This window comes from Dermacentor silvarum, unplaced genomic scaffold (genome assembly GCF_013339745.2).
Source record: "Dermacentor silvarum isolate Dsil-2018 unplaced genomic scaffold, BIME_Dsil_1.4 Seq905, whole genome shotgun sequence".
Classification (NCBI taxonomy): Eukaryota; Metazoa; Arthropoda; class Arachnida; order Ixodida; family Ixodidae; genus Dermacentor; species Dermacentor silvarum.
This window is the reverse complement of record NW_023606951.1, coordinates 1-260,001: the sequence shown is the minus strand read 5'-3', so window position 1 is coordinate 260,001 and position 260,001 is coordinate 1. Positions and strand designations below refer to the sequence as shown.

The following is a 260,001-nucleotide window of genomic DNA, read 5'->3' as shown; positions in this document are numbered from 1 at the left end:
ATGCAAAGGTTGCTTTTATTTGCTGGAGCATGCTGGTTCTGTATGTTTTGGTTGCAACCACCGACCTTCATTGGCAGCCACATCACATTAAAGTATTACTGTGGATGAATGCTGGTGGGTGAAATACTGAATCACAGGAGCTCTTATGCTGCTTAGAAACAAGCTGAGCATAACATTGTACTGCCTACCATTGAGCTTTCATGGGATTTTAGAAATGGAGGCTTGTGAACTTGAAAAAAATTATTTCACTACCTGCTTGTGCACTGCTGCTGCCCTGCGATGCAAATTACCATCAACTCCAGTCCACATTTGGCCTGATGGCCAAATGCATGAGTTATCTTGGATTCTAATGGACAGTAATATTCTCAAGTACATAGGACGAAGGCATTCAGCGTTTAGTGCTGAATCATACTGTACTGATCTTGCAACAGTTTGTGTGCGACAAATTGTATGGAGAGAATAGCATTAGTCAATCTCTTCTGAGCAGAATATTTTTGCCTGCAAAAAATAAAAAAATAAAAAAGTGAATTGCACTCAGGTGTTTCTGTTTGCAGTGAGAACATACAAAAATGTTTTAACACCACCTGCTGCCTCGGGATGAAGTTTGTCAGCTGTTATGAAAATTCAGTATGGGCATCCAGCACAAAAGCTTTATATCCTCACTTCTACAAGTTTTTTGAGTTGGAAAGCAAACTCTCACTCATCTAGTGGCACCTAGTAAGACGGTTGATATTGCTTACAATAACAGGTAATGCTTACAATTCTTGTGCCTGAATGAATACAGCCACATGGCTTTCGTGGAGTGTTCAGCTTCATCGCAGTAGTTTGTACACCAGTGCTTTGCTTGTAGTGCCTCACCGTCCAAACAAGTGATAGTATTGCACTGGTGTGAGAATCCAGCTTTCTCTCGCTTATGCATCCCCTCCTCACAGGAGCTCTGAACGCATTGCTTAATCGCACCAGTTATTTTGAAAAGGTTACTCTTTCAGGTGACTGCCCTTTGTGAACGTGTGTGATAACAAACTCACAGGTGCGGAAGGGTCCACTGGGAGCCGCCCTAGCACACCTTCCACGCAGCCTGCTTGCCCCACTGAGCCTCGTGTGGACTTTGTGCTGGGGGCTGATGACTGCTGGGAAATGGTGGACAAAGGTTGCCAGACAGAGGAGAACCCTGAGCAGGAGCCTGATCCTGAACCCCGCAGCCTAGAGGAATGTATTGCTGTACTGCAGGGACAGGTATGTACTTAGTCGTAACCAGCATACTGCAGAATGCCGAGCCTGATTGTTTTTAAGCAGCAGTGGCAAAGGTTTTTTGAGTTGCCTGTCATGCATGCAATGCATATGTAGCAGTTCATTATTTTTTATGATGCCACTGATTTCTTTAAAACTAATGTTTATGAACTGTCTTATAAATTTGAGAACAGGGTGTGCCAGCAGTTTTCTGTTGAATGAGCAGAGCATGATTCTTATTTTTGTTGGGAACGCGGAAGGCATTTCATTACTGGGCACTCCATGGCAGTATAGGAGGGGGCAACGGATGTGGGGACAGGAAAAAAAATTTGGGGATTGGCCACCCCTCTCTCTACCCCCTTTGGAGCCATCTATTTTCATAAAACTGTTTCTATGAATGCAAACACTGCTTTGAACTCCCTGTTTCATTGATTAGCTATGAAGACATGCTGTGAAGGTTGCCAGATTAATTCTTGACACATCGGCATTTTCTTGTACTGCACTGTTGCATGTAATTAATTATCCTCATGTGCAAGAAAACCGGTATAAATGGTGACATAAAACTGTTTTCAAGAGCCATGAAATATACATGTGTACTCCACGTGATGCACAATTCTGGCATATCCTTCTGATCATGTGGACATTGTGATGAACCTAGCACTTGTACATGATTACTACAGTACAATGGTGTGGTGTTCAGCATTGGTAGCATAAGAATGAAATCTGATCTGCATAGCCAGAACTCTGAGCTGCACTTGCCCTGGCCTGTTTTTTTGGCTGGCATATTTAGACTAGCTCTTGCATGGTGCTCATCTTGCTTTTTGTGTTTTAATGTGTAAAATGGCATACAGGATGTTCTAGAACCAGTGCTTGCTTGAAGGTTTTGTTGGGACATAGTATATTGTTGCTAAGTGCATTGCTGAGAACCTACAAATTCAAGGAAAAGCCCACACTATCTATTTTATTTATTTAGGAGATACTGTCCGTGATAATGGTGCTAAAAATGCTAGGACATCAACCCAGCAACGACTGCACTGTTGGTCACAAGAAACTACAGGGGCTGCTGATACCAGTAAATAAAACAGTACACATCAGCACATAAAGCTTGCTGTCATCTATGTAGTCTCCACATAGCAAATGAGGAAAATGCCATTGCCATGACATCACTCACACTTATGATTGCTTTTATTTGAAGTCTCTGTGAAGTAGGCAAGGGCGAGAAGGAGCAATGATGAGCAAGAACTGTTTTGTTGTTCCAAACACCTCTAGCTGAGCAATTACTGTACCTTTATGGAAAAACGTAATTATATCGCTTCCCACAGACAGTGCCTTAGTGATCTGCACATTAAGGACACAATTCCTTAACATGAAAGTGTTTTATGCTGGGGTCCACCATCAACTTCCTGTAACGGATGTGACATCGGTGCGAACGCTTAAAATATGCCCTCTTGACAGGGATCGCACCGCCATCTAGGAGCGGTGAAGCAAAGTACTGCATCATGACACTAATGAGCACCGACAGTGAGCGCTTCGGTAGTGTCAGTGTAGTGGAGGCCTGCTGAGGTGACGACGCAGTTTCTAAACATAGTTTGTCTTTTGCGTCCGGTTAGCCTGTGACGCATCATCGCCTACAGAGTGGAGCTTCAACGTGCATCAGCAGTGTTTACACGCCGCCTATTGCTTCGCTTGTGGTGGCACCAGCTACGAAAATTGCTGCGCTAGGCAGTGCAGAAAGGCAACGACGTCGACGGACGAATCTTGCTTTGGTTCGGCAAGAGATACGCCAGCGTGAATCAGAACGCTTTAGCGCGTTCACGGCGCACTCTGCAAACTCTGTCACTCGCATTCCTGAAGCTGAGCGCATCGCAACTCAACTGGCTGCCCGAGACACTGCGGAACCGGACCAAAATGCTCGTACCTTCGCCGAAGCGACTCTGCAGCAGGACGCCACGCGCCAAGCACACCTGCAACACGGTCGCCGACCCGCAAATCATGCGCCTTTCGCTGCAACGGACTGCGAGTTCATGAAGCAAGTATGCAACAGCTTCTGTGAAGACACGTTTCACTTTCGTGTTCTACCGATTCCTATGAAAGAGGGATCAACCATAACTTTTTAATTTATTCAGGTGTATTGGTTCACATAACATAATTAGGAGAACATATTGTCACAGGCATGACAGAAAATTGCTCTCCTGGTTTTCTGGTCTTCATTTGGAGTGTTTTTCATCCAGCAAAGCTCCTGCCACACTATAACGGTTCCTAAACATGACCTATGAGATTGCTCCGTTCAATTATACAGTGCTCTCTGTTCGCCCACAAACTCGTATTGTTCATATTGTTTGGCTAAAGTAATGTATATCTGAGACTGCTGCTCCAGTTTGCCCAGACCCGTGGCCGTGCTCTTGCCTGGAGGTAGGGTGCTTTTATGCAATGGGCTTGTTGCACAGTCAAACCTTGTTTTGACTAAGTTGCATGCGACACAAAAATACCTTAGTTATACTATGTATATCCAGTATTCCTTATAAGCATATTCTTTCCATGCTGATAGGCAGGAGGCATTTTAGATTTACCTTAATATACCTCAGAATTATTTACATTTTTGTTCCTTATATTGAGGCTCGACCATGTACCATTATTCTGTCGCTGCTTTAACAGGACGGTGCTCGGAGCCTGACAGATGAGGAAGTGCTCCGGCTGTGCGAGGCCCACAAGCTGGCGGCCTACCGTCTCGAGCAAGCAGTGGGCAGCGCGATGCGGGGCGTGTCCCTTCGGCGGCGGCTGCTGGAGCGGCAGGGGGCATGTCCCCTGGAGGGCCTGCCTTTCCATGGCTACGACTACACAGCTGTGCAGGGAGCCTGCTGCGAGAACGTGGTTGGCTTCATGCCCGTGCCAGTGGGCATAGCCGGCCCACTGCTGCTCGATGGCCGGCAGTTTCACGTGCCCATGGCCACCACCGAGGGTTGCCTGGTGGCCAGTACCAACCGGGGTTGCCGAGCCCTGTCGGTAAGCCAGTTGCCACTGCTCTTGGTGGTCTTTCCCCCACCATGCCCCTGGTATTTTTTTGTCGTTGCTTACTTTAGGCCCTTGTCTTGTGCATTGGCATGAAAGTTTCTTTTGTGAGGCGGTTTCCGGAAGAGTAGGCAGGCGTTGTTTCCCTTCCAGTGGGAGTTGCCAGCCTGCTTAACAATAATAACTGTTTGTTCAGCACTTTTTTTTTTACATGGTTCATGCCTGGTGAAGCTTCATGGGGCTTGTATGACAGTGCCTTGTATGACAGCCGAAGTTCCTTTTTTTTTTTTCTCTGTCAGTTGTATATATGTATGCTATCAAGCCAAATAATAATAAATAAATTTTTGTAATTGTGAACCTAAAAGCTGGCAGCAAGCTATATTTATAACTTTACTATGAATACATGCCAATTTCATTTTTTTTTCATTGGGCTTCACCACTACACGTCTGCGTCGTGTAAGAAAGACAACTTTTGCCCTCTCATGGACAGTTCATAACAGAATAGCGCAACACACATAGAGGACATAGCGGTGCAAATAATAATCATAGTAACTCTCCCAAGCTAATAACGTGTGCAGATGACAATATTTTTTCAGCGGTACATCCATTCAAGAACTTGAGCACCGGTGGATTACCTAAATAAGCTTGTGGGTTGGCTTAGTTCAAATAAATTACAACTAAATGTTAGTAAAACGAAGTACATAATATTCACTCCAATCAATAAGCCACGTAAATACAATACAACTATTTCGTTTGAGGGCAGACAGTTAGAGCAGGTAAAAAGCCAGAAGTTCTTAGGAGTTTGGTTTACTGAAGGCTTGACGTGGTATACACATGTAGAAAAACTAACCATAGAATTTAGTCAAATTGTTGGATGCTTATACAAACTCAGCCCAGTCCTTTCAAAATGATTACAATATGCATTATATTATGCTCTGTTCTATTCTAGAATAACATACTGAATTTTGGTAAGGAGTACTACCACACAAACTAATTATCAAGAACTACAATACCCGCAGAAAAGAGTTCTACGAGCATACAAACAATATCATGGCCTTATCGGGGCTTTGAAAACTAAACCACTTTTGAAAATATTCAATGCTAAAAGTAACACAACTATACTATTTTAAGCTTTTACGATGGATTATGCAAAACAAGCCTGGATGTTTTCAGACTACATCAGCGGGTACAAAGTACAACATGCATCAGCAATGCAAAAAAACACCAATGCCGAGGACAAATTATGGTAAACAGCACATAGAAAACCAAGTACCTGCATTGCTAAATAGCTTACATAGTCTCATAGATTCTGATCATATTCTACTACCATGGTCAAGTCCATCCTGACACGTCATGATATTGAGTTTGTCTAAATAATGAAGTGTTTCGTGTTTGTATCGTCTAACTTTGTCATTTTGCATTTTGTTTCACTTTATTTCAACTTATGTACAAGTTATGTTGACAACGTACTATGGCTTATGCCACAGTTGTTTTTTCTTTTTTCTTCTGCTGTGAGATAATTTTTTCTCGAAATGATTAGAGGTGCAATATTGTGTAATGTTCATTGGCTGTGTGCTGAACTGTTGCAGAGAGATAACCGAAATACTTTATGGACGTAAAGTTGCAGCCTCATGTGCAGCCCACTTACAACAGAAAAGTTGTCAAACCACTTCGTTGTCTTGGTGATAATTTTATTGCTTCCACAAATGTTTTTTAGAGCTAGCAAACGCCCAATTTGTTTTATGTTAACTTGTGTTGCAGCCATACTTTCAAATGGCCTCGTCGCAGATGTCGCCACCATCCCATCGCCATACTCGCTTCGCGTAGTGTTTACTAGGACGACGCATTTAGTGTCGCCAGTAGCGGCGCTTTGCAGTCGCCAACTATTGATGATGATCATATAAACGTTTATTACAATAGGGGGAGAAGATATGCGAAGGTGGGTGGCACCCTTAGTCCAGGACTCTAGTGCTGGCCACTGCTGCCTTGGCCCGCTCAAGCAGGCGACTTTGGTCGTCTCGGTGCGTGCTATTGAAGGTTCATTGCAGGGAAGCACATTGCGCACTGAAGTACGGTTGATCTGATCACGCATCTGGCGTTCCAGACCGGCCATGGGTAGAGCTACAGTTTGCTAAGAACACCACATTGCACGACGTGCTAGATAAGGCGTGGCACGCATTGGTTGGTGCAACGCCCATATATTCTAGTTCACTGCTCGGACAGCTTCGTCCGCAAGCAACGCCTTTTGTTTTGCTGCAGTGCTTACAGAAAACTTATAAAGAAAACCACGTCATACCGCACATCACCGGCAAAACTCCTATTCGTAAGGGGTCTTTTAGTGCAAAGTAAAGGGGTTTACTTCAACGGACTTCAATTTGCCCTCATGTAAAGGGTATTAGACAGCCTGCTGTGGTGAAGAGATGCACTGCAGCCTTGTCGCACAATGAGTTACTGCAAATGAATTGGATCAAGAAGCACTTTCACTATCGACAGATGCATGACGCCACAGTGTGTTGTAAACTTGACACAGCAATTTATACCAGCTTAAGCCTTATTCAACCCTAGCAGGAATCGTGTACATGCAACAAAGCCACCATCTCAAACTATACTTTGCTTTTCCTTAGAAGCACTGCTGTTACTGCAGCAAGTTGCAACAAGTCTGCTGTGGCAGTAAGTGTCACTGAAACTCTTTGTATGACTGTTAAAAAGTCACAACATTAAGTGGCCCCTCATTGAAGTCGGATGAAATGTGCCTGTCTGATAGGCATTTAACAAACTAGCTCTAACAAAGACACGTTTCTTTGAAAGCTTTATTGCGCTGGCAAATTCTGGATGATACAGCTGCTATGTGTGCTTGCTGTATTTCTTATATAACCCTTGTTTGTCTTGCACTGTTAAATTTTGCCATAGCGCCATGTTCAAAAGAAAATATGCTTTTAGAAGAATGGGTTACTTTAGTGCTTTGGAGTATATAGGCTTGGATGTTTGCTTGAACCAAGTGTATTAGCAAATAGCGTATGTTAGCAAGTGTTATTCTGAAATCCTGTGTCAGCGAATGGGTGATGTTCAGATGCATGGCAAATGCTCTGCTTGCAGATGTCGGGTGGTGCCTTCAGCAGTGTTGTCCAGGATGGCATGACCCGGGGACCTGTCGTCAAATTGCCTACCGCACAACAGGCAGCGTTAGTGCTCTTCTCAATGCATATGCTTTGCATGGCGGCTTGCATGAATGTCTTTCTAGAACAATTTCACTGTCTGTCTGAGAACTGCAGTCCACACAAACATTTTTAGCAGAAAGACTCACGTGCATGCCCATGCTCCTCTCATGCTAAGCATCATGTTCGGTTTTGAGCTTTTAGCCTGGGTATTGTGGAGTAGCTAGTACAGCACAAATTGTTTTGACACTAGCTGACATGCAGTGCTTTGCGCAATGTGAAAGAAGAATCGGGAAAACCGTGAGGCTCATTACCTTTCAAATATGTAACAATTATGTAAGACCGACAGGCACTGAAGCTATGGAATGCTCAACAAAATGCATCAGTGCAATCAGCTTTACATAACTGCAGAGAAGCTGTTTTGGAAGGATTAAAGATCTGCTAAGCCATAGAACTGGTTGTAAAGCATGCTTGCATCCCTTTTGCATGACCACTGGTTGAATTAAATATTAGCATGCTGAGCAATCACACCAGCATGTAGGTGCTCTTTTGAGCAAGTGTCTGCTTTAGTGAAGCTTGAAAGAAAGGTGTTCACTTAAACTTTCACTAGGTGAAAATATCCGGCAAAGGAGAGCAGGCTGCTTAAAGCGCAAGCTCATGCATTTCTATACAAATATGTTAGGTAATGCAACAGTAGTGGTGGGATGGTATAAAATGTTCGTTGAAGCTATTATGTGATCCAAGAACATAAGCTAATTTTAAAGGAACAAAGAACACATGGAAATAGTGCAGGTATATATTAACCATTGTTCATTAAACACAAGTTTTTGAAAATTGTGTAAATGAGTTTAAAAGGTAGGCCTTAGTGTTTCTATAAATTTGTAAATTGTTAATAATTTTTCAGTCAGGAGAGTGTCTCCATTTCTACATGACCTAGCTGCAAAGGCAGAATTTTACTGTCTGTGCCACAGTTGAGTCTTCGAAAGTATACCCGTATTTACTCACATAATGAATGCACACGTGTAATGAACACACCCCCCACTTTTCCGATCAAGAAGTGTGTTTTTTCTTTTCCTCGCATAACGAACGCACCCTGAACTTGCTGCCGTGAATTAGGAGAGACATGGTATGCTTCGGCGTCTGATATGGCATCTGGGGGTACGATTGTATCAGATGCCGTATCAGACGCCGAATCGTACCGTGTCTCCTACTTTTATTGCGATAGCAATTATATGGACACTCCAGGCACATTTTTGCTGTCGGCACCCGACGATCACGCCTCAAGCTCTCGTGTTCGAGGGAGGAAAGCGGGGAGGAAACGCGCCGTATTCTATCGCGCACATGGTGCCAGGGGAGGGGAGGGAGAGGGGGGCAGCAAAGCAACTGCGCATTGCACGGCTGCAAGCGCCCTATCTTGAAAGCGATCTGCGTTGGGGGCTGAGTCTAGGTGCGACAGTGGCTTATACCTTTTTTGCGTGCTCCGTTCTCGCCGCTCAGTTTGCGTTGAAGCGATACACGGCACAAAGGTGACTTCGCTCGCTGTTGCTGCCACGCTTCCTCACGCCAACATTTTGACTGTGAGTGTCCGCAGTCATCGAGCATCACGTGTTCATGTTTGCCTGTGCACGTTGACACCATGCTTGTTAATTTACATAGTTAGCGAATGTTTGCAAGTTTATACTTCGTGTAGCTGTCTACACATTTGCTATCGCAACCGATGGTTCACCTTTCGGGTGAAACTGCGACTTCTTTAGAGGTGGCCGCGGAAAAAAAATTCACTCAAAATTTTACCCTGCATAAAGAATCCCCCCCCCCCCCACCTTTGCGCATATTTTTCGAAAAAAAAAAAAGTGTGTGCATTATGCGAGTAAATACAGTATATGAAATTTTAAATATATAATCGGGGAATACCACTGGTGTCATGTTACAACTGCTTTCGCACTCGTCACAGTGTATTTCTTGCTCCCCACCTCGCCAGGCTTTTTATTCATTGCAGCAGTGGCAGAGCTGCTAGTAAACAGTCTCATTGTCAGGGGTCCCTCTACAAACTCTGTGGTGTTTGTTCCACAGGGAGGTGATGAGATGGTTGCAGCGTCCAGAGCACTTTGCACAGCTCAAGGTGGCTTTTGATGGGACCAGTCGATTTGCCAGACTCCAGAAGCTGCACACGAGCATAGCAGCACGATACCTCTTCATTCGTTTTGTCTCGATTACTGGAGACGCCATGGGCATGAACATGCTTTCTAAGGCAAGTCCAGTTGCTGTTTGCTTGTTTATTTTGCAAATAAATACATTGTGCCCTATTGCTATATATTATTTCAACAGAAAAAAATAATTATTTCACAGTGTGCTAATTGCACGCCCCATGACAACATACCGATGCTTTCTTTAAATACAAAAGAAAGGCTTGAGAAATGTGTACCGCACTTTGGCTTAGTTAACATGACATTTTCAAAATTTGAGCAAGTGTGAAGTTCTGAAACACTAAAACAAGAATCCAAAGAACAGAAATGAACAAAATAAAAGCAGAAACTTTAGAAAAAAAAAAGCTGATGTTTGTTACTGTGCTATCGTAGCTGCATATCAGTGGCAGTGAAATGCGAAAATGCTTGTGTGACATTTCGGTGCACATCAAGAACCTCTTGTAGTATAAATTACCTCCCTCCCCCCCCCCCCCCTCCTTCCTGAATGACGGTATCCTCCACAGCAAAACTGCAACTTTTAGGATGTTAAATCTTGTCAGTTATTATTAAGATCTTGTATGTATTTCTGAGTGCTACATTGGCATAGTGCTTTTATATTAACTTGAAATATGTCTGCCTGACATTGTCAGCTAATCGCATCAAAATACCGTTTTAGCCATGAACATCACTGTTACAATGCTTTTCTGGTGTTGCAGGGTGCAGAGATGGCCCTTCTCAAACTACAGGAAGTGTTTCCGGCCCTGCAGGTGATCAGTGTCAGTGGAAACTACTGCACTGACAAGAAGCCAACTGCCCTTAACTGGTGAGCTGGGTTCAGATGTTGCTACTAATTTCAAAAGAGAGGGGTGCCGACATTTATGAAAACTAGAGATGTTAGCCTGGCCGCAGGCCCGACATATTGCTTCATTGACATTACAGTCAAATTAAGGTCTCAGTGCATCTAAGCGGGATGTTTTATAAGCTGCTAATCTTCTGTGTGCCACTGCACATAATGAATGAGCCTATTAATTCCAAGACAACAAGCATATGGACAGTCTGGCTGCAGCCTTCATGCATGTGGTGGAGTTTAGTAATGGACAACTCATTAGACAAATTGGGTGGCTCTGGCATGATAGCATTACACATCTGCCATTATCACTCATTGCTTCACCCTCAAAATGTGATATGATGGACATTACAGGTGAAGACTGAGCTTTTTATGTGCTCTTATCACATCCACTAGTTATTTTAAACTAGCCCATAAAGATCCTGTGGCAATGATTATTCAGCAAAAATACTGTGTTGCAAGAAATGCAGTTCGTCCCAATACTGTCAGGAGCAGCTTTTTTTTTATCACTTTTCCGATGCTTGGTTATGAACACGTAAGTAGTAATAAAGCAGAGGGAAAGACATCATCTGTGCTAGTTGAAGCATGATGAGCTGCAGATGATATGCTATAAGTTAAAGGCATGATGTTTCAACTATGCCAGTTTTCATCTGGCTTTACCATGAATTTATCTATGCACACACGTGCACCTAGCTTTCTTTCACCCACATACATTATACCACTTGCGCTTCCCTGAAAGTGCTGAGCACCTGTGCTAAACTCTGTCCTTTGCCACACACTGTATCTCGCAGGATTGAAGGCCGAGGCAAGTCTGTAGTCTGCGAGGCCACTGTGCCAGCCCGGGTGGTGAGAGAGGTGAGCAGCAGTGTCCACATGTGCAGTTACTAGGCATGATGAGCATTGAAGGGATACGATAAACACCGAATCAGTTTAGACTGGTAGAGTACTCTTTCATGATTCTATTTGCGTTTCTTTGGTGAGAAAACGTTGATAATCAGAAGGATAAAATGAACTGCCCTTGTTGTATTTCATGCCGAAATTGCTATGCCAATTACATCAGAATAACATTGGGGATCTCATAGTATTTTTGTGCGTTTCGGTCACTTTTGCGCAGAAATTTCAAGGAGTTTCTTGGAGAAGTTCTTGCTTACATTCGAATGTAAACATTCCTTTAGGTCAATTTGATTGCTATTAAAAAGCAGCAACTGCTTTTGTGTAGGGCTTTGTGTCCTACAACACATAAGATAATATAGATGCTGTGCATAGAAGTTTCTAAGAGTGTAAAAACTGTGAAGTTAGAATATCTTGTAGTTGAAGTACATAGTCTGGTGTTCAGAGGTGCTCTAAAGCACTGAATTTGCTGCTGAAATGTCAGCTTCATGATCAGGGCAGTGAAGTCTTTGGGCTTTTTTGGAGCCACTGCATTCCAAAAACTGTTGTAGGAAGGTGTACAAGGTTGCATAATTGTTTCTGCTGATAGTGGGCAAGCCTGTGCACTTGCATAATAAGAATGAATTTCAAAGCAGGGTGTCATTGAAAACATACTAGAGTCCTTGAATGCTCCCAGTCTTCAAAGACGATGTGAAACATTCAAAAGAGCTTATCACATAGACCTACTGAAAAGAGGTAAGGTATTTGAGAGGGGTGTGCTACGCAGGTCCTCAAGACAGATGTGCTGTCCTTGATCGAGGTCAACATCAGCAAGAATCTAGTGGGATCAGCCATGGCAGGCAGTGTGGGAGGTTTCAATGCCCAGGCAGCCAACATCGTCACAGCCATATTCATTGCTACGGGACAGGTAAGAGGCAGCTACATTTTGTCCCATGCATGATTGCCACATACTGTGTGAAGTACTTTTCACCAGCAAATGCTTCATCCAAGATTTTGGGAGTATAGTTGGTTAATTGATACCACTCTTTCATATTGGTATAGTAGTTTCTGTTTCTTCTTAACCAGTGTAGCACTATTGTCAAGCAAACACTTTGCTTGATATAAATTGCTGAAGCTTGTCATGCATCAAAATATGGTGGCAGTCAACGACCGATTTTTCAGACATGCCTGATAATTCGGACGCCTTTGCGGCACCACCACGTACCCCATAGAGTCAATGTATAAGAACGTCTGGAATTTCGGACGCAAAAAGCTTTCGCTGTCCGATTTTCCGGACATGTTGCCAAGACCGCAGGTCCAAAACGGCATTCATCGAATTTTGATCATTTTGCCGCCTTGAACCGGCGGTCTAGCATGTAGATCCGCTGGTAGCCGTAGCCACCACCGCGGCAACACTAGGCTTAGCTGCTTCGACGTTCGCTACCAAGCTGTTCGGTGCAGTGTTTTTCATTGAAACAATTTGCCGCTGTTAGCAATGGCGCCGACTTCGCCTTTGTAATCCTCGCCAATGGCTTCGAAGCTCATAAATCAATGTCGGCTTCGCCTCAATACAGCAATGTTACGCGGTGAAGCATATGTCAAGTATTGGAGTGAAGCATACCAAGAGTGGGAAGGGGCAATTGTCACGGGACGCAGTATGTATTCCTTAATTATACATGCTTGCACCTGCCGTCTCCTAGCATAGTACGAACACCGATATGCCAAATAAGCGTGCTGGCAGGCCTTTAGAGCTATTTCGGACGTGCCTGTGGCAATTTGAGCCCTAGGGGGCAGCAAAAGGCATGCATTCATTATTTCAGACTGCCCAATTTTTCGTACGTTGACTGTATTTGGAATCTGTAACAGTCAGTTGTTGATGTGTACCTCACCAATGCATTCCAGGACCCAGCACAAAATGTGACAAGTTCGAATTGCCTAACATTGGTCGAAGCCTGTGGTGCAGCAGGCCAAGACCTGTACATCAGCTGCACCATGCCTTCCATCGAGATTGGAACTGTGGGTGGAGGAACTGTGCTGGAGCCACAGGGCACCATGCTTGAGGTATACACATAACCTGGCAAGAAGTTATTATGTTGTAAGGTGAAGCTTTTGTTTGCCTCCCCCTCCCTGGTTTCTTTTCTCTCCGTCAGTTTCTTGCCGAGTAAAGTTGGCCATTCCCGAAGATGGTGTAATCAAAACTGCCGATCGCTAAGATGGCCTAATCAGAACTATGCTGATAAATGAAAAATGACATCTCACCATATATACCATATTTACTCACGTAATGGATGCACCCCCCATTTTTCCAATGAAAAAGTCTGTTCTTTCTTTTCCTCGCATAATGATGGCACCCTAAACGTGCTGCCATGAAGTAGGAGACACACGGTACGGTTTGGCATCCGGCGCACCAGAACGGCAAACGAATCCAAGGCGTTCTGCCGTGCTGTAGTGCCAGATCGGACAGCTACGCACCGGCGCACGCTTTGGCACAGCCAAATGCCTCGAATCTGTCTGCTATTCCGGCGTGTTGCAGAATTGGTCGCAGAATCGTACAGTGTCTCCTACTTTTTTCAAGCTGGTCACAGAAAAGAAATTGCTCAAAATCTTATCTTGTATAATGAACGCAAACTTAGCGCATATTTTCCTGAAAAATATAGCGCATTCATTACGCGAGTAAATACATTACTCAGTGGCAGATAGGTCTCTACGGTCACATGGTTGGGGTGATCATGTGTTTGTCAGAGATCGTGAACGTTTAAACATGCATCGCTATGCTTCATACTTCTCTGTACATGCATCTCTGCTCACAATGCTCTCTTCAACACTCAAAAAATGTGGCATTAGCCTGCAAATAATTGCTACATCTACATTGCATACGAGGAGGCTATGTGAACTTGTGTTTGGTGGATGTGAGCAAGCTGTCCTATCATGGGGAATGGATAATGGCTATATAGTTAGGCAGTTCTCTATAGTTGTGGCTTTTGAAGCTTGAGCGCTTACCCTCCATATTAAATTACACATGAAATGAGGGCAACCTTGGAGTCAATTATGGAGCCAGATTGAATCAAAGTTCAATTTAAAATAAATTATGAAATTGTATTGACTGTTGGGAGCAGTCTACTACTTAGTCCCTGTTTTCTTGCTTTTTTGCAGTAGTTAAGGAAATTTGAAAACAAAGAAAATTTAAGCATCACATTTGCAAAACAAACATCATTGCTTGTGTGTAGGAGGTGGACTTGATATATTAATTTGCAGTCTCGTCGAGTACACAGTTAATTTAAGGTAATTTTGCAAATGTACTGATAAAAAATAGTGGTATATTATCTGAAAGCACATGCAATATGTTGACTTTGTATGCATTAGGCCTTATAAGAGTTGCAGTTGATGAAACTGCAATACATGACTTTTGTTGTGCACTTAGAATTGATAGCCCGGTGCTTCGAATTTCCTAAAGATTTTTGTCAATTTTCATAAAGACTGTTTCCAGCATTAACTACAATATTGACTTTCTCTTGAATGCAACTAATTTCATTCAAATTTATCCATTAATTGCCTAAGGAGAGCAGTTCTGCATTTATAATACATATTTGAATAAGATAGAAAGAGCTAAAACTTGCTTTCAAGGCACAAATTTTCGCAGTTCTCTTCATAACAGGCACCAGTCTTTCTGTGCAGAACTTGCAGTAGGTATCAGTGTAGACGACAGCTTTGCGTAGTGAGCCAAATGGTGTATATCTCAATTGTAATTGATATAAAGTGTGGTAATTCAACACCGTTTTCCCTCTAATTTGTTATCTTCTGCTCTAGACACTGTAGTAGGTACAGTTTACAGAACTTGGATATAAATGCGAGCATTTCTGTATTTCGCATGCGTTTGAATAGAGCAATTGGAATTGGCCTCAAGCGGGACGTCATTTTTAAGTGCTAGAAATTTGTTAGGCCTTAGGATAAGTATAGACTGTCCAAGTTCTATTCCAGCTAGCTATTCGTGTTATTGACAGCAGTGGTGGTCTCTTTTTTTGCTGTTGGATCGTCCTAGCTCCTGAGAAATGCACTGGGTCCTAACTGTAATACAACTGTTGCAGCTCCTGGGCGTGCGGGGTTCATCACTTGAAGAACCCGGTGCGCATGCCTGCACACTGGCACGAGTGGTGTGTGCCACTGTGCTGGCCGGAGAACTCTCCCTGCTGTCAGCCTTGGCAGCAGGACATCTAGTCAAGTCTCACATGAGGCACAACAGGTGTGTACATTGTTTGGTCGTCGTCCAAAATGTTTCAGCTCTTCAGCAAAGTGCACATGTTAAATGCAAGCACACAGATCATTGTTGAAGCACTTTGTGCAGAGTGCCCAAGAAAAATGCCCAGTAACATCTCTTGGACCATGGGAGAAGGCACATTTAGCTGTTCTAGTGTCTAACTGTGGAACTACTGGCCATAAGTAATAATGTGACATTAAGTAGCTTCTTTAGCCTACTGAATCAAAACAAATGCTCAGTAACTGCTAAAGAAGTGTTTAAAATCTTTTCCATGGCTAGTGTAAACCTTGAAAAATGGCATACCGTGGTTAATAAAAATCTTAAAACATACAAAGCATGGTTCGTGGCCATTTCTCCTACTTCTCCAAGTGCCCAAGACAAAACTGATTAGCATACAACTGATAGTCATGTTTAGAGTGCTATTAATTGAGGGAATGCATACTTTTTTTCCTGAACTGTGTATACCTGTTAGAGGCTCTCTCCTTATATGGTTGTTTTCATTTTCCCAGGTCGAGTGTTAATGTGGCTCAGTCGACAGCAACGGAAGATGAATCTCCAAGACCCAAGACCATTGGAGGACTACTTGCCCCACATTAGGAGCTGTTGCATCAATGACAACAATGAGTGTTGAGTGTGTTGAATAAAGTGGGAGCAAAGATCACGTCTGCTTTTCATAGGTCTAGTGCAAAAACGTATGCAGAGCTCACAGAACAACGCTGCAGCTGTTGGCATGAAAATGCAACTGATTTGCTGGCTTCTAGTCAGAATTGTTTTCATTCAAGTCCTTATCACTTTAACACCACTGGATGTGGTAAACGGCAACTAGGTGCCTGGAGGCCAACTAACACTGGACGCACTAGTCTACGTAGTACTAGGAAATCGGGTAAGCACAACTGTAAGTACAAATAAAACTCATGCAATATTTGCAATGTGGACGCAAGACAAGCTGGAGTTCAATGCTCACTTTAGTTACTTTCAATGTACTACATAGACCCATTTTCTCACAAATCGGTTTTCTCTCAATGTACTGTACACATGTACACCTATTTTCTGGCAAATGAGTTTGCAGAAGTCCGCAAGTTGGCGGAAAGATCATGAAAGGGAAAATTGTCGTCCACCCAATTGTAGCACGAAGCTACCAAGGTAATCCAAGCCTTTCCTTTGCAACTTCATCTTATAGTCCGGTGGATGACATTAAGGCCCATTTCGTCTATCAATTTATGTGACTGGCCAGGAGTGATCAACACAACTGCTATCGCTGTTAAAACACAGTATGCCATTCCTCTATAGCAATTGCGTAGAAACATGGAGAATCCTTGGGAACAGGATGAGGCACTACCTTATCTGGAATTTACAAAACCTTGAAATGTGCCTTCCAGCCCACTCGCTTTCAAATAGCGTGGCTGACAAGTGGCATGGTTAAACATGCTTATAAAACAAAGTAGCAGAGTCATTACCTTTCAGGTCTCTTGTGTAAAGTATATTTTCACATATATAACCCACACTATAATTTTGCAAAAATGCCAATTCAAACTGAAGCTGCCAATTGGTAAGCCAATTTCTGCCTTTGGGTGTGGCTTCATGGCAGTGCACTCCACATTGCCATGAGGCTATGTTTCAAAATAAAATTTATGCATAAATGTGCACCGCACTGTCGTGAAGCTAATTCAACAGGTAGCAGTAGTGAAGGCAGCTATGATTGTTTTTGGAGTATTGTATTGCGCCACATTGCTTTTTGAACTTTGTATGCAATTATTTGACTAGTTTATTTTCAGAGCTGTAGTTAGGGCCAAAGGTTACAATGCAGCAGTGTGACATGCACGAAATTATGGTGTCTCAATTCAAGCCGGTACCTGTTTCAACATTAGCACTAAATGCTAAAGGCCACCCATCTTCATTTCTCGCAACACTAGGATAGTGCAGGTGCCCGAACTGAATAACAAAACTATAAGAAAATAAATTTGAAGTGATGAACAGGAAAGTCGGGCAACACTTCGAGCTGGGCTTCACTGATTTGCTCACCCTGTTGCTAGCAGAAAACAATCTGCTCTGCTGTAATTACTCACGAATGCTATGAAAATTGGTAGAGTTTCCTACAACTACTAGAGGGAACTCTGGCGCTGCAATCGTTCAGCCACGATGGGAATGATGGGTAGTACATAGATTTGTCTGATCTTCGTACTTGGGGCTTCAGATGTTCTTGTGACTTTATTACGTATTATCTGGGCCTAAATTGACCTAAATTTTAAAGCAATTTTTTTTTAATGCAGAAGGTACTAAGACTCAGCAGGCACGTTTAATTGCTGCTAATTTCAGTGGTTACGCTTGCCCATGTGTCCGTGGCGTAATGGTTTCAATATAGAGCTTCTTTGCTAGAAGTCCTGTGTTCAAATCCTGCCATCGGATAATATTTGTTTATAACGCAGCACTTTATATCCACGTACTACCCATCATTCCCACGCTTGTTGAACTACACTGTTTAAAGCTGCCGTAGACACTAGCGCCACAGTTCTCTAGTAATTGTAAGAAACTCCATGATGAAAATCCCCGAAAAAGTAAGGCCATGTCTTGCAGTTGCGGCTGGTAATATTACTTTAAACTAGCCCAAGCCTCTACGGTCTTACTTTAAGGAAGTGACGTTCACGGTCCTGTATGTGTTGCCTTCTCTTCTAACTTATCCTTTATCTTCTTCATACTGTAAGACATTCACCATGATTCAAAATCAACTAGCCCATCTACAAACAACGTTTCAGAAAGCTTTGCATGATGATGGTGGGCAAGGAAAAGGGAACAGTGAATGTGAAGCACTAGAGCTGAACATGGAAACATGCTGGCTTGTCACATCGATTGCAAATCATTAGTGTCAAAAATTTTTAAATGATGCACAATACCAGTTTTAATGCTCGATAGTCAAGCCTTGATGTAACGAACATGAATATTACAAATTATAGAATCTAACTCTGAAACGTTTCTCGCCAATATCAGCATGTAACAAATACATACTTGGATATAACAAAGTCATTTTCGTGCTGGCTGCAGCTTTATTGTGACAAGGAACGACTGTACCAGGCTGAAGCTGCACGTGTTGCTTAGAGCAGTCGAGAAATAAAAAAAAGCTAAATGAACAGGACAAATGAGAGGAAACAACAGCATTGTCACTGTTTATTACTATAAGATCCACACTATCTTGCTCCCCCATTTGTCTAGCACCTCAATGCACAATGAAGACTGCATTAGATATGGCCTTTACGTTGACAAATATGGTTGATTCATTGGACTTAATGTTCCCAAACAATGCAGGGACTCATTAATGTGCACCGAAATCCAAGTACACAAGCATTTTCTTTTTTTCATTCCAACTTCATTGAAACATGGCTGTAGCAGCCAAAATGAAGCTCACAATCTTGTGCTTGCCTGCAGTAGTCGGAAAACGAAACCCAAAATTTCACATTCTGATTCAGGAGCAGAATACCACATAAAATGAGTCAGTGTGGTGGGTGCTATGGGTCCCAGCAGGTATTTTATCATCATTATTTCCAAATGTAAACAAAAAATTTGAAGGTGGCCAATAACAAACACAGATTTGCCGAAAACTAGCTGAATGCCATCACAAAAATAACTGAAAATGCCAAATATGAAGCAGTAAAATGGTGTTTGACTGGTGAACCAAGAATGATATGCACATTGTTTCAAAAGCATCTTAGTTTGCCATTTGTAGCAAATAACACACGGTGCTGCAAGGAGACAACTGGTGCATTTTACAAGCACAATATGAAATTGTGCAAGTTCTTTCTCCAAGTGCAACACAGATTAACAGCCACAGTGAGAGAGTGGCCATACACTGGAACAGCTGCATTTTTTCTCACTGATCTATGTACAGTGTGTCCGTAAAGTCATGGTGCACTTTTGACCGGTCACAGGAGAGCAACAAAACAAGATATAAATGTGAAATCTTCACCAAATAAAAGGAACACTCTCCACGTTTCCGTAGTATGATGTTCCAGGGTGTGCACACACGGGTGATGACGCACCACGAACTGCGCAGCAGCAGATCAGCTCACGCCAGTCGAAATGTGACGGTACAGAGGAAAGTTCAGTGTGTTCTGTGGCTTGCTAAATTTGAATCCGTGACTAAAGTGCAACGTGAATATTGTCGCGTGTACAACGAAGCGCCGCCACACATTGTTTAGATGTGTGTAGGGCAACAAATGGAGGCCACATCGAACTGCACTGAACAGGTATGAAACTTGGAGAGTTTTCCTTTTAGTTAGTGAAGATTTCACATTTCTATCTTCTTTTGTTAATTTCCTGTGACCGGTCAAAAGTGCACCATGACTTTACAGACACATTGTATTTTACAACATTGTATCTTTACAACACATTGTACCTTTACAGACACATTGTACGCGTGTAGACGCATGTGTCACTGTGTTCCAGTGCTGGGTCCTCCTTTTCAGAAAAGCCTTTGAACGACACACTTTTGCGAGCTTTGTGTGCCACAGGGCTTGAAGATGTATTTACATGTCCTAACTGGCACAAGTTTACATTTCACCACACTGTGAGATGATAACGGGAATTTTTGGCTTGTTGTTGGGTCCGATGGGAACATTTTCAATCTTCCGCATGACCAGTAAACCATCAAGGATACGACCTGCACAAACAATACAAAAGTCAGTTTCATACTGTAAAGAAGGCCACATTTTCGTGCTTACCAAACACAACATGTTTCCCATCAAGAAAGTCGCATCGTGCACACGTAATAAAAAACTGGCAACCATTGGTATCTTTGCCACTGTTGGCCTGCATGAAGAAGCAAACATAACAAGCATGAAACTCTGGCAGTGCTGTTTGGCTGGCAATGAGCCTCGGTGTTTAGCAATAGTACAATGCCGTACGAAAGATGTGCATTCAAACAGGGAACTTCTGTCTGCACGAGGCTTAGCAGTGTAAGCAATATACCATGGACAGCAAGCCAGCGGCATCATGCTTCATCTGGAAGTTCTCGTCGGGGAAGGCGCCACCATATATACTTGTCAATCCCATACCGTCACCCTGGGACAAAACAGCTGAAGGTTAGCACTCTACAAAACAGGAAGTAGGCAGGTCTTACATGGTGTGGAAAGGCAGGCGTAAAAACATGGGCACAACTAGAACAAGTACAATGCAAATGCCGTTCTCTTCTTTTCATTCTACTTGTGACCCTGTTTGCAAGCCTGCCTTTCTGTACAACGAATCCCTACTAACTTGCTCAACTTTCAGTTGTTCTGAGCAGGACTTACGTTAACAAAATCGCCTCCCTGGATCATGAAGTCCTTGATGACACTACGTATACACATATACAAGGCGTCAGTATAGTGATGCATTTGCATCTTTCGTGGGAGCTCACCGATGAAACGTGGAGCCTTTGTAGCCAATCGGCACACTGTCCTTCTTGTACTCTCCAGTGCAAAATTGCCTGCAAATTGCATGCAGCTGTAAGTGTCTGTCGCAAGCTGATCTTCATATACTAATTACCTGAAGTTTTCCGTGGTCCTGGGAACTACGTCGGCAAAAAGCTCCATTTTCATTCGTCCAACCTCCTTAATAATGTTAGAGAGAGAGAGAGAGAGAGAGAGAGCAGAAAACGGGAGTTAGGTGTCGCCGAGCCAGGCAGGTGAAGAAATGCTCGCATGTGGAGTCAAGCGCGAAGCTGCAAGCACGGCACCGTAATGCTAGCTGTTTATGCTCGTACGGTTGTTTTTCATTCATTGAAATGTATTTTAATGTTCCGAAGCGCGTCAACGAAGCAGACTACCACTTCAGTCAGCAGATTATGTAACGTGCAAATATACGCACCGTAGAGCCGATGGTTATATCAAAGAACACCACAGGATTGTTCGGATGTCTGAGTTGTTGTTGAAGTTGATTCCAATTTGCCATTGTTAACTAATGCAACCAAGAAATAAGCGCACCGCAATGCAATCCAACCACAGATCCAACGTGCCCGCTGCGACAAGCGACGCTGCTGACGTCATGAACGTGGAACATGGTTGCCCACCCCTGCAAGGAAACGTGCGGACTTTGACGATGTAACACTGCTGCGGGTGCTACAACCACGACCTACTGAACCAGTAGGTCGTGCTATCAACCAGGGCACGAAGATCCGGACACAAGTACGGTACACAAGTTCCAGATTTGCTTTAGACGAAGCTGTGCTTACACAAGCAGTGTCCTAAGAATAACCGCATGAACAGAATGTCAGGGATATGCTTTCAGCACGATTGAGAGCGCGTACAGAAGTTTCATTCGTTCCTCTACGCTGGCACAGTGTAACCAAGAAAGCACCCCGATATCCCACATCATATCCCAACTTCCTTGACTGTATGCCTTTTACTTTACATTGGACTCCTTAATTCTTGAAGACTCTTTCACACCATACGAAACACTAAGGAAGAAAATTGGTTCCAAGGGAATTCCACCTCACGATTAGTCACGCTCTTATCATTTCAATGAACCATGACTAGCTTTGCGACGATAACAGCAAACTGCGCACCAATGGACGAGGTGCGTCAAGAGAGATAGAAAAAAAGCTCGTGAGCAAAAGGTGAAGCGTTCAAGAAATGCAAGCGCAGCTACATATGAAACGCAAAAAAAAAAAAGAAAGAAAAAAAAAAAGTCTGCAGAGAGTGAAGCCAAGTCCACGGTTAGCCCCCCTACCACGGTGGCCAAGACCTTGGTGAAGCGTTGGATAGTTACCCACTCCACCAACTCCAATGCTTAGACACATGGAGGAAGGAAAATGCTTAGACAGGCGTCCCATTTGCAGTCTAATATCGACCGCTATTTAAAAAAAAAAAAAAAAGCGAAGCACGGCTGATTTATAATGACGTCACTGCCTCAAAAATTAAAACTGACGTCCTCCGTGGAAATAGTCGCGCGCCGGGAAGCCGCGGAGGGTTCGCCGCGTTTGCAGGCCGACTCGAACTCCTCCTTGCAGGGTGCGTTTTATCCGGCGCTGTCCGGGTTAAGCGGACAAACGGCGCGTAGTAGCGCGGACAGCAGTGTGCCCACTCATGTGCCGCGGTCTGTTACATTTTCGGGTCGTCCAATGGTGGACCTCCCGAGCGCGACAGGGGTCCTGCCGACACAAGCACTACTGACTACCGGTAGCGGCTATGCGCTGCAAGGTAAGCCTTTCAGATGGGCCCACCGGGCTGGCACCTTTGCCGTCTGTGAATGGCTTCGCGTCGGTGACCCCTCACCCGCAACAGCGACGTATCAAAAAGTGCTACTCTTGTATCTGCATAATCGATCACTTGGACAACGTGCACGGCACCGGCGCTTGCCGCCTGCGAGCCGCTGGTCACGTCACGAATACGAGAGCGCGCGCGCACCTGAGTAGACGCGTCGCCCGCAAAGGTCGCTTCGCGTGAAGTTGAGTCGGGCGCGGACGAGCGACTGCAGGCGCCTCTTTGGACAGGGCGTGCGCTTCGCAAGAGGCAAGCTATTAGTGCATGGAGGTGGCTCCAAACGCTCTTGAATGTGCAATGCGAGGAAATGACAAGGCTTTTTTTTTTTTTTTTTCGCTATTTCCGTGCATGGTCTTGGGTGCGAAAATGCCCCCCACCGCTTGTGCGAAGGTTTAGGGCGGTGCGCTTATTAAGCGGTCACAGTGGGTACGCACTGCAGTGCTGCCGTATCGAACACAAACCGGAGAAGCCAGCAATCGGTGACAGCAGATTGCTGCAAGTCCGCGGTTTTTGCTCTGTATTGCGGCAGTATCAAGCGCACGAACTACGAGTAGAGTAGAAACCAGTGAAACGGCTACACATATTTAGTACATGCATACCTCATTTAACTGGCCCGACATCATGCGGGAAAGTAGCGACCCAGTTTGTGGGCGGACATGTGTGTTGCACGGCCGTACCAATTCAAATAATCTCGAATACAGGCTACGTATTTGTGAAAAAAAGAAAACATTTTGAAAGACCAACTAAGTGGGCCACCTTTGTACGCAACACGAACTTATCCTGCTAAATGATGTTTGAACCCAGCTTGTGTCAGTTACGGCAACTTTATTCGAGATGTACTTTTTTTATTATCTCCTGAGCAGAAGCGAAAATATGCTATTCCTTTTGTTTGACGGCGCAGTCGGGCAGCAAAACAAGAGCATAAATATACTTTCTTTTTCTTGCTTCTCTGGCAGTCGACTGACAAATGTGGGAGGTAAGGCATTGACACGGGCATTTAATCCCCCCCTTTGTTTGTGTGGTGTTTAGGCAAGTTTTATATTTAATCAATTACAGTCCGGTGCATTAAATTCTAATTACCAGCAAACAGTGCAGGTCATTCAGCAGTAAAACTATAGAAACACATGCCTGCTTAAGCATAGACATGGTGCAGTTGTATTTCTTTGATATAACAAAGAATGGACTGTGAGATTTGCAGCCTTGCAACATGCTTGCTGACGTGCAAGCAGGAATGTAACTCTTGTGCACTTATTCTAGTTCCATGTCGTTCTTCACAAGCTGCACACTGGAAAGAAGTATGCAACCATAGCCATCAAGCTCAAATGAGTGATACCAGCAAAGAATCTACAGGTAAGCAAATTTTACTCAACAGGGAGGGGAATTCTTTAATAGGCTCTGGAGGACAGTCCATCCAAGTCTCCATGTTTGGTGCTGTTGTGAGCTACGTAGAACTAAATCTTATTTTTATGTACTCTGGCACACTGTGTGCAAATAATCGAAACTTTCGAATAATGAATTGAATAGTGCCTTATTCTATTCAGTCTTCAAATCAAATAGTCACTAGTCATTAAATGCAAATATTTATCAAATACTATTTGAATACTTGAAACATCAACTGCACACAAATAAACATAAAACTAGAGCAAAAGTACTAGAGCAATTTTCACCACCGCAGGCATAGTATAGACATAAAACATAACTTGTGCAGTGGAGCAGGCTACGTCACTTGGGTAGCCATACTGTACAGTGATCATTCACACTCTTTCAAGAGCCCTGTGCATGCGAAAAACTAGTTGTTTGCTCCTAATGCTTCGTTTATACTTTAAATAAGCAACGCTTCATTACATATTATGTAATAACAGAAACTGACTAACTTTAACAATGCCGGGATGTGAACATCATTTGATATTGTTTTTGATACCAGCCGTAGTGGCGTAGTGGCTAATGTGTTGTGCTTCCGAGCCCGACGGCGCGGGATCGAATCCTGGCTGCGGCGGCATTTTGATGGGGGTGAAAATCAAAAATGCCCGTGTACCGTGCATTGGGTGCATCTTGAAGAACCCCAGGTGGTCACAAATAAGTACGGATTCACTCACTATGCCATGCCTTGTAATGAAATCGTTGGCTCATAAAACCCCAGAATTGAATTGAATTTATTTAATTGTGGTAATGGCTATTAATTATTCTATACCTATTCGAAAAGTATTCAATATTTGATTCATATTCGATTTGGCCTCAAACATCACTATTTGCGCACCCCTACATAACACACAGCAGCCACATCCATGCATTGTCACAAACATTAATATTCTACAGTTGCTGAATGGTTTTATGCTCCTCTGTATTTCCTGGACTCAATTTCTGAAAAATCAGCATTTATTAAAAACCCTGCCACTTCTGAGTGTAAGTTTAGTGGGACATTAAGCCACACCACTTTTTGGCATGGTATAAAATTATATTTTTTTGTCTTGGACTTTTCGTTTATGCTGTAGAAAAGGCTGCTTACGTTGATTCTCTCTGCAGCAAAACAGCTCCTTGGCTCTTTTGCAACACCACTGAAGACAAGCTACCGGACATATTCACAGAACACTGGCTAATGTAACCAGCCTGTACCAGCAATTTTAATGTTGCACGTTAAAATTGCAGGAATATAATTTGTTAAGGCCTTTAAAGAGACAAGCAGTGTATGATTTTATAAAGCCGTTTGCAGCTGTAGGACCCTTTTAGGCGATTGTGTGCAGTCTTGTGCTTCTCAGTTGGTACTTTTCCATGCAAAAGTTTGTTATACGAAAATATCTTGCACAACTTTTGCTGCATTGGTGCGGGGCACTTTGTTCTCATTTCTCACCCTTATTTGCAATTAGAGGTGTTCTTGTGCATCTGTCATATGTGCTAGTTGGCAGTGCAAAACTGTCATTTCAAGTAAAACTGGGATTATGATTTTTGAGACCTTCGTTCCCTATTAAAATTAGCACAGGTGTGGCATGCATGTGAAGTTGCAGTGTGCACAACTGAAACCGCAAGGTGCTGGTCTGCATCTTTATATACATGCGAGTTTGTATGTCAGCTAGCTCAGTTGAGCACAGATGTTTTAGTGTAGTAGGTTGGCTTTGCCTTTTAAACTTCATGGACTGAGCTTTGCATGGAGCCACCGCCTAGGGTCACACACATCAAAAGCACAGTGTTTTCTTCTCGTTATTTAGTTTATCCACAGATTTGGAAACCTGGAATCCTGATCTTCAGATATTTGCATGTAACTTTAATCTAATATGATGGCATTTACATTCCTGTAGGTTGTCACTGGAGTTTTGCATGTGTGAAGTTAAAATTTTCCACAAAAATTGGAAGTTTATTGAAGCATTTTATTTTTAAGGTGCAGTAAAATTTGGAGTTCTTTTACCTTTTTAGCATTATTCACCTTTTAGTTTAGGATTGATTAAATAATTAAAGATAAATAAAAGCAGTTTAACTGCATAAATCTGTTTTATTTATAGTCGACATTTACAATAGCAGAAACTTATTGCCATTACAAGTTCTTGTAATTTATGCATGCACAATTTACCAATGTTAGAATTGGCCATTACAGTGCACTGTTTTGGATTTACGTAATGAAACATAAAAAAAAAAACCTTTCAACTTTCGCATTTGATACAGGAAAATCCAGTAGACTCAGTGCATAATGTAAAAGAACGAGCTAGTCATGGGCATGCATCCTCCAGAAAACTAGAATCCCAATGATTTCTTCAACAGCCAACACTTGGTAGTCTGATACCTCTCTTGCCAGCCAGGTAGTGTACTGCCCCAGTGGTAAAGCAACTGCTAATATGTGTCAAAATGCTGCTGGCAGTTCTATGTCCATGTTTTGGTGCACGATCCGAGGGCAGTACCAGAATGAATTGCTGGTGTAGTGAAAATTGTGAGGAATGTCTCGCTGCACGGCGTGGCTCTACCTTTTTGAAACAATGGTGCAGTAATCTTGGCTGTCAATAACTTTCCATCATTTCTCCTTGTCTACAATGTCAAGCACGCAGTCGATCACGTTAGCACAAAGGTCGTTGAAGATGCATCATTCCATCAACTTAGCGGCACCTGCAGGAGCACAGCAAGGAGATGGTACACATTATGCAAAAAAAGTAGATTAGTTTCCATTTTCTTAATTAATGAGAGCTTTTCTTTAGGAACCCCAGCTTGATGAGCAGGTTGTGCAAGGAGTGTGTTGTCATGACGGACACCTTCAGCTTCTCTAACTTTCTTTTTTTTTCCACAAATGTAGACATGGCACACTAATGTGATCACAACTGTGAGCCTTGAAATTTTGAACTGTTCATATGAATCCGAATCCATTTGCTTTTACCAGCAAATTTTTTTAAATCAGATTAATCAGAAAACGTATAACTCCAGTCATTAGAGAATGCGTACGCAGCTCTCATTAATCACTGGTTATAATACCACTGCTGAAGCTTGTTTTTTTTTATCTCCCTGATGTTTTCCCATCTCCTACCTTACTCTGTAAAAAAAAATTGGGTTACTATAGTTTTTTTACTGTCACAAGCCTTTTAACGCATACTTCTCTTTGCCTAGGATTGTTTACACGTATATCATTTCGTGCTTTCTTCCTCTCTCTGCAGGTGCGCCAAGCAGGGCCATGGCAGGGCAGTCTCGGCTCTCTGCCTACCTGCTGGCCCTGCGGCCATGGTCCTTCAGTGCCTCTCTCGCCCCTGTTGCGCTGGGAGCTGCCCTCGCCTACCGTGTGGTGCACCACTTCAGCCCGCTTGTGTTTGTGGCCAGCTGTGTGACAGCCTTGTCGGTGCATGCGGCTGGTAATGTTGTCAACACCTACTTTGACTACATGCGAGGTGTTGACAGCCGCACAAGCAGTGACGACCGCACTCTCGTCGACCGCCGTCTCACCCCGGGGGAAGTTGTCCACCTGGGAGCTCTGCTGTACACCATTGGCTGTGTGGGCTTCATCCTGCTCGCCGGCTGCTCTGAAGCACGTATGGAGCACTTGGCGCTCGTCTACTTTGGTGGCCTCTCCAGCTCCTTTTTATACACCGGTGGCCTGGGCCTCAAGTACATTGCGCTGGGGGACCTTTTGGTGCTTGTGACCTTTGGGCCCGTTTGTGTGCTATACTCGTTTGTAGCGCAAGCAGGTCAGATGGATCCTGCGCCGCTCTGGTATGCCATGCCGCTTGCCATGAACACGGAAGCAATCCTGCACGCCAACAACGCCCGTGACAGGCAGCAAGACGCTCGTGCCGGCGCCGTCACTTTGGCTCTCCTGTTGGGACCCACTGGATCTCACGTGTTCTATGCGCTGTTGCTTTTCGTGCCCTACTTGTTGTTTGCGCTTCTCGCGGCTCGCTCGCGTTGGCTTCTCTTGCCGCTCATCACGCTGCCCAGTGCGTTCAACCTGGAACGACAGTTTCGCGATGGACGCCTAGCTCGTCTGCCTCAGCACACGGCGCGTCTCAACATCTACTTTGGCCTCTTCTACATCTTGGCTGTTGTACTGGCAGACTATCTGCCAGGCCTGCACTAAATGGTGCACGAGGCATGAATACTCGTAAGTGGGTGCAAGTCTCTCTTCAGCCCATAATGTGGCCTCCTCTGGACAACTGCAGGCCACAAAAATCGCGTGTGCACGCAACATATCAAAGTGTACTGTTGCCCTCCCTCTCCACCACCACAAGTCTATGGTGCAGTTGATTTTTTTGCCTTTGAATGGACTAGGCCTTAGGACTTTTCAAGTGACTTTTATAGGCATTGCTGCCACCTTGTTTGGCAGCTTCCTTTTTTTTTTTCTACAGCGGACAATAAAAAAAGACATGATTTATAGGATTGCCATGATCCAATCTTAAGCTTCCTTTACAAAGAAACGGTGATAAAACGCGATAGATACAATGCAGCTGAGAACTAATATGATATTTACAGATTGTTAAAATTGTAGACTTTAAAGGGATGGCTTAAAATTGATAAAATATCCCTGAGGTGGATTTTTGCGCAAGAGATGTTCACTCCTCGGATGTTGCTTGGAAGATCACTGTGTGGAAACCTGAAAAGATGCAACAAAGCAGCTCTACTGAACTGCAACACTTGAGCATATATAGTACAATGTTACAAGCATTTCTCTATTCTTATAATTATGCTTAGAAAAAAAAATGCACACTGGTGCTGCCATTTGTATCTTCAACTTTAGCTACTGCCCAGCTTACTCATCACTAATGCTCATCAATTCTCACTTTCATATCATATGAAAACAGCTTCTTGAATTGCCCAGAGCAACAATATCTCAACCATATTTCTTTAAAGCATATGCGATGGGCGTAAATCTGTTTTAAAGAGTTGGCAAATGCCTTCAGGCAAAATGACAATTGCACTAAGTTTATTTTTAATATATTATCCATCGTGGTTTATCATTGTGCCAGGTGCAAAGTGCTGGAAACGGTGCTATCTTGCAAAGCAAGATTGCAATGAGTTGAAATTCTGGCCTCTCAACTGTACGCCCACAACCATGCCGGTTTATAAAGCTTGCAATATGGTGCAAGCAAAGGGCAGATATACAACCAACCCAGAGGGAATGCAAAATTTAAATTTTGTGTTTCATTTGTTTTTTAGTCGGCTAAAACAAAACCTTCTGACACGAATGACAAAGGGCCTTTGTCCAAGTCAAGGCAAGGCAAGCTCTAAACACCGCGTTGATTATTCTATGGAAGGAGGCCGCAATGTACATTTCAGAGCAGCTGCCAAGGCTTCTCTTATGAACAACCCTTGTTCCCTGGCAAACCGCAGCAATACTTCGAAAAAGCAGTGCAAGGGATGTGATATCAGGAGAGAAAAACTTGTCAACCTAAGCATTTTGCGTTGCCCTTTAAAGCACATTTCCTCAGTAATTAGCCTAGCTTTAACCAACTGCAATGAACTTTTTGACTGCGTAGAAAGCCCAAGTTTTAGATAGTGTAGATATAAAGCAGTCATCATGCAAAATTTTGTTTGAAATATTAGTGGATGTGTCACAAGTATGCAAAAATGCGCTTGGAGTGTCCATATAATTGCTATCGCAATAAAATAGGTTTTGTTTACACCAAAACGGGAGATACCGCCAAAAATGATGCACAACCCAGAACATTGAGAACTAGTGCAGCTCTTTTGTTAGACCTCCGAGGTTAGGTGGAGTCAGCGGCAATGTGCTGGCATTTGCGTTATATCTGCTCAACACCAGGTGCATGCATTGTCTGCTTAAGTGCTAGTTAAAGGCTGTTAGTAGGGTAAGTAGGGAAACCAGACAATTACCAGCCCTGCAGCTTTGCCAAGAATGCTGCAGTAGTATATACTACTGATTTATAATAACCAATTTAGCCAAGGTGTAATTTCCTTTCAGAGTTGGTCTTTAATACTGCAAACAATATGACAGAGCTGATGAAATAATGACTAGGAAAAGGCATGCACAAGTGGGCTTTCACCAATTGGAAACATACTGGAAACAATGGCACAGTAGGACAATAAACCAATGATATCAAACTAAATGTTTACTATATCAAAAGCTTTACTATAGTTGAAAACATTTCAAAACCTCACTTTAATACTAAATAAGAACTTAGCCTGTCACCAAGAAGCACACAGAAAAATAGCAAAAGAAGCCTAGTTACAAATGCCAACACATACATGTAATGTACCCAATTACTAAATGTTAGAGTGCTTTCTAATTACTAAACAGTCTGAATTTGCACACAGTCATCACCTGTGGTAATTTCCCCCATTTGTGGTGCTTTCTATAGCATTGGGCTGAATGTCGGTGCACACTGGTTGGTTAAAAAACAAGGAAGACTTAAAGTTACTATTATGTTTGTAAATTAGCTAGTAGCACCATACTTGAACAACGAGTACAATTCAAGGATGGGCCTGACAATACTTCACCGTGGAAGCAATGCAAGGACAAAGGGAGGGTAACGAAACTGCACGTCTTGTGTTTTGCCTGCATCCCATTGCCCTCAGTGGACACCCCAAGTGTCCAGGTCTCCAAACAAGCACTTTAATGCCATTGTGTGGATGCTTGGGTTACAATGAATACACTTTTACATGCTGTGGTAGTAATGTACAGCCCGCAAATGCCACCAATTCACTCACCTGTACCAGCGGCCAAAACTTCCCCCGAGCAACTGAAAGCAGTAAGCTGTAAGGAGGGAAAAAAAAGTACAGGTTATTTTCACTGACTGCTTAGTGATACTGTCAATCGCCTAGATGCACAGCTGCCAGCAAAATGCGAGGAGAAGGGGCGTATTTACTATTTTAATAATGGAAACATGGCAATACATGGCTTCCAATTTGCACTTAAATCCAATTTTGAAAACAATTCGCAGACACAATTTCTTTTTGCAGTACCATCCCTGTTCGGCAGCATGGCCATATTGTGAAATCTAATGTTCCCATGTCACCCTGAAACTTCATCGTGGGATAAAATCGCAAAAGAGTAACAATAATAAAAGAAATTTTTCATTTTTTCAATGGCTATGTACAAGAAATATAAATCTAGAAGGCTGTTTTCACTGCATGCACCGAGTGTGCTTTTCAATCCAAGCTTTTCACTGTGTGACTATGCATGCACCCAATCCTTGCAGAAAACTTGCAAAACATTTTGAAAGGATCGTGGCCTCGACCATAGCATGCTGCTTGATGTTAGAGTTAATGGAAGGGTATTCAATTCGGGATGTGCGCAAACGTGCCACCGCTGCAAACAACCGTTATAGATATTGCTGTGCAGCTCAACTTGTAGCTCGACGTCCATGCAGTGCCAACAAAGTGCTTAGTGCACGGCTGCAACTTTATGTTAAAACAAGAGTCAGTGCAGGATTACAGGTTGAGACAACTAGTAGCTTTTCTCCACTGATGGCAACCAAACAGAAAAACCTCTACATCACTTTCTGGCAACACTTTATTATTATATATTGACCCTTTTCGCGGCGCTCCCGTGAGCGCTGCCATGTTTGCTCACGTGGTGACGCGTCCATTGCTTGCCTCAGCCGCCTCCGTTGCCTCCGCGTTTAACAATGCAAGCGCGTGACGCCGGCGCGGCGCAGCAAACCACTATTTCGACGCGTATCGTAGACGGTGACTGCATGCACGACACGAAGCTTTGACCACAGCTTTAGAGGACATGTAAGTGCTTTCAGAGCTCATTACGCCTTGTCCAAACGGCGTGAGCAGCGTATACGGTGCTTGTACTAAAAGCGGGGCTAGAAATGTATTCCAAGCCGTCCAAACTTTCCGCTTATGAATTAAATCGGGATCAGTGTGCTCTGCGTTCTTTATTTGGTAAACATTTTGAACCAGCGGCTTGTCATATTTCGGACTTAGTAAAGTTCCTCGGTGCGGCCACTATCTAATTGTTTATTTTCAGCGTAATCACTCGCGGTGTGCTCTGCTGCGATAAATTTGTTCTTGCCGGGCACAAAGCTTGGAATTTAAATGTTCTGTACTTTGCAGTAGCTCGTAGCAAAGACATATTATCGCCAGTCCCTCGCTTACTCTGTGGACCGTCACGAAACATTCAGCTTCTAGCATTCGTGTCTTGTCGGTGTGTAGTCGCCGTCACTCATGCTTCGGCACATTGATTCAAGTGTGCGCCTATTCACTCACACGTTGGCAATAGGGGCGTAAGTTTTCGTGCGAGTAAGGGTGGATGTGTGTAGATAGCGTGCGGGAAACTTACTATGCCAGTAAGTGGCACTACTACATTTTGTAACGAGCGGTACTCACTCCCAAGTGCCTACGTTCCGGAGTTGAAGTCCTTTCTTTGGAAGTTAGCTATAGAGCGCAGGCGGATGAATTACATTTTTTTGTCCTTGAGGAAAGCCGTGCATCGCGAAGGGCGGCAACACAGGCAGTCCTTATGTAGCAGCGGCGACACAGGTTCATTCCATTCATTAATATGTGAATCACTATTTTTGCAGCGAACTACCGCAAACGTCTTCCCTTTATCGTTACACATTTTGCAGTATGTTTGGGAACAGTGCATTAGCGCACACCCAGTTGCATTTTCGCCAGCTGATCGCACAGTAGCAGGGTAGAGGCAGTAATGGTTTCGTATTCGTGCGCATTCGCTGAGGCAACGTATGGCGCGCGGCCGAAAGCGCCATCTCGTTCCTGTAGAGCAAACTGCTCCGCGAAAAGGGTCAATATTGACGCGAAATAAGTTGGCACGTGATGAAACTGGCCCCTTGAGGCGAGAACGACGAAGTTCGTGGTTGCGCACGCGCTCTCCGAGGACCAGCCATTGCTAAAGGCAGACGTTTTTTTGCCAATCTGTTGCTGGTCAACTATTTTAGCTGTACTAGCTGGGTGACAATATTAAAAATCATATCATGGACCTTGAAGCATCGGCCATTCGTTAGATGGTAGTTGCAATTCATGCCTGATGACTGCAGGGACTCGTTTATCAGTCACTCTGTTAGCACAGGAGTGCATCCAGGGTTTCTCACCCAGCTGTCAGTGTGATGTAGATAGCGTCCAGCAACTAACATATATGCTGCTTGTGAAGATGCGGTCCTCAAACAGAGGTGGGCTATTTCAGTCCATGTCTTATGGCCATGCGTGATCCCCGTGATTTCTCTCTGCCAAAAGGATGAATGCTATTGTTTGCTTAATGAATTTATTTGTTCCTACGAGCTCCACTTTCTGTGTGGATCACCGAAGTACATAGTTTTCGTCAATGCTGAAGTTGTGGCTGGATGCACGCTTGCTGTGCTGCTCGATGTACGCTGCGACTTTTAGCTTGAGTGCAGCACCGTACGCTGTCAGATGCTTTCTTCTAGCAGTGTTGTGCGGAAATATGGCTGGCCAGATTAGCTCTAATTGGGACGTTTTCAATTTTTATTCAACCTTTGTTTTTTTCCAAATTTTAAGCTGAAAAGTTGGGGAGCGGCTCTAACATGAATGCTGCCCTGTAAAGAGATTAATAATTAAACTCAATCAAGCAAATGCACAACTAATGGACACTCAACCACTGAACATCAGAGCAGGCACACGAATCACCTGGCAAAAGCCCAAGCACACTTCCAAAATGTTCCAGCGGTGTGTGGCAGGGGGCAGCACACAGAAAATGAAAAATGTGGATTTTGGTGAAGGAACAAGCTGCAGATGAGTAAAATGCGAACCACCAGACTGACCGAACAAATGCCTGACACATCCAGGGACCCTTGCACTTTCCCTAGGGATTCTCCTGTGCTGCCATCAAAGACATCGATGCCGCGCACAGTGTCATTGGCGTTGAAGTTTTTGTCTGGATAACGTCCCACCACAATGAGATTCTCCAAGGGATGCCAACTGGCCTGTAAGGGATAATGAAAATCAAGCTTTAAGATGCACTGAGATAGAACTCCCGATTTTTCACTATCATAGAGGTTTTACATCATAATGCATTAAGGAAGGTTTTCTTTAACAAAATGATAAATAGAATGGGTAAGTATTTCAGCGCAAGCTTGCAGATGTGTTGAAACTGGTGCTAATCTCAGGATACCAATGTATGTCCTCAAGTGAACAATTAGTTAAACCTTGATATAATGGAGTATTTAACTTTTTATACCCTCTTGTCCATAGAACACCGTGCATTTAGAACCTCAATATAACGAAGTGTGTTTATACGCGATTTCAATATAAAGAAATTTTGCTGCCGCCTCAAACGAATACTGAGACAATAAATGGAAAATTCCGCGGACGCAGATGGTCAAATAATTGAATTATAAGCAGCTGCTTGCGAACGCACCCCTCACAAAATCGCGAGCCACGCAACAAGAGCAACTGCCGAAGTGGTGCAGCGTCATGTTCCGTGTAAAGTTAAACTGCGATAAGGTCCTATCACGCCCCGTGCACTGTGTGCTTTAGGTGCGAGTGAAAGCGTGCAATGGTGAGACAAGATGGTGGCTTCACGAGTGCCACTTTCCCGTGCGAGCAAAGGGAAAGAGGGGGAGGGGAGCTCGCTCGCGGTAACACGATCAAGGGGGGAGAGGGTAAGTTGGCACACGCCTCGATTACTTGCACGCGTGCACATGGCTGTAAGCGCGGCTGAGCGCGTATGCAGCGCAGCCCGCGCGCACTGTTTTGAGGTAATCTGCCGCGTGTGCAAAGAGTGGGCGCGCAGAGACAGCGTGGCATCATGTAATTGTAAGCTGTCTTCCCACGCATTTAGTATTGGAGGTTGCGTAATCTCGAGTTTCGTAGACCCGTTGAAGCGAGAACCAGACGAAGCATTTGCTCCCCACTGCCAGCGCTTTTCATGATAGTGTCATCGCAATGCGCGCGACGCTATCAGCTGTGGGGGCGGAGTGGACGCGGAAGTGTGGCTGGCTTCGCTTAATTCGTACCGCCAATGTGAAGATATCGTCGACGTGGCATGAAACCGAATCATGCGTCACTGACTCCCAAATTCAACAAAGTGAATTTTTTCTCATTCGAATTTGTTTTTTTCGACTGCCCGACAATTTGTAAAATTTTAAGACTCCTTTCCGTGTAAGAAAAATTGATCGGCAACTTCACTTATTTGCATAAAAGGTCGAATTTCAATACAACGATATTTTGATATAACAAAGCAAATTGCTGATTTTACCGGCTTCGTTATATTGAGGTTTACCTGTAGTATGTTTTTTTTTTTTTTTTTTTGTAAGTTACAGTTTATAAAGAGCTATGCAGTGATGATCACACAATTACTGTTACCTGCCAATAGTAATACTGCGTCATTGAAAAAAAATATCCACCTTATATCTACTGAACTGGCTTTACAGAGGTCTTGCCAGAGCAACTGGTAGGCATGATAATTTTGCTACAGAAGGGAAAAAAATATAACAGGAATGTGCCACTACTGAACTTACAGCAGTTATATAACAGTTTTATCAGGAGAATATATCGCAGCTGTCACGTTGAACTGTTAACACAGAAGCCGTATCATTATGGTAGCAGCAATAAAGGATTTACAGGCAATACACAATCTCTAACCTCCGTTTGCAACAGTATCAGAAAGCTGTAGACTAGAACACTGCACAAGCTTTTTTTTCAGGCCCAGCACGAGCCTGAAAGTGCCACGTGCTGCCTGCCCAATCCCGTCCCCGGCTTGGTTCAGCCTGTTTGCCCTTGACCATATTAACACCATTTAGAATGGCTGTGCCCACTAACAAAACTAATTGAATAAGGATAAAGGCTAGCATGCGCAAGAAACTGGCAACATGTGTTTTGTTTTCTTGAATGGGAGTTCAAACAGAGAAGAGGACAGAAACTTACCTGGATTGGTGTAAGGTGTTGGAACTGTCGATGTGGATGTGGTATTACCAGTGGCTCTTGCCAAGCAGGGCCTCGATATACACGCAGCTCATTTTTTTGGTCTGTGGTAAGCAGCGAGCTCCGGTCCGATGGGCTCACATACGCTGCATGAGCATAACATATGCAATCAGCAATCATGCAGGGCTGCAGACTGGAGCTGTATAGCCCTCTGAAGATCATTTGCCCAATGTACCCATAGACAAGTGCATGTTGCGTTTTGCCATTTTGTCAATAATTCAAAGAAACAAAGTACAGTGGAATCTCGTTGATACGGTCTTCATGGGAACCGGAAAATAAAACGTATTATCCAGAACAAGCTGGTCGGGAAACGTTGGCCGGGGGCGAAAAAAAAGGAAAAAGAAATACCGAAAAACGTATTGTGTCGAATCGTATCAATGAGATTCCACTGTAAAAATAAATAAATAAAGGAATTATGCCTGTTTACACTCGATACACATAATCGAAGAACATTCACTGCTCCTCTATGCACACAACCAATAAAAGTTCTCATTCTCTTTTCAAAAACCCAAAGTGAAGGCACAAGAACTGCAGCACATCCCTTCTTCACACTGTTCCAGAAATGAAACAACACCAACTCAACCAACTTTCAATACTACTGCAGCACATGACTGTTCTCTCCTCCCTCAATCAGGCTTAGTCCCTCAATCAAGCAATTAAAGGCTTAGAAGATGGGATCAGGGCCTACAATAAACATACTTTAGAACAGCTCACAAACCAACCTGTTAGTACAAGGCACATTGTGTGAAAATTTATTTCTATTTAGAACTGGAGATGTCCAGTAATGGTAAGTGACATCTTCTGTTAGTTTAACCTACCGTAAAATTCCGAGCAAGAGCCCCCCCTCAAGCAATTCGAAATTACAGGCAAAGTTAGGGGGGGCGCTATCCCGGAACGGCACCAAAATTCAAGCTGGCAACGACAATATTTTCCCGCCAAAAAAAAAAAGATGCGCAGTATGAATGGCATTAAAATTTTATTGAACATGAACTTTATTAAGCCATAGATTTGTTAGTGGTGTTTATCACTCTCAAAACCACCGAAAGAACTACAGAAAGAGCGCATTGACGCTACACCGACGCGTCGTCACGACCGGCAACACGAACATTGGGTATGCAGCTTCTATTCCAGGCAAAATTATGTCCGCTAGTGTAAAGTGACGCGTAATGTTCACTTTATTAAAAACCATGTCCACAGTGAAACGTTTAGCACTAATGAGAGTTCCAATACAAGTCAAGCTCAGCTGCAGTGCATGGCTACCGACGGGGGACAGCGAACCGCGGCTCGGCCATGTTCGCATCGCAGTTGGTGGCGCCGCAAATATCAGCATGTTTTCTTCATCATGTGAAATTATTGCGAGGAGAGGGAAAAGCGGCAACCATGGTAACAAAACATTGCTGCTTGGGAGCATCGGCAGGTTCTTTCTGAAGCGCCGTCTGCTACAGATTCGAAATGCACTGGAAAAGGCCTAGCGATGATGAATCTGCCGGCGACGCCAGAGTGTAGCCGCGACCACTCCTCTGTCGCCGAGTAGTCACGTCGTTGTGCCGCAGGGAACTCCTCTGTGCCGTGTGAGAGGCAGATCTCACTGTCGGCCAGCGGTCCGTGAACTACAGACCGCCAGCCGCAGTTCGCCCCGATACGCACGTGTGCCCACTGGGGCGCCCAGGTGCGACCATGATTCGATGAAATGGTGCACCGGTGCGATTTGCCAAATTTGCCATTATTTTCGTGAACTGGATGTGGCAGGCCAGTGTTGGTGCGGAGCGGGAGGGGGGGTTTCCCGGAACGGCGCGGAAATTTGAAATTTGCAGTGAAGTTAGGGGGGGGGGGGGGGCTCTTGCATGGGTGGGGGCGCTTGCTTGGAATTTTATGGTAGTGTTAAACAGTCAATGAATCTCTAAAACTGTCCAAGCAGCTCAGTGTCCAGTAGAACTTGCAGCCATCCATTCGAAAGGCTCTGTGCATTGGTAATCACCCCCATAGCCTCATATCTTTTTTTCAATGCCTACCTAGTGATGCCAAAAATCAGGGTCACTTAGAGGGCACCACTTTCCCAGTAAATGCCCCCCCCCCCCCCCCCCCCGTTCAGTTATGATCATGTCAGCTTTCTCCGTCCCACGCCATGTGGAAGCAAAGGAGCGGGCATGGAGCGACAGCAGCACCCGGCGAAAGTTGCTCATGCTCTAGTGAAAGCAGTGATAAAATTACTGGGAACGTGGTGCCACCGCAATAAACCACTGGCTCCCATGCGTTGTGAAGTGACTAGGAAGGCATTGTAAAAATACATGAGGCTATGTAAACACTGGGCTAAGTACAGTTACACACACCAGAGTTCACTCCCTGCGTGTGGGGCAGTGCTATGAGAAAGTCATCGGGGCCTCCCAGCTTGCGCACATCCCAGATGCGAACAGTATGGTCCACAGATGCAGATATCAGCAGATCCGAGCCTTGGCCGACAAACTCCAGGTACTTCACCTTGCCCTTATGGAGACGGCGAGGCTGAGGCCACATCTGCAAGACACAAGTAACGTGCCCAATTTCATACAGAAACACATACAATAGGAACCCAGAGTACAAAAGAGTTCGCTGCCTGAGAAGCCGATAGGTCCAAAGCTCAAACCGCAATGTGGGGAGAAATTACTGTCTATCAGATTACAATCGACAAGTATGCGAAGCCATGCAAGGCCAACGGTACTGCATTATAAAAATAATGCTTGTATTGTAAAATCGTACAAAATATAGTTAGTGCATCAATAATGTTCCCACCAAAATGTAAAAACACTGTTACTAGTGTGTCTAATGGTGACCAAACATAATTTAACTGACACTTAAATATGCTCAAATCTCAAGCATGCAATCAAAGTGGGTCCTCTAAAACAATGGTAAAAAAATGTTGGCCCACTATGTCCAGATGCTGTCAGCAACTTCTGGCATAAATATATTGTTATGATGAGGCGTGTTTATTTACAGATGATGGATGAGTCTAGGAAAACAGTCCAGCACCAGTTTCGTTCTGCGCTCCGCACCAAAAGATCCGCCGTCCTCCTCTTCTTCCTTTAGCCTCAGCCAAGGCGTTACAATATATTTTTTCCTTCAGTGTTGTGACGACCATTAGCAATTAACAGGTTGGTTCCCACTATCATAAACCGTTTTAGTGACATTGACATACCCTTACGTTCTCCTTTCTAGTGAGGATCATACGAGGAGCGAATTTGCCATTATCTATGTCATTTTTTCCCCTCTGAATAACGAAAATAAACCATTGTGTTCATTTTATAATATATGAAAAAAAAAAGAAACAGCACTGGTGGAGCGTCCACTTCGAAAAAAAACCGACACTGAAAGGGTTCAACATGATAAACATCACTAGACAGGGAGGTGCCACTGAATAAGTTAAATATGGTAAGCTTGAGGAACAAAACAGGAAAATAACTTCACGTTTAGTGTCACTGTTAGCAATCAGACATGGCCCACCTGCTTATATGTATCACCCATGTCATCTCAGAAGAGCATTTGCATACATAATTTCAAATGTGACTAACAGAGCCTAAGGAATGTTAGTAGAAATGGATGTTTGTGCTGTCCAATATTTACGTAAATGAGCACTACATCATTGAGATTATAAGAGCTTGAGCAGCGTGCATGACTTTAGTATTTTTCCTCAGTACATACCAACTCGCCGGTAGTGCTGAATGCATACACGCTGCCCATGTTGTCTCCAGCTAATACCATCTTTCTCTCATGCAAAACATCTAAGGCAGTAAACCACACCCTGCAAAGAAACGAAAACAGGCATGAATGAGACAGTGGGAAATCTGGCAGTATTTTTTGTGCAAATTTGGCAGAACTGTCAAATGCAGAATGTGTAGCTACCACTGTCAATGACTGTCAACAGACACAATGCGACAATCCCTTAATTTGAAAGAACAATTTTCAGAGTGCTTTGTTGCGTAATCACAGTATAGATGCATTTCAACAGTAGTCTCGTAATCCTAAAAATCGTTTGATTTTCTTCCAACCTACCACTATTTTTGCCAGGCACATTGGCATCGTGTTGGTGCACATTCCAATAACGCCAGCAAGGATACGCTTTGCATGGCAATTGCAGCATTGGCTATCTTCCTTTTTGTGCAAGTAGCACACTCACTTGTGCTGTCATAAAGCAGCAACACAGCAGTTGATATTAATTGTTTTATTACGCGAGCAGTGCAGGACAGAAAAGTCTAGCACAAGGGTGATGCAACTGCACACCAAGCCAGAATACAATATTTATCCGAACCTGAGTGCTCCTCTACTCCTTTTCATGCCATTGAGGAACCAAGTGAAAGAGGGTGGGTGCCAAGAGGGAAACAAAACTTCCCTACACATACATTTGGGGAATATGAATATAGTATACCTCCTTCATGGGAATAGTGCTATGTTTAGATTTAGGGGATGCTTAAATTTGAGGATACGGTACTACATGACAGGTATAATACCCTAGTCAGATGGGCAAACTTAGTGTCACTTTGAGTGAGTGCACTTGACCATTAGTGTCATTAGCAGGCTATCATATGGAAAGGTTTAGCGACACATGCTGTGCAGCGTACTTGCCAGCGAGTGTGTTCGGTGAACTCCCGTTGCGGCGCCCAAGCGTGTAGCCTCAATAGCAGTGCATCAAGAATAAATTTTAGAAATACTCAATGAAGAGTTGGCAGTAATTCTAAGATCACGTTTTTTCTGATTTAAGATATTATGAGCGTTCCCTTGACACCAGTGTTGCCCGAAACAAATTTGAAACGTTCATTCTCGGTGCCCGTCAAATCGTCCATGGAGTTTGCCATCACGACTGTCTGGATTTTGGATATGTTCCTTGCTTGTATTGGCTCCAAATGAAACACAGTTGAAAGAAATTATAGTATTTTTTTTTAATTGCAACGGTTTTTGTAAATAAGCTTTTTTTTGTTTTCGTAATAAAGCAGTAACTGTTTCTGTAACTCAAAACGCTGAGAATCATAACAAGCACCCTATGGCTTCATAATCATCATTGTCATCAATCCTGAATGACACATCGTTTTGCAAGTTCTGCTGCCAAAGTGACACTCAGTGAAGCAAAGTGCACTCGTTCGAAGTGTCACTAAATTTGCCCGTCTGACTGGGGTATAAGACTAGCGCTGAAGAAACCATTCCCAGTTGAAGTCTGCTGATTGCGGTGTAGTACAAGGATAAGGATAAGTAAATATGGGAGCTTTCTGATACCAGACTGATAAACGCAAGAACTGGAAATGGACAAATGAACAAAGAAGTAAATAAAAAAAAAAATTCTGGGGTTTTAGGTTTTAGAATCCCGAGCTGATTAAGGCACACCGCAGTGGAGGCCTCCAAATTAATTTTGACCACTTAGGGTACTTTAATGTGTACTTAAATCTAAGTACACAAGCATTTTTGCATTTCGCCCCCACCGAAATGTAGTCACTATGGCCAGGATTGAGCTGACAACCTCGAGCCCAGCAGCGCAATGTAATAGGCACTGAGCTAACGCAGTGGGTACAAGAAAATTTTGCTGGAAGAAGCACCAAATAAAGGAATATTTCTGAATTTGTAAAAACAACAATCAGTGATTGTTCAAGATACCTTATTTACTCGCGTAATGAACACACCCTCAAATTGGTTGCAAAAAATCTGAAAAAAATTTTTTTTCCTCGCATAAAGTACGCACACTCAACGTTTGGTCCCACGATCGAACGGCCGTACTATAGTTTTTGGAGAAACTAGGATATTACATTATGGGGTTTTACATGCCAAAACCACGATCTGATTATGAGGCATGCCGTAGTGGGGGACTCCGGAAATTTGGACCACCTGGGGTTCTTTAAGGTGCACTAGGATATTTTACTCTAGCACACGTGTTTAAAGCAAGCGCACTTAATCTCGATGCCCGTCCATGGCAAAGCCACGATAACAGAACACTGGCGAGAAGCATACGCTAAGAACAGGCTGCGCATTATCACAGTCGCTTGGGACCTGACGAAAGCAGCGACCGCGATAATGCTCAGCCTGCTCCTTATCGCATGCTTGCCGCCAGTGCCGGCGCAAAGGCACCGCGCAGGCTTGTGAAAAAAAGAAAAACGGCAACTGGCTCTCTGCAACAGTACTTAATGCAGTTTACGGACTCTACTCCAACTTAAAGGAGAAAGCGCGTGCGCGATTCACGGCAAGTCGCGGTGCTTGGGAGAGGAGGGGCAGCCAGCACACAGTCGGTGTAGTCTTTTGCTTGCTTTTCTGCCTGTCTTTGGTTTCGCTGTGTGCGATGGGCCCAAAGTTGAGTTATATGCCTGCTGTATGACAGAGAGTTTATCTGCTCACAAAATGGAAACGCTGACCAGGTACCAATAAACTTTGACATGCCGATGAGCAGGAAGGTCGAGCAAAGAGATGCACACAGCGTGCTCGTCTTATCAAAACAGTTGCCGAAAAGTAGCGCTTTAACGTGATGCTTGCGATAACGGCTGATTGTCTGAAGCGGCTGCGAGGACGGACTGTTGAGGAACCATGATGATGTGTGGTGTTTTATGGCGCAAGGGCCAGGTATGGCCAAAGAGCGCCATGACGACTGTTGAGGAACCACAATGTGGATGAAGTAGCCAGCGACCTGGGCGACAGGTCTGGTTGTTTCGATGCGTGGTTAAGTGCAATAAAAATGCTGTTACGGTTTGCAAATAGCTTACGTCTATTTTTACAGCAAAGATAAGTTACCTAATGTATTTTTCATATAATTACCGTCTTAGTTCTTAATTTGAGCTGTTTCAAAAAAGTTCCCATAAAATTTACCCCGCATAATAAACGCACCCCAGACATTGCTTCAATATTTTAAGGAAAAAAGTGCGTTCATTACGCAAGTATATACGGTATACGCTAACTGAAGAAGACATGAAGTACGTCTAACCCAACAAACTTCATAACGTGCAAACTCCTTGTGACAACAGCGGCTATTTTGGTAAATAAAGTGTAAAGCAAGTCTAGCCATGAGTGTAGCAGGGCAATCCTCTCACCTCTCGGACTCGGTGTCCCAAAACACCTGTGGCTCCGCTCCTCCAAAGTCCTGCAGCATTACTCGACTGAGCAGTGTGGCAGTGTATACCTGTGTAGCATTCTCAGGATGGAACTTGATGGCTGCCACAGCCGAGCCGCTGCCCGTCTGCATTAAAATAACATCAAGTAAAGCACTCACTCTCAAAATTTTCAGAACCACATCAGGCCGTCAATATCCAGTAAGTTCTTTTCGGCACCAATTTCGAACTTAGGAAAAATGTGCACATGTCAGAGCACAACACCTCAGAGAAGCAACATAGACTTTCAATATGATATTGTAGCAACATGTGGTGTCCAAAATACCATATAGGTTCGTGTAAGGGCCGCATTTTTTTTTCACAATCTTGACGAGATGCGGCCCTTACACGGGACCGAACGTTTTGGTCAAAATGGTGCCGGCTGCGCTAGCGAATACTGCACACCCCGGTTCCCCGGATGTACCATTACATCAGAGGTCAACGCGCAGCTCTCGCCATCTAGTAGCAGCACACAAAAGTACCCAGCTCGTGAAAATTCGGCACCCAACAAAACTGCTTCTCCGATGTAATTTTTTTCTCGAAACTTTGGGCTGCCAAGTTGGTGGTGCGGCCTTACACGAGTGCGGCCCTCACACGAATCTATTGGTACACTGGTTATTTCATCAACCACTGTTTCTGGATCCTGCTGTGCCTTAGCATTGTCTAGGTTACCAGTGATTGTTATGAGATGGCTCTCGACTATACATGCCTTTGACGGTATAAATTTATTTAGTAGAGTGAACTCGGCTTTTTCCATGTAGTTCAGCTCACGAGCAGCACATTCCACTTGTCTTGCAGTATGCCAAAAGGATGACCTCGTAAATTAGGCCCCACCTCACTGTTGTAACAGTGGAATGGCACAATCTCGGAAGCAATGCGAGACCTTTGCACATGGTAAAGCTTTGTTGCAATGTTATGAAGTTGGACTGTGCTAAGCAAAAACAGAATGCTTGCAAATCACCTTTTCACTTGCTTTACTACCATGAGAAAGTCATAGTGCAATTCAAAGCCATAGCAACCCTTCGTTCTTTTGGAGATACAGCTCAATGACTTCCACTACTCCCGAGGGTCCAATTTGACACTACCAATAAGCTGTGATATGACACTCCTTCTGTAACCATCCAAATAGGAAAGCTCAGACTGCAGTCTTAAAGCTACACTGCAGGCTATAAGGAACACTGCAACAGAAGCATTCGGATCAATTTCAATCACCTAGGTTTCTTTCATGTGTGCAAGTGAGGACTCCAAGTGTGCTTCACTGTATGTGACAATGTGAAGGACTTAAGACAATTCAGGACAAGTACTGGCCTAAGGCGGCGACGTTTAATGAGTGGGTTTGGCCATGGGCTGTTGAAGAGATGCCTAACACACCATGAAGCTTCATCAGTGAAACTTCCATAATGAGTCACAATTTCCCTGATATCCCTTTCCCTTACCCACTTCCCCATATAGACCTTCCACCATAATTTAAATATATCATTTTTCTCTCTCTCTGTCTTTGCATGGAGACACACTGGCACTTTCTTCATTCTGCTTTACTGGAAATTGTAATCGATAACCCACTTGGAGCATCATGCTTGTCAACCTTGCATTGCCAAATACCACATCTTGTAAAAACCAAGATATTTTAAAAACTGTATAACTGAATTCTGTATTCAATTTTCTTTATTGTGCATAACACTGAAGGCAGAATGGCTGCATGGCACCTTACCCTAGGAGAAATTGGCGTTACATCCTGCAACAAAGCTTGCCCCCAATGAGTATTTATACAAATTTTTTCACTGCTACAAAAACAGGAAACTGAATGGGTATACACAAAATATCATTTTTACCAAGCCTTCCAGTCACCAAATACACAAAAATAACCTAAGACAGCAATCGGCAAACTTTCTGGCGTAAGGGAACTCCACCTGCCCTCCCAGAGTGGCATTGTTTTTCACCAGTGGCGGACATGTGGAGAATCATTTGTTAGAATCATGATTACTTGAAAATAAAGTTCAGCAATATAAACGTGATCTCCTTGGCTATTTATTTTATGCTCACCCACTGTTGCACAGGTCAGAAGATTGTGCTGGGCTATATGAAAGTGTCATCTCATTGGAAAACATTAGCAATGCCATACATGCCAGGTTCGGAGAAACCCAATCCGGGAGATCTTCCGACAGGGGGGGTGGGGGGAGGGCGAGTCAATTACACAACCCCTCCCCCAACGTCGATATTTTCAAGTATTGCCAGGAGAACATCATTACAATTTTATTTACAGACATACAAATGACAACATGAACATCAAGGTCTCACTTTTGCAAGCATTTCGTTGTTGCTAATTTTGCCTTCAAAATTCTTTAAAATTTAATTAAATTCTCGGAGCTTACGTCCCACAATCACGATCTGATTATGAGACACGCCGTAGTGGGGAACTCCAGAATAATTTTGACCACCTGTGGTTCTTTAACGTGTACCCAATGGACGGCACACGGCCGTTTTTGCATTTCGCCGCCAACGAAATGCGGCCGCGGCGGCCTAGCTTTGATCCTGCGAACTCGTGCTTAGCAGCGCAATGCCATAGCCACTAAGCAACCACGGTGGTTGGCCAAATATTCTTAAGATTACGTTTAATTGTAAGAAATTCCATGACTTTCACATTTTGCGAGGTTGACGTTTCCCAGCGTCTTGAACAAGCGACACATCGACGAGTGGCACTGCGTCCTTGTATTTTTCATGATGTTAAATTGCCGCTCGCGCACTGCACTGCATTGTTTCTTGTGTTTGCTGGCTCGTTTGCACATACAGTGCTTGCTTGTCCTTGATTCATAAGAATTCCTCAGTTGGAAGTCGAGTGCTCTACTTTTTTTTTTTGCACTAGGAACTATGTTGCAGCAATAGCTACAGCACCAATTAGCCCAACTCTCTTCTTGAGTTAGCAAAGGCAATCAAAGAACTGGTGCCATGCATCTTACTTGATGAATGTTTTTAGTGAACAGACAGCAATGCCACAAAAGAGAAAAATAAATATGAAATTGGAAGTTGTCTACCGGTGGTGTGGAAGCATTCTTTTTGGTGTCCCAGGCATTCCACAGAACAATCTCGCCATTCTTGGATCCTACTGCGAGGAGGTTTGGACGGGTTGGGTGCCACTGGAGGCATGTCACTCGAGCTGACTCCCCGAACACTGGCACGGGTAAACTGGCAAGTGAGAAGCCCAGCACTTCCCGAGCCAGCAGATGCCTCTTCATCTGAACATGTGCAGTCAAACCAATCAAATTGATTAGTACCAATGTGGTGGAAAGTTGAATTCATTTCACAAAATTGTTAGCTCTAAGTCCAACTCTTTTTTGTCTGAACATAAAGATTCTACATAAATAGTGCGGTATGTGCAAGTGTAATAAACTTACAAAAAATTTTGAATTCCAATGCTGTAAAACAAGACAAGAAGGTATTGTTTTGTTCACAACGAATATGTTTCAAAAATACAGTTTGGTGTAGCTGTGAGGTCGAAACATAAGCATTATTACTTACAGTGCAAACAAATCAACAGGGGCGAGGAAGAAAGACAAAACACGAGCTTGTATTTCGTATTTCTTCCTTGTCCCCTGTTGATTTGTTCGTGCGGTAAGCAATAATGCTGATGTACGACTCGCCCAGCTAGCTACCGTACTAAACATAGGCACTGCTTAAGTATATGCATGAGTAAGACTCAATTAGTTTTCATAAGAACTTGTGAGCTGGCTAACTGACATAAACCTTCAAATAAAATTTTAAAATAAATAATTAAAAAAAAGAAAAACGGTGCGACAGTCAACAGTATTCAGTGGTGTGCACCAAACATGTTGTTACACCATGTCAGGAGCCCTGAAATGTTTTGGAAACTACACCCACGGCGCAAATCTAATGTTAGTGATTATCGTCCGATATCTTTAACCAGTGTCACATGCAAATTACTTGAGCATGTCATTGCTTTCAAGATCGCTCAGCACCTAGAAGCTTATAACTTTTTTTTATCGGAACCAATACGGTTTTAGAAAAGGTTTTTCATGTGAGAGTCAACTCGTAGAATTTGCCAATCATTTACTCATGCACATGGATAATAACTTAGTCATCGATTGCATATTAGTTGACTTTTCTAAAGCTTTCAATTGCGTACCGCATTGTTGTCTAATATCTAAACTTTCATCCCTTAATTTAGATTCCTTGACTTTATCCTAGGCGCGAAATTTTCTTTTCTTCCTTAAACAATACACCATCACTAATTCCTTCTCATCTCTGAGTGATGTCACCTCTGGCATCCCCTAGGGTAGTGTTTTTGGTCCCTTGTTATTTTTAATTTTAATGATCTACCAGCAGGTCCCTCTGCTAACATGCGACTTTTCGCAGACAATTGGATAACTACAGTAAAATCTCTTTTTCAGCTGATCATCTTGCTCTCCAACAGGACCTGGATCTAGTATCTAATTGGTGCTCACGCTGGCAAATGTCTCCTAATACCGATAATTGTAAACTAATGACCTCCACCCATAAGAAATCAGCTTCAGCCTATAACACCTCTTAATAACTGCCACATAGCACACACATCTTACAAATACCTTGGCGTGCATCTTTCACCCAAACTTTCTTGGACAGCTCACAGATAAAATCACAGCAAAGGCATCGCGCACCCTCGGCTACCTGAAACGAAACCTACACGACGCTCCTACTTCGACTAAATCACTAGCATATCTAACATTTGTCTCTTCTCAACTTGAATATGCATCATCAATTTGGCCACCTCACCCAGCCTATCTAATCAATGCTCTAGAACGTGTTCAAAATCGTGCCGCATGCTTCATCGCCAAAGTCTACAGCCATCATTCCAGAGTTACTAATATTAAATCTTCACTGTCCTTACCCTCCTTGTAATCACACAGAAAGATTGCTGTAATCTGCTGATTTCATAAAATAACAAAACAGTCAGCACCAAACCAACCTCCCTCTCTCCCAACTGCTACAAACGTCTCGCCATTTACGCAACCGCTCCTTCAAACACACCTTTGGGTGCACTAATGCTTTCAACTCATCAATGTTACCATTAGCAATTGAACTATGAAATGGTCTCCCTGATAATGTTGTCGACATTCATGACCCTGTTAAGTTTCGTCATGAAGTAACTGCCATTCTTTCATGCCCAGTTGCTTTCATTGTTAATCTTCTCTCAATTATGTGCACGCTTCTCGCATTTGGCAGTGTCAAGAGATATACCCTTACATAACTTTTGTATAATTTGGCAGTGTTAAATGATGTACCCTTACATTGTGTATGTCGCCATCTATTCCAATAGTGTATATCGCTTTCCGCTAACTATTATGTAACATCACTTTGTTTTATGTATCTTAGCATACAAGTTATATACTCGTCTCTTTCAATTCCTTGTAATGCTTCCACTTATGAAGATATATATTGTAGAATCCTCCCTCACAAAATACTCCTGCTGGAGCCTGTGAGGCATTTTGAATAAAAAATAAATAAATAAATAAATAAATAAATAAATAAATAAATAAATAAATAAAATCTACTGTCGTCATTATTCAGTGATTTAAATTATGGGGTTTTACGTGCCAAAACCACGATCTGATTATGAAGTACGCCATATAGGCGGGGACTACCTGGGGTTCTTTACCGTGCACGTAAATCTAAAGTACACGGGTGTTTTCGCATTTCGCCCCCATCGAAATGCGGCCGTCGTGGCTGCGATTTGATCCCGCGACCTCGTGCTTAGCAGCCCAACACGTTAGCAACTAAGCTTATGCAGTGATGTATACGTGTGCCAGCTAGATTACTATAAACGACATGTCAACGGGTCGGAAATGTAGGGGAAATGAGCCCGGTATGACAAGTATTTCACAGTGCAAATCAACGCACAAATCACAAGGGCCCCAACACCACAGGTTTCCACAAGTTTTAACCACGTTCAGGCACAACACGTAAAATTCAACAAGGGGTATGGTCGATGCAAGACGATGCGCGCGTTAGCGATCGGAGAGAAATCCGTTCACCTTGCCAAGTTGTTGGTGGCTGGATCTGTCCCTCAGAAAACTGTTGTTTAGGCACTGCACGAGATTGTCTTTCCTTTTTGGCGGTGCATTAACCAAACCGACGGTCGACTTTTTCACGTTGGCCGATTTCTTTGAGCTTTTCCTTGCGCTGTTCTTGTCAGCATCGCTCTTTTTCTTCGTGCTCGCAGAGTTTCGCGGCCGACGATGTCCTGTCGCTGCTTCGCCTCGCCTCGCACGACGACCGCGACGACTAGGCCCTGCCTCGTCGTCCGTGGAGCCAGTCATGTTACTGGGATGCTAGACTATCAGTTCACTTCCTCGTACATGAACACAAAAACACGAAACTAAGCAGCATCCCCACTGGCCACCGGCTTCGCGCACTCCACGTGTTTTCGCGTTTCGCAGGCAAGTTTGGGCACGTTACGAGAATGGCGCGAACTGTCCGACTATTTTGCGCGTCCTACGCACGCGCGAGCCTTGCTTGCGCAACTACACACATATATATATAGATATATATAAAAGCGCGTTTCTCGGTTGCTAGGCGCCCGCAACCTCAAGGCCGGCCACGCCGGCTGCTTTGAAATCAGTTTGAAGTAGAGTGAAGTGAACCTGTTTGAGGAGCCGTTTCAGAGAAACAACTTGCACCTGCTCTGTGAGTCGACTTTCATCCAACCTTATCTTGTCATTAACCGCGAACGGCAAGAATAATATATATATATATATATATATATATATATATATATATATATATATATATAGGTTATTCAATGTTTTTCACGTCTTATTTTTTTTAACTTGTGCAAAAATTGCGACGCACCACTTTGACGAGATCCAGCTAGGACATTTTTTACACTGTTGCATAGCTTCATCGAGCAACAGAAGCATTTATTTAGACACAACTATGAACAGCACGAGCACATCATAATGAATAGCCAGATGCATCAAGTTGGTCTTTATTCTTTGGTGCATCCATGATGCCATCTTTGCAATATGTAGCCCAATTGGTTCAAGCAGTTGGTCCCTGCGTTAATGAACTGTTTTCTAGCATCAGATTCAACAGCAACTGATTTCATTTGAAGCTTGCAATCTGAGAAAGTTGCATGCATTCATTGCTGGAGCAGTTGAGGCATCTTTTATTGCGATAGCAATTATATGGACACTCAAAAGCAGATTTCTGCCGTCGCCGTCGCCGTGAGGTTCCGTATGACGTCAATGGAGATGAAATCGTCGCCGCGTTGCCGAACGCTGTATGTCCGAGTGAAAGGGCGCGAGGGACGTGCGCTTTCACGGGGAGTGAACGCACGGCGGAGAACAAACGCGCGTTCTGCGCCGTGCTCCCTTAAGGGCTGCACAAGTAGGCGTCTCTTTCCTCCTTACAATCACCATATATGTAGAGCAAACGCGCCTTCTTCCGACGTGCGAGAGGCCGTGGGGGAGGGGGGAAGGGAGGCGACGTTTAGCTGTGGCATCAAGTGCCTATTTATATCAGAGGCTCCGGCAACAGTCACCAACGCCGCACGCATTTTGACCGAACGCGGGCAAAACGCCGACGGCGTCGACAACAGTTCTGCGTGTTGCCGGTGCTGCTGCATGTCCAAGTTTATACAGCTGATAAAGCTAATATCATTACTCCGTATAGCTCTCTACAAATTTGCTATCGCAATTGATGCTTCGCCTTTCAGGTGAAACTGCGACAACTTTTTTTACACCGTACCAATCAGTGCACAAGACTTTTCCTAAATGAGTGCACACAGCATACACTGTGCCCAATTCCTCCAGTGAAAATGACCTCCCAGGTGAAAATTTCCAACTGGGATCCAACTGGGATCAGCTGGGATGAACTGGTTCCAGCTGGAAACCAACTGGTCCCAGTTACACACCAACTGGTCCCAGTTGGAAAGCAACTGGGTAGCAACTGGTTCCAGTTGGGATCCAACTGGAACAATTTCCAGTTACTGGGAGTGACTGGACCCAGTTGGGATCCAACTGGAACTTTGACCAGTGTACTGGAATCAACTGGTTCCAGTAGAGAGGCAACTGGAACTTTCACCATTTGTACTGGAATCAACTGGTTCCAGTGGATTCCAACTGGAACTTTGACCAGTTGTATCAGTAGCAACTGGAACCAACTTAAACATTGGCCAGTTGTTCTGGTAGCAACTGTTTCCAGTTTGAATCCAAATGAAACGGTGACCAGAAGTTTAAATGAAAGCAAGTAACATCCAGTAACATGCAGCAGCTAGTCCTACTTATACTGAGCAATTAAGTTTGGCAGTTTTAGCAATCCTAGCCAACATTCTAATAGAAGTCTGTAATAATTAGTCTAATACGTCAGTTTTGTATTAGTTGTATAAGTTTGTATTAGACCAATAGAAATTTTATTAGTCGTACTGATTTACCTATAAGACCAAGAGGCCGTGTGTATTAGACTTATTAGTCTTTTACAAGCAGTGTAGTGACACGCGCGTGTCTACTAGTTTCTTATTAGACTAACAGGTCCTATTGGCCTTATGCAGATTGTTACTGGTCTGATACAACATGTACTGCTAGATTCCACAGCTCTTGTTTGCTGGTGAAAGTTAATTGAAAAAATTAGAATAGCGGACCGCTTGCTTGCATGGAGGGGTGTTTCTAATTAATCACTGAATAATTAAAAATTCTGCTGTACAATTGTGCAGCAGATGCGTTCGCACGTTTGCATTAGTTTCAGCACACCACCTCTCAGCGACGTACGCCTACATGGTCTTGCCAATTTTGCTTCATGAGCCTCGTCGCGATGAGTCGAGGTAACAGCTAGTTTACAGCACAGCGAATACTCCCCCGCGAAAAAAAAGAAAAACGCGAACAACCAGCCGTCAGATCGCGGTGCCCGGTCAGCTTACGAACCATATTTGTTTGGCACTGAAGTTTCGTCAGTGTCGTATTTTCGTTGAAGTGCGCATAAAGTAAATGTTAAACTTTTAATCTAAATTGCTAACTTGATATCGCATATAAAAGGCCGTAATATTTATTGACATCAAAGAGCAGTATCGCAGAGAAGGGAACGCGGGGTGGGAAGGATATAAAACTGCGACCATAGTCAGCGGTAGTTGCGCACAGCACGGTGCAATGGCGGCCGCCATGTCAAGACGAGGCGTCACGCGAGGCGTGCGTGCGTGTTAGTGAATTAACGATGTGTTTTTAAGGAACCCGTGGTGTTAGCGCCTGCGCAGTCTCATTCGTGGAGTAGTATTTGGATAGTTTTATCTATGGCTGCTGTTGTGACTTCCAAACAACCCAAGGCAACTGTTTTACCCCTGTCCTTCGCGGCTTTGTGGATCTATCAGCGTGCATCGATGTGCAGTGTTCTCCCCGGCGCCGATTTACCATTTCGAGGTAATTATACTTCTTGTTTATGCTTCTATAGTACAGTATGAGGTGTTTTCTTCTGTTTTTTTTTTTTATCCTGACGGTGGACGTAAGTACTTCTGTACAGTGTCGTCGGGCCGATTGCTGTGTGCGTTGCAGCAATGATCGACATGCCTGTTTCCGACAACGCTGTGCAAGATTTGTGTCTTGAGTTCTTTATATCTGCCTACTGTTTCGATGGAACACACATCTTATGTTGATTTTGTGTTCTTTATAGTGGTCCTATCGTGTCACGTGGCGTCATTTTTATTATGATAAACATTTTGAGCTAGCATATATCACACTGTCCTAAAATTAGTTTGGTAATTGCGGAGCCACATTACTCTAATGTGGAAGCAAATATTGCCAGCTTAAACGTTTAGTGGTAGAACTAGCACCCCTGTTTCTAATGCTTCTATATGTGTGTATTTTGTGCCAGGTTTTTTTAACCACTTCCTCAAAAGGACGCCCTTTGGTCGAAGTCAACGAAAAGCTCTCAATCAAGATTGCTGACCTGACGAAGATCTCGAAGGAGGAATCTGTAAAAATACATGCTGTGCTAATAAATGCTTTTAGCAATTTTACCTGTTTTCGTTATGTATCTGGAACATTACAACATTTTCTTTCACTCCAATAGACCTATTACACTAATACACTAAGAGACCTACTAGACTGTATTAGTGTCGATAACCGAATAGGCTATTAGGGTTTGTATTAGAAATTTTGCTAGGGACTTAAGCAATAATAGCTGAACTGCCTTAGTTGTATGAAATCCATCAGCAGAATACACTTTTGATAGGCTTCTGCACGGGCCAGTTGCAATTGGGACCAACTGGGATCAGTTGTAATGGGCTCCAACTGGGACCAATTACAATGGGGACCAACTGGGACCAATTGCAATGGGGACCAACTGGGACCAGTTGCAATGGGGACCAGTTGCAACGGGGACCAACTGGGAATTGTTCCATAAACCAGTTTAACTGGAACCAGTTGCATTCCCAGTTGGAAATTTTCACCTGGGCTTGCCTCAGCTCTGAGATAAGACCCTATGATATTCTTACAATTAAGTCACAAACCTGCTTACCATGTTGATGACAGCTGTATCCAACAAGACTGGAAGATTTACTAATACTGAAAACTGAGGGAGTTAGTATGAAGGAAAAACAGCGCAAAAATTAAGACACGGACACAAGAGGAGACTGAATGACACAAGCACCAACTATCGCCTCATTTACTGAAGAAACGTAAGGGCGTAGAAACATGCAAGGAACAATTGCTTGTGTATCAGTGAAAAAAAAAAAAAACTAATCACAAAATATACCACATGTCGTCCCCCGAACAAAACATTATCACTATTACAATGCTATTGCAAAACACTGTCAAAGAAGGACAATTCATCATCATGTAGGGGCGACAGACGCTTGGCTGATACATGCATTGCCTAAATGCAGGATACGCCTTGCTTTCATCAACAATCTTAGCTCCTCATTCTAACCAATCAAAAGCACTTTTGTTTTGCGACAGCATTGCAAAAATAATGTTTTGGCCGGGGGATGACACGGGGGATATTTTCCGATGATTAGCTTTAGCTGGCACATGAGCAATTGTCCCTTGCATGTTTTCTATGCATCTATGTTTCTTCAATAAATCAGTTGATAATCAACGCTTGTGTTGATCATTATCTTGTTGTGTCTGCCTTTTTGTTCTGTTTTTCCAATATGAAGACTGGGAGAGACCGTGAAAGACGGAAAGGCAGGGAGGTTAATCAGACAGACATCCAGTTGGCTACCCTGCACCGGCGGAAGGGGATTAAAAAAAGGAAAAGGCTAAAGGAGAAAGAGTTCATGCACATAATATCACACAAAGGGTGTCGATAAGCGTCTTCTCGGGTCCGTTGATTTTAACCCTTCATTTATCGCAGAAAGTTTTTTTTTTTTTTGAGTTTTGGTATTTAGCACAAAGTTTCTGGCTAAATGTCTTCAGCCAACCCTGAATGACAGGCAGCAAGCATCATTTGTTGGTTTAGAGCAGGAACACAGAACAAGGTAAAAGTAGTTCGGCACACCGACTAGCTTTCTTGCACAGTCATAGCACACAGACTGATGCAAGATCTCTGGTTGCAGTGGCGTCACACACGATGTAAAGCAAACTAAATCTGCACCCATGGTTCACGTATGACGAGAGCTGTCTGTACAAATTTCAAATGAAGCCATAGGTGGCTTGAGGTGAATCCCACTTCCAGCTTTCTGCCTCGGGTTTTCCCCCCTATTGCTGAAAAAGTTTCTGCAAAATATATTTTCTTTTCATTGATTATGGCTATTCTTGATGTGTTTTTGCATATTTAGATAGAAAGTGAAATTTTTTTTCCAGTATCTATAAGTGCCGTCATTAAAGGGTTAAGAAAGCGATAAAGGCATGCATAACTTTCTGGGGTAATGAGCCCATGTTCTGTGCATCTCTGTCCTTGTAAAGGGTCAACCATCCAGTTGGCTGAGGGTGCCCCAAAGAAACTTGCATTGGATGTTGAAGCAGGTGCCGTGGCAAAGGAGGTGCTCGGTGGTCATTTCACAGTTGCAGTGGTCGCATAGCCAGCCATTCCAATGAGGAAAGAGTACGAATTTATGAAAGCTACGCCCAGTCAATAGTGCCGCAGCAGCGCAGTGTCGCACCGGGAGAGGGCCGATGAACAAGACTGGACTGTGCAGTGGACTTGGCACCAAATTTCCATTTAAAGTGACCTTCAGACAAATAATACCAGTCTCTTGATGTGTATGCAGGCAACAAGGGAAGCAATAAAGGTATAATGTGGGACTTATCATTGCAGCCTTTAATTAAATAGTGGGCTTCAGAGAGTTCCTTACAAGACATCCATTGTGTTGCCAGCATCCCCCAGGGGTCCGCCCTCAGGCACATGCTTTCTCTTAGCTGAGACTAGATTTCATTCTCCTGCTTGTGGCCACCTTTTTTGTAGGCTATGCACTCCTATCAAATACCTGGCATTCCATTTTAAATGGTGCTGCTCTTTCAGCATTAATTAAGTTAATGAAAGTGCACCAAAATGACAACACCCTCTGCAATCATTCAACTTCATTCCTACCTAAAAATGTCACTTCTGTATTTCATAGGTATGTGAATAAAAAGAATAAAAACTCGACACTTCTTTCGGAGCATGAGGATTGCCTGCAATTTCTTAAAGCTAGCTTTCTGCAGACACTGTTCAGCCTTAGGCATATGCCAGAAATACAACTAACCCCTTCAATTCTCGCCAATAAACATTCATCCCTGCTCTCTTTCTGTGAGCAGTTGTAATTTGGTCTTCATTTGTTGCACAACTTCACTGTCATCAGATGCAGTATATACCAGACCAAGCATGGCTGATGCTATGTTATGCACAAGTGACGAGGAGTATCAGTACAGCCAGCAGCAATCACAAGCCTCCCTTTGCAAACACCAGGTCAACGCTGCCATCCAAAGCTATCGTATCTAGTGTGTAACATGATTATCAAGGTAATGAAAAATGAAAGAATGGCCTAGCATAGTTGCGTTTTGCCATCACTGGTCGTACACTACCACCCGAGGCTGGTGCATAATATCCGACATATAAGTGAATGGTAAACTATGCGGAGATAGGAGAGAATGTAGCTGTTGAGTAGGAGGACCACAAGTGGTGCCGAGTTTCACAGTGAACTAGTGTAGTACACACAGTTTCACAGTGTAGAAGTTCCAACTGCAACACAAAATCAACTTGTCACATGCAGTTTTAGGTGTTTCATTACGGCCAATTTCAGGCGCACAATGAAACGTCTGTGAAAACCAAACTGCAGTCGCAAAACATGCTATATAGTAACCTTTTATTCATGGTTTGTGACAAGCACAATGTAGAGGTCACTCAATAAAAAACAAGCATGCTAAAAATTGTTGGCCTGCAGTCATCCAAATGAACACACATCAGACATTGGTCAACAAACACATTACGATGGGATAGTAGTGTGCCAGTTGGAATGTCCTCGCATAGCTACCACACACGTCATGCACACTTAGTTGACCTCGGTATAGCACACTGAAAAGAGCACACTGCTGCAGCATTGCCCACAGTGTGTGGCAGGCGTACATACAATCTGCTGCAGCGTCACACCATTGTCCAGTGATGATTTGCCACAACCACTTGCAAGTCTGCAGGGCTCCATAAAAAAAATTGCTTGGGTTTTACTGCCAAGTGTGAAAAGCACACCGCGGCACATGATGTTCATTGGGCTCAAAACGTGAGTTGGCCGGAAGCAGTGTCAAGTTTATGAAGTCCTGTGATGATCTAGTGCTGCCTCTGGCTCCATCATGAAGGCTAAGGCGTTAGACCAAGCCTTTGTCTGAGTACTGATACTCCAAACCATCCTCTTCCACTGCAAAGCAGGCAAGGAACTTGGGTTAGGGAGGACCGAAAGAGCATGCATTGTCCCAGCAGACAGGCAGGCAGTCATGCAGGAATAGACTCCTTCCTAAACGCCACACTTAGTGCACATGCGCTGCTTGTGCTTGACACAGACGAGCAAATTGTGTTCAGTGAAGGGCAGGGCTCCAAAGTGATGCGGCAATATATATATATATACAAGGTGCTGAGGGACCTGCTTGAGAATAGCAGCTACAGTTAGTAATAAATGTGATATGCCAAAGAAGAGAAAAAGAATTGCATGAGGATAACAAAATTTACTCTATTTCTCCTAGTATAAGCTATCCTCCCACATAAAACCCCTTTTCTTAGTCAGATCAATCCAGAGAAAGAAGAAAAATATCTGCATATATATTGGACAAATGAAGTATAACAATGCTCAAATCATTACATAAACACCCTGCATAATTGGCACAAATCAGAGTTCCAGAAGCAATATGCTTTGTAATTTAGTGGCATTAGTAGTACACATTACCACTCTCACTGCCTCTCTCTGTTGAAGTGCAGTGTGGCTTCACTGCAATGCACTCCACCCTGCTGTGAAATCCCGCTGCAAGGTAAAATTTGCACATAACCTGCACTCCAACTTGGTATTTTAAAATGTCTTGGAACTTCTGCTAGGGATGTAACATAGCTTTTACTCTACAAGACAATGTAACATAGTTCTACATCCAGCCACTGCTAGGTGAGACAATAGGGACATCTAGGCAAAGTGGCACTAAGTGCCACTAACAACAGCCACTATGTGCTTGTCAAATAGAAATGGACAAGTCGTCAGCTCTGAATTACTACTCGGGAAACCAACAGGCATGCATGGCTGCAGAAGCCAGCTCTTACAGCACAGAAGAAGAGGCACAATGTCACCTATCCCAAGGTCTGTTCGATTTGCCTGCATCTCTGTGAACTAGTTCATGGCAGGGCACAGGAAGTTTAGAAACTGTGCAGTTGGACTTCAGCGGTGCAGGCACAACGCAACACTCGAAAGAAATACCAAGGTGCAGACATGGCGCAAGCCTTGTGCTTGCCAGCTTAATGTGTATCATCTGCGTAAGTTAGAGGCTGAAAACCGCAGGTATATGGTGGCTTTTGAGGTGCCTGGTCTTAAGGAGAGCAAGAAGTAGTGCGGATAACTTTTATTATGCTACAGACGATACGAAAGTGTCAACGCGTGCGCCGCAGAACATCTAGTACATATTAGCCTGAATTTGTGTCTTAGCTGGCAAACACGCCGATTTCTCACTCTCTTTCTTTTTCTTCTGGATTTCACAGGACAATAAAATCACACGAAATTGCACTGACCAGTGCTAACAAATTGACAGACATCCTGTTTAAATCGAAATAATTGGTTTGATCAGCGCGAACAGCTAAAGTGTGTGGCAGACAGCTGAATTGGTGGCTATGGCAAATACACAACATGCTATATAGTGTACACGTGGGCGAAAAACGAATGCGAATCACTCCGCCACACTGCGTAGATGCAGCAGATAGATGCAGCAGACAGGTTTGAGCGGGATTTCAACGACGGTTATGCTAGTGTACTGCATGTCTGCTGCGCTGTTGCATTGCACCTGCACGTCTGCACCAAGTCAGCGCTGTCAATTAGGAGAGTGCAGCAGCAAAATCGTGAACCAGCCCTGCACCTTTCTTGCACCTTTTGAAATGAATGGCATGGCTCAGAGGGCGCCATTGCTGCACCACTGAAATGAATAGCAGGGTGCAGCAGCTTGCGAAGTTGCCCAGTCAGTACAGGTGGAACGAATGGACCTTGAGTGTTAACAGCAACTTGTCCCTTTTCCATTAAAGAAAACAATAGGCTGAGACAAGCACACATGATACACTGACCATGCAACACCCTTCACACATATGAAAGCAGGCTGGAATGCCTAGAAACAAATATGGGTGCTTCTAGCATCTGCATTTACAGTGACATTGCAGTGATGGCTTCTACTTCAAACAGGTGATTTCAAAGGTGGTTCTCTGCCCTAGTGCTAGTAAGGCACACTTAGAAGGAAAGAAAGAAGGAAAATAAGTTGCTTGAAGGCTCTCGAGGGTCAGTAACCTTGCTTTATGTGTTGTGTGAAAAATCTGCTGTGAGCCAACAGACAAATACCGTAGAATGACCAGGCAGTTGCTGTTATCCTTGGCTAACCCAGCAACCTTCTAGATATATTCCTAGCAACTTTTTAGCTACGTTAAGAGCATCTGTAGCTCTGTGGTTGGATGAAACATGTTGGTGTACATTCAGTGAAAAGCTCTGGTCCACACCGGTTTCGGAACAAAGCTAGATGGAAATTACATGCTATCTAAGCACACGTGTGAGCATAGACACAAGAAAAATAAGTTCAGGGAACAGGTGGCACAAGGCTGGATGAGTTCCGCAATGGTTCACAAATATATTGTAGTTGGATTGCATAGACTCCTCACACAAAGCAAGTTCTTGGACGACATGACATGCTCATTTTGCAGAATGAGGTGTGAGTGTTTCAAGGCATTTCAAATGCGATGGCACTGGTTGCCAGCACGCCCAAAAGATAGCAAATGGATGAACTTCGAAGGCTGTGCCAACTGCACTCGTTTATATGTAACTGAGCTCTGACAGATGTGAATGTTCTCCGGCCTACCGGCCACTCTTATAACTGTTCCTAAAGGGGCCCTTGGCCGCCAGCTTTCGTAATTATAACAGAAAATACAAAATAGTATTCAAGTGTTGAGCATTACAGTGTGGCAAGTACTACAGCGCAAAGTGTTTCACTGGTGTAGAAGAACAAGGCATCAAGGTGTTTAGTGAAACCTTGAAGAGACAATAGCGCATTGTTGCAAAGTGTTGTAGCGACGCAACTGTAGTGTTGTACCCTCATAGAGCTTGTCCACTCTGCTTCAATGGTGTAGGGCCCCTGCATAGTGGCATGCTCATGCATGTATCACATGACGTCCACAAAGAGCTCGCAGGGGTTGTTGCCCATGGCCATGCGGAAGGACTGCCTACTACCGGTCAGTTCTTGAGAGCCCTCGGCACCGTCCACGCTGCGGCTAGACTCTGCGGGTGGTCCGCCACTGCCCTCTGCATTGCCACACCGGGCATCACACCAGCTCTAAAGAACGCCACCTGACAGGGACACTGTGTGTAGTTTTGTGCAACTTGTCAAAAGAATCTTTCCCAGAGCAAAAAACAGCACCATTGCATGGCACTGAATATAACACGAAATGCCTTCTTGTGATTATAATTTTAAAGAAAAAAGAAAAGCAGAGAACTCGCCTTATAGTTAGCACAAATACTGATTATTATGTGAAGCTTGCTTGAGTTCTGATATAATGAAGTACTTGGTTGAATCAAGCAATAACTTGTGTTGTTTCAGAAAATTTCCTGCTTGTATGGGACGCCACAAGGTGAGGACTGTAAATACACAACAATACGCCATTACTTGTGGCAAAAGGTACAGCACTACAGTTTGTGTGGCTGTCTGTCAGGAAGTGGCATTCGCTGCTATAACTTAGGATATGTAGCAAGTAAGATTGTACAGTCTAGTGTTTTGGTCGCTAGTTCTGAGGAAATTGCACATTAATAATTTCATTGTACAACAGGCAAAAGGATTTGAATGAAAGATGAATTAACAAGCTGGCCATGTGATAAGAGCATACAGGGAGCAAGTAAAGAAGCCTTCAACAGCAACTTAAGAGAAACAGAAGCGAAGTTCATGCTGCAAAATTAACTCAGGTGTACTTGTACCCACGCCACATGGGCACAGAAAATGACATCAACTTGCAAATGCCATAAAATTTATTGTCATTTGCGTAATGCCATATGGACGAACATCATGTAATTTGCCTTAATGTCATTTCTTACCTAATGCATTGGCCAGAACTCATTTGAATGAGAAATGCACACTCTCATTTCCATAACTTGCACATTGCAGTACAATTGAAATATTCAAAACAGCGTCTATCATTAAAAAAATAACTTATACATAACTTTAACCACATTGCTTTTGTCAGTAGTTGTACTCGGCAGACTTCCTCAGGTTGGCGTTGCAACAGCTTCGACGTGGCCATGTTTAATTTCAGGCTTTGGATTTGATATGCAACGGACAAAGCTACTATGGTTGGTTGCAACATTATAAAAGACAGCAACAAACTCAAGCTACTGGCACCATCATGTGCCTGTTTTTTACATATCACTATTTCTAAAGAAGGGCTAAGCTTCTAGGCAAAGTAAAAGTAGCTTGTAAAACAAATTTATCCTTTAATTAGAACTCAAAACAGCCCACTTTAAAAGGTGCTATGTCTTTTCTAGTATAGTAACAGTTCGTCATTATTTTGGATTTCACAGGACCGGAAATAAATGTCCGAATTAGCCGAATGTCAACTTATCGAAGGTATCAAGAAAACAATAAACAAATGCTTAGTACATCACCGTGCTTTTATTTACTGAATGAAACAAATTCTGTTTCTATTTTGTGCAAAAGCAGTGCGGAAGCTGCCATTATCGTCATCTTGCAACTGATTAGCGCTCACAGCAGGCGAAGGCCTTGCGACTTTCTTGGCAGTGCAGCCGTGGCGTGTCTTCATCTGAGAGACGCATTCCACTTTCGCGCAGACAACCCCGACTATTTTTTCACCATTGAGCTGGTCGTCAACAGGTCGTCAGCCTATCACGATGTAGCTGGCGCTCTTCATCCTCGACAGCTTCCACGCTGTTTGCAACATTGCGCGGACAGCCATTGCACCAAGTCCAAATGAACTGCTCGCTGTAACCGGTGCGGACGAAACAGCAGTAGCTACCAATGCTTTCATGAAGTACTATTGCGGTGTACATTTCGCGCATCTGCGCATTTTCCTCTCGTGTCACTCTTTCTTTCTGCACCTTGCAGTGTACATTTCAAGCAGTACACTATAGAATTCAGACAAAATCATGGACGGCGACCGCGCAGTTCTAAAGGCATGCAGCCGACGCGCTCACCAGGTCAGAACGAAACTGCCGTGTGCCGCAACCGCAGTGGACGTAACTCCGGTCGATATCGATGCAATCATGTGTGGTGTTACCTGCAGTTCTGAAGGCATGCAGCCAACGCGCGCACCAAGTCACAACAAAACACTGTTTGCCGCAACCGCTATGGACAAAACCGTGGTCACTATCGACGTGATCATGGACGGCGACTACACAGTCATGAAGGCGTGTGGCTAACACGGTGTTATGCCCAGCGGTAAATGCAAGAATAAAGGCTATAAAGGCACAAATAGGAATGAAGCCCTCCTCGTACGATTTTCGTTGATGACTACGGTGTTGAGGACTATGCTGCTTCGAACCAGGTTGTATGCAAGCATATGTGCGTGCAGCAAAGCATTGACAAGGTTTTCTGGCAACCTGTGGAATAAAATGACTTTTTTTCTGGTGAATTCATTATTTCTGACACCTGACTATTTGTACTTTCAGGTAGTCCTTGCTAGTCAGCGACCGTATTCATACTTCCTATTGTGCCACCAATTTGTGTAGATAAATGTTTCAAGGAGTATGCGCCGACAAAAATAAGATTCTGCAAATTTAAAGCAGGTGCAGCTTGCCTATAATGTATCCAGTTGAACCTTCATACACTGAATGTACAGCTCAGACCATTTATAACATGACCACTTATAGTGCAGAACCAGCTAAACGCAGTCTTTTCTTGACTCCCTTTATCTTCCCATAGAAATCCGTAACGCATATCGCTTATAGCATAGCTGCGTGAGACGAAATACCGGTTATAATGCGGCTGATGGAACATGCCACAGGCCCGAGAGAGTGAGTGCGCTTCCCAAAGGTGCGTTGGTCGTGGGGATAGCGACCCAAGGGGAATGCGGAGGGGGACGAGACACAGAGCAAACGAAAAAGGAAAGGAAAAAAAAAAGGAAAATAAATAAAATTGTGGCCTCAGAGGCAGCAGTGCGTTGTATGTAAGCGATCTGCGGGCTGGTGTATGTCTGCCCTGCTCAGGCAACGAAGAAGCCTTTGCTCCGGCTGCTTGTTAGCACTCCGCATTGAATGCATTGTCGCTTTTTGGCTCTTAAATTTGTGTGTGGAAAGTAAACAGTTTTTTTTATGACTCCAGGATCATGTAAAAATTGTTTCCAAACTTAGCTGCGTTCTGTGCCTATTCAATACCTATTCAAAATTTCGTGAAGGTGGTTTCACGTTCACCAGTAGTGAAGTGCTGAGAGTGTGTGCGACCTTGACTCAGTGAAATTGTCACTTTAAGCTGTGTTCCGCAAATTCAGTTAAGAGCCTTTAGGCTTTATGTCTACATGCATGCCTTCGCCGTTCCTACCAGTACACGCACATATAAATGTGGTAGACGTTTGCAGTACTTGCCGCTGATCGACTGCAATCACAAATTCCTCTTCAAGTGCGCTGCCCTCAGTTCAAGTGAACATGATCTCCATTTAATTGTCTATGGGTACGAACATGACAAGGGCGAGCTTCCAGCGACGACATGCTACTTGACACCCCTACCGGCTATGCCTAAGAGTGCCGCCTCGTCGGTAGCCAGCGACTAAAGTTACGGTTTGGTGCCAAGTCAGAGAAATGCTTCGCAGTAGCTGTACGGCTCTTGGAAAGCGGAGGAACCACCTCGACACCAAAATGAAGGCACGGGTGGCAGGTGCAACATTAGAATGGAGACAACTTGGATTGCAATCGCCATGTTTTCGACATCGTGCACACGGGTGAAATCCAACGAGGCACTGTACAGTGTGTGAAATTTCAGTCGCCATTCTACACTGGTTCTGTGGAGTTGGCGGCAGTGCCATTGGCAATTAGGAATAATTGAGAAGGTCTGCAAAATTAGTCAGCGACCGACTTACTTTCCTTTATATAGTTTGTTTGTGTGTGTGTGTTATTTTGTCTGCTTCATGCGAACACCGCGGGTCCTCGGATGTTAACCTTTCAATGTTTGTAAATTTAAACGGATGCAAGCATACGGTCGCAAGCTTCGATTCTTGGATATGTGCGGCTGCATGGTCGACATGTTTCGCATGCAAACAGCCTTTGAAAACTGTTTTGGTTATACAGTTAAACCTGCTTATAACGAACCTCCATAAACGAATTCCTAAGGAAGTTTTTCTATTCCCCGCCGTTACTCCATAGAAGCACATGTATTTCAGACCTCTACGTAACGAAGTGGCAGCGGGAGACCCCCTCCAATTAACGAATTTTCCCCGCCGACAACCTAGAGATTTCGTCCCAAATTTTGTGATTTTTGCGTGAGCAACAACCGGAAACCTTCTCCGCCGCGACGGAATGCGAAGCCGCGGCGTCGTGCTTGGCACGCTCGAATTCACGGCGACTGCGAGGCGAGAGCGTGCGTGCGCGAGGTGGACCTGCATCCCTCGACCCAGCGATATTGCCGCCGCGGGCGTGACCTTTCCCCCTCCCTTCATTCAAACCTGATCCCGCTGCTTGCTGCAGCTGGCCTAGCCCGCCAAGCCGGCACTCTCCTTTTCCTGTTGATGTTGCCGAAGAAAAAAAAAAGGTTTTTTCTTCAACGCGCTGGTAGCGCCACTGTTTGGTTACTGCGCAAGTCTCTGCGCTTCACTTCACTAACCTGACACTAGGTGACACTATACGACGCTACGACGCCATCGTGTCGCTCGCTGTTCGTTTCCGACGCCTCGAGCTATAGAGGAGGCTATGCTCGAGCTTGTGCGAAACGACACGCGTCCACGCATTCAGTACCTGGTGCGACATTCCAAGGACGAGTGCTTCGACGATGAAACGCAAGATAGTGCCTTGTCTACAGTTCGCTTTGAAGATAACCCGCGCGGGCGCCCACTTTTCCACATCGCAGAATCGCTTCAAGATACGCGGCCGCCGCCGAACTAAACGCCTCCCTTTCTCGCCTCCTGCGCGCGAGAGATTTTGTTTGAGTCGGCTGACCCTTGCAAGCTTTCACTCGCACACAGCGTACAGCGCGCGGCGACGATGTTGCCGTGTTTGAACTTTACACGGAACCTCAAGGCGACGTCCACGGGGACGGCACAAATGCGCTTCGCAATAAAGTGTGCTTCTGCGCGGTTACTGCTCTGATGGCGACAGCGAATTTGCACCCCCTATCGGCAGCCTATCTCGAAGGCCATGCTTTTGTGCGCGCCAATCGGCAGGAAATACGCAAGTTCACTATCGCTGGCGACTGTCGTCCGGGCGTCGCAACTCGAGAATCGAACGTCTGCGCACATGAGATTTTGCCAATTTTGGGCCTGTAGAACAAGAAAAATAGTATGCACTAACCGTATGGTGGCAATGAACGACTACGCTTAAGTGGTCAGCCATACATGGGTTTTCATGGGGGCTGGGTGGGGGAATCTTCGCGACTACGTTTAACCGCAATTACGCACTTAAAAAAATTTAATTATCGGTTTTTGCATTCCAAAATATGATCTGATTAGGAGGCACGCCGTAGTGGGGAACTCCGGAAATTTGGACCACCTGGGGTTCTTTAACCTGCACCTAAAGCACTACGCATAAGTGGTACATATTAACGAGGTTTTATGTACTATCCTACTTCGTATAGCTGTCCTGCTATTTTGCTGTCGCAATCGCAAAGACCTTCGCCTTTCAGTCGAACTGGGACTTTCTTGTTCATCTCAACTTTAGTGTACTGGGAGTAAATCTTGAGCGATAGTACATACGTAAGCGTTTCTTTTTCGAATTTTCGTGCCAAACCTGCATATTCGAAATCGTTTTTATAACGATTTTTTTCGGGAATTTGTCATTTCGTTATTCCAGGTTTAACTGTAGTGCATATCACTTATAGTACGGGTATTCGTGACTCCGGTGACTTACATTCAGGCGATCTATCTGTAGATATAACCAAGTAATCTAATATTTCTGACTGTGCGCAATGGACGTATGCTTGTCATAATAGGGCATAGTGAAAGTATATTGTGTCTGCAGTGACTTTGTTATTACAAGATCTGAACTCCTTCCACTTGCATAGGGTAGCAATCCGCACATGCGTCTGTTGACCTCCCTGCTTTCCCTTCCCTTTCTCTCTCTCTCTCAAGAACAAGGATGTGCAGACCTGTGAGCCAATAAGGAAAAACTTGAATGAAGCTGTAAGTTTTGTTTATTAAAACAACTCGTCACATTTGTATAACTACGCTGGGCTTGTGAGTAAACTTCAGGGAAACACTGGCTGAAATGGCCTCAGTTACAGGCAGAGTTCAGGCAAGCGCTCACTGGATCCTGAATGGGTTCTCCGTTCACGGGCATAGTTGACGTAGGAGGCCACTGTTTCTTCTTCCGCAGCCGTGCTGACCGCACACGTACCCTGCTGCAAGCAGGGGACCAAGGCAACCCCAGGTGGCAACCATTGCCCCTGCTCCACCTTCCTCATCTTCTTGCAGCAGCAGGAGCACATGTCTGCACAGGCAAGGCAATTTACGCGGTGCGATCATGTGGCCCACAATGAGAATAAAGAAGACAGGCTATGTCAAGAGTAAAAAAGCGCAAGGACTTGTACAGAGAATATAAGGCTAAAGACTAAAATAAACTAACAATGATGTGGAGTAAGCTGCCAACTACAGCTGCTGGCAGCCTGAGTGAGAACGACAAGTGTGCATTAGTGCACACTGCTCTCCGTTGTCTTGGCCTTTTAAAAGGATCGTCCTTTGGTGAGCTCTCAATATCAGCCGCATAACAATATGATCTGACTATTATGGGGTGCCTCATCATTAGCCAAGTGCGAAAAACTGCACATGAAAAGCATCTTTCATCAGCTGGTTTAATTCATAATGACTGTGGCATAGAATTGCAGACTGTCAGCTAGAGTCTCATTCGTTGCATATACATGTCATTACTGCTTAGTAATGACATGTAATATGCAACGAAATGAGACTCTGATGACCAGATGTGCCTGCCCCACCACTCGTCAGGACTCCACAACATGAACTCACCGAGGGAGAGTTCGCTGAACACATAGTAGCACTTGCTCGGAGAAGGAAAGTTTGTTGACGGTGCCGATTGAGGCCTGCCTGAGTAGCTGTTGGCATACTTCTTGGATTCCTTGCGGTCTTGGAAGCCTTGCACAAGCCTTGCACAGTCTCACCACATCCACGCCTACAGTCAAGAAAATACAGGGCAAGCAACTCAGCACTATGACACTAAGAAAACAAGAAATATATTCTCAGCTGATCCGAGACATGTTGCTTGTGCTCTGAGCAAGGGTGCTTGTCTTCATAACATGATAGACATGCGGCAATGCCACTTCAAATTTCGGACAGAATTGCTCCTAAAGATATCACACACTTTGGCAATACTACCTCGCCATGCTAGACACTAGATAAAAAACAAATACTCAATAAGAAATGACTGAAAGCTTCACCTGACAACTTTTGAAATGGCAATTTTAATGGCACAGTTTGGGAGGGGGGTTAACTATTTTTTATGCTAATAACTTAGTGCCTAGACGCAGTAGCACTATACTACAGTAGAAACTCGTTCATACGTTGCTGTAAAATAAATAGAGAAAAACGGATGTACTACTAACCGAAATTTACTATCCGAATTGCTAAAAATTACCATACTCAACTGTAGTTGACATCTACATGATACAAGTGTTTGCGGTAATCATTGCAGCAAAAGACGCCCATGCGTGCGACCAGTGGGGCCCGAGTGGCCCGAGACGCAGGTTTCATTTTTGAGGCTTCAGGAGCTTACGTTTGCACTCCTCGAATTCAGCCTGGGTCGGCAGCTTTTTCGGGTGAGGTTTGTTTTCGGCGAGTTTTCCTTGTCCACTGGACGAGAATCAGTGCGGCACGAGATGCTGAACTGTGGAGCTTGTTGGGCCTTAGCCACGGTGTAAGAATAGTTGCCTTAGCGGTAGGTTGCCAGATGGTCACAACAAAAAATAGCCAAATGATCTCAAAATGTAGCCCAAAGATAGCCAGACTCAAATTTTTTGTTTACCCAAAAGTAGCCAAAACATAGCCAAAATTTGATGATGTTCTCCAGGTGTCTTATAGATGGTGCGGATGGTTTACCGCGTATTTCCGGCTCTAAAATTACTATCCGCCACATGCAACCAGCACACAGTGGCCTCAAATCTGCGAAAAGAATTCTAGTAAGAGCTGCCACCGACGTGATTAGAACACTTATTGTTTACAACGAGCCGAAGGATTTCGTTTCCGATTGAATGATGACGCTATCAGTATTTATTGAGTCGTACGTTGTGATCTAACTTTAGTTCACGCCTCGCTTTACTCGAGGCATTTTTTCTATAAGTGTCGGGCAAAATACTGCCAGCTCCAGCCTCTAGGATCAGCGTCGACTGGTCACGATCGAGTGCCCAGAGACGGCCCGAGCTCAATGCATTTTAGAATAGTGATGCCTTTCCTAAGCTTGATTCATAAAATAATAAGCGTGTTATTTCTGAAAGGGGAGCCCAAATCAAAGGGGAGCCCATCACTGTGCATGTAAGGGTCAACCATCCAGTTGGCTGAGGTGCCCCAAGAAACTTGCATTGGATGTTGAAGCAAGGTGCCGTGGCAAAGGAGGTGCTCGTGGTCATTTCACAGTTGCAGTGGTCCATATGGCAGCCAGCCATTCCAATGAGGAAAGAGTACGAATTTATAAAGCTACGCCCAGTCATAGTGTCGCACCGGGAGAGGCCGATGAACAAGACTGGACTGTGTAGTGTACTTGGCACCAAATTTCATTTAAAGTGACCTTACCTTCAGACAAATATACCATCTCTTGATGTGTATGCAGGCAACAAGGGTAAGCAATAAAGTATAATGTGGGACTTATCATTGCAGCCTTTAATGAAATAGTGGGCTTCACAGAGTTCCTTAAAGACATCATTGTGTTGCCAGCTCCCCCAGGTTCCGCCCTCAGGCACATGCTTTCTCTTAGCTGAGACTAGATTTCATTCTCCTGCTGTAGCCACCTTTTTTTGTAGGCTATGCACTCCTATCAAATACCTTGCATTCCATTTTAAATGTGCTGCTCTTTCAGCATTAATTAAGTTAATGAAAGTGCACCAAATGACAACACCCTCTGCAATCATTCAACTCATTCCTACGTAAAAATGTCACTTCGTATTCATAGGTATGTGAAAAAAGAATAAAACTCGACCTTTTTTCGGAGCATGAGGATTGCCTGCAATTTCTTAAAGCTAGCTTTCTGCAGACACTGTTCAGCCTTAGGCATATGCCAGTTCGAAATACAACCCCCTTCAATTCTCGCCAATAACATTCATCCCCTCTCTCTTTCTGTGAGCAGTTGTAATTTGGTCTTCATTTGTTGCACAACTTCACTGTCATCAGATGCAGTATATACCAACCAACATGGCTGATGCATTTCATAGGTATGCGAATAAAAGAATAAAAACTCGACACTTCTTTCGGAGCATGAGGATTGCCTGCAATTTCTTAAAGCTAGCTTTCTGCAGACACTGTTCAGCCTTAGGCATATGCCAGAAATACAACTAACCCCTTCAATTCTCGCCAATAAACATTCATCCCCGCTCTCTTTCTGTGAGCAGTTGTATTTGGTCTTCATTTGTTGCACAACTTCACTGTCATCATGCAGTATATACCAGACCAAGCATGGCTGATGCTATGTTATGCACAATTGACGAGGAGTATCAGTACAGCCAGCAGCAATCACAAGCCTCCCTTTGCAAACACCAGTCAACGCTGCCATCCAAAGCTATCGTATGTAGTGTGTAACATGATTATCAAGGTAATGAAAATGAAAGAATGGCCTAGCATAGTGCATTTTGCCATCGCTGGTCGTACACTACCACCCGAGCCGGTGCATAATATCTGTCATATAAGTGAATGTAAACTATGGGGAGATAGAAGAGAACTACCCAATGTAGCTGTTGAGTAGGGACCACAAGTGGTGCCGAGTTTCACAGTGAACTAGTGTAGTACACACAGTTTCACAGTGTAGAAGTTCCAACTGCAACACAAAATCAACTTGTCACATGCAGTTTTAGGGTTTCATTGCGGCCAATTTCAGGCGCACAATGAAACGTCTGTGAAAACCAAACTGCAGTCGCAAAACATGCTATATAGTAACCTTTTATTCATGGTTTTGACAAGCACAGTGTAGAGGTCACTCAATAAAAACAAGCACGCTAAAAATTGTTGGCCTGCAGTCATCCAAGAACACACATAAGACATTGGTCAACAACACATTACGATGGGATAGTAGTGCCAGTTGGAATGTCCTCGCATAGCTACCACACACGTCATGCACACTTAGTTGACCTCGGTATAGCACACTGAAAAGAGCACACTGCTGCAGCATTGCCCACAGTGCAACTGTGGCAGGCGTACATACAATCTGCAGCGTCACACACATTGTCCAGTGATGATTTGCCACAACCACTTGCAAGTCTGCAGGGCTCCATAAAAAAATTGCTTGGGTTTTACTGCCAAGTGTGAAAGCACACCGCGGCACATGATGTTCATTGGGCTCAAAACGTGAGTTGCCGGAAGCAGTGTCAAGTTTATGAAGTCCTGTGATGATCTAGTGCTGCCTCTGGCTCCATCATGAAGGCTAAGGCGTTAGACCAAGCCTTTGTCTGAGTACTGATACTCCAAGCCATCCTCTTCCACTGCAAAGCAGGCAAGGAACTTGGGTTAGGGAGGACCGAAAGCATGCATTGTCCCAGCAGACAGGCAGGCAGTCATGCAGGAATAGACTCCTTCCTAAACGCCACACTTAGTGCACATGCGCTGCTTGTGCTTGACACAGACGAGCAAATTGTGTTCAGTGAAGGGCAGGGCTCCAAAGTGATGCGGCAATATATATATATATATACAAGGTGCTGAGGGACCTGCTTGAGAATAGCAGCCACAGTTAGTAATAAATGTGATATGCCGAAGAAGAGAAAAGAATTGCATGATAACAAAATTTACTCTATTTCTCCTAGTATAAGCTATCCCCCCACATAAAACCCCTTTTCTTAGTCAGATCAATCCAGAGAAAGAAGAAAAATATCTGCATAGATATTGGACAAATGAAGTATAAGAATGCTCAAATCATTACATAAACACCCTGCATAATAATTGGCACAAATCAGAGTTCCAGAAGCAATATTGCTTTGTAATTTCAGTGGCATTAGTAGTACACATTACCACTCTCACTGCCTCTCTCTGTTGAAGTGCAGTGTGGCTTCACTGCAATGCACTCCACCCTGCTGTGAAATCCCGCTGCAAGGTAAAATTTGCACATAACCTGCACTCCAACTTGGTATTTTAAAATGTCTTGGAACTTCTGCTAGGGATGTAACATAGCTTTTACTCTACAAGACAATGTAACATAGTTCTACATCCAGCCACTGCTAGGTGAGACAATAGGGACATCTAGGCAAAGTGGCACTAAGTGCCACTGACAACAGCCACTATGTGCTTGTCAAATAGAAATGGACAAGTCGTCAGCTCTGAATTACTACTCGGGAAACCAACAGGCATGCATGGCTGCAGAAGCCAGCTCTTACAGCACAGAAGAAGAGGCACAACGTCACCTATCCCAAGGTCTGTTCGATTTGCCTGCATCTCTGTGAACTAGTTCATGGCAGGGCACAGGAAGTTTAGAAACTGTGCAGTTGGACTTCAGCGGTGCAGGCACAACGCAACACTCGAAAGAAATACCAAGGTGCAGACATGGCACAAGCCTTGTGCTTGCCAGCTTGACGTGTATCATCTGCGTAAGTTAGAGGCAGAAAACCACAGGTATATGGTGGCTTTCGAGGTGCCTGGTCTTAAAGAGAACAAGTAGTAGTGCAGATAACTTTTATTATGCTACAGATGATACGAAAGTGTCAACGCGTGCACCGCAGAACATCTAGTACATATTAGCCTGAATTTGTGTCTTAGCTGGCAAACATGCCGATTTCTCACTCTCTTTCTTTTTCTTCTGGATTTCACAGGACAATAAAATCACACGAAATTGCACTGACCAGTGCTAACAAATTGACAGACATCTTGTTTAAATCGAAATAATTGGTTTGATCAGCGCGAACAGCTAAAGTGTGTGGCAGACAGCTGAATTGGTGGCTATGGCAAATACACAACATGCTATAGTGTACACGTGGGCGAAAAACGAATGCGAATCACTCTGCCACACTGCGTAGATGCAGCAGATAGATGCAGCAGACAGGTTTGAGCGGGATTTCAACGACGGTTATGCTAGTGTACTGCATTGTCTGCTGCGCTGTTGCATTGCACCTGCACGTCTGCACCAAGTCAGCGCTGTCAATTAGGAGGGTGCAGCAGCAAAATCGTGAACCAGCCCTGCACCTTTCTTGCACCTTTTGAAATGAATGGCATGGCTCAGAGGGCGCCATTGCTGCACCACTGAAATGAATAGCAGGGTGCAGCAGCTTGCGAAGTTGCCCAGTCAGTACAGGTGGATCGAATGGACCTTGAGTGTTAACAACAGCTTGTCCCTTTTCCATTAAAGAAAACAATAGGCTGAGACAAGCATACATGATACACTGACCATGCAACACCCTTCACACATATGAAAGCAGGCTGGAAGGCCTAGAAACAAATATGGGTGCTTTTAGCATCTGCATTTACAGTGACATTGCAGTGATGGCTTCTACTTCAAACAGGTGATTTCAAAGGTGGTTCTCTGCCCTAGTGCTAGTAAGGCACACTTAGAAGGAAAGAAAGAAGGAAAATAAGTTGCTTGAAGGCTCTCGAGGATCAGTAACCTTGCTTTATGTGTTGTGTGAAAAAGCTGCTGTGAGCCAACAGACAAATACCGTAGAATGACCAGTCAGTTGCTGTTATCCTTGGCTAACCCAGCAACCTTCTAGATATATTCCTAGCAACTTTTTAGCTACGTTAAGAGCATCTGTAGCTCTGTGGTTGGATCAAACATGTTGGTGTACATTCAGTGAAAAGCTCTGGTCCCACACCGGTTTCGGAACAAAGCTAGATGGAAATTACATTCTATCTAAGCACACGTGTGGGTGTAGACACAAGAAAAATAAGTTCAGGGAACAGGTGGCACAAGGCTGGATGAGTTCCGCAATGGTTCACAAATATATTGTAGTTGGATTGCATAGACTCCTCACACAAAGCAAGTTCTTGGACGACATGACATGCTCATTTTGCAGAATGAGGTGCGAGTGTTTCAAGGCATTTCAAATGCGATGGCACTGGTTGCCAGCACCCCCAAAAGATAGCAAATGGCTGAACTTTAAAGGCTGTGCCGACTGCACTCATTTATATGTAACTGAGCTCTGACAGATGTGAATGTTCTCCGGCCTACCGGTCACTCTTATAACTGTTCCTAAAGGGGCCCTTGGCCGCCAGCTTTCGTAATTATAACAGAAAATACAAAATAGTATTCAAGTGTTGTGCATTACAGTGTGGCAAGTACTACAGCGTAAAGTGTTTCACTGGGTGTAGAATACAGGGCATCAAGGTGTTTAGTGAAGAACTTGAAGAGACAATGCGCATTGTGTGCAAAGTGTTGTAGCTGACGCAAGTGTAGTGTTGTACCCTCATGGAGCTTGTCCACTCTGCTTCAATGGTGTAGGGCCCCTGCATAGTGGCATGCTCATGCATGTATCACATGACGTCCACAAAGAGCTCGCAGGGGTTGCCCATGGCCATGCGGAAGGACTGCCTACTACCGGTCAGTTCTTGAGAGCCCTCGGCACCGTCCACGCTGCGGCTAGACTCTGCGGGTGGTCCGCCACTGCCCCCTGCATTGCCACACCGGGCATCACACCAGCTCTAAAGAACGCCACCTGACAGGGACACTGTGTGTAGTTTTGTGCAACTTGTCAAAAGAGTCTTTCCCAGAGCAAAAAACAGCACCATTGCATGGCACTGAATATAACACAAAATGCCTTCTTGTGATTATAATTTTAAAGAAAAAAGAAAAGCAGAGAGTATTTGTGCCTTATAGTTAGCACAAATACTGATTATTATGTGAAGCTTGCTTGAGTTCTGATATAATGAAGTACTTGGTTGAATCAAGCAATAACTTGTGTTGTTTCAGAAAATTTCCTGCTTGTATGGGACGGCACAAGGTGAGGACTGTAAATACACAACAATACGCCATTACTTGTGGCAAAAGGTACAGTCCTACAGTTTGTGTGGCTGTCTGTCAGGAAGTGGCATTCGCTGCTATAACTTAGGATATGTAGCAAGTAAGATTGTTCAGTCTAGTGTTTTGGTCGCTAGTTCTGAGGAAATTGCACATTAATAATTTCATTGTACAACAGGCAAAAGGATTTGAATGAAAGAGGAATTAACAAGCTGGCCATGTGATAAGAGCATACAGGGAGCAAGTAAAGAAGCCTTCAACAGCAACTTAAGAGAAACAGAAGCGAAGTTCATGCTGCAAAATTAACTCAGGTGTACTTGTACCCACGCCACATGGGCACAGAAAATGACATCAACTTGCAAATGCCATAAAATTTATTGTCATTTGCGTAATGCCATATGGACGAACATCATGTTTTTGCCTTAATGTCATTTCTTACCTAATGCATTGGCCAGAACTCATTTGAATGAGAAATGCACACTCTCATTTCCATAACTTGCACATTGCAGTACAATTGAAATATTCAAAACAGCGTCTATCATTAAAAAAATAACTTATACATAACTTTAACCACATTGCTTTTGTCAGTAGTTGTACTCGGCAGACTTCCTCAGGTTGGCGTTGTAACATTATAAAAGACAGCAACAAACTCAAGCTAATGGCACCATCATGTGCCTGTTTCTTACATATCACTATTTCTAAAGAAGGGCTAAGCTTCTAGGCAAAGTAAAAGTAGCTTGTAAAACAAATTTATCCTTTATTTAGAACTCAAAACAGCCCACTTTAAAAGATGCTATGTCTTTTCTAGTATAGTAACAGTTCGTCATTATTTTGGATTTCACAGGACCGGAAATAAATGACCGAATTAGCCGAATGTCAACTTATCGAAGGTATCAAGAAAACAATAAAGAAATGCTTAGTACATCACCGTGCTTTTATTTACTGAATGAAACAAATCCTGTTTCTATTTTGCGCAAAAGCAGTGCGGAAGCTGCCATTATCGTCATCTTGCAACTGATTAGCGCTCACAGCAGGCGAAGGCCTTGCGACTTTTTGGCAGTGCAGCCGTGGCGTGTCTTCATCTGAGAGACGCATTCCACTTTCGCGCAGACAACCCATATTATTTTTTCACCATTGGGCTGGTCGTCAACAGGTCGTCAGCCTATCAGGATGTAGCTGGCACTCTTCATTCTCGACAGCTTCCACACTGTTTGCGACATTGCGCGGACAGCCATTGCACCAAGTTGAAATGAACTGCTTGCTGTAACCGGTGCGGACGAAACAGCAGTAGCTACCAATGCTTTCATGAAGTACTATTACGGTGTACATTTCGCACATCTGCGCATTTTCCTCTCGTGTCACTCTTTCTTTCTGCACCTTGCAGTGTACATTTCAAGCAGTACACTATAGAATTCAGACAAAATCATGGACAGCGACCGCGCAGTTCTAAAGGCATGTAGCCGACGCGCTCACCAGGTCAGAACGAAACTGCTGTGTGCCGCAACTGCAGTGGATGTAACTCCGGTCGATATCGATGCAATCATGTGTGGTGTGACCTGCAGTTCTGAAGGCATGCAGCCAACGCGCGCACCAAGTCACAACAAAACTACTGTTTGCCGCAACCGCTATGGACAAAACCGTGGTCACCACTATCGACGTGATCATGGATGGCGACTACATAGTCATGAAGCGTGTGGCTAACACGGTGTTATGCCCAGCGGTAAATGCAAGAATAAAGGCTATAAAGGCACAAATAGGAATGAAGCGCTCCTCGTACGATTTTAGTTGATGACTACGGTGTTGAGGACTATGCTGCTTCGAACCAGGTTGTATGCAAGCATATGTGCGTGCAGCAAAGCATTGACAAGGTTTTCTGGCAACCTGTGGAATAAAATGACTTTTTTTCTGGTGAATTCATTATTTCTGACACCTGACTATTTGTACTTTCAGGTAGTCCTTGCTAGTCAGCGACCGTATTGATACTTCCTATTGTGCCACCAATTTGTGTAGATAAATGTTTCAAGGAGTATGCGCCAACAAAAATAAGATCCTGCAAATTTAAAGCAGGTGCAGCTTGCCTATAATGTATCCAGTTGAACCTTCATACACTGAATGTACAGCTCAGACCATTTATAACATGACCACTTATAGTGCAGAACCAGCTAAAACGCAGTCTTTTCTTGACTCCCGTTTATCTTCCCATAGAAATCCGTATACGCATATCGCTTATAGCATAGCTGCGTGAGACGAAATACCGGTTATAATGCGGCTGATGGAACATGCCACAGGCCAGGGAGACAGTGAGTGCGCTTCCCAAATAGGTGCGTTGGTCGTTTGGATAGCGACCCAAGGGGAATGCGGAGGGGGACGAGACACAGAGCAAACGAAAAGGAAAGGAAAAAAAAAAAAGGAAAATAAATAAAGCGTGGCCTCAGAGGCGGCAGTGCGTTGTATGTAAGCGATCTGCGGGCTGGTGTATGTCTGCCCTGCTCAGGCAACGAAGAAGCCTTTGCTCTTGCTGCTTGTTAGCACTCCGCATTGAATGCATTGTCGCTTTTTGGCTCTTAAATTTGTGTGTGGAAAGTAAACAGTTTTTTTTATGACTCCAGGATCATGTAAAAATTGTTTCCAAACTTAGCTGCGTTCTGTGCCTATTCAATACCTATTCAAAATTTCGTGAAGGTGGTTTCACGTTCACCAGTAGTGAAGTGCTGAGAGTGTGTGCGACCTTGACTCAGTGAAATTGTCACTTTAAGCTGTGTTCCGCAAATTCAGTTAAGAGCCTTTAGGCTTTATGTCTACATGCATGCCTTCGCCGTTCCTACCAGTACACGCACATATAAATGTGGTAGACGTTTGCAGTACTTGCCGTGACTGATCGACTGCAATCACAAATTCCTCTTCAAGTGCGCTGCCCTCAGTTCAGCAAGTGAACATGATCTCCATTTAATTGTCTACGGGTACGAACATGACAAGGGCGAGCTTCCAGTGACGAAATGCTACTTGACACCACTACCAGCTATGCCTAAGAGTGCCGCCTCGTCGGTAGCCAGCGACTAAAGTTGCGGTTTGGTGCCAAGTCAGAGAAATGCTTCGCAGTAGCTGTACGGCTCTTGGAAAGCGGAGGAACCACCTCGACACCAAAAATGAAGGCACGGGTGGCAGGTGCAACATTAGAATGGAGACAACTTGGATTGCAATCGCCATGTTTTCGACATCGTGCACACGGGTGAAATCCAACGAGGCACTGTACAGTGTGTGAAATTTCAGTCGCCATTCTACACTGGTTCTGTGGAGTTGGCGGCAGTGCCATTGGCAATTAGGAATAATTGAGAAGGTCTGCAAAATTAGTCAGCGACCGACTTACTTTCCTTTATATAGTTTGTTGTGTGTGTGTGTTATTTTGTCTGCTTCATGCGAACACCGCGGGTCCTCGGATGTTAACCTTTCAATGTTTGTAAATTTAAACGGATGCAAGCATACGGGTCGCAAGCTTCGATTCTTGGATATGTGCGGCTGCATGGTCGACATGTTTCGCATGCAAACAGCCTTTGAAAACTGTTTTGGTTATACAGTTAAACCTGCTTATAACGAACCTCCATATATATAACGAATTCCTGGATTTAAGGAAGTTTTTCTATTCCCCTCCTTTACTCCATAGAAGCACATGTATTTCAGAAATCTACGTAACGAAGTGGCAGCGGGAGACCCCCTCCAAATAACGAATTTTCCCCGCCGACAACCTAGAGATTTCGTCCCAAATTTTGTGATTTTTGCGTGAGCAACAACCGGAAACCTTCTCCGCCCCGACGGAATGCGAAGCGGCGTCGCCGCGCTTGCACGCTCGAATTCACGGCGACTGCGAGGCGAGAGCGTGCGTGCGCGAGGTGGACCTGCATCCCTCGACCCAGCGATCTTGCCGCCGCGGGCGTGACCTTTCCCCCTCCCTTCATTCAAACCTGATGCCGCTGCTTGCTGCAGCTGGCCTAGCCCGCCAAGCCGGCACTCTCCTTTTCCTGTTGATGTTGCCGAAGGAAAAAAAAAAAATGTTTTTTCTTCAACGCGCTGGCAGCGCCACTGTTTGGTTACTGCGCAAGTCTCTGCGCTTCACTTCACTAACCTGACACTAGGTGACACTATAGGACGCTATGACGCCATCGTGTCGCTCGCTGTTCGTTTCCGACGCCTCGAGCTATAGAGGAGGCTATGCTCGAGCTTGTGCGAAACAACACGCGTCCACGCATTCAGTACCTGGTGTGACATTCCAAGGATGAGTGCTTCCACGATGAAACGCAAGATAGTGACCTTGTCTGCAGTTCGCTTTGAAGATAAGCCCGCGCGGGCGCACACTTTTTCCACATCGCAGATCGCTTTCAAGATATGGCGGCGGCCGCCGAAATAAACGTCTCCCTTTCTCGCCTCCCACGCCTTGACCCCCTAGCGCGCGCGAGATTTTGTTTGAGTCGGCTGACCTTCGCAAGCTTTCACTCGCACACAGCGTACAGCGCGCGGCGACGATGTTGCCATATTTGAACTTCACACGGAACCTCAAGGCGACGTCCACGGGAACGGCACAAATGCGCTTCGCTATAAAGTGTGCTTCTGCGCGGTTACTGCTCTGACGGCGACAGCGAATTCGCACCCCCTACCGGCAGCATCTCCCCGTTACTGTGAACTTATCTCGAAGGCCCTGCTTTTGTGCGCGGCAATTGGCAGGAAATACGTAAGTTCACTATCGCTGGCGACTGTCGTCCGGGCGTCGCAACTCGAGAATCGAACGTCTGCGCACATGAGATTTTGCCGATTTTGTGCCTGTAGAACAAGAAAAATAGTATGCACTAACCATATGGTGGGCAATGAGCGACTACGGCTTGAGCGGTCAGCCAATACATGGGTTTCAATGGGGAATCTTTGCGACTACGTTTAAACCGCAATTACGCAATTAAAAAATTTAATTATGGGGTTTTACGTGCCAAAACCATGATCTGATTAGGAGGCACGCCGTAGTGGGGGACTCCGGAAATTTGGACCACCTGAGGTTCTTTAACATGCACCTAAAGCAATTACGCATTAAGTGGGTACATATTATGAGGTTTGACTGTACTATCCTTACTTCGTATAGCTGTCTGCTAATTTGCTGTCGCAATCGCAAAGACCTTAGCCTTTCCGAAACTGGAACTTTCTTGTTCATCTCAACTTTAGTATACTGGGAGTAAATCTTGAGCGATAGTACATACGGTACGCGTTTCTTTTTCGAACTTTCGTGCCAAACCTGCATATTACGAAAACCTCTTTATAACGAAGTTTTTCGGGAATTTGTCAATTTCGTTATATCCAGGTTTAACTGTAGTGCAGTATAACTTATAATACGGGTATTCGTGACTCCGGTGACTTACGTTACAGGCGATCTATGCTGTAGATATAACCAAGTAAATCTAAGATATTTCTGACTGTGCGCAATGAACGTATGCTTGTAATAAATATAGGGCATAGTGAAAGTATTTTGTGTCTGCAGTGACTTTGTTATTACAAGATCTTGAACTCCTTCCACTTGCACAGGGTAGCAATCCGGACATGCGCCTGGTTGACCTCCCTGCTTTCCCTTCCCTTTTCTCTCTCTCTCAAGAACAAGAATAAGAGTGCAGACACTGTGAGCCAAAATAAAGAAAAACTTGAATGAAGCTGTAAGTTTTGTTTATTAAAAACAACTCGTCAACATTTGTATAACTACGCTGGGCTTGTGAGTAAACTTCAGGGAAACACTGGCTGAAAATGGCCTCGGTTACAGGCAGAGTTCAGAGGCAAAGCGCTCACCGGATCCCGAATGGGTGCTCCCTTCACGGGCATAGTTGACATAGGAGGCCAGCTGTGTCTCCGCAGCACTTGGTGCAGCCGTGCTACCGCACACGTACCCTGCTGGAAGCAGGGGACCCAGGCAACCCCAGGGGGAACCATGCCCCCTGCTCCACCTTCCTCATCTTCTTCTTGCAGCCGCAGTGAGCACATGTCTGCACAGGACAAGGCAATTTACGCGGTGCGATCATGTGGCCCACAATGAGAATAAAGAAGACAGGCTATGTCACGAGTAAAAAAGCGCAAGGACATTGATCACAGAGAAAATATAAGGCTAAAAGACTAAAATAAACTAAACAATGATGTGGAGTAAGCTGCAAACTACAGCTGCTGGCAGCCTGAGTGAGAACGACAAAGTGCGCATTAGTGCACATGCTCTCCGTGTCTTGGCCATTATTAAAAAGGATCGTCCTTTGGTGAGCTCTCAAATATCAGCCGCATAACAATATGATCTGACTATTATGGGGGTGCCTCATCATTAGCCAAGTGCGAAAAACTGCACATGAAAAAAGCATCTTTCATCAGCTGGTTTAATTTCATAATGACTGTGGCATAGAATTGCAGACTGTCAGCTAGTAAAGCAGTAATGACATGTAATATGCAACGAAATGAGACTCTGATGACCAGATGTGCCTGCCCCACCACATTGTCAGGACTCCACAACATGAACTCACCAAGGGAGAGGTCGCTGAACACGTAGTAGCACTGCTCGGAGAAGGAAAGTTTGTTGACGGTGTGCCGGATGAGGCCTGCCTTGAGTAGCTGGTTGGCATACTTTTTGGCTTCCTTGCGGTCTTGGAAGCCTTGCACATGTGTTGTAAGCCAGTCTACCACATCCACGCCTGCAGTCAAGAAAATAACAGGGCAAGCAACTCAGCTACTATGAACACTAGGAAAACAAGAAATAAAATTCTCAGCTGATCCGAGACCTGTTGCTCTGTGCTCTGAGCAAAGGGTGCTTGTCTTCATAACAGTGACAGACATGCGGCAATTCCACTTCAAAATTTCTGACAGAATTGCTCCTAAAGATGTCAAACACTTTGGCAATACTACAGTCGAACCTCGATATATCGAACACGGATATATCGAATTATTGCCTATATCGAACGGTTCCTATATCACGCGGGAAATCGTATGCATTTTTAATTTTTTATTTCGAACGATGTTTGACGCATAATGGATATATCGAACTCGGCCACCCCAGACCACCGCGCTCCGTTGACAGGCGGCGAGCTTTCCCGCAACACTCTCGAAACTAGCGGCAGCGCGGTGGGCGTTTACGACCACTGCACACATCGATGGCGCCGAGAGCGCCACTTGAACGTAGCGGCTTGCGCACGCCGCATCCTTGCAGCGTCGACGGGTCGACGCACTGCACGTGTTGGACTAGCTCCTCCGCGTCGTCGCATCCCTGGTCGCATCGATCGTTGCGGTCGTAGCCCCGTTGTGTTCGTGTGTGTAACGATGGCTGCAAACGCTAAGAAACGGACGACTCTGACTTTTGCTGCTAAACTAGAAGCAATCCAACGCATCGAGAATGACGAGAAGAAGTCGAGCGTCGCAGAAGCGTTTGGCATACCAAGGAGCACATTGAGTACGACAGCACTGGTACAACAGCGGAGCTGACGGATGTGGAGATCGTCGCCAAAGTTACTGCTGAGCAGCCAAACGAAAACGCTGCCGAGATGGATCCCGCAAGCGCTGATGATGCCCCGCTCCCTACATCAGCTGAGGTCATAGCTGCTCTGGCCCTTGTGCGCCGCCACTGCGGCGCGATTGAAGGCACCGTCCTATCACTTGTGGATCGCCTGGATTACATTGAGGACGCAGTCGTCAAACACGCCATTGCCAACAAAAAGCAGGCTACCCTTTTTCAGTATTTTAAGCCGACGCAATAAATGCTTTGTTTGAATCCTCAAGTGAGTACTTACTGCACCATGATTGGTTCATTGGTTGTTTTCCACAAGTTTTTGACGCATATTTTACTTGATTTTTTATATCGAAATCTGGATATATCGAACTATTTCGCGATCGCCGCGCTGTTCGATATATCGAGGTTCGACTGTACTTCGCCATGACTAGACATCTATAAAAAAAAAAAAAAAAAAAAAATGCTCAATAAGAAAATGACTGAAAGCATCACCTGACAACTTTTGAAATGGCAATTTCAATGGCACAATTTGGGAGGGGGGTTAGACTATTTTTTATGCTAATAACTTAGTGCCTTAGACGCAGTAGAACTATACGTACAGTAGAAACTCGTTCATACGTTGCTGGAAAAATAAAGAGAAAAAACGTATGTACTACTAACCGGGAAAATTTACTATCCGAAGTTGCTAAAAAATTACCAGACTCATCTGTAGTTACATCTACATGATGCAAAGTGTTGCGGTAATCATTGCAGCACAAGACGCCCATGCGTGCTGAGCCAGTGGGGCCCGAGTGGCCCGAGACGCAGGTTGTCATTTTTGAGGCTTCAGGAAGCTTACGTTTGCACTCCTCGAATTGAGCCTGGGTCGGCAGCTTTTTCGGGTGAGGTGTGTCGGCGAGTTTTCCTAGTCCACTTGACGAGAATCAGTGCGGCACAAGATGCTGACGCGTGCGGAGCTTGTTGGGCCTTAGCGGCCCGAGATGAGCTTGGTTGTTTTTGTATTGCGTAGTGTTTTAAGACAGCAATGGGAAACCGAAATGAAATCAAGCTGGTAGGCAACGAATGTCGGTGCTGAAAGATAGTGTTTTCTAGGAATGTATTAACCAATAAAAAAAGTGTAACTATGTTGGGTAATTTTTTGGGTTCTCGATCGAAAAATTCGGCGCCGGGAAATCATACGAAATGGGATCATATAAACGACGTTTTACTCTATATGATGCACTGTATTCTAGAATGAAACAAAAAATAAAGTAGGAGAAGGTATTTTAAGGAACAGCTGCAAAATTTTTGAATGTGTAAATGTTAAATTATTAAACATCATTTGGTCAAAACATGCCCTTTGGACTATGAAATACATAACAGGCAAGAATTTAGGCTGACTGAATGTTTTCCTAATAAAACCATGAGGTTGTAGCAGACACCGTATTTGTAAAAGGCATCTGTAATAGGCCTGTTTGTAACACCAATTTTAGTTTTCTTTGTGCGGCTAGTGCTTTTCATTGCTCACCTATAAAGGCCTTCGGTATAGTGATCTTGAGCCACATGCGGTCTCTGACGTCCAGTCCTGAATCGGGAGCTGCCATAGCCTTTACAATAGTCTCCATGTCAGTCTCCACAGTCAGTAGTGGCTCCTGTAGCTGCCCTGCAAAACATTGACACTTGGTCACACTGGAGTCAGCTAAAGTCCGAACAGGATTGCTTGCCTAGACTCTGAGGCTGTAAGGAAACAGCTAGGCAGGCTTGTTCTGAGGTACAGTAAACCTCGTTAACACATAGTTGGCAGAGAATGTGGATCAGGTACGCACTAAGCGATGTACTAATTAACCCATCAGGTACGCACTAAGATATGGACTCATTAAAACCGACAATGGCAGATGAGCGGCTATGGACTTACTGGTAAAAAAAAAAAAAATGTGTTACTTCTCACTCAAACACAAACACAGACAAGCTTTATTGCGAGCAGGCAGCAAAAAATATGTGATTTTCACTTGCCGCCGTGAGGGCCATGCAACGACAACAGCATCCTCAAACTCGGCGAGGCAGCAAGCCAGTTTCTCCACCAGACCACACTTGTCTGTAAATGCCCTCATGACGGTCAACGCAATATCCGCATCGGATACGGAAGGGCCATCATTCACGTTGTCATCCATGACAACAATGTGGAAGTGCTAGAAGCTATGGGAGCAGGGAACTCGTCATGGCTACCATGTTTTGATGTCCCTACTGGTGACAATTGCAGTCTGGGAAAGGTTCGTGCGTATGACATTTCGCTGATTCCACGCTTGTACACGCCAAAAAACTAAGTACTACGCACTAACCGTTTGCCATGCATGCCTAAAGTGACTACAGCGCAAGCGGTCAGCCACTACATTAGGTGCAATGGCGACAGGGCGGGGAATCCATCACAACTACATTTAAACCGGATTTATTTATTAAGCGGGTAGGTATTAATGAGGTTTACTGGAGTTGCTCTTTTCTGTTTTCTCCTTGTTTTTTCGTTGTGCACCATCAGGATGAACGCATATACCAACTGCTCAACTTCTTAATGTTGGCTCTGCTTGAGGTCAAGAAGTGAAAACCTACACAGCACTAGCACAATACAGTGTGTATTCCTCTACATCCTTGTACTGGTCGCACTACGCAGAAAAACTCAAAATAATGTACAAACAAACCCACATTTCAACGTTAACACAACAGGAGGCCTTACCAACAGCCTTGTATCTCTATGAAAATGCTTAATGAATCACTGGAACAGTGTCTACATATGAGGATGCTTGACTATAACGCATTACCCGATGTTCACGTTCCCTACATTACAATCATGCAACGGCAGGAACTGGCTCATCATAGTTACAGCAGTTGTAATGAGAAATGGAGCTATTGCTCTGCTACCAGCAAACTTGAACGCACAGGCACCTCAGGAACTTTCTCTTTGGCTTGGGGGCATAGAGGAAGTGACAAGGCTCACTGGCGATGCAAAGTAATAAGCAGCAAGAAACACTCCAGTAAAGGAAAACACGAAACTTCAAGAAGCATCGTTCAAGAAGTATTCAGAAAGAATAAGTACTCTGGCCACAATAACAGAGAACAGCTGCTGTGCTTTTAGCCATCTAACACAGTTTGGTGGTGGCAACAATGAACACTGCGCACTTACTCTCTGACTCAGGCACGGATGAAGTGACTGATGAGGAAGGGAGGTGAGGTGGAGACAGACGGAGGCCTCAAGGGTCCATCATAGAGCAGCGGTTGGCGGAGTGAAGGTCCAGGGGCCAGCGGAGCCGTGAGTGGCCCACGGCAGAGGAAGAGCCGCGTGCTGCCTCCGTGTGTGCCACCCAAGCTCCTGGGTCGATGGGGCGTACAGGCTCGGTGCGTGGGATGGTGAAGTAGCCCTTGGGGTTGGGGTCCCAGCACTTGGCTACCACCAACTTGATGGGACTGCAAAGTCATTCAACTTATGTATCCATCATGCATGCCTCCTTCTCACTGTACTCTGCCATGAACTACATATGTTTTTACTGAATGCTAGAACGCTTATGCGGTGTCTTGGCTTAGATGAAAGTCAAATGAAGTGTGCTGTGTAGTACCCTAGTTCTGTTGTGTCTCCTTCCCTCAAAAGAGTTCCTTCAGCATATTGAAACTTCAATTTTCGCTCCTTACAGAGTATTTTAGCATATGATAGGGAAGGTAGCAATTGGAAGCTTAGCAGAAGCAGCCATGCACTACAGAAAGGTGCCAAGCAGGAATATGCAAGGAAGATTCATCAAATACTTGTGCTGAGCAACCTGAACTTGCATAAAAAAGAATGCAGCGTGGATGACTATGTGCTGTAACTTTGGAGCATCAGCATTACGGTCATACAGCAACAGGAACACTTGAAAAAAGTGTTCTCTTTCGTTCCACCTTCCTATTGTTTTTAGATAAATGACTCACCCAGGCTTTGTACAGTCTCCGGAGCACTCGCACAGCGTCATCGTTGCTCATGTTCTCGAAGTTGATATCATTCACTTGAAGGATCATGTCACTGGCTCAATGCGACCATCCAAAGCAACAGCACCCCTGCAACAAGTAACACCTGCTCACTGAGGCCTTACTTATAGGCAGAACAGAACTGCAATGAGCTGCCCTGAAAAGTGTACTGTCATGTACTGTATACACATATTCACTATAAGCATAGACGCTTATATAACGCAAGTTGCCAGAGTCGCGAATATCCGCACTATAATCAAAACAGCATCTTTCAATGGCTGCACACGGGCAAAACATGTAGACCAAGCAGCTGCGCATATCCAAAAATCGAAGCATGCGACCGGAATGTTTGCATCTGTTTATATTTACGAACGCTGAAAGGTTAATGTCCGAGAACCCGCGGTCTTCGCATGAAGCCGACGAAGTAACAAAAATTGAAAAAGAAAGAAAAAGAAGTAGTAGAAGAAGAAGAAGAAACCTATATAGAGGAAGGTAAATCGCTAACTAAGTTTTCAGACCCGCCCTTCATTATAATTTTCACGTGGCACTGCCACCAACTCCACAGAACTAGTGTAGAATGAATGCAGACTGAAATTGTGGATGCCCATACAGTGTGTTGTTCTATTTCCGAGACTGGAACTGGAAACATGGCGACCGTGAACCAAGCTGCCGCCACTCGAGTGTTGCCTGTGCCATCTGTGCCTCCGCTTTCTAAATGTCGTATAGCCCCTGCAATGTGTTTTGTAGACTCAGCCCCAAACCGCAACTTTGTCAACTACTTCTGACGAGGTGTGTTGTAGCTGGCAGCATTCCCAGGTGGCATGCCGTCGCAGGAAGGTCGCTCTTGATACGTTCGTAACTGTAGAACAGTGGGCATGCAATCCCGTTCCAGGGCTGAACTGACAGCAGTGCGTGTGCAGCGGAGTTTGGTTTCACAGGCGATCAGCCACAGCAACTACTGCAAATGCCTACCAAGTTTGTATGGACATGCTGGTAGGAATGGTGGAAGCTCGCATGGGGCATAAAGCCTAAAAGCTCCGAACTAGATTGTGGAACACTGCTTAAACTAACAGCAGTTAAGGTTGCATGCGCAATATCTGCACTTCATGACGATGCGCATCGCAACGGGTGGACACAAACTGAAGAGCCAAAGCCGCTAAATAGTGACAATGCGCATGTGTTTAGTGCGGAGTGGGCCAAGCAAATGCTTTTTCATCACCTAGGCAACCCTGCGCCTGCATCACACTACTGCCCTTTTTTTTTTCATCCCTTGTTCGTTCGCTCCATGTCTCCTCTGCATTGCTCTCGTCGCTCTCCCCTCCCATCAGCCGGGGCACCTCATTGATAAGCGCACTCGCTACTGCGCTTGAGTGCAGGATTTCCCCATGGAAGCCACATTATAACTGGTATTTTGTATCGTGCGACTGCACTATAAGCAGTATGCGTATACAGTAAAACGTTAATTCGACACTCATTAATTCGGAAAATCATATAATTGGACTCGTCCTCTTGCTCTAGCAGGCATATGCATTACTTAATGGAATCAAACTCTCGTTAATTCGGACATATTTGGCCACACACAAGTTAATTTGGGCAACCCTTGGAGCTCAACAAGCACTGCAAATGTGTGATACAAATGAGCAAGAGCGGCCACTAGCATCCAACCGAAATGAAGAGGTGGAGTTTGCATCGCCATAGTTATCAGCGGAAATCATACTTGGGCAATGAAAATGCCGGAACACTTTGTGCTGTTACAGCCTTTATTCTGGCATTTGCTGCTATGCATAACACCGCATTGGTCGCATACTTTCACAACTGCGTAGCCGCCATCCATGATTGTGTTGATAGGGAGCATGGTTTCGTCTACAGCGGTTGTAACAAATGGTAGTTTGTATCAAGTTGGTGCGGCGTCGACTGCGTCCCTTCAGAACTCCGTGGTTGCCAACCATGATCATGTCGATAACGACTGCGGTCTTACGTGCAGCTGTTGCGGCAAATGGTAGTTTTGTTTCGAGTCATTGAAACGGCAAGTGGTCGAGGATGAAGAGCACTGGCTACATTGCGATGGACGATCTGTGGTGACCAGTACATTGTCAAAAAAATAATCAGGGTGTGCACACAAGTGAAAAGAGTGTCTCGGGTGAAAACACACGCTGCGGCCGTGCTGCTTATGCAGTCGCGAGGGCTTTGCTGCTGAGAGCCCCAGTCACGTGCCTACGAGAATTACAGCTTCCGCAGTGCTTTTGGGCAAAATAGAAACAGGATTTGGTGATTAAATCGGTAAATAAAAAGTGTTCACGTAGCAAGCATTCGTTGTTTTCTTGATACCCTCAAAATTCAACATTTGGTTAATTCGGACGTTTCTTTTGTTCCTGTGAAAGCCAAATTAACGAGGTTTACTGCGTAGAGTTCTATGGAAGGGTAAACGAGAGTCAGAGAAAGCCGCGTCATAGATGGTTCTGCACTATAAGCGGTTATGTTATAAGTGGTCTAAGCAGTATATGAAATGACTTTAGCGAGGTTCTATTCTACTGTAGTGCAAATGAATGGGGCAGGGAAGGAAAAAAGTGAAAGATTTGTGCAGCTTGCCTTTAGTAACTAAAAATAGGCTTTGTGATGGAAATTACGTTCTACTGTACTCACCCTTTCATGATGGAGCCCACGTAGATGCCGCCATCTCCACCTTTGTTCGACTGGCCAACTATGCTAATGCCAAGGAAGTTGACTGTATCTGCAAGCCACAGCAGAGAAACTTCATATACTTCTACACAAGGTACGACACACAGCTGATAGTGACTGGAAACTTGCCCGCACCATCCTAGAACATCAGAGGCACAGCAAGGCCTTGTTGCTACCACTTAACCAAGTAGTTACATCACAAGTAGTTACTTGGTATATTAAATTACAATGCAACTTGTTTTCTGGTTATATGCATTGGTCCTTCGAAACTATATCTGATACAGAAGTACAGTATACATCAGATGTACAACGACCGATTTCTTCGCGGCACCGCAACATGACCCATAGAGTCAAGGTGTAAGAACTTTTGAAATTTCGGACAAAAACCCTTCGCCATCTGATTTCCTAGACTTTTTGCCATGACCGCAGGTTCGAAACGGCATTAATTGAAGCCACCACCACCGCTGTTTTGATTATTTCGCCGCCTTGAACAGGTGCTCTCGCATGCAGGTCAGCTGGCAGCCGTAGGCACCACTGCGACAATGCTAGGCATACCTGCTTCGACGTTTGTTACCAAGCTTCCTGCGGTTCAGTGCCATTTTTCATTGAAAGAATTCACTGCTGTCAGCAATGGTGCCGACTCTGCCTTTGTAATCCTTGCCAATGGCTTCGAAGCTCGGAAAGCACGGCGCGTTGCATAATGCCGGTTCCCGAAAGTTAGCTTCTCCTCAATGCGGTGAAGCATACACAAAGTATGCAGTGAAGCTACCAAGAGTGGGAAGGGGCAATTGTAACGGGACACAGTATGGGTTCCTTAACTATACAGTATACATGCATGCACCTGCCGTCTCCTGTCAAAGTACGAGCCCCGATACGCCTAATAAGTGTACTGGCAGACCTTCAGAGCTATTTCAGACATGCCTGTGGCGATTTGAGCCATTGGGGCAGTAAAAAGCATGTATTTATATTTTCGGACTGTCCAATTTTTCAGACGTTTTCGCGGCCCCTAAGGAGTGCGCAAAATTGGATGCAGACTGTATTAGTTTTGCCGTAATATGTCCAAAGTAATAAGAAAATCGCCCCTTATAAATCTGATCCATGCGTGACTGTGGCTTTCCATAATAAGACAACGAAAATGTCAACATTTATGCTGTCACAGCAAATTTTCTACAGCTGCAAATTAAACAATGTCTAGAAGCTTGTACTTACCTAAGTTTAATGTGACGGTGATGATGTTTAGTGACAGAGTGCTATCTGTGATGCTGCTGATCGAAGATGCTGAAAGCACAGAAGAAAAAATTCCAAGATATTTGTGCTGTTTTTGAAAGCAAAGTTGACAGCTTAAAATGCAATTTGCATGAAGTCCTGCTTAGTCAAGACACTGCTGGAGGGTTCAACTGCACTGAATAAGAGCAGCGCAAGCAGACAGCGTGCACAGAAATGCCAAACAGGACTACTGCTGCTACTTGCTCAACACTGCAGTGTTGTTGGGCTGGGGTGAAGCTTCTCTAGAATTTAAATTCATGCAGTAATACATTCCTTCTCGTATGAAGCACTTAATGTCTAAAATCCCCAGCCACATACACACATGCATGCACACACAATACTTATATTCTTGTAATGGATTCAGTAAAAAGCAACCTCCCTCTGCAAGTGCGCAACACTTGCAATGGTACAACAGTAGGACATCTTACAATAGATTTAGCACAAAACAGATAGCACACAGGATGAGCGCCATCAGATTTGCACTCGTCTTATGGGCCTTTGTATGTGTGGTTGCTTGCTTCATGCTAAACCTACAGTAATTTGTAAGCGATCATGCACCAACTAGCCCAACTACAATTTCTACTCAGTTGGAGATCCTATTTAATCTTATGATTCAGAAATATAGATCTATGTATAAAAGAATAATTTTTAAATTACATTCATTTGTGCAAAAATTATGCATGTGAATATTTACCCAGCTTGTAAGTGCCCCCCATAGAATATTTTAAACGAATTCTTTCTGGCCCAAGGATAAGTGATTCAAATCTAGCTACATTCCCATTACAGTTCGTAGTTCCAGAATACCAAACAACAGTGGAGCCATACAGAACCTCACGAAGCAATGCATTGGAAATATTAGCAGGCAATAAGCCATGGCTTTCTGAGACAGAGTATCAAACAGACTTCTCACCCGACTCATGGGAGGCATCTTCTTCCGCCGCCTACGCCGATGCCTCGCATAAATGCGCGACACGCTGCTCTCCTCAGTGGTGGTCGAAATCCTGACAAAGCAGCAGACAAAAGCAAACATGACACTCATCAGTCAGGCTGTCATACTCCGATTAAACAGTGTTGACAATGTCTTCATAACCAGACATACGCATGCTATGTCCCCTTTCTTTAAAGTGCTGCTTATAACTAAATCTTTTGTTATCCACTGGCATCCCTCACAGCCAGGTTTTAGTTTATGAATGGCCAAAACTTCACACTTGTCCTTTTTCACAGTAAACTGGTACTAACACGGAGAAATATACATCACTTCGCATGAAGTTAATGAATGTCGGCTCAATCCACAAATTTGTGAAAGAAGCGCCTAATAGTTTCACCTGATGCTGCCGTGGCACACCTGTGCTTAAAGGGGCCCTGAAATGCTTTTTATTGAAGTCGAGAACTGCATTTGAAGTTAAATTAGACTATGTATTTCAGAAATACACTGCCGCAACAAGTTCTTTAATGCATTCAGCAGAAGCGGAGTTATTGGCAATCAAACATACCGCTCACAGTCTTTCCGCTCCTTCAATGATTTGCGGAGCGGGGTGTGCCCACAAATATACCCCTACTGAACGTCACCGTGACCAGTTCAAATTTGATTTTGGATGTTCACGTAGACACACTAGTATTTCCGATTTTGGTGTCTACAATGCGCGAATGCAGTTGTCCTCAGCAAGCAACAGTGTGTTCAGCCAGTGGACTCGTCGCGGCGGCCGCGGTATCTACGCTATGTAGCAGACAGCAGCTACATGCAACTGCAGCATTTGCTTTGTGCACGACAGGGCTTGAGTGCACGCTTGCACTCATTTTCTCCTTCCTGTCTGGCTGTGCTACATGGTGCGGACCGGCTTTGTCTTGCACCAGCTTGACCAATGGATAGTAGCCACATCCAACTTGCGCATTTTGAAGCGCTATCAATAGATCATAGCCAGGAGCAAGCATGTGCTGGCAAGCGTTCATGTGGTCCCACCTGAAGTTTCGCGTGGTTCACGGCTAGTTAAGTTTTCAAATCTAGTCGAAAATAGCGAGACCCCATGGCTACAACGCCTATAAGCAGTGGCCAAAGTTTAATTCCGACGTGGCAGCCGTGGCCAAGCGGGAGCAGACAATAGTCAGCTTCTTCCGAAGTACGTAATATTATCAAAATTTTAAGCAGATTTTTGCTTACTTTCGTGTGTTATTAAACTTGGTCAATAAGTATACACAACCACAGCAGGAAGAAGCGCACTGATCTAAACACCCTTCTGATTGACGTCACTATTAGCCAATAGCCACGTTTCGGGATGCTTTATTACGAAATAAAGTGCCCAGAAAAGATTGAGGAGCAGGCTTCTGTTGAAAAGAGAGCGTTTGAGAGAAGGCGACTTGCGCTATGCTTGCAAGCACCACACACGTGCATGACTGCAAAATTTGGCTGAGATGTTACAGCGGCGTTTGCTATCCGTGGACTGCGTTTTTTTCCCCAAGCCCAAAGGGTGGTTGATGGCCCCCCTTTAAAAAATTATATTCCCAGATTTTACGGGAAAAAGCCCTAATATTACTATGAGGCATGACCTAGTGGAGGACTACGGATCAATTTACCACCTGGGGTTCTTTAACGGGCCCATAAAACTAAGGACATCATCATTTTTGCATTTCGCCCCCACTGAAATGTGGCCAGGCAGCCAGGATGAACTCACGATCCCAAGCTTAGCAGTGCAGTGCCATAGCACTACGCTGCCGCTGTGAGTGTACATGTGCTTGATACCGGACTTACGGCTGGTAGTCTCATCCTCGGAGTCTAGGAAGCTTGTGGTCTCTATGTCACCTGGTAGTTAGCACCGAGGCGCCCCTGGGGCTTAGCTACTGCATGTCCATTGGAACGACCGGCTGCAAAGAACACACCCGGTGTTTTTGCTTATCTACTTATTTCATGGTACAGTGGGTCTAATTGGCCAATCAAAAGAGGCGAAGTACAGACTGTGATGTTATATTTTTCACAGTGTAGAACAGGCGAAGCGACCCTCACAACATAACAATAAGCAGTACATAACTGACAGATCTGGGACAAGAGCAGGCAAACAGGTACAGACTCCTACTACATGGACACTAAAGAAAAATGTAGCGTCAAGCTAAATGGCAGGCCCCACTTCTGTAATAGCTTGAAATGTAAATTTAGTGACAGCAAAGTATTTTTTCGCAATGGAAAAGTGAAAAGCAAGTGGTGATGATGCGTAATCATCCCCAGATCCGTTCCTGCAACGAGTGGTAACAGATTTTAATTAAGTGTTAGTTGAACAAAAAATAATGAAGTGCATAGAAACCAGCATTTAACCTAGCAATATCTATAGCTTTTCCTAAAAAATAAGGGCTGCAATCGATAAAAAATTTGCGAGGCCTGTGACATTATACAACAACATCAAAGTGTTAAGTTTGGGGAAAAAACAAAAAAATTGAGAAGGTGAAGCTTGGCCTTAAATTGCAATTTTAAATTACTATTGGTTTATCTTTAGGTCCACACAGATGTTCAGAAAGCTCCAAAAGAGTGTGACGATTTAGAATTGCTTGTAGCACCTCCTCATCGTCTCCAAATGAGACACTAGAACACGGTGGGAGGAATTAATGGTTGAAACCCATTGCTGGCAAAGGATTGATTCTACATTGTTCCATAAACCTGGCACATTTCTGAGCAGCTAGTGCTGTCATGTAACTGGTTCAATCTAGACCATCAATAAATTTAAAGAAATGTGCGGCTCCAGGATGCAACAGTAATTTAAAGGAGGTCTACAAAAGAAGCCAAGTGAAAGAGGTACCACATCTCGTTACAGTGAGTTTATGAATTTCCTTCTTCTGCCTACCCACCTTTATCTCGATGACGGCCAGGTCCCCGTTGATGGTGGTGGTGGTGCTCTATAGGAGTAGTAGAAAAACACATTAAAATTAAATTATGGAGTTTTATGTACTAAAACCACGATCGGGTTATGAGGTAGGGTTAATTTTGACCACCTGGGATTCTGTAAAGCGCACTTAGACCTAAGTACACCGAGTGTTTTTGCATTGACGTCAAGCTTAGCAGCACGACGCCAGAACCACTCGGCTACCGCTGGCTGGTTTACATTACATTTTGCGCTAAATATGTAGAATTATCTAGCAAAAAAAAAAAAAAAAAGTGCACTTCTATTAAACCCAAGCTTAAAGCTGAATTCAGAAATGCAACGTTTTTCTCCCACCAAGCAGTTGAAAGAAGGGGGGGGGGGGGGGTAAGATTTGTTATGAGTAAATAGAAAGTCCATTAAAAAACACAACCAAACTTATGATGATTGCAAGTGTCCTGCAGTACCATACAGATTTTGTGAAAATATTAACTTGGAAATCAATGAAGCTGCAAAATAATAAAGACCCCAAGAAGCAGGAATGCTTCCACATTTTGAAACATTGGAACAATTTTTAATGAGCTCATTAATGAACAATGCTACACCATGGCCTGCCTGGATGTAACTGAACATCTAACTTAACAGCAATGTATGCAGAAACAGAAATGCTTTACTTCAATATACTACGCGTGTTTCTCCAAGCACAATACACTAAACAGGAATTGCACAAAAACAGTGAGCAAGACTGCAGAAGGGAAAGGTAAGTAAACAAGCAATACTTACAGCGGCCAAACTAGATAGAAACAGAGGTAGATTAGTTTCTAGAGTGACACAAAGGTAACAAGAACAGTCATAGCAAAACAGACAGAAAGAGTAAACAGGAGTTCTCATTTCTGCACAATCCAACATTACTGACAGGTAAATTTAACAACATTAACAATCTCATCCAGTTTGGCAAGTATCCTACCTTTGTGGGAGCTAATGGCAGACTCAGACTCAGTAAAGCTGGTCTCCGCTGTTTCACTGCATAGAACAAGATAAGAAATGTAGCAAATTGGACACCACTTGAAAAATAAACGTTAAGGAACACTCACACGGAAAGAAAAAGAAAAAAATTACTGTTCTTACCACACTCATTCTCAATGACTGTTCTCGCATGCATTGAGTAAGAACTGTTTTTCATTCAATGCTGCCTCCTGATGTTTCAATTTACACTGACAGAACACAAGAAATGTAAATAAAGGCTAATGTGCAGCTTACAATGATCCCCTTAATGGCTTGCGATGAGCTCAACCTGTCATTAGCCATGGCCCTCAAGCAATTATTGCCAGTTTAGATAGACATACACATTTTGGTGCTATTTTGCCCAGTTGATGTCGATGGTTTTCTTTTTTTTTTGTTTTCTTTGATGGGCACAAGCTGCAATAAACATTTCACTGCTTCTATTTCACTTTGCTAGGAGAAAGACATTAACCTACAGATCCATTCTGGGAATTAAATCTCATATTTAAAATGCAGTACGAATTTAATATGCTTAGAAGTAAAGGCCCAACCACATGGAGCGATTTTCCGAAAAAGTGGTGGCCGGCCGCCAGCAGCCATAATGTAGCTGTTCGCCACTGATGAAAGGCGGGCGGCTGGCTGACAATATCAAGCCCAGCCTCATCGGTGGTGAACAGCTACGTTTTGGCCATGGGCGGCCGCAGCTTTTTCGCTGGAAAGTCGCTCTATGTGGCTGGGCCTTAATGCATCACAAAGCTTTTGAGGTTGACCTAGCTGTTCTAAACATTTCATGGCATACATAGAAATTGTACAGCCGTAGTGACCATGCATTCTGTAATGAATATAAAAGTAATTGATAACAGCTGTACCAATGCATGTGCTTATCTGGAAATACACATACCCTGCAACAATACACAGACATGCAAATACTCAAGAATACCTGTACAGCAGCACTGCCATGATAACAAACAACAATACTACTACTACTACTACTACTACTAATAATATAATAATACGGGCAAGATCAGTGTTAATTAAATGCAGCAGTGAAGCTACATTCAAGCTTACTTGCAATAAAGTATGTGTTCTGCGCTATCCAGTGTTCCTGTGACTGCATTCATTCATTGAGACAATAACAAGCGCCTGTGCAATGTGAAGTTACTTACGGAAATGGGCGTTGCCGGTGTGTCTCGTTCCTTCAGACACAACGCTGCTTCCATCTGCTGATACAAGCTGCAAAATTATGTGAAATAGAGTGTTGGCCACAGATATATTGTTTAAATGGGCACTGCAGTTTGCAATACACTGTGTTATCCCCAAGTCATTGCCCATACTCCAGAAATCACTCATCTAAGCAATAACCTCAGTCATGTGTACCTAAGCTACTTATTGCACATGTAAGTTTTTTTTTTTATGCCAGTTCATTTTATGCTTTACTTTTTCTTGTTTTCAAATCCAAATGTTTCTGAGACACCAATGGAAAGCATTTATGAAGCATACTGGCTATACACCACGTGTCATATTTTTTACCTCCTGTTTAAAATAACAGTAGTGCTTGATTTCAAATAATGCTAAATGTTAAACATTGCCCACCCCCTTTTTAACTATAACATTACAGGTACCTGAGGGTGAACAATGACTCTTGATATTGAAGTGAGTGAGGCAAGACCATGGCTAGCATACTGCATAAAGGTGTGAAACGAGTGTTTACTAGATGCCTATGTGGATTTGGTCACAAAGCAGTTTTTTAAAGCTGTGAGACAAGACTCAAACTTAAGATATGAGTTGATACATGCCGTTTGTGTGAAATTGTTCAGACAATTTGGATGAGTAAACTAAAAACTGCATGCTCTGATGACTTTTGACCCTTTAATATTTTGACATATAAGCGCTAACATGCTTGTAATTAAGCTGGCAAGCATAACAGCAAGCAAAATGTCCTGCAAACACCAGTGATCAACTGTTGTGCGGACTTTCACAAATACTATCAACACTATTTGAATTTGGAGAAACAACTGTGCAGGTGAGTGTTGCAGTACAGTTCATTGCTGAGTATTCAGGAAGGCTGCATTTCACAGTGAATGCATCAATAAAGGCTAACGAATGATGATGGATGCAAACAAGGGCAGCTGTAGGTGACACACACACAGCCAAGTTAACCTCTTCCATGCCGTGGATGGGCTGGATTCATCCAAGCATATTTAGTAAAAATGGCCAAAGAACTCAGCTCGTCAACAGTACTTTGCATTTTCTGGCAATGCCATGGACGAGCCTAGTTTTGTCTCGGTGCTTAGTCGTGCTTTTTATAGATGGCAGCACACATTCCATGGGATAGTGCAAGAAGAAGTGAAATTATTCTTTCTGAGCTAAAACATGTTGACAACTGGGGTCCTTAAAAACTAATTTGGCTATGTTTGGCCAGAATCACAGTAATAGCATGGCACGGAAATGGTTAATGCCTCTGTAACATACTTTCAACAACCGCTGAAACTAGTGACTATTGAAGATCATGAGCTACACTGGAGCTTGCCGATTTCAACATTGACACGATTCAATGGTCACGGAAAGTGTGCTTGTGACAGGAGTATAAATGGCCACCAGAAGCATCAGCTGTTTTTTGACGCTGAAGTTGTATAATGTAGCTAAGTAACATGAAAATTTGGGCTAGCTGGTGTTTACCCATTTTGTGATTATCCAGCCTCAGAAAGCAGGTGAATGACTAGGGACAAGGTCAAAAGCAGAAGCGCTACTCTAGACTATACAATATTACATTGTGTAACTCACCCATGACACCACACGGCCATTGAAACACGGCAACCGGCAGTCATCTTCTACAATTTCTTCTTTAACCACTCTGTAAAAACAACACAGGTCGAAAAGGTTTTCACAGCTAAGCAAAGTGCAAGTATGACTGTGTGCAATACAGACTACCTTTGCAGCTGAATCATTCAATGTCAATTTTATCTTTAGTTTAAGAGTGCAGGTGCATGACGACAACGGGGTGAAAGTGCAAATCTCTTAGTGACAAAGTGAACATTTTTCTAGTTATGGTGAAATTCAGCAGCCCCAACTGCAGATACTTTTTTTTTTACATTTTGAAAATTTTTGTAAGCTGGAACGAGTGAGTTGCAAAACCTGATAATCAATTGTGTGCTTAATGCTAACAATGGATGTTGCATTTCTTGGTTTAAAGGCACACTGAGGCATACATTTAGAACAACAAATTTTAACAGGACATAGAACTACATTGGGTCGCACAAATTTAGTATTGCTGAGATTAATATTTTTAGATGCCTTCATGTCTTCTTATATGCACTTCTAAAATTCTAAAGCTACATCAAGAATGCAGTTTAATTAGGGCCGGTTAAATTAAGCATAAAAGTTAACATTAGCAGTTACACTATATATGAATCCCATAGACTACAGGCACAACAGGGCATCAGGACACACCACTGCTGCTCTACTGGCGTCAGACTGACAATTTCAATTGCGATTGAGCATGATCAGAAATGAATCTCGCAATCGTGATAGATTTCTTTGCCCAAGCTGTGGAAATGAATGAACCAAGGTCAAAAGTGCCCTGTGTGACTAGGGTATTGCACCAGACTAATTAGGCCAAAAATAACTGTTCGAAAAAAGCATGTGCGTGAAGACTAGAGTTGAAATGGTGGTGTGCTGAGCATTCTAAAATATCAATTTGTCATTATATTCGACTTTGGAGCTGAAACCATCACTGAAATTCGCTGGCCAAGGTGGTCACTGGCCACTCCTTTATTGCAGCATAAACCAAGAATAATACTGCGACTGTGACTCAATGACAGTGTTCCACTTCACTGTATACTTATACCAGTGGCACACCGCCACTTTCGATCCCGATCTGAATTCTTGACCGCGATTGACTCCCTTTTGCAGATTGAGCAGAGAAGCCAATCGCGACCAAGAAATTCGATCTAGATCGGCCTTGATCACGATCAAAAGTGTGCAGCATGACACCCGTATTAGATGCCACCACCACATACATTTCTTTCCCCTTCTATAAGTCAGTCACACAAAAGCAAATGCTACTGCACCTTCATCTATCATGGTTAGCAGAATTGCATATCAGCAACCTCTTTAAATTCTACAAACATGCATATATGAAAAAAAAAAGTTACAAAAAGAAAATCTGACTGGAGAAAAATTTTACTTAGAGGACCCAATGTGGTCAACATTTGTTCTGTATACTCACATGCAGGTGTACCTCTTATGCAAAAATTCTGTCATTTCTTAGTATGACCCATAGCATCAGGAAACAGAAGCAAAAGCCATATTACGTCAAGTCCACCTTTCTTGCTTCGAATCAAGATCTGTGATTCTAAGGCTTAAGGTCGAGGACAATAGAAAGTGTCTCAAAGGGCAGCTCCTGCTCCCCCAGGACCGTGTACTGACTCCCCCACTCCTCATTTTAAATGTGTTCTGTGCGTGTAGGCACAAACTAGACCAAGCTTTTGCGAACGCTTAACTGTCAAAGGTCGTGCTGAGTAAGTAGAATCACGCTCGAGCCCAATCGGGATTGAATTTTTTTGGTCGTGATTGGCTCCTTTGCGCAAGCTGCGGAGGGAGCCAATCGCGATGGGGAATTCGATCGGGATCGGGCTCAATCACGATCGAAAGGCCGTGTGACACCGGTAAATGCGATTGCATTAACAGGAACAGGCGAAACGTACAGCTAATCACTGCCAAGCGTGGCAAGTTTGGCTGTCCTTTTCGTGTATTTTGTGGCAATAGAAGCTGAGAGAACCGTTTGTCACGACGGCAGTTTCGAAGTGCCTACGCGAGCAGGTCATGCAGATGTACAAGAATGCTTCTCCGCACTGCATCGTCCAGCATCGAGTAAAACTTGTCGCGTGCGCGGTTTACCAGGTATCGATTCTGACCAAGGTGCACGGCCGAAGTCGCGACTTGTGCAGCAACAACACGTCCAGGGGCGAACGGCGGCAGCGCAGACAACAAAGCAAACGCCGAAGCGGGCCCGTAGTCACGGAATTATGGGCGGCAGGTGCTCACGTGCACTGCACGCGTGCTTTCTTTAATCTTCTGAACTCGGAAGTCTTTCCATGAAGCTGGCTTACCCGAAATCATCGTCCATCGACTTGAAGAAGACTTGAAGTTGGGCCTGTTGATGACCTTCTTGAAGTCCGCAAGCGTCACGCGCTCCGGCGGCAAGGGCACCTTGACGAGGTACGGGGTCTCCTCGTCGTCGATGTGATAGATGATCTTAGTTTCTTCCATGGCGCGACGCGCTAAGTGGCATCTCAGAAGAGCTGCACACCAATATGGCGATAAGCCTCAATGCGAGGACCCCACAACTCCGCCGTAGACGACCAGCACGACAGCCTCCATCACCTGTTGGCCACACCGTTGGGGCGGCCGCGCGTCACGGAAGGCACGGTCGCCCTTTTGTCCAGCATCAGCTGTCAAACGGAGCACGCATACGAATCGCGGTCCGTTCCTAACCGAGAGTACCGGAGAGGCAAACAGCTCAGCAAGCACCACCATGGACTTCGGCAGATCCCCTGCCGAGATCTCCCAGCGTCCGGGTCACGATGAGCGAAAGGAGAACGCAAATTGAAACTCTGATGAAAAGCCACAGACACCTATATAAAGCAGCTCGCGGGTTTTACTCAGCTTCTTAAATAATAGCGCTATGATTCAGAATGCGGCCCCAGTGAACATCCAACATAAATAATCAACACGGCGCTCCCGTGCATCCGAGACAGCGGAAGTCTGTCACTTGCAGGCTTGCAGCAGCGTCCACCAGGGAGCCGCCTCGCCAACAAAAGTTGAGTGCGGCATAGCGGCATTATATATACTCATAAAACTGCACCAAAAACTCTCAGTACTTTCAGTACGCTCGCTCATTAATGAATAGCATAACCTACAATCATAATTATTATCAACGTGTCTTGTATGCAACCGTGCAACCATTTCCTTGTCAATTCTAGCAATTCTAGTTTCAAATAATGCTTTAAAACTAATTATAATAATTGCTTGTCTTTAATAAGAATAGTAATTTTCTTGTGTAAAACATTTAAGTAAAGACGCAAAGTTCCTAAACATAGGCGTATTTGTTTATATAACTATAAGATTGCTAGCGCCCTCTTTATATTTTTTTGCGCTGATAACTGAAAAGTAAACGCAGGGTCTTTCCTTTCCGAGTCTGGGTTCGCGTTCTGCGTGAATGCTAGCGAGATGAAGGTGAGACTTTAGAATATTTTAATGTTGTAAAATTGTTTCTATGAGAAATACTAATCTGTGTGCTTTCATGGATGTACGTAGTCTGAACTGCAGAAATATGTGTGTGAATTTGGTTGTTTAAAACGGTGATTCCTCGGATTGCGGACAGGTCAGTGCCGGACGTGTGTTGACGTTGGTTTAAGCAAGCCCAGCAATGCTTGGAATTTTTATGTCAAGGTAGTCGCTTTACTGCCGAAAAAAAACAAAACAAATAACTGAGATTTGTGTCCGATAGCGAATACAGATTGTCTTTCTCAGATGAGCTAAGTGTCACGCTTGCCGACGTAAGGGACCTGTTGGGCATTACTGTACCGTACCAATGTTTGATGACTGTATGCTTATTTCTTTCTTTCCCCCTCTACCGTTTAGCTCAAACATCTATCCAGCCACTGGCTGCCAGAAGCTCATTGAAGTTGACGATGAGAAAAAAGTACGCATTTTCTACGAGAAGCGTATGGGCCAGGAAGTTGAGGCCGACGCTCTCGGCGATGAATGGAAGGTAAGCGATTCACACACTCAGAAATTGCGCTGTTTGCTTAATGGAAGTGTGTTCTGGGCGGGATAAAACCTTTAACTTATTCGCAGTGAGCCGTCGAAGCCAATTCGGAGCAAAATGTTAAGCCATGTGATATGCAGCTGACATTCGTCTGATTTGGGTGTTGCTCGAAATTAAATCCGTCGTATCTGTATATTGTCGCTGATACTGTTGTGCTCGGCCATGCCTATAATAGAGTATTGTGACCAAGGTGAACGCTAACGTCGCCGTCAGGCTAATTGAATACGTTATTTAGTGTTAGGATATTTGACTTAGAGCTTCACCAGAGCGTTTTAGGTGCTGAATATCGGTACAGTACTGTGCCAAGTGGAAGTGCAGTTCTTAGATGAGTCATGCAGTGTTGGCAGTCAACTCATACTTTCCTGTTTAAGTTATTATTCATCACCTCGGTTTGGATTTCTTGGCAGACATCTATGAATGCAATTGATTAGCTGCAACATGAAACGGGAAGGTGCCCCATTTCGAAAGATTAAGTTGCGAAGTCCAACTTTGGTGGCTGCACCCAGCCAAAATGCATATAAAACACACAGTAGGGCCTGGTGAAATCAAAATTTAAAAAAAGAAAAAAAAAGCCAGGCATTCTGAAAGCATTGCATAAGTCATTTAAAGATTGTGATTGGTCATCAGCAATTGGCCAACACATTCAATAAATGGCAGAAATGCTGTGCATGTGTATGTAAGAGATGCAGATGACTTGCAGGAATGTGATGTTGGTGTCAAAACTGTTTGTGTGTGCTGCTAGCATGGCAAGCCTTTTGCCTTAGGTTATTCCATAATCAGTTTACTTCAAACTGCAGTGAAAGCTGTGAGTGGTGCTTCAATGTGGCATCTTTGATGCCACGGCAAGCTTTGCTACTAGTAAACAGTGACTATTGCATTCAATCATTAGTGTTAGCAGTGTAACTAGTGCACTAAATTTTGTCAAAGCCACAGCTTCCTGTACATGTCACAGCTACTTCGTGTAGTTTGGTTGGACTCGTTCTGCCTGATTCGGGACCAAGCTATGCATGAGTGTCCATGCTGTGCCCATTTTTGTGTGAATACCATTTTCTTAGTACTTCAATTTTTTGAGACTCAAGAAATACATATTACAATTCGCATGCCTTTGTAACCGCGCGCTTGGGACCTCGAAAATTGAATAAACGGGTTACGTTGTAAAGATCATGCATTGTACCACTCACATTAGGGCAGACTAAGCATGTTCAGGAAAAGAAAACATTTAATATGAATTCTAGAGAGGGTTAGTGAAAGAAATAGGAATTTTTTGTCCAGCAGAATGTGCGACTCCAGCTGACTTTATGGCATCTAGGTTCACGACACACTATGCAGCGTAACTAAGGAGCTATGCAACATACAGCTGTAGAGCATTGTATGCCACTATTGCCTGTGTAGGTTTCCACAGCTAGTTCCTATAGCTTGCTGCTGCCAAGTGGGAATGGGAAGGTCGTTGTGCCTAAAGTGGCTGTTTTTGCCAGCTGGCCATGCTGTGCCACTCGTCAGTGCTTGTTCGTCCACTCAGTGACATCTTAATTTTCTTTCTTTGCATTAAGTGAAGGAGGGCGGCGTATCTACTGCTGAGTACGAAACCTCGGGTGTGGTCTGTGTTGTGTGGGCACACGAGTGGAGTCTGGAGCAGTGGTAGCGACGTCAGGGATGCTGAACTTTTTTCGTTGTGCAAGCAGATTTGTACTGGTCTTCACTATAAACGTGTTCACAATACACGTGAAAGATAATTAGGCCAGGACATACAGAATCCTTCATTAGACAGGTCACATTTCATTTTTGAGGCATTCAACTGTAAGTGGGTTTAGATTTGAGTTTATGGCATCTTCACATTTTTATGCCTGAGAACAGTTAAGGCATACTTGCTCAGTGGCTATGGGGTTCTGTGCAGCATAAGGTCGCAGATTGGATTACTTGTCATTGTGGTCATGTTTCAGTGGGTGCAAAAATGCATGTCGTCAAACATTTGGTTGTGTTGAACTGCCATTTATCAAAGATAATTCGAACCCCTCCACTACTCACATAGCCCTGTGCTGCTTTGTGACTTTAAAACCTTATTGATCAGGCAGCTAGGAGACAAACATTTCACTGCCAGATTGTATGAAAAGCGGTGCAGACCTGAACTGTTGGTCTCACTGTAAATTGCAACCATGGTTGGGAGCAGTGTTTGTCTCCTTTATGAAAATTTCTTGGATGTGCGATGGATGCAAATACTATTTCTGAGAACTGCACAAGGATCGTGCTATCATGGATATCTGAGGTTGGAGGGTTGAATATGGGGATGGTGCTGTCGAACCATGGACTTTATCGTTTTTCAGAAATCACTTTAGGATATTGTACAGTATCTGGCCACCAAATGCCATGCAAAGAAACCTGTACCGGGATAATGTAAAATTTCCAATCTGTTTTTATTCCAAATCCACCATCAGCCCTCTGTGATGGGCCAAAATTGCTCGTTCCCAGCCCATATGAGTGGGGCCCAAACCGTTTTGTCCTATAATGGAGGGCTATTGGTGGATTTGGAATAACGGAATAAAATATTTTTACCTTATCCCAGCCCAGTTATCACTTGCAAAACCTACGCAGTAATCATCTCTGCACTGCACACAACCTTGCAATAAACTAGCATAGCTGAATTTGTGTGGTGGAATTAACCTGATTTATGAAAAATAGGAAGCCAGTTAAGTTCTTCAAATTTAGCTAAAAGTTACTTGACATGCTGCTCATGACATGGTCATAACAGAATTTGCAAAAACTGCTTGGAATGGCTTCACAACACACAAAGCCTGTGTACATTATTTTGCACATTCCTTTGCTTTACGAGCCAGATAACTAAGCCTTTTCTTTGATGCAGTATGGTCTTTCTTGAGAATGTTTCAAACTTGTTTTTTAACACTCAAGAAATACATTACAATTTGCATGCCTTTATAACTATCCAATTGCTTGTGAATCGTGTGATATTCTGTGGGTTCATGGTTGGGCTTTGAAATTGAATAGCACTAAGTTTCATGCACCTTTGGCTTGCAGGGTTACGTAGTACGCATCTCTGGAGGCAACGACAAGCAGGGATTTCCCATGAAGCAGGGTGTGCTGACTGCTGGACGTGTGCGACTGCTCCTGTCCAAGGGCCACTCGTGCTACCGACCACGGCGTACTGGCGAGCGCAAGCGCAAGTCGGTGCGCGGCTGCATTGTTGACTCCAACCTCAGTGTCATCAGCTTGGTGGTCAAGAAGAAGGGCGAGCAGGAAATACCAGGCCTGACTGACACGACACTTCCACGCCGTCTCGGGCCCAAGCGGGCTAGCAAGATCCGCAAGTTGTACAACTTGTCCAAGGAGGATGATGTGAGGCAGTACGTCGTGCGCCGCCCACTGCCCCAGAAGGAGGGCAAGAAGCAACGCTCCAAAGCGCCCAAGATCCAGCGCCTCATCACGCCGGCCATGCTGCAGCACAAGCGTCGCCGTGTAGCTCTCAAGAAGAGGCGCACCCAAAAGCGTAAGGAGGAGGCGCCGACTACGCCCGCCTCCTGGCACAGAGGGCCAAGGAAGCCAAGAGAAGAGGCAGATAGGATAAGATCCGTCGACGCCGCTCCGCTTCTCATAGCCAGAGCCAGTCATCCACCCATGTCAAGTAGGCCAATAAAAATTATACCAGGCTTTGAAACTGTGGCTCGGAGTCTTGGTTTGGAGCACGAACCAACATTTTTTTTCAGTTGCACAAATATTTCTTTGCTGCTGACACACTGGTGAACCCAACAGCGACAGTACATTTACAAGCCTTTTTTTTTCCTGCCTGAACTTAAAATTTGGTGATGCTGGGCACAATGTGCAACCTCCCTACAGTGTCTGGTTCAGCCATAATGCTGGTGTGGCTTTTGATGTTGCAGGCTTCACGCACAAGGTGATCTTGCTGTGCATGTGTGACAGCTGATCAATATTCAGGCAGTAATTAGAGTAATTACATAAATATGAGTTCATTCCTCTATGCTAAGCAGTGAAGAATCTTCCTGGTGTTTAACTGCAGGAACAAAACAGCAGATGATTTTTTTCATTCATATGGACAGTCTTGCTGCCTTGATATTGATTGCTGCCTCAGTGCCAAGGAGTCGAAGAAATTTCTGCTAGTTAGGACCATGGCAGTGGGGACAAAATAGTCATACAAGGCGAATTTTCGACATGGTAGTGCTAATGTGCACAATTAATAGGTGTGGTATGAAAACTTCCAGTGGCCCTTGCATTCATGCTTCCCATTGCATTGGATAAAATTGGGGATATCCAAATACTGAAATACTATAATCAATACAAAATTAAATATAACATATTGCATGGAATCTGCTTGTTAAGAAAGCATGAATTATATTGCTTGATACATGCATGTTATACTGTTACCAGGCATATGGTCAACAGAGAAAAATGTGATACTACAGCACTGCACATTGTTTTGTTGGGATGGAAACATGGTGACTGGCCAAATAGTAAATAGATTTGCCTAGTAAATTGAGACTAAAATTGTAGGCTGCCAAAAAGCAAGGAATTGTTAAATAACTGGGAATTCAACAGAAGTTATCTGCCCCTTGGGTTGGCTAAAGAAACTGTGGGTCTGTGCTACAAGTGCAGCTCTCCTGCTGCAGGATCATTCCGAACAGTACCAACATGTGTCGGTCTTCCTCCCTCCCTTGCATTGGAATTGAAATGAATTTCAGATTTGAATAGTGAATTCTCGAATCTAATAGCAAGGACATTGATTCATATCAAAATGCATTGACTCCTAATTTTCACACAATTAGGAGTCCACATTTCAAAATTGAAAGTAGTGCAACCTAAACAAATGACAGTTTTTCATGCAATTGTTGTATCTGCTTAGTTTTAATCCAACAAGGGCTGCTATCGTCCTTGCCACACAGCACTATATGCTGAATAGCTTTATATAGTTGCAATGTGACTATCCTTTCATGTCTTGAGGAAATCCACACTATTCAGGAAGTACAGTACACTAGTCCTCAGTTTGCAAAGGCCATAAGGCCTGCAGGTGCCACACCACGATTTTAAAATAAGTTCGTTCAGATAGTTCACTCAAACCTCTTTATATTGAAGTTGAAGGGGGAGCCAATATTATCGATATTGAATATTGCCCTTTACTGCGCGATAGCCTTTACGATAGCCTCCTCCTGTTCCAATGTGATCTTTCGCTTCTGCTTTTTGGTTCCCTCATATTGTCAGGAAACCGGCAAAATGGTGACGCGGTTGAAGGGAACAGCTAGCATGCTGCGATGTGAACAAGGCGTCATGTCAGCGGTACGTGGTATGCAACATGGTGCGCCGACTACGCCACTGGGGCGGTATAGGCACCGGGCGCGGGATGAATTTGGACCGGTGGCGCCTTCATGCGGAGGCGCCGCGAATGTAATGACATGTGGCGGCTGGGCCGCACGCAGCAGGCGCTGCCGTGAACCCAAAATGATCAAACATGTTGCGTTTTTGGGTGCACAAACAGTTACTAAAACATGACTTAAGCTGGTTAGGCCATTCAATTTAACCGTTGTCCATCGCGGCATCGCCTTTTTCAGGCGGAAAGTCTGTATATGTGCAGTCTGTAGGCAACAGCGCGTTCAATGCTCGGCAATTGAAACGCGATACTCGAATCGCATGGTCGCCAGCGCTTTTGCACTGACTGTAAGCGCTGGGGACACCAAACTGAGCATTGTGGTGTAGAGTGAAAGCGAGAACCTTTGCAACATATTATGAGTGCATTTGTTCCCACGGCGCTCACCTGTGGCATGAAAAAAAAAAACGGCGGCAGCCGCGCTGTCAGCGCTTCAATCGCTAGGCACTGTACATTTCCGACGCTGATGTGCTATGATGTAGTTCTAACGTTAATAAAAGAGCTGTTCATATGCAAGAGCTTCGTGTACCACAATTGCCTGTCTTCGCCTCCGCAGTGTAACGGCTCCGGAGCTTGGGTACCGAAGGCGAACACTCAGATTTGTAGTCATTTTGCCGTCTTATCAGTGTGTCAGATTTTCATTCCTAGCAATTCCCAACTCTGGTTGCGTCCGTCACACGACTGTGCTGTGCATCGACGGCGAACGCCAGCGCAGTGGCGTGTTCACACTCACCGCCACCGACGGCTCCCGTCGTGCTAAGCTATTTAAAATGGGCCGTGACTGAAGATTGGGCTAGTTTATAAGCAATTAAGAATGGGGAAGCATTGCAAAGATAAAAGAACTACAACGGACAGAGAGCGGGAAGTTACTGACACATGTGCGATCGGCGAAGCAGCTCAAGAAACAGAATAAGGAAGACGTATGTCTCCTTTTTTTTTCTGTCCATTATTTTTGTGTCATTCGCATATTTCCATGATCAGATACGCGGTAATGTTAAAGCGCAAAGCAAAATAACATTTGGAATATAACTGCTGGAGTTCCACGTCTTAGCTTGCCACGGTGAGCTCCGTTCGCGTGGTGCATTTGCATCGCAATTTGCGCTCGTTTTCTGCTTTATGTACTGCCTGATGCCACGAATGTGATCTGCCTCGTACAAGTGACGACCTTTCTCAAAAGCAGACACACGAAAATGCGTTTTCCGGTGCGTCAGCCCTTAAAACCCGCTGTGCCAAATCACTGGAAGCACCGAGCGCCTTCGTCCGTTGTCTGCTTCACATGCCAGTGCTTTGGCAGCTGCCGTTCGCGACACTGTTCGCCAGCATATCGCCGCCATGCTGCTGGCTCCTTACGACGGCCGCCGGTGCCTATTCTCGGTCCGGAGTGACTTCCATGACTTTTGGATAGTTTCATTAGCAACTTGTGCTGGCAACACTGTCGAAAAAATCAAAGATGGGTACGATATCCAGTGTCATGCCGGTTCTTTTGCTCGGTGCTGTGATCAAGTTTCTCTATTGTGTCGAATTGAGGTGAGCCGAAAGGATCCTTGCTTAGTTACCTTATAATAATTGGTCTGAAGGATTTCAATGATGAAACCGCAGAAATAATTGCACTGTGCGTGCAGACGTGCGGCTTGCTCGGCGAGCCATATGAGATTTTTATAAAGACAAGAGCCTTTCAAGCAAGCCTGCTATTGAGAAGGCAAGTGTTTGTGCCTATCAGGCCTCTCCAAAAGCTGCAAGCACTTGTGCACGGCATTGCTGCATTGTTACAGGTAAGATACTTGACTATTTTCGACCTTCATAGGCAATTCTGTGCTGCGACTCGTGTTGCAGTGTATCGCATAGCATCCCACAATATATGAACGATAACGTCTGTTGTCCTTTCAGAAGCTAAATATGCATATTGTGCACTGATAGAACGAGAGAAAACTGTGAAGTTACCTGGTCAGTGTCCCTTGGGATAAAAGCAAATGAGAGTGCTGCGTGCGAGTCGGGGTGTACCTTTTCTTTTCGTACGCTGATCCGTGTGGTTAGGTCGTCTGGGTCCGATGACTGGCTCTTGTTTGTTGGTCGCAGTATTGGAAGTAGGGCTGGGCTTAAGAATGCAACCGACACCGCTGCCTGTAGGTAGTCTCAAACCCCGGCCGGTGAAAATTGAGACAGTGTGAAGGGAATAACAACCAATCGGACGAAGTTGTGCTTCTTTCAACAGGTTTACGAAATTTATCGATGGTTTAATGTTGAACAAAGTCATTTGCATAAGTGTAAATGCATGACTTGGAATTGAATTGACCAGTTGTAACGGAATTAAGCTCCGTGCACAGTGTCTAAAAGCAAACTACGGGGGGTGATCAAAAAGTTTTGCAACTCGCATATCGGGAAGACTGTCAGACCTTGGAAAAAAAATTTTTTTCAACATAATCTCCCCTCACACTAATGCACTTCTCCCATTTTCCTGGAAGGCTTTTGATACCTTGCAAAAAAAAAAAAAACTTCCTGGTTGCGAGGCCACTCCTCTGCGGCAGTTTGAAGAGAGTTGAAGTCATCAAACCTTGTTCCCTTGTCGTGGTGTTTCTTCACATTCGGAAATAAATAAAAGTCACTCGGGGCCAGGTCGGGACTGTAGGGTGGGTGATCCAGCTGTTCGAAACCACACTTTCGAATGGCAGCCTGGGCAACACGAGACCTGTGAATCGGGGCGTTGTCGTGCAGGAGGAGGACACCTCTTGTCAGTAATATTTGGCGTTTTTCCACGATGGCTTTAGGCAGTTTTCGAAGAACGTTGGCGTAGTATTTGCCTGTAACTGTCTTATGTTTTCAAGATACTCCTTTGCGTTCTAAAAAAGTGTCATCACTTTCCTCCCTGAGCGTTGGGTCTTGAGCTTTTTCGGGGAGGGGACCCCGAATTCCTCCACTGCACAGACTGCTGTTTTGTTTCTAGGTCCCAATGATACAGCCATGTCTCATCCCCAGTCACAAGGCTGGACAGAAAATTTCTGGGTCGCTTGAATAGCGGTGCAAAAGTTGCCTTGATGAAGGCACGCGGGTGTCGATCTTGCGCTGAGAGGTTCCGTGGCACCAATCGTGCCGAAACCTTCGACCTACCCAGATCATTGTGGATGATAATGAAAGCACTGCCATAAGAAATGTTCAATTCTCCGGCAACTTCGGGCACCTTGATTCGGCGATTATTTATGATAAGGCTCTCTGCTGAGGCTGAATGGTCCAAATCGTTTGAAGTGATCGGCCACCCTGACCTTGGGTCGTCCACGTGCACATGGCCACATTTAAACTCATTGAACCACCCAGTCACTGTAGCATATGAATGACATTCACTGCCATACACAGTCACCATCCTACTGTGGATTTAGTTGGCGGAACTTCCTTCTTTGCAAAAAAATTTGGTAACGCTCCGGTACTCGAGCTTGAAATCGTGGTAGGGCGCCATGTTTGACGGACTGCTGCAGACCAAGTAACGAACTGGAAGGCTTGATATTCAGACCTTGCTAGGCTGTCGAGATGACCTAAACAAAGGTAGAGAGAGATCACTGTCAGATATTTGGTTATAGCCAAGTTGCAGAACTCTTTAATCTCCCCTCGTAGCTTCGCTGTGAGCAGGTTGAATGCTTCAAAGCTGGAACAAGCGCGGTTTGCATTTGCTCCTAAATTTCTCGCGAGCAAGTGAACAGATAACTCGCCGCTTTGAATGAGTAAACAGCATCATCTGCTTACACCGCAAAACTAAAAGCTTGTTATCAAACGATATCGCCTCGCCGCATAACGTGTCATGACCCTACTTCAGGTCTTCTGAGTTAGCTATCGTTCACTGTTACCAGTTATCATGCCTGCGGACGAAAGTACTTCACCGAGAATATTCCTGCCAAGCGCCTGCTTAAACTAAAGTACGCACCGCGATTTGAAACGCCCGTATGATATATGAAGCAATGGTCTACTCACCAGGAAGAACTCATCTCGTGAAGGGTTTAAAATGAACCAGCAGCACCCCAGACCCGCCGTGGTGGCGTAGTGGCTGCTAAGCCCGAGGGCGCGGGATCAAATCCCGGCCTGACTTAGGTCGGGGTGAAATGCAAGAACGCCCGTGTACCTTGGGCACGTTAAAGAATCCTAGGTGGTTAACATTAATTCGAAGTCCCCCACTACGGCATGCCTCATAATCATATCGTGGTTTGGACCCTTTAAAAGGAAAGGCCAGTGGGGTAGAGGGGTCTGCTCGAGGTAGTCCTCCGCCACCCTCTCAGCCCACACCGGGGGGGAGGGGGGTATTCTGTAAGAGTCCACCTAGTGGAATGTCCACTTCGGCTGTCGCCATTGGCTGCCGCTTCACGAGCGCGAAGGTGGGCTGGCACCTTCGCGCTCGTGAAGCGGCAGCCTATGGCGACAGCCTAAGTGGACAGTCCACTAGGTGGACTCTTACAGAATAGCCCCGCAGGATAGCCTTTTGAACGTCGGGCCTGGATCTGCGCAAGGCAGCCCGTACTGCTCCTCACTTATAGTAATGCACTTATTAAGGGGAGGGGGTAATGAATGGTGTTAAGGGCATCCCCACATAATGTGGTTGAGGTTGGCCTTGGCCGCTGAGCAGAAGTGGGAGGCCGGAGAAGGGTAGAGAGAGAGGGTGAATTACGTGAAGAAAGTGAGGAGAGGGAAAGGTACGAGTCTCTAGCTGCCACCACAGGATCTTGCGTTTGCGTGGAGAATTACGCGCCAAGGGAGGAAATGCCAGACGATCGAGTGTATAATGTGCACAATGTGAGAATGCGATCTGGTGCGGAAACGACCTCGAAAGCAACGATTTGCGACTCGCCTAATGCCTGTGCCCGGTCCGTTAATCCTCAGGCGCTGGCGTGAGCCGCCTCGTTGCCGCCGAGACTCGCTTGTGGGGGTCCAAATCGGGCCTATGTCTTGGTGGGAGGATGAAAGAGGGTTAGGGAAAGGGCTTGCCTTGAAAACCTGCCCGCTCCGAAATTGCGATGGCTGTTTTTGAGTCGCTGACAATGACGGAGGAATTTGGTATAGCGAAAGCCAGGCCTATGGCCGCCGCCTCCGGAGAAGCATGGACAGAGGCAGCCGTAGCTAACTAGCCCTACAAATTTGTTACTGAGAGGGCATATTTGGAACCAGTGCTATATTTAGCGGCGTCGACATAGAGCACGTCTTGTTGAATATGAGAATTTCTGTGTAGGGCCTTGGCCTTTGCCTCCTGTGTGGGATGTGATATATAGGGTGCATGTTTTTAGGGAGTGGTGGTATATGTAGATCGCGTATATATGGTATGGAATGGTGTGTTTAGGGTGAGTGAGAGAGGTGGAAAATGTCTAAGGAATTAAGAATCTGTGGTCCGGTTTCGATTTGGAAAGGGGGTGTATTGGGAGGTGAGAGGGCTTCCACGAGCTAGTCGAGGTGTTCAAGGTACCGGTCTTCATGAGCCGTTCTGTGGATGTGCGTTGTGGGAGGCCTAGGGAGAATTTAGATTTTACAAAGGAGGGTGTTGACCTGATCAGTCTCCTTTCTGAGTGTAAGTATCGGCGTGCGTAAGAGACCTTGTGATGACCGAGGGTGTATTAGTCTCAGATCATTTTCCCGCATACCGCCGTGTCGGTTGGACACGCGGCCGAGGAGCAGAGTGTTGTAGACTGGATTGGAGTCTGGAGGGTGTGCGCGTTGTGTCGATTGCTCTGAATAGCAGACCGAGAACACTGAGCTTGTCTACCCTGGGGACATGTGTGTTGCCGAGGAGGATATGGATGTGGGGTGTGTACAAGTTTGCCGGTGTGGGCGGAAAAGAAAAGGTTTTCCGATTTTTCGGGGGAACAGACGAGATTCATGCGCCGCAAGGCCCCCACCTTATCGGCGGCGGCCTGCAGGACGACTTGAATCTCACCGTCTGAACCACCTTTGACCGAGAGGGTGATGTAGTCTGCGTATAGGGAGAAATGCAGCTCTGGGATGGCCTTAAGGGAGCGTGCAAGGTGGATCATGGTGAGATTGAAGAGCAGGGGAGATAGCACGGACCGCTGGAGCGTGCCATAGCTCCTGTCACAAAAAAGCGCGTAATCAAAGCACGCGCCATGTGTCACGAAAGCCAGCGAAAGAAGCACGCCGGCCCCACGGCAGCTTCAACAGAGGGGGAGCGCGCATACGCCTCAAACAGCCGTCGCGACCGACGCAATCTGGAAGAATCCACCAGTTACCCGAAGGCGATGGTAACCAGAGAGAGAGCGCGTGCGCGCTGGAACACCCTCTCAGACCCCGAACAAACAGCGAGTTGAGAGAGAGAGCGAGAAGCCCAAGCGCGCGCCAACAAGATGAGTCACCCTCCCCCCCCCCCTTTCGACGACGCTATGACGGCGGTGGTCGGAGATGCGAGAATTGACTAGAAGATTCCCATTCTTTGGCCATGCTACGGGATCCAACTTTAACCGAAGGTTCCAGCACTTCCGGTGAAATCTAAAAGCGCCGTGCGGTAATCAGAAGGGGGATCAGACCGCGCCGGTGAAGAGATGTAACGTGAAGACTGACCGTCTGCGGAAGAAGGGGATTCCCGGCAAGCTAGTCGACGAGTTCATCGAGCGTCTGCATTTCCGGAAGAAGTTCCTTCATCGAGATTTGCCTCGAGCTACGCCGAGATCGTCCGGCTCAAGACCAGCACGGGTGAATACGATTGGACACTTAGTGTTCCTATTCATTTTGTACTTTACGTGTTGGATCTTAGTGCTTGTCGTTAATTATTTTCTTGTGTTTGTTAATACCCATCTTAATTGTATTGTGATATGTCTAGCCGAAGTGTGCACGTGTGTATGTAACTGCCTTGTTGAAGAATATATGTTGTGTTTTGACTACACTGGGCTATGACTCGGACCGCAACCGGCCTTCGCAGGCGCACCAGAGGGCCCATTATTAATTGTCCTTGTTTTCATGGTTTTTTTTTTCGGAAGCTGATAAGTCGGCTTTGGAATTTGGCCCGGCGTTGGCGCCTCGTTAACGGGGTGTTTACAGCTCCCAAGGTAATAGGTAGGGGATTGCTCCGCGCCAATAAATATTGTCGCGGTGCGGTTGGAGAGGAATGCGGCAATGTAATTGTGGATCCTTTCGCCGACCCCTAGTAGGTTTAGCTCCCGAAGTGACGCAATGATCCACGTTATTAAAAGCCTCGTGAAGGTCGAGACCCAGAATTGCTTGTGTGTCGTGACTAGGGCTGGGTGTCAAGATAAGCCGTGCTTCAAGCGAAGCATAACGTCCTGGCACGATAGGGACCGGTGGAATCCGACCATCTCTGGTGGAAAGAGGTTGTCCTCAATATTTATTGAGGCGGTTGAGGATGATGTGTTCGAAAATGTTGCCAATGCATGAGGTGACTGAGTTGGGTCTGAGGTTGGATGTGTTGAGGGGTTTGTGGGGTTTCGGAATAAAGATGACTTTGGCATCCTTCCACGAGGATGGAAGGGTGTCAGTATTGAAGCAGTGGTTGAAGTATGTTATGAGTGACTTGACAGAATTGTCGTCCAGGTTAGGGAGGATTATGTTATTAATGTGGTCGGGGCCAGGAGCGAAGGTCGTGCGGTGATAAACCAACGCGTGGCGCACCTCGGCTTCTGTGATCGGTGCAGTAAGGTCCGGTTTATTAGGTATGCCTGTGTATTGGGGAGTGGAGAAACGGCGTGCGGGGGGAAGGTGTTTTTCTCGAAGTTCGGCAAAGAGCATCTTTAAGTTGTCTTTTGAGCGTGTAAGAGTTTACTTATGTGGTGGTTGGGATGTGTGCCTGAGGTGGTGGGATCTATGAGGTGTCGTAATAATTGCTGCATTCGCTTACTGCCAAGCGGATCGTGCATGCTGTCGCATATTTGGCCCCACTGTTGGTTAGTCAGCTTGGTGGCATATGTTTGAATTTGGAGACCAAGCTCAAGTTCTTATCCATGTCGCTCTCCGATGCGCGCCGCCTGCTTATTTCGAGAAACGATGCGTTCCTATCTTTCTACAGCGACATCAACATGCATAATTTACACATCAAAAGTACTTCATGCGGTTTTTTTTTCGTCGGGCTTGTGCGCTGTGGCATCTCGCAGATTTGAGAACTACGAGGAAACTTTTCACTGCATGTCGTAACAGAACATGTTTCGCTTCAAGCCTGAACCTAGATCGGCTTGTTCTCGGCGCGGCCGCTAGGTGGCGAGTGATAACGTGGAAACAAAAAATAGTGAGGAAAGTTCGGCAGCATGTTACACTCCTGTAAACACGTGAAGGCGAAAGCCTGCTGCACACTTGGTAATGCGCCGTCTCGCATCGTCGCGTTGCTGCTTTCGCAGTTCGGCTTCTTCGGCTTGTTTTCGACGCTTAGCTGCCAACGACTTTTCTCAGCAGGGGTTCGAAACGTACGTATGCTGTTGTGTGTGTTGTATGGTGATTTCAATCAAAGTATGCACTGTTCGCTTCACTTTGCCGAGCGCTTGTAGCCTCAGCCTTACGGGGGTATCAGTCATTGCATTTTTGCTTGCTTACGGGGGGGGTAGGGCCATTGAGGTCACGTTTTTTTTTTTTTTTTTTTTTAACCAGTCGACTAGACGCATACTTTGTATGCGTGATTCCTATGAATGTACGCACTGTTCGCTTCGCTTTGCTGAGTAATTGTAGCCTCTGCATTATGAGAGGAATGAGCCATTGCTGATGATGACAATTTTTGTACGACTGGACCGTGGGTATGAGCCCATTAAGGCTTTCGCCTTAAAAAGGCCTTGTAGAATTACAAGCATGGGAAGAAATTAGAAGGGAAAACCTGTACGATAACACAGAGGGCAGTGCCTTGGTATTTGAGGCTCGAACTGGTTGCCTAAGGAGAGAAACATACCGGAGCAAATATTCGCAACAAGATGAGGCATGTATATGCTGCAGCGAAAATCCGGAGGCCACTCAACAATCCTAATGGAATGCAAAAGGATTCACCCAGTGAGACCAGTAGGTAATGTATGCCTTCCAGAAGCGCTCGGATTTAAAGTGGACGCAAGTATCAACCGGTAAGCATTCTAGAAAACCAAGAGTAGAGTATTGGTGGAAAAATGCGGGGAGAGATTGATCCGACCGGATCCGTTACAGGAACAGGTAGCGGTACAAGGTAGAGAAGTTTTGAGGACGAAAAAAAAAAAAAAAAGGTTGAGGAAATGTATACAAAAATGCTATAATGAAAAACATGTATAGCATACCTGATTGCGTCAAGCAGGCTAGGTGACTGTTTGTTCCAGAAACACTTATCCCCGAAATTAATCGCCCTAGAATACTGCCCCTGCTTGGCACCGTTTTCGCGCAGCGTCATCGATACGTGACGCGGCATAGGGTGGCCTCCAAGATTGCGATCTCGGAGGGCACGCCAAGCATTGCCAGCCACGCGCCGCAGCTTGTGCGCGGCGGTATAAGAAAGACCAGTGTTGCTCAACGGCTTTTTCGACGTGGTAATTTTGAACTGCCGCGCCGAACGAGTGCTGAACCCGGCGAAAAGCGATATGCTCGGTACGCAACGGTTGGTATTTTGTAGTTTCAGAGACGAATCTAGTTCGTTTTTCCATTGGCAGGCCAATTTGATTGAGTTATAACATGGTTTCAAATACATGTATCTCTTGGAAATGTCAAGGGGAATTGCATTTACTTCGTTATATCCATTATTTAGTTATAGGTCATTTCGTTATAGCGAGGTTCGAGTGTATAGGTAAATCAAAAAGACCTAATGTGTTGCTTAATTATGCCGGCCAATGTATTGCTGAACGAACGGGAAAGGTATAGGACTGTTGGTGATAGTTTCAGTCATGAGCCGTGAAACGTGCTTCTGCGGTTGAGTTAAAAGCCTGCTTGCTGTGTAATGAGAAAATTGCACAAATACAAAAGAAAACAGTAGGAACACGATTCATTTTTTTTCTCCGGTGTTGTTTTACACAAAAGTGAGCACTAAAAGTGGTAGAGCATATGCTGTCCAAAGGTAGGACACCTACAGATGCACAGGTCCAAAGATCAGAATGTACAAGTCTGGAACTCTCGCAGTTCTCTTTCAACAATCACTGTCACAACACGCATATCCAGCAACCCATTCTCTTGCGATCTGGGTTCTGGTAACGCTGCCTTGCTGTTTTCCATATACATGATCTTATGCGGGATGTTACTGCAATCTTTTACAATGCATGACATATTTTCTTATTAACACAACATTGGGTACTGATCTAAGTCATCACATCACTCCTTCATGAACAATGTTAATATGAATTCTGCGAATCGGGCAACTATATATATAGTACACTGCTCTTATTTTTGGGGGCAAATTCGCAAATTTGATTCTCACGTAGAACTACATTTGAGCAGGTACAGTCAGGCGTCGTCACGGCCTCCTTCACTTTTGGACGATCGATAAATTTGTCAAGTTGGTGAGCGTGGGAACTAAATCGTCAGTCCCGCCACTCTTGAAACTTAGTCGGTCACACCGTGATGCTATTATCAATGGGCTTTCAAGCAACACGTATGGTCTTCTAAAGTGCGTCGTGTTGTCCCACTGTGAGCTGATCTAACCAGTCGTCCCAGTGCGTGCGGTCTTCAGACATCTGTCCAGGGATAATCCTTCTTCATCCGGCGAGCCACTTGTGAGAACTTGACGTCGATGGGGTCGGTCTGGTCGTAGAGCGACGGAGCCTGGAGGAAAATTCCTGCCGTGCCGACAACGCAGGCGATTGTGAAGAGCCAAAGAAAGAGCCGATCCAGGACCATGGCGACGTACTTCCAGTCCTCGCGGATCTGCACAGAGGGACAAAAGAAAGTCAAAGGGGTGTAGCAGACGGTTCGTACAGAAGTCAAAAGAGACGCCGACCCTTTAGTTACGCTACAGCATGGAGCGCTGCTGGCTTGACGGTATTGATATGCCGCCAACGGGCAACGCACAGAAGCACACCTTACGAGGCCTGTCTCAAAGTTCGTGCAGTGAGTCAGCAAAAAAGTGGGAGTGTAGCGGCGCCGCTTTCCCACTCTTTCAACTCGAAAGGACCTGGTCGACTTCTCGTACGAGCCGGACTTCGGCATGGCAAGGTATAATTTATTCGTGAACTTTTTGTGCTACCCTTTTTAGTCTGTCGAGATTGAGATCGACGAACAGACGGAACAAAGGATTAATATCAAGTTTCTTGTGAAATTGGGGAAAGAGTGGCGCAGAAATGCATCAAATTTTTCTAAATGCCTGGGAAAGGATGCCCCAAAGGAAACAACTGTATTCAAGTCGGTCCAGCGTTTTCGGGAAGGCCGTGAAACAGATGGAACCAGTGTATCGGTTCTAACGGGGAGTATTTAGAAGGTGGGTGACTGGGCTAGTTGGTTATTCATACTGGTAATACACAGCGCGAGAACAAAGGTTCAGCGCTTGTCCGTGTCTGCTATTCGTCCCCGTGTTTGTTCTCGCGCTGTGTATTACGAGTATTTAGATGGTGACCACATCGGATGTATCTAAAAATTTGTGAAATATTTTTTTTATTTTAAACGTACTGCACAAACTTATGGGTCAGACCTCGTACGTTTTCAGCTACTTCCTCGAATCCGCAACTTGAAGTCAGGCAAAAGTGTTGCGTTGCGTGAGGAACAGGTCGCACCGCACCCGGGTGCGATTTAACGTGCGCTCGGTGCAACATTGTAACCCGTCGCGCGGTGGCAGAACAGTTGGTAAGTTGGCTATGTGTGTGTGTTACCTTGGACGTAAATTGTGCCGTGTGCCTGTGAAGACGCTGTTGCGGGAGTATTACATTGACAGCCGAGCTTTCGAAGCACAGTGCCTTGATACCGCCTCTCTCGGCACTGACTTCGAAGCAGCCGTGATCCGAAAGTAAGATGCACATGTTGAGGAAAATTTTCGATGGTTTGCTACCGAATATTATCATTAAAAGTGGGAGGTATGTATGTATAAAGAGAAGCAGAGTTGGCGTATCTGGCATCTACTTTCCTGCCTCATCGTTTAACAAGAACCCCGTCACAACGTTTACAAACACGCGGTTCATATAAAGACACGCACGCTCTCGAAGTCGTCGTTGTTGTCAATGTGCTGCGCGATGAACATGGCATTGTGGATAGCTCGCTCGATGTCCCCAGGCGGCTGATCTCCAACCACGGGGTCTGCTTGCGCAGCCCTTGCGGCCGCGCCAACAGCAGTGGCTCCGGCAGGATCATAGAATCGTCCACGTGCGCGTTGCCCTGGTGTGCCGACTTGGCCGACGACGAGGAACCTTCGTCCACCTGCGAACCAATGACAGACTCCCTTGAAGCCACAATCCATATACTGAAGTTCCCTGCTCGTTTTAAAATCTCCCGCGCTTCCGCAAGCGCGGGGGGGGGGGGGGGGGGGGACCCTGCTTAGAAGTTGCTCCCTACCAGATGCAGAAAGCGACAGCCTCCGTGTAAAGGTGATACAGCAAGGCGTCGCGCATGGCGTCATGATAATTAAGGGCGAACTTTTTATTATTTCTGTGTACTTGTCCTTTGTCAACGACTTGAACTAGGAATACTGAACGCACACATATACTTCGTGACAATGAAGTGAAATCTGCTTCGAGCGTGCAGAAGGGGTGAGAGAGGAAGAATTGCGCGCAAGAGATAGTGACATTATAAAAAGTGCGTATGTGCGCCAAGTCTACACGGGACAACGTGCATACTAGATGATGATCGATCGAAAAAAGCTGGAAGGCGTTTCAATGTCTAGTTGAAGTCGTTGGAAGACAATGTCTTCCTGGGCGAGTTGGGCATGAGAATAGTGTATAAACCGCATGATTTATTGCAAAGCCTCACTCTAGCGACGAAGCTTGATCGACGTCAAATAGAGCTTGAATCGCCTTCCAAAATTTTCTCATAAGTTATCATCATCATCGTCACAATCACCGTCATCATCATCATAGTATCACGTACTAAGTGGCCCCAGTTGTACATACCCAGTGGCCCCAGTGACACTTATATTTAGACTTCGCTATTTCTGATCACGAGAAAGAAATTTACAGAAGAATAAAATGGGTTGGAGTGCATACGGCAGGCATTACCAAGTCTTGACTGGGAGCTTACCACTGTCGTTGAAGAGAAAAGTGTACAATCATTGCATTCTACCGGTGCTAACATAGGGGCAGAAACTTGGAGGTTAACAAAGAAGCTCGAGAACAAGCTAAGGACCGCACAAAGAGCGATGGAACGAAAAATCTTAGGACTAACGTTAAGAGAAGGAAGAGAGCGGTGTGGATCAGAGAACAAACGGGGATGGCCGATATTCTAGTTGACATTAAGCGGAAGAAATGGAGCTGGGCAGTTCATGTAATGCGTAGGATGGATAACCGGTGGACCATTAGGATTACAGAATGGATACCAAGAGAAGGAAGCAGCAGTCGAGGTCGGCAGAAACCAGATGGGATGATGAAGTTAGGAAATTTGCAGGCGCAAGTTGGAATACGCTAGCGCAAGACAGGGGTAATTGGAGATCGCAAGGAGAGGCCTTCGTCCTGCAGTGGACATAAAATATAGGCTGATGATGATGATGATGATGATGATGATGATGATGATGATCTTCTGGATCGGGCCACGAAGGAAGCTAGAAACGGGTCAAAACAGACATATAACGATACGGAAACGTGGTGGTAACTTGCCAAGGAAGACATTGTCTTCAATATCATACCAGCATGGAGGCCAACTTGCCACGTTCGCCAAAAGCCGTGAATGGCAGCGTTATCAAGACGAGACTCTAGTGAACCACATTGGTGGGACGTAATTTATAAACCTTTTCATTCCCAAGAAATTAGCATAGGCTAGCTACCTGAGTAGTTTTGTTCAAGGTTTCGTCGTTGCATATTATTACGTATACCGTTATTTCGCGCGAATGGCTTCGCAGAATTCTGTTCCCTAATGCGAACGTTACACTTGAACAATCCGCCGTGGCACGGAGTCGTGGAACTAACGGATTGACTGCCCATGTCACTGGACGGCTCCGACAACGAGAACTGTACAGTTGGTTGATTCTAGAACATTGTAGGTGCACCTTGTGCCACATAAACGCGAGGCGGTGGACAAAGTTTCGCAACATGCCGTGCGCACTCGTGTATGCTATGTCTCAGTTTGTGCTCGGCATGTCCTCTTCAATGTCTCGCGTCGTAGCACACTTGCATCTACGATCTCCGGTGAATATAGTAAGTGGAAAGGTATGTCGAGTTGATGCCCAGCATGTTGGAAGGTTAAAGGAGAGCGATATTTAGAGAGAAGAGGCAAGTGTTTATAAATTCACGTGTACTCGAGGAGGAACAGCGTATCAGGCGCTCGAGCAAGAACTCGTGCTCCTGCGACTTTCTGGACCACTTATGAACGAGGCCCACATTCAAAGACTCGTCGTTAAATAGGCCCTTGTAGAGCGTATCACTCACCTCTATGCGGTACTGCGGCGGCCGCATGAGCAGCAGACGCGGCATGAGGTGCACGAAGAGGCGGCGCACCCAGGGCGCCATGCGGTGCGTCGACGGCGATCGAAAGTGCACGTTGAGCACGGCAATGGTCACCAGCACCGAGACTGTGACCAAGATCATGGTGAACACCAGGTACTTGCCCAGTAGCGGCATGGCCAGCGACGTGGGCGGGATGATCTCGGCCAGCACCAGAAGAAGAACGTCAGCGACAGCATGATCGATATCGACAGCGACACCTGCGTTTTAAAGCCTGTCACTGGGGGGACCATTCAAAGAACGCGGTGTCTGCTCGGACCACATACATTCAGTTACCTTTACCTGTCTTTCCCCCTTACTGCGGTGAGGAGTAGCAGTTTCGGGAGACACTTTTCCGACCGGCCTCTCCTCCTTCCTCCTCTGCTTCAAATATCTATCTATCTATCTATATATCTATCTATCTATCTATCTATATATCATCTATCTATCTATCTATCTATCTATCTATCTATCTATCTATCTATCTATCTATCTATCTATCTATCTATCTATCTATCTATATCTATCTATCTATCTATCTATCTATCTATCTATCTATATATCTATCTATCTATCTATCTATCTATCTAATGCCTTGCTAAACCCATGGAGGGAAAGAAAAAATAGGAGTCACGTTTTTCACGTTTTTGAAGCCGGAAGTGCAGCCGTATTGGTGTGCCATCTGCCTTTGCGCCTCCAATCAGCTCGCCGGAGCGGATAGGCGCGAGCATTGAAGTTCTATTGCTACAAGCCGCCGGAAGTGTGTGCTGCTGACGCGCATCAGAACCGCGCCTGCGAAACTTCTATAGCAGTTCTAGCGAAGCAGACGCGTGGCACGTTTACTGAAACAGCTGCGTTTTACTGAAACAGATTCACTATTGCGGGGGAAAAACGGAAAAAATAAATCTTTGCTTGTTAACCCTAAAATGCATGCAAAGGTCGCCTTCATTGGCTAGCGCTGGATCTAGAGGAGCTCTACTGCCTAAGTTCCTGCCTGAACACTTGACAATAAAGATGGCTGTAGTTCAGTCTGCGACAACTGAGACGGGACTGTTGCATTGGAAATTGTAGTTGCGCGCTGAAGTTATTATAGGTATCTTTGCGTTGCTACGACTGTTTTGGCGGTACGACGGTGTCATCGCAGTCAGTCCCTAACGTTTTCCCGACTTCCAACTTCTAACTTCACTCTCATTAGCCACCAAAATTAAGCGACTGGTGATCGGCCTTTAACGATGCTTAATGAAATGACTGACGGACCTTTTCGCCGGAGTCCGAAGGCAGGTAGAAGACGAGGACGGATAGGCAGGAGATGCCGACGCAGGGAATGATGAGGTTGACGGTGTAGAAGAGCGTCTTGCGGCGCAGCGTGATGTTGAAAGTGATGTCCGGGTACGGCTGCTCGCAGCACGAATAGAACTTCTCGCGCCGCATGGCCGGCACGGCCATGATGTCCCACTCGACGCTCAGGTAAAACTCGGTCAAGTCGATGCCCACCGGTACGATGTTCGTGTCCGGAATCTCGCTCACGTGCTTCAGGTCCACCTGCACAGCGAAAAAAAGCACGTATGAGGAGTCGTTTAATGTCGGAGGCGAGATAGAAGTCAACGGTATCAACCAAACGGAGCATGAGCAGTTGTTCCCTGCATGAGCCCTTTCTATGCCCTTCCTTACGTTTCTTCAAACAGTTGACAGTCACTTTAGCATACGCTAAAGAGGATGAAGGCCAAAGCCTGCGTGCTCACGAGACATTCATTAAATTACTTGACATTCTAATTCGCATGCGCTGTTACTTCCTATTACTTTTCTCCCACTAAAGGTCGTCGGTTCCAGTGCCTTACCTACCTTTACTTTAATAACTGTGCCTAAATAATTCGCCCTAATCAACACCAAAGGCCTCGAATTAACACCAAGCCCTGGTTCGAGTACCTTAATTAACTATATCTTATTAACTGTGCCTTAATTAATATCGCCTTGATTAACACAAAAGGTCATGGGTTCGACTGCCACCAAAGGTCGAGGGTTCGAGTCCCAATTTTTGTGCCACTGAATTTTGGTGCCATTGAACTTTCCGGACGCTCAAATTTTCGACCCATGAGCCATCTAATGCTTTCGCCTCAATAAAGCAGTTGGTAGACAGCACTTGTGCCGTTCAGTCTCAACTTGTGACCGTGTCCTAATTTTCGCGGTTTTTCCGCCATGAACGGCTTTGTCACGTCGATGAGGCGCCATGAGCACAGAGCGCGATACGCGAGTGGATCCGTGGGCGCGAAGGCAGTTCTTGCGGTGCGGGTTGACCGCGACGAGTTCGTGGGGTTGGGGACAAAGGCTGGGCTCGCGTGTAGCGTTCGCGTTAACGGGGCGCGCAATTATTTAACGAGGGGCTCATTTAGTTTGAGGTGAATGCGCTCCCGCTGTGGACTCGGTGGGGGGCCTTGCATTGTATATTGCACAAGCGTGGAAAAGGTTGCAACGTGCACGGGCAACGTCACGTGTGTGCAGTTTTTCGCGTGTGCATAGTTCGTACGCTGACACAACGGTCTCTTGTTTTTCTGCCTGTTAAGAGGGTCTGTTCTGTTACTGTATTGCTCGCTGAGTTTCGTTCTTGTTTGTTCTTCTCGAATGGGCCTTGCGTGTCTCGGGATTCGCGGAAAGGGAGGCGCACGGTAAATAGGTGAAGCGCACGATCAAACAAGGGAGTCGGGGAACTTGGCTGGAGCTGCTGGGACTGGTCGAGCGTGTGGCCGGCACGCTTCGGGGCCGGATAGTTGCGCGGAAGAGTTTGGACATGCGTGCATACGCTTGGACATTGAAGATAATCTTATCGCCAGAGATCAGATGAAGTCAGTTGCTTAATTAATTGGTCGATGTGATCAAATACCGTTTTCTCGAAGCTTCTGGCCAGCTACCTCGAGTCGGTACGCTGAAGGGATCAACACCTTCTCAATGTACGGCACGAGGCTAGAAGATACCATCAACATCGCCGCCTTTCCGCCGCCTGTACCAACTCGTTACATACGTCTACAACGAGCGTAACCCCCCGCACATTTTCTGTTTGTTTTGATTATTGGTTTTCTATTTTTGATACAGAATAATTTAGGAAGTGAAGTTCCAGTGGCCCAGACGTGGTAACTTTGGCAGTTAACTATACCTTCGCTTCTGCGATTTAATCGTTTACACTGCAAATGCTCAACCCAAAATTTCTTTTATGTCCACTTCCAGAACTTCTTTTTTCATCGGCGGCCGTACTGGAAGGGAAGGGGCGGTGGTTTCAAACGAGAGCGCCATAGTCTTGGGACATCACAGGTGGCAGCTAAATAGCTGAAATATTTCTCTTCGCCAGTCATCACCCTTCATTCATTTAACAACTCATAGTTTGGAAAAGCCAGCTTGTTGGCAACATTTCCAATCCTGTAAATAATAAATAATAATAAATAAATAAATAAATATAAATAATAAATAAATAAAATAAATAAATAATAAATAAATAAATAAATAAATCGGGACGTCTATACTAGCTGAGGTCACCTGGAATCCGTCGTAGGTCCAGGATCCGAACTTCATGAAGCAGTCCTGCTTGTCGAACGGGAAGTACTGCACGTCGATCTGGCAGAAGCTCTTGTATATGGCCGGTGGATTCCACACCACCCGGCCGTCCTCGTGAATTATGGCTTTCGTCATGATGGTCACCTCGTAGTTGCCGTCAGCACTGCGCATTAGCGGGAGATAAAACGCCTGCCAACGATTCGCTCGACTCTACAACACGGACAGTTTCGGTCGAAATTATGCACACCTAATATACACTTTTTTTAATTGCGCACCCCTTTATTGCGTAATTTTAGCACATGAAATAATCGTCATAAATGCCGTGTGATAATGGTGTCAAGAAAGAAACATCATACCCTTGCTTTATCGCAGGGTCTTTCACGCGGAGTAACGTTTTCGAAAAGGAGTTTTCCTATAGTCTAATTCCCATCCCTTTACTGCAAAGTAATTTACACCCGCAAGGGTGCTTCGAACTGTCTATATGGCTCATGTCTCCATACCCTTGATGAACGTTAATTTTCTTAAAACACTCGTACAATGAATTGCTCCAATATTATTACGCCTTAGTTACGTAAATAAAGGCATTTCTAACCGACATAAATGTAACAAGAGAGCCTTTCGAAGGGAAAAAAATGAAATTCTGGGGTTTTCACGTGCCAAAGCAATGATCTGATTGGCATGCCCTATAGTTCTGGATTAATCTTGACAACCTGGAGTTCTTTAACTTGCATTTCAATCTAAGTGCACGGGCGTTGTTGCATTTCGCCCGATTCGAGTTTCGCCCATCGAAGCCGCGGCCACGAGCTCAGCAGCGCGAAGCCATATCCACTATGCAACTATGGCGGGCACTTTTGAGTGGAAGATGGCTTTCCTTCTTGGCATATGACATTCTAAAACGAGCTTATTTGTTACAAGTTTAATCGCATTCTAAACGAGCCTTTGAGTTGAGCATTCTAAGAAATCTATTTTTGTGGACATAGCACATCGACAGAGGTTGATGTGCCAACTCTAGAACGTCATACTTTATTAACGAATCGATGGGCATTGTGATCGGAACAACCTAGCTGCAGAGACCTTGTGACAGCAGCAACAAACCCATAAATACAGAGTAAACGAAAACGATTTATAGTTTATATCCCCGGATCACAAGAAAGAAAAAAGGAACAAAGGGATTACTTCCAAATATTGCGCACTAAGTCCACTGTGCGCAGTCGTATAGCGTTCATGAGAGAAGGTGCGCTGCTAAATCGTTACGCGTTAAAATTCGACGCATGCGCAGGGCTGCGGCAAACTAAGTGGTTAGCGATGTGTGACCCACTTGTTGTAGAGGACAATGTCAGGGAGCCATATTTGTTCCGCAGGTACGTAAGTTCAGTGACCCCCGTACTCCTGCGGGTCCCACTTGAGCTTGTGGTCCGACCATTCCTGCGGAAAACCATTCAATGGTGCGTTGACGCTACGGGTGTTAAGTGCTGGAGTGGGAAGGCTAATCGCTAATGTCTAAAACGTGGTAGTCATGACGTGTTTCCGGCTCTACAATCACTTCCGGCTCCTGCAGCCAGTAAAATCAAAACCTTAGCGATATATTTCTGGTACTTATGAAGAGTCAGCCGTCGCTGGGGCGTGGATTTCTATACCATCTATTGGTAGCAAAGGCTGTAAGCATTGATGCAGTTAATACATGCCAGTGTTATGCTGCATTATGCATACAACAGTTACGTATGGAAGGCTATATACTGGAGATGGTTTTTGTTACTGAGTTACGTGACTGATCGACCTAAATGGTGTTGAAGCATCTTTTTTAAAAGCCCGAACGGTTAGTGACGGTCTCTAGACGTGAACTTTTTTGTTGTCCGCCCCAATGTATTTTAATCCATGTTTAGTGTTCGCACGCAGCAGATAACGATCCATTTCTCTAAACAAACAGCGTGTCGATCGCCACAAATTTCGGTGCAAGCTGAACGTTTTACCTGCATGCATGTTGCGAGAAAAAAAAAAAAAAAACGGTCGTAATACTTCAACGAAGCGCATAAGAGCTAGATACTTCGGAGGAACTTGTGCTACAGCTCTGTCGTTAATTTGGAATTACGACATTCGTATTATATAACTGTATAAATTTGATATAACGCGCAGCATAACGACAAAAAGAAAAGAAGAAACAAAAGTATGTTCCTATGTTATGTATAGCGCGTGATTGCTGTTGTGGTACACGGTGTATTCCAACGAGCATCTGATTGTCACCTATATTGTAGATGTATACTGTTCCGACATGTACTCAATGGGCGCTCAATAAGTTGTTCGGCAAGTTCTGTGCCGTGCAGAGCGAGAATTCACAGGCAGGTACGATGTGAGTAACGTGATGTGCGCACTTACCTGGTTGACCCAAACGTTGGTTGTCATTATCTGGTTCTTTAGGTTCTACAAAGAAAGAGAAATAATAGAAAAAGACGAAATTCAATAACCCATTGCACATTGAACGATGCGCAACAAATACATAACAGCAGATGCACTCTAATTTTTTCGCCTCGCTATCGATTGTGTCGCGTCGTTTGCTATTACCCCATATGTATAGCTCTTCCTTCCTTTGATGTATACGCGGAAAGCTTGTTGTATTTTAGCGTTGTCACAACGAATTTTGGCTCGTACGGATGCCGGATGCAATGCGTTTCCTTGCCTATTATGCTAATACGACCTGCGTCAACAGTTTTGTGACTTGCCTTTCGAGATAGTTCTGTTTTTGCTTAGGGACGGCTTCATTATAGTAGACAGCCGAGGTCTTCGTTCTTAATTTCCTCATTCCGTCTTAGCGTACTGCTGTTAACAGAAAGTTAGAACGACCTCACTTAGGTCGTTTACCGTTCGTTTTCTAAGCCTCGCTACTTAGCTTTAGAGGACGCGTGTGCGCTGTTTGACAAGGATAGTGAACTAACAAAAGCGAAAAATTGGAGTGTGAGGCGTGCTGGTTCTTTCCACGAACAATACGTGTAGAGCTCTGAACCAAAAGAACACTACAGTTTATGCCGTATTTATCATTTGGTTGCTGCTATATCTAGTTGGTTATATAATGAAAGGTATATAGACACAATACCACAGGGTGGTCATTGTGTCTTTTCGAAAATTAGGAGCAGCAGTGGATACTTTTTTCATTTTTCCGGACACTGACATTCGCTGCAACCTTCGCTCAGAGGAACGAGTCTATATATCCTAAAATTTGCCTTGGAAGTGGTGACAGCAGCTCAGAACGTAGTCGTGCCAGAAGCACGTCTCACTGTACCCGGAGACGAAGTAGATGGGGAGATGTCAGAAAACGCCGTTGGCCCATCGTCGAACAAACAACACTGGGCCGGCAGCTACAGAGCCTCTGTTATTTTGGCGACAAGGTGCGGCAAGCGAGGGTTACGGCCAGAACATGATGGTGGTAAACCTGACCACATGGCACGGTGAGCGTCAAGAACGCAGCCATGAATGGAAGGAGGGAGGATCTGGAGCACTTGTGGGCGTCTGTCTCGTGCTTCTTTTTTTCTGGAGTAGCGTCGTTGCGTTCTTTGCGAGCGCTGCAATGCATCAATTTTCGTATACGGAATCGAGTTACCTTGTTCCGAGTAGCGCGAACCGGACCCGGACTCAAGGGAGGCGCTAACGCGCACAGAGAGACAACGGGCAGCGATACATGTATAGGACACGGACACCGTATGCGTGTCCACTTCTTGAGCCCGAGTGGCGTGCGCGCTACGCTAGAAGGCTTTCGCGGCGTGCGTTCTTCGCGCTCATCATGCCGCCGATGCACATCCCGCAGCCGTCGTATAGGCGCGGCGCATGTCGCGAAACGTACCACATCGATGAGCTGGGAGAGCTTGAGGCCCATGCGCACGGTGAGCCGGTCCGAGTTGTTGCTCACGGGTCGGATGAGCCGGTTGTAGCTGCTCATGAGGTCATCGTAAAGCCGCTTGGCGTCCGGGTTCCCCAGGCAGGAGCGGGGCGCGCAGAGCGCTAGCAGAGCCGCGACGAGCCTCCGCCGGCCCCGCCATGGATGGAGAACCACGTCGTGCGCCGCCGCGCCGTCGGCCGGGGAACGACCACGACGCCATCGCCGCCCTCCTCCGCTCCGCGTCTTCGTCCACGCGCTGCCGACGTATCCCCCGGAGCATCGATCCGCTGCTCCCGCATCTCCCGACGGAGAAGGAAGAGGATTCGGGAAAAGGAGGAGAGTTTGCCGGCGGCGATCGGCCTCTGCCGGCTGCCGGCAACGCGTCTACCGGAAACATTTAGAAAAGCGGCGATGACAGCTCGGGAGACCCACCCTGAGAGCACTTGGCAGTCGAGTGGTCAGCGAAGCACCAGGATATAGCCAATTACGGCCAACAACAACCAGTTGCGACCGAACGTTGCGCTGCTACCCGACATACGGAAGCGTGCGGGAATGCGAAGGAAAACGAAGTCAGATTAACGCTTACGCCGTATGAAAATTGGATGAGGCATCTCAAAGAGAAAATATTCTGAGTGAAAGCGAACCGACATATTTAAGAAAGGAAGAAGCAGACTAATGCTAGTATATTAAATTAAGGCTAACATGATAACATAAATACGTTTGGATAGGTAGTGCACGGTAGAGTGCCGGCGTTTTTAAAACAGGGACGGACATACACTGGTCCTATGCTTTCTATTCTCTTTAGTGTTACGTACTTACTTTTCAAATAAAATTTCCGAGGAACCCGGGTATCACTGAGTAATAGCAGTTGTAGAAGTGGTTTCAACAACCGCCGAGAGAATGAACGGCATTACAGCGATAAAATAGAACAATTTTGTCTTGCAGTAACGCTCGCTATGATGTAAGGCTGATCGATTTCAAAGAGCGAGGCGTGCAAAAAAAAAAAAAAGTGTAACACAATGTCTGAGGCAAAGATACCAGCCTCAGAAGCATTACTTTTGGTTTTGAAGGTTTAGTATTTTCCGCATTGGTGTCCTCCCCATTAATTTAAGATTTGTGCACGTGATCGACGGCTCTCGAAAAAAAAAAAAAAACCTACGGTGCTGTCACGAGCTTGCACGTCCACGCAGATGCGTAGAGACGCAGACGGACACGCCTACAACGAACCAGGGAAAACAAACGTTTTCCAACACTGTTTCGCAGCCGCGCCTGCCGCGGCGTGCCGCAGCGCGGCGCTTGGCAATATCGCTCGGCGGCCGCGCGCGCGACTCTCCCTCGCCCCGCGGAAGAGGAGCCTCATCCGAAGGGGGATGCGGAGCGCGTTGGCCGAGGAAGGAGGGCGTCGCCGGCGGAGACGACATCACGCCGCCGGAGCAGCAGCAGCAGCGGACGCGGTGGCGGCAACGCCGGCGCGGGGACAGCTTCGCCGCCGGGCCCCCCAGCGCTCACCAGCAGCTGGCCATGCGGCGAGGCATGTAGGCTGGTGGTGGTGCGTGCCATGGGCGAGACCCCGTCGAGGACCACGAGCGTGCCGCCTCCGGCCGCTGCGGGCGGCGGGCCGGCATGGCGGCTCCGGCTGTCGGCGCTCATCGTGGCGCTGCTCAGCTGGCGCACGCCGTGCTGCGCGGCCAACGCGGACACCAAGCGCCTCTACCACGACCTCATCAACGGATACAGCTCGCTCATCAGGCCCGTGGGCAACAACTCGGACCGGCTCACGGTCAAGATGGGCCTCCGCCTGTCGCAGCTCATCGACGTGGTGAGCGCGCCATCGATCGCCTCTGCAGCGCAGCATGCTGTGTGGACCCCCATGCGAAACGCAATCTCGCGCGCTGTGGCGAGCTGTCGGCTGGCTGTAGGTCGCGGGTACGATGCCCGATTTCAGAAGAACCATCGAACGAACCATAGCAGGACGCCTCCTGTATAATTAAGGTTCGATGTGCGGTGGTTGCGCAGCTGTAAACAATAGGGTTTGTGACAGAGCGCTCAGACTTACATCGAGAAGTGAGGCGAACTGCACTCGTATGGCCGCTTTTACGGAACACTGGTCATTCATTACTGACTGCTGGCTTTTTGGAAAGTGCCATTTCACGCAGTGTTGTTAGTGTCGACTTGAGTACGAGTATTCATTTATATTATCACGCAGAAAGCATTGAGAAATACCTTTATGCACTTCGCGGTAACGAGGAAGGGTGCAGCATTCATGGTGAAACGCTATATGCATCGAAAGCTTTATTGGCTCGCACCTCGTCGGCAGCAGACAAATGTGGTGATAACCAAAAGTTCCCGCCCTGTTCAATGTTTATAACGCATTCACAAGCACGCGTACGCACGCACAGCACCACAGTAAAGTGATCTGTTGGCTGGCCGAATATTAACTGGCCACTCGGCAAGTGCTCGCGACTTTCCGGAAAATGGCGAGAGTGTGTTGTCAAAAACCTGAGAGAGATGTGCCTTGCTTCTTTTCAGAACCTCAAGAATCAAATAATGACAACAAACGTATGGGTAGCAGGTAAGAGAATACTTTCATTTCTAATTGCTCTGCTAAAAAAGAAACGCGATACGCGTAGCGGCTCGCTTTTCCCCCTTTTTTCCTCCTTTTTTTCCCTAGTTTTAATGTAGTGCTTCAGCTCTGAAGGAATTCTCTCGATTGTCATGTTTAGTGCGTTTGATGTGTATGACAATGTAGAAGAAAGTAAGAATGCAGTGGCGTCCGGAAGAAAAAATATCTAACCGGTACTGTCGCAAGTTGTTTCAATCAATCAATCATCATCAATCAATCATCATCAATCAATCATCAATCAATCAATCATCAATCAATCAATCATCGATCGATCAATCGTGGTTTTTATGAAAGTAACAACCTAACAGCAAACGTGGGCAGCTCAGCAACATGGTCACCACAGGAAGATCTGGAAACCTACCTTATAATTGTGGACGTGCATATCCATGGGCCTGCCCCACTGTAAAGTCTGCACCAGTAACGCTGCTAAAGTGCAGCAAACTAGGGTTAAAATAGCAAAATTACTGTGGCATGTGATTCATCGCAAGCATCCATCTTAGCAAGAAGGTTCAGTGTGCATTGAATTACGCGTCAATATCCGATAGCATTTATTGTTTGTTGGCTGACTTTTTGCGGGCGACCAACGATTAGCTAACATTGTAGTCGCTATAGCGTCTGACTGCGTGTTAGTTGTGCCTACGCATGCGCTATGGCGGCTAGCCGTAATGCATGGCAGCCGTATTCAAACATACATCAGCCAAATTTTCCATGTTCTTGTTTCCCTCATACCTATAGTGCCTGTCATGTCGTTCTCTATCACTTGCAAGGAGTCGCATCAACTAACCGGAATGCGCCTTGCTTTCTCGTTGCAATGCTTTTTGATTGCAGTCTGAGCTGACTATACAAACTTTATTCATAAATGTGTCCGATGCACCAGGACTGTAATGAGGCATGGGGCGCGAAGTGCAGCATTTCGTTGTTCTTTCTCCGCAGGAGTGGAACGACTATAAGCTCCGCTGGGACCCCGAAGAGTACGGCGGAGTGACTAAAGTCCACGTACCGGCTGAACAAATCTGGCTGCCGGACATTGTTCTTTACAATAAGTGAGTGCTTCTACGACCGTTCTTCTTTTCCGTCACGACGAAAGCACTCCACTACGCCGCCGTATTATTTGCTTATATTTTAGTTCATTTTGCCCTCAAGGTAAATACATTTCTGAGCGGAGGGGCGTAGAACAATATTTCGAAATATACGTGATTATAGTTGCGTAAATGAGAGCACACATTTAAATAATGCGCAATAAGGTACTGTAATATGCAGGTAATTAAAGGAAATTTTAATGAAGAATGGTAGGATATCTTTGTTTCTTTGTAATGTTCTTCATAAATTTAAGTCTCGCCGCTCGGTTTAAGGCGGCAGCTAATGGTGCTGTAGTCCATGGAATCAGCTCTGAAAGTAGAGGATAAGGCCTATCATATCAATGTTTTTTGTTTGCTGGTTTTTAATATTATAATTTGCCAAGATATATTTAAAGAAGAGGGACGTCTAACAGGTTCTATTCGTCCCTTTAATTTGGCACGATCACAGACAACGGAAATTGAAAAAAAAAAGAAAAGTGCTCATGCTGCAATATTTATTGTTGCTGTTGTTGTTGTAATTATTTAAGGTAAAATGTGTACAGGTCCCTCGCCTTATTACCATACTGTCAACCTGTGAGATTTAAAATTTGTGGGGGTAGGTGGTGAAGTATTCAGGTGAATACTTCTACATTGGTACACATCTCTGCGTTTATATACTGAGCTTGGTCTTCGCTGAGTTTAACTGCTTCCTAACTTGCCAGTCAAATATTTGCTGGAATTTCTCTTTTTTCAGGACTTCATGCTTATTAAATCCGATCACATCCACTTTGCATTATCTTACCGGCTAGTTTGTCTGACAGCTTACGATTTCGGAAGTCAGCACGACAGTCGACAACGAGGATAAACATGACTCAAATATGCATTGCCACACGTCTGCTCTGTCGTTTTTCTTCATGACTTTGGAGTGCCTTGAACACGACGAGACTACCCTGCCACAGCTTTCCTCCACAGCATGCCAGACAGACGATACTATCGAAAATCTTAGTTTGGACTTCACAAATATCAGACTGCCGTTCGCCTAGCATGTCTTACATTGTGTTTATGATGCATTGCCGCAATATGACATCCGTTTTAATTTTCCTGTCTCCACTGTGCACCTTTCTGTGAGCAGCGCTGATGGAAACTACGAGGTAACCATCATGACCAAAGCCATTCTCCATTCGGATGGCCTCGTCATCTGGAAACCACCCGCAATCTACAAAAGTTCCTGCGAGATAGACGTGCAATATTTTCCATTTGACCAGCAGACCTGCTTCATGAAGTTTGGATCCTGGACCTACGACGGATACACGGTCAGTGTCTGCCTATAACACCTTGCACGCACCGGACAGGCAGTATAGTATGTTCATTGCGCTTAGCGCGGCTCAGTGCGACTGTCTGAAATGCGCAGGCCTACTAGAGCTAGCCAATGTAGAACAGACCAGCGTTTAGACTGTCTGTAAAGAAGCTCACGTGTCTTGCCTTGGCGCTCACCTCAGTTGTTCTAACAGATGCTTGCAAGAGTGGGCACGCAGCAGTGACAAAAAGCTTGAAAAAAAAATGCGTGGTTGGTGCGTAATTTGCTAAATATCTGAATGAAGCTGCCTTAGTTCTTGCCCAAGGCGTAGAAAGCAGGAACAGAAAACAGGCACCGTGTGCCGTCCTTTGATGCCAGATAAGTAAAAGAAAAGGTTGATTCGCAGCTGTACACGCTTGCAGGTCGACCTGAAGCACAAGCACCAGCGCGACGATTCCAACGACATCGCGGTGGGCATCGACCTGTCCGAATTCTACCTGAGCGTCGAGTGGGACATCATGGCGGTGCCCGCGCGGCGCAAGGAGAAGTTCTACTCGTGCTGCGAGGAGCCCTTTCCGGACATCACCTTCAACATCACGCTGCGGCGCAAAACCCTGTTCTACACCGTCAACCTGATCATCCCCTGCGTGGCCATCTCTTTCCTCTCCGTGCTGGTGTTCTACCTGCCCTCGGACTCCGGCGAGAAGGTCTCGCTCTCCATCTCCATCATGCTCTCGCTGGGCGTCTTCTTCCTGCTCCTCTCCGAAATCATCCCGCCCACGTCGCTGGCCGTGCCCTTGCTCGGCAAGTACTTGCTCTTCACCATGGTGCTCGTCTCCCTCTCCGTCTTCGTCACCATCGCCGTGCTCAACGTCAACTTCCGCTCGCCGGCGCACAAGATGGCGCCCTGGGTCAAGCACGTCTTCCTGAAGGTCCTGCCCCCCGTTCTCCTCATGAAACGGCCCCAAGACGATGATGACGATGACGATGCCAGTGCCATGGGCTTCGATGCCACGCCGTCCGCCGACAACCGAGCTCCGCCGTCTCCTCCGCCGCCGCCGCCACCGCCACCACCACCGCCGCTACAGGTATTCACGTTCTGCACGCGGCACGCTCGCTTACTTATTCTCTGCTAGTGATCTTCACTGAAACTTTTGGAGGAGAGCTAAACGACGGGACAATGAAAGACAACGCAAGGGTGCAGTGTTGTCTTTCTTTATCATGTCGTTTAGCGCTCCCTCCAAAAGTTTCAATGCATACCAACAAGATCAATGTTCAGCCCTTCCGCGATCTTAACTGAAACACCCTCTGGCCTGCTATACGAACATACGTGTCAGGGAGACAAGAAGCGGTGCGGAAGGACTGTGTGAAAGGTCTACACTATGCATTTGCACGGTGTATGAAAATTATGTCGAGGCGACATTTACCGATGTCTAAGCAGCCCTTGTATGCGCCAGCTCCTTAACGCACATCGATATGTATGTGTGCGAAAATGGACACTGACGCAAGTCGACACAGTCGTCAATGGTCGGCCTGTGCTACGGTAATTCCAACGTAAAGATGCTTGACGTACAATGTGCGATGAGGCATGCAGGTACAAGTGTGGTCTCATATCAAGGTTTAATTTCATTTAGACGACGGAGTGCACCATAACTTGTTGACCACTACGGCACTCTCAACGTTTCATAGGCTTTCCTGAGGTTTTGCCCTGAAATCTAGCGACTTTCCTAGAGAGAAAGAAACGTATCTTCACGATTGTTAACAGAACAATAATACTAAAATACAAACGTGGCCTATGCTCTCGCAGAACGTTTTCTAGCAGCTTTCTGAAGTGGTGACGTTTTGTTTAAGTGTATTTCGCGTTTTTTCTTTCTTAAGAGTTGCTGTCAGTTACTGTATTTTTTTAATTATGGGGTTTTACGTGCCAAAACCACCATCTGATTATGAGGCACGCCGTATTGGGGACTCTGGATTAGTATGGACCACCTGGGGTTCTTTAACGTGCACCTAAAGCTAACTACACGGGTGTTTTCATCATTTCGCCCCCATCGAAAGGTGGCCGCCGTGGCCGGGATTCGATCCCGTGACCTCGTGCTCAGCAGCCCAACACCATAAGCACGAAGCAAGCACGGCAGGTTGTCAGTTACTGTTGTGGTTGGTGGGTGAGTGGGGCGAGTTAGTTAGACAATACCTGTCTTGTGCACTGCTGGGGTCCGCAGTGTGGGTAGGGCACCGACGGTGGTTCGGGCCATTCCTGATTCGCTGGTCTCAACGCCGGTCAACAGCTATGATAACCTGTTCTACATTTCCCGCCGTCATTGAACATTCGTCATAGGAAGCTCGCCGTTGTGCGCAGGAACTGACACTATGCGCGTACCACTCTGCCGAGCCGCCAGAGAGCGGCGGTGACGACGCCTCTCCGGGCGTTGCCTTCGCCTCCCGATGGCGGCGCCGACCCGGGATCCCTGCTCGACCAGGACCTGGCCAGACCCGTGTTCAACGTGCGCTTCATCGCGCAGCACATGGAGAATGCCGACCACTTTGATCAGGTGCGCCGAATGTCCAAGTTGGTGTCTTTCAGTGAATGTCGGTACGTTGCTTGCCTGTAACACATCGAGATTTTTGCGGACGCTCTCTGTAGTTCACGCCGATCCTTACTTCGCTTATAGCGAAGATCTGCGGTTTTCGTTGACAGGAAAGTCTCAAAGGACGTGCATGCCTGAAGAACGTCGTGTTTTTTTTTTTTTTTTGCTAAATAGATTTTGTAGTGGTGGTAGTACGTGGTTTCGTAATTAACAGCGACGAATTTTTTTTTTAGGTAAGGCTTGCGAAGGAACACGTCTCTTGCACACGTCGCGATAGCTGCTGCAGCAGACACACCCACCCTGGCCCGATAAAAATGTCACTTGGTCCGAACGTGCGCGCAGGTCATAGAAGACTGGCGTTACGTGGCCATGGTCCTGGACCGACTATTCCTGCTGCTGTTCACGTTCACGTGCGTCGTGGGATCAGCCTGCATCATCCTTGAGGCGCCCTCGCTGTTCGACGACAAGCTCCCTATTGACATCCTCATGTCCAAGGTGGCTCCGCGACTGCGGCGCATCCACGACTGAGCCTGCCGATATCGGTCGGCCGAAGACGCTTGCTCCACCAGAAGCCCTTCCCGACTTGTCTGACCAGAGGTACCCTCGCTTCACGCTCGCCTTGCGAGCTGGACATCGTCAGCCCAATCCTCGACCTGCTGAAAGGGACTGTGACACGAGTGATGAGAGAGTGCGTGGCTGTGAAAGAGAGACTTGAGACTTTACTGTTTGTAGTGAGCAGAGTCAAAACGGGGCACAACTGTGGCCGAAAAAAAAAAAGAGAACACACTCGAAGTGAGGCGATACAGTCTAGATATTTGTACGTTCGCCCGCTTCGTAACGCGAGCCCTAGACGAACAAAAAAAATATTTTGCCGGGGAGCCTTTCTCCCCTGTCTTTCGCTTTTATTTTTCAAGGTTCTTAACGCTCTTTCAACGCGGAGTTACACAAAATGGTAACGCGGTCTTCGAATAGCGCCGTCGTCCGCCTCGCGTCGTCTTCGTTTTCGCTTGAGCCCTCCCTTTCACACCCTATGCTCACCTAACAATGTCGCTAACTTCCACTCCTAATTTCCTAATCTATCCTCGTTTACTGGTTTAGTTTATGAGTGCGCGAGTTGGCGGGTTGGTACCGACTTTGCTTTCAGATTCGTTCTTTTTTTTTGTTAATTGTGCTCAGCCTGATGCTGCCTGTAGGTACGACGAGTCTGGAAAGTGACACCTGCTGAGTGTACTGTTTTCCCAGTGCCACTTCCATCTGCCATGCACTCGAGACAAGCACGACGCATTTCCGAGTCTTCAGCCTGGAAACCATTTATTGCTCGAGTGAAAGTTGTAAGTGCTTGTAGTAAGCTTGATGTGTGTTACTGTTGGCCGCCCCGCTTTTTTTTTTCTTTTCCCCAGTACCCGCTGTTTTCTTTTTGTTTTTGTCAGCGGAGTCGCCTTGTTGTTACGCGTAGGAACGTGCGCCCGTGGGGGCCGAGATTTCGCTGGACTCGCGCTGAACGCTGGTCGCCGATTTAAGGTAATTTATTTAATAATTTATTTTAAAATGCCCCTGAAGGCCCTCTTCCGAGGGTATTACATAAAGGGGGAGGGGGGATCAGGTAATAGACAAATACAAATAAATTCGCTGGCAAGGCCGCACAATGAAATGAAAGCTCCAATTCGTCTGACTGGGAGATTTTTTTCATCGCCGTTAGAGTGGTGTCCGTTGAAGTCCTAAAGCTACGAAATCAATGAATGCCGTACATCATAATAAGTACACAGTGCTTGAAAGTAAATTATTTTATTATTATTATTATTATTATTATTATTATTTATATTATTATTATTATTATTATTATTATATATTATTATTATTATTATTATTATTATTATTTGGTTTACAAATATACCACAAGGACACGAAGAAAATAGGGAGGGAGCAAGCTGACAACTGCCACCGAGAGGGCAGTTGCCACCGAGAGGCGAAATCGGAAATAAAGCACGCCAAGCTCAAATCCTTGGGTGCTTTAGTCTGAAGTTTGTCGCGTGTCTCTACTTGAAAACTTTGTCAAAATTCATCAGAATCAAACGAAAAGCTAGGAACACAAGGTTTTCTTTTGGCTTATTACCAGCAGAACTAGTCCCAAGAAGCCTCTGTGGAAGGATATTTCTATTACAGAAGATAGGATAGGCCAAAACACTATAACGGCGCTCAGCGACCTAGTGACCCGTGTGCGATACAGAAGGACAGTTGGACAGTTGCAGAAGACGGAGAAAGAGAGCACATAATAGGACAATTCATAGGTAACACAACAAAGTACAAGCTAGCTTGTTAAGGCGGGACACTTCGTATTACTTGAGTTCTTGGACTAGCAAAATGACAGTACAATGAATTGGGCATTGATGTGCCACACGTTCGAAAATTGTTAGCGCCTAGCCAACTAACGGTGTTATGTACTTGATGACAAGCACGTACGCTGTGGAAGAGACATGCGGTGGTCCCAGCAGTTGCTCCAGTGGTCAGCGCTGGTATGCCCGCAATGCTTGAACGGCGTGTGACGCGCGATTTCGGCGAGCTCTCTTCCTCCCGAAGCATGGCGCCGGTGCGAAAACGTTCAGCCTGTGCTTAGCCCAGTGGATTGTTGCATCGTAGCATTCCGGGATAAGGCTTTGCTTCCGGTTTAACCTGTGTCGGTGAATGCGAGCTTGTGGCAAAAACGCAAGCCAGGGATAGTTGTCTTCGAGAACTATTTCTGTAGCGTTGTTTCCTAATAAAGTGCGTCGCCGTGCTGCTGCGCGCCTTTGTTGTAACTGACGATATTCCCGCACAACTGACGCGCGCCATGCCAGCACGGAGATTACTAAAACGAACGATATCTGCTGTGACGAAATTTATTGAGCGATGTTTGAACAATGCGTTTATTGAGCTTGAAAGAACGCAGAGATGAAGATGCAAGCGTGGTGCTTCTGTGAAATCACACTCTTCTCTCATCGTGGAACTTAGTTTGTTTCTTTGCAATGTATTATCTCACTCTGTGTGTTCAATTCCCTTCATGAATGTGTGCCGTATATCGAGACCACAACAATAGCAGCGTGCGTTTACATATGCAGCACTATTTAATGTTGCTTCGCTATGACTGCCATGAGGGAACAGCACGCTCGGCCGTTCAGCACACTGAGCTAGACGGCCCTTTATTTACCATCAGTTATTTCGCTTTTTTTATTGAAGGGAGGAGGCTTTTGTGGTGAAGGGAAACACGCATTACCCAGACCAGCTAGAAAGCAGTGGTCTCCGTCTCCAGGGTTCCATTGTCTGGTCAAGTCTGTAAATCTCTGTACGCGTGAACGGGAGTAAACTGCTAGCTTCAAGACTCGACTCCATAGGTCCTACACTATATAGGTCGAAGGGTGTAGGATCCCTGTGAAAATCCAGATGATTTTCGCTGGAAGTAAACAAGACGACGTTATTGCACATTGTCGAGACAGATTGAGATGCTTTCTTTAATTTTATAAGAGAGAAAGACATCGTCATGCTACTTTTCTTATTTTTCATCGTAAGTGGCATCTTTTAAAAAATAAATACGTTCTCATGATTCACAATAAATTAAGCTTATTAATTGGTTATTTATCATGTGCTATTCATATACTTTAATATCTTCTTTACAAATTTATGTTTAGTTTTTTCTACTGCCGCCCGATTAATGGCTTGTCATCCTTCGTGCCATGAGCCATGTCACGTATATATCAATCAACCATAAATAAGGGTGGTAAAGAGTGAGTACGTGCCATTGCAACAAAAGGACCTACATCTGCGTGAGCAATACGGGCCATTTGTAAATGCACGAGGGATTAAGTGTTGCACTACATCGTTGGCTATCGTAAATTTCAGATCGAAGCTTGACTCCAAAAACCTCTGTGACGGATTTAACCTTAAGTCTCGGCAGACTGCGAACACTTTGTTGTGCGCCTCCAGTTTGATACTATAAACGGGAGCACACGACTATATGTGTTAACAGTCAGCAACGTACAACGTCTTAGATGGGTCAGAGAACTAGGCAGTATAGGCAAGCGCTAATTCGCTGTCCCGTCTAAGATGCACGCTTTTTAAACCTACAAGGATAACCAACCTGCCCAGCAACACGTTCTACTAACGTGCAGCGCAGTTGTGCGGTCAGTAAAGGTTATTGACGTTAGCGGGAACAACTTGCAGGTGCATGCACAAATGATTTGATTCTGGGGCTTTACGTGCCAAAACCACGATTTGATTACGAGGCACGCCGTAGTGAGGGACTCCGTAATTTTGACCACCAGGGGATCTTTAACGTGCCTCCAATGCACGGGACACCGGCGTTTTCGCGTTTCGCCCACATCGATATGTGGCCGCCGCTGCCGGGATATGATCCCGCGTCCTCGTGATTAGCAGCGCAACACCATAGCCGCTAATTAAGCCACCGCGGCGGGTATGCGAAAAGGGCACACCTCGATAAGTAAACGTCACTTACTGCTAAGCAAATTCTCGTAAACTACAATATTAAAATCGTTACCTAAAAGTTAATCAGAGTACCAGGAAAATGTGTAAATAATGAGAACAACAAAGGGCACGCTGAACGGACGGCAAAATAGCAAAAGCACCGAAGTGCTTCAGTAATCTCCGAGCCGAGTTTATTAATCTTTCAGGCAGTGCTATTCGCACTGATCAAGGAGCTTGTCCGGGAAATACCCAGTTCCCCAAAGAGATTATAGTTTTCTGGACTAAGAAACCCACCATCAACACGTATGGCAATAGAGTTATTTCTCTCTCACGAAATTATCACATTTGGCAGACTGAACTGTGACGCACCTTCATTGCTTCTAAAAAAGGTCGCAGTTTCGCCCGAAAGGCGAAGCATCGATTGCGATAGCAAATTAGTAGACAGCTATATGAATTAAGGATAGCAGTTTTACGTCATAGTAGAACTATGACGTACACCTGATAAAGGAAAAACAAAGAGAGAGAGATAGAGAGATTGGTTGACAGAGAAGATCATCAGGCCGGCATCTGCCTGCAGACCGCACCGTAGCTGTCTAGCGCGCTGATGACACCTGAACGTTGGTCGGCAGTGTGGGGAAGGAGTAGAAGGGACGGAAGATGACAGAGATAGGAAGGAAAAGAGTTCTAGGAGCTGACAGCCCTGCTAATTTTGACGTTTCGGAGGGCAGTCTGAAGAGTAGAAAGATCACAGCAATAGCTTTAAAAAAGAACTATATGTTCAACATACATACACCAGCAGAATGAAATAATAAGGCTCGAATGTTTTTGGCAAAAGGGCGCGGCTGAGGTCCGAGTGTGCTGCAGCCTCGTTTAGGAGCGCAGCCTTTGCCACTCACACACCATACGCAAAGAAGCCATCATGTCTTCCAGAAGGCTCAATAAGAGGCATAGTACGGCAACAGCCGTCACACATAGCAGTGCATAGGCATGCGTAGGTCACTAAATAAATGCAGTAAAGTTTTCGCGAACAAGTAGTCGGCCGTTCAGCGTGGACTGTCACGGCGCAGCGCAGAGAAGCGTGGTTGCGAGTGGCATAGCGTTTCAGAGTCCCCAGAGTAGCCGCTGAATGGCAGCGACAGAGGAAGCGTTGGGCGCCGGCTGCTGTTGCGCCCAGCTGGGCAACTCGCTCCACGAGAACAGCGTCTCGCCCACCGTGTTCATCGAGAAGATGAGCGACGTCAGTGTCACCACCTTCACCACCGTGCCGTATGAGCTGCAGCATTGAGAGTGGTATGCGAAGAAAGAAGACTGTATAGTTTCACGCCCGTGCCAGTGTTTCGACAACAGCTCGATACGTTGTCGAGAGCACATGACAGAGACATGTCTCCCCCCCCCCCCCCCCCCCAAAAAAAAAAAAAAAAAAAAAGTCAGCGCTATCTGAGAACCGTCTCTAGTGTTGTAAGATAACTTGCATATGACGTCACGAACGCAGCTTCTGCCCGCTTTAGTTCTCCAATATGGCGTCTAGGATGATGTCAGTGTTCCATATTCACTGCCGCCAGTAACCTGCTGACATGGAGGAAGGAAACCTTGTAGGAGAGGCCACTGCCTTACCGGCGGTGTTGGAGAGTGTTGGATTCGCGCGAGACGCGAACGGACGCAACTGCTTACCGTTCTTGTTCACCAACATGGCGCCCAGGATGACGCCAGTGCAAGCCATCTCTTAGTTTCTATTCATTTTCACGGAGAAAGAAAGCTGCTTATCCATAGCTACAGACAAGCGTGCAGACATTTCACTATTATAATATAGTACATATCTTGCGTGTTGATTGAAGTTAACGTTAAAGAACCCTCGGTGGTCAAAATTAATTAGGAATACTCGAGTACAGCGTCCCTCATAACTAACTGTGCAGTTTGGGGATGTTAAACCGCAAAATTTATTATTAAAATATATGGTGGTCATGCAACGCGATTTACATGTAGGATGCACAGTACAAACCCTTCACTGGCGCCTAACTTTATCTAGACGTAGAACAAACATAATAACAGGAACAGTAGTGCATTTCGCTGTACATGTTTCTTATTACGTGCTCTCAAAATCGCAGGACTTAGGCAAGGTGTTAAGCAAAGGGTTATGCTTTAAGTACTAGCCTTCAATGGGGCAGCCACGAAATGCCCCATAAAGTTATTTATTGGAAGTTAATTATTTATTATTATTTATTGGAAGTTAAGCATTTGTTGAAATAAAAATAAATTGACCATTATAACGCAAATTATTATGTTTGCTATCGCTGTGAACCTTAGTGTCCAAAATTATGATTTTTTCTCGAATTCCATATTTTTAATAATCACGGAAACAGCCACATCTGAAACGCGCGATATCGCGAAGACGCCGATTTCCTCACAGGCAGATACAACGAGCACGCAAGGGCTGTGGGGTTGAACGCGGGCTCGAGACGTGCCTCACCATCTTGCGCCGGCACGGAGTGAGCACGTCGTCGATGATGGCGATCGACATGGCGGCCGTGGGCAGGACGAGCGTCGTGGACGACGCCACTGCCACGGGAATGGCGAAGTACAGCGGGTTGCAGGGTACCTTCAGGGCCTGCACAAACAGGCGAAAGGGGATCATTGACCTGACGGTATATCGCAAAGCTATACAAAGGAAAACCATTCCTGTACTATATGGCTCTGGACCATTCGTGAATCTTCGTCCATTTTGAGGATTTCCGCGGAGCTTATAATAGTGTAGATGTAGATAATTGGTCACATTGTAAGTGATTAGGAACAATTAACAAATAAAAATATACAGAGAATACCCTTAGGGATACACAGGGCTTCTTAGAAAATGCATGGGGAAGATTATAGTAGGTGTGGGCCAACTGAAATTTGGGGGTGGGTCAAGTTGAAATTTGGAGGTGGGCCAGCTTGAAATGTTGTGGTGGGCTTATTTAAATTTGGGGGAGGGCCAACTTGAAATTTGTAAATGGGCCAGCTTGAAATTTGTGGATGGGCCAAACTAAATTTGAGAGTGTGCCAACTATAAATCAGGGGTAGGCAAAGTTATATTTGGGGGTGGGCCAACTTAAAATTTGGACATGGGCCGAATTAAATTTAGGGCAGGCCAATTTGAAATTTGAACATGGGCATGGACACCGGCCAACTTATATTTAGGGATGGGCCAACTTGAACACACCGCCGCGGTGGCTTAGTCAGCTAAGGCGTTTGCGCTGCTGAGCACGAGATCGCGGGATCGAATCCCGGCCGCGGCGGCCGCATTTCGATGGAGGCGAAATGCAAAAACGCCCGTGTGCTTGCGTTGTAGTGCACGTTAAAGAACCCCAGGTGGTCAAAATTAATCCGGAGCCCTCCACTACCGCGTGCCTCATAATCAGAACTGGTTTTGGCACGTAAAACCCCAGAAAGAAAAAAAAAACAACTTGAACACTTAGGGTGGGCCAACTTAAATTTGGGGGTATGCTTACGCATACTTAGACAACTCCAGTGGAGTTCCCGCATTTTTTCATAAACGCGAATCTTTCTGAGAATAGCGTGTGGGTTTCCTTTGTAGCTTCACCTACTATCGGGCGGATTATATATTTCTCTTTCATGAAAGTTCTTTTGCATTGCGGATTTCCGCAGGATTGATCTGCCATAAACGTTCGTCACCATGTACCATTCTGGAGATTGTACATATAAACGACCTATGCACATGTGTACTTAGCGAACTTGGGCGTGTTTCTCCCAACTTGCTTGTGGGATCCTCCAAAAGCTTGGTGCTGCCTTCTGTGCTTGGGAATGTTCGTGGGTTTTTCGTGTCTGTATAGCGCTTTTGGAGACATTAAGCGATACTGCCGAATCGCTTATTACGACTACTTTCCTTATACCATCGTAAACGATGGGGGAGGGGCACCCATGTGCGTTCTCACATTGCAAAGTCTCTTTGCTTACTGGACCTTGACAAATTACGTGAAATAACTTCGAATGACCCGCAGAGAGTTGCCTCTCGCTGAAGAAAGAGAAAGGGTATCCTAAAGGCTTCGTACAAGAAGGCGAGTAGCTCGAGCATGGTGACTTCGTGGTGTTCAGAAGCTTCGGAATAACTCATACCGGTGCACGCACAAAGCGAATTGTTGTAACCTCATCGATATTTTGTAAAAACATTCTAAAGACGTCAACCAAGTCTTCGCCTTTTTTCAACAGTGTTTTCAATAACTGCAGCCACTTTCCGAAGCAGCGTGGATCTTTAAGATGCAAGAACATGTTCGTATACGAATGCCCCTCGTTTCTCTAGGGCTATTTTCTCGACACGACGGTCCGCTTAACCGGGTTCGCTTGGAGAATGCTGTCTATCGATGACGTAGCTTCATCTGTTGACCACGTGTCGAAAAAGGTAATGCTTTTTGTCAATCACTGGTGTGTGCGCGTACATGGTGTGCATGTGCGATGGGTGTATACGTGCGTTCATGACGCGCGCCGCGTCTTGCGGTTGTACTCGCCAGGTCAACGACGATGGGCAGCAGCGTGGCGACTGTGACGTCGATGCTGACAAACTCGGTGAGCACGGAGGAAAGCACGGTGAGCACGATCTGGATTGTCGTCGGCGGGAACAGGTTGAACTCGTTCAACAGTGCCTGGATCCAATACGCCGCACCGCTCACCTGCGACGAACAAGGCCATCGATGCGCTTTTGTCGGGTTCCTCTACGCGAATATACCCTTCACACTCGAGAGCTTAGCACTTATAGCGTGCAAAACCCCGCTTCGACGAAGGCGAAGTTCGCCGAGAAAACCGTCGCCCTGCCGATCGGTCCGAGACGGATTTCTGTCACTGGAAATCAAGCCCCGCCAGCTGTGTTGCCGGTGTGAATCAAGTATTACCTAAACACCAGTGATTAGACGATCTATTCATAGATATTACGACAGCTATGCAGACATATATGGCCACAATCGGATAGGATACACGAGCATGAGTGGCGCTGCTATAAAGCAACACCAACTCGCCAGACATTTTTGAACAATCACTGATTGCCAATCACTAAGCCAAGAGAGGCGGCAGCCATTCATTAAGGGACTGTCGGAGCTAATCGCGTTGCTCAAACTTCCCTATTTTCCTCTAACTTTCCTCGGTAGAACGCTCAGTGTGTCGGGCAGTTTACGTTACGACACATCACTTAATGAGACCGCAATCAAGAACACCGAATGGATCTACAGTCCCGTTCGCCGTCGGCCCGCCTGGGAAAGTCCTTATGCGTTGCATTTTGCCTATACCCCGATCCACTCATGGTCGTCCCGTTTCATGCGTACCTGCAGGGCACGTCCGATGCACGACACCGAGCCGTGGATGATGAGCGGTCCCCAAAGTATGTGGGGCACCAGCGCGCGCCAATCGACGGCGCACGGCGGGCTGGGGGCGGCCGCACCGTCCTCTGTTCGGCCTGCGGGCCACTGGGCGGCGACCGACGACAGCAGTGCGACCAGCAGGTAGTCCAACACCAAGGTCTGCTGATCGCTGTGAACAGCGCACGACACACAAGCGAACCGTCAACAACTTTATAGACGGCAGCACGGAGAGTCGACGTTCATGGCTAAAGCGAAGCGTGACAGTGACAAGCGCAATCTCACCGTTTTCCTTTGGTCTCCCTGTCTCGTCCTACCCATTACTCCACGACGATATTCGTCGATAATTTAATGCGATTTTTCGCATAGTACTCAGCCACGTCATTTATCAAGCTGAGAAACTAACGGAAACACACACAAATTACGATGCTTCCTCATGTTTAGCTATCTATATCATGGCAAAGGCTTTTCGGAGGAGCACATTTATGACACTTCATTTCACCCGGTGGGTTCTCGTTGACTTTGCTTGTCTCTGCGACTGTAGAACAAATGAAGTAGTCGGAAAGTTCCAACGGCAACAACTCCCAGAATATACCTTGGGTTCTTCGAGTGGTTGTTTAAGTAACCGAAGAAGGTTAAATGCATCGCTACTTGATTGCAATCCTATTGCTTGCCTCCCTGAGTATAACCGGCTTATAGGGGCGCTAAAGAGAAACATTGAGTCTGTTGGACTGACGAAGTATTCTTCAAAAACTATGCTTTCGGTAATTTCGCAATAATAGGATGATTAGAACAGAAAGGGAAGTTCAAAGTTCCATGTATTGAATTTCGCGCCGAAATTTCAGCGCCGGTACATTAACTTTTGGGTGAACTGCCCAAAGACGGGACAAGGAAGGAAACAACACGAGCGCAGTGTATTTTCAGTGTTCCTCTAAGTTACTACACTGCCGTCCGCCAGATGTGCCTTGCTGTTCACGGTGTGATTAGTTTGAAGCTGAACTGAAACACTGGGGTAGAGATGCAAAATTTCCGGAAATTTTAAGCAATATCACCGAAATTTTGGAAAAAATAGTTTTCTTGAGACGGTCAATAGTATGTCAAAAGCCATAACTCTCATTATGCAGAAGTGAAATGCTTCTGCCTTTTCACAAACGAATGCAGGGTTTAACAATCGAAGACAAGCCGGAAGCATCACCGCAAACGCGTTCAGTTCTCCGTGGACGGGTGCGGCTTCTTAGAATTGTTACGGCAGTTAGACCAAAGAACACTGAAATGTCTCTTTGGTGGCTATTTCGTCGTGGCTTCGACTATGGAAAATGGATCAAGAACCGTGAAGTACACGTCGGAAATTGGCCATGCCATTGCAAATCCGTATCATATGTGGATGTTGCACAAGTGCACGAGGGAAAGTCAAAATTGAACAATAATGGGCACCAAAACATGAGATACCACACCCGAATTGAAGCTGACATTATGTGATATCGATGGCGAGTGGTCAGCCGTCGTTTGGTGTTTCGGTATCATGTGGGACGTTTCGGTTTCGCGTTCTGCGTTTCGCTTTCACGTTCAACGCTGGGTGTTGCCTAAGTTTTATTTCTGTACGTTTTTCCCCGCTGGCCTCCAACTGCGCTGCGAACTCCGGAATTTTCCCGTTTTTTTCCGCACTTCGCATCTCTACACTGGGGTAAGGGGAAGTGGGAGATACAGGGAGAGGTAGGTGGCAGGTGATTATGATATCTTACAATGAGCTACTTTACACACGTTGTCCAATACGCAGTTGTGCACTTTTCACACATTACACGCAGGAGTAGTGTTGTCCACACAAAACGTCATCGCACAAGCACATTTCGCGTATTGCACACTGCACACTGCACAGGTCCTATAGACGACCGTCTAGGCCCGTCTCACACATAAAGTTCAAAAGTGATTTATGGTGCGCTGGGCATGATCATGCTTCTCCACGCGCCTAAAACCTTTGCTTCTGAAAAGGGGCGGGAGTCCAAACAGTCAACACTATGCTTTAGTGTCCTTCGCTCCGCCGCATATTGAGGGCACACGCAAAGTATGTGGTCTATTGTCTCGGGAGTGTGACAGACGCTGCAATCAGGGTCCCGTTCTGTCCAATCTTGTAAAGGTATTTGCGAGTGTACGCCATACCAAGCCGTAATCGATGGATCAGTGTTTCCTGGCCTCTCAGCATCCGAAGTGGAAGTCGCAATCGCAAATCGGCGTCAAGTCTATGGAGGCGCTCTTGCCGATATTCGAGGCTGTCCCATTGTCGCGCCATAGACGTTTTGATGGCTGTGTAGCATGGCGTTGATGTCATAACGGCAAAAGGGAAGTTTTATAATCTCCCCGTCAGTATGCGCCATTATTGCCTCCGCGTCAACCTGCTCATTTCCGGCTATTCCACAGTGGCTGGGAATCCACTGCAGCGCAATGGTATGTCCGGATTGAGACGCCTCAGTAAGCAGAGCCATGATGTCGTAGATTAGAGGACTATATGCGCTTCTGTGATTCATATCATTGATTATGAGTTGCAGCGCCGGTTTTGAGTCGCGGAACACTGTCCATTTAGCGAGGTTTTGTTGCAGTATGCAGCGGACTGCTTCTCGAACGCCGGTCAACTCAGCTGCTGTAGACGATGTTTTGTGTCCTATCTTGAACCGCTGCGTAATCCCCATTGCAGGTACCCTGTAAGCTGCCGCGGAAGAGGTCTGTGTAACAGAACCATCTGCAAAAACATGTTTGGTATATCCGTACTTGGAAGCAATGTAGGATAACGCGAAATGTTTGAGACCCGCAAGCGGCATTTTCGACTTTTTCGTTATTCCGGGATTGAGATTTTCACCGTCGGCTTTGCCATCGTCCAGAGTGGAGCTTCCGGTATGCCATGCGGTGTGAAGTCCGACGTCAGTAGATCCCGTTGCGACAAAATGGCTTCTGAGTAGGCGGCGTCAGGCCGTATACTTGTGACATTTGTCAGTGGTGAATGATTACTATGCCTAGTTGGTAGCCTTAAATGCACTCGCATTGGCTCATGTTGTACAAGGTGACTCGAGAGGATATGTCAGTGCAGCCATGGCAGTGTGTCATGTCAGTGTAGCGAGAGATGTCACTGCACAGATTTCCCCGACTACGTGTGAAGTGTTATAATTTGACGAAGGCTGCATCAGCAGCATCAACCGGCGTTGCTGGCGCGGCTTGCACGTGCGTCTCCGCGGCCGCTGCACGCGCTGAGATCTGTTTGTGCGTGATGCAACGATCCTGTCGTCGCCGAGAGATTCGGGGACAACGGAAGGCGGTCGCTGCGTCGTCACAGCGGCGGCGGCCCACTTTCGCCCGTGGACCTGTTTCCTGCGGTGCGGAAGTGGGTTTTTTTCTCGACCACCGGAACAACTCGTCGCTCGTGCAGCTCTTCGCCGGACAGATACCTCGGACCACCCCTCGTCGCTCGGCTCGGCTCTCTTCCGGTCCTGCAAGCGCCGCGCACAGCGCGATCGCGCCCAGGTAATACCGAGCCCCGTTTTTTGCATAACCCGGTGGCCCCGTATTCGCGCTTGCCCGCGGGGACGGCGCCTCCTTCACGCGCGCCGCATCCGCCCGACCGACTCTTGACGCTGGAAGCACGCGAACCTGCCATCGTGCGTCGTCGACGTCGTGGCTGCCTCGTATGGTACAGGCTTCAATCATCATCACTGCCGCTCGCTCTCGTGAGCGGTGCAGTCATTAAGGGGCCGCGCCGCGTGGTTTGAAATGGGAGGGAGGACCTCGGAGCGACGACCACCTCGATCCGTGCCAGCGCCTACCTTCCCCGATTCTCTCGTGACGCTTCAAATGGGACGTGCTAGAATAGCACGCTCGAAAGCTCGTGCACGCACTTGCCGGTGATATTCGTGGCGGGTTACTGGACCGGCATAAGATATGGGCAGTTCTCGCCTCGGAAGTTGCACTTAGGCCTGCTGGGGCTGGTGTAAGTATCCCACGCCATAGTCGTTGCCCGTAAATCGCGCTCCGGCGCGACCAAGCGGAAAGTGTTGCCGACGTACTTCCGACGCGACCATCTTAACGCTGTACTCGCGACCGTATAATGTGTTCCACGTGTTTACCGATCAAAGCGGAGACCCTCGGCATTTGGCCCGTGATAGCAGCCTGATTATTGCGCGAAATCGATGCCACGCCGAAAGTACGAAGGGAACGTGCTCTCTGTGAGTGAGGCTTTAGTATGTCCGGGTGGGCACACGGGCGCCCGTCGACCTGGTTGCCTCATTCCATTCCAACCACGGAACCATCATTCTATAGATAGTTCTGTGGTTTTGTTCCTCTCAATTATTTTAACTGGTGGATAAGTTTTATACTAGAGATTGACTCACGACCTAATTAGGAACATGGGTGTTTGTGAGTGTCTAGCGCGCAAACTATATATATGTATACCGCACGGATGGAGGCCGCAGCTTATCATACGGCCTTGTGGACAGCGTATTCCGCGCTTGAGGTGAGGTCACGCCATCGTCCTTGATCTTGATCCTGACTTGTGTGAGACGAGGCTTGCGTGACGATGCGACGGGCGTCGGTGTCGTATGTACTAAGAGAATGTCGAAGTTGTGGTGGTCTGTGTCCTCCGCAGCACACCTCGGTTCGCTCGAGCTTTTCCCTTGTTGTTTGTTTGTTTCATGTCATGCATGTTCGAATGCCGTTGTGGCTTCGGTTAAATTGCACGTCGTCAAGTACGTACGCGCCAGCATTGCACACGCGCAACGTCCTCTGCACGAGTCGTCGTCGCCAACGCCATGCTTTGGGTCACCTTTGTTTCGTGTGGACAAACCGCGCGCAGCGAACAATTTTTTAGTACTTATGGCCAGATTCATCTCGTAACTCGCGGCCTCGCTGCGGTGCCGCTCTGAAAATGACTGCATTCTTCCGGAGGAGTCATTTCGAATGTGTGATGGCCGGCGGTGCCTATTTACAATATAGCTGTCGGCATGCAGCGCGTATCGCGCTGTTTCAGATATGTCCCTGCTTTGTTTTCCTTTGCTGTATTTCACTTTATAAGCGATACGTCTTTATCTCTGTCACGCTAGCGCCCGCAGTTGCCCTTTTAAAAGCTTTTCACTCATCTTTGGCCATATATCTGGCCTTCGCTCCAAGAACTCTACATGTTGCCATTATCTTATATATGTATGCGCGTCACTATGTTCTTTTAAAGCGCGCGGGGGAGGGGTGCTGCTTCGTAGCGGTACTGTATCGATTTGCATTGTATGCTACCTTAGACTCCGCTTTCGGAGCGGTGCATTGCCACCATGAACTTTGTGGTTGTGCAACGTGCGCGGCGGCTTGCTCGTGTTTGCGGCCCCACTTTGCCGAAACGGAGAGGCCTCGCTCTTTACGGCGGAGGCAAACCTGTTCGGCGGATGCGAGCGAGATCTGGGTGGCGGCGCGTAGACGCACGCACAATGCGGCCATGCAGTTACACTATATGCGAACCATTGTGTGCCGACACAAGGATCTTCACCCTCACGAACTGGAGCAGCTGGCGCGCTCGCTTCCTCGTCTCCGCAGTGAGCGCGAGGGAAACCCCGTCCGTTGCCCTCCAAGTGTGCGCGCGCGAGATGGCGACCGGCAATGCTTACGCGCACAATGGTTTGCGCCTGGGAAGTGGCGTCGACCAGAGCTTTGCCCAGACTGCGTGGGTAGGCCCGGCACCGCAGGGGATCGAGAGAGACAGCTGTTGTAAATTGCGAGACAAGTTGTTATAATCTGCACCGGCGGTGTTCGTGTGGCTCACGGTCTCAGGCATATGAAGGGCCAGGCTGGTCCGGTCGCCGCGGTCTACCTCGTCGGTTGTCATCGTTGTTCGGTCACAAGGTTGGCCTCGCGAATACCGTGTTTACTGTCCGTCCCTGCTTCTCCGCCGCTGGCATTGTTCGCGCGTTCCGATGATGTAGATATTGCACGGCGCTGTTTCTGCGCGCGATCATCGCAGACCAAAGCGCTGGCGGCGGGCTTGATGCGGGAGAAACCGTTAATGCCACGTGGTCCAAAGAAAGGCCTTTCCGCCGGTCCTGGCAGGAGGGGGGAGGGATGGCACCACTGTCCCCGTGCTCGGGCGCAAGGGAGAGCGAGCGAAGCGCGTCGCCTGGAGATCGCTCGGCGTGTTCTCGCGTCACCGCAGAAGTGGCGGCCCTGTCCGCGCCCGTTTCGTGGCGAGTCGCGTGACTTGGAGGGTGGAGCGTTTCTTCTTCCCAAAGGAGCGGCGGCCATCGCAGCAGCAACAGCAGGAAGGCGGGCTGACCCAGAGACCCTCGGGCCAATGTCAGGGCCGCCGCGCCGTGGCCTAGATCGGCGGCCGACCGGGAAACGGGGTCGTTCACACGCGCGCCACTGTTTGGAGGGGGGGTGGCTTGCTTCCGCGACAGGCCCTCTTCCCTCGGCGGCGGCGTGCGCACGCGGAAGGGGCCCCCTTTTCTCTCGAGGCGAAAGCGGCGGCCTTCCTTCCGCGGCGACCAGTTTCCTCGCCGTCCGAGCGCCATGAGGCTCGGCTGACCCCCCCGCCGCCGCCGCGCGAGCTGCCGCAGCACCATGGGCGACGCGCTGTCGCCGCGCCGCGCCGCAGCGACGCCGTCGTGCGCAAGCTCGAAGAGGCCGCCCTGACCGCCCTGCGCCGCGCTCTACGCCACTGCGCCAGGTATGCTGCTGCTGGTAACTTTCTCGTCGCGCCCGGCCTCTCTTTTTTGCTGCTGCCCGTGAAACCGCCTCCCTCGCCGCCCGACGCAAACGGGTTCGGCGGTCCTCAGCCACACGACGTTGTCCTGGCGCCCTCAACGGGGCCGCGTCCCGGAGGACTGGCTGCGCCGTGTGCGTCAGTCGCCGTGTTTCGCCCGTCTGCACGCCGGCGGACCCGAATTTTCCTCCTGCACGATCGCCGTTTTCTCGCACGTGTGGCTGCCATGATAGTTTAGTACGCGATGACCGGAGGAGATCCCGCCTCCGGTCGGCTGCGGTCGTCGCAGTGCTCAGCTTTGCAGGTTCGTGCCTCGGAGCCGCCCGTTCGACAGCCCGTGACTGGATTCTCGCACTTGGAGCGCTAGTTGTTCCTCGTACTTCGCGGGCGCGGCTTCCTTGTGTTGCTCATCTTGCAAAGACGCTACGCTTCTCAACCGTGGATGGAGTTTCCTGCACCTTGAAACGTAAGGGCTCGGCCACTGAAGGAAAAAGAATAATACTAATTTGGGGGTCCGTGGTTATGATTATACTGCGACTTCTTCCATGTTAAGCCTGCAACCGCTCTTCAACCTTTCGTAGCGCACGAACCCTTTAAAGACTTTGTGCATCGGCTGTGATGCAGACACATCCAAACCAACCTTCCCAGCGCTGGCGTGGCGCACGTTGCGAGGACTGCGCGGTTCTTGGCGCCACATCGTGCACTGAAGCCACCCGCTTCGTGACTAGGCGTATATGGAGGCCTGCTGGCTAGCAGTTTGCTGTAGTTGCGACTGGCGAAGCGATATGAGCTTATTCGCGTTTTCGTGGAACTATCGACGTGCGTATACGTGTTTGTTGCCGAGTCTTCCTGCTCTTCTACGGCGGCAGTGCAGCGCGGGACAACTGCGGCGCGAGAACGTTTTCGTCGTTCGCTTATACATTCCGCTCACAAATAATCTTTTGTCAGTTTGTTTGCGCCACTCGTATATGTGGCACTTCACTTCTGACACTATTTCTGGGCGTGTTCGAATACGCAAGCCCTGAAATCGCGTGTTCTTGTTTCCTTAGCTGATTAAGACTAGAGGTCAAATACAAATTCTCTGCTGTCATTGAAAAAAAAAAAAAGAAGAAACCTTCGTGTCGTTTGACTAAAGTCACCCGGAAAAGCTGCGCTGTGGAAAAACTAACGTCGGACCGCAAGCATTGGCGGTATATCTTGAATAGTCTTGAATAGTCCGCTGCAGGCGCATATCCTAAGGTTTCTTTACTGAAGTTCGCATTATCTGAAGTTGAGTGTACCCATCTTGATTCGGTTCTGGGAAGGCATCGTAAAGACAAGCACAGCCCTTGAGCACGTCATGTTTAAAGACGGAAAGTTTTGATTGCTTGCAGCTGTGGCGTTGGCATATAGCGTGATGCCTACGACGCAGGAAAATGCGTGTAAATCAGCGCTTGACAAGAAAAGGAACAAAAGAAGATTGCTTCTGATTGTCGATAATCTTACGGCTCATTTAGATGGAAGCGCAGCACATTTCTACTTCTTCTAGTGCCGATGCTGGTTAACCTTTATATATATATATATATATATATATATATATATCCTCCGCTCATGTGTGTACGTCCTTTCAGTTATTTTGTTCTTGGCAGACAGGCTGGTACTCAGAATTTGTTTCTTGTGGCGCACGCTATAGTTGGCCGAAAAGAAAGGCGGGTGGGCAGCTCGTGACCGTGGTTCTACGCTGTGTCATCCCCTTTGCACGTGCAGACATTATTCGCGTTCTCTTCAGAAAGAACCATACATCGCCAATGCAGGCCGACTTCGCGCCATGTGTGACGCGCACGTTGTTACGGTATTGAAGACCACCAAGATCCTCCTCAACTGCTTGTGTTGTTAAGATCGCCTGATGGCGTTGCCGATCGCTAGTTCTTGCCGCTCGCTTCGTGCAGTCCTTTCTCTCATTCCTGTGTTCTGTTAGCATTCTTTCTAACGAGCCGCTACAATTTCTACACTCCCAACCATTCTCAAAGTGCGCAGTAACGACCCTAGCTGGCTTACAAAAAAAAAAAAAAAGTGCCGCACATTTCTGTATGAGAAGCCTCAGGGAACGTAGTTGACAGTTCCTTCGCTGCATCGCTAAGAGTTTTTTGTACGATCTCGTTGGGACTCGGGCATTGCCAAATATATATGTAGATGGAGCTTAATGTTACAGATTTTGATTAAGAGTGCCTTTTGGTGGTCTCGTGCCTTATATACGCTAAGCAGATGTCCTGTCGAGTCTCCCCGTTTATGTTCCCTACGGTAGCGTGTCAACGGAAAGCTTCGGTGTCCGCGCAGACGTGAGTGCACTAGTCCGAGTGGAATTGTCCAGTGCTCGAATTATCTCTCGGGCGTCCTTTCACCTGCCTCCTGCTTCGCCGTGATTTGTCTAAGACTGCGTACGCTCAGGGCTGCTTCCTCTCCGGCACTCTCCCAAACGTATCGCCTTTTCTCCTGCCGGGTGACCTGACGCGTCCAGGACTTCGCGGCGCCAACGAACTGACCGGCGGCAATAGAGCTGGCAGTAAACTCGACCTTGCCCCAGGGAAGATGTGTGTGTGTGTGTCTCTCCCCGCCGCTGCGCGCCGTCTAGCGGTTTCACAAAGCAAACAACACACGGCGAAGGTGCCCGCTGCGTCGAATCGTGGAGTGGCGGCGCGTCCGCAAACACTTGTGGCCCGCTTCGGCGCGCCAGTCTCGGGATGAGGCGACTCACGCGCGACGCGTCGGGGTCGCCTCGCCCGCCTTGCGGCGATCGTTCCGCCTCGTTGGCGGCGAGGACATGGACTCGAGACACGTGTAAACATGGAAATCGACAGTACATCTTCCCCCTCTCTCTCACATCCTTCGCACAAACACCGTGTTGGATCCTTCTTCTTTTTTCATTTCCCGGCTCCCGAAAATAGCAGCCCGAGAGCGGCCCTCGGTAGACGTGTGGCACCACCCATCGTGCTCGCCTTGCGCAATTGGCCGCGCCACCGCTGTCGTGTAGCTGGCGGCGTAGCGCACTCGCTCACCCTCCACCGCCGCCGTGTGGGCGAAAACCAGGGCAGCCTGACCTCCTCCTCGTCGTTGCGCGTAGGGATGCCCGATTCTGGTCGAAAACACGGATACCCTGGAGCAGGCACGTAGTGTGGTCCGACGGAGGGCCAATAATGCTGCAGCTGTTGACGTGTGTGCTTCTGTGTGCTTCCAGCGAGGCAAATAAAACATCTGTTAGGTGCTCGAACCGCGGCTCCACCGAGGGCGGGTGCCCCATTAATGAACGCGAGCTTTTGACGCTCAACTGGCGTATATGGGGCACCTCAGCTAACGCTATAGCCAAGCTGTTAAAAAAAACACTGTGCAAGATACAAGATAAAACCTACGGTGTGCGGCCATCACAGGTCTGATCACCGAAACGCCGTAGGTTTTATAATTGCATCTTGCACCGTGTGTTTTTTATTTATTTATTATTTCGAACATTTGGCTAACGTTAGCTGGGACACGATACATTCTTGGCACGGGATGACGCGCCTTCACCGTTATACCCTTAATCTCTTTCGTCTCATCATCTCTGGTATTGCAAGGACCATGTCAATGATATAAACGGAAATAGGAATAACGGCACTCAGTGTCTTCAGTAAGTCATCGGTCTCGTTTCCTTTGTTCTGGGAAGAAAAAATGTGGTGTTTGAGTTCAGCACCTGTGCACTCTTTTGTGACGTCATGAGGAACTTGTTGCTGTATGCTATAAAAATGTCCCAGCTGTTTCTGTCCACTGTGTGACGCGCAGCGGTAAGGCAGACACTGATTTGCACGGCCAGGAAGTCGTCATTTGGTAGCCTGATCTCACTTCTAAAATACTGAAGAACAAAACCCTCCACGCTCCGCTTACTTCCCACACGCACACTTTCTGTTGTTTTAGAGAAATGACCGAAAAAAAAAAAAAAAGAGCGTTTAGCAGGTGTATGCCATAAAGTTCCTATAGCCTGTATGAAAACCTTTTAATCGCTTAGATCCGTATTAAATGCGCTCCGACGCAACCTCTCGGGAAGTATAAATTCTACACTGTTCTCGACTCTTTATTTTTTTCTGTCGACAAAACCAGAAACTTGCAATTAAAACGCACATCCCGTGTTGTACTGAAAAACATAGCCGACCCAATTGAACCGTTCGGTGATGCGTTCGTCCGCCCTCGTATTTCGTCCCGGTCCAGGATCGCGCAGCCCAACTACTCTAACCACTGCGGGCGTCCGGCAATCCGTTTGCAAAAGTCAATGCGCGTACGTGACACGCGTCATGCGATCAACCACCTCCAAGCCAGCTGCGCTGCAAAAAAAAAAAAAATATAGTGCGCGCGAGGGCTTACTGCGATATCGCCAGGAGCTCCCATCTGGATCTACGATAGCGGCACTATATCTGTTCCGTTGGCACGGTCCGGCCGCGTGTTTGTAAACAGCCGTGCTTGCGGAGAACGCCGACTATAGGTGCACGCACTGCGAGATCGCGCTTGACCCGCAAAGCGTGAAACAAACCGTACAGCTTTATCTGCGAGACAGTCCCCGAGTGTTATGACTGCCCCGTTACGCGCGTGCGCTGTCTCGTTGCGCACGTGGTGAAAGTCGCGAGAAGAGCACCGCTGCGATTGGCTCCTGCACGGGCGCTCAAACAACGCGGTATATAACTTAATGGTGCGGTAGACGGGAAACGCGCTTTAGTGTTTAGGCTCGAGAGAGAACAGCCGCCGGGGAGGAGGAAGTCGGGACCACCCGTCGGCGAACTTTACTCGCGAGCCGACTCTCGGCCTCTCAGAGCATCCCGCGAGTCTGAGCGAGTCCCAGTGAATCGGAGCTTCGGTGAGTCTGAACAAGTCGGAATCGTATATTATTCCATATTTTAAATATATTTTTCATCCACGAGACTTCATGAAACATCCGTGACTTAGATTTAAGTGCACGTTAAAGAACCCCAGGTGGTCCAAATTATTCCGGAGTCCCCACATGGCGTGCCTCGATCATAACCAGATCGTGCTTTTGACACGTAAAACCCCATACCTTAACTTGATTTTTACCGTCATGCGAGGATGAGTCTACGTGATCCCTATCGAACCTATTTTGGTATCCACGAAAGGAATTGAGCCCATGATTCCTAGAAGATGCGTGAATATGAGTCTGCGCCGCTGAGTCTGATCTTGGAGAGTTAAGGGCAGTGCCACGAGCAGACAAGCGCTCACACAGGGCGAGAGAAGGGACTTGTTCAGGTGATTTTTGTCATTGTCACTCTCGGCTTGTATAAATGAACACGGATAGCGCGGTTTATGCGCATTCTTATGATCATTGATTCGAATAGCGCGCCTCCTGTGCGAAGCGAACAGAGACCTTAAGTTGGGATCAACGGGCCTCAGCTAATTAAAACGTTGTGTCCACAATGCATTCACAGTGCCAAAGCGCGTGAGAGGACTGATAGTCCGTGCCGTCTTGGCCCGCGCGCCTCGTTGGGGTAGCTTCGATATGTAGCACAAATTAAGATTGACTCCATAACGTGCCCGTGCCACTGCCATGGAAATGCAACTGTTTCGATGCTCTCGGAATCGAATTATGTCTAATTTACTCATTTTCAATGGTTTGATGGACCAGGTTGTAGAGCTGTGGTGTGGCCGTCACTCGCCGAAACTAATGCTTCTGCGTATAGCTGCGAACTGGAAACCTGCATGGCACGAGCATGGAGCAACCATTCGATGGTGGAGCCACGTGCGGAGTTGATTTGCGGTGACGGCCATGACCATGACTGCACCGGGAGCACGCTAAAATGCCACACTGTACTCACAAACATGTCTTACAAACAATATCGATGAGTAACACGAAAACAAGGTGAGAGCAGGAGCCAACGTTTCGACAAGGGACTTGTCTTCTTCAAGCCAATATCGAGTGTCATAAGTACTACGACCTCCACATTATGGTCTCGTTTCTGAGCTATGGGATCCTAAAGAGCGCACTGAATTCAGCGGCCTTTCGGCTATACCTGCCCGTGCGCGGATAGCCTTCTGCACGTCACCGCGTTAGGAGCAAGGCTCATTTGAGCACTGCGCGGAGAGTGCTCTGTGAAGTTTGAACTTTGTCGATGACGTCGCTGACCGCCACGTATAAGCGTGGACGCCAGAACCGCCATTGCTCTAAGGTATTGGGAGAGTGACTACGCGCTCCCTTTCCGCCAAAATAAAGCCAACCGAGTTCTCGCCTTTATTTTCAAAACCTCAGTGTTCAACTGTTACGACACATTGGACGGTGAGTAGCTCGGACGACCGTGTTAGATACTCTTTGTAGTAGCAGATAAATTGCTTTTGCGTGGACATCACAATGAGTCAAGTGATGCTTATTAAACCGTTTAGTTTCTGCATCATTTTCACCAAGGAACAGCTAGAAGCGGTGGCGCAAAGCGGACAATGGTTTATACTTTGCAATTGAAAACGAAGGTCACGGACCCTTGCACCAACAGCTGTGTTGGACAGTTTTCCGGATCAGCTTGTTATTTACGGGGAGGGGCGGAAACGCTCGCGATAGCTCCATTCTTCCTCTCGATTGAGGCCGTCGAACGGGGGCATCTCTTAGTCGCCGCGACCTTCCCTTTCGCGTAAATGTTTGCCTCAGCTTCTGCGTGGGCTAAACATGGCGCGCGATTAATTGTGTCCACGCCTGCACAGTAACGATGACAATGGTTCATTTATCTATGCCGCCGCCGCTTTCTGAATACCTTTATTTTTATTCGAGACTGGATATGTGCTCGAACGGTCGTACACTCTGTAGTTTCCTATATATGTACTACGTTTTATCATGGTCGCGCCTCTAGCCAACCCGATCTCGCCTGACACTCCAAACGTATCGTATTTACGTCGCTTTCCTCGAATCGCTGTCCTGTTCCTGCAGTGGTGACCGGGGAACCACTCTGGTAAAACTGCGGGTTGGTAACGAGTTGCCTTGTAATAAGCGCAGTGTTCCTCGTGACGCCATTTCGTGGTCGGCCGTGTTTACATGCGTTTCCTCCTTCCGCACAGGGCCCAGCGCTGCAGCCCGGGGGCGATGCTGGCGCGGTTGCTACGCGCACGGGCGCGTGTGTGCGTCGCACCCGTGGGAAGTGATCGTGGGCTTCCTCACGCTCACCATCTGCCTGCTGTCCTGGGCTCGGCCTTCCTGGCTGGCAGCCGGCTCTGCGGGTGGTCGCCACAGTGCCAGATGAGGGAGGTGAGTTCTTCACTCGCGAATGTGTGGTTGTGCATGCAGCGCAGGTAGTTCCCTCGGAAAGAAGTTCCGCAGTTGTGGGACAGTTGGGGAACGACTCGAACCGGAGACCATTGTCTAACAACAGGGCCAGTCGCCCAACTCATGATCTAACCAGGCGCCTGTGTAGTAGGAGGTAACTGTGCAGTGCAACATACCATGTTCATCAATAGTGGGCTAACAAGAGAAGCCTCGGTACCATAGCCATAGTTTCGACGAACAAGAACCTACTGCACAAGATTCAAGGAAGAATGGCGGAAAGAAAGCAGGGATAGAGCGCATTGTGTCCTATCTTTCCTCCATGCTTCTCTGTACCTTGTGCAGTATTTCTTGTTCAGTATCCATTCAATATCCGTATACACTAAGCCGTCGCGAAAGTTACGAAACAGGGCAGCTGCGAAAAATTTCTTTCCAGGTTACAGCCAACAAGCGTGTATTGGATTTAGAAAACGCAGCCGTAGCGCATACGTTGACTCTGAGTATTGGCCTTTTAGTATATGCATACGATGAAGAGTTCAGATTTTCTACGGCTCTAGTGTTCCGTTGCCTTTCGCGATCACGTACTCGGTAGCTCAAAGGTATTCTGCTAGATTTTGATTTCCCGCGTCCGCCTTTAATGCCTTTCTTATCCAAGTGAATTCACTAACTAAATGAGCTTACAAAATGCAGGAAGTAAGTTCCGGAAGCCGCTGAGGATCTAGCTCTCTTTGTAAATGTCGTACATGTAATTTCTGGCTGATACATATCGCATCTTTGGCTGCTTTTAGGTAAACTTTTAAAGGGATGCTAAAGAGAAACAATAAATCACGGTAGACTGGTAAAGTATTCTTTTAAGACTTTATATCCGTTAATTTCGTAGTAATAGTTCGATTATTAGAGGAGAAAATGACGGTCAAAGTTGCCTATGTTTGAATTTCGCGCCGAAACCCCACCGCTAATGCATCATTGTGACGTCACGGATTCCAACGTATTTTCTCTCGTATATCGGCCGTTTTAGCGCTGTGAAAGTTTGCGAAACTTGCTATGTTCAGTGTTTGACTCCTTGAGAACACAACGTATTCCATCTTTGTTTAATTAGGGCTGAGCAGACGCCGTCAAAATGTATGACGTCACGTCGAACTGTTGCTGGAACTTCAAGGCGGCGTCGCCACTTGTCTTCGTGTTTACGCCTTTTCTGGGTCACCAAGCCTCCTCTGACGGTGAAGAAAGAAAATTCACGAACTCTTAGCAAGAAGGCCACCAAGAAAGAAAATGCGAAACTTGCCGTCTAGCGTCCCTTGCAACGTACAGCTCGCGCAGCTTGCTCGTGTAGACGTGAACGAAAAGCCAACGGCTAGCGCTATATTCCCTCTCCTCTCCCCGCAGGAGGACAGAGGCATGGACGTCGTCGTGATGACCGTGACGCGCTGCATGGCCCTGTTGTACGTGTACCACCAGTTCCGGGTACTCTACAAGCTGGGCTCCAAGTACCTCATAGGTAGGAGACGCGCGCCTCGAACGAACTTCCGGGGACAGCGCTTTACTGTGAACAAGCCCTCTCTCCTTCCCCATCTCCCTCTCAAGTTCTTATATATGCATGATTGTCAGTTGGCGCTGAGCCGTGCTCCCTCAAGGGCTGCAGAAGATAGCGCCAACCTTTCCCTTTCCCTCAAGAACCACTTATCATCAGTAATAGCGCCTCTTCCTCTTCACAACCACAATCTCTCTGTCAGTGTATTTTGGTGTTTTCCTGTCCGCTCCTGTCTTGTCACTCCTCGCGTCGTCGCAGCAGCGAGTGTGCTATAACAGAACACCTGAAACGATTGTCATAAAAGGGATCTTTATAAATAGCGGACGCTGCCGGACCCTTCGCACAAAAGAACCCGATCAGGCTTTGGTTTCTGCGCATGCGCGATGTCCCAGGTGGCGCTAAGCCGCTTGCATCTTATGTTTCTAAAGCTGTCTGACATGCTCGCTGCTGCGTTTACTTTTTGTGGCTTATAGAGCGATCGCATCGGTGGCGATATCTCCCGTTATACTGCCGCCGCTTATTATTACTATTAAGCGATTAGATTATTATAAGTGAGCACATTTTCTCGAGCCAAAGGAGCACAAGAGGGTGGTGAAGTTCACTTGCGCGCTATTACAGTATTGTCATGACGTCACATTGTGCTTCGTCATCGCGGGAAAAAAAATGAAAACATCCGGTGCTTTTGGTATGGAAACTGCCGAGATCGCTTAGTAAATCGTAGGGTTGGATGTGTGTGTTTGTGTGCGTGTGGGGGGTTTGAGAAGGGGTGGGGTGGGGGGGCTGACGCGAAACACGACCTGCCTTTGATTGAAAAGTCGTTCAACCGTTATGACGCCTAGGTTTTTCTTTCCTTTCTTTCTTTCTTTTTTTTTTTTTGCGTGTCAGCTGGAATAAAGCAGCTTGACGTACGTCAGGCGTAGGCAATGTGCAGATCTATTGAGTGTCTGTGGTGTTACGCTGTGACAGTTACAGCGTTGCGATTAAATACACGTCGGTTGCTGTAATTTATCGACTGTCACTTATGTCTAATGTACGACAGACGGCGGTCATGTACAATAGCGGTACGTCGCGCAGGTGACAACACAGTACGTCTGGCTGAAGTATCGAAAAGCCGAAGCGCAAGGGCTTTCTGCGCCGTGTAAGGCTGACTCGTTCTGTGGTCGTTACCTGTAGCTGAACTTGACTACGATTTTACGCGTCTGTTGCAGTAGTCGTTTTATAGATTATCCATTCAGCTCAACTAAACAAAATGGTACTAGACACGTGCCTCAAAAGCAATTGATTTGCTTCTCGTGTGCCTGCGAAACAGAAACGCCGTCAAACATCACGGACATGCACTTTAGCAACGTGGTTATTCAGTTTTGCTTATCCCTATCTTGGTGCAGAAGGCTACAGAAGTCCCGTGTAAGTATCAGTAGCCTTTCTGATAACGGAACATTCCGGTACCGCCGTAATTTGTGCAGCTGAACGGAGCTGGAGTTCCGCAAACAGTCGCTTTCGCTGATCGTGCTATCGCTTGTGCAAGCAGACAGCTGTGAACCAATGTTCCTCAAAACTCGACCACTCATTCGCTCAGTAACAGAGTTATAACTGCGTTGCGATTGCTGTGCACCGCGTGCTTCTTTTGTCCTCGCTGCTATCCTAAACGTTTTGGTTATGTAGGGTTTAACTATGTCGATACTATGTTTTTTTTTTTTTTTCTTTTGCTCTCTTTCAGGCATAGCAACCATTTTCACAATTTTCTCCAGTTTCGTCTTCAGCAGCAGCGTAGTGAATCTCCTAGAAGGCGACCTGTCTGAACTCAAGTGAGTACCTCTCCTCCGTGATAAATTTCGTGTTAAACTGGAGTCATGTCAATAGATGAGGAAAGCGCGGACGACGACGACGCGGACAAAGAAAACATAAACGCCGCGCTGTTCCCACCTGTTGTCATGAGTTACGAATTCGTCTGAACCTCCACACTTGAACTGAAGTCGTTGTATGTGCTCGCGCGGCGCGCACACACATGCACGCACACATGCACGCGCGCACACGCAGACACACACACATACACACACACGGAGGCACGCACGCACGCGCGCACGCGCACGCACACACTTGTTCCGACGCCACTGGGCTGAGCAGCTTTAGTTAGGAGCCCTGCAACATGTTTCTAACCTGGCAAATAAACTTGCGCAGCCGCTAAGCAATGCTGTCGTGAGCACCTACCCAAATATACCATCCGAACGAATCTGTAGGCATAAAATTATGCTCGAAGTGAAAGGCATTCTTCCTTTTCCCACACATTTTAAAACCCCGTCCACTCGGATTTATAAGCTCGGGCGCGATGGTGGTGTCACGGTCTTCCGCGTGTGCGCAGCCTCGCACAGCTTCGTGTGCAGTAGCAGTAGGGAGACGAGAAGGGAGGCCGCGAGGGAGTGGTAGTGGTAGAATTTGGTTGCCCGTAACTCTGTTAATACAAGCAGAATTAAAGAACACGTTGTGAAATATGCGTGAGGAGATGGCCCTTTGTACCACACGCGTTTCACACATTTTATAAGAGGAGTTGTTGCGCCCCGCGTGCTCTTTCCCGTGTCAGATAAACAGCACGAGCGATATTCACATGTAATTCCCCCGACTTCCTCTAAAAAAAATTGACCGCTCCGGCTTGCTTAACTTCCGCAATTCAATGCGCAGAAACCCTGCAGTCGCAGGGGCGTATTACCTATTTTTATTCGAATTCCTGCAAGAGTAGTGTATTTGCAGCTCAGCCTTCGTGCACGATTTTGCCGCCAGACCGCGGACCTCTTAAAGAGGTCCTGAACCACCCCTCGGGCTTGGTGAAAAAAGTCGCAGTTTCGCCCGAAAGGGGAAGCATCGATTGCGATAGCAAATTAGCAGAGAGCTATACGAAGCAAGAATAGTAGTTTAATGGGCCGTATAAAGTTGTAAACATTCGCTTACTAAATAGACATGCACGATGTCAAGCGCTCACATGTAAACATGAGCTACCGGCACTCGGCGCATGCACTTTGTCCCCATCACAGATCGCTTTGAAAAAGAGGCCCGCGCGGGCGCGCTGTGAGCAGCAGCCGACTAAAGCCCCTTAAGGGGCTTTACAGCCGACGGAGCATAACGCACCCCCCCCCCCCCCCTTCCTCTCCGTCGCCTCGCCCCCGTGCCTCGCGCGAAAGACCGCGCGCTTCCGGCCTGCCTGCCTCCCTCCCTCGCGTGCGCTACATTGAGCCGCGGTTGCCGGTTCACCCTCGTACGCCTTCACTCGCTTTCACTCGCACGCACAGTGTACGGCGCGCGGCGATGATTTTGTCGCCGTTGGACTATATACGGAACCTCACAGCGACGACGACGGTGACGCCGATGGTAGGGATGCGCTTGGAGTGTCCATATAATTGCTATCGCAATAAAAACATAGTCCGCGGTTAGCTTACACTGCTGTGAACATCTCAGCCAATTATCGCAGTCGTGCGCGACGCGTGGAGCTCGCAAGTGGAGCGCGAAGTCACCTTTCTCTCAAACGCTACCTTTTCAACAGACGCCTGCTCCTCACCCTTTTCTGGATGCTTTATTTCGTAATATAGCAGATTCGAATACGCGCCTGCTACTGGTCAATAGCTAACATTAGTCAAGAAGGGTGTTTGGATCAGTGCGCTTCTTCCTACTGTTACTGTGTATATTTATTGACGAACTTTAATAAACAGACTGAAGTAAGCGAAAATCTGCTTTCGGATTTCGATAATAATTACGTGCTTCCGGAAGAAGCCGATTATCATCGGCTCACGCTCGGCCGCGGCCGCCCACGTAGGAATTAAACTTTGGCCACCCTGCTTACCTGTGTCGTAGCCGGTGGGTCTCGCTAATTTCGACTAATTGAACGCTCAACTATACTCGAACCACGCAGACCACACGCACACTTGCCAGCGTGCCCTCACTCCTGGCCGCTCCTGGTTAGACGCCTTGGCAGACCACTTCGTAGTGAGCTTTTGATAGCGCTTCAAAACGCTAAGTTGGATTTGCCGAATATCCGTCGGTCAAGTTGGTGAAGGACAAAGCCGGTCCGCACCTCGTAGCGCGGTGAGACATGAGTATATGAGCGCGAGCACACATTCAAACCCTGTCGTGCACAAAGGAAACGCAGCGCATACACACTACAGTTGCATGTAGCTGCGGTCTGCTATGTAGCGCGAGTCCACTGGCTGAGTGCACTGCGGCTCGCTGAGGTCAATCGCGTTTAGCTTACGTTTGGCGCGTCGTATTCGCCAAAATCCGAACTAGTGGCGCCTACGTCCAAAATGAAATTTGAACTGCGCGCCACGGTGACGTTCAGTAAGCGAAGCGTTGTGGGCACGCCCCTCTCCGCCGCATCCTTCGCAGTAAGGCATTGAAGGAGCGGAAGCACCGCGAAGGGCCAGTTTGATTGCCAATAACTCCGCTTCTGCTGAACGCGTTGAAGTGCTTTTTGCGGCAAAGTATTTTGGAAATAGCCGACTTCCATGTGATGTCGCGGGATGCTGAAGGTCCACGCCACTTGACCAAAAGCAGCTGCAGCGGCGAATAGACCGCTCTGTCTTGGCTCAGTTTCTCCATGGCCGCGCGTTTGCGTTTTGTGCAAAAAACCGTACCGGCTAGAGACCCTACATAAAACAGCGTTGCATGTAGGCTCTCTAGTCCGGCGTCTGTTGGGCGCCGTTTTACTCACGGACGGCAGCAAAGGGCGTGATGGCGTATGTAACGTCACTACTCCCCGCTTGGGTGGCGGGTGATTTGAATTTCGATAAAGGTATTCGGAGCCTTCAGATGCGATTTGCTCGTAAACGAAGTCTTTTCTTGGCACGAAACAAGCGTTGTAAGGTTTTTGGAATGGTATTTAAACAGTCCACGTCGACTTAGTATTTTCCTTTAGTTTCCCTCTAAGGGCAGTGCCAAAAAGTCGGAAGACGCTGGCGGTGTGCGGCCGCCTCTAGCGGTAGCTCTCCTGCCGTCATCGGGGAGGTACGTGAAGGTGCTTGTACCACCTTCTAAATCCGACCGGGGTTTTCATTGGCCTCCCCATAACCACCTAAAAGGGTGCGTATGTCCTGTGGAACTGCCTGAGACGCCCGCTAGATGCGCCGGCGGCATAGGCAGCCCCTCGTGACGCCTCCAGTGTCGCTCGCGGACTACCACTCGGGCACGGTAGTAGCCTTCCCGACGGCTTCGCGAAGACGAACGCTGCGCTGGCTGCGCACGGAGTTTCACATTGTACCAACTTTCAAGTGTGACCAGGAAGGCTGAGGGGGGCGCGAACGAATACTGGAGCAGGGCGCGCGCGTCTCCCGCCGCTGCCACCAGCCCCCAGGGGGCGCGCCTCGCCGACGCTGCTGCGACGACGGCAGCGTTCGCCACGGTCGCGTTTCCTCGAAGAGCGCTGCTTTCCTTCCTCGCGCTCCTTTTTCTTGTATTTTTCCAACTTATCTGCTTTCTTTTCTCTCTCTTTTTTTTTTTTCTTTCCTCTTTTCCTCGGCTCGGCGCCGTGCTGAAAATTTTGGCCTGGTTCAGGCGCGTCGGGCGCACGGCGCTGCCGCCCTGGAACCGAGCGCGATATGGAAGCGGGAGCACTCCGAGCAAGCGAGGGAGCAACTGGGCCTCTTCGATTATCCGTCCTGACAGTCCCCGACTGCCCGAAACAGTGCTTTCAGCCAATGAGCGTTGCGTGTGCAGCTTCTCGGACAGTCCAGGACTGTCAGAGACGGATAATCTAAGAGTCCTACTGTGATTTAACAAGATAAAAATATAGAGAAAAAAAACGAAAGAAAATGTGAGCAGCGCTCCACGTGAACCACTGATAAATGTAGCCGTTAGGGCGTGTTGTGCCATGGTCTTGTGCTCTTGTGAAAGCAAGCGAGAGTACTCGTTACCACATGTGCTGCACTTCTTTTACCACTGAATTACTGCTGTTTCGATACAGAAATATTTGCGGCAAGTGGAATAAACATATAGAGGGTGGAGAGAGATACATGGTGGTGCATACTACATAAACTTTGTTAAATACACAAATTTTTGTTTCAAGCCAGACAAATTCACTTTTTCGTTCATGCTTAAGCACAGTGAGAGGCATGTCACTCGTGGCTGTTAATTCTGTTACTACTGAAGTGTAGCATAACATTGCGTGGGCTGTATTCTGTATAAACACTTTTGGGGAATGTGAAAATGTAACTTTCAGTACATGCTAATTGCTGAATCAGTTGGTAGAACAGTCCTCACTTCACTGAGATGCTGTGCAGGATGGCATGCGATGTAAAAGTGAAAGTGTTATCCCCAAATGTGATCAGTCAACGATACGACGCCAGACTCTCCATCAGTTTTGCATGTATATGTGGCCACAGCTTGGACACTCAACATCTGCATTGAACAATTCCAGAACACTTTTGCATATCATTACATTAAAATCGCTTTCCAGGCAAGCAATAACAATTGCATTAAATTTGCGCATTAAGCCACATGCCATGGTGGCTCAGCAGCTAATGTTTTTTGAGCACATAGTTGCGACATCACATTTTGGCTCCAGTGTCAATATTTTTTATTTATTATTTGAGTATACTGTGGGCCCTTCACGGCCCGTGCAGGAGTGGTACAGAAATGTAATGATAAATGCGAGTGCATAGTCAAAAATTTCATGGTGAAAAGTCAATACACTGAATGAGGTTCATAAAAGAGCCGATGTTATTGCAACACACAATATCGTGATTTAACTTGTTCCACTTGGAAATGGTGAGAATGTTGGAAAAATGTCCCTCTACTAACATTTTGGTGTATTGGATGGTCAAAATTAATCCAGAACTCTCCTAGGACCACAGCATTTGTCATAGTCCACTGTGCAGCATTTCATTTCCTTGAGACATTGTACAAAATTGGTGTTTGAGAGTATGTAATTGCTTCATGGCATAGTTCCTGTACAGCAGCCACTGTTTAATGGGATGTGCTGTCATGTACAAATGTTTCTTTTTCAGAGAGGCGCTGCCATTCTTTCTACTTCTCATTGATTTATCCAAGGCTGGTCTACTGGCCCAGTTTGCTCTCAGCTCCAGCTCGCAGGTATGAGTGGCATGTCTGTCAGTTCTTATGATACAGTTGCTAATTAAGACGGGTTTCAGATGGAAAGGTGCTCAGGAATGGGCATAGTATATTTGCAATACACTAAGAGAAGCATTAGTCTTTAGGCTCACCACTTACTGCTTTGGTATGTCTAGAGCACAAGTGGGTAGCTGCTCTGTATGCCTGTATTCATCTACATGTGCAGTGGCCATTTCGACACTATCCCATTGTAGTGGTGTGTTGCCAAAAAACGCCCAGTGGCAGCAAAGTGCTCTATGCTGAATTGTGGTCTGTGCAGGAGGAGGTACGAGAGAACATAGCCCGTGGAATGGCTGTGCTGGGCCCCACGATCACTCTGGACACCATCGTTGAGACACTGGTTATTGGTGTGGGCACCCTTTCAGGTGGGTAGCTAGTCGGGAAGCCTTTTGTTTGGTTGTTTTGTGTGCATTCAGACTCGCCAGATGCATGCAACGAGCAGGAAAAGTTGATGCCTTGTGCTGTTGAACAAACAGAGTGCTCAAAGATATTTTTCTCCCATAGGTGTGAAACGGGCTGGAAGAACTTTGCTGCTTTGCCTGTATGTCAGCATTGGTCAACTATGTTGTCTTCATGACCTTCTTCCCAGCTTGTTTGTCCTTGGTTCTAGAGGTAAGGAAAATAATACCAAAAGCAATGCATTAGTCTGACTTTTTAGTTCTGACCCAGTGTGTGGTCGTTCCGGTCAGAAGCCATTCTGCGCATTTTGGGTGCCATGCAGAAAAAATGCTCTAGTACACAAACACATGTTAGGGGATTTTATTTGAGAAACATTCCTCTATACCCTTGGCTGTCAGCAGTACTTGAGCATAGTATGGTATCGCTCGAAGCCGTCGCCAGGGTGGAGGCCAGGATTTGCACTGCATGTCTTGCAGTAGAAGACAGTCTCCTTCCTGCCTCCTTTCGTCTTTTATCACTGCACACAGCACAGTCCTTGCTGTTGCCATTCACATTCTTATATATGAAGTGTGGCTGCACGAGTCAGCGCGATTGCCATCCATAAAATGCCTGCGCAGGAAATGTTGCCATCCGGTCAGCAGTACGTGCTACAATTTGCGTGCGAAAAGCTCTTCAAGTCCGTTGCAAAAAGTGCTGCCCTCAACTGTAGACAACAAAAAACTGCAATTTGTAATTGAAAACACAGTCAAGAGATGGCGCAACCTACCCAAATAAACAAAGAATGCGAGCAAAGGCACGCGTCGGGCGCTTCCTGACATGTGACCGGAGCCGATATTTTTGCATGGCGGGTGGGCCCGACACATGACTGTGAAGAGTTAATAGGTACTTGAAAACCTTCTTACACTTTCATTTAACTACATGCCTATTACATGTTAACTTTTAATGAATACCTAAAGTACGTATGCAATGCAAATGACGTAGTCAAGCTGGTATTTTCTAGTTTTTATGCAACAGGTTCTTCTAACACAGTAGCTGCTTGGTCCATCACTATTACATGCCGTTGACTTTGCCATGTTATTGGCATGATTCCCATTATTTTGGCCATTTTCAGTTGTCACGAGACAGAGAAGAGGGACGTCCTGTGTGGCAATTGAGTACATTAGCAAGAGTCTTACAACAAGAAGAAGAACAAAAGCCAAATCCAGTCCTCCAGAGGGTAAAGATGATCATGGTGAGTATTGCTGCTTTCATGTAAAAATTCAGATAAATGCATCTAACACAAATATTTGATGCTGCAACTGCTAAGGATTTCAGATGTCTAAGCTGTTCCAATCTGCTTTATACTGGCTGCCACACATAGCCATCTTAGCAGGCACTTGCAACGATACCACTGCGGCACTGACCATATGCTTCATAACTACTATATTCAATAATCTTATAAAATATATGGCACCATACAGGTTTTCATATTGGATAAATATGTCTATATCAAATTATCGGGTATAGGGTTATGGGGCGTGTGCGCTTTTTCGATAGGGAAGAACGGTTGGAACCCTCTCAGCATAAAAGCCAGTCTGCATTATTCTTGGTAGCACATGCATGCCTACTTCAGCAGCTCTGTGCTCTTCTGGTCTACCTTACCTTCCTTCTTTTTTTTTCTTCTTTAATCACGGGCACATTGTTTTTGTGAGCTTCTGCTGAATCTAAACTTGGGTTATGAACAGTCTTGTTCTGTTTATTGAACCTTCAATCCTCCATAGATAAATTAGGTATGTCTGTGCTTTCTAAAGGTGAACTGAGGAACTCCATATTAATAAATTCTTTTAATGCAGACTGGCTGTGTAGGAATTGACATAAATAAGATAACAATGCATTGATGCCCTGTGTTGTATGCCATATTCAGTACTGCGCAATCTCATTTCATTGAGATAGCAATTATATGGACACTCCAGGCAAATTTTCGTCGTCACTGTGATATTCTGTATATATTTATGCAATATAGGGTGTTTCAGCGAACACTTTCAAAATTTTTTAAAGGTTGCCTTTGGCAGATAGCACTATTGTGGTTAATGAGCTGGTCTTCTCGAAGAGGTGGACGTTACTTGCACAAGAAATTGAAATGCCTAATCGACTAATTAACGAAAAATCACTAATTAAGTTTGGAACTAATTACCTGATGGCCTATATTGCAATTTACAAATTGTAGCCATGGAGTTCGCAAGGCGGGTCCACTTGGAACGAATTCTCAGGATGACACTAGTTTCAAGATATTAATTACCGAACTTTGCAGAGAAATGCATTGGCATTCCAGTTACTTTTGTGCTTCAATGCATAAAGCGACGTTTTCTTTAAGCAAGTAACTGGAACGCCAATGCATTTCTCCGCAAAGTTCGGGAATTAATATCTCGAGAAACTGGTGTCATCCCGAGAATTGGTTCCAAGTGGATGAGCCTTGCAAACTCCACGGCTACAATTTGTAATTTCAATTTCTTGTGCAAGTAATGTCCGCCTCTTCGAGTAGACCAGCTCATGAACTAGAATTGTGCTATCTTCCACAGACAACCTTTAAGAATTTTTGAATGTGTTCGCTAAAGCACCCGGTATATGTATGCTATGTGTTTATATATGCTGTATGTGCAAGGTAGATGCTGTACTATTCAACCACCAAAGTTGCTTAGGCCAGCGTGATGTTCTTGAATGAATTATTCCTCAGAATTTTTTTAGCATTGCAACCCGCAAACAAAAGTCATGAAACATTTCATTCACATCGTATGCCTTTTATCTTAAATCTTCTCAGACTATTAAAAAAAGTTTGAAACAATAGTCGTGTTCACAGTCTGCAAAGTGATGTAATTTCACTGGTGCCGCTCTTTATGGGCAGCACAGTGGCACCTGTGCAATGCCATTACAGGCCCTTCACGACATGTAAAAGCATTTAAAGGTGCCAGAAATTTCGGCGCACCCACGTATATCGTGTTCACGTATAGTTGCACCCGCGCACTATGCAAGGAGTTCAAGCACAACACTACAACTTGCTATTGCTTTCACTGCTTCACCCTTATAGCGAAACTGCCTTTTTCTTTTCTTTTACTGTTTTTTTTCTCAAGAACACTATGCTTTGCAGCCATATATGGCTTATCTTGCGTATATTTGCGAAAACATTTTGGCATATAATGTTGTGGAGTTTGTCGTTTCCTTGTGACTCCAATCTTATATCTATGCAGTCGGCTGGGCTTATGCTTGTGCACACGCATAGTCGGTGGATGGCAGGCAGCCCAGGAACGCAGGGCCCAGACCCCATTGCATCTGACAAGCTTGCCTGGGGGCCTTACTTTCAAAGGTATGCAGCTGTTCCGTGCTCTTTCAGTGCATTCATTGTATAATCGCCAATTCACTTCAAAGTGCTGTGAAGTTATGTGTACTTGTATTGGATAAATATTCAACAAAACAGCCTCAGGATAGCCCGTGTCATTTCTGTTGAGCACTATCGATGAAGTAGGAATTCAGGGATAGAATGTGTGTGAACAGCTTTGTGCAAAAAATCTCATGAACACTATTGGTGTGCATGATATATTGAACTGTTGGCACCATCTCTTTCTAAAGCATAAGGGGCATGTTATGATTGTTATAGCATTTCCCAGTACTATATGTGTGGCAAGTCAAGTCCAGTGGATGTGTGGGACAACCGTGCATGCTTTATATTGGTGTATCATTTGCAGCTGTGCCAATGAAAAAAAAAAAAAAAAAAAAAGAAATCGAATGTATACTTTGTGCATTTGTACATTTTATGTGCAATACAAATCAAAAAGTTATCCACAGGAACTGAAACCTTTGTCTCCTCAATTGTATCTGGCGGGCAAATTGCACCCAGTTTAGGTCAGAAAGTGAAACATAGACATTTAGCAATACAGGATAGCATTGAAAGTGATCTGATCCGAGAAGACCCCTCCATGCTAATAAAGTCAAAGGTTGGTTGACACTTCTTCGGTCAGGATTATTCGTAGTTAAAATGGACTCTGACCAAAATTTTTGAAACTTGTTGTATATTCCTTGTGTGTGGTCAGTGTCCATTTTTACCTTCCATCATTCATGCATGTGCCTACATTGAGATGCGAGATGATTGTGTTTCTAATTGGACAACCAGCTGGTCTATGAGTCAGCGATGTTCAGTGAGGCCTTTGGCTTTTCCTTGTGCAGATGGCTGGCGGTGAGCCCTGAGCAGCTGGTGTTGCTCGTGCTGGCATCAGCGCTGGCTGTCAAATACATCTTCTTTGAGAATCGGGAGGAGCTAGAGCTGCATTTTGCACAACAGAGTCACCCGTGGGAAGAGAAGGCTTGCCTAGGCGACTCCACAAACGGTAAGTGTTTCATGCGGCTTACCCAAACCTGGTTTAAATGGCTGCTGCTTGTGTAGTGTGGCAGTGAAATGCAAAGGTTGCTTTTATTTGCTGGAGCATGCTGGTTCTGTATGTTTTGGTTGCAACCACCGACCTTCATTGGCAGCCACATCACATTAAAGTATTACTGTGGATGAATGCTGGTGGGTGAAATACTGAATCACAGGAGCTCTTATGCTGCTTAGAAACAAGCTGAGCATAACATTGTACTGCCTACCATTGAGCTTTCATGGGATTTTAGAAATGGAGGCTTGTGAACTTGAAAAAAATTATTTCACTACCTGCTTGTGCACTGCTGCTGCCCTGCGATGCAAATTACCATCAACTCCAGTCCACATTTGGCCTGATGGCCAAATGCATGAGTTATCTTGGATTCTAATGGACAGTAATATTCTCAAGTACATAGGACGAAGGCATTCAGCGTTTAGTGCTGAATCATACTGTACTGATCTTGCAACAGTTTGTGTGCGACAAATTGTATGGAGAGAATAGCATTAGTCAATCTCTTCTGAGCAGAATATTTTTGCCTGCAAAAAATAAAAAAATAAAAAAGTGAATTGCACTCAGGTGTTTCTGTTTGCAGTGAGAACATACAAAAATGTTTTAACACCACCTGCTGCCTCGGGATGAAGTTTGTCAGCTGTTATGAAAATTCAGTATGGGCATCCAGCACAAAAGCTTTATATCCTCACTTCTACAAGTTTTTTGAGTTGGAAAGCAAACTCTCACTCATCTAGTGGCACCTAGTAAGACGGTTGATATTGCTTACAATAACAGGTAATGCTTACAATTCTTGTGCCTGAATGAATACAGCCACATGGCTTTCGTGGAGTGTTCAGCTTCATCGCAGTAGTTTGTACACCAGTGCTTTGCTTGTAGTGCCTCACCGTCCAAACAAGTGATAGTAATGCACTGGTGTGAGAATCCAGCTTTCTCTCGCTTATGCATCCCCTCCTCACAGGAGCTCTGAACGCATTGCTTAATCGCACCAGTTATTTTGAAAAGGTTACTCTTTCAGGTGACTGCCCTTTGTGAACGTGTGTGATAACAAACTCACAGGTGCGGAAGGGTCCACTGGGAGCCGCCCTAGCACACCTTCCACGCAGCCTGCTTGCCCCACTGAGCCTCGTGTGGACTTTGTGCTGGGGGCTGATGACTGCTGGGAAATGGTGGACAAAGGTTGCCAGACAGAGGAGAACCCTGAGCAGGAGCCTGATCCTGAACCCCGCAGCCTAGAGGAATGTATTGCTGTACTGCAGGGACAGGTATGTACTTAGTCGTAACCAGCATACTGCAGAATGCCGAGCCTGATTGTTTTTAAGCAGCAGTGGCAAAGGTTTTTTGAGTTGCCTGTCATGCATGCAATGCATATGTAGCAGTTATTTTTTATGATGCCACTGATTTCTTTAAAACTAATGTTTATGAACTGTCTTATAAATTTGAGAACAGGGTGTGCCAGCAGTTTTCTGTTGAATGAGCAGAGCATGATTCTTATTTTTGTTGGGAACGCGGAAGGCATTTCATTACTGGGCACTCTATGGCAGTAGAGGAGGGGGCAACGGATGTGGGGACAGGAAAAAAAATTTGGGGATTGGCCACCCCTCTCTCTACCCCCTTTGGAGCCATCTATTTTCATAAAACTGTTTCTATGAATGCAAACACTGCTTTGAACTCCCTGTTTCATTGATTAGCTATGAAGACATGCTGTGAAGGTTGCCAGATTAATTCTTGACACATCGGCATTTTCTTGTACTGCACTGTTGCATGTAATTAATTATCCTCATGTGCAAGAAAACCGGTATAAATGGTGACATAAAACTGTTTTCAAGAGCCATGAAATATACATGTGTACTCCACGTGATGCACAATTCTGGCATATCCTTCTGATCATGTGGACATTGTGATGAACCTAGCACTTGTACATGATTACTACAGTACAATGGTGTGGTGTTCAGCATTGGTAGCATAAGAATGAAATCTGATCTGCATAGCCAGAACTCTGAGCTGCACTTGCCCTGGCCTGTTTTTTTGGCTGGCATATTTAGACTAGCTCTTGCATGGTGCTCATCTTGCTTTTTGTGTTTTAATGTGTAAAATGGCATACAGGATGTTCTAGAACCAGTGCTTGCTTGAAGGTTTTGTTGGGACATAGTATATTGTTGCTAAGTGCATTGCTGAGAACCTACAAATTCAAGGAAAAGCCCACACTATCTATTTTATTTATTTAGGAGATACTGTCCGTGATAATGGTGCTAAAAATGCTAGGACATCAACCCAGCAACGACTGCACTGTTGGTCACAAGAAACTACAGGGGCTGCTGATACCAGTAAATAAAACAGTACACATCAGCACATAAAGCTTGCTGTCATCTATGTAGTCTCCACATAGCAAATGAGGAAAATGCCATTGCCATGACATCACTCACACTTATGATTGCTTTTATTTGAAGTCTCTGTGAAGTAGGCAAGGGCGAGAAGGAGCAATGATGAGCAAGAACTGTTTTGTTGTTCCAAACACCTCTAGCTGAGCAATTACTGTACCTTTATGGAAAAACGTAATTATATCGCTTCCCACAGACAGTGCCTTAGTGATCTGCACATTAAGGACACAATTCCTTAACATGAAAGTGTTTTATGCTGGGGGTCCACCATCAACTTCCTGTAACGGATGTGACATCGGTGCGAACGCTTAAAATATGCCCTCTTGACAGGGATCGCACCGCCTTCTAGGAGCGGTGAAGCAAAGTACTGCATCATGACACTAATGAGCACCGACAGTGAGCGCTTCGGTAGTGTCAGTGTAGTGGAGGCCTGCTGAGGTGACGACGCAGTTTCTAAACATAGTTTGGTCTTTTGCGTCCGGTTAGCCTGTGACGCATCATCGCCTACAGAGTGGAGCTTCAACGTGCATCAGCAGTGTTTACACGCCGCCTATTGCTTCGCTTGTGGTGGCACCAGCTACGAAAATTGCTGCGCTAGGCAGTGCAGAAAGGCAACGATGTCGACGGACGAATCTTGCTTTGGTTCGGCAAGAGATACGCCAGCGTGAATCAGAACGCTTTAGCGCGTTCACGGCGCACTCTGCAAACTCTGTCACTCGCATTCCTGAAGCTGAGCGCATCGCAACTCAACTGGCTGCCCAAGACACTGCGGAACCGGACCAAAATGCTCGTACCTTCGCCGAAGCGACTCTGCAGCAGGACGCCACGCGCCAAGCACACCTGCAACACGGTCGCCGACCCGCAAATCATGCGCCTTTCGCTGCAACGGACTGCGAGTTCATGAAGCAAGTATGCAACAGCTTCTGTGAAGACACGTTTCACTTTCGTGTTCTACCGATTCCTATGAAAGAGGGATCAACCATAACTTTTTAATTTATTCAGGTGTATTGGTTCACATAACATAATTAGGAGAACATATTGTCACAGGCATGACAGAAAATTGCTCTCCTGGTTTTCTGGTCTTCATTTGGAGTGTTTTTCATCCAGCAAAGCTCCTGCCACACTATAACGGTTCCTAAACATGACCTATGAGATTGCTCCGTTCAATTATACAGTGCTCTCTGTTCGCCCACAAACTTGTATTGTTCATATTGTTTGGCTAAAGTAATGTATATCTGAGACTGCTGCTCCAGTTTGCCCAGACCCGTGGCCGTGCTCTTGCCTGGAGGTAGGGTGCTTTTATGCAATGGGCTTGTTGCACAGTCAAACCTTGTTTTGACTAAGTTGCATGCGACACAAAAATACCTTAGTTATACTATGTATATCCAGTATTCCTTATAAGCATATATTCTTTCCATGCTGATAGGCAGGAGGCATTTTAGATTTACCTTAATATACCTCAGAATTATTTACATTTTTGTTCCTTATATTGAGGCTCGACCATGTACCATTATTCTGTCGCTGCTTTAACAGGACGGTGCTCGGAGCCTGACAGATGAGGAAGTGCTCCGGCTGTGCGAGGCCCACAAGCTGGCGGCCTACCGTCTCGAGCAAGCAGTGGGCAGCGCGATGCGGGGCGTGTCCCTTCGGCGGCGGCTGCTGGAGCGGCAGGGGGCATGTCCCCTGGAGGGCCTGCCTTTCCATGGCTACGACTACACAGCTGTGCAGGGAGCCTGCTGCGAGAACGTGGTTGGCTTCATGCCCGTGCCAGTGGGCATAGCCGGCCCACTGCTGCTCGATGGCCGGCAGTTTCACGTGCCCATGGCCACCACCGAGGGTTGCCTGGTGGCCAGTACCAACCGGGGTTGCCGAGCCCTGTCGGTAAGCCAGTTGCCACTGCTCTTGGTGGTCTTTCCCCCACCATGCCCCTGGTATTTTTTTGTCGTTGCTTACTTTAGGCCCTTGTCTTGTGCATTGGCATGAAAGTTTCTTTTGTGAGGCGGTTTCCGGAAGAGTAGGCAGGCGTTGTTTCCCTTCCAGTGGGAGTTGCCAGCCTGCTTAACAATAATAACTGTTTGTTCAGCACTTTTTTTTTTACATGGTTCATGCCTGGTGAAGCTTCATGGGGCTTGTATGACAGTGCCTTGTATGACAGCCGAAGTTCCTTTTTTTTTTTTCTCTGTCAGTTGTATATATGTATGCTATCAAGCCAAATAATAATAAATAAATTTTTGTAATTGTGAACCTAAAAGCTGGCAGCAAGCTATATTTATAACTTTACTATGAATACATGCCAATTTCATTTTTTTTTCATTGGGCTTCACCACTACACGTCTGCGTCGTGTAAGAAAGACAACTTTTGCCCTCTCATGGACAGTTCATAACAGAATAGCGCAACACACATAGAGGACATAGCGGTGCAAATAATAATCATAGTAACTCTCCCAAGCTAATAACGTGTGCAGATGACAATATTTTTTCAGCGGTACATCCATTCAAGAACTTGAGCACCGGTGGATTACCTAAATAAGCTTGTGGGTTGGCTTAGTTCAAATAAATTACAACTAAATGTTAGTAAAACGAAGTACATAATATTCACTCCAATCAATAAGCCACGTAAATACAATACAACTATTTCGTTTGAGGGCAGACAGTTAGAGCAGGTAAAAAGCCAGAAGTTCTTAGGAGTTTGGTTTACTGAAGGCTTGACGTGGTATACACATGTAGAAAAACTAACCATAGAATTTAGTCAAATTGTTGGATGCTTATACAAACTCAGCCCAGTCCTTTCAAAATGATTACAATATGCATTATATTATGCTCTGTTCTATTCTAGAATAACATACTGAATTTTGGTAAGGAGTACTACCACACAAACTAATTATCAAGAACTACAATACCCGCAGAAAAGAGTTCTACGAGCATACAAACAATATCATGGCCTTATCGGGGCTTTGAAAACTAAACCACTTTTGGAAAAATATTCAATGCTAAAAGTAACACAACTATACTATTTTAAGCTTTTACGATGGATTATGCAAAACAAGCCTGGATGTTTTCAGACTACATCAGCGGGTACAAAGTACAACATGCATCAGCAATGCAAAAAAACACCAATGCCGAGGACAAATTATGGTAAACAGCACATAGAAAACCAAGTACCTGCATTGCTAAATAGCTTACATAGTCTCATAGATTCTGATCATATTCTACTACCATGGTCAAGTCCATCCTGACACGTCATGATATTGAGTTTGTCTAAATAATGAAGTGTTTCGTGTTTGTATCGTCTAACTTTGTCATTTTGCATTTTGTTTCACTTTATTTCAACTTATGTACAAGTTGTGTGAATGTTGACAACGTACTATGGCTTATGCCACAGTTGTTTTTTCTTTTTTCTTCTGCTGTGAGAATTTTTTCTCGAAATGATTAGAGGTGCAATATTGTGTAATGTTCATTGGCTGTGTGCTGAACTGTTGCAGAGAGATAACCGAAATACTTTATGGACGTAAAGTTGCAGCCTCATGTGCAGCCCACTTACAACAGAAAAGTTGTCAAACCACTTCGTTGTCTTGGTGATAATTTTATTGCTTCCACAAATGTTTTTTAGAGCTAGCAAACGCCCAATTTGTTTTATGTTAACTTGTGTTGCAGCCATACTTTCAAATGGCCTCGTCGCAGATGTCGCCACCATCCCATCGCCATACTCGCTTCGCGTAGTGTTTACTAGGACGACGCATTTAGTGTCGCCAGTAGCGGCGCTTTGCAGTCGCCAACTATTGATGATGATCATATAAACGTTTATTACAATAGGGGGAGAAGATATGCGAAGGTGGGTGGCACCCTTAGTCCAGGACTCTAGTGCTGGCCACTGCTGCCTTGGCCCGCTCAAGCAGGCGACTTTGGTCGTCTCGGTGCGTGCTATTGAAGGTTCATTGCAGGGAAGCACATTGCGCACTGAAGTACGGTTGATCTGATCACGCATCTGGCGTTCCAGACCGGCCATGGGTAGAGCTACAGTTTGCTAAGAACACCACATTGCACGACGTGCTAGATAAGGCGTGGCACGCATTGGTTGGTGCAATGCCCATATATTCTAGTTCACTGCTCGGACAGCTTCGTCCGCAAGCAACGCCTTTTGTTTTGCTGCAGTGCTTACAGAAAACTTATAAAGAAAACCACGTCATACCGCACATCACCGGCAAAACTCCTATTCGTAAGGGGTCTTTTAGTGCAAAGTAAAGGGGTTTACTTCAACGGACTTCAATTTGCCCTCATGTAAAGGGTATTAGACAGCCTGCTGTGGTGAAGAGATGCACTGCAGCCTTGTCGCACAATGAGTTACTGCAAATGAATTGGATCAAGAAGCACTTTCACTATCGACAGATGCATGACGCCACAGTGTGTTGTAAACTTGACACAGCAATTTATACCAGCTTAAGCCTTATTCAACCCTAGCAGGAATCGTGTACATGCAACAAAGCCACCATCTCAAACTATACTTTGCTTTTCCTTAGAAGCACTGCTGTTACTGCAGCAAGTTGCAACAAGTCTGCTGTGGCAGTAAGTGTCACTGAAACTCTTTGTATGACTGTTAAAAAGTCACAACATTAAGTGGCCCCTCATTGAAGTCGGATGAAATGTGCCTGTCTGATAGGCATTTAACAAACTAGCTCTAACAAAGACACGTTTCTTTGAAAGCTTTATTGCGCTGGCAAATTCTGGATGATACAGCTGCTATGTGTGCTTGCTGTATTTCTTATATAACCCTTGTTTGTCTTGCACTGTTAAATTTTGCCATAGCGCCATGTTCAAAAGAAAATATGCTTTTAGAAGAATGGGTTACTTTAGTGCTTTGGAGTATATAGGCTTGGATGTTTGCTTGAACCAAGTGTATTAGCAAATAGCGTATGTTAGCAAGTGTTATTCTGAAATCCTGTGTCAGCGAATGGGTGATGTTCAGATGCATGGCAAATGCTCTGCTTGCAGATGTCGGGTGGTGCCTTCAGCAGTGTTGTCCAGGATGGCATGACCCGGGGACCTGTCGTCAAATTGCCTACCGCACAACAGGCAGCGTTAGTGCTCTTCTCAATGCATATGCTTTGCATGGCGGCTTGCATGAATGTCTTTTCTAGAACAATTTCACTGTCTGTCTGAGAACTGCAGTCCACACAAACATTTTTAGCAGAAAGACTCACGTGCATGCCCATGCTCCTCTCATGCTAAGCATCATGTTCGGTTTTGAGCTTTTAGCCTGGGTATTGTGGAGTAGCTAGTACAGCACAAATTGTTTTGACACTAGCTGACATGCAGTGCTTTGCGCAATGTGAAAGAAGAATCGGGAAAACCGTGAGGCTCATTACCTTTCAAATATGTAACAATTATGTAAGACCGACAGGCACTGAAGCTATGGAATGCTCAACAAAATGCATCAGTGCAATCAGCTTTACATAACTGCAGAGAAGCTGTTTTGGAAGGATTAAAGATCTGCTAAGCCATAGAACTGGTTGTAAAGCATGCTTGCATCCCTTTTGCATGACCACTGGTTGAATTAAATATTAGCATGCTGAGCAATCACACCAGCATGTAGGTGCTCTTTTGAGCAAGTGTCTGCTTTAGTGAAGCTTGAAAGAAAGGTGTTCACTTAAACTTTCACTAGGTGAAAATATCCGGCAAAGGAGAGCAGGCTGCTTAAAGCGCAAGCTCATGCATTTCTATACAAATATGTTAGGTAATGCAACAGTAGTGGTGGGATGGTATAAAATGTTCGTTGAAGCTATTATGTGATCCAAGAACATAAGCTAATTTTAAAGGAACAAAGAACACATGGAAATAGTGCAGGTATATATTAACCATTGTTCATTAAACACAAGTTTTTGAAAATTGTGTAAATGAGTTTAAAAGGTAGGCCTTAGTGTTTCTATAAATTTGTAAATTGTTAATAATTTTTCAGTCAGGAGAGTGTCTCCATTTCTACATGACCTAGCTGCAAAGGCAGAATTTTACTGTCTGTGCCACAGTTGAGTCTTCGAAAGTATACCCGTATTTACTCACATAATGAATGCACACGTGTAATGAACACACCCCCCACTTTTCCGATCAAGAAGTGTGTTTTTTCTTTTCCTCGCATAACGAACGCACCCTGAACTTGCTGCCGTGAATTAGGAGAGACATGGTATGCTTCGGCGTCTGATATGGCATCTGGGGGTACGATTGTATCAGATGCCGTATCAGACGCCGAATCGTACCGTGTCTCCTACTTTTATTGCGATAGCAATTATATGGACACTCCAGGCACATTTTTGCTGTCGGCACCGACGATCACGCCTCAAGCTCTCGTGTTCGAGGGAGGAAAGCGGGGAGGAAACGCGCCGTATTCTATCGCGCACATGGTGCCAGGGGAGGGGGGAGAGGGGGGCAGCAAAGCAACTGCGCATTGCACGGCTGCAAGCGCCCTATCTTGAAAGCGATCTGCGTCGGGGGCTGAGTCTAGGTGCGACAGTGGCTTATACCTTTTTTGCGTGCTCCGTTCTCGCCGCTCAGTTTGCGTTGAAGCAATACACGGCACAAAGGTGACTTCACTCGCTGTTGCTGCCACGCTTCCTCACGCCAACGTTTTGACTGTGAGTGTCCGCAGTCATCGAGCATCACGTGTTCATGTTTGCCTGTGCACGTTGACACCATGCTTGTTAATTTACATAGTTAGCGAATGTTTGCAAGTTTATACTTCGTGTAGCTGTCTACACATTTGCTATCGCAACCGATGGTTCACCTTTCGGGTGAAACTGCGACTTCTTTAGAGGTGGCGGCGGAAAAAAAATTCACTCAAAATTTTACCCTGCATAAAGAATCCCCCCCCCCACCTTTGCGCATATTTTTCGAAAAAAAAAAAAGTGTGTGCATTATGCGAGTAAATACAGTATATGAAATTTTAAATATATAATCGGGGAATACCACTGGTGTCATGTTACAACTGCTTTCACACTCGTCCACAGTGTATTTCTTGCTCCCCACCTCGCCAGGCTTTTTATTCATTGCAGCAGTGGCAGAGCTGCTAGTAAACAGTCTCATTGTCAGGGGTCCCTCTACAAACTCTGTGGTGTTTGTTCCACAGGGAGGTGATGAGATGGTTGCAGCGTCCAGAGCACTTTGCACAGCTCAAGGTGGCTTTTGATGGGACCAGTCGATTTGCCAGACTCCAGAAGCTGCACACGAGCATAGCAGCACGATACCTCTTCATTCGTTTTGTCTCGATTACTGGAGACGCCATGGGCATGAACATGCTTTCTAAGGCAAGTCCAGTTGCTGTTTGCTTGTTTATTTTGCAAATAAATACATTGTGCCCTATTGCTATATTATTTCAACAGAAAAAAATAATTATTTCACAGTGTGCTAATTGCACGCCCCATGACAACATACCGATGCTTTCTTTAAATACAAAAGAAAGGCTTGAGAAATGTGTACCGCACTTTGGCTTAGTTAACATGACATTTTCAAAATTTGAGCAAGTGTGAAGTTCTGAAACACTAAAACAAGAATCCAAAGAACAGAAATGAACAAAATAAAAGCAGAAACTTTAGAAAAAAAAAAGCTGATGTTTGTTACTGTGCTATCGTAGCTGCATATCAGTGGCAGTGAAATGCGAAAATGCTTGTGTGACATTTCGGTGCACATCAAGAACCTCTTGTAGTATAAATTACCTCCTCCCCCCCCCCCCCCTCCTTCCTGAATGACGGTATCCTCCACAGCAAAACTGCAACTTTTAGGATGTTAAATCTTGTCAGTTATTATTAAGATCTTGTATGTATTTCTGAGTGCTACATTGGCATAGTGCTTTTATATTAACTTGAAATATGTCTGCCTGACATTGTCAGCTAATCGCATCAAAATACCGTTTTAGCCATGAACATCATTCTGGTGTTGCAGGGTGCAGAGATGGCCCTTCTCAAACTACAGGAAGTGTTTCCGGCCCTGCAGGTGATCAGTGTCAGTGGAAACTACTGCACTGACAAGAAGCCAACTGCCCTTAACTGGTGAGCTGGGTTCAGATGTTGCTACTAATTTCAAAAGAGAGGGGTGCCGACATTTATGAAAACTAGAGATGTTAGCCTGGCCGCAGGCCCGACATATTGCTTCATTGACATTACAGTCAAATTAAGGTCTCAGTGCATCTAAGCGGGATGTTTTATAAGCTGCTAATCTTCTGTGTGCCACTGCACATAATGAATGAGCCTATTAATTCCAAGACAACAAGCATATGGACAGTCTGGCTGCAGCCTTCATGCATGTGGTGGAGTTTAGTAATGGACAACTCATTAGACAAATTGGGTGGCTCTGGCATGATAGCATTACACATCTGCCATTATCACTCATTGCTTCACCCTCAAAATGTGATATGATGGACATTACAGGTGAAGACTGAGCTTTTTATGTGCTCTTATCACATCCACTAGTTATTTTAAACTAGCCCATAAAGATCCTGTGGCAATGATTATTCAGCAAAAATACTGTGTTGCAAGAAATGCAGTTCGTCCCAATACTGTCAGGAGCAGCTTTTTTTTTATCACTTTTCCGATGCTTGGTTATGAACACGTAAGTAGTAATAAAGCAGAGGGAAAGACATCATCTGTGCTAGTTGAAGCATGATGAGCTGCAGATGATATGCTATAAGTTAAAGGCATGATGTTTCAACTATGCCAGTTTTCATCTGGTTTTACCATGAATTTATCTATGCACACACGTGCACCTCGCTTTCTTTCACCCACATACATTATACCACTTGCGCTTCCCTGAAAGTGCTGAGCACCTGTGCTAAACTCTGTCCTTTGCCACACACTGTATCTTGCAGGATTGAAGGCCGAGGCAAGTCTGTAGTCTGCGAGGCCACTGTGCCAGCCCGGGTGGTGAGAGAGGTGAGCAGCAGTGTCCACATGTGCAGTTACTAGGCATGATGAGCATTGAAGGGATACGATAAACACCGAATCAGTTTAGACTGGTAGAGTACTCTTTCATGATTCTATTTGCGTTTCTTTGGTGAGAAAACGTTGATAATCAGAAGGATAAAATGAACTGCCCTTGTTGTATTTCATGCCGAAATTGCTATGCCAATTACATCAGAATAACATTGGGGATCTCATAGTATTTTTGTGCGTTTCGGTCACTTTTGCGCAGAAATTTCAAGGAGTTTCTTGGAGAAGTTCTTGCTTACATTCGAATGTAAACATTCCTTTAGGTCAATTTGATTGCTATTAAAAAGCAGCAACTGCTTTTGTGTAGGGCTTTGTGTCCTACAACACATAAGATAATATAGATGCTGTGCATAGAAGTTTCTAAGAGTGTAAAAACTGTGAAGTTAGAATATCTTGTAGTTGAAGTACATAGTCTGGTGTTCAGAGGTGCTCTAAAGCACTGAATTTGCTGCTGAAATGTCAGCTTCATGATCAGGGCAGTGAAGTCTTTGGGCTTTTTTGGAGCCACTGCATTCCAAAAACTGTTGTAGGAAGGTGTACAAGGTTGCATAATTGTTTCTGCTGATAGTGGGCAAGCCTGTGCACTTGCATAATAAGAATGAATTTCAAAGCAGGGTGTCATTGAAAACATACTAGAGTCCTTGAATGCTCCCAGTCTTCAAAGACGATGTGAAACATTCAAAAGAGCTTATCACATAGACCTACTGAAAAGAGGTAAGGTATTTGAGAGGGGTGTGCTACGCAGGTCCTCAAGACAGATGTGCTGTCCTTGATCGAGGTCAACATCAGCAAGAATCTAGTGGGATCAGCCATGGCAGGCAGTGTGGGAGGTTTCAATGCCCAGGCAGCCAACATCGTCACAGCCATATTCATTGCTACGGGACAGGTAAGAGGCAGCTACATTTTGTCCCATGCATGATTGCCACATACTGTGTGAAGTACTTTTCACCAGCAAATGCTTCATCCAAGATTTTGGGAGTATAGTTGGTTAATTGATACCACTCTTTCATATTGGTATAGTAGTTTCTGTTTCTTCTTAACCAGTGTAGCACTATTGTCAAGCAAACACTTTGCTTGATATAAATTGCTGAAGCTTGTCATGCATCAAAATATGGTGGCAGTCAACGACCGATTTTTCAGACATGCCTGATAATTCGGACGCCTTTGCGGCACCACCACGTACCCCATAGAGTCAATGTATAAGAACGTCTGGAATTTCGGACGCAAAAAGCTTTCGCTGTCCGATTTTCCGGACATGTTGCCAAGACCGCAGGTCCAAAACGGCATTCATCGAATTTTGATCATTTTGCCGCCTTGAACCGGCGGTCTAGCATGTAGATCCGCTGGTAGCCGTAGCCACCACCGCGGCAACACTAGGCTTAGCTGCTTCGACGTTCGCTACCAAGCTGTTCGGTGCAGTGTTTTTCATTGAAACAATTTGCCGCTGTTAGCAATGGCGCCGACTTCGCCTTTGTAATCCTCGCCAATGGCTTCGAAGCTCATAAATCAATGTCGGCTTCGCCTCAATACAGCAATGTTACGCGGTGAAGCATATGTCAAGTATTGGAGTGAAGCATACCAAGAGTGGGAAGGGGCAATTGTCACGGGACGCAGTATGTATTCCTTAATTATACATGCTTGCACCTGCCGTCTCCTAGCATAGTACGAACACCGATATGCCAAATAAGCGTGCTGGCAGGCCTTTAGAGCTATTTCGGACGTGCCTGTGGCAATTTGAGCCCTAGGGGGCAGCAAAAGGCATGCATCATTATTTCAGACTGCCCGATTTTTCGTACGTTGACTGTATTTGGAATCTGTAACAGTCAGTTGTTGATGTGTACCTCACCAATGCATTCCAGGACCCAGCACAAAATGTGACAAGTTCGAATTGCCTAACATTGGTCGAAGCCTGTGGTGCAGCAGGCCAAGACCTGTACATCAGCTGCACCATGCCTTCCATCGAGATTGGAACTGTGGGTGGAGGAACTGTGCTGGAGCCACAGGGCACCATGCTTGAGGTATACACATAACCTGGCAAGAAGTTATTATGTTGTAAGGTGAAGCTTTTGTTTGCCTCCCCCTCCCTGGTTTCTTTTCTCTCCGTCAGTTTCTTGCCGAGTAAAGTTGGCCATTCCCGAAGATGGTGTAATCAAAACTGCCGATCGCTAAGATGGCCTAATCAGAACTATGCTGATAAATGAAAAATGACATCTCACCATATATACCATATTTACTCACGTAATGGATGCACCCCCCATTTTTCCAATGAAAAAGTCTGTTCTTTCTTTTCCTCGCATAATGATGGCACCCTAAACGTGCTGCCATGAAGTAGGAGACACACGGTACGGTTTGGCATCCGGCGCACCAGAACGGCAAACGAATCCAAGGCGTTCTGCCGTGCTGTAGTGCCAGATCGGACAGCTACGCACCGGCGCACGCTTTGGCACAGCCAAATGCCTCGAATCTGTCTGCTATTCCGGCGTGTTGCAGAATTGGTCGCAGAATCGTACAGTGTCTCCTACTTTTTCAAGCTGGTCACAGAAAAGAAATTGCTCAAAATCTTATCTTGTATAATGAACGCAAACTTAGCGCATATTTTCCTGAAAAATATAGCGCATTCATTACGCGAGTAAATACATTACTCAGTGGCAGATAGGTCTCTACGGTCACATGGTTGGGGTGATCATGTGTTTGTCAGAGATCGTGAACGTTTAAACATGCATCGCTATGCTTCATACTTCTCTGTACATGCATCTCTGCTCACAATGCTCTCTTCAACACTCAAAAAATGTGGCATTAGCCTGCAAATAATTGCTACATCTACATTGCATACGAGGAGGCTATGTGAACTTGTGTTTGGTGGATGTGAGCAAGCTGTCCTATCATGGGGAATGGATAATGGCTATATAGTTAGGCAGTTCTCTATAGTTGTGGCTTTTGAAGCTTGAGCGCTTACCCTCCATATTAAATTACACATGAAATGAGGGCAACCTTGGAGTCAATTATGGAGCCAGATTGAATCAAAGTTCAATTTAAAATAAATTATGAAATTGTATTGACTGTTGGGAGCAGTCTACTTAGTCCCTGTTTTCTTGCTTTTTTGCAGTAGTTAAGGAAATTTGAAAACAAAGAAAATTTAAGCATCACATTTGCAAAACAAACATCATTGCTTGTGTGTAGGAGGTGGACTTGATATATTAATTTGCAGTCTCGTCGAGTACACAGTTAATTTAAGGTAATTTTGCAAATGTACTGATAAAAAATAGTGGTATATTATCTGAAAGCACATGCAATATGTTGACTTTGTATGCATTAGGCCTTATAAGAGTTGCAGTTGATGAAACTGCAATACATGACTTTTGTTGTGCACTTAGAATTGATAGCCCGGTGCTTCGAATTTCCTAAAGATTTTTGTCAATTTTCATAAAGACTGTTTCCAGCATTAACTACAATATTGACTTTCTCTTGAATGCAACTAATTTCATTCAAATTTATCCATTAATTGCCTAAGGAGAGCAGTTCTGCATTTATAATACATATTTGAATAAGATAGAAAGAGCTAAAACTTGCTTTCAAGGCACAAATTTTCGCAGTTCTCTTCATAACAGGCACCAGTCTTTCTGTGCAGAACTTGCAGTAGGTATCAGTGTAGACGCAGCTTTGCGTAGTGAGCCAAATGGTGTATATCTCAATTGTAATTGATATAAAGTGTGGTAATTCAACACCGTTTTCCCTCTAATTTGTTATCTTCTGCTCTATACACTGTAGTAGGTACAGTTTACAGAACTTGGATATAAATGCGAGCATTTCTGTATTTCGCATGCGTTTGAATAGAGCAATAGGAATTGGCCTCAAGCGGGACGTCATTTTTAAGTGCTAGAAATTTGTTAGGCCTTAGGATAAGTATAGACTGTCCAAGTTCTATTCCAGCTAGCTATTCGTGTTATTGACAGCAGTGGTGGTCTCTTTTTTTGCTGTTGGATCGTCCTAGCTCCTGAGAAATGCACTGGGTCCTAACTGTAATACAACTGTTGCAGCTCCTGGGCGTGCGGGGTTCATCACTTGAAGAACCCGGTGCGCATGCCTGCACACTGGCACGAGTGGTGTGTGCCACTGTGCTGGCCGGAGAACTCTCCCTGCTGTCAGCCTTGGCAGCAGGACATCTAGTCAAGTCTCACATGAGGCACAACAGGTGTGTACATTGTTTGGTCGTCGTCCAAAATGTTTCAGCTCTTCAGCAAAGTGCACATGTTAAATGCAAGCACACAGATCATTGTTGAAGCACTTTGTGCAGAGTGCCCAAGAAAAATGCCCAGTAACATCTCTTGGACCATGGGAGAAGGCACATTTAGCTGTTCTAGTGTCTAACTGTGGAACTACTGGCCATAAGTAATAATGTGACATTAAGTAGCTTCTTTAGCCTACTGAATCAAAACAAATGCTCAGTAACTGCTAAAGAAGTGTTTAAAATCTTTTCCATGGCTAGTGTAAACCTTGAAAAATGGCATACCGTGGTTAATAAAAATCTTAAAACATACAAAGCATGGTTCGTGGCCATTTCTCCTACTTCTCCAAGTGCCCAAGACAAAACTGATTAGCATACAACTGATAGTCATGTTTAGAGTGCTATTAATTGAGGGAATGCATACTTTTTTCCTGAACTGTGTATACCTGTTAGAGGCTCTCTCCTTATATGGTTGTTTTCATTTTCCCAGGTCGAGTGTTAATGTGGCTCAGTCGACAGCAACGGAAGATGAATCTCCAAGACCCAAGACCATTGGAGGACTACTTGCCCCACATTAGGAGCTGTTGCATCAATGACAACAATGAGTGTTGAGTGTGTTGAATAAAGTGGGAGCAAAGATCACGTCTGCTTTTCATAGGTCTAGTGCAAAAACGTATGCAGAGCTCACAGAACAACGCTGCAGCTGTTGGCATGAAAATGCAACTGATTTGCTGGCTTCTAGTCAGAATTGTTTTCATTCAAGTCCTTATCACTTTAACACCACTGGATGTGGTAAACGGCAACTAGGTGCCTGGAGGCCAACTAACACTGGACGCACTAGTCTACGTAGTACTAGGAAATCGGGTAAGCACAACTGTAAGTACAAATAAAACTCATGCAATATTTGCAATGTGGACGCAAGACAAGCTGGAGTTCAATGCTCACTTTAGTTACTTTCAATGTACTACATAGACCCATTTTCTCACAAATCGGTTTTCTCTCAATGTACTGTATACATGTACACCTATTTTCTGGCAAATGAGTTTGCAGAAGTCCGCAAGTTGGCGGAAAGATCATGAAAGGGAAAATTGTCGTCCACCCAATTGTAGCACGAAGCTACCAAGGTAATCCAAGCCTTTCCTTTGCAACTTCATCTTATAGTCCGGTGGATGACATTAAGGCCCATTTCGTCTATCAATTTATGTGACTGGCCAGGAGTGATCAACACAACTGCTATCGCTGTTAAAACACAGTATGCCATTCCTCTATAGCAATTGCGTAGAAACATGGAGAATCCTTGGGAACAGGATGAGGCACTACCTTATCTGGAATTTACAAAACCTTGAAATGTGCCTTCCAGCCCACTCGCTTTCAAATAGCGTGGCTGACAAGTGGCATGGTTAAACATACTTATAAAACAAAGTAGCAGAGTCATTACCTTTCAGGTCTCTTGTGTAAAGTATATTTTCACATATATAACCCACACTATAATTTTGCAAAAATGCCAATTCAAACTGAAGCTGCCAATTGGTAAGCCAATTTCTGCCTTTGGGTGTGGCTTCATGGCAGTGCACTCCACATTGCCATGAGGCTATGTTTCAAAATAAAATTTATGCATAAATGTGCACCGCACTGTCGTGAAGCTAATTCAACAGGTAGCAGTAGTGAAGGCAGCTATGATTGTTTTTGGAGTATTGTATTGCGCCACATTGCTTTTTGAACTTTGTATGCAATTATTTGACTAGTTTATTTTCAGAGCTGTAGTTAGGGCCAAAGGTTACAATGCAGCAGTGTGACATGCACGAAATTATGGTGTCTCAATTCAAGCCGGTACCTGTTTCAACATTAGCACTAAATGCTAAAGGCCACCCATCTTCATTTCTCGCAACACTAGGATAGTGCAGGTGCCCGAACTGAATAACAAAACTATAAGAAAATAAATTTGAAGTGATGAACAGGAAAGTCGGGCAACACTTCGAGCTGGGCTTCACTGATTTGCTCACCCTGTTGCTAGCAGAAAACAATCTGCTCTGCTGTAATTACTCACGAATGCTATGAAAATTGGTAGAGTTTCCTACAACTACTAGAGGGAACTCTGGCGCTGCAATCGTTCAGCCACGATGGGAATGATGGGTAGTACATAGATTTGTCTGATCTTCGTACTTGGGGCTTCAGATGTTCTTGTGACTTTATTACGTATTATCTGGGCCTAAATTGACCTAAATTTTAAAGCAATTTTTTTTTAATGCAGAAGGTACTAAGACTCAGCAGGCACGTTTAATTGCTGCTAATTTCAGTGGTTACGCTTGCCCATGTGTCCGTGGCGTAATGGTTTCAATATAGAGCTTCTTTGCTAGAAGTCCTGTGTTCAAATCCTGCCATCGGATAATATTTGTTTATAACGCAGCACTTTATATCCACGTACTACCCATCATTCCCACGCTTGTTGAACTACACTGTTTAAAGCTGCCGTAGACACTAGCGCCACAGTTCTCTAGTAATTGTAAGAAACTCCATGATGAAAATCCCCCGAAAAAGTAAGGCCATGTCTTGCAGTTGCGGCTGGTAATATTACTTTAAACTAGCCCAAGCCTCTACGGTCTTACTTTAAGGAAGTGACGTTCACGGTCCTGTATGTGTTGCCTTCTCTTCTAACTTATCCTTTATCTTCTTCATACTGTAAGACATTCACCATGATTCAAAATCAACTAGCCCATCTACAAACAACGTTTCAGAAAGCTTTGCATGATGATGGTGGGCAAGGAAAAGGGAACAGTGAATGTGAAGCACTAGAGCTGAACATGGAAACATGCTGGCTTGTCACATCGATTGCAAATCATTAGTGTCAAAAATTTTTAAATGATGCACAATACCAGTTTTAATGCTCGATAGTCAAGCCTTGATGTAACGAACATGAATATTACAAATTATAGAATCTAACTCTGAAACGTTTCTCGCCAATATCAGCATGTAACAAATACATACTTGGATATAACAAAGTCATTTTCGTGCTGGCTGCAGCTTTATTGTGACAAGAACGACTGTACCAGGCTGAAGCTGCACGTGTTGCTTAGAGCAGTCGAGAAATAAAAAAAAGCTAAATGAACAGGACAAATGAGAGGAAACAACAGCATTGTCACTGTTTATTACTATAAGATCCACACTATCTTGCTCCCCCATTTGTCTAGCACCTCAATGCACAATGAAGACTGCATTAGATATGGCCTTTACGTTGACAAATATGGTTGATTCATTGGACTTAATGTTCCCAAACAATGCAGGGACTCATTAATGTGCACCGAAATCCAAGTACACAAGCATTTTCTTTTTTTCATTCCAACTTCATTGAAACATGGCTGTAGCAGCCAAAATGAAGCTCACAATCTTGTGCTTGCCTGCAGTAGTCGGAAAACGAAACCCAAAATTTCACATTCTGATTCAGGAGCAGAATACCACATAAAATGAGTCAGTGTGGTGGGTGCTATGGGTCCCAGCAGGTATTTTATCATCATTATTTCCAAATGTAAACAAAAAATTTGAAGGTGGCCAATAACAAACACAGATTTGCCGAAAACTAGCTGAATGCCATCACAAAAATAACTGAAAATGCCAAATATGAAGCAGTAAAATGGTGTTTGACTGGTGAACCAAGAATGATATGCACATTGTTTCAAAAGCATCTTAGTTTGCCATTTGTAGCAAATAACACACGGTGCTGCAAGGAGACAACTGGTGCATTTTACAAGCACAATATGAAATTGTGCAAGTTCTTTCTCCAAGTGCAACACAGATTAACAGCCACAGTGAGAGAGTGGCCATACACTGGAACAGCTGCATTTTTTCTCACTGATCTATGTACAGTGTGTCCGTAAAGTCATGGTGCACTTTTGACCGGTCACAGGAGAGCAACAAAACAAGATATAAATGTGAAATCTTCACCAAATAAAAGGAACACTCTCCACGTTTCCGTAGTATGATGTTCCAGGGTGTGCACACACGGGTGATGACGCACCACGAACTGCGCAGCAGCAGATCAGCTCACGCCAGTCGAAATGTGACGGTACAGAGGAAAGTTCAGTGTGTTCTGTGGCTTGCTAAATTTGAATCCGTGACTAAAGTGCAACGTGAATATTGTCGCGTGTACAACGAAGCGCCGCCACACATTGTTTAGATGTGTGTAGGGCAACAAATGGAGGCCACATCGAACTGCACTGAACAGGTATGAAACTTGGAGAGTTTTCCTTTTAGTTAGTGAAGATTTCACATTTCTATCTTCTTTTGTTAATTTCCTGTGACCGGTCAAAAGTGCACCATGACTTTACAGACACATTGTATTTTACAACATTGTATCTTTACAACACATTGTACCTTTACAGACACATTGTACGCGTGTAGACGCATGTGTCACTGTGTTCCAGTGCTGGGTCCTCCTTTTCAGAAAAGCCTTTGAACGACACACTTTTGCGAGCTTTGTGTGCCACAGGGCTTGAAGATGTATTTACATGTCCTAACTGGCACAAGTTTACATTTCACCACACTGTGAGATGATAACGGGAATTTTTGGCTTGTTGTTGGGTCCGATGGGAACATTTTCAATCTTCCGCATGACCAGTAAACCATCAAGGATACGACCTGCACAAACAATACAAAAGTCAGTTTCATACTGTAAAGAAGGCCACATTTTCGTGCTTACCAAACACAACATGTTTCCCATCAAGAAAGTCGCATCGTGCACACGTAATAAAAAACTGGCAACCATTGGTATCTTTGCCACTGTTGGCCTGCATGAAGAAGCAAACATAACAAGCATGAAACTCTGGCAGTGCTGTTTGGCTGGCAATGAGCCTCGGTGTTTAGCAATAGTACAATGCCGTACGAAAGATGTGCATTCAAACAGGGAACTTCTGTCTGCACGAGGCTTAGCAGTGTAAGCAATATACCATGGACAGCAAGCCAGCGGCATCATGCTTCATCTGGAAGTTCTCGTCGGGGAAGGCGCCACCATATATATACTTGTCAATCCCATACCGTCACCCTGGGACAAAACAGCTGAAGGTTAGCACTCTACAAAACAGGAAGTAGGCAGGTCTTACATGGTGTGGAAAGGCAGGCGTAAAAACATGGGCACAACTAGAACAAGTACAATGCAAATGCCGTTCTCTTCTTTTTCATTCTACTTGTGACCCTGTTTGCAAGCCTGCCTTTCTGTACAACGAATCCCTACTAACTTGCTCAACTTTCAGTTGTTCTGAGCAGGACTTACGTTAACAAAATCGCCTCCCTGGATCATGAAGTCCTTGATGACACTACGTATACACATATACAAGGCGTCAGTATAGTGATGCATTTGCATCTTTCGTGGGAGCTCACCGATGAAACGTGGAGCCTTTGTAGCCAATCGGCACACTGTCCTTCTTGTACTCTCCAGTGCAAAATTGCCTGCAAATTGCATGCAGCTGTAAGTGTCTGTCGCAAGCTGATCTTCATATACTAATTACCTGAAGTTTTCCGTGGTCCTGGGAACTACGTCGGCAAAAAGCTCCATTTTCATTCGTCCAACCTCCTTAATAATGTTAGAGAGAGAGAGAGAGAGAGAGAGAGCAGAAAACGGGAGTTAGGTGTCGCCGAGCCAGGCAGGTGAAGAAATGCTCGCATGTGGAGTCAAGCGCGAAGCTGCAAGCACGGCACCGTAATGCTAGCTGTTTATGCTCGTACGGTTGTTTTTCATTCATTGAAATGTATTTTAATGTTCCGAAGCGCGTCAACGAAGCAGACTACCACTTCAGTCAGCAGATTATGTAACGTGCAAATATACGCACCGTAGAGCCGATGGTTATATCAAAGAACACCAACAGGATTGTTCGGATGTCTGAGTTGTTGTTGAAGTTGATTCCAATTTGCCATTGTTAACTAATGCAACCAAGAAATAAGCGCACCGCAATGCAATCCAACCACAGATCCAACGTGCCCGCTGCGACAAGCGACGCTGCTGACGTCATGAACGTGGAACATGGTTGCCCACCCCTGCAAGGAAACGTGCGGACTTTGACGATGTAACACTGCTGCGGGTGCTATCAACCAGGGCACGAAGATCCGGACACAAGTACGGTACACAAGTTCCAGATTTGCTTTAGACGAAGCTGTGCTTACACAAGCAGTGTCCTAAGAATAACCGCATGAACAGAATGTCAGGGATATGCTTTCAGCACGATTGAGAGCGCGTACAGAAGTTTCATTCGTTCCTCTACGCTGGCACAGTGTAACCAAGAAAGCACCCCGATATCCCACATCATATCCCAACTTCCTTGACTGTATGCCTTTTACTTTACATTGGACTCCTTAATTCTTGAAGACTCTTTCACACCATACGAAACACTAAGGAAGAAAATTGGTTCCAAGGGAATTCCACCTCACGATTAGTCACGCTCTTATCATTTCAATGAACCATGACTAGCTTTGCGACGATAACAGCAAACTGCGCACCAATGGACGAGGTGCGTCAAGAGAGATAGAAAAAAAGCTCGTGAGCAAAAGGTGAAGCGTTCAAGAAATGCAAGCGCAGCTACATATGAAACGCAAAAAAAAAAAAGAAAGAAAAAAAAAAAGTCTGCAGAGAGTGAAGCCAAGTCCACGGTTAGCCCCCCTACCACGGTGGCCAAGACCTTGGTGAAGCGTTGGATAGTTACCCACTCCACCAACTCCAATGCTTAGACACATGGAGGAAGGAAAATGCTTAGACAGGCGTCCCATTTGCAGTCTAATATCGACCGCTATTTAAAAAAAAAAAAAAAAGCGAAGCACGGCTGATTTATAATGACGTCACTGCCTCAAAAATTAAAACTGACGTCCTCCGTGGAAATAGTCGCGCGCCGGGAAGCCGCGGAGGGTTCGCCGCGTTTGCAGGCCGACTCGAACTCCTCCTTGCAGGGTGCGTTTTATCCGGCGCTGTCCGGGTTAAGCGGACAAACGGCGCGTAGTAGCGCGGACAGCAGTGTGCCCACTCATGTGCCGCGGTCTGTTACATTTTCGGGTCGTCCAATGGTGGACCTCCCGAGCGCGACAGGGGTCCTGCCGACACAAGCACTACTGACTACCGGTAGCGGCTATGCGCTGCAAGGTAAGCCTTTCAGATGGGCCCACCGGGCTGGCACCTTTGCCGTCTGTGAATGGCTTCGCGTCGGTGACCCCTCACCCGCAACAGCGACGTATCAAAAAGTGCTACTCTTGTATCTGCATAATCGATCACTTGGACAACGTGCACGGCACCGGCGCTTGCCGCCTGCGAGCCGCTGGTCACGTCACGAATACGAGAGCGCGCGCGCACCTGAGTAGACGCGTCGCCCGCAAAGGTCGCTTCGCGTGAAGTTGAGTCGGGCGCGGACGAGCGACTGCAGGCGCCTCTTTGGACAGGGCGTGCGCTTCGCAAGAGGCAAGCTATTAGTGCATGGAGGTGGCTCCAAACGCTCTTGAATGTGCAATGCGAGGAAATGACAAGGCTTTTTTTTTTTTTTTTTCGCTATTTCCGTGCATGGTCTTGGGTGCGAAAATGCCCCCCACCGCTTGTGCGAAGGTTTAGGGCGGTGCGCTTATTAAGCGGTCACAGTGGGTACGCACTGCAGTGCTGCCGTATCGAACACAAACCGGAGAAGCCAGCAATCGGTGACAGCAGATTGCTGCAAGTCCGCGGTTTTTGCTCTGTATTGCGGCAGTATCAAGCGCACGAACTACGAGTAGAGTAGAAACCAGTGAAACGGCTACACATATTTAGTACATGCATACCTCATTTAACTGGCCCGACATCATGCGGGAAAGTAGCGACCCAGTTTGTGGGCGGACATGTGTGTTGCACGGCCGTACCAATTCAAATAATCTCGAATACAGGCTACGTATTTGTGAAAAAAAGAAAACATTTTGAAAGACCAACTAAGTGGGCCACCTTTGTACGCAACACGAACTTATCCTGCTAAATGATGTTTGAACCCAGCTTGTGTCAGTTACGGCAACTTTATTCGAGATGTACTTTTTTTATTATCTCCTGAGCAGAAGCGAAAATATGCTATTCCTTTTGTTTGACGGCGCAGTCGGGCAGCAAAACAAGAGCATAAATATACTTTCTTTTTCTTGCTTCTCTGGCAGTCGACTGACAAATGTGGGAGGTAAGGCATTGACACGGGCATTTAATCCCCCCCTTTGTTTGTGTGGTGTTTAGGCAAGTTTTATATTTAATCAATTACAGTCCGGTGCATTAAATTCTAATTACCAGCAAACAGTGCAGGTCATTCAGCAGTAAAACTATAGAAACACATGCCTGCTTAAGCATAGACATGGTGCAGTTGTATTTCTTTGATATAACAAAGAATGGACTGTGAGATTTGCAGCCTTGCAACATGCTTGCTGACGTGCAAGCAGGAATGTAACTCTTGTGCACTTATTCTAGTTCCATGTCGTTCTTCACAAGCTGCACACTGGAAAGAAGTATGCAACCATAGCCATCAAGCTCAAATGAGTGATACCAGCAAAGAATCTACAGGTAAGCAAATTTTACTCAACAGGGAGGGGAATTCTTTAATAGGCTCTGGAGGACAGTCCATCCAAGTCTCCATGTTTGGTGCTGTTGTGAGCTACGTAGAACTAAATCTTATTTTTATGTACTCTGGCACACTGTGTGCAAATAATCGAAACTTTCGAATAATGAATTGAATAGTGCCTTATTCTATTCAGTCTTCAAATCAAATAGTCACTAGTCATTAAATGCAAATATTTATCAAATACTATTTGAATACTTGAAACATCAACTGCACACAAATAAACATAAAACTAGAGCAAAAGTACTAGAGCAATTTTCACCACCGCAGGCATAGTATAGACATAAAACATAACTTGTGCAGTGGAGCAGGCTACGTCACTTGGGTAGCCATACTGTACAGTGATCATTCACACTCTTTCAAGAGCCCTGTGCATGCGAAAAACTAGTTGTTTGCTCCTAATGCTTCGTTTATACTTTAAATAAGCAACGCTTCATTACATATTATGTAATAACAGAAACTGACTAACTTTAACAATGCCGGGATGTGAACATCATTTGATATTGTTTTTGATACCAGCCGTAGTGGCGTAGTGGCTAATGTGTTGTGCTTCCGAGCCCGACGGCGCGGGATCGAATCCTGGCTGCGGCGGCATTTTGATGGGGGTGAAAATCAAAAATGCCCGTGTACCGTGCATTGGGTGCATCTTGAAGAACCCCAGGTGGTCACAAATAAGTACGGATTCACTCACTATGCCATGCCTTGTAATGAAATCGTTGGCTCATAAAACCCCAGAATTGAATTGAATTTATTTAATTGTGGTAATGGCTATTAATTATTCTATACCTATTCGAAAAGTATTCAATATTTGATTCATATTCGATTTGGCCTCAAACATCACTATTTGCGCACCCCTACATAACACACAGCAGCCACATCCATGCATTGTCACAAACATTAATATTCTACAGTTGCTGAATGGTTTTATGCTCCTCTGTATTTCCTGGACTCAATTTCTGAAAATCAGCATTTATTAAAAACCCTGCCACTTCTGAGTGTAAGTTTAGTGGGACATTAAGCCACACCACTTTTTGGCATGGTATAAAATTATATTTTTTTGTCTTGGACTTTTCGTTTATGCTGTAGAAAAGGCTGCTTACGTTGATTCTCTCTGCAGCAAAACAGCTCCTTGGCTCTTTTGCAACACCACTGAAGACAAGCTACCGGACATATTCACAGAACACTGGCTAATGTAACCAGCCTGTACCAGCAATTTTAATGTTGCACGTTAAAATTGCAGGAATATAATTTGTTAAGGCCTTTAAAGAGACAAGCAGTGTATGATTTTATAAAGCCGTTTGCAGCTGTAGGACCCTTTTAGGCGATTGTGTGCAGTCTTGTGCTTCTCAGTTGGTACTTTTCCATGCAAAAGTTTGTTATACGAAAATATCTTGCACAACTTTTGCTGCATTGGTGCGGGGCACTTTGTTCTCATTTCTCACCCTTATTTGCAATTAGAGGTGTTCTTGTGCATCTGTCATATGTGCTAGTTGGCAGTGCAAAACTGTCATTTCAAGTAAAACTGGGATTATGATTTTTGAGACCTTCGTTCCCTATTAAAATTAGCACAGGTGTGGCATGCATGTGAAGTTGCAGTGTGCACAACTGAAACCGCAAGGTGCTGGTCTGCATCTTTATATACATGCGAGTTTGTATGTCAGCTAGCTCAGTTGAGCACAGATGTTTTAGTGTAGTAGGTTGGCTTTGCCTTTTAAACTTCATGGACTGAGCTTTGCATGGAGCCACCGCCTAGGGTCACACACATCAAAAGCACAGTGTTTTCTTCTCGTTATTAGTTTATCCACAGATTTGGAAACCTGGAATCCTGATCTTCAGATATTTGCATGTAACTTTAATCTAATATGATGGCATTTACATTCCTGTAGGTTGTCACTGGAGTTTTGCATGTGTGAAGTTAAAATTTTCCACAAAAATTGGAAGTTTATTGAAGCATTTTATTTTTAAGGTGCAGTAAAATTTGGAGTTCTTTTACCTTTTTAGCATTATTCACCTTTTAGTTTAGGATTGATTAAATAATTAAAGATAAATAAAAGCAGTTTAACTGCATAAATCTGTTTTATTTATAGTTGACATTTACAATAGCAGAAACTTATTGCCATTACAAGTTCTTGTAATTTATGCATGCACAATTTACCAATGTTAGAATTGGCCATTACAGTGCACTGTTTTGGATTTACGTAATGAAACATAAAAAAAAACCTTTCAACTTTCGCATTTGATACAGGAAAATCCAGTAGACTCAGTGCATAATGTAAAAGAACGAGCTAGTCATGGGCATGCATCCTCCAGAAAACTAGAATCCCAATGATTTCTTCAACAGCCAACACTTGGTAGTCTGATACCTCTCTTGCCAGCCAGGTAGTGTACTGCCCCAGTGGTAAAGCAACTGCTAATATGTGTCAATGCTGCTGGCAGTTCTATGTCCATGTTTTGGTGCACGATCCGAGGGCAGTACCAGAATGAATTGCTGGTGTAGTGAAAATTGTGAGGAATGTCTCGCTGCACGGCGTGGCTCTACCTTTTTGAAACAATGGTGCAGTAATCTTGGCTGTCAATAACTTTCCATCATTTCTCCTTGTCTACAATGTCAAGCACGCAGTCGATCACGTTAGCACAAAGGTCGTTGAAGATGCATCATTCCATCAACTTAGCGGCACCTGCAGGAGCACAGCAAGGAGATGGTACACATTATGCAAAAAAAGTAGATTAGTTTCCATTTTCTTAATTAATGAGAGCTTTTCTTTAGGAACCCCAGCTTGATGAGCAGGTTGTGCAAGGAGTGTGTTGTCATGACGGACACCTTCAGCTTCTCTAACTTTCTTTTTTTTTCCACAAATGTAGACATGGCACACTAATGTGATCACAACTGTGAGCCTTGAAATTTTGAACTGTTCATATGAATCCGAATCCATTTGCTTTTACCAGCAAATTTTTTTAAATCAGATTAATCAGAAAACGTATAACTCCAGTCATTAGAGAATGCGTACGCAGCTCTCATTAATCACTGGTTATAATACCACTGCTGAAGCTTGTTTTTTTTTATCTCCCTGATGTTTTCCCATCTCCTACCTTACTCTGTAAAAAAAAATTGGGTTACTATAGTTTTTTTACTGTCACAAGCCTTTTAACGCATACTTCTCTTTGCCTAGGATTGTTTACACGTATATCATTTCGTGCTTTCTTCCTCTCTCTGCAGGTGCGCCAAGCAGGGCCATGGCAGGGCAGTCTCGGCTCTCTGCCTACCTGCTGGCCCTGCGGCCATGGTCCTTCAGTGCCTCTCTCGCCCCTGTTGCGCTGGGAGCTGCCCTCGCCTACCGTGTGGTGCACCACTTCAGCCCGCTTGTGTTTGTGGCCAGCTGTGTGACAGCCTTGTCGGTGCATGCGGCTGGTAATGTTGTCAACACCTACTTTGACTACATGCGAGGTGTTGACAGCCGCACAAGCAGTGACGACCGCACTCTCGTCGACCGCCGTCTCACCCCGGGGGAAGTTGTCCACCTGGGAGCTCTGCTGTACACCATTGGCTGTGTGGGCTTCATCCTGCTCGCCGGCTGCTCTGAAGCACGTATGGAGCACTTGGCGCTCGTCTACTTTGGTGGCCTCTCCAGCTCCTTTTTATACACCGGTGGCCTGGGCCTCAAGTACATTGCGCTGGGGGACCTTTTGGTGCTTGTGACCTTTGGGCCCGTTTGTGTGCTATACTCGTTTGTAGCGCAAGCAGGTCAGATGGATCCTGCGCCGCTCTGGTATGCCATGCCGCTTGCCATGAACACGGAAGCAATCCTGCACGCCAACAACGCCCGTGACAGGCAGCAAGACGCTCGTGCCGGCGCCGTCACTTTGGCTCTCCTGTTGGGACCCACTGGATCTCACGTGTTCTATGCGCTGTTGCTTTTCGTGCCCTACTTGTTGTTTGCGCTTCTCGCGGCTCGCTCGCGTTGGCTTCTCTTGCCGCTCATCACGCTGCCCAGTGCGTTCAACCTGGAACGACAGTTTCGCGATGGACGCCTAGCTCGTCTGCCTCAGCACACGGCGCGTCTCAACATCTACTTTGGCCTCTTCTACATCTTGGCTGTTGTACTGGCAGACTATCTGCCAGGCCTGCACTAAATGGTGCACGAGGCATGAATACTCGTAAGTGGGTGCAAGTCTCTCTTCAGCCCATAATGTGGCCTCCTCTGGACAACTGCAGGCCACAAAAATCGCGTGTGCACGCAACATATCAAAGTGTACTGTTGCCCTCCCTCTCCACCACCACAAGTCTATGGTGCAGTTGATTTTTTTGCCTTTGAATGGACTAGGCCTTAGGACTTTTCAAGTGACTTTTATAGGCATTGCTGCCACCTTGTTTGGCAGCTTCCTTTTTTTTTTTCTACAGCGGACAATAAAAAAAGACATGATTTATAGGATTGCCATGATCCAATCTTAAGCTTCCTTTACAAAGAAACGGTGATAAAACGCGATAGATACAATGCAGCTGAGAACTAATATGATATTTACAGATTGTTAAAATTGTAGACTTTAAAGGGATGGCTTAAAATTGATAAAATATCCCTGAGGTGGATTTTTGCGCAAGAGATGTTCACTCCTCGGATGTTGCTTGGAAGATCACTGTGTGGAAACCTGAAAAGATGCAACAAAGCAGCTCTACTGAACTGCAACACTTGAGCATATATAGTACAATGTTACAAGCATTTCTCTATTCTTATAATTATGCTTAGAAAAAAAAATGCACACTGGTGCTGCCATTTGTATCTTCAACTTTAGCTACTGCCCAGCTTACTCATCACTAATGCTCATCAATTCTCACTTTCATATCATATGAAAACAGCTTCTTGAATTGCCCAGAGCAACAATATCTCAACCATATTTCTTTAAAGCATATGCGATGGGCGTAAATCTGTTTTAAAGAGTTGGCAAATGCCTTCAGGCAAAATGACAATTGCACTAAGTTTATTTTTAATATATTATCCATCGTGGTTTATCATTGTGCCAGGTGCAAAGTGCTGGAAACGGTGCTATCTTGCAAAGCAAGATTGCAATGAGTTGAAATTCTGGCCTCTCAACTGTACGCCCACAACCATGCCGGTTTATAAAGCTTGCAATATGGTGCAAGCAAAGGGCAGATATACAACCAACCCAGAGGGAATGCAAAATTTAAATTTTGTGTTTCATTTGTTTTTTAGTCGGCTAAAACAAAACCTTCTGACACGAATGACAAAGGGCCTTTGTCCAAGTCAAGGCACAAGCTCTAAACACCGCGTTGATTATTCTATGGAAGGAGGCCGCAATGTACATTTCAGAGCAGCTGCCAAGGCTTCTCTTATGAACAACCCTTGTTCCCTGGCAAACCGCAGCAATACTTCGAAAAAGCAGTGCAAGGGATGTGATATCAGGAGAGAAAAACTTGTCAACCTAAGCATTTTGCGTTGCCCTTTAAAGCACATTTCCTCAGTAATTAGCCTAGCTTTAACCAACTGCAATGAACTTTTTGACTGCGTAGAAAGCCCAAGTTTTAGATAGTGTAGATATAAAGCAGTCATCATGCAAAATTTTGTTTGAAATATTAGTGGATGTGTCACAAGTATGCAAAAATGCGCTTGGAGTGTCCATATAATTGCTATCGCAATAAAATAGGTTTTGTTTACACCAAAACGGGAGATACCGCCAAAAATGATGCACAACCCAGAACATTGAGAACTAGTGCAGCTCTTTTGTTAGACCTCCGAGGTTAGGTGGAGTCAGCGGCAATGTGCTGGCATTTGCGTTATATCTGCTCAACACCAGGTGCATGCATTGTCTGCTTAAGTGCTAGTTAAAGGCTGTTAGTAGGGTAAGTAGGGAAACCAGACAATTACCAGCCCTGCAGCTTTGCCAAGAATGCTGCAGTAGTATATACTACTGATTTATAATAACCAATTTAGCCAAGGTGTAATTTCCTTTCAGAGTTGGTCTTTAATACTGCAAACAATATGACAGAGCTGATGAAATAATGACTAGGAAAAGGCATGCACAAGTGGGCTTTCACCAATTGGAAACATACTGGAAACAATGGCACAGTAGGACAATAAACCAATGATATCAAACTAAATGTTTACTATATCAAAAGCTTTACTATAGTTGAAAACATTTCAAAACCTCACTTTAATACTAAATAAGAACTTAGCCTGTCACCAAGAAGCACACAGAAAAATAGCAAAAGAAGCCTAGTTACAAATGCCAACACATACATGTAATGTACCCAATTACTAAATGTTAGAGTGCTTTCTAATTACTAAACAGTCTGAATTTGCACACAGTCATCACCTGTGGTAATTTCCCCCATTTGTGGTGCTTTCTATAGCATTGGGCTGAATGTCGGTGCACACTGGTTGGTTAAAAAACAAGGAAGACTTAAAGTTACTATTATGTTTGTAAATTAGCTAGTAGCACCATACTTGAACAACGAGTACAATTCAAGGATGGGCCTGACAATACTTCACCGTGGAAGCAATGCAAGGACAAAGGGAGGGTAACGAAACTGCACGTCTTGTGTTTTGCCTGCATCCCATTGCCCTCAGTGGACACCCCAAGTGTCCAGGTCTCCAAACAAGCACTTTAATGCCATTGTGTGGATGCTTGGGTTACAATGAATACACTTTTACATGCTGTGGTAGTAATGTACAGCCCGCAAATGCCACCAATTCACTCACCTGTACCAGCGGCCAAAACTTCCCCCGAGCAACTGAAAGCAGTAAGCTGTAAGGAGGGAAAAAAAAGTACAGGTTATTTTCACTGACTGCTTAGTGATACTGTCAATCGCCTAGATGCACAGCTGCCAGCAAAATGCGAGGAGAAGGGGCGTATTTACTATTTTAATAATGGAAACATGGCAATACATGGCTTCCAATTTGCACTTAAATCCAATTTTGAAAACAATTCGCAGACACAATTTCTTTTTGCAGTACCATCCCTGTTCGGCAGCATGGCCATATTGTGAAATCTAATGTTCCCATGTCACCCTGAAACTTCATCGTGGGATAAAATCGCAAAAGAGTAACAATAATAAAAGAAATTTTTCATTTTTTCAATGGCTATGTACAAGAAATATAAATCTAGAAGGCTGTTTTCACTGCATGCACCGAGTGTGCTTTTCAATCCAAGCTTTTCACTGTGTGACTATGCATGCACCCAATCCTTGCAGAAAACTTGCAAAACATTTTGAAAGGATCGTGGCCTCGACCATAGCATGCTGCTTGATGTTAGAGTTAATGGAAGGGTATTCAATTCGGGATGTGCGCAAACGTGCCACCGCTGCAAACAACCGTTATAGATATTGCTGTGCAGCTCAACTTGTAGCTCGACGTCCAGGCAGTGCCAACAAAGTGCTTAGTGCACGGCTGCAACTTTATGTTAAAACAAGAGTCAGTGCAGGATTACAGGTTGAGACAACTAGTAGCTTTTCTCCACTGATGGCAACCAAACAGAAAAACCTCTACATCACTTTCTGGCAACACTTTATTATTATATATTGACCCTTTTCGCGGCGCTCCCGTGAGCGCTGCCATGTTTGCTCACGTGGTGACGCGTCCATTGCTTGCCTCAGCCGCCTCCGTTGCCTCCGCGTTTAACAATGCAAGCGCGTGACGCCGGCGCGGCGCAGCAAACCACTATTTCGACGCGTATCGTAGACGGTGACTGCATGCACGACACGAAGCTTTGACCACAGCTTTAGAGGACATGTAAGTGCTTTCAGAGCTCATTACGCCTTGTCCAAACGGCGTGAGCAGCGTATACGGTGCTTGTACTAAAAGCGGGGCTAGAAATGTATTCCAAGCCGTCCAAACTTTCCGCTTATGAATTAAATCGGGATCAGTGTGCTCTGCGTTCTTTATTTGGTAAACATTTTGAACCAGCGGCTTGTCATATTTCGGACTTAGTAAAGTTCCTCGGTGCGGCCACTATCTAATTGTTTATTTTCAGCGTAATCACTCGCGGTGTGCTCTGCTGCGATAAATTTGTTCTTGCCGGGCACAAAGCTTGGAATTTAAATGTTCTGTACTTTGCAGTAGCTCGTAGCAAAGACATATTATCGCCAGTCCCTCGCTTACTCTGTGGACCGTCACGAAACATTCAGCTTCTAGCATTCGTGTCTTGTCGGTGTGTAGTCGCCGTCACTCATGCTTCGGCACATTGATTCAAGTGTGCGCCTATTCACTCACACGTTGGCAATAGGGGCGTAAGTTTTCGTGCGAGTAAGGGTGGATGTGTGTAGATAGCGTGCGGGAAACTTACTATGCCAGTAAGTGGCACTACTACATTTTGTAACGAGCGGTACTCACTCCCAAGTGCCTACGTTCCGGAGTTGAAGTCCTTTCTTTGGAAGTTAGCTATAGAGCGCAGGCGGATGAATTACATTTTTTTGTCCTTGAGGAAAGCCGTGCATCGCGAAGGGCGGCAACACAGGCAGTCCTTATGTAGCAGCGGCGACACAGGTTCATTCCATTCATTAATATGTGAATCACTATTTTTGCAGCGAACTACCGCAAACGTCTTCCCTTTATCGTTACACATTTTGCAGTATGTTTGGGAACAGTGCATTAGCGCACACCCAGTTGCATTTTCGCCAGCTGATCGCACAGTAGCAGGGTAGAGGCAGTAATGGTTTCGTATTCGTGCGCATTCGCTGAGGCAACGTATGGCGCGCGGCCGAAAGCGCCATCTCGTTCCTGTAGAGCAAACTGCTCCGCGAAAAGGGTCAATATTGACGCGAAATAAGTTGGCACGTGATGAAACTGGCCCCTTGAGGCGAGAACGACGAAGTTCGTGGTTGCGCACGCGCTCTCCGAGGACCAGCCATTGCTAAAGGCAGACGTTTTTTTGCCAATCTGTTGCTGGTCAACTATTTTAGCTGTACTAGCTGGGTGACAATATTAAAAATCATATCATGGACCTTGAAGCATCGGCCATTCGTTAGATGGTAGTTGCAATTCATGCCTGATGACTGCAGGGACTCGTTTATCAGTCACTCTGTTAGCACAGGAGTGCATCCAGGGTTTCTCACCCAGCTGTCAGTGTGATGTAGATAGCGTCCAGCAACTAACATATATGCTGCTTGTGAAGATGCGGTCCTCAAACAGAGGTGGGCTATTTCAGTCCATGTCTTATGGCCATGCGTGATCCCCGTGATTTCTCTCTGCCAAAAGGATGAATGCTATTGTTTGCTTAATGAATTTATTTGTTCCTACGAGCTCCACTTTCTGTGTGGATCACCGAAGTACATAGTTTTCGTCAATGCTGAAGTTGTGGCTGGATGCACGCTTGCTGTGCTGCTCGATGTACGCTGCGACTTTTAGCTTGAGTGCAGCACCGTACGCTGTCAGATGCTTTCTTCTAGCAGTGTTTGTGCGGAAATATGGCTGGCCAGATTAGCTCTAATTGGGACGTTTTCAATTTTTATTCAACCTTTGTTTTTTTCCAAATTTTAAGCTGAAAAGTTGGGGAGCGGCTCTAACATGAATGCTGCCCTGTAAAGACGATTAATAATTAAACTCAATCAAGCAAATGCACAACTAATGGACACTCAACCACTGAACATCAGAGCAGGCACACGAATCACCTGGCAAAAGCCCAAGCACACTTCCAAAATGTTCCAGCGGTGTGTGGGCAGGGGGCAGCACACAGAAAATGAAAAATGTGGATTTTGGTGAAGGAACAAGCTGCAGATGAGTAAAATGCGAACCACCAGACTGACCGAACAAATGCCTGACACATCCAGGGACCCTTGCACTTTCCCTAGGGATTCTCCTGTGCTGCCATCAAAGACATCGATGCCGCGCACAGTGTCATTGGCGTTGAAGTTTTTGTCTGGATAACGTCCCACCACAATGAGATTCTCCAAGGGATGCCAACTGGCCTGTAAGGGATAATGAAAATCAAGCTTTAAGATGCACTGAGATAGAACTCCCGATTTTTCACTATCATAGAGGTTTTACATCATAATGCATTAAGGAAGGTTTTCTTTAACAAAATGATAAATAGAATGGGTAAGTATTTCAGCGCAAGCTTGCAGATGTGTTGAAACTGGTGCTAATCTCAGGATACCAATGTATGTCCTCAAGTGAACAATTAGTTAAACCTTGATATAATGGAGTATTTAACTTTTTATACCCTCTTGTCCATAGAACACCGTGCATTTAGAACCTCAATATAACGAAGTGTGTTTATACGCGATTTCAATATAAAGAAATTTTGCTGCCGCCTCAAACGAATACTGAGACAATAAATGGAAAATTCCGCGGACGCAGATGGTCAAATAATTGAATTATAAGCAGCTGCTTGCGAACGCACCCCTCACAAAATCGCGAGCCACGCAACAAGAGCAACTGCCGAAGTGGTGCAGCGTCATGTTCCGTGTAAAGTTAAACTGCGATAAGGTCCTATCACGCCCCGTGCACTGTGTGCTTTAGGTGCGAGTGAAAGCGTGCAATGGTGAGACAAGATGGTGGCTTCACGAGTGCCACTTTCCCGTGCGAGCAAAGGGAAAGAGGGGGAGGGGAGCTCGCTCGCGGTAACACGATCAAGGGGGGGAGAGGGTAAGTTGGCACACGCCTCGATTACTTGCACGCGTGCACATGGCTGTAAGCGCGGCTGAGCGCGTATGCAGCGCAGCCCGCGCGCACTGTTTTGAGGTAATCTGCCGCGTGTGCAAAGAGTGGGCGCGCAGAGACAGCGTGGCATCATGTAATTGTAAGCTGTCTTCCCACGCATTTAGTATTGGAGGTTGCGTAATCTCGAGTTTCGTAGACCCGTTGAAGCGAGAACCAGACGAAGCATTTGCTCCCCACTGCCAGCGCTTTTCATGATAGTGTCATCGCAATGCGCGCGACGCTATCAGCTGTGGGGGCGGAGTGGACGCGGAAGTGTGGCTGGCTTCGCTTAATTCGTACCGCCAATGTGAAGATATCGTCGACGTGGCATGAAACCGAATCATGCGTCACTGACTCCCAAATTCAACAAAGTGAATTTTTTCTCATTCGAATTTGTTTTTTTCGACTGCCCGACAATTTGTAAAATTTTAAGACTCCTTTCCGTGTAAGAAAAATTGATCGGCAACTTCACTTATTTGCATAAAAGGTCGAATTTCAATACAACGATATTTTGATATAACAAAGCAAATTGCTGATTTTACCGGCTTCGTTATATTGAGGTTTACCTGTAGTATGTTTTTTTTTTTTTTTTTTTGTAAGTTACAGTTTATAAAGAGCTATGCAGTGATGATCACACAATTACTGTTACCTGCCAATAGTAATACTGCGTCATTGAAAAAAAATATCCACCTTATATCTACTGAACTGGCTTTACAGAGGTCTTGCCAGAGCAACTGGTAGGCATGATAATTTTGCTACAGAAGGGAAAAAAATATAACAGGAATGTGCCACTACTGAACTTACAGCAGTTATATAACAGTTTTATCAGGAGAATATATCGCAGCTGTCACGTTGAACTGTTAACACAGAAGCCGTATCATTATGGTAGCAGCAATAAAGGATTTACAGGCAATACACAATCTCTAACCTCCGTTTGCAACAGTATCAGAAAGCTGTAGACTAGAACACTGCACAAGCTTTTTTTTCAGGCCCAGCACGAGCCTGAAAGTGCCACGTGCTGCCTGCCCAATCCCGTCCCCGGCTTGGTTCAGCCTGTTTGCCCTTGACCATATTAACACCATTTAGAATGGCTGTGCCCACTAACAAAACTAATTGAATAAGGATAAAGGCTAGCATGCGCAAGAAACTGGCAACATGTGTTTTGTTTTCTTGAATGGGAGTTCAAACAGAGAAGAGGACAGAAACTTACCTGGATTGGTGTAAGGTGTTGGAACTGTCGATGTGGATGTGGTATTACCAGTGGCTCTTGCCAAGCAGGGCCTCGATATACACGCAGCTCATTTTTTTGGTCTGTGGTAAGCAGCGAGCTCCGGTCCGATGGGCTCACATACGCTGCATGAGCATAACATATGCAATCAGCAATCATGCAGGGCTGCAGACTGGAGCTGTATAGCCCTCTGAAGATCATTTGCCCAATGTACCCATAGACAAGTGCATGTTGCGTTTTGCCATTTTGTCAATAATTCAAAGAAACAAAGTACAGTGGAATCTCGTTGATACGGTCTTCATGGGAACCGGAAAATAAAACGTATTATCCAGAACAAGCTGGTCGGGAAACGTTGGCCGGGGGCGAAAAAAAAGGAAAAAGAAATACCGAAAAACGTATTGTGTCGAATCGTATCAATGAGATTCCACTGTAAAAATAAATAAATAAAGGAATTATGCCTGTTTACACTCGATACACATAATCGAAGAACATTCACTGCTCCTCTATGCACACAACCAATAAAAGTTCTCATTCTCTTTTCAAAAACCCAAAGTGAAGGCACAAGAACTGCAGCACATCCCTTCTTCACACTGTTCCAGAAATGAAACAACACCAACTCAACCAACTTTCAATACTACTGCAGCACATGACTGTTCTCTCCTCCCTCAATCAGGCTTAGTCCCTCAATCAAGCAATTAAAGGCTTAGAAGATGGGATCAGGGCCTACAATAAACATACTTTAGAACAGCTCACAAACCAACCTGTTAGTACAAGGCACATTGTGTGAAAATTTATTTCTATTTAGAACTGGAGATGTCCAGTAATGGTAAGTGACATCTTCTGTTAGTTTAACCTACCGTAAAATTCCGAGCAAGAGCCCCCCCTCAAGCAATTCGAAATTACAGGCAAAGTTAGGGGGGGCGCTATCCCGGAACGGCACCAAAATTCAAGCTGGCAACGACAATATTTTCCCGCCAAAAAAAAAAAGATGCGCAGTATGAATGGCATTAAAATTTTATTGAACATGAACTTTATTAAGCCATAGATTTGTTAGTGGTGTTTATCACTCTCAAAACCACCGAAAGAACTACAGAAAGAGCGCATTGACGCTACACCGACGCGTCGTCACGACCGGCAACACGAACATTGGGTATGCAGCTTCTATTCCAGGCAAAATTATGTCCGCTAGTGTAAAGTGACGCGTAATGTTCACTTTATTAAAAACCATGTCCACAGTGAAACGTTTAGCACTAATGAGAGTTCCAATACAAGTCAAGCTCAGCTGCAGTGCATGGCTACCGACGGGGGACAGCGAACCGCGGCTCGGCCATGTTCGCATCGCAGTTGGTGGCGCCGCAAATATCAGCATGTTTTCTTCATCATGTGAAATTATTGCGAGGAGAGGGAAAAGCGGCAACCATGGTAACAAAACATTGCTGCTTGGGAGCATCGGCAGGTTCTTTCTGAAGCGCCGTCTGCTACAGATTCGAAATGCACTGGAAAAGGCCTAGCGATGATGAATCTGCCGGCGACGCCAGAGTGTAGCCGCGACCACTCCTCTGTCGCCGAGTAGTCACGTCGTTGTGCCGCAGGGAACTCCTCTGTGCCGTGTGAGAGGCAGATCTCACTGTCGGCCAGCGGTCCGTGAACTACAGACCGCCAGCCGCAGTTCGCCCCGATACGCACGTGTGCCCACTGGGGCGCCCAGGTGCGACCATGATTCGATGAAATGGCGCACCGGTGCAATTTGCCAAATTTGCCATTATTTTCGTGAACTGGATGTGGCAGGCCAGTGTTGGTGCGGAGCGGGAGGGGGGGTTTCCCGGAACGGCGCGGAAATTTGAAATTTGCAGTGAAGTTAGGGGGGGGGGGGGGGCTCTTGCACGGGTGGGGGCGCTTGCTTGGAATTTTATGGTAGTGTTAAACAGTCAATGAATCTCTAAAACTGTCCAAGCAGCTCAGTGTCCAGTAGAACTTGCAGCCATCCATTCGAAAGGCTCTGTGCATTGGTAATCACCCCCATAGCCTCATATCTTTTTTTCAATGCCTACCTAGTGATGCCAAAAATCAGGGTCACTTAGAGGGCACCACTTTCCCAGTAAATGCCCCCCCCCCCCCCCCCCCCGTTCAGTTATGATCATGTCAGCTTTCTCCGTCCCACGCCATGTGGAAGCAAAGGAGCGGGCATGGAGCGACAGCAGCACCCGGCGAAAGTTGCTCATGCTCTAGTGAAAGCAGTGATAAAATTACTGGGAACGTGGTGCCACCGCAATAAACCACTGGCTCCCATGCGTTGTGAAGTGACTAGGAAGGCATTGTAAAAATACATGAGGCTATGTAAACACTGGGCTAAGTACAGTTACACACACCAGAGTTCACTCCCTGCGTGTGGGGCAGTGCTATGAGAAAGTCATCGGGGCCTCCCAGCTTGCGCACATCCCAGATGCGAACAGTATGGTCCACAGATGCAGATATCAGCAGATCCGAGCCTTGGCCGACAAACTCCAGGTACTTCACCTTGCCCTTATGGAGACGGCGAGGCTGAGGCCACATCTGCAAGACACAAGTAACGTGCCCAATTTCATACAGAAACACATACAATAGGAACCCAGAGTACAAAAGAGTTCGCTGCCTGAGAAGCCGATAGGTCCAAAGCTCAAACCGCAATGTGGGGAGAAATTACTGTCTATCAGATTACAATCGACAAGTATGCGAAGCCATGCAAGGCCAACGGTACTGCATTATAAAAATAATGCTTGTATTGTAAAATCGTACAAAATATAGTTAGTGCATCAATAATGTTCCCACCAAAATGTAAAAACACTGTTACTAGTGTGTCTAATGGTGACCAAACATAATTTAACTGACACTTAAATATGCTCAAATCTCAAGCATGCAATCAAAGTGGGTCCTCTAAAACAATGGTAAAAAAATGTTGGCCCACTATGTCCAGATGCTGTCAGCAACTTCTGGCATAAATATATTGTTATGATGAGGCGTGTTTATTTACAGATGATGGATGAGTCTAGGAAAACAGTCCAGCACCAGTTTCGTTCTGCGCTCCGCACCAAAAGATCCGCCGTCCTCCTCTTCTTCCTTTAGCCTCAGCCAAGGCGTTACAATATATTTTTTCCTTCAGTGTTGTGACGACCATTAGCAATTAACAGGTTGGTTCCCACTATCATAAACCGTTTTAGTGACATTGACATACCCTTACGTTCTCCTTTCTAGTGAGGATCATACGAGGAGCGAATTTGCCATTATCTATGTCATTTTTTCCCCTCTGAATAACGAAAATAAACCATTGTGTTCATTTTATAATTATATATGAAAAAAAAAAGAAACAGCACTGGTGGAGCGTCCACTTCGAAAAAAAACCGACACTGAAAGGGTTCAACATGATAAACATCACTAGACAGGGAGGTGCCACTGAATAAGTTAAATATGGTAAGCTTGAGGAACAAAACAGGAAAATAACTTCACGTTTAGTGTCACTGTTAGCAATCAGACATGGCCCACCTGCTTATATGTATCACCCATGTCATCTCAGAAGAGCATTTGCATACATAATTTCAAATGTGACTAACAGAGCCTAAGGAATGTTAGTAGAAATGGATGTTTGTGCTGTCCAATATTTACGTAAATGAGCACTACATCATTGAGATTATAAGAGCTTGAGCAGCGTGCATGACTTTAGTATTTTTCCTCAGTACATACCAACTCGCCGGTAGTGCTGAATGCATACACGCTGCCCATGTTGTCTCCAGCTAATACCATCTTTCTCTCATGCAAAACATCTAAGGCAGTAAACCACACCCTGCAAAGAAACGAAAACAGGCATGAATGAGACAGTGGGAAATCTGGCAGTATTTTTTGTGCAAATTTGGCAGAACTGTCAAATGCAGAATGTGTAGCTACCACTGTCAATGACTGTCAACAGACACAATGCGACAATCCCTTAATTTGAAAGAACAATTTTCAGAGTGCTTTGTTGCGTAATCACAGTATAGATGCATTTCAACAGTAGTCTCGTAATCCTAAAAATCGTTTGATTTTCTTCCAACCTACCACTATTTTTGCCAGGCACATTGGCATCGTGTTGGTGCACATTCCAATAACGCCAGCAAGGATACGCTTTGCATGGCAATTGCAGCATTGGCTATCTTCCTTTTTGTGCAAGTAGCACACTCACTTGTGCTGTCATAAAGCAGCAACACAGCAGTTGATATTAATTGTTTTATTACGCGAGCAGTGCAGGACAGAAAAGTCTAGCACAAGGGTGATGCAACTGCACACCAAGCCAGAATACAATATTTATCCGAACCTGAGTGCTCCTCTACTCCTTTTCATGCCATTGAGGAACCAAGTGAAAGAGGGTGGGTGCCAAGAGGGAAACAAAACTTCCCTACACATACATTTGGGGAATATGAATATAGTATACCTCCTTCATGGGAATAGTGCTATGTTTAGATTTAGGGGATGCTTAAATTTGAGGATACGGTACTACATGACAGGTATAATACCCTAGTCAGATGGGCAAACTTAGTGTCACTTTGAGTGAGTGCACTTGACCATTAGTGTCATTAGCAGGCTATCATATGGAAAGGTTTAGCGACACATGCTGTGCAGCGTACTTGCCAGCGAGTGTGTTCGGTGAACTCCCGTTGCGGCGCCCAAGCGTGTAGCCTCAATAGCAGTGCATCAAGAATAAATTTTAGAAATACTCAATGAAGAGTTGGCAGTAATTCTAAGATCACGTTTTTTCTGATTTAAGATATTATGAGCGTTCCCTTGACACCAGTGTTGCCCGAAACAAATTTGAAACGTTCATTCTCGGTGCCCGTCAAATCGTCCATGGAGTTTGCCATCACGACTGTCTGGATTTTGGATATGTTCCTTGCTTGTATTGGCTCCAAATGAAACACAGTTGAAAGAAATTATAGTATTTTTTTTTAATTGCAACGGTTTTTGTAAATAAGCTTTTTTTTGTTTTCGTAATAAAGCAGTAACTGTTTCTGTAACTCAAAACGCTGAGAATCATAACAAGCACCCTATGGCTTCATAATCATCATTGTCATCAATCCTGAATGACACATCGTTTTGCAAGTTCTGCTGCCAAAGTGACACTCAGTGAAGCAAAGTGCACTCGTTCGAAGTGTCACTAAATTTGCCCGTCTGACTGGGGTATAAGACTAGCGCTGAAGAAACCATTCCCAGTTGAAGTCTGCTGATTGCGGTGTAGTACAAGGATAAGGATAAGTAAATATGGGAGCTTTCTGATACCAGACTGATAAACGCAAGAACTGGAAATGGACAAATGAACAAAGAAGTAAATAAAAAAAAAAATTCTGGGGTTTTAGGTTTTAGAATCCCGAGCTGATTAAGGCACACCGCAGTGGAGGCCTCCAAATTAATTTTGACCACTTAGGGTACTTTAATGTGTACTTAAATCTAAGTACACAAGCATTTTTGCATTTCGCCCCCACCGAAATGTAGTCACTATGGCCAGGATTGAGCTGACAACCTCGAGCCCAGCAGCGCAATGTAATAGGCACTGAGCTAACGCAGTGGGTACAAGAAAATTTTGCTGGAAGAAGCACCAAATAAAGAATATTTCTGAATTTGTAAAAACAACAATCAGTGATTGTTCAAGATACCTTATTTACTCGCGTAATGAACACACCCTCAAATTGGTTGCAAAAAATCTGAAAAAAATTTTTTTTCCTCGCATAAAGTACGCACACTCAACGTTTGGTCCCACGATCGAACGGCCGTACTATAGTTTTTGGAGAAACTAGGATATTACATTATGGGGTTTTACATGCCAAAACCACGATCTGATTATGAGGCATGCCGTAGTGGGGGACTCCGGAAATTTGGACCACCTGGGGTTCTTTAAGGTGCACTAGGATATTTTACTCTAGCACACGTGTTTAAAGCAAGCGCACTTAATCTCGATGCCCGTCCATGGCAAAGCCACGATAACAGAACACTGGCGAGAAGCATACGCTAAGAACAGGCTGCGCATTATCACAGTCGCTTGGGACCTGACGAAAGCAGCGACCGCGATAATGCTCAGCCTGCTCCTTATCGCATGCTTGCCGCCAGTGCCGGCGCAAAGGCACCGCGCAGGCTTGTGAAAAAAAGAAAAACGGCAACTGGCTCTCTGCAACAGTACTTAATGCAGTTTACGGACTCTACTCCAACTTAAAGGAGAAAGCGCGTGCGCGATTCACGGCAAGTCGCGGTGCTTGGGAGAGGAGGGGCAGCCAGCACACAGTCGGTGTAGTCTTTTGCTTGCTTTTTCTGCCTGTCTTTGGTTTCGCTGTGTGCGATGGGCCCAAAGTTGAGTTATATGCCTGCTGTATGACAGAGAGTTTATCTGCTCACAAAATGGAAACGCTGACCAGGTACCAATAAACTTTGACATGCCGATGAGCAGGAAGGTCGAGCAAAGAGATGCACACAGCGTGCTCGTCTTATCAAAACAGTTGCCGAAAAGTAGCGCTTTAACGTGATGCTTGCGATAACGGCTGATTGTCTGAAGCGGCTGCGAGGACGGACTGTTGAGGAACCATGATGATGTGTGGTGTTTTATGGCGCAAGGGCCAGGTATGGCCAAAGAGCGCCATGACGACTGTTGAGGAACCACAATGTGGATGAAGTAGCCAGCGACCTGGGCGACAGGTCTGGTTGTTTCGATGCGTGGTTAAGTGCAATAAAAATGCTGTTACGGTTTGCAAATAGCTTACGTCTATTTTTACAGCAAAGATAAGTTACCTAATGTATTTTTCATATAATTACCGTCTTAGTTCTTAATTTGAGCTGTTTCAAAAAAGTTCCCATAAAATTTACCCCGCATAATAAACGCACCCCAGACATTGCTTCAATATTTTAAGGAAAAAAGTGCGTTCATTACGCAAGTATATACGGTATACGCTAACTGAAGAAGACATGAAGTACGTCTAACCCAACAAACTTCATAACGTGCAAACTCCTTGTGACAACAGCGGCTATTTTGGTAAATAAAGTGTAAAGCAAGTCTAGCCATGAGTGTAGCAGGGCAATCCTCTCACCTCTCGGACTCGGTGTCCCAAAACACCTGTGGCTCCGCTCCTCCAAAGTCCTGCAGCATTACTCGACTGAGCAGTGTGGCAGTGTATACCTGTGTAGCATTCTCAGGATGGAACTTGATGGCTGCCACAGCCGAGCCGCTGCCCGTCTGCATTAAAATAACATCAAGTAAAGCACTCACTCTCAAAATTTTCAGAACCACATCAGGCCGTCAATATCCAGTAAGTTCTTTTCGGCACCAATTTCGAACTTAGGAAAAATGTGCACATGTCAGAGCACAACACCTCAGAGAAGCAACATAGACTTTCAATATGATATTGTAGCAACAGGTGGTGTCTAAAATACCGTATAGATTCGTGTAAGGGCCGCATTTTTTTTTCACAATCTTGACGAGGTGCGGCCCTTACACGGGACCGAACGTTTTGGTCAAAATGGTGCCGGCTGCGCTAGCGAATACTGCACACCCCGGTTCCCCGGATGTACCATTACATCAGAGGTCAACGCGCAGCTCTCGCCATCTAGTAGCAGCACACAAAAGTACCCAGCTCGTGAAAATTCGGCACCCAACAAAACTGCTTCTCCGATGTAATTTTTTTCTCGAAACTTTGGGCTGCCAAGTTGGTGGTGCGGCCTTACACGAGTGCGGCCCTCACACGAATCTATTGGTACACTGGTTATTTCATCAACCACTGTTTCTGGATCCTGCTGTGCCTTAGCATTGTCTAGGTTACCAGTGATTGTTATGAGATGGCTCTCGACTATACATGCCTTTGACGGTATAAATTTATTTAGTAGAGTGAACTCGGCTTTTTCCATGTAGTTCAGCTCACGAGCAGCACATTCCACTTGTCTTGCAGTATGCCAAAAGGATGACCTCGTAAATTAGGCCCCACCTCACTGTTGTAACAGTGGAATGGCACAATCTCGGAAGCAATGCGAGACCTTTGCACATGGTAAAGCTTTGTTGCAATGTTATGAAGTTGGACTGTGCTAAGCAAAAACAGAATGCTTGCAAATCACCTTTTCACTTGCTTTACTACCATGAGAAAGTCATAGTGCAATTCAAAGCCATAGCAACCCTTCGTTCTTTTGGAGATACAGCTCAATGACTTCCACTACTCCCGAGGGTCCAATTTGACACTACCAATAAGCTGTGATATGACACTCCTTCTGTAACCATCCAAATAGGAAAGCTCAGACTGCAGTCTTAAAGCTACACTGCAGGCTATAAGGAACACTGCAACAGAAGCATTCGGATCAATTTCAATCACCTAGGTTTCTTTCATGTGTGCAAGTGAGGACTCCAAGTGTGCTTCACTGTATGTGACAATGTGAAGGACTTAAGACAATTCAGGACAAGTACTGGCCTAAGGCGGCGACGTTTAATGAGTGGGTTTGGCCATGGGCTGTTGAAGAGATGCCTAACACACCATGAAGCTTCATCAGTGAAACTTCCATAATGAGTCACAATTTCCCTGATATCCCTTTCCCTTACCCACTTCCCCATATAGACCTTCCACCATAATTTAAATATATCATTTTTCTCTCTCTCTGTCTTTGCATGGAGACACACTGGCACTTTCTTCATTCTGCTTTACTGGAAATTGTAATCGATAACCCACTTGGAGCATCATGCTTGTCAACCTTGCATTGCCAAATACCACATCTTGTAAAAACCAAGATATTTTAAAAACTGTATAACTGAATTCTGTATTCAATTTTCTTTATTGTGCATAACACTGAAGGCAGAATGGCTGCATGGCACCTTACCCTAGGAGAAATTGGCGTTACATCCTGCAACAAAGCTTGCCCCCAATGAGTATTTATACAAATTTTTTCACTGCTACAAAAACAGGAAACTGAATGGGTATACACAAAATATCATTTTTACCAAGCCTTCCAGTCACCAAATACACAAAAATAACCTAAGACAGCAATCGGCAAACTTTCTGGCGTAAGGGAACTCCACCTGCCCTCCCAGAGTGGCATTGTTTTTCACCAGTGGCGGACATGTGGAGAATCATTTGTTAGAATCATGATTACTTGAAAATAAAGTTCAGCAATATAAACGTGATCTCCTTGGCTATTTATTTTATGCTCACCCACTGTTGCACAGGTCAGAAGATTGTGCTGGGCTATATGAAAGTGTCATCTCATTGGAAAACATTAGCAATGCCATACATGCCAGGTTCGGAGAAACCCAATCCGGGAGATCTTCCGACAGGGGGGGTGGGGGGAGGGCGAGTCAATTACACAACCCCTCCCCCAACGTCGATATTTTCAAGTACTGCCAGGAGAACATCATTACAATTTTATTTACAGACATACAAATGACAACATGAACATCAAGGTCTCACTTTTGCAAGCATTTCGTTGTTGCTAATTTTGCCTTCAAAATTCTTTAAAATTTAATTAAATTCTCGGAGCTTACGTCCCACAATCACGATCTGATTATGAGACACGCCGTAGTGGGGAATCCAGAATAATTTTGACCACCTGTGGTTCTTTAACGTGTACCCAATGGACGGCACACGGCCGTTTTTGCATTTCGCCGCCAACGAAATGCGGCCGCGGCGGCCTAGCTTTGATCCTGCGAACTCGTGCTTAGCAGCGCAATGCCATAGCCACTAAGCAACCACGGTGGTTGGCCAAATATTCTTAAGATTACGTTTAATTGTAAGAAATTCCATGACTTTCACATTTTGCGAGGTTGACGTTTCCCAGCGTCTTGAACAAGCGACACATCGACGAGTGGCACTGCGTCCTTGTATTTTTCATGATGTTAAATTGCCGCTCGCGCACTGCACTGCATTGTTTCTTGTGTTTGCTGGCTCGTTTGCACATACAGTGCTTGCTTGTCCTTGATTTATAAGAATTCCTCAGTTGGAAGTCGAGTGCTCTACTTTTTTATTTTTTTGCACTAGGAACTATGTTGCAGCAATAGCTACAGCACCAATTAGCCCAACTCTCTTCTTGAGTTAGCAAAGGCAATCAAAGAACTGGTGCCATGCATCTTACTTGATGAATGTTTTTAGTGAACAGACAGCAATGCCACAAAAGAGAAAAATAAATATGAAATTGGAAGTTGTCTACCGGTGGTGTGGAAGCATTCTTTTTGGTGTCCCAGGCATTCCACAGAACAATCTCGCCATTCTTGGATCCTACTGCGAGGAGGTTTGGACGAGTTGGGTGCCACTGGAGGCATGTCACTCGAGCTGACTCCGTGAACATTGGCACGGGTAAACTGGCAAGTGAGAAGCCCAGCACTTCCCGAGCCAGCAGATGCCTCTTCATCTGAACATGTGCAGTCAAACCAATCAAATTGATTAGTACCAATGTGGTGGAAAGTTGAATTCATTTCACAAAATTGTTAGCTCTAAGTCCAACTCTTTTTTGTCTGAACATAAAGATTCTACATAAATAGTGCGGTATGTGCAAGTGTAATAAACTTACAAAAAATTTTGAATTCCAATGCTGTAAAACAAGACAAGAAGGTATTGTTTTGTTCACAACGAATATGTTTCAAAAATACAGTTTGGTGTAGCTGTGAGGTCGAAACATAAGCATTATTACTTACAGTGCAAACAAATCAACAGGGGCGAGGAAGAAAGACAAAACACGAGCTTGTATTTCGTATTTCTTCCTTGTCCCCTGTTGATTTGTTCGTGCGGTAAGCAATAATGCTGATGTACGACTCGCCCAGCTAGCTACCGTACTAAACATAGGCACTGCTTAAGTATATGCATGAGTAAGACTCAATTAGTTTTCATAAGAACTTGTGAGCTGGCTAACTGACATAAACCTTCAAATAAAATTTTAAAATAAATAATTAAAAAAAAGAAAAACGGTGCGACAGTCAACAGTATTCAGTGGTGTGCACCAAACATGTTGTTACACCATGTCAGGAGCCCTGAAATGTTTTGGAAACTACACCCACGGCGCAAATCTAATGTTAGTGATTATCGTCCGATATCTTTAACCAGTGTCACATGCAAATTACTTGAGCATGTCATTGCTTTCAAGATCGCTCAGCACCTAGAAGCTTATAACTTTTTTTTATCGGAACCAATACGGTTTTAGAAAAGGTTTTTCATGTGAGAGTCAACTCGTAGAATTTGCCAATCATTTACTCATGCACATGGATAATAACTTAGTCATCGATTGCATATTAGTTGACTTTTCTAAAGCTTTCAATTGCGTACCGCATTGTTGTCTAATATCTAAACTTTCATCCCTTAATTTAGATTCCTTGACTTTATCCTAGGCGCGAAATTTTCTTTTCTTCCTTAAACAATACACCATCACTAATTCCTTCTCATCTCTGAGTGATGTCACCTCTGGCATCCCCTAGGGTAGTGTTTTTGGTCCCTTGTTATTTTTAATTTTAATGATCTACCAGCAGGTCCCTCTGCTAACATGCGACTTTTCGCAGACAATTGGATAACTACAGTAAAATCTCTTTTTCAGCTGATCATCTTGCTCTCCAACAGGACCTGGATCTAGTATCTAATTGGTGCTCACGCTGGCAAATGTCTCCTAATACCGATAATTGTAAACTAATGACCTCCACCCATAAGAAATCAGCTTCAGCCTATAACACCTCTTAATAACTGCCACATAGCACACACATCTTACAAATACCTTGGCGTGCATCTTTCACCCAAACTTTCTTGGACAGCTCACAGATAAAATCACAGCAAAGGCATCGCGCACCCTCGGCTACCTGAAACGAAACCTACACGACGCTCCTACTTCGACTAAATCACTAGCATATCTAACATTTGTCTCTTCTCAACTTGAATATGCATCATCAATTTGGCCACCTCACCCAGCCTATCTAATCAATGCTCTAGAACGTGTTCAAAATCGTGCCGCATGCTTCATCGCCAAAGTCTACAGCCATCATTCCAGAGTTACTAATATTAAATCTTCACTGTCCTTACCCTCCTTGTAATCACACAGAAAGATTGCTGTAATCTGCTGATTTCATAAAATAACAAAACAGTCAGCACCAAACCAACCTCCCTCTCTCCCAACTGCTACAAACGTCTCGCCATTTACGCAACCGCTCCTTCAAACACACCTTTGGGTGCACTAATGCTTTCAACTCATCAATGTTACCATTAGCAATTGAACTATGAAATGGTCTCCCTGATAATGTTGTCGACATTCATGACCCTGTTAAGTTTCGTCATGAAGTAACTGCCATTCTTTCATGCCCAGTTGCTTTCATTGTTAATCTTCTCTCAATTATGTGCACGCTTCTCGCATTTGGCAGTGTCAAGAGATATACCCTTACATAACTTTTGTATAATTTGGCAGTGTTAAATGATGTACCCTTACATTGTGTATGTCGCCATCTATTCCAATAGTGTATATCGCTTTCCGCTAACTATTATGTAACATCACTTTGTTTTATGTATCTTAGCATACAAGTTATATACTCGTCTCTTTCAATTCCTTGTAATGCTTCCACTTATGAAGATATATATTGTAGAATCCTCCCTCACAAAATACTCCTGCTGGAGCCTGTGAGGCATTTTGAATAAAAAATAAATAAATAAATAAATAAATAAATAAATAAATAAATAAATAAATAAAATCTACTGTCGTCATTATTCAGTGATTTAAATTATGGGGTTTTACGTGCCAAAACCACGATCTGATTATGAAGTACGCCATATAGGCGGGGACTACCTGGGGTTCTTTACCGTGCACGTAAATCTAAAGTACACGGGTGTTTTCGCATTTCGCCCCCATCGAAATGCGGCCGTCGTGGCTGCGATTTGATCCCGCGACCTCGTGCTTAGCAGCCCAACACGTTAGCAACTAAGCTTATGCAGTGATGTATACGTGTGCCAGCTAGATTACTATAAACGACATGTCAACGGGTCGGAAATGTAGGGGAAATGAGCCCGGTATGACAAGTATTTCACAGTGCAAATCAACGCACAAATCACAAGGGCCCCAACACCACAGGTTTCCACAAGTTTTAACCACGTTCAGGCACAACACGTAAAATTCAACAAGGGGTATGGTCGATGCAAGACGATGCGCGCGTTAGCGATCGGAGAGAAATCCGTTCACCTTGCCAAGTTGTTGGTGGCTGGATCTGTCCCTCAGAAAACTGTTGTTTAGGCACTGCACGAGATTGTCTTTCCTTTTTGGCGGTGCATTAACCAAACCGACGGTCGACTTTTTCACGTTGGCCGATTTCTTTGAGCTTTTCCTTGCGCTGTTCTTGTCAGCATCGCTCTTTTTCTTCGTGCTCGCAGAGTTTCGCGGCCGACGATGTCCTGTCGCTGCTTCGCCTCGCCTCGCACGACGACCGCGACGACTAGGCCCTGCCTCGTCGTCCGTGGAGCCAGTCATGTTACTGGGATGCTAGACTATCAGTTCACTTCCTCGTACATGAACACAAAAACACGAAACTAAGCAGCATCCCCACTGGCCACCGGCTTCGCGCACTCCACGTGTTTTCGCGTTTCGCAGGCAAGTTTGGGCACGTTACGAGAATGGCGCGAACTGTCCGACTATTTTGCGCGTCCTACGCACGCGCGAGCCTTGCTTGCGCAACTACACACATATATATATAGATATATATAAAAGCGCGTTTCTCGGTTGCTAGGCGCCCGCAACCTCAAGGCCGGCCACGCCGGCTGCTTTGAAATCAGTTTGAAGTAGAGTGAAGTGAACCTGTTTGAGGAGCCGTTTCAGAGAAACAACTTGCACCTGCTCTGTGAGTCGACTTTCATCCAACCTTATCTTGTCATTAACCGCGAACGGCAAGAATAATATATATATATATATATATATATATATATATATATATATATATATATATAGGTTATTCAATGTTTTTCACGTCTTATTTTTTTTAACTTGTGCAAAAATTGCGACGCACCACTTTGACGAGATCCAGCTAGGACATTTTTTACACTGTTGCATAGCTTCATCGAGCAACAGAAGCATTTATTTAGACACAACTATGAACAGCACGAGCACATCATAATGAATAGCCAGATGCATCAAGTTGGTCTTTATTCTTTGGTGCATCCATGATGCCATCTTTGCAATATGTAGCCCAATTGGTTCAAGCAGTTGGTCCCTGCGTTAATGAACTGTTTTCTAGCATCAGATTCAACAGCAACTGATTTCATTTGAAGCTTGCAATCTGAGAAAGTTGCATGCATTCATTGCTGGAGCAGTTGAGGCATCTTTTATTGCGATAGCAATTATATGGACACTCAAAAGCAGATTTCTGCCGTCGCCGTCGCCGTGAGGTTCCGTATGACGTCAATGGAGATGAAATCGTCGCCGCGTTGCCGAACGCTGTATGTCCGAGTGAAAGGGCGCGAGGGACGTGCGCTTTCACGGGGAGTGAACGCACGGCGGAGAACAAACGCGCGTTCTGCGCCGTGCTCCCTTAAGGGCTGCACAAGTAGGCGTCTCTTTCCTCCTTACAATCACCATATATGTAGAGCAAACGCGCCTTCTTCCGACGTGCGAGAGGCCGTGGGGGAGGGGGAAGGGAGGCGACGTTTAGCTGTGGCATCAAGTGCCTATTTATATCAGAGGCTCCGGCAACAGTCACCAACGCCGCACGCATTTTGACCGAACGCGGGCAAAACGCCGACAACAGTTCTGCGTGTTGCCGGTGCTGCTGCATGTCCAAGTTTATACAGCTGATAAAGCTAATATCATTACTCCGTATAGCTCTCTACAAATTTGCTATCGCAATTGATGCTTCGCCTTTCAGGTGAAACTGCGACAACTTTTTTTACACCGTACCAATCAGTGCACAAGACTTTTCCTAAATGAGTGCACACAGCATACACTGTGCCCAATTCCTCCAGTGAAAATGACCTCCCAGGTGAAAATTTCCAACTGGGATCCAACTGGGATCAGCTGGGATGAACTGGTTCCAGCTGGAAACCAACTGGTCCCAGTTACACACCAACTGGTCCCAGTTGGAAAGCAACTGGGTAGCAACTGGTTCCAGTTGGGATCCAACTGGAACAATTTCCAGTTACTGGGAGTGACTGGACCCAGTTGGGATCCAACTGGAACTTTGACCAGTGTACTGGAATCAACTGGTTCCAGTAGAGAGGCAACTGGAACTTTCACCATTTGTACTGGAATCAACTGGTTCCAGTGGATTCCAACTGGAACTTTGACCAGTTGTATCAGTAGCAACTGGAACCAACTTAAACATTGGCCAGTTGTTCTGGTAGCAACTGTTTCCAGTTTGAATCCAAATGAAACGGTGACCAGAAGTTTAAATGAAAGCAAGTAACATCCAGTAACATGCAGCAGCTAGTCCTACTTATACTGAGCAATTAAGTTTGGCAGTTTTAGCAATCCTAGCCAACATTCTAATAGAAGTCTGTAATAATTAGTCTAATACGTCAGTTTTGTATTAGTTGTATAAGTTTGTATTAGACCAATAGAAATTTTATTAGTCGTACTGATTTACCTATAAGACCAAGAGGCCGTGTGTATTAGACTTATTAGTCTTTTACAAGCAGTGTAGTGACACGCGCGTGTCTACTAGTTTCTTATTAGACTAACAGGTCCTATTGGCCTTATGCAGATTGTTACTGGTCTGATACAACATGTACTGCTAGATTCCACAGCTCTTGTTTGCTGGTGAAAGTTAATTGAAAAAATTAGAATAGCGGACCGCTTGCTTGCATGGAGGGGTGTTTCTAATTAATCACTGAATAATTAAAAATTCTGCTGTACAATTGTGCAGCAGATGCGTTCGCACGTTTGCATTAGTTTCAGCACACCACCTCTCAGCGACGTACGCCTACATGGTCTTGCCAATTTTGCTTCATGAGCCTCGTCGCGATGAGTCGAGGTAACAGCTAGTTTACAGCACAGCGAATACTCCCCCGCGAAAAAAAAGAAAAACGCGAACAACCAGCCGTCAGATCGCGGTGCCCGGTCAGCTTACGAACCATATTTGTTTGGCACTGAAGTTTCGTCAGTGTCGTATTTTCGTTGAAGTGCGCATAAAGTAAATGTTAAACTTTTAATCTAAATTGCTAACTTGATATCGCATATAAAAGGCCGTAATATTTATTGACATCAAAGAGCAGTATCGCAGAGAAGGGAACGCGGGGTGGGAAGGATATAAAACTGCGACCATAGTCAGCGGTAGTTGCGCACAGCACGGTGCAATGGCGGCCGCCATGTCAAGACGAGGCGTCACGCGAGGCGTGCGTGCGTGTTAGTGAATTAACGATGTGTTTTTAAGGAACCCGTGGTGTTAGCGCCTGCGCAGTCTCATTCGTGGAGTAGTATTTGGATAGTTTTATCTATGGCTGCTGTTGTGACTTCCAAACAACCCAAGGCAACTGTTTTACCCCTGTCCTTCGCGGCTTTGTGGATCTATCAGCGTGCATCGATGTGCAGTGTTCTCCCCGGCGCCGATTTACCATTTCGAGGTAATTATACTTCTTGTTTATGCTTCTATAGTACAGTATGAGGTGTTTTTTCTGTTTTTTTTTTTTATCCTGACGGTGGACGTAAGTACTTCTGTACAGTGTCGTCGGGCCGATTGCTGTGTGCGTTGCAGCAATGATCGACATGCCTGTTTCCGACAACGCTGTGCAAGATTTGTGTCTTGAGTTCTTTATATCTGCCTACTGTTTCGATGGAACACACATCTTATGTTGATTTTGTGTTCTTTATAGTGGTCCTATCGTGTCACGTGGCGTCATTTTTATTATGATAAACATTTTGAGCTAGCATATATCACACTGTCCTAAAATTAGTTTGGTAATTGCGGAGCCACATTACTCTAATGTGGAAGCAAATATTGCCAGCTTAAACGTTTAGTGGTAGAACTAGCACCCCTGTTTCTAATGCTTCTATATGTGTGTATTTTGTGCCAGGTTTTTTTAACCACTTCCTCAAAAGGACGCCCTTTGGTCGAAGTCAACGAAAAGCTCTCAATCAAGATTGCTGACCTGACGAAGATCTCGAAGGAGGAATCTGTAAAAATACATGCTGTGCTAATAAATGCTTTTAGCAATTTTACCTGTTTTCGTTATGTATCTGGAACATTACAACATTTTCTTTCACTCCAATAGACCTATTACACTAATACACTAAGAGACCTACTAGACTGTATTAGTGTCGATAACCGAATAGGCTATTAGGGTTTGTATTAGAAATTTTGCTAGGGACTTAAGCAATAATAGCTGAACTGCCTTAGTTGTATGAAATCCATCAGCAGAATACACTTTTGATAGGCTTCTGCACGGGCCAGTTGCAATTGGGACCAACTGGGATCAGTTGTAATGGGCTCCAACTGGGACCAATTACAATGGGGACCAACTGGGACCAATTGCAATGGGGACCAACTGGGACCAGTTGCAATGGGGACCAGTTGCAACGGGGACCAACTGGGAATTGTTCCATAAACCAGTTTAACTGGAACCAGTTGCATTCCCAGTTGGAAATTTTCACCTGGGCTTGCCTCAGCTCTGAGATAAGACCCTATGATATTCTTACAATTAAGTCACAAACCTGCTTACCATGTTGATGACAGCTGTATCCAACAAGACTGGAAGATTTACTAATACTGAAAACTGAGGGAGTTAGTATGAAGGAAAAACAGCGCAAAAATTAAGACACGGACACAAGAGGAGACTGAATGACACAAGCACCAACTATCGCCTCATTTACTGAAGAAACGTAAGGGCGTAGAAACATGCAAGGAACAATTGCTTGTGTATCAGTGAAAAAAAAAAAAAATCACAAAATATACCACATGTCGTCCCCCGAACAAAACATTATCACTATTACAATGCTATTGCAAAACACTGTCAAAGAAGGACAATTCATCATCATGTAGGGGCGACAGACGCTTGGCTGATACATGCATTGCCTAAATGCAGGATACGCCTTGCTTTCATCAACAATCTTAGCTCCTCATTCTAACCAATCAAAAGCACTTTTGTTTTGCGACAGCATTGCAAAAATAATGTTTTGGCCGGGGGATGACACGGGGGATATTTTCCGATGATTAGCTTTAGCTGGCACATGAGCAATTGTCCCTTGCATGTTTTCTATGCATCTATGTTTCTTCAATAAATCAGTTGATAATCAACGCTTGTGTTGATCATTATCTTGTTGTGTCTGCCTTTTTGTTCTGTTTTTCCAATATGAAGACTGGGAGAGACCGTGAAAGACGGAAAGGCAGGGAGGTTAATCAGACAGACATCCAGTTGGCTACCCTGCACCGGCGGAAGGGGATTAAAAAAAGGAAAAGGCTAAAGGAGAAAGAGTTCATGCACATAATATCACACAAAGGGTGTCGATAAGCGTCTTCTCGGGTCCGTTGATTTTAACCCTTCATTTATCGCAGAAAGTTTTTTTTTTTTTGAGTTTTGGTATTTAGCACAAAGTTTCTGGCTAAATGTCTTCAGCCAACCCTGAATGACAGGCAGCAAGCATCATTTGTTGGTTTAGAGCAGGAACACAGAACAAGGTAAAAGTAGTTCGGCACACCGACTAGCTTTCTTGCACAGTCATAGCACACAGACTGATGCAAGATCTCTGGTTGCAGTGGCGTCACACACGATGTAAAGCAAACTAAATCTGCACCCATGGTTCACGTATGACGAGAGCTGTCTGTACAAATTTCAAATGAAGCCATAGGTGGCTTGAGGTGAATCCCACTTCCAGCTTTCTGCCTCGGGTTTTCCCCCCCTATTGCTGAAAAAGTTTCTGCAAAATATATTTTCTTTTCATTGATTATGGCTATTCTTGATGTGTTTTTGCATATTTAGATAGAAAGTGAAATTTTTTTTCCAGTATCTATAAGTGCCGTCATTAAAGGGTTAAGAAAGCGATAAAGGCATGCATAACTTTCTGGGGTAATGAGCCCATGTTCTGTGCATCTCTGTCCTTGTAAAGGGTCAACCATCCAGTTGGCTGAGGGTGCCCCAAAGAAACTTGCATTGGATGTTGAAGCAGGTGCCGTGGCAAAGGAGGTGCTCGGTGGTCATTTCACAGTTGCAGTGGTCGCATAGCCAGCCATTCCAATGAGGAAAGAGTACGAATTTATGAAAGCTACGCCCAGTCAATAGTGCCGCAGCAGCGCAGTGTCGCACCGGGAGAGGGCCGATGAACAAGACTGGACTGTGCAGTGGACTTGGCACCAAATTTCCATTTAAAGTGACCTTCAGACAAATAATACCAGTCTCTTGATGTGTATGCAGGCAACAAGGGAAGCAATAAAGGTATAATGTGGGACTTATCATTGCAGCCTTTAATTAAATAGTGGGCTTCAGAGAGTTCCTTACAAGACATCCATTGTGTTGCCAGCATCCCCCAGGGGTCCGCCCTCAGGCACATGCTTTCTCTTAGCTGAGACTAGATTTCATTCTCCTGCTTGTGGCCACCTTTTTTGTAGGCTATGCACTCCTATCAAATACCTGGCATTCCATTTTAAATGGTGCTGCTCTTTCAGCATTAATTAAGTTAATGAAAGTGCACCAAAATGACAACACCCTCTGCAATCATTCAACTTCATTCCTACCTAAAAATGTCACTTCTGTATTTCATAGGTATGTGAATAAAAAGAATAAAAACTCGACACTTCTTTCGGAGCATGAGGATTGCCTGCAATTTCTTAAAGCTAGCTTTCTGCAGACACTGTTCAGCCTTAGGCATATGCCAGAAATACAACTAACCCCTTCAATTCTCGCCAATAAACATTCATCCCTGCTCTCTTTCTGTGAGCAGTTGTAATTTGGTCTTCATTTGTTGCACAACTTCACTGTCATCAGATGCAGTATATACCAGACCAAGCATGGCTGATGCTATGTTATGCACAAGTGACGAGGAGTATCAGTACAGCCAGCAGCAATCACAAGCCTCCCTTTGCAAACACCAGGTCAACGCTGCCATCCAAAGCTATCGTATCTAGTGTGTAACATGATTATCAAGGTAATGAAAAATGAAAGAATGGCCTAGCATAGTTGCGTTTTGCCATCACTGGTCGTACACTACCACCCGAGGCTGGTGCATAATATCTGACATATAAGTGAATGGTAAACTATGGGGAGATAGGAGAGAACTACCCAATGTAGCTGTTGAGTAGGAGGACCACAAGTGGTGCCGAGTTTCACAGTGAACTAGTGTAGTACACACAGTTTCACAGTGTAGAAGTTCCAACTGCAACACAAAATCAACTTGTCACATGCAGTTTTAGGTGTTTCATTACGGCCAATTTCAGGCGCACAATGAAACGTCTGTGAAAACCAAACTGCAGTCGCAAAACATGCTATATAGTAACCTTTTATTCATGGTTTGTGACAAGCACAATGTAGAGGTCACTCAATAAAACAAGCATGCTAAAAATTGTTGGCCTGCAGTCATCCAAATGAACACACATCAGACATTGGTCAACAAACACATTACGATGGGATAGTAGTGTGCCAGTTGGAATGTCCTCGCATAGCTACCACACACGTCATGCACACTTAGTTGACCTCGGTATAGCACACTGAAAAGAGCACACTGCTGCAGCATTGCCCACAGTGTGGCAGGCGTACATACAATCTGCTGCAGCGTCACACCATTGTCCAGTGATGATTTGCCACAACCACTTGCAAGTCTGCAGGGCTCCATAAAAAAAATTGCTTGGGTTTTACTGCCAAGTGTGAAAAGCACACCGCGGCACATGATGTTCATTGGGCTCAAAACGTGAGTTGGCCGGAAGCAGTGTCAAGTTTATGAAGTCCTGTGATGATCTAGTGCTGCCTCTGGCTCCATCATGAAGGCTAAGGCGTTAGACCAAGCCTTTGTCTGAGTACTGATACTCCAAACCATCCTCTTCCACTGCAAAGCAGGCAAGGAACTTGGGTTAGGGAGGACCGAAAGAGCATGCATTGTCCCAGCAGACAGGCAGGCAGTCATGCAGGAATAGACTCCTTCCTAAACGCCACACTTAGTGCACATGCGCTGCTTGTGCTTGACACAGACGAGCAAATTGTGTTCAGTGAAGGGCAGGGCTCCAAAGTGATGCGGCAATATATATATATATATACAAGGTGCTGAGGGACCTGCTTGAGAATAGCAGCTACAGTTAGTAATAAATGTGATATGCCAAAGAAGAGAAAAAGAATTGCATGAGGATAACAAAATTTACTCTATTTCTCCTAGTATAAGCTATCCTCCCACATAAAACCCCTTTTCTTAGTCAGATCAATCCAGAGAAAGAAGAAAAATATCTGCATATATATTGGACAAATGAAGTATAACAATGCTCAAATCATTACATAAACACCCTGCATAATTGGCACAAATCAGAGTTCCAGAAGCAATATGCTTTGTAATTTAGTGGCATTAGTAGTACACATTACCACTCTCACTGCCTCTCTCTGTTGAAGTGCAGTGTGGCTTCACTGCAATGCACTCCACCCTGCTGTGAAATCCCGCTGCAAGGTAAAATTTGCACATAACCTGCACTCCAACTTGGTATTTTAAAATGTCTTGGAACTTCTGCTAGGGATGTAACATAGCTTTTACTCTACAAGACAATGTAACATAGTTCTACATCCAGCCACTGCTAGGTGAGACAATAGGGACATCTAGGCAAAGTGGCACTAAGTGCCACTAACAACAGCCACTATGTGCTTGTCAAATAGAAATGGACAAGTCGTCAGCTCTGAATTACTACTCGGGAAACCAACAGGCATGCATGGCTGCAGAAGCCAGCTCTTACAGCACAGAAGAAGAGGCACAATGTCACCTATCCCAAGGTCTGTTCGATTTGCCTGCATCTCTGTGAACTAGTTCATGGCAGGGCACAGGAAGTTTAGAAACTGTGCAGTTGGACTTCAGCGGTGCAGGCACAACGCAACACTCGAAAGAAATACCAAGGTGCAGACATGGCGCAAGCCTTGTGCTTGCCAGCTTAATGTGTATCATCTGCGTAAGTTAGAGGCTGAAAACCGCAGGTATATGGTGGCTTTTGAGGTGCCTGGTCTTAAGGAGAGCAAGAAGTAGTGCGGATAACTTTTATTATGCTACAGACGATACGAAAGTGTCAACGCGTGCGCCGCAGAACATCTAGTACATATTAGCCTGAATTTGTGTCTTAGCTGGCAAACACGCCGATTTCTCACTCTCTTTCTTTTTCTTCTGGATTTCACAGGACAATAAAATCACACGAAATTGCACTGACCAGTGCTAACAAATTGACAGACATCCTGTTTAAATCGAAATAATTGGTTTGATCAGCGCGAACAGCTAAAGTGTGTGGCAGACAGCTGAATTGGTGGCTATGGCAAATACACAACATGCTATATAGTGTACACTTGGGCGAAAAACGAATGCGAATCACTCCGCCACACTGCGTAGATGCAGCAGATAGATGCAGCAGACAGGTTTGAGCGGGATTTCAACGACGGTTATGCTAGTGTACTGCATGTCTGCTGCGCTGTTGCATTGCACCTGCACGTCTGCACCAAGTCAGCGCTGTCAATTAGGAGAGTGCAGCAGCAAAATCGTGAACCAGCCCTGCACCTTTCTTGCACCTTTTGAAATGAATGGCATGGCTCAGAGGGCGCCATTGCTGCACCACTGAAATGAATAGCAGGGTGCAGCAGCTTGCGAAGTTGCCCAGTCAGTACAGGTGGAACGAATGGACCTTGAGTGTTAACAGCAACTTGTCCCTTTTCCATTAAAGAAAACAATAGGCTGAGACAAGCACACATGATACACTGACCATGCAACACCCTTCACACATATGAAAGCAGGCTGGAATGCCTAGAAACAAATATGGGTGCTTCTAGCATCTGCATTTACAGTGACATTGCAGTGATGGCTTCTACTTCAAACAGGTGATTTCAAAGGTGGTTCTCTGCCCTAGTGCTAGTAAGGCACACTTAGAAGGAAAGAAAGAAGGAAAATAAGTTGCTTGAAGGCTCTCGAGGGTCAGTAACCTTGCTTTATGTGTTGTGTGAAAAATCTGCTGTGAGCCAACAGACAAATACCGTAGAATGACCAGGCAGTTGCTGTTATCCTTGGCTAACCCAGCAACCTTCTAGATATATTCCTAGCAACTTTTTAGCTACGTTAAGAGCATCTGTAGCTCTGTGGTTGGATGAAACATGTTGGTGTACATTCAGTGAAAAGCTCTGGTCCACACCGGTTTCGGAACAAAGCTAGATGGAAATTACATGCTATCTAAGCACACGTGTGAGCATAGACACAAGAAAAATAAGTTCAGGGAACAGGTGGCACAAGGCTGGATGAGTTCCGCAATGGTTCACAAATATATTGTAGTTGGATTGCATAGACTCCTCACACAAAGCAAGTTCTTGGACGACATGACATGCTCATTTTGCAGAATGAGGTGTGAGTGTTTCAAGGCATTTCAAATGCGATGGCACTGGTTGCCAGCACGCCCAAAAGATAGCAAATGGATGAACTTCGAAGGCTGTGCCAACTGCACTCGTTTATATGTAACTGAGCTCTGACAGATGTGAATGTTCTCCGGCCTACCGGCCACTCTTATAACTGTTCCTAAAGGGGCCCTTGGCCGCCAGCTTTCGTAATTATAACAGAAAATACAAAATAGTATTCAAGTGTTGAGCATTACAGTGTGGCAAGTACTACAGCGCAAAGTGTTTCACTGGTGTAGAAGAACAAGGCATCAAGGTGTTTAGTGAAACCTTGAAGAGACAATAGCGCATTGTTGCAAAGTGTTGTAGCGACGCAACTGTAGTGTTGTACCCTCAAGAGCTTGTCCACTCTGCTTCAATGGTGTAGGGCCCCTGCATAGTGGCATGCTCATGCATGTATCACATGACGTCCACAAAGAGCTCGCAGGGGTTGTTGCCCATGGCCATGCGGAAGGACTGCCTACTACCGGTCAGTTCTTGAGAGCCCTCGGCACCGTCCACGCTGCGGCTAGACTCTGCGGGTGGTCCGCCACTGCCCTCTGCATTGCCACACCGGGCATCACACCAGCTCTAAAGAACGCCACCTGACAGGGACACTGTGTGTAGTTTTGTGCAACTTGTCAAAAGAATCTTCCCAGAGCAAAAAACAGCACCATTGCATGGCACTGAATATAACACGAAATGCCTTCTTGTGATTATAATTTTAAAGAAAAAAGAAAAGCAGAGAACTCGCCTTATAGTTAGCACAAATACTGATTATTATGTGAAGCTTGCTTGAGTTCTGATATAATGAAGTACTTGGTTGAATCAAGCAATAACTTGTTTGTTTCAGAAAATTTCCTGCTTGTATGGGACGCCACAAGGTGAGGACTGTAAATACACAACAATACGCCATTACTTGTGGCAAAAGGTACAGCACTACAGTTTGTGTGGCTGTCTGTCAGGAAGTGGCATTCGCTGCTATAACTTAGGATATGTAGCAAGTAAGATTGTACAGTCTAGTGTTTTGGTCGCTAGTTCTGAGGAAATTGCACATTAATAATTTCATTGTACAACAGGCAAAAGGATTTGAATGAAAGATGAATTAACAAGCTGGCCATGTGATAAGAGCATACAGGGAGCAAGTAAAGAAGCCTTCAACAGCAACTTAAGAGAAACAGAAGCGAAGTTCATGCTGCAAAATTAACTCAGGTGTACTTGTACCCACGCCACATGGGCACAGAAAATGACATCAACTTGCAAATGCCATAAAATTTATTGTCATTTGCGTAATGCCATATGGACGAACATCATGTAATTTGCCTTAATGTCATTTCTTACCTAATGCATTGGCCAGAACTCATTTGAATGAGAAATGCACACTCTCATTTCCATAACTTGCACATTGCAGTACAATTGAAATATTCAAAACAGCGTCTATCATTAAAAAAATAACTTATACATAACTTTAACCACATTGCTTTTGTCAGTAGTTGTACTCGGCAGACTTCCTCAGGTTGGCGTTGCAACAGCTTCGACGTGGCCATGTTTAATTTCAGGCTTTGGATTTGATATGCAACGGACAAAGCTACTATGGTTGGTTGCAACATTATAAAAGACAGCAACAAACTCAAGCTAATGGCACCATCATGTGCCTGTTTTTTACATATCACTATTTCTAAAGAAGGGCTAAGCTTCTAGGCAAAGTAAAAGTAGCTTGTAAAACAAATTTATCCTTTAATTAGAACTCAAAACAGCCCACTTTAAAAGGTGCTATGTCTTTTCTAGTATAGTAACAGTTCGTCATTATTTTGGATTTCACAGGACCGGAAATAAATGTCCGAATTAGCCGAATGTCAACTTATCGAAGGTATCAAGAAAACAATAAACAAATGCTTAGTACATCACCGTGCTTTTATTTACTGAATGAAACAAATTCTGTTTCTATTTTGTGCAAAAGCAGTGCGGAAGCTGCCATTATCGTCATCTTGCAACTGATTAGCGCTCACAGCAGGCGAAGGCCTTGCGACTTTCTGGCAGTGCGCCGTGGCGTGTCTTCATCTGAGAGACGCATTCCACTTTCGCGCAGACAACCCCGACTATTTTTTCACCATTGAGCTGGTCGTCAACAGGTCGTCAGCCTATCACGATGTAGCTGGCGCTCTTCATCCTCGACAGCTTCCACGCTGTTTGCAACATTGCGCGGACAGCCATTGCACCAAGTCCAAATGAACTGCTCGCTGTAACCGGTGCGGACGAAACAGCAGTAGCTACCAATGCTTTCATGAAGTACTATTGCGGTGTACATTTCGCGCATCTGCGCATTTTCCTCTCGTGTCACTCTTTCTTTCTGCACCTTGCAGTGTACATTTCAAGCAGTACACTATAGAATTCAGACAAAATCATGGACGGCGACCGCGCAGTTCTAAAGGCATGCAGCCGACGCGCTCACCAGGTCAGAACGAAACTGCCGTGTGCCGCAACCGCAGTGGACGTAACTCCGGTCGATATCGATGCAATCATGTGTGGTGTTACCTGCAGTTCTGAAGGCATGCAGCCAACGCGCGCACCAAGTCACAACAAAACACTGTTTGCCGCAACCGCTATGGACAAAACCGTGGTCACTATCGACGTGATCATGGACGGCGACTACACAGTCATGAAGGCGTGTGGCTAACACGGTGTTATGCCCAGCGGTAAATGCAAGAATAAAGGCTATAAAGGCACAAATAGGAATGAAGCCCTCCTCGTACGATTTTCGTTGATGACTACGGTGTTGAGGACTATGCTGCTTCGAACCAGGTTGTATGCAAGCATATGTGCGTGCAGCAAAGCATTGACAAGGTTTTCTGGCAACCTGTGGAATAAAATGACTTTTTTTCTGGTGAATTCATTATTTCTGACACCTGACTATTTGTACTTTCAGGTAGTCCTTGCTAGTCAGCGACCGTATTCATACTTCCTATTGTGCCACCAATTTGTGTAGATAAATGTTTCAAGGAGTATGCGCCGACAAAAATAAGATTCTGCAAATTTAAAGCAGGTGCAGCTTGCCTATAATGTATCCAGTTGAACCTTCATACACTGAATGTACAGCTCAGACCATTTATAACATGACCACTTATAGTGCAGAACCAGCTAAACGCAGTCTTTTCTTGACTCCCTTTATCTTCCCATAGAAATCCGTAACGCATATCGCTTATAGCATAGCTGCGTGAGACGAAATACCGGTTATAATGCGGCTGATGGAACATGCCACAGGCCCGAGAGAGTGAGTGCGCTTCCCAAAGAGGTGCGTTGGTCGTGGGGATAGCGACCCAAGGGGAATGCGGAGGGGGACGAGACACAGAGCAAACGAAAAAGGAAAGGAAAAAAAAAAAGGAAAATAAATAAAATTGTGGCCTCAGAGGCAGCAGTGCGTTGTATGTAAGCGATCTGCGGGCTGGTGTATGTCTGCCCTGCTCAGGCAACGAAGAAGCCTTTGCTCCGGCTGCTTGTTAGCACTCCGCATTGAATGCATTGTCGCTTTTTGGCTCTTAAATTTGTGTGTGGAAAGTAAACAGTTTTTTTTATGACTCCAGGATCATGTAAAAATTGTTTCCAAACTTAGCTGCGTTCTGTGCCTATTCAATACCTATTCAAAATTTCGTGAAGGTGGTTTCACGTTCACCAGTAGTGAAGTGCTGAGAGTGTGTGCGACCTTGACTCAGTGAAATTGTCACTTTAAGCTGTGTTCCGCAAATTCAGTTAAGAGCCTTTAGGCTTTATGTCTACATGCATGCCTTCGCCGTTCCTACCAGTACACGCACATATAAATGTGGTAGACGTTTGCAGTACTTGCCGCTGATCGACTGCAATCACAAATTCCTCTTCAAGTGCGCTGCCCTCAGTTCAAGTGAACATGATCTCCATTTAATTGTCTATGGGTACGAACATGACAAGGGCGAGCTTCAGCGACGACATGCTACTTGACACCCCTACCGGCTATGCCTAAGAGTGCCGCCTCGTCGGTAGCCAGCGACTAAAGTTACGGTTTGGTGCCAAGTCAGAGAAATGCTTCGCAGTAGCTGTACGGCTCTTGGAAAGCGGAGGAACCACCTCGACACCAAAATGAAGGCACGGGTGGCAGGTGCAACATTAGAATGGAGACAACTTGGATTGCAATCGCCATGTTTTCGACATCGTGCACACGGGTGAAATCCAACGAGGCACTGTACAGTGTGTGAAATTTCAGTCGCCATTCTACACTGGTTCTGTGGAGTTGGCGGCAGTGCCATTGGCAATTAGGAATAATTGAGAAGGTCTGCAAAATTAGTCAGCGACCGACTTACTTTCCTTTATATAGTTTGTTTGTGTGTGTGTGTTATTTTGTCTGCTTCATGCGAACACCGCGGGTCCTCGGATGTTAACCTTTCAATGTTTGTAAATTTAAACGGATGCAAGCATACGGGTCGCAAGCTTCGATTCTTGGATATGTGCGGCTGCATGGTCGACATGTTTCGCATGCAAACAGCCTTTGAAAACTGTTTTGGTTATACAGTTAAACCTGCTTATAACGAACCTCCATAAACGAATTCCTAAGGAAGTTTTTCTATTCCCCGCCGTTACTCCATAGAAGCACATGTATTTCAGACCTCTACGTAACGAAGTGGCAGCGGGAGACCCCCTCCAATTAACGAATTTTCCCCGCCGACAACCTAGAGATTTCGTCCCAAATTTTGTGATTTTTGCGTGAGCAACAACCGGAAACCTTCTCCGCCGCGACGGAATGCGAAGCCGCGGCGTCGTGCTTGGCACGCTCGAATTCACGGCGACTGCGAGGCGAGAGCGTGCGTGCGCGAGGTGGACCTGCATCCCTCGACCCAGCGATATTGCCGCCGCGGGCGTGACCTTTCCCCCTCCCTTCATTCAAACCTGATCCCGCTGCTTGCTGCAGCTGGCCTAGCCCGCCAAGCCGGCACTCTCCTTTTCCTGTTGATGTTGCCGAAGAAAAAAAAAAGGTTTTTTCTTCAACGCGCTGGTAGCGCCACTGTTTGGTTACTGCGCAAGTCTCTGCGCTTCACTTCACTAACCTGACACTAGGTGACACTATACGACGCTACGACGCCATCGTGTCGCTCGCTGTTCGTTTCCGACGCCTCGAGCTATAGAGGAGGCTATGCTCGAGCTTGTGCGAAACGACACGCGTCCACGCATTCAGTACCTGGTGCGACATTCCAAGGACGAGTGCTTCGACGATGAAACGCAAGATAGTGGCCTTGTCTACAGTTCGCTTTGAAGATAAGCCCGCGCGGGCGCACACTTTTTCCACATCGCAGATCGCTTTCAAGATACGGCGGCCGCCGCCGAACTAAACGCCTCCCTTTCTCGCCTCCTGCGCGCGAGAGATTTTGTTTGAGTCGGCTGACCCTTGCAAGCTTTCACTCGCACACAGCGTACAGCGCGCGGCGACGATGTTGCCGTGTTTGAACTTTACACGGAACCTCAAGGCGACGTCCACGGGGACGGCACAAATGCGCTTCGCAATAAAGTGTGCTTCTGCGCGGTTACTGCTCTGATGGCGACAGCGAATTTGCACCCCCTATCGGCAGCCTATCTCGAAGGCCATGCTTTTGTGCGCGCCAATCGGCAGGAAATACGCAAGTTCACTATCGCTGGCGACTGTCGTCCGGGCGTCGCAACTCGAGAATCGAACGTCTGCGCACATGAGATTTTGCCAATTTTGGGCCTGTAGAACAAGAAAAATAGTATGCACTAACCGTATGGTGGCAATGAACGACTACGCTTAAGTGGTCAGCCATACATGGGTTTTCATGGGGGCTGGGTGGGGGAATCTTCGCGACTACGTTTAACCGCAATTACGCACTTAAAAAAATTTAATTATCGGTTTTTGCATTCCAAAATATGATCTGATTAGGAGGCACGCCGTAGTGGGGAACTCCGGAAATTTGGACCACCTGGGGTTCTTTAACCTGCACCTAAAGCACTACGCATAAGTGGTACATATTAACGAGGTTTTATGTACTATCCTACTTCGTATAGCTGTCCTGCTATTTTGCTGTCGCAATCGCAAAGACCTTCGCCTTTCAGTCGAACTGGGACTTTCTTGTTCATCTCAACTTTAGTGTACTGGGAGTAAATCTTGAGCGATAGTACATACGTAAGCGTTTCTTTTTCGAATTTTCGTGCCAAACCTGCATATTCGAAATCGTTTTTATAACGATTTTTTTCGGGAATTTGTCATTTCGTTATTCCAGGTTTAACTGTAGTGCATATCACTTATAGTACGGGTATTCGTGACTCCGGTGACTTACATTCAGGCGATCTATCTGTAGATATAACCAAGTAATCTAATATTTCTGACTGTGCGCAATGGACGTATGCTTGTCATAATAGGGCATAGTGAAAGTATATTGTGTCTGCAGTGACTTTGTTATTACAAGATCTGAACTCCTTCCACTTGCATAGGGTAGCAATCCGCACATGCGTCTGTTGACCTCCCTGCTTTCCCTTCCCTTTCTCTCTCTCTCTCAAGAACAAGGATGTGCAGACCTGTGAGCCAATAAGGAAAAACTTGAATGAAGCTGTAAGTTTTGTTTATTAAAACAACTCGTCACATTTGTATAACTACGCTGGGCTTGTGAGTAAACTTCAGGGAAACACTGGCTGAAATGGCCTCAGTTACAGGCAGAGTTCAGGCAAGCGCTCACTGGATCCTGAATGGGTTCTCCGTTCACGGGCATAGTTGACGTAGGAGGCCACTGTTTCTTCTTCCGCAGCCGTGCTGACCGCACACGTACCCTGCTGCAAGCAGGGGACCAAGGCAACCCCAGGTGGCAACCATTGCCCCTGCTCCACCTTCCTCATCTTCTTGCAGCAGCAGGAGCACATGTCTGCACAGGCAAGGCAATTTACGCGGTGCGATCATGTGGCCCACAATGAGAATAAAGAAGACAGGCTATGTCAAGAGTAAAAAAGCGCAAGGACTTGTACAGAGAATATAAGGCTAAAGACTAAAATAAACTAACAATGATGTGGAGTAAGCTGCCAACTACAGCTGCTGGCAGCCTGAGTGAGAACGACAAGTGTGCATTAGTGCACACTGCTCTCCGTTGTCTTGGCCTTTTAAAAGGATCGTCCTTTGGTGAGCTCTCAATATCAGCCGCATAACAATATGATCTGACTATTATGGGGTGCCTCATCATTAGCCAAGTGCGAAAAACTGCACATGAAAAGCATCTTTCATCAGCTGGTTTAATTCATAATGACTGTGGCATAGAATTGCAGACTGTCAGCTAGAGTCTCATTCGTTGCATATACATGTCATTACTGCTTAGTAATGACATGTAATATGCAACGAAATGAGACTCTGATGACCAGATGTGCCTGCCCCACCACTCGTCAGGACTCCACAACATGAACTCACCGAGGGAGAGTTCGCTGAACACATAGTAGCACTTGCTCGGAGAAGGAAAGTTTGTTGACGGTGCCGATTGAGGCCTGCCTGAGTAGCTGTTGGCATACTTCTTGGATTCCTTGCGGTCTTGGAAGCCTTGCACAAGCCTTGCACAGTCTCACCACATCCACGCCTACAGTCAAGAAAATACAGGGCAAGCAACTCAGCACTATGACACTAAGAAAACAAGAAATATATTCTCAGCTGATCCGAGACATGTTGCTTGTGCTCTGAGCAAGGGTGCTTGTCTTCATAACATGATAGACATGCGGCAATGCCACTTCAAATTTCGGACAGAATTGCTCCTAAAGATATCACACACTTTGGCAATACTACCTCGCCATGCTAGACACTAGATAAAAAACAAATACTCAATAAGAAATGACTGAAAGCTTCACCTGACAACTTTTGAAATGGCAATTTTAATGGCACAGTTTGGGAGGGGGGTTAACTATTTTTTATGCTAATAACTTAGTGCCTAGACGCAGTAGCACTATACTACAGTAGAAACTCGTTCATACGTTGCTGTAAAATAAATAGAGAAAAACGGATGTACTACTAACCGAAATTTACTATCCGAATTGCTAAAAATTACCATACTCAACTGTAGTTGACATCTACATGATACAAGTGTTTGCGGTAATCATTGCAGCAAAAGACGCCCATGCGTGCGACCAGTGGGGCCCGAGTGGCCCGAGACGCAGGTTTCATTTTTGAGGCTTCAGGAGCTTACGTTTGCACTCCTCGAATTCAGCCTGGGTCGGCAGCTTTTTCGGGTGAGGTTTGTTTTCGGCGAGTTTTCCTTGTCCACTGGACGAGAATCAGTGCGGCACGAGATGCTGACGTGTGTGGAGCTTGTTGGGCCTTAGCCACGGTGTAAGAATAGGTTGCCTTAGCGGTAGGGTTGCCAGATGGTCACAACAAAAAATAGCCAAATGATCTCAAAATGTAGCCCAAAGATAGCCAGACTCAAATTTTTTGTTTACCCAAAAGTAGCCAAAACATAGCCAAAATTTGATGATGTTCTCCAGGTGTCTTATAGATGGTGCGGATGGTTTACCGCGTATTTCCGGCTCTAAAATTACTATCCGCCACATGCAACCAGCACACAGTGGCCTCAAATCTGCGAAAAGAATTCTAGTAAGAGCTGCCACCGACGTGATTAGAACACTTATTGTTTACAACGAGCCGAAGGATTTCGTTTCCGATTGAATGATGACGCTATCAGTATTTATTGAGTCGTACGTTGTGATCTAACTTTAGTTCACGCCTCGCTTTACTCGAGGCATTTTTTCTATAAGTGTCGGGCAAAATACTGCCAGCTCCAGCCTCTAGATCAGCGTCGACTGGTCACGATCGAGTGCCCAGAGACGGCCCGAGCTCAATGCATTTTAGAATAGTGATGCCTTTCCTAAGCTTGATTCATAAAATAATAAGCGTGTTATTTCTGAAAGGGGAGCCCAAATCAAAGGGGAGCCCATCACTGTGCATGTAAGGGTCAACCATCCAGTTGGCTGAGGTGCCCCAAGAAACTTGCATTGGATGTTGAAGCAAGGTGCCGTGGCAAAGGAGGTGCTCGTGGTCATTTCACAGTTGCAGTGGTCCATATGGCAGCCAGCCATTCCAATGAGGAAAGAGTACGAATTTATAAAGCTACGCCCAGTCATAGTGTCGCACCGGGAGAGGCCGATGAACAAGACTGGACTGTGTAGTGTACTTGGCACCAAATTTCATTTAAAGTGACCTTACCTTCAGACAAATATACCATCTCTTGATGTGTATGCAGGCAACAAGGGTAAGCAATAAAGTATAATGTGGGACTTATCATTGCAGCCTTTAATGAAATAGTGGGCTTCACAGAGTTCCTTAAAGACATCATTGTGTTGCCAGCTCCCCCAGGTTCCGCCCTCAGGCACATGCTTTCTCTTAGCTGAGACTAGATTTCATTCTCCTGCTGTAGCCACCTTTTTTTGTAGGCTATGCACTCCTATCAAATACCTTGCATTCCATTTTAAATGTGCTGCTCTTTCAGCATTAATTAAGTTAATGAAAGTGCACCAAATGACAACACCCTCTGCAATCATTCAACTCATTCCTACGTAAAAATGTCACTTCGTATTCATAGGTATGTGAAAAAAGAATAAAACTCGACCTTTTTTCGGAGCATGAGGATTGCCTGCAATTTCTTAAAGCTAGCTTTCTGCAGACACTGTTCAGCCTTAGGCATATGCCAGTTCGAAATACAACCCCCTTCAATTCTCGCCAATAACATTCATCCCCTCTCTCTTTCTGTGAGCAGTTGTAATTTGGTCTTCATTTGTTGCACAACTTCACTGTCATCAGATGCAGTATATACCAGACCAAGCATGGCTGATGCATTTCATAGGTATGCGAATAAAAAGAATAAAAACTCGACACTTCTTTCGGAGCATGAGGATTGCCTGCAATTTCTTAAAGCTAGCTTTCTGCAGACACTGTTCAGCCTTAGGCATATGCCAGAAATACAACTAACCCCTTCAATTCTCGCCAATAAACATTCATCCCCGCTCTCTTTCTGTGAGCAGTTGTATTTGGTCTTCATTTGTTGCACAACTTCACTGTCATCATGCAGTATATACCAGACCAAGCATGGCTGATGCTATGTTATGCACAATTGACGAGGAGTATCAGTACAGCCAGCAGCAATCACAAGCCTCCCTTTGCAAACACCAGTCAACGCTGCCATCCAAAGCTATCGTATGTAGTGTGTAACATGATTATCAAGGTAATGAAAATGAAAGAATGGCCTAGCATAGTGCATTTTGCCATCGCTGGTCGTACACTACCACCCGAGCCGGTGCATAATATCTGTCATATAAGTGAATGTAAACTATGGGGAGATAGAAGAGAACTACCCAATGTAGCTGTTGAGTAGGGACCACAAGTGGTGCCGAGTTTCACAGTGAACTAGTGTAGTACACACAGTTTCACAGTGTAGAAGTTCCAACTGCAACACAAAATCAACTTGTCACATGCAGTTTTAGGGTTTCATTGCGGCCAATTTCAGGCGCACAATGAAACGTCTGTGAAAACCAAACTGCAGTCGCAAAACATGCTATATAGTAACCTTTTATTCATGGTTTTGACAAGCACAGTGTAGAGGTCACTCAATAAAAACAAGCACGCTAAAAATTGTTGGCCTGCAGTCATCCAAGAACACACATAAGACATTGGTCAACAACACATTACGATGGGATAGTAGTGCCAGTTGGAATGTCCTCGCATAGCTACCACACACGTCATGCACACTTAGTTGACCTCGGTATAGCACACTGAAAAGAGCACACTGCTGCAGCATTGCCCACAGTGCAACTGTGGCAGGCGTACATACAATCTGCAGCGTCACACACATTGTCCAGTGATGATTTGCCACAACCACTTGCAAGTCTGCAGGGCTCCATAAAAAAATTGCTTGGGTTTTACTGCCAAGTGTGAAAGCACACCGCGGCACATGATGTTCATTGGGCTCAAAACGTGAGTTGCCGGAAGCAGTGTCAAGTTTATGAAGTCCTGTGATGATCTAGTGCTGCCTCTGGCTCCATCATGAAGGCTAAGGCGTTAGACCAAGCCTTTGTCTGAGTACTGATACTCCAAGCCATCCTCTTCCACTGCAAAGCAGGCAAGGAACTTGGGTTAGGGAGGACCGAAAGCATGCATTGTCCCAGCAGACAGGCAGGCAGTCATGCAGGAATAGACTCCTTCCTAAACGCCACACTTAGTGCACATGCGCTGCTTGTGCTTGACACAGACGAGCAAATTGTGTTCAGTGAAGGGCAGGGCTCCAAAGTGATGCGGCAATATATATATATATACAAGGTGCTGAGGGACCTGCTTGAGAATAGCAGCCACAGTTAGTAATAAATGTGATATGCCGAAGAAGAGAAAAGAATTGCATGATAACAAAATTTACTCTATTTCTCCTAGTATAAGCTATCCCCCACATAAAACCCCTTTTCTTAGTCAGATCAATCCAGAGAAAGAAGAAAAATATCTGCATAGATATTGGACAAATGAAGTATAAGAATGCTCAAATCATTACATAAACACCCTGCATAATAATTGGCACAAATCAGAGTTCCAGAAGCAATATTGCTTTGTAATTTCAGTGGCATTAGTAGTACACATTACCACTCTCACTGCCTCTCTCTGTTGAAGTGCAGTGTGGCTTCACTGCAATGCACTCCACCCTGCTGTGAAATCCCGCTGCAAGGTAAAATTTGCACATAACCTGCACTCCAACTTGGTATTTTAAAATGTCTTGGAACTTCTGCTAGGGATGTAACATAGCTTTTACTCTACAAGACAATGTAACATAGTTCTACATCCAGCCACTGCTAGGTGAGACAATAGGGACATCTAGGCAAAGTGGCACTAAGTGCCACTGACAACAGCCACTATGTGCTTGTCAAATAGAAATGGACAAGTCGTCAGCTCTGAATTACTACTCGGGAAACCAACAGGCATGCATGGCTGCAGAAGCCAGCTCTTACAGCACAGAAGAAGAGGCACAACGTCACCTATCCCAAGGTCTGTTCGATTTGCCTGCATCTCTGTGAACTAGTTCATGGCAGGGCACAGGAAGTTTAGAAACTGTGCAGTTGGACTTCAGCGGTGCAGGCACAACGCAACACTCGAAAGAAATACCAAGGTGCAGACATGGCACAAGCCTTGTGCTTGCCAGCTTGACGTGTATCATCTGCGTAAGTTAGAGGCAGAAAACCACAGGTATATGGTGGCTTTCGAGGTGCCTGGTCTTAAAGAGAACAAGTAGTAGTGCAGATAACTTTTATTATGCTACAGATGATACGAAAGTGTCAACGCGTGCACCGCAGAACATCTAGTACATATTAGCCTGAATTTGTGTCTTAGCTGGCAAACATGCCGATTTCTCACTCTCTTTCTTTTTCTTCTGGATTTCACAGGACAATAAAATCACACGAAATTGCACTGACCAGTGCTAACAAATTGACAGACATCTTGTTTAAATCGAAATAATTGGTTTGATCAGCGCGAACAGCTAAAGTGTGTGGCAGACAGCTGAATTGGTGGCTATGGCAAATACACAACATGCTATATAGTGTACACGTGGGCGAAAAACGAATGCGAATCACTCTGCCACACTGCGTAGATGCAGCAGATAGATGCAGCAGACAGGTTTGAGCGGGATTTCAACGACGGTTATGCTAGTGTACTGCATTGTCTGCTGCGCTGTTGCATTGCACCTGCACGTCTGCACCAAGTCAGCGCTGTCAATTAGGAGGGTGCAGCAGCAAAATCGTGAACCAGCCCTGCACCTTTCTTGCACCTTTTGAAATGAATGGCATGGCTCAGAGGGCGCCATTGCTGCACCACTGAAATGAATAGCAGGGTGCAGCAGCTTGCGAAGTTGCCCAGTCAGTACAGGTGGATCGAATGGACCTTGAGTGTTAACAACAGCTTGTCCCTTTTCCATTAAAGAAAACAATAGGCTGAGACAAGCATACATGATACACTGACCATGCAACACCCTTCACACATATGAAAGCAGCTGGAAGGCCTAGAAACAAATATGGGTGCTTTTAGCATCTGCATTTACAGTGACATTGCAGTGATGGCTTCTACTTCAAACAGGTGATTTCAAAGGTGGTTCTCTGCCCTAGTGCTAGTAAGGCACACTTAGAAGGAAAGAAAGAAGGAAAATAAGTTGCTTGAAGGCTCTCGAGGATCAGTAACCTTGCTTTATGTGTTGTGTGAAAAAGCTGCTGTGAGCCAACAGACAAATACCGTAGAATGACCAGTCAGTTGCTGTTATCCTTGGCTAACCCAGCAACCTTCTAGATATATTCCTAGCAACTTTTTAGCTACGTTAAGAGCATCTGTAGCTCTGTGGTTGGATCAAACATGTTGGTGTACATTCAGTGAAAAGCTCTGGTCCCACACCGGTTTCGGAACAAAGCTAGATGGAAATTACATTCTATCTAAGCACACGTGTGGGTGTAGACACAAGAAAAATAAGTTCAGGGAACAGGTGGCACAAGGCTGGATGAGTTCCGCAATGGTTCACAAATATATTGTAGTTGGATTGCATAGACTCCTCACACAAAGCAAGTTCTTGGACGACATGACATGCTCATTTTGCAGAATGAGGTGCGAGTGTTTCAAGGCATTTCAAATGCGATGGCACTGGTTGCCAGCACCCCCAAAAGATAGCAAATGGCTGAACTTTAAAGGCTGTGCCGACTGCACTCATTTATATGTAACTGAGCTCTGACAGATGTGAATGTTCTCCGGCCTACCGGTCACTCTTATAACTGTTCCTAAAGGGGCCCTTGGCCGCCAGCTTTCGTAATTATAACAGAAAATACAAAATAGTATTCAAGTGTTGTGCATTACAGTGTGGCAAGTACTACAGCGTAAAGTGTTTCACTGGGTGTAGAATACAGGGCATCAAGGTGTTTAGTGAAGAACTTGAAGAGACAATGCGCATTGTGTGCAAAGTGTTGTAGCTGACGCAAGTGTAGTGTTGTACCCTCATGGAGCTTGTCCACTCTGCTTCAATGGTGTAGGGCCCCTGCATAGTGGCATGCTCATGCATGTATCACATGACGTCCACAAAGAGCTCGCAGGGGTTGCCCATGGCCATGCGGAAGGACTGCCTACTACCGGTCAGTTCTTGAGAGCCCTCGGCACCGTCCACGCTGCGGCTAGACTCTGCGGGTGGTCCGCCACTGCCCCCTGCATTGCCACACCGGGCATCACACCAGCTCTAAAGAACGCCACCTGACAGGGACACTGTGTGTAGTTTTGTGCAACTTGTCAAAAGAGTCTTTCCCAGAGCAAAAAACAGCACCATTGCATGGCACTGAATATAACACAAAATGCCTTCTTGTGATTATAATTTTAAAGAAAAAAGAAAAGCAGAGAGTATTTGTGCCTTATAGTTAGCACAAATACTGATTATTATGTGAAGCTTGCTTGAGTTCTGATATAATGAAGTACTTGGTTGAATCAAGCAATAACTTGTGTTGTTTCAGAAAATTTCCTGCTTGTATGGGACGGCACAAGGTGAGGACTGTAAATACACAACAATACGCCATTACTTGTGGCAAAAGGTACAGTCCTACAGTTTGTGTGGCTGTCTGTCAGGAAGTGGCATTCGCTGCTATAACTTAGGATATGTAGCAAGTAAGATTGTTCAGTCTAGTGTTTTGGTCGCTAGTTCTGAGGAAATTGCACATTAATAATTTCATTGTACAACAGGCAAAAGGATTTGAATGAAAGAGGAATTAACAAGCTGGCCATGTGATAAGAGCATACAGGGAGCAAGTAAAGAAGCCTTCAACAGCAACTTAAGAGAAACAGAAGCGAAGTTCATGCTGCAAAATTAACTCAGGTGTACTTGTACCCACGCCACATGGGCACAGAAAATGACATCAACTTGCAAATGCCATAAAATTTATTGTCATTTGCGTAATGCCATATGGACGAACATCATGTTTTTGCCTTAATGTCATTTCTTACCTAATGCATTGGCCAGAACTCATTTGAATGAGAAATGCACACTCTCATTTCCATAACTTGCACATTGCAGTACAATTGAAATATTCAAAACAGCGTCTATCATTAAAAAAATAACTTATACATAACTTTAACCACATTGCTTTTGTCAGTAGTTGTACTCGGCAGACTTCCTCAGGTTGGCGTTGTAACATTATAAAAGACAGCAACAAACTCAAGCTAATGGCACCATCATGTGCCTGTTTCTTACATATCACTATTTCTAAAGAAGGGCTAAGCTTCTAGGCAAAGTAAAAGTAGCTTGTAAAACAAATTTATCCTTTATTTAGAACTCAAAACAGCCCACTTTAAAAGATGCTATGTCTTTTCTAGTATAGTAACAGTTCGTCATTATTTTGGATTTCACAGGACCGGAAATAAATGACCGAATTAGCCGAATGTCAACTTATCGAAGGTATCAAGAAAACAATAAAGAAATGCTTAGTACATCACCGTGCTTTTATTTACTGAATGAAACAAATCCTGTTTCTATTTTGCGCAAAAGCAGTGCGGAAGCTGCCATTATCGTCATCTTGCAACTGATTAGCGCTCACAGCAGGCGAAGGCCTTGCGACTTTTTGGCAGTGCAGCCGTGGCGTGTCTTCATCTGAGAGACGCATTCCACTTTCGCGCAGACAACCCATATTATTTTTTCACCATTGGGCTGGTCGTCAACAGGTCGTCAGCCTATCAGGATGTAGCTGGCACTCTTCATTCTCGACAGCTTCCACACTGTTTGCGACATTGCGCGGACAGCCATTGCACCAAGTTGAAATGAACTGCTTGCTGTAACCGGTGCGGACGAAACAGCAGTAGCTACCAATGCTTTCATGAAGTACTATTACGGTGTACATTTCGCACATCTGCGCATTTTCCTCTCGTGTCACTCTTTCTTTCTGCACCTTGCAGTGTACATTTCAAGCAGTACACTATAGAATTCAGACAAAATCATGGACAGCGACCGCGCAGTTCTAAAGGCATGTAGCCGACGCGCTCACCAGGTCAGAACGAAACTGCTGTGTGCCGCAACTGCAGTGGATGTAACTCCGGTCGATATCGATGCAATCATGTGTGGTGTGACCTGCAGTTCTGAAGGCATGCAGCCAACGCGCGCACCAAGTCACAACAAAACTACTGTTTGCCGCAACCGCTATGGACAAAACCGTGGTCACCACTATCGACGTGATCATGGATGGCGACTACATAGTCATGAAGGCGTGTGGCTAACACGGTGTTATGCCCAGCGGTAAATGCAAGAATAAAGGCTATAAAGGCACAAATAGGAATGAAGCGCTCCTCGTACGATTTTAGTTGATGACTACGGTGTTGAGGACTATGCTGCTTCGAACCAGGTTGTATGCAAGCATATGTGCGTGCAGCAAAGCATTGACAAGGTTTTCTGGCAACCTGTGGAATAAAATGACTTTTTTTCTGGTGAATTCATTATTTCTGACACCTGACTATTTGTACTTTCAGGTAGTCCTTGCTAGTCAGCGACCGTATTGATACTTCCTATTGTGCCACCAATTTGTGTAGATAAATGTTTCAAGGAGTATGCGCCAACAAAAATAAGATCCTGCAAATTTAAAGCAGGTGCAGCTTGCCTATAATGTATCCAGTTGAACCTTCATACACTGAATGTACAGCTCAGACCATTTATAACATGACCACTTATAGTGCAGAACCAGCTAAAACGCAGTCTTTTCTTGACTCCCGTTTATCTTCCCATAGAAATCCGTATACGCATATCGCTTATAGCATAGCTGCGTGAGACGAAATACCGGTTATAATGCGGCTGATGGAACATGCCACAGGCCAGGAGACAGTGAGTGCGCTTCCCAAAGGTGCGTTGGTCGTTGGATAGCGACCCAAGGGGAATGCGGAGGGGGACGAGACACAGAGCAAACGAAAAAGGAAAGGAAAAAAAAAAAAGGAAAATAAATAAAGCGGTGGCCTCAGAGGCGGCAGTGCGTTGTATGTAAGCGATCTGCGGGCTGGTGTATGTCTGCCCTGCTCAGGCAACGAAGAAGCCTTTGCTCTTGCTGCTTGTTAGCACTCCGCATTGAATGCATTGTCGCTTTTTGGCTCTTAAATTTGTGTGTGGAAAGTAAACAGTTTTTTTTATGACTCCAGGATCATGTAAAAATTGTTTCCAAACTTAGCTGCGTTCTGTGCCTATTCAATACCTATTCAAAATTTCGTGAAGGTGGTTTCACGTTCACCAGTAGTGAAGTGCTGAGAGTGTGTGCGACCTTGACTCAGTGAAATTGTCACTTTAAGCTGTGTTCCGCAAATTCAGTTAAGAGCCTTTAGGCTTTATGTCTACATGCATGCCTTCGCCGTTCCTACCAGTACACGCACATATAAATGTGGTAGACGTTTGCAGTACTTGCCGTGACTGATCGACTGCAATCACAAATTCCTCTTCAAGTGCGCTGCCCTCAGTTCAGCAAGTGAACATGATCTCCATTTAATTGTCTACGGGTACGAACATGACAAGGGCGAGCTTCCAGTGACGAAATGCTACTTGACACCACTACCAGCTATGCCTAAGAGTGCCGCCTCGTCGGTAGCCAGCGACTAAAGTTGCGGTTTGGTGCCAAGTCAGAGAAATGCTTCGCAGTAGCTGTACGGCTCTTGGAAAGCGGAGGAACCACCTCGACACCAAAAATGAAGGCACGGGTGGCAGGTGCAACATTAGAATGGAGACAACTTGGATTGCAATCGCCATGTTTTCGACATCGTGCACACGGGTGAAATCCAACGAGGCACTGTACAGTGTGTGAAATTTCAGTCGCCATTCTACACTGGTTCTGTGGAGTTGGCGGCAGTGCCATTGGCAATTAGGAATAATTGAGAAGGTCTGCAAAATTAGTCAGCGACCGACTTACTTTCCTTTATATAGTTTGTTGTGTGTGTGTGTTATTTTGTCTGCTTCATGCGAACACCGCGGGTCCTCGGATGTTAACCTTTCAATGTTTGTAAATTTAAACGGATGCAAGCATACGGGTCGCAAGCTTCGATTCTTGGATATGTGCGGCTGCATGGTCGACATGTTTCGCATGCAAACAGCCTTTGAAAACTGTTTTGGTTATACAGTTAAACCTGCTTATAACGAACCTCCATATATATAACGAATTCCTGGATTTAAGGAAGTTTTTCTATTCCCCTCCTTTACTCCATAGAAGCACATGTATTTCAGAAATCTACGTAACGAAGTGGCAGCGGGAGACCCCCTCCAAATAACGAATTTTCCCCGCCGACAACCTAGAGATTTCGTCCCAAATTTTGTGATTTTTGCGTGAGCAACAACCGGAAACCTTCTCCGCCCCGACGGAATGCGAAGCGGCGTCGCCGCGCTTGCACGCTCGAATTCACGGCGACTGCGAGGCGAGAGCGTGCGTGCGCGAGGTGGACCTGCATCCCTCGACCCAGCGATCTTGCCGCCGCGGGCGTGACCTTTCCCCCTCCCTTCATTCAAACCTGATGCCGCTGCTTGCTGCAGCTGGCCTAGCCCGCCAAGCCGGCACTCTCCTTTTCCTGTTGATGTTGCCGAAGGAAAAAAAAAAAATGTTTTTTCTTCAACGCGCTGGCAGCGCCACTGTTTGGTTACTGCGCAAGTCTCTGCGCTTCACTTCACTAACCTGACACTAGGTGACACTATAGGACGCTATGACGCCATCGTGTCGCTCGCTGTTCGTTTCCGACGCCTCGAGCTATAGAGGAGGCTATGCTCGAGCTTGTGCGAAACAACACGCGTCCACGCATTCAGTACCTGGTGTGACATTCCAAGGATGAGTGCTTCCACGATGAAACGCAAGATAGTGACCTTGTCTGCAGTTCGCTTTGAAGATAAGCCCGCGCGGGCGCACACTTTTTCCACATCGCAGATCGCTTTCAAGATATGGCGGCGGCCGCCGAAATAAACGTCTCCCTTTCTCGCCTCCCACGCCTTGACCCCCTAGCGCGCGCGAGATTTTGTTTGAGTCGGCTGACCTTCGCAAGCTTTCACTCGCACACAGCGTACAGCGCGCGGCGACGATGTTGCCATATTTGAACTTCACACGGAACCTCAAGGCGACGTCCACGGGAACGGCACAAATGCGCTTCGCTATAAAGTGTGCTTCTGCGCGGTTACTGCTCTGACGGCGACAGCGAATTCGCACCCCCTACCGGCAGCATCTCCCCGTTACTGTGAACTTATCTCGAAGGCCCTGCTTTTGTGCGCGGCAATTGGCAGGAAATACGTAAGTTCACTATCGCTGGCGACTGTCGTCCGGGCGTCGCAACTCGAGAATCGAACGTCTGCGCACATGAGATTTTGCCGATTTTGTGCCTGTAGAACAAGAAAAATAGTATGCACTAACCATATGGTGGGCAATGAGCGACTACGGCTTGAGCGGTCAGCCAATACATGGGTTTCAATGGGGAATCTTTGCGACTACGTTTAAACCGCAATTACGCAATTAAAAAATTTAATTATGGGGTTTTACGTGCCAAAACCATGATCTGATTAGGAGGCACGCCGTAGTGGGGGACTCCGGAAATTTGGACCACCTGAGGTTCTTTAACATGCACCTAAAGCAATTACGCATTAAGTGGGTACATATTATGAGGTTTGACTGTACTATCCTTACTTCGTATAGCTGTCTGCTAATTTGCTGTCGCAATCGCAAAGACCTTAGCCTTTCCGAAACTGGAACTTTCTTGTTCATCTCAACTTTAGTATACTGGGAGTAAATCTTGAGCGATAGTACATACGGTACGCGTTTCTTTTTCGAACTTTCGTGCCAAACCTGCATATTACGAAAACCTCTTTATAACGAAGTTTTTCGGGAATTTGTCAATTTCGTTATATCCAGGTTTAACTGTAGTGCAGTATAACTTATAATACGGGTATTCGTGACTCCGGTGACTTACGTTACAGGCGATCTATGCTGTAGATATAACCAAGTAAATCTAAGATATTTCTGACTGTGCGCAATGAACGTATGCTTGTAATAAATATAGGGCATAGTGAAAGTATTTTGTGTCTGCAGTGACTTTGTTATTACAAGATCTTGAACTCCTTCCACTTGCACAGGGTAGCAATCCGGACATGCGCCTGGTTGACCTCCCTGCTTTCCCTTCCCTTTTCTCTCTCTCTCAAGAACAAGAATAAGAGTGCAGACACTGTGAGCCAAAATAAAGAAAAACTTGAATGAAGCTGTAAGTTTTGTTTATTAAAAACAACTCGTCAACATTTGTATAACTACGCTGGGCTTGTGAGTAAACTTCAGGGAAACACTGGCTGAAAATGGCCTCGGTTACAGGCAGAGTTCAGAGGCAAAGCGCTCACCGGATCCCGAATGGGTGCTCCCTTCACGGGCATAGTTGACATAGGAGGCCAGCTGTGTCTCCGCAGCACTTGGTGCAGCCGTGCTACCGCACACGTACCCTGCTGGAAGCAGGGGACCCAGGCAACCCCAGGGGGAACCATGCCCCCTGCTCCACCTTCCTCATCTTCTTCTTGCAGCCGCAGTGAGCACATGTCTGCACAGGACAAGGCAATTTACGCGGTGCGATCATGTGGCCCACAATGAGAATAAAGAAGACAGGCTATGTCACGAGTAAAAAAGCGCAAGGACATTGATCACAGAGAAAATATAAGGCTAAAAGACTAAAATAAACTAAACAATGATGTGGAGTAAGCTGCAAACTACAGCTGCTGGCAGCCTGAGTGAGAACGACAAAGTGCGCATTAGTGCACATGCTCTCCGTGTCTTGGCCATTATTAAAAAGGATCGTCCTTTGGTGAGCTCTCAAATATCAGCCGCATAACAATATGATCTGACTATTATGGGGGTGCCTCATCATTAGCCAAGTGCGAAAAACTGCACATGAAAAAAGCATCTTTCATCAGCTGGTTTAATTTCATAATGACTGTGGCATAGAATTGCAGACTGTCAGCTAGTAAAGCAGTAATGACATGTAATATGCAACGAAATGAGACTCTGATGACCAGATGTGCCTGCCCCACCACATTGTCAGGACTCCACAACATGAACTCACCAAGGGAGAGGTCGCTGAACACGTAGTAGCACTGCTCGGAGAAGGAAAGTTTGTTGACGGTGTGCCGGATGAGGCCTGCCTTGAGTAGCTGGTTGGCATACTTTTTGGCTTCCTTGCGGTCTTGGAAGCCTTGCACATGTGTTGTAAGCCAGTCTACCACATCCACGCCTGCAGTCAAGAAAATAACAGGGCAAGCAACTCAGCTACTATGAACACTAGGAAAACAAGAAATAAAATTCTCAGCTGATCCGAGACCTGTTGCTCTGTGCTCTGAGCAAAGGGTGCTTGTCTTCATAACAGTGACAGACATGCGGCAATTCCACTTCAAAATTTCTGACAGAATTGCTCCTAAAGATGTCAAACACTTTGGCAATACTACAGTCGAACCTCGATATATCGAACACGGATATATCGAATTATTGCCTATATCGAACGGTTCCTATATCACGCGGGAAATCGTATGCATTTTTAATTTTTTATTTCGAACGATGTTTGACGCATAATGGATATATCGAACTCGGCCACCCCAGACCACCCGCGCTCCGTTGACAGGCGGCGAGCTTTCCCGCAACACTCTCGAAACTAGCGGCAGCGCGGTGGGCGTTTACGACCACTGCACACATCGATGGCGCCGAGAGCGCCACTTGAACGTAGCGGCTTGCGCACGCCGCATCCTTGCAGCGTCGACGGGTCGACGCACTGCACGTGTTGGACTAGCTCCTCCGCGTCGTCGCATCCCTGGTCGCATCGATCGTTGCGGTCGTAGCCCCGTTGTGTTCGTGTGTGTAACGATGGCTGCAAACGCTAAGAAACGGACGACTCTGACTTTTGCTGCTAAACTAGAAGCAATCCAACGCATCGAGAATGACGAGAAGAAGTCGAGCGTCGCAGAAGCGTTTGGCATACCAAGGAGCACATTGAGTACGACAGCACTGGTACAACAGCGGAGCTGACGGATGTGGAGATCGTCGCCAAAGTTACTGCTGAGCAGCCAAACGAAAACGCTGCCGAGATGGATCCCGCAAGCGCTGATGATGCCCCGCTCCCTACATCAGCTGAGGTCATAGCTGCTCTGGCCCTTGTGCGCCGCCACTGCGGCGCGATTGAAGGCACCGTCCTATCACTTGTGGATCGCCTGGATTACATTGAGGACGCAGTCGTCAAACACGCCATTGCCAACAAAAAGCAGGCTACCCTTTTTCAGTATTTTAAGCCGACGCAATAAATGCTTTGTTTGAATCCTCAAGTGAGTACTTACTGCACCATGATTGGTTCATTGGTTGTTTTCCACAAGTTTTTGACGCATATTTTACTTGATTTTTTATATCGAAATCTGGATATATCGAACTATTTCGCGATCGCCGCGCTGTTCGATATATCGAGGTTCGACTGTACTTCGCCATGACTAGACATCTATAAAAAAAAAAAAAAAAAAAAAATGCTCAATAAGAAAATGACTGAAAGCATCACCTGACAACTTTTGAAATGGCAATTTCAATGGCACAATTTGGGAGGGGGGTTAGACTATTTTTTATGCTAATAACTTAGTGCCTTAGACGCAGTAGAACTATACGTACAGTAGAAACTCGTTCATACGTTGCTGGAAAAATAAAGAGAAAAAACGTATGTACTACTAACCGGGAAAATTTACTATCCGAAGTTGCTAAAAAATTACCAGACTCATCTGTAGTTACATCTACATGATGCAAAGTGTTGCGGTAATCATTGCAGCACAAGACGCCCATGCGTGCTGAGCCAGTGGGGCCCGAGTGGCCCGAGACGCAGGTTGTCATTTTTGAGGCTTCAGGAAGCTTACGTTTGCACTCCTCGAATTGAGCCTGGGTCGGCAGCTTTTTCGGGTGAGGTGTGTCGGCGAGTTTTCCTAGTCCACTTGACGAGAATCAGTGCGGCACAAGATGCTGACGCGTGCGGAGCTTGTTGGGCCTTAGCGGCCCGAGATGAGCTTGGTTGTTTTTGTATTGCGTAGTGTTTTAAGACAGCAATGGGAAACCGAAATGAAATCAAGCTGGTAGGCAACGAATGTCGGTGCTGAAAGATAGTGTTTTCTAGGAATGTATTAACCAATAAAAAAAGTGTAACTATGTTGGGTAATTTTTTGGGTTCTCGATCGAAAAATTCGGCGCCGGGAAATCATACGAAATGGGATCATATAAACGACGTTTTACTCTATATGATGCACTGTATTCTAGAATGAAACAAAAAATAAAGTAGGAGAAGGTATTTTAAGGAACAGCTGCAAAATTTTTGAATGTGTAAATGTTAAATTATTAAACATCATTTGGTCAAAACATGCCCTTTGGACTATGAAATACATAACAGGCAAGAATTTAGGCTGACTGAATGTTTTCCTAATAAAACCATGAGGTTGTAGCAGACACCGTATTTGTAAAAGGCATCTGTAATAGGCCTGTTTGTAACACCAATTTTAGTTTTCTTTGTGCGGCTAGTGCTTTCATTGCTCACCTATAAAGGCCTTCGGTATAGTGATCTTGAGCCACATGCGGTCTCTGACGTCCAGTCCTGAATCGGGAGCTGCCATAGCCTTTACAATAGTCTCCATGTCAGTCTCCACAGTCAGTAGTGGCTCCTGTAGCTGCCCTGCAAAACATTGACACTTGGTCACACTGGAGTCAGCTAAAGTCCGAACAGGATTGCTTGCCTAGACTCTGAGGCTGTAAGGAAACAGCTAGGCAGGCTTGTTCTGAGGTACAGTAAACCTCGTTAACACATAGTTGGCAGAGAATGTGGATCAGGTACGCACTAAGCGATGTACTAATTAACCCATCAGGTACGCACTAAGATATGGACTCATTAAAACCGACAATGGCAGATGAGCGGCTATGGACTTACTGGTAAAAAAAAAAAAAATGTGTTACTTCTCACTCAAACACAAACACAGACAAGCTTTATTGCGAGCAGGCAGCAAAAAATATGTGATTTTCACTTGCCGCCGTGAGGGCCATGCAACGACAACAGCATCCTCAAACTCGGCGAGGCAGCAAGCCAGTTTCTCCACCAGACCACACTTGTCTGTAAATGCCCTCATGACGGTCAACGCAATATCCGCATCGGATACGGAAGGGCCATCATTCACGTTGTCATCCATGACAACAATGTGGAAGTGCTAGAAGCTATGGGAGCAGGGAACTCGTCATGGCTACCATGTTTTGATGTCCCTACTGGTGACAATTGCAGTCTGGGAAAGGTTCGTGCGTATGACATTTCGCTGATTCCACGCTTGTACACGCCAAAAAACTAAGTACTACGCACTAACCGTTTGCCATGCATGCCTAAAGTGACTACAGCGCAAGCGGTCAGCCACTACATTAGGTGCAATGGCGACAGGGCGGGGAATCCATCACAACTACATTTAAACCGGATTTATTTATTAAGCGGGTAGGTATTAATGAGGTTTACTGGAGTTGCTCTTTTCTGTTTTCTCCTTGTTTTTTCGTTGTGCACCATCAGGATGAACGCATATACCAACTGCTCAACTTCTTAATGTTGGCTCTGCTTGAGGTCAAGAAGTGAAAACCTACACAGCACTAGCACAATACAGTGTGTATTCCTCTACATCCTTGTACTGGTCGCACTACGCAGAAAAACTCAAAATAATGTACAAACAAACCCACATTTCAACGTTAACACAACAGGAGGCCTTACCAACAGCCTTGTATCTCTATGAAAATGCTTAATGAATCACTGGAACAGTGTCTACATATGAGGATGCTTGACTATAACGCATTACCCGATGTTCACGTTCCCTACATTACAATCATGCAACGGCAGGAACTGGCTCATCATAGTTACAGCAGTTGTAATGAGAAATGGAGCTATTGCTCTGCTACCAGCCAAACTTGAACGCACAGGCACCTCAGGAACTTTCTCTTTGGCTTGGGGGCATAGAGGAAGTGACAAGGCTCACTGGCGATGCAAAGTAATAAGCAGCAAGAAACACTCCAGTAAAGGAAAACACGAAACTTCAAGAAGCATCGTTCAAGAAGTATTCAGAAAGAATAAGTACTCTGGCCACAATAACAGAGAACAGCTGCTGTGCTTTTAGCCATCTAACACAGTTTGGTGGTGGCAACAATGAACACTGCGCACTTACTCTCTGACTCAGGCACGGATGAAGTGACTGATGAGGAAGGGAGGTGAGGTGGAGACAGACGGAGGCCTCAAGGGTCCATCATAGAGCAGCGGTTGGCGGAGTGAAGGTCCAGGGGCCAGCGGAGCCGTGAGTGGCCCACGGCAGAGGAAGAGCCGCGTGCTGCCTCCGTGTGTGCCACCCAAGCTCCTGGGTCGATGGGGCGTACAGGCTCGGTGCGTGGGATGGTGAAGTAGCCCTTGGGGTTGGGGTCCCAGCACTTGGCTACCACCAACTTGATGGGACTGCAAAGTCATTCAACTTATGTATCCATCATGCATGCCTCCTTCTCACTGTACTCTGCCATGAACTACATATGTTTTTACTGAATGCTAGAACGCTTATGCGGTGTCTTGGCTTAGATGAAAGTCAAATGAAGTGTGCTGTGTAGTACCCTAGTTCTGTTGTGTCTCCTTCCCTCAAAAGAGTTCCTTCAGCATATTGAAACTTCAATTTTCGCTCCTTACAGAGTATTTTAGCATATGATAGGGAAGGTAGCAATTGGAAGCTTAGCAGAAGCAGCCATGCACTACAGAAAGGTGCCAAGCAGGAATATGCAAGGAAGATTCATCAAATACTTGTGCTGAGCAACCTGAACTTGCATAAAAAAGAATGCAGCGTGGATGACTACGTGCTGTAACTTTGGAGCATCAGCATTACGGTCATACAGCAACAGGAACACTTGAAAAAAGTGTTCTCTTTCGTTCCACCTTCCTATTGTTTTTAGATAAATGACTCACCCAGGCTTTGTACAGTCTCCGGAGCACTCGCACAGCGTCATCGTTGCTCATGTTCTCGAAGTTGATATCATTCACTTGAAGGATCATGTCACTGGCTCAATGCGACCATCCAAAGCAACAGCACCCCTGCAACAAGTAACACCTGCTCACTGAGGCCTTACTTATAGGCAGAACAGAACTGCAATGAGCTGCCCTGAAAAGTGTACTGTCATGTACTGTATACACATATTCACTATAAGCATAGACGCTTATATAACGCAAGTTGCCAGAGTCGCGAATATCCGCACTATAATCAAAACAGCATCTTTCAATGGCTGCACACGGGCAAAACATGTAGACCAAGCAGCTGCGCATATCCAAAAATCGAAGCATGCGACCGGAATGTTTGCATCTGTTTATATTTACGAACGTTGAAAGGTTAATGTCCGAGAACCCGCGGTCTTCGCATGAAGCCGACGAAGTAACAAAAATTGAAAAAGAAAGAAAAAGAAGTAGTAGAAGAAGAAGAAGAAACCTATATAGAGGAAGGTAAATCGCTAACTAAGTTTTCAGACCCGCCCTTCATTATAATTTTCACGTGGCACTGCCACCAACTCCACAGAACTAGTGTAGAATGAATGCAGACTGAAATTGTGGATGCCCATACAGTGTGTTGTTCTATTTCCGAGACTGGAACTGGAAACATGGCGACCGTGAACCAAGCTGCCGCCACTCGAGTGTTGCCTGTGCCATCTGTGCCTCCGCTTTCTAAATGTCGTATAGCCCCTGCAATGTGTTTTGTAGACTCAGCCCCAAACCGCAACTTTGTCAACTACTTCTGACGAGGTGTGTTGTAGCTGGCAGCATTCCCAGGTGGCATGCCGTCGCAGGAAGGTCGCTCTTGATACGTTCGTAACTGTAGAACAGTGGGCATGCAATCCCGTTCCAGGGCTGAACTGACAGCAGTGCGTGTGCAGCGGAGTTTGGTTTCACAGGCGATCAGCCACAGCAACTACTGCAAATGCCTACCAAGTTTGTATGGACATGCTGGTAGGAATGGTGGAAGCTCGCATGGGGCATAAAGCCTAAAAGCTCCGAACTAGATTGTGGAACACTGCTTAAACTAACAGCAGTTAAGGTTGCATGCGCAATATCTGCACTTCATGACGATGCGCATCGCAACGGGTGGACACAAACTGAAGAGCCAAAGCCGCTAAATAGTGACAATGCGCATGTGTTTAGTGCGGAGTGGGCCAAGCAAATGCTTTTTCATCACCTAGG

General features: G+C 45.4%; 6 protein-coding genes, 5 long non-coding RNA genes and 5 pseudogenes across 19 annotated transcripts; 6 read left to right on the top strand and 10 right to left on the bottom strand.

Annotated features, from left to right (window-relative positions):
* The first annotated feature begins 1,002 nt into the window (after positions 1-1,002).
* On the top strand, positions 1,003-16,210 carry LOC119435783 (3-hydroxy-3-methylglutaryl-coenzyme A reductase-like). Its single transcript, XM_037702506.2, has 10 exons — positions 1,003-1,236; positions 3,886-4,233; positions 7,336-7,421; positions 9,465-9,642; positions 10,294-10,400; positions 11,216-11,279; positions 12,082-12,222; positions 13,197-13,355; positions 15,380-15,534; positions 16,059-16,210. Exons 1-10 carry the CDS (start codon positions 1,138-1,140, stop codon positions 16,144-16,146), a joined length of 1,425 nt encoding a protein of 474 aa, XP_037558434.2. The 5' UTR covers positions 1,003-1,137; the 3' UTR covers positions 16,147-16,210.
* Positions 16,211-18,697: 2,487 nt separating this feature from the next.
* Positions 18,698-21,564, bottom strand: LOC119435786 (peptidyl-prolyl cis-trans isomerase H-like). Of its 2 annotated transcripts, XR_007464743.1 has the most exons (8): positions 21,385-21,564; positions 21,064-21,128; positions 20,936-21,004; positions 20,829-20,871; positions 20,509-20,601; positions 20,262-20,349; positions 19,937-20,200; positions 18,698-19,884 (listed from the first exon to the last, which is right to left on the bottom strand). XR_007464743.1 is itself a non-coding variant. In XM_037702507.2 (7 exons), exons 1-7 carry the CDS (start codon positions 21,466-21,468, stop codon positions 20,091-20,093), a joined length of 552 nt encoding a protein of 183 aa, XP_037558435.1. In that variant the 5' UTR covers positions 21,469-21,564; the 3' UTR covers positions 18,698-20,090. The 2 variants fall into 2 exon arrangements, 1 of the variants encoding a protein (XP_037558435.1); XM_037702507.2 differs by having other exon boundaries at positions 18,698-20,200.
* Positions 21,565-22,418: 854 nt separating this feature from the next.
* On the top strand, positions 22,419-201,825 carry LOC119435775 (ubiA prenyltransferase domain-containing protein 1 homolog). 7 transcript variants are annotated; one of them, XM_049659931.1, is made up of 4 exons: positions 22,419-22,683; positions 195,895-195,923; positions 197,244-197,336; positions 200,609-201,825. In XM_049659931.1, the coding sequence occupies exons 1-4, from the start codon at positions 22,637-22,639 to the stop codon at positions 201,520-201,522; spliced, it is 1,083 nt and encodes a 360-aa protein (XP_049515888.1). In that variant the 5' UTR covers positions 22,419-22,636; the 3' UTR covers positions 201,523-201,825. The 7 variants fall into 7 exon arrangements, with proteins under 7 accessions (XP_049515888.1, XP_037558421.1, XP_049515887.1 ...); XM_037702493.2 differs by lacking the exons at positions 195,895-195,923; positions 197,244-197,336; positions 200,609-201,825 and adding exons at positions 24,036-24,128; positions 27,407-28,623 and having other exon boundaries at positions 22,420-22,715; XM_049659930.1 differs by lacking the exon at positions 195,895-195,923 and having other exon boundaries at positions 22,422-22,715.
* LOC119435771 (DNA damage-binding protein 2) lies at positions 26,243-49,805 on the bottom strand. Its single transcript, XM_037702496.2, has 10 exons — positions 49,222-49,805; positions 46,228-46,428; positions 43,139-43,284; positions 39,780-39,879; positions 38,435-38,618; positions 36,048-36,190; positions 33,944-34,105; positions 30,906-30,951; positions 28,711-28,833; positions 26,243-26,867 (listed from the first exon to the last, which is right to left on the bottom strand). Exons 1-9 carry the CDS (start codon positions 49,504-49,506, stop codon positions 28,793-28,795), a joined length of 1,308 nt encoding a protein of 435 aa, XP_037558424.1. The 5' UTR covers positions 49,507-49,805; the 3' UTR covers positions 26,243-26,867; positions 28,711-28,792.
* LOC125942022 (uncharacterized) lies at positions 52,457-53,192 on the top strand. Its single transcript, XR_007464746.1, has 2 exons — positions 52,457-52,596; positions 53,048-53,192. It is a non-coding gene; the product is annotated as an uncharacterized LOC125942022 (long non-coding RNA).
* Positions 56,463-66,306, bottom strand: LOC119435773 (uncharacterized). The gene is made up of 3 exons (XR_007464744.1): positions 66,261-66,306; positions 60,042-60,113; positions 56,463-57,005 (listed from the first exon to the last, which is right to left on the bottom strand). It is a non-coding gene; the product is annotated as an uncharacterized LOC119435773 (long non-coding RNA).
* Positions 70,520-89,481, bottom strand: LOC119435782 (segment polarity protein dishevelled homolog DVL-3-like; annotated as a pseudogene).
* On the bottom strand, positions 92,342-94,382 carry LOC119435772 (uncharacterized). The gene is made up of 3 exons (XR_005188886.2): positions 94,327-94,382; positions 93,349-93,396; positions 92,342-92,376 (listed from the first exon to the last, which is right to left on the bottom strand). It is a non-coding gene; the product is annotated as an uncharacterized LOC119435772 (long non-coding RNA).
* LOC119435779 (acetylcholine receptor subunit alpha-like 1) lies at positions 116,887-128,802 on the bottom strand (annotated as a pseudogene).
* LOC119435780 (acetylcholine receptor subunit alpha-like 1) lies at positions 130,014-136,604 on the top strand (annotated as a pseudogene).
* On the top strand, positions 159,618-189,448 carry LOC119435778 (3-hydroxy-3-methylglutaryl-coenzyme A reductase-like; annotated as a pseudogene).
* On the bottom strand, positions 191,936-196,950 carry LOC119435777 (peptidyl-prolyl cis-trans isomerase H-like). The gene is given in 9 exon segments (XM_049659936.1): positions 191,936-193,122; positions 193,175-193,438; positions 193,500-193,587; positions 193,747-193,824; positions 193,827-193,841; positions 194,070-194,112; positions 194,177-194,245; positions 194,305-194,369; positions 196,586-196,950. Coding segments are annotated over 8 exon segments (492 nt in total). The 5' UTR covers positions 196,610-196,950; the 3' UTR covers positions 191,936-193,122; positions 193,175-193,328.
* LOC119435776 (DNA damage-binding protein 2) lies at positions 199,216-223,013 on the bottom strand. Of its 2 annotated transcripts, XR_007464742.1 has the most exons (10): positions 222,430-223,013; positions 219,436-219,636; positions 216,345-216,490; positions 212,986-213,085; positions 211,638-211,821; positions 209,251-209,393; positions 207,146-207,307; positions 204,105-204,150; positions 201,913-202,035; positions 199,216-200,069 (listed from the first exon to the last, which is right to left on the bottom strand). XR_007464742.1 is itself a non-coding variant. In XM_037702500.2 (9 exons), exons 1-9 carry the CDS (start codon positions 222,712-222,714, stop codon positions 201,995-201,997), a joined length of 1,308 nt encoding a protein of 435 aa, XP_037558428.1. In that variant the 5' UTR covers positions 222,715-223,013; the 3' UTR covers positions 201,875-201,994. The 2 variants fall into 2 exon arrangements, 1 of the variants encoding a protein (XP_037558428.1); XM_037702500.2 differs by lacking the exon at positions 199,216-200,069 and having other exon boundaries at positions 201,875-202,035.
* Positions 223,014-225,564: 2,551 nt separating this feature from the next.
* Positions 225,565-226,389, top strand: LOC125942023 (uncharacterized). Its single transcript, XR_007464747.1, has 2 exons — positions 225,565-225,794; positions 226,245-226,389. It is a non-coding gene; the product is annotated as an uncharacterized LOC125942023 (long non-coding RNA).
* Positions 226,390-229,638: 3,249 nt separating this feature from the next.
* On the bottom strand, positions 229,639-239,507 carry LOC119435785 (uncharacterized). The gene is made up of 3 exons (XR_007464745.1): positions 239,462-239,507; positions 233,240-233,311; positions 229,639-230,202 (listed from the first exon to the last, which is right to left on the bottom strand). It is a non-coding gene; the product is annotated as an uncharacterized LOC119435785 (long non-coding RNA).
* Positions 239,508-243,725: 4,218 nt separating this feature from the next.
* On the bottom strand, positions 243,726-258,867 carry LOC119435774 (segment polarity protein dishevelled homolog DVL-3-like; annotated as a pseudogene).
* Between the last annotated feature and the right edge of the window lie 1,134 nt (positions 258,868-260,001).

What these genes read in the sequence shown, in the direction of transcription:
- LOC119435783 (XM_037702506.2), top strand. Translation starts at nt 1,138, where the DNA reads ATGGTGGACAAAGGTTGCCAGACAGAGGAGAACCCTGAGCAGGAGCCT. An exon ending in GGGGTTGCCGAGCCCTGTCG is followed by an intron (nt 4,234 to 7,335) that starts GTAAGCCAGTTG and finishes CTCTGCTTGCAG; the next exon opens with ATGTCGGGTGGTGCCTTCAG. An exon ending in TCTCACATGAGGCACAACAG is followed by an intron (nt 15,535 to 16,058) that starts GTGTGTACATTG and finishes TCATTTTCCCAG; the next exon opens with GTCGAGTGTTAATGTGGCTC.
- LOC119435786 (XM_037702507.2), bottom strand. Translation starts at nt 21,468, where the DNA reads ATGGCAAATTGGAATCAACTTCAACAACAACTCAGACATCCGAACAAT. An exon ending in AGGGAGGCGATTTTGTTAAC is followed by an intron (nt 20,602 to 20,828) that starts GTAAGTCCTGCT and finishes GTTTTGTCCCAG; the next exon opens with GGTGACGGTATGGGATTGAC. An exon ending in CCGCTGGCTTGCTGTCCATG is followed by an intron (nt 20,350 to 20,508) that starts GTATATTGCTTA and finishes TTCTTCATGCAG; the next exon opens with GCCAACAGTGGCAAAGATAC.
- LOC119435775 (XM_049659930.1), top strand. Translation starts at nt 22,637, where the DNA reads ATGGTGGACCTCCCGAGCGCGACAGGGGTCCTGCCGACACAAGCACTA. An exon ending in TAGCGGCTATGCGCTGCAAG is followed by an intron (nt 22,716 to 197,243) that starts GTAAGCCTTTCA and finishes CACTTATTCTAG; the next exon opens with TTCCATGTCGTTCTTCACAA. An exon ending in TACCAGCAAAGAATCTACAG is followed by an intron (nt 197,337 to 200,608) that starts GTAAGCAAATTT and finishes CTCTCTCTGCAG; the next exon opens with GTGCGCCAAGCAGGGCCATG.
- LOC119435771 (XM_037702496.2), bottom strand. Translation starts at nt 49,506, where the DNA reads ATGACTGGCTCCACGGACGACGAGGCAGGGCCTAGTCGTCGCGGTCGT. An exon ending in GCCACCAACAACTTGGCAAG is followed by an intron (nt 46,429 to 49,221) that starts GTGAACGGATTT and finishes GCACATGTTCAG; the next exon opens with ATGAAGAGGCATCTGCTGGC. An exon ending in AACACCTTACACCAATCCAG is followed by an intron (nt 34,106 to 36,047) that starts GTAAGTTTCTGT and finishes TATCCCTTACAG; the next exon opens with GCCAGTTGGCATCCCTTGGA.
- LOC119435776 (XM_037702500.2), bottom strand. Translation starts at nt 222,714, where the DNA reads ATGACTGGCTCCACGGACGACGAGGCAGGGCCTAGTCGTCGCGGTCGT. An exon ending in CACGCAGGGAGTGAACTCTG is followed by an intron (nt 209,394 to 211,637) that starts GTGTGTGTAACT and finishes ATGCTCATGCAG; the next exon opens with CGTATGTGAGCCCATCGGAC. An exon ending in AACACCTTACACCAATCCAG is followed by an intron (nt 207,308 to 209,250) that starts GTAAGTTTCTGT and finishes TATCCCTTACAG; the next exon opens with GCCAGTTGGCATCCCTTGGA.